Source organism: Numida meleagris, chromosome 4 (assembly GCF_002078875.1).
Source record: "Numida meleagris isolate 19003 breed g44 Domestic line chromosome 4, NumMel1.0, whole genome shotgun sequence".
NCBI classification, from domain to species: Eukaryota; Metazoa; Chordata; class Aves; order Galliformes; family Numididae; genus Numida; species Numida meleagris.
This window is the reverse complement of record NC_034412.1, coordinates 44,131,490-44,419,847: the sequence shown is the minus strand read 5'-3', so window position 1 is coordinate 44,419,847 and position 288,358 is coordinate 44,131,490. Positions and strand designations below refer to the sequence as shown.

The window sequence follows — 288,358 nt, the reverse complement described above, 5'->3', positions numbered from 1 at the left end:
CTGTAAATACTGGTGTGATAGGAGTGAGAAAATGAAAAAGGCTGCAAATCCCACTGCACATAATTCCTTAATCCAGTATTAAGGATCCTAGGTTTTTCTGCACAAATATTGAATAAGTCCAAGAACTTAAAGGAAGCAGTTCAGTGTTAAAAGAGATGGAGCAATTTTCTTTCTGGGAGGAGTATTTTGAAGAAAAAAAGATTTCTTCCATATAAACTAGAGGTCTGAGTGGCTGGATGGGATTTATTTGTACCATTATAATATGAAAATTTATTTGATGATACCATCCTAGTCTTCCTTTCTCTGGTCCACAGTTGTCCTCTGGTTAGACAACATCTTCCTTTTAACAAAATTGGTTTGAGTTTTGAGTTTGAATGATCTGATTATTTTCTGTTCTCACCAGTCCATTTCGGTTATAGTCTCTGTGCATGGGAGCTGAGACAGAGAAAGGAGGAGGGGCAAGGAGAAAGATTTTGTTGTGGTTGAAAGATCAATTTGTAGCTAGGTATTTCATGTTTTTACCCTAAAGCATGCTCAATTTGTCTGTTCTGTTTATGTTAGAATATATTTTAAGAGAACTAGAAAAGTTGTTAAGTAAAATAATGAAATAAGAACAGAGCCCCTGAATGGATTTGGTAAACCAACCAAATAATTCTGAAATATTTAATCCTTTCTTTTTTATATCAGAATGCCTTTCACATAGATTTACAAAGGTGGGTACATTGCTAACGATAAAACTTTTCTCTTGTTGGATGGTTATAGAAAATCAACATCTGTGCTGAAGAAACAGTAACACTGACTTGGAGTTGTCAACTCTTGTTCATGCAGTACAAATTCATGCAGTCCAGCATGTATGTAAACTTTGAGGGTGTAGGGTAGGGGCGGGACCCCACCTTTTGGTATTATGGATCCTGACGCACTCCCCCAGCACACTGGATTTGTTAAAATGCTGACTGGAGAAAGCCAATTCTTTTTAATTTTCTTCTGAGATTTGCTAACAAATTTGCAAGCATTCAGGTTCTAACTTTCTTGATTACTTCTTGTATTGATTTTCAAGCTTCTGATTGTTTAAACCTCTCGAGTTTTAACCCGGAAATCTTAATTTTATGTTCATCTTGTTGTTTCATTATTTGTCTATGTCGATTGTTATAGTAGTAGATTTTTTCACAGCTCAAATTCAGCCTAAACTACACGAGTGAGTATTCAGTGGCGGCAGATTGTGGTGACTCTTCAGTGAAACAGAGCATAAACTTCTCTTTTCCTCCTGGCTTCTCTCTCTGAATATGAGAGATATCTTAATGCTTCTCACATGGCAGTGCAGAATGCAGTTTCTAAAGGACAGAAGAACACTGAACATTTCTCGATGGGCAGCAATTTAAAAAAAAAAAAAAAAAAAGCGTAGCTTAAAGGGCAATAGTTAGTGATCCAGAATGCCTGATTGAGGAGTGGCAAGTGGATAACTCTTCAAGGGTTTTAGGGAAGGCTTTGCAGCTCTGAGATCTATTCATACGTGTGTTTTGGGGGAGGAGGATGTATGAAAGCTGGAGTTCAGATTTGTAAAGTGCTAAATGCTCTGTCTATATCTAATACAATACTCTGTTACTGGTATAATTTACCTTGGATTAAGATGCAATCTTACTCCACATGTACTTCAAGCTGTCAAAAACAATATACTTCAGTGAGCATGGATCTAAGCTTGAGCCAATAACCCTTGCTTAGGAGTATGCTGCCTAAGCATCTTCAGGTAGTGAAATGCATCCTCAGCAAGGTTGTTGGTAATACTAAACTGAGAGGTGCTGTTGACTCCCTAGAGGGACAAGAAGCCTTGCAGAGGGATCTATCTAGAATAGAGTGCTGGCATGAAATTCAGCAAAGATGCTGTGTTCTGCTCCTGGGATGGTTTAATGCCAGACAGGCGCAGGCAGGGAGACGAATGGCTGGAGAGCAGCTCAGCAGAAAAGGAGCTGGGGGTGCTGGTTGACAGCAGGCTCAGCATGAGCCAGCAGCATGCCCTAGCAGCCAGGAAAGCAAACTGCATTTTGGGGTGCATTAAACACAGCACAGCGAGCAGATCAAACCAGGTGATTCTCCCAGTATATTTAGTATTGGTGCGGCCTTGTCTTGAGTGCCGTGAGAATGGGTCTCAAGAACTTTGGTCTAAGTCTGTAATAATGGAACTATGAACACCTCTTGCCACGATCTGATTTTTTGGGTCAGCATTTTCCCATCATCTCTTTGTTTGGGTCTTAAATATGAAGTTATACGATGCTGCTGATGGCAAAGAATAGCAGCTGTGTTAGGCTGGCTCAGCTCCTTGCAGTTGTCCTCACCCACTGAACCTGGCTTGCTCCTTTCTCTGTTCCTCCAGCAGTGCTGTGCTAGATAGTGAGGTTACAGGAAAACGGTTTTATTGCAATGTATTGGCTTTTGAGAGAGATCTCTGTGTAATTCCTACCAGGATATAACGAAAGTTTTGTAAACTTTGATCCAGATTCATGAGAAGTTAGTCATCTCTTCATTCATATCATCTTCTGTGGGATTCCCAGGGGTACAGAGGGATAGGAGAGCAGGGCACTGTTTTCCAGTAGCTGAAATGGTCACATGAAACTGTAAGTTATTAAGAGCAGGTGAGTGTCTAGCAGTGTTTGAAAAATTAGTATTCTGATTTGTCTTTCTCTGCTCTCCTCAACACATTACAAGCGTGTTGAATAAGCACTGTCAGCTTCAGATTGAATTATTCTTTGAAGCATGAACATAAGTTTAACATGCAAAAATTTGACCTACAGTTTTCAGACCTAGTTTTACTTTGTGTTGAACATGAAAATTGTATCATTTATCACCAGACTTATCAGACTTTTAACTAAAGCCAAAATTCATTCTTAGCAAGAAGCCTCTTACCCAGAGGCAACTGCTTGACTCTTGGTATGTCATAGCAGAGTGCACCTGCTCTGCTTTCCAGGTTTGAGTGACTACCTTGGTATATCTTGACTCTTAGAAACATGCAAAGAAACTAAAGTGTTTGAAAGCTAGTGGTTAGGCTCTTCCCTCACATTTCCAAGCTTGATCAGCTGACAGTGAGATTAAGCCACTTGATTCAGGTGGAACTTTGCACTGATGGTTCCAGTGTCTATACTGAATATGGTGTGTAAAGGTATTATTAGTGAAGGTGGACCAGTAGGTACCTACATAGCTAATAATGTTGATGTATTCATTTGTATCTGTCCATAGGCAAAACAGTGTACAAGTTTTATGTTAGATCTTTGCATTAATAAATGCAGTGATTAATAAGCAGTGTTGGCAAGGAAATATTTTTCAGTTACATTTTTTCTTTTTTTGGAGTAGTATCATCTTTACTGCTAGATTAGTTAGAACTGCCATAATTATGTTTCTGTATGTTCACAGACCAGGCTGGCAAAATTTGAGTTGACTGTGATTTTATTTTATTTTATTTTATTGAATCTATTCTCCCTGGAAGAGGGACAGAGATCTTCAGAATTTAACATTTTTAGAAAATCTTGTCAATGTTACTGAGATTTTTGGATGGAGTAATTACTGGGAGTAGAAATCTGTGCTAAACTGAACAAGGAGCACTTTGAAACATTCGGAACATTTCTGTTTCTCTACTGAAAAGTTCAGAATTCTGATAAAGTATTGAAATGAATAAATGAGGTTCCATGAGCTGTATTTGGTACAGATTTACAGCATATAGACCTGTCTAGTTCTGTGCAACCTATCTGCTCTGATTTGCTTTCTGACACTCTTTATCTGTAAACATTTAATTCACAAAGTCATAAAGAGTATTCTTTGGAAAAAACTAGCGTGACTGTTTTCTATGTGGTAAATTTTTGCTGCGTTATCAAGATACTTTTGATGCTTTTGAGTAGAATTACATTAATGTAGTGCATGTTCTATTTTTTTCATGTCAGTGTATTTGGCATGTTTTTTATACCTTGAGATTAAGACATTGCTGCTACTTAACTGCATTTTTTTTTTTTAACTTGAGCTTGCAAAGTATGCAAGAATAGTCTCTCCATGACTTTTTGGTCTTTTGTTAACAGATCTTTAGTCAGCTAGAATTTCCCATGCTCTAAATTTCTTTCAGATCTGTGAAGCCCAGTTTCTCACTATGTTCCCTCTGCTAGGCTGAAAGTGCTAAAATTCCTTACTCTGTACATGTGATTGTGACTGGCATGCTGCTAATAGATGTGGGTTCTCAAAGACCTTCGCCCTGTTACTGAGGTATTTAAGAAAAGAATCCTGTCAGTCCTAACAAGGTTTCAGTAAATCCAGAACCATGCCAGTAATGCATAGACCGAATTCACTCAGATGAAGATTGTGGCCCAGGAGAACCAAGAGAAAAAAAAAAGCTCCCTGGTGTTCAGAAGCATCTCAGAGACCTGGAGTGGAGTCAGGGCTCTGGGGCTTTCTCCATTGACTTAAGCAGTTGTTCCAGTGACTGTGTTGCATGTTGATGGGGTTCTTTAATTGTCTGTAGGTTAGGATTGCTAAATAAGTAGCTGTGAATGTAAAGGGGAAGAGCTGGTTTGTATGTGTTAAGGCAACTTTGAAGAAATGAACTATTCACACTTCATGATTCTCTTTTATATTATCAAAATGTGCCCTTGTAATAATATCTTGGGATGTATGAAAATGCTATATCCGTGATTTCTTATCTTTCTTTCAACTGTTATTTTTCTTTCAAACGTTATTTATTGAAAATATGTTATTTGGAATGTAAGTAATATAGAAGTAGTGGATTAACGATCTGTTATGCATGTAAATCAGTAACAGGACAAAAAATTAATGAAAAAGTCTTCAATGGTACGTCAGTAGATGAAGGTGGAAAAAAGATAACTCACGTACACAAAACAGAAACTTAATCTTGATACAGAAACTGAGTCTTATTTCAGAATATTTTAGAAGCTTGTATTTAAAAGACATTCACATTTCAAGGGGGAAGTCTAAAAGTCTCATTTTTCAGATAGTTCCATAGTGCGTTCACTGGGACAAAAAAAATAAGGGATCTTGAATGAGTCACGATAAAATTACAGAAAAATTATTCGCACAACTGAGGTTTCTGACTTGGTGTTGAGGTGACAAGTTGGAGGAAGAACAGATTAATTAGCTTAAATTCAAAGACTTCTGTCTAAAGATATAAACTAACTTGTGGAACAGAATTAAGTATGTTTTCCCCACACTTGGAGGTTCCTGGGTAATTGCCTGCTATAGAATTTATTGATTTGTCCCTGGAGCATCATCAGGCACAGAATTAATCCACTAAACCCCATTACAAGAATTGAAGTATGCATTCATTAAAAAATATGAAAACTGGCTGACCATAGTGAACTTACGTTAGTCTTAAAATGGTCTTCCTGAAAGAAGGTCTTCCTGCTCTGCAAAGTAGTAATTACATGATTTTTGACTGATTATAAATAGAGCAATAAATAGTCTCATCAATGAAGCTTGTTACTGAAATCACTGAAGTCGAACAGCTGTAGGGACTCTACATTGACAGAAAATGTCGTTGTTGAGGATGGAATTTCTTAATGGAAATCACTACAGAAAATTAGAATATTTCTGTTGAGGTTGTTCACTTAATCAAGAGAGATTACACAGCAAATACTTCCATGCTTCCTGGCAAGAACTCACTTACTAGTGAGTTAATTATTATGCTCCTGTAGGCACCTGGCCAGACAAGTTGTTCTTGTGTGAGTGTACAGCTCAAAGGATGCATACCAAAAGTGCAAAATAAAGAGTCTACGTCTGGAAAATCTTTCTTCATGAAGAAACTTGGCAGGCATTGATGTCAGAACACCCATTGTGGAGCATAAAAGTTACAGTTGTGGTAAGACTTTGTGTCAGTGAAGTGTGAGCTGGCAAATCTGCATCAGATATCGTATCAGGAAAAGCAGACTTTGTCTTTAGGTGAATAGTTGTCGGTGCTCTGGTTCACCTTTCATACACATTAATGTAAAGAGGCTTTTTGTTCTCTTACTGCTTGTGTACAGATAGGTTCCGGTGAAATATAAATTAGGCAGAACTTTTGACAAGCAGTAACATAAGTAAGAGTCACAATTAGCATTATTTTGGATAATTGGCTTCTACGATACTAGAGGATTCTGTGATTGCATATGGAAAAGTACTAGCTAGAACGATCCTTTGAAATCAAACTCTGAATGCATAAATGCTTTGTAGTCCCTTGGGGAAATAATCATGACAGTGTTATAAGGGGCTTCTAATAACACATTTCAGTTCAGGCATGATTCACGTATTTTTCTTTCCCCTCTTGGTGGTACATCTACTTGTCCAACACCAAATAACTTGGGTTTGATTGCAGAAACACAAGTTGAATTCATAATTCAGTTAATGGACAACATATTTTCTTAAACTTGGCTGCGCATAAGTCCTGGAGCAGCACCTGCACCTACACCATTAATTCTTTAATGCAGAGCCTCTTGTTATGTCTTCTTACTTTTTTTTTTTTTCAGTTGAGCTGTAATCACTGCTTCTTATGTTTGTATTAGAATGCATAAATGCATATAAGAATGAGAATTATATATGTATTTTTATATATAATTCTTTTTCTTTATGTACGTATTAAAGTCTGTCTTCTGTTAATTCGAAGTACCTAAATTATTTTATGTATCTGGATGCAGAAAATCTGTGACTGTATCAACACCTCTTCAGTCCGGAAGGCTCACCTTGATAGCTGAATGGCTATTCCTCCAAATAGCTGCAATGATCTTAATTTTGTTACACTTTCTTAAAGAATAAGCAGCAGTAAACAGATGATTTTGTCATTGCTAAACTCGAGCATACATAAATGCAGAAATTTAGAAATCCTGAAAAAATATGTAGAGATTTTGTACATATAACCTATTGCTTCTTTTCCTCCCTAAAATATGTGCTTTATGACCTTGTTCTTGAAAGTATTTGTTTTACAATAATGTGCAGAAAATTTAGATATATATTCCCTATAGTAATGATATGTGAGAATCATGCTTAGTACAATTAGAGAACACATAATAAGATTCAAAGTCTTCAGTGATGGATTTCTCATACCTAACTGCTGTGGTTTAACCCTGCAAGCTGCTAAACACCACGTAGCCGTTTGCTCACTTTCCCCCCATCAGTGGGCTGGAGGAGAGAGAATTGTGGGAAAAAAGGTAGAACTCATAGGTTGAGATAAAAACTACTTACTAAGACAGAAAAGGAAGAGACCCTATCAGAATGTATGGACTTTAGTCCCGTAAGTTGTACTGAACTGAAACCATTTCCCCTTTGCTACCCTTGCTCTCCCATAAGGAGTGGAGGAGAGATGGAGGAGAGGAATAAAAAGCACAGTAAAGTGCTCAAGTGCTCAAGTGAAACAAAAGTTTCATTTTGAATGCTGTTATGGTTTGAAACGTAGCTCGACTGTGTAGATTGTTACATTGAAGATGTTGAAAATTACAAAATATGTCAGCACGATGTAGGTATTCTGGATGTATCTTCCAAAGTGAACATGTTGACTTATTAAATTATTTATAAGAATAACACAAGCACAAATTTAATAATTAAATAAGAAAACTTACATGTGCGCTTAAGAAGAAGAAAGGCATGTCTTCACGGGCACACGTGTGTACGTGACACTTGGGGACATGATTTAGTGGTAGACCTGGCAGTGCTACGTTAATGGTCAGACCTGATGACCTTAGAGGTCTTTTCCAACCCAAATGATTCTATGATTCTGTATACTAACAGAGCACAGAGCTCTGTGAATCTACTGGAAGTAGAGACACAAAGTAGTTATTGCATCTAACAACAAATAAAAATGCAGGTAGTAATCTTGTCAATGTATGAAGACCGTGGGGCAGCAGGACAGTCTTCTCAAAGTTCCATCCAGTCCCAAAATCTTTATTTCCACCCTTTTTCCTTAAGCTTTTGGCTTGCCTAGGCCTCACTGAGTGAAGAGGAATTGTCTTGGGCCGCATATATATAGGCTGCACTGAAAGTAATGCCTCCTATTTATTTCCATGGAAACCAGAACAAATACAAAGAGCACAATAACGCTATTTTGTAGAGCAAATTCTCAGCTACAAAATACTCTTTTTCAGCATGGTCACCACCATTAGCTCTGTATTTTCACCAGCGATGAACAAGAGCCTGTGTGCTGCGTTCCTAACAGTCTGCACAAGCAGAGGTAGTACCACTGAAACGTGCAACCCATTGCCTCACTGTGTTCATACCCACTGTTTGGTCTCCAGAAACGTTCAGCAAGCATTGATAAATGTTGGTGGATGCCATTTTTTCTGCATGGAGGAACTCAGTGACATCCCTTTGCTTCATCCACGCTTCCATATCAGATGCTGTAGGGGAACTGTTAGATCCCAGCTTGAACTGACGATTGAGCACCTGATGAAGGGGTGTGGCTGGTCCAGGGATCACAGGCAAATTCGTTGCATCTATGTTCCCCTTGAGACTAGAAGGAGTGGACCTGGGATGGAGGCACCCTGGGCTCATATAAGGGCCAGCCACCAAAGAGGGAGCACGGGATCTGTGCTGCTTCCTGAGGAGGAGTGTTGTGTAGCCAGTGAGCCGCTCCGCCAGTTCAGTGAGTTTCTTTCTTCATCTATTTGTGTACCTGTGAATACTTTGCCTGGTATTGCCAAGAACCTGTTAGAAGCAATTTTGATTCTTTGTGAGCAGAACAGATGCCTTTTTGTCAGACTATTCCTTTCCTGCTGTCTGCCACACAGCAACAGCATGTAATGGAAAATTAGTGGGAAGGTCCAATGTTACTGGCTAACACCATTAAACGTGAGGCACCACTTTTGAGCAGCCCTCGTGAAACATATAATATAATTAATATATACAAGTAACAACACATTTTAATCTTTAATACTCTTTTATTAAAACAAGAAGAAGGCAACAAAACCATGAAAGTAGTTGTTCACAAATGTGTGTACTGCTAAAGGGGGGTGACATGAGAAAGGTGTGACTGTAAGGTGAGGGATAGTTGTGTTTTGCAAGAGGGGGTTTGTAAGTGTCTGAGAGGGAGCCCTGGTCACATTTTTTTTGTTACCTTGAAATCTGTCTTCAAGATCCTTTATGATATGGAGTGCATGGCTGCATTTTTTTTTCTTTTGCTGTTCACAGGACAGTGTTTAGCTAATGTTTCACAATGCGTAAACTTATTTGCTGTGACTTGAGTTAGCCCTGTACTGATTCCAGCCCAGACACTGTGGATAACACACTGAGGTTTGGTTGATGCTCAGCGATGTGTGCATGCCCAGGGCTGGGGCTCTCAGTGAGGGCAGAGCCATTACTGTGATGGTGGGGGGTGGTTGCAGGGAGTGAGAGCAGAGAGTGGGCTGTGGACATGCCTGTGTACAGCTGTATGTGGGTAAAAGCTCAGACCCATCAGCTCCTGCGGTGCCAACATGTTCATGTTCCTCAAAGACGTCCTGCGTTATGAGAAATGACTCAAGCAAAGTGGGCTGCTGCTGCATGATAAATCTATAGCAGTGTTGTGAGGATGCTACCAAGTATATTGTGTGACTTATTTGAGTCAAGAGGGTATATTTTTGTCTACCTGTAGCTTTCACAGATGGGCCAACAGAAGAGCGGGTTACAATTGAACCTCATAAGTTAGTAACTAAGAGTAAAGACCACTTCTCTTCTGCATTACAGAATATTGTTTTGTGGAAAACATAGCTAGACAATTTACTAACTCCAGTCCCGATCCATGTTAATAAACTTACTTGCTACAAATTTTGTTGATGTGGTGTGTATTAAGCCACTTACCTGTGGAAGTGCAGCAATAAATATTGACTGAATTAAATTATGGACTCAGGGAAATAACGAAAAGGAACATTTAGCCAGAAGCTACGAGGCCTATAAACTATGCTTATGATTGAAGCGATCATTCAGTCAATTATGTATTCTAGCAACTTTACCTTTGTTTATATTCCCACATGTTGGGTATTAGTAAATATCTTAATGGAAGTAATGTTATATTGAAATGGGTGAAGCAGTGTAGTGAAGACCACCACATCTGATATTCCGTTCGTAACTTGTCACCCTGCCCGCAAGGACTACTTTCTGTCCCCGGCCACCTCGTTGCATTTACACATCAATATGATGAGCGGCAAAATGGCGTTTATTGTTAAAAGCTACAAAACTATATAGTATATCTTATCTTTTACTAGACTGTTCCAGAAGCTCACGCAGGCCCCTGGCCAATCATATTGAATATCCCGCTCTGGCTACTCTTTTCCGAAAGGCCATACAAGGAGTTGTTATACACCTTGTTATGAAAACAAAGAAGGACAGCCTCTCCTTCTTACGTCACGGGTTCAAGTAAAGTAGGTGAACCAATAGCAAGCATATGAGGAAGGGCCTTCAGCGTTACAGCCTGAGTACTCCGTAACATGCCTACTACAACAAAGCAGTATTTGGTATATTCATTTATAATCTTTTAGTAGAGATATTGATTGTGTTTGGGCTAATTGTAAATTACTTTGTGAAGAGGCTATTACCTTTTGTGAGTTGTGTTCTAACAGGGAAGTCAAAATGCATTGTACGTGTAAAATATTCATGAACATTGCTCTGTAGTAGAAAATGGTCATAAGACTCCAGCCATCACATGCTGCAGGGCCCCAGGACTTTGAGGCCCGGCTGCTGGGACAGCAGAGGCATGGCATCACAGTAGCTTGGAAAACATTCTGACTTCAAACCAAGGAACGCTTATAATGACAGAGGCGTCATAGAATCATAGAATCATAGAATTAGCTAGGTTGGAAAAGACCTACAAGATCACCCAGTCCAACCATGCACCTACCACCAACATAACCCCACTAAACCAGGTCTCTCAACGCTATATCTAAATCACCTTCATTTGTAGTTCCATTGTGCATTAAGAACAACTGTTTCAACCCAAGATGTATGAAAGTGTGTTTGAATATGAGTCTTTGTACAGAGAATAAAAAATGATAAATTGTCTATTGCTAGATGAATTATTGCATCTTCTGGGTAGTGAGTGAAAATAGCTGTTATTTAAATAAGCGTTATGATCCTTATGATTACATACAGATACTCAAATGTGAATCAGATGGAATATGTTCCACAATAGATGCTGACTAATATCCTCAATGACATACCAGACTAAGTATCAGTATGACTGTTTAATTGCTGCCAGCTTACAAGGATCTACAAAACACCTTACGAGTGCTTTCTTACAGCATTCCAGATGCAGCCGAAGGGAATATTGTTTCTTATTTATACATCTCACAATGAAGAAAGAATTGGTGCTAAAGTGCTCTGCTGTGAGAGACTTATGAATACTCCACTGTTTTTGTGAGCTCACTTAAAAATAAATAAATGAATAAAAGTACAATTGTGAGTAGTTTGTCAGCTCAGGTGGTGAGATTTGAAGTCATCTTCTTCATTAATCCTTTTCTGAAATACTTGTGAAGGGACAAAATATTTTTAGATGGTGTGCTGCTTTTTAGGTATTATTATTTCTTCAGGTATCTCATGACGATGAGCAAGGCTGATATTTCTCAAATATTTTCACAGTTGAGAAGTGTAAATGAAGTGAAGACCTGAGAGATCAAATGTTCTCCTTGGGAACTGTTTTATCGCATATATTTTTAAATGCTGATCCTAGTAATTTCCTGTGATTTCTTCTTACCTATGTAAGAACACTGGGGTGATATTTTTCAGATGTAGAACGTGTCTATTCACTTCTTAAAATCCCGTTTCCTTTGTGTTAAGGAGAATGCTGCAGTTGCACTTCTGTAGGTAGTCATGTTGCTTTCCAGCTGTCTCAAATCCCAAAAAGTATGATGACAGCACCACGAGTCAGCTTCCTTTTAAATGAAGGAAATAAGCAGGTTGCATGTGTATACCAAATACAGCGTCACCTTAGATGTTCTCTGTCACAGAACATAACATCTGCTTGTGGTGATGATTCAACCAGAGTTAATTGGGAAAATTTCCTGATATGTAATGTAGTTGTCTTAAATTCATGCAACTGAAGCAACAGAACTTTCAGTAGGCCTACTTTTTTTAGCAGGCTTTCTTTTCCGCATAAGAAAGGAAAATCCAATACAGAGAGAGAGAATGTCCCAAAATCAAGGTAGGCCTTACTCTACTACCGATGATAAGACGGCTGGAGAGCGAGGTGCTGCCAAGATGAGAGACGGCGGAAAAAAGGGATGAGGTCTCGTGATCTGCAAGCTTTTATACTGCGAGCTTTTATCTTTTCCCTCCGGCTGGAAAATGGTAACAGAGGAGCAAAGTACCGTGGGGAATGTAGTAGTCCTTCTCTTCTGAGAACTAGGTACATCCACTACATGATGTTATGATGTGGAATACCAATAACCGAAAATCATAAAACCATGACATTTTCCACATAAGAAAGGAAAATCTGCACTGGCAGTGGTTCTTAGAGGTCTTCACATCCTTTCTATAGACACTTCAGGATTGATTAAGCCAAAGCAAAAAGCTAACAGAAGCTTTTTGGTCTCTGCTTGTCCTCCTGCAAAAAGGACAGTATTTTAATTTGAGGTCTATTTTAATAATTTGTTCTCTAATTAAAAAATGGCTGAGAAATATTAAGTGTATTTCCCAAATAGTCTTAAGTTGCACCTTGAGCTCCACCCCCCTCAAAAACAGATGGTGTGTCCCATGTTCAAATAAGTCATATTTAATAACTCTGAGAAAGCGGAAACTATTGTCAAAATATATTTTTAAACTTGTTTTCAGGAAAGCTGAGTATTTTTAACAAGGAAGGTATCCATAATTCAGTATTTACAGTGATTTTTCATTTTGAAAAATCCCAATTGATAGTTTGTGTTTCTCCAGAATAGTATAGATGTTAAAATGTTTGATTCAGTTATTTTAGTAATTCTGTATTGCCCTTTTCAAGGACAAGGGGATGATAGACTTCAAGACTTATCCTTATATTGCTGTAACAGAATTGAGCCTAAACAATGTGGCACTCTGGAAAACTTGGCGTAATTTCCTTATTTAAATTGTTTTGCTTTAATGAACTCAGTGCAGAAGTTTCCTATTCAATATCTGCAACATTAATTTGATGAGAGATTGGCAAATATATTGATCATATGTACTGGGTTTTCCTCCTCTTGATATCTTTAAACTTGTTTGTTCCTGCTGATCAAACAAGGAAAAACGTAAAGCATATTAAAAACATCATTCTCATAAGGGTTTTTTAATATTGCGGCTTGTAGACAAGACCTACTGTCATTAACCATATAAGCCATGTCTCTGTTGTACCTTTAAAGTCTCTTCTTCACTGCTGTTTCACACTCGTATTTTCTATTTCTTTGCTTAGAATAGTAAGCACTCGACCGCAAATCAGATCTCTTTTTCTGAAGAAGTGAGAATCTGATCTAATTTAACAGAAGCCTTAAGGTCCTGCCTTAAGGACCTTGACTTGCATACTTCAAGTCTTTACCTATCTTAGTGGCCTGATGGAGGCTCTGATTTCTTCATCATTTAAATGATGACACATTGCAGCTTAGTTCTGCCCTTTTACTGCTGAGCTTGGAAGATAGCGCATCTTGAATTTTTTTGTCAAGTAAATGTATTTATTCTGTGTTTCAGACTGTTAGTTACCTGGGAGTTTTGCAGGAAAAAAAAAGAAGGGGGGGGGGGGGGGAAGGAAGAGAACTTGCTGTTCTTTTAGTCTATGAAAGTGTACTTTCCCAGAAAAAAAATGGCCTTAATTAAGTCACGGACATCAAATATTCTTCAGAATATTTTCTCCTGTGTATGATGCAGGGGACATCTACGGGAATCTCCTTCCCATTTCCCATCTGAGAATCTTTTTCCAGATAAACTGCTGAACAGCTATATGTATGTGTGCACGTTCAGAATAGTAAGGTACCAATATCAGCTCCTTGAGCATGCATTAGTCTGCAGTATAATTACTTCTATCAGGTTATAGAGAATCACAAGATTTTCCTACTTTCTAAGGGCTCAAATCCAGAAACTAAGCTCTGAAGCAGAGCAGAAAAATACGGGCAGAAAGTGCTATGAGATGAAACAAGAGTCTTAAAATGTACAGTATCTACTGAAGGTACGTAAAGAAACAGAAAGCCAGCACATGCACAGACTCAATTCATTGCTGAAGTGCTAACTCCTCCTGTAACCTTGAGGAGGTATTATTTCTGAGATACTACACTCATGTGATCCTGTTTATCAGTGATCTCCATTCTAGTCTCATTTCCAAACTTGCGTTACCCATTTCTTTGCTGTTGGCTCCTGTTCTGTAGTTCTTCATCTCAGTGTGGTCCAGCCTGTGGTCTAAACTTGGTATCTTTACTTATTGACATACTCATAACTGTATAATCCTTGTAGGTGTCAGGTTTAGGGTTAAGAGCTTATTTTTCTCTCTCGTCTCTCTAATTGCTTCTCCAGTAACTTCTTTGGAAGATTCCTGCAGAAATGCCCCTGCCGAAAGGGGATTTTTAGAAGAAGGAGCTACTTTTATTGCAAAAAAAAAAAAAAAAAAAAAAAGTAGCTTAAATTTAAGTCAAGCTTTGAGTGTGAGTAACAAGTTATTTCTTGGTTGGGCCTTGACCTTTGACTCAGTGCAACAAAAGGCTGACTGTCTATTTTCATAGTTAGAGGCTGAAAATACAAGTTATCTTCTATTTCAGTATCTCAACATTGCATTTATCCTGTTTCATTATGCAAAGTCCTGCCAACTGTGACCATATAAACATAGAAATAAACTTACGAATGTCGTTACTTTCAGAACTGCAATCTAAGATGAAAAAATACAAAATTGTGACTCCTTGATTTGAACTAGGATTTAGGGGTTGAAGCCCTAGAAAGCTTGTACAGCTTCTGCCAGTTTGGGCTGGATATCAGTCACTATCAGATGTCAGACTCCAAGTGTCCTGTGGTCTTGGTGAGCTGACACATAGGGTACGGTAGTTCACAGCAGACTGATTTATTTCAGATGCTGCTTAGTTGAGTTTCTGAGGGAAATGATTACAATTTGTGACTAATATGAGCATTTGTAGCAATTCAGTGTGTTCTTCGCACATAATACCTTCTCTCTAAACCTCAGATTTCTAAAAAGTGTTTCCAGAGATGCATAAAATTGAAGACAATGCCTAAGAGAGAAATATTGCAGTATGCTTCTGTTTTTTTTTTTTTTAAACACTAATGAGTTGGAAGTCCTCAATTATATGGATAACCATAACAGTCCTGAGGGACTGTGCTGACATCAATTTAGCCTTGTTATTTAAAACTGCTTGCAAGACTGACTCAATCCTTTGATGCATCCTTAAGGCTTTTTTTAACATGATTTTACTATTGATTTTTAGATGTCACCTTGTCTCAGCAATGACAGTATGATATTAAGAAATAAGACAAGAAAAGTAAGATTGCTTTTTTGGGATGCAAAGGGAAAAAGCACAGTGACACAGTAGAATGTTATTTTCCTGTATAATTAAGTTCTATGGACTGCGAGTTTATTGTAAGAACATGCACTTAATTTTATGACAATCAATACACAGTAAATAGAATTATTTCAGCAATACGTTAACTTGGATTGTATTGTTGACTAAGTCTTGTTTGTTGAATTTTGTTTGATAAAATGAACTAAAGTCACTTTTGGGGGGAGAATTCAGTGATGGTGGGTGCTGAGGTGTAGAGAAATCCATCTACTGGCTGTTTGGAGTCTGCACCTCACTGCTGAAGTCAGCACATTGAGGAAGACTCTGTTCATGCAAGTTCGAACTTGAAATAAATATGCCAGCTAAAAAAGGGCTATTTCTATGATTTTTTTTTTCAATTTAATTATAATGATTCTTTGGGCTGTGGGAGACGATATATCATAAGTGGTTCTCCTACTACAGCATTCCTATGGTTTTACAGTAATACATAAAGGATAATTTTTAAGGAGCATGCCTGAAAATTTGGCTTTTACAAGTAAGTTAATAGAACTGGAGTGCTTCTTTCAGGGCTCAGGTCAATTATAATATATAGAAAGCTCTCTTAATTTGCTTGGGAGTTAATTTGCTGAAGATGATTAAAGCAGAAACATACCTTAGTGTGTTTATTAAGCAAATGCTCGAAGATACTTTAATGAAATAGGAAAAACTGCTTTAATGCTGCAGTTTCAAATGCCCAAAAATGAGAGCAGAATGTGAATCAGATATTATGAAATGTCTAGTGCAGGTCATTTTCTCTAGTTTATGAAGGAAGATATGTAGAGTAATTGTCTCAGGTAATGATATTTCAGGTAGAAGCAGTAGATGAACTAAGTGTTTCTGCTTTACATCTGAGTTTTGTTCAGTTTGTATAAAAATAGCACTAAGCCTGATTCTCAAAGTTAAAAAGAAAACAATCCACAAATCTGCATGTTTAATGGTGTCTTAGATAAACAAGTGATGACAGTGCATTCAGAATGCCTGTAGCAAGAATCAATGCCTCTGTATATATGCACCTAAAAACAACAAAAACTTCCATACAAGATGCATAGGTGTTAGAAGTGATAACGTTATGTCATGAAGAATACAATTTTCACTTGTTTGCTTGTTATGGAGTATTTATTCAAAGTTTACCTCTTTCTTTGTGAATTTAGTAACAATTTTTTTTGCAAACTCTATAGTAGTAACTTAAACTTCAGCGATGCTGGCAGTTTTGCCTTACTTGTACTGTCCACGTTTCATCCTTAGGAATTAACTAAGAATGACCTACAAAACTTTCAGCTATAGAATCCTTTTAATCAGGAGTGAGGCTTCAGTCAGTCTTGCACCTATGTCATAAAGAGTGTGAGAGAAGAGTCATTCTAAAGCCAAACTGAGTAAAGATGTCTCTTCACTCCAGACTCTTCCAAGCTATATGGATTCTCTTGTTTCCAAGAGATTGAATGGCTTCTGCCCTCTCTAAATCCTAGAATCTTTAAAGTTGGAAAAGACTTCTGAGATAGAGTCCAACCACCAACCCCTCCTGACCATGCCCACTAAGCCATGTCCCTCAATGCCTCATCCACGTGGTTCTTGAGCACCTCCAGGGATGGTGACTCCACCACCTCCCTGAGCAGCCTGTGCCAATGCAACACTGCTCTTTCAGAGGAGAAGTATTTTCTAATATCCAATGCAAACCTCCCCTGGTGCAACTTAAGGCCATTCCATCTGCTGCTATCACTCCTTATATGTTTCTCATCTCTTCCTGGCACTTTACAAATCTTTGACAAAATGATTCTGACAAATTTCTCCACACTTGCACACATCTGCTGGTGAGACAGGGAAATACTAACACAGAAACACAGTAAGCGGTTTTCTCAAATTGTCCCTCAAGCTGAGAATTAAATAGAAATGTCCTCCACAGCCTCTCTTTCTGTGTATGTTATGCATTCAGTAGGACTCAGCTTCTCATTCTTTGTGAGCTGGGGTATTTTTTCCTCCTTTAACATAGTTACAGAGCAGAACTTCTGTGAAACTATATTGTTACATTTATTGAGTCCTGTCCTATCCAGCTGCTTCACACTGGGAGTTAAAATTTGTAGGATTTTGCCCTTGTATCAGCTTTACACCTTTTCTTGCTGACACCCTTTACTTTAAATTCCTCATTATTCAGGGAATCCGTTTACTATTAATGGTATGTCACATTCAAGGTAGCTGATAGGAAAGATTTAAAAATGATTCATTGAGGCAATTACGTAGACTTGTTTTAAATCCAAAAAACTTATTTTTTTAATGCAAGTCAGCCTGAATCAAGGGAATGGATGCATGAAGAATAGTAAGTGGGAGACCTGACTATAAACAAAAGGTAATAAGGTGGTATTTAAAAATGTTAGTAAAACTAGATCCTTTAGGATTGCCTTGCAGAAGATTAAAATATAGTTTTGGTCATTTTTGGTCTATGGATATATTCTTCTGTCTGGAGTACTGTACATAATATTGCTGAATATGACAACACAATATAATTCAGTGCTTTTTGAAAATATGCCGATTTAGCTCTGAATATTCTGTCTAGTTCCTGACAGCATTACACGCTTTGCTGTTTATAGAAAAGCCCCCACCAGTAGCTAGGGTGGAATGATGCTCTGTAGTTACAACAGCTAGGCCGAAAGAAAAGGGGGAAAAAAATGCTTAAGAATGATCCTAAGACTAGTTTGGGGCATTACATGGCATTGCATGGGAATGAAAGAATCTAATGCATAAGAGAAACGTGAAAGAAAGTGTAAGATCCCTTTGGGTTTAGGGAGGAAAGGGAAAACATTTTTGCAACAAGGGTGAGCTCTGCTTTCATGATAAAAAGCAATACAATATACTCTGTGATTGAGATAGCGAAGGTAGGAGCCAGTAGGTAGACATTTGACCAAAAATAATCTGAAATGATTAGAAATTGATCTTTGGAACTGTGATATGAAGGAATCTCTTCATATACGGGGAAAAAGAATAAAATTAACATAAGAAATGATGCTTGAAATATGATAAATTGGTCTTGGAAAAGAATAATCACTGCCGAATATGCCTTACATTAATTATGCTAGCCAGCTGCTCTGTTTATTGTAGTTAGCTGATACCATCTGGCTCAATCTAATATGACCAGAATAGTGAAATAAATTTTATACTTTTTTTTCCCCCCAAATCTCTCTGGGTAGCTGGTTGCTTTAGGCAGAAATACAGTGGAGATGGAGTTGTCTTCACTTGTGCCGGTCCATATCCTATATTAGATTTAAGCAGAAAACTTATAGAAGAATGGGAAAAACCAAACAAAGCAGTATTTTCTCTGTACATTGGCTTTTTGAAATTTTGTGGATGAAACAAGCTAGTGGTTTTTTTATGATAGTATAATACGATTTTTTTTGCAACAAGAGGAATAGGTAAATGAAAAATGTTGCAATTTTAAAATTACTGATTTGACAAATATTCTTCATTTCTTTGAATGGGTCAGAGCTAGTTAAGCAACTCTTATTAGAGAGTAAATAGTTTCTTGTTAGAAGCCTATTTGGAGAAAAGGTAATCTCATCTTGCAAACTGGGCTGTGTACTCATCCAGGCTAGGAAAAGGCTGAAAAAATCCTCCTATGAGTCTTAAAACACTAAACTGGACATGTATGTCAGCTGCATTAACTTTTTGGCAATAACTAAAAAGATCACTAATATTTTTGTAACTTTGGGACAAAACAAACAATGGCATTTCTATTAGGGAGAGGTAGTTGTATGATGCAAGTGGATGACACTGATATCAGGACTTCTAGGGAAAGGGAAACAATTATAATAGGCAGAATAATCTACTACTGCTGAATGATTCTGTAGTCCATGAGAAAAGCAGCTCTCATTTCATACATACAAGTATGGTCCCGTGGATCTTAACGTTTTCCTTTTGTCAGTTTTGGGTTTCATCTGTCATTCCTGCTCCCAAACTGTTTCTGATACTTTTTCAGTATTAAAATGCAGTATAGAAATCTGCAGGTAGTAGATTTTTTTTTTCTAAGACCACACAAGTGTTTTTCTATAATGCAAGTATTGATTTTTTTTTTTTTTTTTTTTGTGGGAAGAGATCCCAGCTGCATTTGTTGCCAGCTGTTAGGTCATCTACAGCACAAAGCTTTGTGTGCAAAGCCTGAAGGCTGGATATATAATGGATAGTTTCATTCTTTGTAGTACATAGCACTACTTTTAGTTCTTATTGAGTAACATTAAGGTATGCATTGACACATGATTTGGCAGAGATATCTGTGCCTCAACACAGCAGTAAATCTAGAAGATGACTTTGCCTTGCTGTTTGCCAAAGCCAGATCATAGAGGAAATATCTGGGTGCCAGATCAAGCATTTAATGTGTCTCTGGCCAAAACCATAAACCACTGCGTTGTTTCCTTGTGACAAGGGAAGATTTCTTTACTTTCAGAATGTGAATTATTTTGTCAGCCATTTAACCCAAACATCAACATGTTTGTGACATGAATTCTTCCCCTGGCTACTACACTGTGCTATCACAGCAGCCTCGCTATTATGTGTGTTGGATGTGGGGCCACTGTTCCAGTTTCTTCTGTAACCCTTATAGGCATTGTTCCAATTTTCTTCTATAATTCTTACGGTATGCTGTTTCACCTTGCACCTTACACTCAGCTTGATACAGTAATACCACTATATTGCACAGTGTGGGCCAACAGCAATGTATTTGAAGTTTCTTTATCACAACAGTGACAATCTTGGGCTCTGATATTTCAGTTATTTTTTGATAACTTTTGTTCACTGTAGCCTCTCTTTATGAATTAATGAGATTGGGACTCAAGCAAAGATTTCAGTTGCTGCAAGTTATGTTGAACTGATGGTAAGTAAATACCTAAAAATAGAAGTTTTCTGGAGGTGATAATCACTGAACAGCAGGACTTGCTTTGAAGTTCAGTGCCTGATGGGTATTTGTGAATGATGACGTTAACAATCATCAGTGACAGCTTGAGATCTATCATGTTAACAATTAAAGACATTTCAATGAGTAAACCACTGTCAAATCTACTAATGTTTGGAACACCTCTTGAAAACAATGAGAACAGCTTCCTGACATATCTAATAATATTTTAGATATTTAATTATAAAAAACATGACTGTGAACGCAGTTTATTTCTCTGTTTGAAAAGTCATGGTTCTGAGAGTATTTCTAAGAAAATAATTACATGGGTGCATCTTTTTTGGAAGATCAAAATTAAACCTTGTGATTTGTTAGAAACTGAAGCAAATACTTGGTCTAATACATCTGCAAGATTGCCCAACTCTGCAACGTTCTACAAGAATTCTGAACCATTTAAGAACCAACAGCCAGCTTCCTTTCCCTCAGAAATATTTGTAACAAACAAACAAACAAAACAGGCTACCTTATTGTAAGACTTTAGGCTGAAGAAGCTGCAAAACTGAGGACGCCGCAAACTGTGGACACTTAAGGATGGAGAGGGGACATTGGTGCATTGGTGTCTGGCTCGCTGTCTTAGGTTCACTAACGAGTGCGGTGTATTTTGTTGCTCGTTCCTGTCTGTTCTAAAGTAAGCGTGGCATGACCCTCTTGCAGAGGGCCGTGTTCCAGAAGAGCAGTACATAGAACTCTTCATATTCTTGGACTCATTTTTATTTCCTCAACTTTTGGTAGAGACAAGCAAAACTAACGCATGATCATTTACTGTTGGGCAAACAAAGCAGAGAGTAAGGGTCTTTACAACTACATGAGGAGGAAAGTAAAGAAGAATATTAAAAGTTAATTATTAATGGAGAAAACTAATTGCATAAATAAAAAATATTTTTTTGTACAATGGGCTACTTCTGTAAAATTCTGTGAGTATCTGAATGTCTGTAAATGATTTGTAATGGTACAGAGTGACTGTAGAAGTGAATGATAGCCATTTCTTCTGACTAGTAAGTGATACAGACACATTTCTGTGGTAGAAAACCTGCAGTGGTCATTTGTAATGGATAGTGGATAAAATTTGAATACTTGTCATTGCTAGGGCCGTCTCAGTGTGTTCTTTTCAGCGGAGTATGACAGTACTTGTTTGGCAGGTGTATAAAGGTGTTGCTGAGGGTAAACAAGCAGCTGAGAGGAGCAGTGTGTGGCACTCCACCTCATCTCCAAGATCGGCGTTTCCGTTTGCTCTGTGAATTAGTATGTCAATCAGATTTTTTAAAAATCTTGTATGCTTGTATGTATCTTGTATGTGTAAGCTGCGGACATAACTGAGTTGAAGCTTTCTTGAAAACATAGAAAAGTCTAAGTCTGCGTGATTTGTCAAGGATATTTTTGTGCTTTTCTAACTCTTGGTACGTAAGGGAAGTGAGTGATTGCTGCACTACTCTTCTTGTAGTGACGGTGTGTGAGCGTTTTGCAAAATACCTGCCCAAGAGTAATTTTCAGCGATACTGTTGTTAGAGAGCTTTTTTACTTTTGTGCCTGTGATTCATCCCTTTCAGAACCTGAGTTGCTTTGAGAATGTGCATTATACTGTTCAACTTCTCTACGCCTCAGACTTAGATCAAGATAGCTTTCTGCCTCGTCTCATGCAGTGTAATGGATTCAATTAAACGTACTTAAAAGTTTCTGATTTTAAAGGTGGCATTGTTTGGTGAGCTGCTCAATTGCCTTTAGGTACAGACATAGGTATGAAATATCTTTTGTTCTCTTCTGTCTGTGGTCTTGGGAGAGAAAGTTGGGATGAATTCTTGATTAAAATAAAACTAAAATGCAGCTGTGGAATCTATTCTTATACTGTCTTGTATGGGGTTTTACCTGATGGAAAAGTTTATCTATTAAGTTGCTCAGAAGTACTATCTAGACTAAAGAGTAGAATTTTTTTTTTAAAACTTCCTGAAAACTATTCAGGTTACCATGTATGTCATTTGTTTCATAAAGATATTGTGAAGTACAGAAAGATGTAGCAAATGAAATGCAAGTAGATAAGAGGAACATTTTCTCTGTTAATGAAAATTAAAATAATTATATCTCAGGTCTTACTATTTAGTACCTGGTTATGCAGAAATCAGTGTGATTTTTTGTTTCCAGCTTAGTCAGCCCCCCCCTCCCAGTTCTTCCTAGTGCAGACTTTCCAGCACAGTCTTCTTTTCAGTTTGTCTAATTCTCTCTCTACTAATGAACTTAAAATTACCATTTTTCTTAATGATCCAAAGGCATTGATTCAAAAATAATAACCTTGTGTTTCAGAAGCTCATCCATTCTGTCCCAGAAAAGCAAACAACATTCATCTTTACAATTAATCTGAGCGCTAGGTCTCAATGAAAATTTAATTAAGTTAAATCACTTTCTCTTGCTGTTTCTAAAATGCTATTCATGAGATTTTAATAGCTGTCTGATAAGGCAATAGGAAAAGACTCACTTGTTTCAGACAGGAATCTTCTTCCAGTCTGTGGATAAGTTGTTTCTTTCTTACTGTAGTGCTGGTTGTTTTATCACATGTAGTAGCTTTTTTCCCCTCCTCTGAATCTGTGTGTTCGGGTTAAATGATAGTCATTCAGGCAAACTGTGTTCTAGGCTTTCCCTTTATGTACTTTTGCAGAGGAGCAATTGTGTGGATAAAAAGATTCCTTGAATCCTGTCCTGATGGGGGATTTCAACCACACATCTTTTATCAGATAGATGTCTAACAATATTCTAACATCTATTTTTGACTATGCCATTTTATTGGTTAAGTTCTTATATATACAGCATCTTGGATGCCTGTTTGTTAGTACATTGTGTGAAGTTAGCAGGTTATTCAAATCCATAGCTTTAAATACTGAATATATGGCCTGAAAGCCATGAAGCCTCCTTAGGCTGCAAGGCAAATGTCACTTTTTTTCTTTGTTAGTGACTGTTAAATACTTTTAAAAACAATTCCATAAACCTGTAGCTTGAAAAAGCTTAGCATTCTTCAGTAAGAAATGTCCACAGGTAAGCATTCAGTTCTATCCCTAATGCACATGTATTTCCAAAATGTCATGAGCTTTTGAGAACAGACTGTTATATTTCAGATAATTGTAAGATTTCTCTATGAACATCGACCACTACATATCAGAAAGACTTTCCTATCTCAGCAGGTTAAGTAATTTGACTAGTTTAGAGGAAATAATTAAACTCTCATTAACAATTGGATGCTAGAAATGCTTTTGTGTTCAGTCTCTTTCTTGCTCCCCTTCAGAATTTTTTTTTGTAACCTATAGCTATATAATTATAGCAAGTTTTCAATTTCTGTGTAAATGAGTGCCTTGGGAGCAAACCTGGGAAAAATAATGCCTTCTGCTTTCTTGTTTATACCTGAATGAATAAAAAATGTAATGAAAATATTCTTATAATTTTTGCTGAGGAGCAGATCTTGCTCAATTGTGTGAGAGTGAAGCCAGCATAATGTAATTAACTTTGTTGCGTGCAATTAAAAGGAATACGTTATCTGGTCACAGATGCCCTCTTGCAGATTGTCTTGTGAATTCAGTGTTAACTTTGCAAGAAGAGAAAAGGAATTGTATTTTTCCAGTGAGAGAATGAAGAGACATTTTGAAAGCCTTATGTGATTATTAAGCTGATTAATTTTATTAGCAAACCTGTTTTCATCTGCCTGTCACTTCTTGTATTACGTATTTTTTTTAGCTGTATGTGAGGCATGCAGCACAGTGAGCCTAGCTCTATGGGAAGAAAGCAGGCAGCATTATGCTGCTAATGTAAGAGAAATAAGTACGATGTTTTTATGTTAAGATTATAAAATGATTTTTCTCATACTTCCATCTGTGAGATGAGACATCAATTCGCTATTACAGTTTTCAGTTTCTTGTGTGCTTGGATAAACAGTTTTTATACAAAATAGAAGCATCGCTGTTGAGAATTTTTGGGATTCCTGTTGTTTTTCCGTATTGGAAGGATACCGATATGTTTACTTTGGTAGTATTTGGCTGAGGAAGACTGGGGAGTGGTGACGGGGACAGCTTTATTGGCATTTGTAGAAAGGCAAGTTAAAGAGACATTTGATCCTTATGTATGCCTTTTTTCCTGTCAATTTCTAGTAAAAGCTTTTATGGTATGTTCACTGAGGAAAATGATGAACTCTAAAAATTGTACACTTACCAATTTCTGTGCCTCAGAGAATGAAAGTTCACTCTCAGAACAAGCAAGATGAATGCCTCTTTTTCTACCCTTCTCCACTTTTTGTTTTTTATTTTTTAAGGCCTTTGAAACAATAAAAAGTCACAATTAAAGACATTTAGATTAATCATTTCAAGGCACAATGTACTTTTGGGAGAAACGCAGTACAGATGCATAATAGCAATCATCAGCTGCTATTTGTAGCTTTGCAATAAGTAATTTTTTTTTTCTTATTGGGTACCAAAGTATCTTCTGCATATCTCAGTTTTTGAGATCATGAGCAAAGCTCAGTTATCCCATTCCCATTGCGCTGCTTGAGCTAAGACTTCTTACAGAGGATAAAGAAGAGCTGGAGTCAAATGGTTTTTCCATTAGTGGCCTAACTGTAAAGCATTCTTCTTACTGAAGTCACTAACTCAGTAGGACCACTTTCAGGCTTCCTTACAAATGCAGTTTTCACATAACAGCCAACGAGAAGAGAAAGGAAAGAAAAAGTGGAGACCAGGTGGAATTTATATTATAGTGACAGAAACGTGAAACTAACAGGATTTGATCTTTTGGAGGAAAACAGAGAAACTCGGATATTGGCAAGGGACTGAATTCCATCACTTTCTTATACTACAACACTTTGATTTTATGAAGTACTCATGAACCTATGAAAGGAGAAGAGAGCAAAACACACTCTTGATTATTAATCTCATGGTAAAACCTTACCCTGCGCATCAATTACTTGTGATAACAAACTCATTACATATGCTAATTTAATTTGTGCGCACAGTCCTTGGTCTTTAAAAGCACACAGCTGATGCTCAGCTGCTATAATCGGCAGCTGCTTGCAGGATTGTGATACCACTTGTAAGAGCTGATCCCAGCATAGGCAGCAACATTCTGTGCATTCCTCTTCAGCATAACTAAATGTATCCTGGAGGAGCTAGCATGTGAAGCTTCCTGTTAGTTCAGGAAGGATCTCTATAGCATCACTTTTTTTAAAAAAAAGGGGGGGAAAAAAGGAAGAGAGGCATTTACCAACTAGAGGAACAGCTTGAGAATTGTTAGCATCGCTACAGCTGAGAGCACCAGATAGATTAGTTTGCTTGTAGGCTCCCTGCCAGAGGGAGGTTCAGCCTTGGGCAGAGCTCTGCAGTGTGTCAGTGTGCAGGCTCCTTGCACTGCAGCCTGAGAGATGCATTAGAATTGATGCTGCTCATGTTCCCTGATGCTGGTATGCATCTCCATTGTTTGCCAGAGGCAACTCTTTCCAGAATTTGAAATCCGTGACTGGCAGGTGAAGGATAGTTTCTTATTCCAATTCATTATATTCCGTTTTGCTGTTCCTTCACCTTCAGGTAGGGCTGAAGACCTTATGGAGTAAACAGTTACAACATGTGCTGTGCTTCCTCAGCGAAGTTAAATTGGTGTTTGGCCTTAATTCCTAATGGCTCTGGCAGTGACTGGAAAGACTAAAGTTGTTTTAACAGCGCTATGTCACTTAAAACATCAAGACCTGTCCTAATGTACCCAGAAACACATGGTGGCTAGTGTAAGAGGACATTACTTTTATTACTGTATTCAATTACCCCTAAAGCCAAGGGCTCCTAGGTGCTTTGGTACGTGACCTGCAGGCTCCTTTATCCCCTTTTCAGAGGTCTCAAAAGAATTAAAGCTTTTCTGTGGTAGTTAACTACCAAACCATATTTATCTGGCAGAATACAAGCATGCTAAATGGTTCTGAAATACAAATTTTGAAAGTAATATTTTAATAATGACTTACGTTGTGGACTGTAACTACCCTTTCATTTACTGGCTTTCATTGTCTTAAGTCATCCAGAATTCAGCCTCTCCATTCATGCCTATGGGCATATCCTCAGAAGGTGAAGAAATTACAACTTACTTGGTTGTTCCCCCTAGTTCCTGTATATCCTCTAATAGTTGGGTAATCTGCACTCTAATTCTCACAATTTTTGGAATGTACTTATTGCAAGATTTTAAAAGGAAAACGGTAAGTAACTAAGTGCTTATAATTGGGTTATTGGGCAAATTAGTTAAATCCTCCTGAGCTGTGAGGTTACAGCTTGTATAGAGCTGTAGCAAGCAGACTTCCAGTTGATCCCACTGTTGTACTGGGTGAAGTTATGTTGTCTGGGAGTGAGGGCTGTCCCTGTGTAAGTTAGCTAGATCTCTTCCTTGAACACTGCTATTTGCAGAAACTGGCACAGCAGGCTCTTATTAGCCCAGACAGACAGCTCTGCTGCACTTAATTAAAGGTGAATTCCTCATCAGCCAGCCTGATACTTAAGAATACAGACTAGTGGTGCTCAGGCTGTTTGACGATGTGCTACCTTCAAAGATAAGTAGCAGAAATGCATTAGAACCTTTTTCATGCTCTTGGCCTTCTCTGATAATTATTTTATTTCATTAGTTCATGTTATTTTATTTTTAATTTTATACATTTATTTTAAAATGTTTCCTATGTGCTACAGTACATGCTGATTGTTGTTTCCAAGCTGTTTGAACTGTTCATTTTTTTTTTATGTTCATCATGGGTGATTTATTGCATAATATAGGTGTGGAAAGACGCTCCTAATATAAACTTGTAGACATATAATAATTTATGCCAAAATCCAGAGCATTATTTATTTGTGAATTCAGCATTTGGATCACAAATAACGAAGCTTCTAAGAGATAGGGTGACAGCTTTTCCACATTTGAAAAAATACTAGTGAAACTCTGAGTTGACAAACTTTATCAGTCTAATTTACTTATAACTGCTAAATCTGGGCTCAGAATGTAGACAGTTGTGTTAGATGTCAAGCATGTTCAAATAGGATTTTGTCAGGAGAATCAATTTCTATTCAGCTACTGTTTTTTTTCTATATATTTTTCTAAGGATGAGAAATATTTCAACTCAACAATCACTTTAGTTGATACTCAGTTTCTAATTTTTTATGCTATTTACTTAAATGCTGTTGAATAAGTATTCCCAACTACCATGCCTTTTATACTGGAAGAGAGAATTATTGATTTCGGGTTATGTTATTTTATCTCATTTCTTGGCTACTTTGAGTGCCAGAGACGTTATTTTCCAAAGGCAAAATACATTATGGCTGTTTTATACCTGATAATTTTTGCCTTTTCGGGGTTGAAGAGTTAAGTTGCACATGTGTATACCTGCTGTTTGATAGTATTTTTGAATTTCTATATAAGGCATGGAAGGTGCTAGTGAAATTTGTTTGAGATATTGCAGAATAGGTCAACAAGCTGTGAAACTGAACTTACAAATGACATCTGTTTAGAACTATTTACCTGAATAGTAATTTCTGAATATTCATTTACTGTCTCAGTGGAATCTCTCTTCTATGAGATTTAAAGCAGCTATATCTCATCTTTGGTCAATGTTAAGCACACGCAAAAGCAATGAAGCTATAGCCACACTGATTGTAGGTATGCCATGTTTGATGTGCTGCCATGATGACTGAAAAGTGAAATGTATAACATCATCTGGCTGTGCTGGCCTATAGTTTCTTTTGTTTGTCTTTCTAAAGCTTATTCAATGATGCCTGATCCACGATGCTGGTGAGGAAGAGCTATAAGAGGCTATTTGACCAGTGGCACCAGACAGATGTTCTGATGGCTGATTGCATTTGTGGTGAAGGAATGTCTTCTGTCTCTGGAGACCCTCCAAAGTTGCCAGAAAGCAGAGTGCTCTAACTGCACTGTGAGGAACACGGAGAAGCTGGGTTATGTTAACTAAGCAGAGGTTACTTCAAAGAAGAGGCAGCCCCCTCAGTGCCTGCTATTTATGTATCATGAGCAGGCAAAATGAAGGGAGTGGGAGTTGGGATCTTAGGTTAATATGGAGAAACTATTGAGGAACCAAAGGATCTAGTGGAAAAAGAAAATTATAAAAGCTTACTGTGAGGAGAAGTGTCTCCTTTATGTGACAAAAGTTCACAGTAATTAGGCTTTCCCTGGTTTTTCAAGTTGTTCAGCCAAGGAGAAGGTATTCGGTTGCGTTTGAAAAGGAGAATTTCAGGGTTTCAGTTGTTATTTTTGGTATGTCACATTCACCTGGAGACCACATTGCAGTGATCCTCTTTGTGTGAACCTCCTTGGGCTCAAGGTGACCTGGAGGCAGACAAAGAGGAAGTGTTTCAAGTAAGAAGTGTGGGATAAGGCATTCTGTGAGAGATATTTATTAAAATGGTACTAGAGAAGTGGAGCTGGAAGTGTTTGAGAGCATTGCAGATGGCTGCACTGATTCTTTTTTTCCTTATACACGAGGATAATAAATGCTTTGTAACATGGAGGTAGCTTCATGAACTCTGTGCATATGTGTGTGATTCTGAATATTGGAAATAGGCATATGGTAATTTTGTTTTCCTGTGGTTATTTGATAGCTTGGTAATTTCAAGGTAAATTTTAGCCTTTGCAGAGCTCTATGTTGGCATGCCTGCACTATTTTTTTTTCTAATTTTTTTTATCTAAGCTCATCTGCTGCTCATCATGAAGTGTCTTTACATCCTACTAGTTTGAGGAAGATTGAATGCCTGGCAACTTACGAAGAGTAGCATTGGAGCGAGGGACAAACTGCTTGGCTTGCTGTCTCTTTATTTCTGGTTCCAGACTCAAACAGAAGGAGTGAACACTGTGAACGTGTTAGAGATATTTGATAACACAAATCTTCCTTTGTCTACTGTAAAGCTCTACGGAATAGAGTGTCAGGTCAAGGAGATGCAATGCCTTTGATCTTCGAGATTTTTCTAGCTGCAGTTAGCATCCAAGGGGTGGGTTTCAGTATTGCAAGTGGAGCAGAGCTGCTGTTTGGGCTGCTGTGTAAAGTGCTTTGATACTGGAACCTTTACATTCCTTTGGCTTGTCAGACCTCACATTGCAGAACCTTTGCATGATGCTCCTCAGGAAATTTCCCTTCCAGTGGAAAAGAAGCTCACCTGGAGGTTTTATATGTATTGTATCTACGGACGTGGACTAGTTGTTAATTTATGTTTGAATTTGTGAGCAATATTATAGAAGAGCTGCTGAGTATTTCAGTTGTAGCATTGATTTGCAGTGTTCAGCTAGTGAATGTTCACTGATGAAATCATTCATTATTTTTTGTTTAATAATCTTAAGCATGTAGATGTAAACAGGCTGGGCAATATGAGTTTTCAAAACGAATGCATTTTACAAATACAATTCATGTGACTGATGCTGCATGTTTTAATCACAAACATACCAGGAACTCAATAAACATTTGTAAGCAAATTGTTTACTACTGCCACAGAAACTCACTTCTGTTAAAAGAGAAATATCCATGTCCAAATGTTTTTATCCAGATTAAAAAAAGACTGCATCTAAAACTTGAGTTTTGTTCTTTTCTGTGCTAGTTCTTGTACATTATTTTTGGAAAATGTGTAGTAGCAGTGGTCAGTGAGCTTTCTCAGTGAAAAAAGTTAGGAGATATAAATATGCCACGAATAGCTTATGTGTTCTGCTCTACCAATGTATCCAAAAATTGCCAGTGAAACTTAAGTGGACTGGGAGGGCAGCTGTCGGAGGAATCCTGCCGAATAGTTGCATGCTGCAATCTACTGAAGTCATCTTGGATAAGTACCCTCAGCATATACCAAATTCAGTTTTCCTCTCAACATCATGCTTTCATATGGACACATTGTGACAAAGATATGATAAATAACAGGGGGGACCCTAGAGCAGCTTTTTAGTATCTAAAGGGGGGCTGTAAGAAGGAAGGGGACAGACTTTTTAGCAGGGTCTGCTGTGATAGGACAAGGGGAAATGGTTTCTCAACAGAAAAGGGGAGATTTAGGGTGTACGTGAGGAGGAGTTTTTTACAATAAGGGTGATGAGGCAGTGGCTGCCCTGTCCCTGGAGACAGCCAAGGTCAGGCTGGAGGGGCTCTGAGCACCTGATGGAGCTGTAGGTGTCCCTGTTCATTGGAGGGTAGTTGGACCAGATGGCCTTTATGTTCACTTACAAATCAAACAATTCTGTGATTCCATGAAATGAATTCTCAAACGCTGTGTTTAAAGTCAGCCATGTGACAAAAAAACTAAACATGACTTTTCTTAACCAAAACATAGCTAGTGTCGAAGGGATGACAGAGAAAACTGATGCTGAAGATGCTGTCTCTGGAGATGTGAGAGTTAAATGTCAGACAGAGGCAGACTCTGACAGAAGCCTGGGCTGAAATAATAGGAGCTGTTTGCATGAGGACTCCTGTCTTAGAAGAACTTGAAGATCGGAAAATATTCCCCATTGTTGTTGAATTTTAGCTGCATTTATAGTATTATGATGCCCCTCCCAGGAGGAAGCTGGCTCTGTATCTGTTGATTTACTTCTCAGCCGAAGTAAAGAATGTGGATTGAAGTCTGTAGCACAGAGGAGAAACTGTACTAGTAGTTGCACGGAGGCACGTATGCTGCACACAGGCTGCTATTCTGAGCAATATTATTGGCACAACCTGAGAATGACCTTATTTCTTCTACTGTTAGTGAAGTGTGTTAGGAGGCCTATATAATGAATTTTATAGGAACAGGACATTTGCTGATAGTATTTTCTCAGAAACAGTCATTAAAATGCAATCTGCTCTGCTGTCAGTCACAGCTTTTGCTGTACTACTGATTTAACTCCGTAGTGTTTCATTTTTGCTGAGGCTGAGGCTAGGAGCTGGATTAACACTGTATGTCAGTGTAATGCCAAGAAAAAAAAAAAAAACAAACCTGTGCTGATGAGCACAGGTTCCTTCATTTGTTGAGTACCGGAGTATCCTTTCACTTCAGAGATCTGCAGGAATGCTAAGAGCGTTCTTGGACACTGCCATCAATGGACAATTATCAATAAATTACTTGTCCAGTAGGTCACATCCTAAAGCCCTTAGTAATAGTGAAACTGTTACATTAATTACAAAGAAAAGTGGGAGAAAAAACTGTCTTTTTTTCCTCACATATCAATACATTCATGTATTGATTTTATCAACACTGATTTTGTAATAGACACAGTTAGAAAAGGTGGTTTATTTCACATCTGTACATTTTCTGTACAAATGTTGCTCAAAAGTTATATATAAGCAGCAACCAGACTTCATGACACGTGCAGGTAATATATCGCTGCCAGGTTAGTTTGTCTAGGTACGTTTCTTATGGGGGTGGCAATCCAGAACCTTCTTAGCAGAGATTTTAAACACAGGTAAAGATTTCATTTCTTTAAAACAGAGTATTTCTGTTTTAAGATGTCTTTAATAGGCACTGTGTGACATTTACTGGATTACTATAGGCCCGAAGGAAGTGTTTTTTTTTTTTTTTTAAAGAAATGTGGACCATTAAATGAACGGTCAGGAAAAGTCATTAATAACTCTCTGCTTCAGTGGATTTCAGGTCAAGCCTTGGATAGGAGAAGTCTGAGCCTGGAATTTTGCTACTCTACATGCGTATATAAAATATATATACATATAAGAATCAAATTCACTATGACCAGATTATTTCAGTTATTCTGAATGTGAGGGGTTACTGCTTACTATCAAATTTACTTACTTGGGGTTAGTTGATGTTGCATGTGATTTTGATTTAGTCCAGTGATGCAGTGATACACTGAAATCACAGTATGAGTACAAGTTGCACTGTATGGGTGAATCGCAATACAAACATGATTCTAATTACTGGTCTCTATACCTGCTCACCACCATGGTGGTTGGCATCTCCAGTTGCTGGAAAAGGATACATACGTGGGTTGAAGCTCAAGCCTTGCATTCTTCAAAGTTTTCCATGTTTGCTTTTTATACTGTGTTGGTCTTAGCCCCATGTACACTCCCACCATGCTGTCTGTGACTCAGGAAGACATTCACAGTGTTTTCATAGAGTTTTGATTGACTGCTTGATGGCAAGCATTTGCACAACCAGTTGGTCCATGCAACTGATACAGCCATCAATGCAACCAAACCTATAGCCTTTTATCTAAAACTTAGACCACACTCTGGTCACCTTTCAGTTAAGACTGACTTTCTTTGCACAGCTGTAGTCAGTCACTCCCTAAATTCTTAAATAATATTGTTATAGATAGGGATGAACTATATCTTGCCTACTTGTGCAGGGATAAAGCTAAAAAAATAACTGAATAGATTTGTCTCATTAAATCTCTATTGTAAACAAATATTTTAAATCAGATCTTATGTAACTTTGTTATTGTCAAATTAATACACTCAAGACAGAAGACTGCCTAAAGTTCAGTAAATTAAGGAACTTGTTACATTTCAGTAAATGCAACAGGTCAGTAGCTGAAACAGTGCTTTTTGTGCCTTTAACTTGTTTTATGTAATGCTTACAAACAACACTGTGCATGAAGTGTGACTGTGCTTTTGGACTGATGAATAACTATGTCAAGTTCCTTTTTCTCTCCAAAGCAGAAAAGTAGGTGAGGTTTAACAGTCTCATGATATTTGTAGCTGAGGTTCGTCAGTTGAAATATGTTTTTCCTGTGGAATTAGTATCTAACTCCAAAGTAAGTGAGCACTGAGTCTTGCATGTCCAGTGCTGCTCTTCTAGCAAGTGTCACCAAGAAATGCTTAGGAGTAATCATCTCCTGCTGTGTACAGTGAACTGACGAAACTTGAGGCTGTGGAGACAGCCTTGGAATTCCTCCGTGAACAAACACTGAAATTCGCATTCCTTGGAGCTGCTTTTTTCTTGCGACTGGGATGGGAGTTGTCTCCATCGTTGGTGTCGAGCACTACTGTTGTGCTGGACTCCATTCTGGACACAGCATATAGACTGCTTTGCCGGGTGGGATGAAACCTGGCAGCCTTGAGCTCTAGTTCGTCATGGCTGGACACCTCAATGAAGGGGCACCAGCGGAAAGCTCTCTTGAAGCCAGCTCGGAACCTGGGAAGAAAGGTACTTGGTGAAAGACTGCTTGTGAGAGCCAGGTGTGAGCCTTCATCTGAAAACATACACAGTACTAACTTAACACACTCAGCTTATTATTTTGCTCCTGATGATGCCTGTGTGGAAGTCAGTGGAAGTTTCCTTGGCTGAAGTATAGGTAGGAAAAAAAATGATAGTGATAACAGGTCTTTTCTATTTCTGATATTTCTATTTATTTTCGCTGCTGGGACATTTTCCTGATAATCAATTTGTCTTCCTTTCCCCATGCCTAAAAATAAAGATATAAACAATTAGATGTCAGCTCTCGTAGAGCTGTCTTCATAGAAATTGTTCTGATTGACTTGTGATGAAACCTATGCCTGTATTTTGTCTTTTTTTAGCAGAAACTTTGTAGCATCCCATCCTTTTCTCTAAAACAACAATCCAGCTTCCAGGTTCCAATATCTCTGCTGTTTCCTTCTATGTTAGAGAAGGTTGAGTGGGAATTATGTAATGACTAGTAATGATTTGCATAAAATATTTGGAAAATCATTTGCAATAATCAAGATCCTAGAAAACCTGAAAACTGAATGTGAACGATGTACAAGCAGGAAAGAATTTCAAGGCTTTAGCACATTGGTGCTTGCAGTATTCATGTGTGGATACTTCTTATTAGTTCAAATCAGAGGCAGAGATTAAATAGAAGAACTATTATAATTTTTTGGGTGTAAGCCTTTGCATCATAGAAATTAAATATCAGAAAAACAAAAGAAAAACAACTCACAGTGTATTTGTGTAACCTGAAAGAGAGCATCTTCTCACCTAGACCTAAAACATAATGGGCTTCTATTGCTTCTGTTGGTTTTGTTTCAACTACATTTCTGTGTTGCTTATTGTGTGTGAGCTTTTTGTAGCAATGGTACTGCTACCACAGTGATAACTACAGATAAAAACGTGTATGAATTTTCAGTGAAAACTGATCTTCCAGAACTAATTATCCTTCCTCCTCAGTTGTTCAGAGGCAGATAAATACATTAATTAAAAATTATTATTTCATACTTTGGTACCGAGTTGTATGATTACAAATGACCATGTAGCATGCTATTCATCATTCCTCCGTTTATATGCAGTCCAAACATAAAAGTAGTAGCAAAATAAAGAATGAATCTCTAATGGAATTAGGTTTAGTGTAGGAAGCCGTAAAACCCAAATATCTTTAGGAAGTATCTTTTTCATCACACTTTCTATCCTCTTTCTTATTCAGGGTTTGTTTTTCTTCCTCTTGAAATACTGCTATCTTTATTTAGATACATAAGTAATATCCTGATTAGCCTGGAAGATGAGGCTGGGGATAGCTATTATAACCCTGTCTGATACCAGATCCAGCAGAAGTAATAAACGCTACTGCATGAATAGGCCTGACTCCCAGCAAAAGGCTTTCCTTTTCGTACTGTATGAAAAAGAAGCAGATATTCAGGCTTCTTAAGTTCAATACAAAATTTAATTATAATTAAACTGTCACCACTATGTCGTTCTTGCATTGAATTTTGAACCAGGAGATCTTTTAATGTGTCTCAAAATTGCAAAGATTTTTGTTGATTTGCATTCCTTAATCTAGGTGAGTAATTTTGCAATGTACGAATGTCAGCATATACTTAAATCACACAATCGATATTAATTTTTTTATAGATAATGTCTTCTGTAACTGCCATAAAAGTGTTTTTGAAGTAAATGACAATGTTTTAGAGATGATGTGGTAGTAAATAAGAAAATATGAGACCTAGTTCTTTGGTTTTTGTTTTTGCGGACACTAGATGTCTAGTGATATCTGATCTCCATTGAAATGAATAGGAAATTTGCTGTTTGAGTAAGCATTTTGGTCTGAGATGCTAAAACTTAAGCTCTTGCTTAAGCAATTGTAGGACGTAAGTGATTAGAAAGGATCAGAAAGTTTTAAGAAATCAGGCATTGGTATTTCAAAAGACTGAATGTTAAGCTTTGTAGCCTACTCCTGATTAAGGAGGCAGGTTTAACTTGACAATGGCTACTTATACAAAGCAAATCTGAAATAATCTTTGAGGTTACTTATTGAAGACTGATTCGTGCTGACTGAGTTTGTGGACTAATTCACTGTTTGTAATAGTCTTTATTCAGTAAGACTAGAAGGAACACTGAACAATGCGAGACAGCTAGGATGTTGCTCTGTTAGATCCTGGTCCTTCAAGATGAAATGAAGAATAGGAGTTCATTCTGCAGTCCAGTTGTCTCGAATTGCCAAGTACCCATAACATTCAGCAGGGTCCATGCCTTTTGAAATGGAGGAGACGTAATAATACCTGACTTTTCATGCATCACCATCAAGCAGTACTATAACATTATACTGAGTAACGAAAATATAAATATGTTTCATTAGCCTGCTACGGACCTTGGAATATAGTAGAAATCAAACATTTACGTATAACATATGCAGTAAATAGCATTTTATGTTATATCCTTCCAGTACTGCAAATAAATTTGTTTACAATGTGGAAGTGAACAAACAGATTGTACTGTACTTCACAAGTAACTTCCATTATTTCTTTACATTGCAATGTTTTTGCAAGCCAAAAAAATAAAACATTGCTGTAGATGTCAAATTTAACAGTTGGAAACAGAAAAGGGTGATCTCTAAATAGTGAATTTTTCTCTGAAACTTCATTTGTAGCAGCGTATCTACTGGGAATTTGCACTTGGCTCTTCAAGTTTGTACCTGATAGGAATCCAAAGAAAGACTTTTTTTTTCTCCCCAGTAACTGAAAACTGTTGAAGTGAAAGTTCTTTCTTTTACCACATTTAAGCCATTTATTTTCTCATCAAATACATACATACCAACTGTTTTGTAACTGGTTCTTACCTTTTATTAAGACAGCAGTAGATAATAGGATTGTACATAGTAGAACTCATGGCAAGCCAAAAACTGGCCAAATAGATTTGCTGAATGTATTTCCACCGATTTAATTGTTGATAGATCCCAGTAACTATGAAGTAAGCGTGGTAGGGCAGCCAACAGATGGCAAATGTCATCACAACCACAATCATCATTTTTACCACCTGAAGGAAAGAAATAAGAATTCCGTTTTATAATATACTTCACTCTTTTTTCTTTTTTTTTAATTCTAACTAGTATTTAACATAAGTTAACTCTTATATTCTTATACTTCTTATATCTTCTATTTCCTAAATAAAATAATAGGAAAAGTTCTTCTGACATCATCTGTATTCATTTTTACAATAAATGTATTTGCTTTCTTGTATTTGGGTATCTAAAATATTACTTTATTCTATGTTAAGATCTTGAAAAAGGTTACAGGTTTTTTAATTTGAACACCATACTGTGGCCTTTATTGACCTATGTGTCATTTTCTGTTGTGGTCCGCAAGTAAATTCCTTGTTCCCAATTAGTAGATGTGATTTAAATCAACACTCAGTTGTAGGAAATGAGCAACAGCAGCATCCTCTTTAATTTTGGAGGCTAACAATTTCCTTGGCTGGTGTTTACTGCTTGTTGTGTTGTAACAATCTATCGGCTTCCACAGTTTCTGTTAAATACAACTGAAGAGTAGCTCTGTTTTGTGCATGGCACAAATGAGGCAAAGTTGTCACATTAAGCTTTTGCTACTTCTTCCCCTTTTCAGCTGTGCCAACTGCTAGCCTAGCTACTATTTCCAGTGTGATGTGTCACAATCACACAGCAGATTATCTTTCTATAAATATAATAAAACCAGTCATGAGAGGGCTGTGCTGAGCATTCTCTTGTTCATTTGTACTGTGAAGACTGAGGAATACCAGAGATTGCTCTCAACAGTTGCTATCATTTCTCTGTACAAGGCACTGTTTTCTGCTATTAACAGTTTTACCAGAAAAAAACAACCAACCAACCAAATGGAGACCTGAAATTTCCTATGCCTATGTGGCTTAGGTTGATATACTTAGAAAACATCAGCTATCGCAGTTAGATCAATTTACACCAGCATCGTGACACTACTCTTATCGTTTTGTTGAAATCATAAAGCAATTTAATATCTGGCACCAATTTATACACTTCTCTGCAGGCCATCTGTATTGTACAAGATTAGAATGCTTGTTATTGCTGATAACTTTTGCAATTTTAAGTGATGGTTGATGCGTATTTACCTTTGTCCATACATAAAATGACATTTATAGTTGTTTTTTTCCAAAGTACTTTTCATCAGGTAGCTGTAAGTCATTGCAGAAGGATGATGAGTATTCTTATAAAGGAAGGCAACACACCAAAACATAGTATTACTTTTACCTTCTTTGAGCGTACATCTGTGTGTCTTTATCTGGGCATGTATAGATATATATGGGACTATCTGTGAGGGCAAAGATGCCAGGATTATTATTATTTTGAGAAGGGAGGAGGATATGACTGTATGTGACATTTCTGGACTAAATTATATATCTGAAACAGCGTCATGAAAATATGCTGTGAGGTCACAGTCTTAATGCCTTAAACAGAGTGTCTGTTCTACTCCTTCAGACATAACTTCAATATTCTCATGGAATTCCTGTGCCTTGCACCTGTTGCACACGTTAGGTAGAAGACCTAATTCCATAGTTCCACCACAATCCTTGATCTCTTTGCAAATCCATACAGTGATTTACAGGTGCACTTCATCTGCTACTGCATTTTTATTTCTGATGGGAATCAGTATTACTTCAACACTGTCCAGGGATTCTTTAATTTCAGAACAGCTGAAAATTTAATGACTTGCCTCGACATTTAATCAACAATCTTGCAGTACCCATTGTGCACATGAAATTATTCTTAGAATAATTTATCACTGGAAAAACTTAGGTACAAGACGGAAGTTATTGAGGCATGATTTTTGTCTCCTTTTTTTCCTTAAAGACAAAAAATAACCACTGCACACAACACTCATCTTTACTGGCAGTAAAATCAGCAAAAAAAAAAAAAATTCTCCTTTCAGATCGGCTTGTATCAATCTGAGCTTCACTGAAGTGAATAATACACTGAAATATGTATGTTTAGGAGAAGACGTGCATTGAGATTACCTTATTGTGTGAAGTTTTTTTCCTAGAAGAAAGAAGTACTCTTTTTTTTTAAGCAAGAAAGAACATTTTAAAAAGTTCTTTATGTTAAAGTTGAAGATAAGTTGCTGTTATTTTGAGTATTTATAGGACAGCGCACTTATTGACACATTGCCTTGGGAGAATATAAGTTAGACGTTGCAAGTCTGTGTGGCATAAAATTGTTTGAAACACAGGGGAGTGAGAGTTGAATTTGAAGTAAACCACAAAAGCTATAAGAGAAGTCAAAAAGCCCTTTTCTGTCCTCATTCATGGGCTAAGAATGTGTATGCATTGGCAGAAATGCTGGAAAAGAAGAACAAGAGGAAGCTGAAAAAGGGGGAAATGATTCCCAGATTCTTCTTTTAGAGACAGGCATGCCCACTGTGCAGGACAGCACCTCACAGTTTATAGCTGTCGTTCTTGTCCACCCCCTTGGTCTTTCCAAACAGTGTTACGTTTCACTTCCTGAAGATATCAATACTGTGAACAGGAATAGCCTTCCAGGTCTGTAAACCCTGATTTTTCTTAGTATGGGTCCTGATGAATGAATGCCAGTAAACAGGCTCAGTTAAAGCGAAAGGAAAATAAATGAAATGGGTGAATATGAATTTGCTGGAAAAGCCCAGTTGTCTTTGTACTGTGATGATTCACAAAAAAAAAAAAAAGTCCCAAAGGACTCCTTTAAACTCTACAGATGAACTTGCAAAGTGAGCCTTAATTTTTTTTTTGTGAGGAATATTTAGACCAACCTGTATTTCAGATGATACGAAGTGGGAAACATCACTAAAGTAAGCAAACCAGAGAATGCCTGGATTCAGTTGTTCTTTGAGTCTAGCTCTCCTGCCACTGTTGCACAGCGGAGCTTTCCAAAACGTGATGGCAGTGGGTGCCACCAAGCAGTGTTCTGGTGGTACTGAGTCACCCTGGTGCTCTGTTCAACCACCCCTTGTGTACTATAGGCAGCGTGGCTGGAGGAAAGGGATGTCTTTGTTCCAGGACTTCTGTTTTCTGTTAAAATTAATTGTACTCAGTCTCTCAGCCATTGTACAACCTCAGTGGAAGTTTTGAGTCTAGATTTGGAATATAATGGAAAATCTAAGTATTTTCTATTTTTATGCCAGTTTTTGCCAGTATTGATGTAATTCTGCCTATGTCTTAGAAAAGCCCTGTCTGTAAAAAAAAAAAAAAAAAAAAAAAAAAAGTTTTGTAGTGTTGTCTGTTCATTTAAATCCTTCACTTCTGAGTAAGAAGCATTCTTTCATTAATACATGTTACATAATTAGAACAAAATGTATTTAAAAGAGCAAAAAAACCTATACGTGTACTGAAGTTGCAGTTTGTGTTTGTCTGTGTTGAGAAACATCTGAAACAGTACAAGTGGGGAAAAAAGAGCTAACAGATCCTATTACACTCAGAAACAACAGCAAATATGTTCTTTTCTCCTGTTTTTACTTTGCATGAAAAATAGCTAGAAAAAAGTCTGAGATGCAGCATTGAAAATACTCTTGTGAGATTAAGAATAGAAGATACTTTTCTGAGAGGTTCAGATGCTGTAGAGGGAGATGGGCAAGAGCAATTCACTTCACAACACATTGATTTGCCATTAGTACCTAAGACTTAAGTCAGGGAAGCGTTTCGTTTTCAATTTGCTTTGTAACTTCATTGCCTAAGTCATCTTCGATACTGCTACTTCCACAAGGTCAGGGATTTGGCTACTGATTTCTTTTGCAGTTTCAGGTTCTATAATGTCATTGATTTCAGAACTTTTACTTACTCCTAGGTTACACAGATGTAAATGAGAAGCAGAGCGAATAATTCAACAACTCATACCGTGTAAGAATTTCTTCATTTACCTGCTCATGGATGTTATTTATTCACAAATACAACTTAAACATTTTCAGAGATAATCTCTGGGAGTCATAATGTGTTTTTTTTTCTGCTCTGTGCTCTTTTGAAAGATGCAAAATTCCAAATTAACACTGCACAACTGGTTTCCGCCAACACATTAGCATGCAAACAGCAAATCCACATCCCAGCCTTGGGGACATATATGGCATTTGTGCACTAAACATCAAAGAGAAGGGAACACTGTTATGTTTTTTGCTTTTCTACAGCACTTATTTGGAGTAAGATATTCATCTTTTGAAAGAAAATTAGGATTTAAAGGTAACTACTGGCTTTAGGATAGAGATTGGACTGTTTTCTGAGATGTAAGTGCTGTGAATTTTCATATAAGTTTTACAAGTTTAGGTATTTTCTCTGCTCTTTTAGAAAGGAGGGATTCTTAATATCTGAAGTAGATGCAGATTCAGAAAGGGAAGGAATCAGAGAACTTGAAAATGTAGGTAGTCTTTCAGTCACATAGTAACCACGTCAATTCCGCTGCACTGTAAATCACTTAATTCTTCTGGCTTACACTGTCCATTTTTTTTCTCAGTTTCTTGGAATAAACTACTTTTCATTTCAGTTTGCAGAATCACTTGCTTCAGACAGAATTCACAGTCACTTGTTTTGTTATTTGAGCTGTAAAGATGAAAAAGTTTGTCCTTGTATGAAGTAGCTTTGAATGTGATTGCAGTCTTACAGATGCTAAAATATATATATTTTCCCCAAAATCAAAGCACTTCTGACATTTTTTTTTCACGAGAGATTTTAACTGCTGCTATTTTTAATTACGCTTCTCTAATGCTGGATGGCTCTGAGCTTTTCTCAAGAATGGCTCTTCTGAATTTTGTTAAATGAGTCTGCTAAAGGCTCTTCTGATATACAGTGTTGAAGGCCTGTATGTATATTACACAGGGAATACAAGGAATGGCTTATAAGGTGAGATATAAGTTTGTTCTATTTTCTGTTGTTTGAATTAAATACCCGAATGGAACATAGCTTTGTCAGTGACTTTGATTATAAACATGTCCAGGTATAACTTTTCCTTTAAAGAAGGCGGCTAATTTTTTTTGGTTTCTGTTTTTTGTTTGTTTGTTTCCCCTTTGAAGAGGGACGACATTATAGGCATCCTTGCTAATGTTATAGAACTCATCTGAATTTTCCACATAAGTCTTCAGAAAGGTCAGTACATATGAACTTTCCTTGAAATAAGACATCATATTGAACAGTGCAATAATAATTAAACTGTGCTGAATAACGCTAATGAATTATCCACAAGTATCCCTATACTTGGTCTCCTTTATGTGGGTTCCTCTCAAGGGAAACTGCCCTCTTGAACCTGAAGTGAAATAGGTATCCCTGGTTATCTTCAAAATAGAAATACAGGCTATTATTTTGTATAGAAAGCCTTTTGGATTGTATTATTTTTAGTTTATTTGCTTATAGATGTTATCATATAAAAGACCAGAAGAGCACATTTCATTTATTTAGTGAATGTAAATAAACGCTGAGAGAGGGATTTGTAGAAATATCTGTGGAGGTGACAGCAGTGAGAGGTAATAAGCAATTAATTAAGCTAACAAAAAGTGCTGGCATAAACAGAGCTGCCCATAAACAGATTTAGCCTGGAAACTGGGACCCCGGGCAGCAAGATGTTAGAACACTCTCACTGAGATGTAGCAGTCCAGAAGGCAAAATGATTTTAAGATGTAGGCTTAAGATGGTATCAGAATTTTGTTAAGGTCACCTGTTATGACAAATCTGGGGCCCTGAGGCTTGTTCCTGTTCTACTTTTATTTAACTTTTTAATATTGACAGAGATGAAGTGACATCCAAGGAGTAAGCAGAAGGAGCCCTGGAAGCTGTTCAGTGTCTTCCAGTGTCTGGCAAAGTAGGAATGAGGTTTGCCTCGTAGGAGCCTCAAAAGCTGGTGCCTGTTTAATCCCATTCATTTCCTTTTCATAAAGCAAATAAAAATAAAAAAGCTGTTCAATCTCAAAAAAGTCTGCCACATTAAATACCTTTTCATGTATTTACTTCATAGAGCTTACCAGTACTGCCTCAATTGCAAATGCTGTCTTCTGTTGTCAGTGGTGCTACCTCACCTGCGCTATGACTGTTTTATGACAGCTGAAGTACAAATGAAGCTTTGAAAAGAACTTTTGAGAGGAATGGCTTTGTAATTCCTCATGCTTGTTATTAGTTTCACATCTCATAAAACAAAGAATAATTTCCATCAAATACGAAGCCATCTAGAGTAGTCCATCTGTCCTTTTTATCCCATGCAGAAAATACAGGGTATTGGGCCTGAACAGACTAAAGAATTTCAGGGTTATTTTTGATCATAGCAATATATGCTTGCGTGACCTGTCATGAAGGCCTCACGTGTTGAGAAACGGTCTGTGATAGCACATCTGAGTGAACAGTCTCACCTGAGTCATGCCACTAGTGAAACTGACCTACCTTTAATTTCTAGACTTGCTCTAAATGCTTTCTGTTCTTCCCCTCCCTATTCTTCAGCATGCTTTCATACAGTCACTTACGTGGCTTTCCAAAACAATATGTATTTACAGTGCAACATTTTTCCTTCTGCTTTTGACTTAGAAGGTGAATATTTTGGAAACGCTTCTGTAGGAGGTGCTGATCCTCAAACAGACATCTGAGTCAGTAAGGAGAATAACCACTTTATAGTGGTGGTAAGTCACCTGCTTAGAAGAAATTTCAGATACTCAAACTATACAGTCATCCATACAGTATCAGTGAGACTACCTGTTGATAAAATGGAATTTAATGCTTCACCTTCCTCTTTTCTCTTTTTCTGTTATAACATATTCTTCTCTGTTTTTCTACATTTTGTTTTCCTTGTCAATCTCTGCAAGGTCAAAGAGTAGACCCATTTGTAGGAGAGGATTCCTGATGGACCAAAAAATTACACAGACATTTATTTTTGGCATGAGGCATATAGTATTCATAACAAATTAGGTTTCTGCACCTCATTACTTCACGATAAAATGGGTAGGTCATTTCACTCACCACTCAGAGAAATGTAAAATCAACCAGAGTGAAGGAGTCTTTTCCCGTGGAGTGTCTCTTGTGTCCCTTTGTGCATGTTTGCACAGTTCTGGAAGTGGCATGCTGTAAGTATATAAGCAACATGCTACTGCATCACTGTCTCAGTCAGTTCTGTCCATGAAGTGCAAGCACAAATCTGTTAGGTGAAAGTATTCATTCCACATGGAAAAATAAGTAGTTGGAAAGACAAGAAGTTAATGTGTCTTTCCCACAGTCTGCTGTTACACGGTCAGTTTGCATGAGTTGTAACCTAGATGCCATCCTTCTGTGCCTGTGCACTCCAGGACTTGATTCTCTGTGTGTGAGTAATGTAGACAAGTGAATATTTAGACAGGTGCTCAGCCTTGGCAGGCCATTACCTCAAAAAATTCTGTTAGTGTTTAACTTTTAAAAAACATAGGTGATGATTCAGTACAAATTAAGACATCAGCTGTGAACGCGAGGGTTGTCCTTTCAAATATATAGTACAAAAGTGTGTAGAGCAGTTGATTGCAACTGCTCTTTAGGATAATCACATTGTAGTGACCTTCTATTATGTTGAACAGTTTAAATCCCTTATGTCATTTTGAACATTGAATATATCATGTATATAAATGACTTCTTGGAGACTAGAATGCTTGTCCTCTTGCTGGGAGAAGCTCAGACAATACTGACTGCTTAAGTTACTGGGAAGAAAAACTTACCATGTCTTCGTAACTTTCACTGGCAAATATTTTCTAATCTTGAATAGACCTGAACAAATGTCTAGGAAAAAATGGGTTTTCAAGATGGTGTTGGAAATAGGAAGTCACATGAAAGACAATGCCTTGGACCCACAGTATCAAAACTATTTTTTTTAATGTTAGAATCCAAACTTCCATGTGCATCTTTGTGAATAAGCCAATACCTAACTAGTCTGTGCGTCAAGACTTAGTGATTGCTTGCTAACAGTAAGGATCTTTGATTTCAGAATTACTTACCATGAGATATGAGTTCATAGTGTGATGTTTTCATCACCTATTTTTGGCTAATAAATTTTAGGCTATGGGTATGACTTTGTTTTTCCAATTCTCTATAAACCTTAGTAAGCGCTCAATAATTTGTTCTCTTAGGTACTCTTTCTTTTTACATGCTTTAAGCTGCACTCTGACTAATTTTGTTGAGCACTTCTTAGCTCTTGCATTTCAGGCTATGTTGACCACCAGTCCTTCAGTCATTTTATCCACCACCTTCATGAATCTGTAAACCTAAATCATCTCACCCTTGGTTTCCTTCTCCAGACTGAGAAGGTTTTCCTTCTCCAGACTGAGAAGTCTGAGCCATTTTAGTCTCTCCTCATATGAACCTTGATCGTCATTCTCTAAATCCATGAGAGAGCTAAGTGTGATTGGCGATGTGCAAAGTGCTCACTGATTCTTCCAGACATGATTTGCTTATATCCTATTTGTTGCTTATTTCTGTAGTCTGCAGAAAAATAATAATAAAAAAAAATTCGTGTGTATTTCAGAAAATTATTTTAAAATTTTGGAATTACTTTTTAATATTTAATATTGTAGTCCTTCTAACACTTCACCTGGCTATTCCTGTTTATATAGTAAGAGCTTCCCATATGGAAATTTTGAGTGATGTGTACTTGAGGCAATGTATTTTGTTTTCAGATAGCAGTGTTTGTTAAATAAAAATAAATATGGAGGAATCATGAAAATTGTAAAAACAAAACAAAACAAAACCCCCAAAAAACAGTGAAGTATTACTATAAAATTATCAGAGGTAAGGAGAATTGTAAAGGACAGATACACTAAGGAGAGTACTTCCAGTTCTTGTGTATTCTTCCTACTGTGACGAGGCAATGGTATTTTCTGTTGAGAAACTTTATTTTTTTTTCCAGAAAAAGTCTTATCAGAACTGCATCTCTTGACAAAGAAAATAATGGATTAATTTGATTTACAGTGCATGATTATTCCTTCTTATAGGTTACTTAAATTTGAAGAGGGATTGGAATGTAAGGTTAGAAAACAGATTGGGGAGAAAACATCTGAGAGTAAGTCTAATTAAATGGGTAGGTCCCTGAGGCATGTGATCTGTCCAGGAAAAGAGTAAAGAAAAAGAAGAGGAAGAAGAGGAGAAGATGTGGTTCAAATGCTGAAGCATGAAGTAGTACAGAAAGTGACTGAAAACAGACTGAGATCTGAAGCCCCTGGTCTAATGCTTATCCCTGAACTGACAGATTATATGAAAAGTACATGATTAGTTTCTGTCATGAAATACCTTGTCTCAGAATGTTTCCTCATATCAGTATTCTTATCCACTCCTGAATTTCTAAAAATGTCAAGTCTTTGACCCTTAAGTGTACTAAGTATGACTTTGTGTTGTCCAAGCTATAGCATGTACAATGAAATTCTTTGTATTCTCTATTCTCTGAGGTTGCTTTCAGAAGAATTCAGAGTGTGTCACACTGTTGGATGTACCAATTGATGAGAATATCTACTGTCAACTTTCTCGAGCTTCAAATCTTTTCTTGGCAAGTATTGTTTCTTTAAAAGGTCTTACATCAATTGTTCACTAGTTTCTTAATGCTAAATACCATTTCAAACAGCCCTAATCAAACATGCTTTGCATAATGTGAAACATGCTGCCTACTGTTATTGTTCTCCTGTGTAGTAAGCACAGCCAGTACAGGCTTTCCTTGTACTGAGATAGTTGCATACTAAATAGCAAGAAAAACATACAGTTTCTATGTTTGAATAAAGAAAAAACAATAGCTTTGTTACCAGCAGCTGACTGAGGGATAGTTTTATCTGGATTCTAGTCTGTTAGTTTATTACCCTGAATGACTGATTATGATTCATCTTTCCAAACATAAATCATTTCATAAATCCTGTTGGGGAGTGCAGCAGTAGAACTGAAGATCTGTCATGGAGTTCTGCCAATGAAGTCGCTGATGAAGTTACAAATGTGTCTGCACATACTGGATGCTCATTTTTGCATGTGTCGAAGACATGAAGTACTCTCACATTTAAAATGCTTTAATCAAGGATTCCTTTTCTTGCTTATATCTAGAGTTGTTTTTAAACTATTTAAGTGATTTAATTGAACTCTTCATAGCATACAGTAAGAGCCAGCTTTTCTCTTTAGAGGCCTTTACTGTGTATGAAATAAGGTGTTTAATTTACTCAGTTATTATAAGATCTTCTGGTTTTCCAAGTTACTGCTTTAAATAATTTTTTCTGCACTTGCTTTTGCAAACTATATCTGTTATACAAGGTGATATATCTCAATGTCTTCACGCGCACACACTTCCTTGAATATTTTCTTCCTTTTTTCAAAGGCTGGAAGGGCTTTATTGATAATAACCCAGTTAGTTGACCAGCAAAAGCAATTCCTGCTTACGTTCTTTAGCAAATGTCATCTTGTAACTTTGAACGTACACCTTTGGGTAAGAAACAACATGCACAGCAAAGACTGTAATGATAGAGTGGGACTTTTTATGGATGATGGTGAAGACTGAAATGCTGATCTTTTTGAAATGCTTTCAGCATTTCTGGAAATGAGTCCAATAATTTAACTTGGGGGCAGATAGTCAAAGCATATTGGTTACTTTTCCATTATTTCCTCTTAGTTCACATTCCAGAATATCTTTGAGCTATTACAATACAATAGTAGTCAAAATATATTCACTTCCTTAAAATAAGTTAAAATTTTGCCCTCCTAAAAGAGGTATATGAACTCCCCCCTTCCTCACCCCCCCAAAAAAAATCCCCACCTAGCTCTGGTGTCATGGGAAACACTGAATGTGATACTGTGAACATGTCTAGGCATATCTGCCATTCTGACAACTGAAACTTGATGTAGAGGCTTTTACGTTTGTCTCCTACAAGTCTGAAGAAATATGAGTGGGAAAATCCTAATCGTTCATGTATCCTCTGCCATAACTACTTTTATTGTGTAGTATCTCTGAAAAAAATGCTTTAATATTCTTGGGAGCATCCAGATAGAAATGGAAACATCAGTATTTCCCAGTATTTGCACAAGATTTCCTGTTGTGGCAGTATCTAGCAAGTTACACTCTGCTAATGCTGCAGATACATGGTAGCAGATACCACTGTTCAAACTCTGAAGGTATCAGGAAGCCAAGGGGGTAATTGAAAATGTGCTCCTCATTGTAAATTTTTTGCAAATCCTAAAAGCTAGATAGACTTCGGTGTAAAAAAAAAAAATCATCAGACTTAAAAAGCAGAGCCGCTTGCTTATTATTTTTTCTGCATTCTTTTTGCTTTCAAAATATTTCTCCTGTGCAGTTAAGAATAAGTTAAAAGAAAACTTTACAACATAGAAACATCATGCAAAGTGAACTGGAAACAGTCAAATATTCTGGTCTTAGGCAATCTGCAGTCCTGTTAGACTAGGCGATACTTACAGTCAAATACTTTCAAAGAAAATTACTGGAATAAGTAATTTGATGTATTTGTCACCAGAAGGTATTGATATAAAACCTAAAGCATTAAATACTAACAGACCGATCATCCCAAAGATTCATGGTCCCTAATCTATTGAAAATTGCAGTAAGTGTCACTATAGATATAAATAGTGTCAGTAGAGTGAGAATCTGACCCACGGGGAGTTAATGGTTTGCCAGCCCACTGTTCAAAACTCAGAATTTTAGGTCTATAAAGGCTAAACAGTTGGGTTTACTTTCCCAGTATCAAACACACTTACCACACATTATATATGGAGTAAGAAGTTAAAATCCAAATGTTGCCTTTATTTAATGAAGAACAGTGAAGTTAGAAAAAAATAAATACAACAAATCAGCCAGTGAACTTAGAAGAAAACTTGTCTTTTTAAAAAAACTGAAGTCAGTCTCATTACTCTGATTTCAAATGCCTTTGTGTTTCTGAAAGAGAATACCACAATACTTTGCATCACAATTGCAGGTGATGTTATTAAAATTCTCTTAGTGAGGTTTAATGGAACAGTACCTTTCTCTTAGCTTTGAGCTGCTCATGATATTTATCCGACGTGTCACCTGGTATTTCTCCTCCCCAGAGGGTAATTCCCACTACAGAATAAGTGATGCCCATGACAAGCAGTGGAAAACAGTAGACCAGCAGAATCACAATGACATGATACCTGCAATGAAAAAGCATTAAGCTGGTAAGTGCTTTCAGAGCTGATGGAATGGGCTGCTGGAAAGAGAGTGCTATTGTTATGAGAAGCATGCTCTATATTGGTGGGCTAGTCCTTGGTGCTTTCACTGTCTTTTTCAAAAAGTCTTGAATTTCACTGCAAATGTATTTACATTTTAATGCAAGTGCTTTAAAGGGTCTTTAGTGATGATTCTGAACTCCTACTAGCAAAATTAAGAACAACCATAGTAATAATGATTAATGACTTCAGAATATAAGGTATCTTTGTCCATAACTAGCTGAACTGATTTATTTATTGCACAGTCAAGTATCCTAAGGCCAAGCTAAGGGTTTTGAGTTCTAATCTGGACCATAAATGAAAGTAGAAAACCAGTATTTAAATACTGTCTTTATACAGAGGCATCCTTTGTATTTGTACTTCATATGGCCCTTCTGTTGCCTATGTGCAACGCAGTCAACTCTGCCAGTGTGAGCACTGGGGGAAAAAAAGAGAGAGCTTCTCTTGCCTCCTGCTAGGTCTTTGTTAAATGTCATCATCACATAAAATCCTGGTGAATGATCAGTGAAGAATTCCCAGCTGTCACTGAGAGTGACCTTGCTGCCCTTAAGATTAAGTACTTGTGGATGGCTCCTACAGTGATAAAAATTATATATGATCAGAGCATCTTTCACCTGCCTGAAGGAAGGCAAAAGGTCAAATTTGATGCTGTGTGGCTATGCAGGTTTTCAACCTTGGACACAGAGTTCATCTTAAATGCCAGTGAGGATCTGAAAGGGGAAATAATGTTTATATGTCTAGGTAACCACTTATTCCTGATACTGCCAGAAGGACAAACAGGATACATCCAATTTAATTGGCTGGTGCTTTACACCTTCAGAACGTGGAAGGAATTACAGTTTTCTTATTCCAGCTCATACCTGAGATAAGTAGTTGTGACAGTGCAACAGGATGAAGTTCCAAATAGAATCAGAAAAAAAAAATCTGATTATGACAAGGAGAGGCTTGTTTTACTCATTAGGATAAACTATAAGCTTACTTTGAGTTGTATATTCTGTCCCCGTTTCTAACCAACTCTGTCTGTATAGATGTGGCCATCTTAAGTGAAGCAGTGATGGTAAACATTGCAACACGGAAAGAAAGACGCTCATGGAAGAGAATAGTTTTCTTCCAGTTATCATTTAAATGCACTATCTTCCAACTTTAGCAATTCCATTTTTAATTTCTCAATGCCATTTGTTATTTTGTGTGTAGTATCCATTTCAAGTGTAGACATCACAAGTTGAAAAGAAAAATGCTTACGTGAAGTGCTGTTTTGGACCACCTGGCCATGCTACATAGCAAAGAGTTCTCCCAGGCATCACCTTGGTTATGGAGTAGAGGCACTGGGGAAAGGCCAACAGGAAAGCCAAAATCCATATGCTCCCAATGACCACTTTGGTAGCAGTTGCAGAGAGCCTGGGTTTCAAGGGATCAATAATGGCCATGTACCTGTAAAAGAAAGCAAAAACCTGTACATAAGAAGCCTTCAGAGATTTGCATGCATCTAGACTCAGCCACAGGTTATGTCTGGGAGGATAAAAACAGAGATGTTTGTCTTACTGGAGTTCTGATGGCACAATCTGACTGAAGAGCAATGAAACATCTGGAACCTTTGTTACTCTGCTACATAGTACAGGATATATCTCTAATTAATGGTCAAGCTCTTGGGATTATTAGAAATCTGCCCAAGAGCTACAGGAACTCGATAAATTACCATACATTTTGTTCAGTAGGCATTAACTGACTTCAGATCATTGGTCAAAGATCCTGCAGCTGCAACTAGTTCAGAAAGGAAACATGTGAGCTTTGCCTCAGTTAATGGAGAAGAGAAATACCGCATGAAAACCTCTCTTTTGCTTTCTCAGTTCCTGTGTCATGGGGAGGAATAGCATTCTTATTGCCCTGTAATTGTATTGGCAATCCATGTATACTGATCATTTCAGAACAACTTACATAAAATAACTGAAAAGATTACTCTAAACAATTACAATTTAAAGGCTTAGAAAATAGAGTAACAGGAAGGCATCAAGACAAACAATAAGAGAAAAACATAACTTGTTTTCTGCCTTCTGATGTCTGTACAGATGCAAGGAACTCGGGAGACCCAGAAGTCTTGTATTTTACACATTCTGTGTCCCAAACTTCACATTTTTTACATTTTCTTCTCATGGCTACCTCTGATTTTTAGACCAACCCCTAAATCAACGCCTTTTCCACCAAGTTCCCTGTCAGTCTATTTTGTTTCATTTATCGATGACCAAGTAAAGATCTTCAAGAACCTTAATTGTTTTGGTTAAATAGGAACGCTGTTTCTAGTTGCTTCCACTATTAGTTGGAATGCTCTTAACTATCAGCCAGAATCACATTTGAAGGAATTTTTGTCCTTCTGTAAAACCAGTGAAATAGTATCTCGTTTTCCACGTATGCTGATGGAGCATACAGGGTAGCTAACTGCACACTCTTTAATATGACATCCTAATGCTTGCCACTGCAACACAAGGAAATGTTTTTTACAGTAATGTTTTGCTCCAGATACAACTGAAAGCATGCAAGGAAATTCTTTGATTCAAGATTGAAATGCAGTGCTGTTTGCAAGTGAGCAATTTAAATCAGCAGATCTACAAGGAATTATTCATTGTATCTGCTTATTCAGGAGACTGAAAATCTGCTCTTCTTTGGCCATTAGTAGCACTGACATTCTACACTGTGTTTCTGAAATGAGAGTTAAAATAGCAATGATGTGAGAAGCTTCTCAGGAGTAACTAAAGCAAGAAAAAATAAACTAACAAATTTGAACTATTCTGTTTTTGTTGTGCCTTTGTTTTCATATTGTATGAAAACATCTGAAACAGACAGGAAACTGTGATAGGTATGAAAACCAGCTTGAATTTTTCTACTGCTGACGGTTTTACAGACTTCTTGGAGTATACCTGGATTCATTTCAGCAGTTGATTATCATTTACAGAGGTTAATACCGATTCTGGAAGAAACCAACTCATTGCCAAAGAATAATCACAGCCCATGTGTTTCTACTGTCTTTCACAGCACGTTTAATTATCTGATCATCTTTGACAAGATTATTGGAGTATCTCAGTGATTTCCTAAATGTCCTCTTATTTGTGATTTTGTTTTCAATCTACAAACCTCATGACTATGTTATTGTCCTTGTCTGTTTCAGGTTTTAAATGCAGTTAGAAAATCAAACCACAGCTGTTCCTGCCTACAAGCATTGAGAAAATATTTTCATCACTTTCCAGTACTACTACTATCGTTGAGTCATTTATACCTTCCAGAGAAATTGCAGTAAGTAAAAGATATATTATGATTCTTCATCTGTTCTTTCTCTACATTTCTATCTCATATAAAGATGGATGGGGATAGATTCAGAGATTATTTTTCTGTATGGAAAATTACGTGGACAATAATAGGCATTGTATGGCAATACTGTGTCCTGAAAATATAGTGTGGATAAAAAGCACTTTCTCTCACGAGCATTTGTAGATTTTATGCTATTGTTGAGAGTTTAGGTATTGCTGTGGGAATTAAAAGTTATAATACCAGTTTATACTCACAGATAATGAGAGTAGGTAAGTAAGGATGAATTAGTAGATGCCCTTTCCAAGTGACATGTATATGTGATTATTGTTATTTTTCTCGTCTATGTTAGTCCTTCGGGCCTTCATAAATCATAAAGTTTTCAAAGCTATTCATGTTGTTTACTTTTTGTGTTGTTATTTTGGCTTTAGAACATGAAAACCTTTCTTTTAATGCTAGTTGACTGCCTGAGTCTATATACTTCCAAATCCATACAGTTTGCTAGATTTTTAACCAGAGTTTGAATTGAAGTCTATTAAAACCAACAGAGAAGCTGACATTGATTTGAATCAATCTTGTTTTTGGATGATAGCTCCGATCTAGTGCAGTTAGGAGAGTAGCACTCATTTAAAACAAAGAAAGGTATGATTTGTCACATCAAACACTAAAGATTTGCCCAAGAGGTTTAGATACAAACATTAGCTACAAGACAGCAATAACATTTATAATAGAAATGTTCCTCATCAAAAAAAATTGTGCAAGTAATCTCTTGCATCTACAGTTACCTGATATGGCAAACAAACTTCAGTCAAGATATTTCTACTTTTTGAAAATTTCATACTTGAGAGATGCATAATTGTAGGATAGATATTTATTTTAGGAAAAATAACCCTTGTATTTGGTGGTCAACCTAAACCAAGGTAAGTCCAACACCTACCATCACTGTGGCAGCCTCTTGTAGCATTAAAATGCTAATACCTTAAAACATCTAAATGCTGTCAGAAATAGAGAGTGATCTAAACCAACTTCAGTTCTGAATCGTCAGTTTCCATATCTAGATTTTCAAGCCTCTTCTTTTTGCATTGCTTTTATTGTGTTCAGATATTTTGCCCACAGGGTAATTAATTTCCTTCCTTTACCTGTTGGTATGCTGTTTTTTTTTAATTTTTCTCACCTAGAGCCAGTGCTTTTGGTATTACATATCTACTATGAAATAATTCTATTCTAGTGTTGAGTATAGCAGATCACATGAAAATGTACTTCAGTTGGATTATTACCCTTGTTACCCTCTACACCCAAGTTCTGTTCTCCTCCAAGGAGTAAGTACAACTTGGAAAATAAAGATAACTTTGTAATCCTGAGTCCTGACTTTCAAATTGATCTACCTTGAGATGCTCTGTGTACCTGTAGTATTCGATAACCCATAAACAAGTCATCCTTTTCATATGCTTGTGGGAGTCTTAAGGCATCTCCTCTTAGGCTAGAATAATTTCTTTCAATTTTTAGTTTTCTTCAGATTGTGGCAGTGACATTATTTTATGTGCTACTGTCAGATTTTTATTACATTCACATTATTCTTATTCCCAGTTACATTATTCTTATTCCCAGTAGGTACGAACAGTATCTATCTTTGCCTAAGATAAAATTCTGTTGTTATATCTCTCTGTCTGGTGCCTGCCCTTTAAAGTGGTGGGTTGTTTGTGTGAAATGACTCATACATCTGTGCTAATGGAAATGTTAACTATTGGCTATCTGAATGAAGTAAGGCAAAGAACGAGGATCCCTTCCTTTATTAAAAAAAAAAATAAAAAAATATCTCTATAGCCAAAGGATACCAAAAGTCCTTTACGCACTGTTAGCTGTCATTTGTGAAGGAGGCTTAGCCACTCTTGCCTATAATTTTGTTGGTTGATGATGTTACCTTACCACTACTGGTACTAAGGGTTGTTAGATGTTCGTCTATCTTCTAAAGGAGTGGTGGTTGCTTTTTAAGTGGCACTTGCCTTTGCACTCTGTCCTTTTTATCCAGAGTGTTTCCATCAGGAACAGGAGCCCCTACTAGCACAGGCTACAGGTGCCATGCTTGGATGTTGCTCGGAAAATCAGTAAAGATGAGGAGGCTAAATGTGGTATAACATGTATGCATGGTGCAGGATATTGTACCTATACAGTCCAATTATCCATGGCTTTTTCATTCATTCCCATACTCTGTTTATATCATTACATATGTTTTTTATGGCAAAGTGTTATTTACAAGGGGGAACATCAGACATACCCTCTGAATTGTCAGGTGAAAGTATTGTTTAAGATCTACTAGAAAGAGGACTGTGTGAGTAGGCCAGGAATAAAAGGGAGAATGGTGAGACAAGATGTGGAGAAGCCAAGTAACTGAGGTTGAGAAGATGCTTCTGAACGCAAATGTGTAGGAATGAAGTGAAATGAGAATGAAAAGAAATTATTAAGCAGAGATGCGAAGAACTTAGCTGAAGGAGGATTTATGATGACTACAAGCAATTTGTTACTCTGGTGAAACAAGTTGTGTAGCCACACAGACATGATTCAGAGGGTGATGTGCCAATTTGCTTAGCAGCCGTTGAATGTTTATTGTTCAGTCAGTCCCTGGGTTGGAGAAATGGGACCCCCTGCCAAACAAAGGCTCAGAACTCTCACTGAGGTCTTCAGTTTCAGGACCAGATCTCTGATGCTTTCTCACTCCAGGAGGAGTTGTTGATGATGACACAGGTAGCTTGTTCCACACAGCAAAGAGGAGAAGCTGAATCTGAAGTACATGTGAATTGAAAAGACTTATGCTTGTTTACGACAACAAGCAAAAACCATGAGTGCCCTATCCAACATAAACACTACCTCTTGCAAGGCAATTATAAAATGGAATATGAACTTTTAGAAATCTAAGGATGTAAACATGTACAGGTGGAGATTCAAGCCAACGCCTGCAAGAATGTGAATTATTCAACATCTGAACTGTGTTCTGAGTGTACATATTATTCTAAAGAATTTTTAGATAGTACTAGAATCACTGGCATATAATGTTCAGTTCACTGTGATCGCACTGTATCCCACTGACATTTCTTTCTTCCAGCTGTGACTTGTGTTAATCTTTGTCCCTAGCTAATTTCTGTGGAAGTCAGCAAGAGTCCTTCCATTGAACATAATGAGAATCAGTCAGGCTGCAAAATATATTAGCTGGTTCACCATGATGTTCTTGCTGCAGTGCTTTTTTCCTTCTAGACTGTTTTCTTATCTGCTGGGGTTACAGTAGATCGTTTCCTTCTGATCTGCTCAATTTAGCTAAAGTCCACTGTTTACTGTTTGATACTTGTTTCTTAGGTTTGTCAAAAAAAAAAAAAAAGAACAACCACCTTGTTTTCTCTGAAACCATAATAGAGACAATCCTCATTTGAATAACATTGGTGAACTCTTTAAGTCACTGTTTATAGTGACAATTAATCTTGTAGCTCTCTGATAAAAGTCCTAAGTTTGTGTTTTATCATTCTGACAACAGAAATGGTAAAAAAAAAAAAGAAAAAAGAAAAAAAAATCCTAATTCAGCTTTTCTGTAAAACAGTATGCACTGGTTAATACAGGCAGGAAAATCTTCATCTTTTAACACATTATTTAGAAAATTGTTGCAAAAACACATAGGACGTTTGAAAAAAGCTATGTTCAAAATTGGATCCTACAGATGCCCATCTGGAGGCACAGTTGGAACCCTTTAATTATCGTAAGTGATTTGTTTCACCTGTTTACAGTGTGTTTATAAAATCAAATGGAGAGAAAAGTAATCAATTCAGTGCCAAATTATGACGGGAAATTGGGGCTGAACAAAGGAAGAGGCTGAGAGAAAATCATAATGCTTGTGTGTAAGTGTCTTGTCAACTGCAGAAAGCACGGTGCACTTCATGAATACACAGATGCTGTTATTCCCTGAAAATAGAAGCTGGTTTTGAAACTTTGTCTCCTAGTACTGCATGGAATCAGCTGGTAATTAAGAGACTTTGTTAGGGAAATTGCTACGACTCCCTGCCCCTTACTTAAAACATAGCTGTGAAAAATCCTATTAAATGTCTCTGTAAGGTGGGCATAGTAGATTAAAGGAGACAGAATGAACTGTGAGATTTTAGAGGCATTTTTTGATTGATGAAAAACAAATGTTCAACTTTTACATTGTCTTCTGCCTACTTAGTGCAAGGATCAGTCCCTTCTTGTGCAGCCAATCTGTGTTCGTTCATTTAGGCTGATTTTCTCTGGAGGAAGCATGGCTATGGGTGTTTTTTAGGACTGTTTCTGACTGTTGAATGAGACTGCTTTTTTCTGGCCAAAAGGATTCGCACTGAGCGATGTTGCTATTATGCAGTTTTCATCTTGAAACTAACAGCATAAAGAGAGTATGGCAATGTGATAGGAAAACAAACACATTGTGCAGTTGAGAGGTCAGTGCTTGCTTTGTGAGGGGATGAGTTGGCATTGATTTACCCAAAGGCACATATGCTGCTCTTGGGGAATGGCTGACCTGGTTTGGGTTAAGGGTACCATTGTAATTTTTGCAAAATCAGGACTAATGTCCAGAGCTTTGCTTTTCGCCACCTCTTACCAGACGCTTTAAAACAGAAATACTGAAATTCTGCAGTATGGCTGAATTCTCATAAAATATGCAATGCTTTCTACCTGAGGAATATTTCACTCATTTAGCTCATGTTGGCACTGAGCTAAATTTTTGTAAGTGTGTCACTGATTTTACAAAAGGTGTGCTATAATTATGCATACTATTAGAAAAGGGTTAACCATTTTCTTTGGTCTGTCTCAAATTGGTGGACTGACTTCCCCTGACAGAATGGCTTCTGTTTCTCCTGTTCTTTGAAGTGAGTCCAAATGGCTATTTAGGATCTCCAGTCTCTATGCAAAATATGAAAAACCTGCTCCATCTGCACAGCCTACAACGCATTCTGTTCTTGTCTACATTTCTGACGCTGCTATTCTGAATGGCTCTTTTTTTCGTGCCAGGATAAATACCTAGGGCAAATATGAAGATAGATAGTTTATTCCTTTCTCCAGTTATAGATCTGACAGTTCACTATGTCAGATCATAAGAAGTTAGTTGACACCTTGGATCATTAACTGACTATAGCAATTTGGTAAGGAGTCATCATTTATTATGTGTTAAAGTTTAATTATTTCCGAGCAAGGTATGAAAAAGAAACCTTACTTAACAGTAGTAAAACATATAGACCTATTAAAGCTGCTTATGCATGAATGTAAGTTCTTTGTGATAAGAAGCTTTCTGCTTTACATTAAGATGACTTTTGCTGGCTAATACCAAAGGAGAAATGCAAGTCATTCACAGATCCCATCAAAATCAGGGGCTTTTCAGGTGGCCAGCAAAAATTATCCTCAGGTGATTTCTTTCTCATGCCTAGAATTGATTTAGAGGCCAACGATAAACTTTTGACTCAGTCTGTTTTAAAATAGAACAATGAGTTTAATACCTGGTTTACTGAAATGTGAGGTTTACTCAAGCTCCTGTCTAGAAAGCTGCATTTGTTCTGAAATAACTTAGTTTTAGCTAGACACTAATATTGTAAATGATACAGATTTGTCTCTTGTTTGGAAAATAAATCAGAAATACATGCCTATAGATAATAACATTCAAGGAAAAAAAAAACCAACACCAAAAACCAAGTGCTCGACTATGTGTGGAAAAGTGCTGCAGGCTATATTCTATAGAAAACTACAAATACATCTTTTAATAATTTTCATTAAGCTATTGATAAGGGAACTGAGAAAATGTATCAAAGTCTGAGACACTGTCTGAAATGAACTTATTTGGACATATAATTTGAACTTGTCAGATGTTTGTTCATGCCTTGGATGCGAAGACTTGGGGTTAGTTAGTTGCTGCTCTAAGCATTGCTTTTACTCCTGGAGACATGGGCTTATCAACATCATTGTTTTCACTGCATCTTTTGAAAGCAGCTTGTCAAATAAAGCATTTACTCAATGCAAAAAAAAAAAAAAAGTGGTGATGCCTATATTTATTCCCAGACTGTCTCAGTATGTTATCAATAACATAACTCTGACAATAATATTTACAAAAAACTCTAGGATTCTGTATAGTTGCTAGATCATTATGAGCTTATACAACAGCAAGAAATGGATTATTTTTCTCATCTCTGACAGTCTGAACCCTGTAGCTTATTGGATCAGGATATTCTGCAGTATATTTCACCTCTTTTCTCAGAAAAAAAGAAAGAGAATCATCAAACCAAGAAAATCATTTCAGGGCCCCCAGGTCATGTGGTGAACTTAGAAATGACATTTCAAAATTGAGTCCTTTATGATTCACCTGTTGATTTTTGATCACTTAATGCTCTTCTGCTCTACATTTTCTCTCAATATCTGAGGACTGATATTTTTAGAGGGCAGGCTAGTTACTGGAATCCAGAAATATCACACAATTCATCTTAAAATATACATTTTTAGAACACAGAGTATGGAGAAGGGATTTCCCATTTGGATTCTATTGTTTGACTGCCAAAGTAGTAATAGTAAAAATAGAAATAATGGTGATAATTTTCAGAGCTTATCTTTGCATTTTTCTTTCTGTGATATATCTTGATCAAGGCTGATGCAATGCTATAAAGTCAACCATTAGTTTGGAAAAAAAGCTGTGTTGAACTTTAGTCTGGGGAAAAAGCAGATGATGTTTTCTGTAAATTTATGAGATATCAGAGGCAGATAAAGCTAATCAAGAATCAGATGTGAAAAAGAAATGAGAACCCAAACATACGAAAAACAGACTAGTGAGGTTACAGAAACTCTTTTCACCCATCTCTTTGGGCAAACAGACTCCTTACTATAAGGGGAGAAATCTCTGGGGAATATAGCTTGTAAAGCACAAGAAAGCTGTAAAGAAACTAACCTTTCTTTTGCTTTTCTCACTTCTGTGGTCATCTCTCTCTCTCTGATATTCAGTGCAAATTCTATTTTCTCGTCTCTGTACGTGAAAATCATTTAATTTGAGACAGAGTTTGAGGGAATTGAGAGGCCAAAGGCTGCAGTTCTGTTTGGGCTGAGCTCTGTGCAGGCAGTGGCAGCTGGCTAGGCAATACAGTTTTTTTTTTACTGCATAGTGGTGAGCCAAGTCCAAAAAACTTGATACCATGGCCATGTTCGTGTTCAGTTACCTATACAAGAACTGGTGTACATGTTTTTGGCATGTACTGATGCTACTACCACATGACCACAACATGGGATCATATCCTGCATGCTCCTTATGAATCATATGTTTATATCTTGTGATACAAGCTTGTTATAGAAGACAACTAGAATACCTATGACTATATAGAGGGATTATTAATAACAATCGGTAACTGAGCAGTGTTACCTAAAGATAGAAAACTGACCTATGAATATGTGTACTTCTGCAGATATATTCGAAGTCTAAGAAGTAGGATGGGAAACAAGATGACAAGTTTAGATAAGGATATTGGTGAAATAAGCATACTAGAAACTAGGTATTAGGAACATAACATTGTAATATTACGGTTTATTAAAAAAGAGATTAGAGTGTGCAAGAGTAATAAAACTTTATTTAAAATATAGTTTAAAGTCAAATCAGGTAGAACAAATGTATTTATAAACAATATAGAATGTTATGGTTTAAAGCTCCAAGTGTGACTCTGAAGAAGTAAACTTTAGGGTTATACACTTGGCTAATACACGGTAATAATGGTGACATGCCAAAGGAAATCAGGCTACAAGGGAAGCTAATGCAATAATAACAGAAGGTAACAGTAACTTTGCTGTACACATAAAATAAATGTTTGGACAACATTAATGACTCCTCTATGGAGCATCTAAAAGGAGAAGCACAAAGTAGACGTGGCTTAAGGAAGATTATTAAAAAGAAATGAGAAGGGTAATCAAAAGGGAGCAGGGACAATGGTAAGACTCAATCATAGTCTGAAACACAGAGATTCTCTAACTATTCTATAACTAAATAAATCAGTATTTTATTAGTGAAGGTTGAGTTAATTTGGGGTTTGATGGGAGTTCAGCAGTGTGAGTGCTCACTGGGCTACCAGAAATGAGTGCTACTGAACCTAACTCTCAGCTCTACTTTTAATATCTAATTCCTCCTAAAAAATACAGTTGCAGGTGCATTTCTGTGGCACAAGAAAAAGGGCACTGCATTCTATCAGGTGGACTAAAAAAAAGGAGAAAAGAAGAAGTTATTATTGAAATGGGACGCATAGAGTTTAGAAAAATGGTGATTTACTTTGATAAGCTTCTGATTTGAAGATAATTGTGGGACTATCATTATGAATGGCTCACGAGGCCTGCAAATTTAAAAAAATCCAGAATTTATGTCAATACCACATGCAAAAGAAGTGGAGTCTGATCTTTAAAAAGATTAGGTCAAATTCATGGTTTTCTAATTCTTCTTTTCCTAATAATTTGTAGCAAAAAGTTACTTAAGACTTTTCTCTGATATTAGCACCCCATTTTGATGCTATAGTGTTGACCTTGGGTTGAGCAGCAGTAATGCAGAATTTCTGCGTATTTATATTTGTATGATCTATTGGAATATATGTAAATCATTCTTTTGAATTACTTTTGTGTATAAAGAAATTGAATACCTAAGTAATAGTTCTTCAAACTGCAGAAGTTTGTTTATATACTAGGAAAAAGAAAAGTTGTGAGATATGAATTGGATCAGCAACTACTCACTGTTAATTTTAGAACACCTTGTTTAATTCCACAGCAGTTGCTTTTACAAACAGTTAATGAAATAAAGGAAGCATTATGGAATTGCTGAGAACAATAACTGTGAAGGTCATTCTGTAGATATACAGGAAAAATGTTCTACTAAAGGCATATTTTATGCTATATTGCTTTGGCTCCAAAGTTCTTCTTTAACCCTCAGACACCTGCAGAGTATTTCTAGGTCTACACACAGGACTGGTCCTCTAATGAGACAGTCTTGGGATTGGACATGAAAAGTCTCCACACACGAACCACTATTTCCTGAATGCTAAGAACTACTAGGAAGGGACAGTAGGTCTTCAGTGGCCAGATCAAGATGTCCAAAATTGCATGGGCAGCCAAAAGTTAATAAACATGACCCTTTAGGAGAGCTTTATATGCTTTTCCCCATAAACTAAAGAAACTATAGTGAGTGCTGGAAGCAAGGTAAGTGTGGAACTGTGCAACTCTGGGCGTAGGTTACAGAAGAAGAAATAAAAGAATGCCTGTGAAGCAGTGCAGTACAGAATCTATGCTACATCTGCCACTTGAGCTGGCTTGTTTAAAGCTGCCTGTGGCAATTCTGCAGTACACTGCAGGCAGCCTGAACAGAAGAATGTGGAAAAAGATCACCAAGAAGGAGCCTTCAGAAACATAGATAAATTCACATATTTTAGCCTATGTTCAATGGCCAGGTGGTCATACGTTGAAGGGGATAGTAATCTTGGATACTTCCAGTCTTGGATGCTGAACTCCAGACCCAGCACACCCCCTTTCTGGGATTGCCTACTCCACAGAAGTCTGTGTCAGTCCAGTAATTTCACAGTGCACACATCTTAGACAATACGGCCTACAGAAACCCCATGCACAAAATCAGATGTGAAAGGAAAGTAGTACAGGCCATGACCTCTGCTCAGTGATGCTTAGGGTCACAGGGACTCATTTATTCTCTTGAATGTTAATGTGGTCTATGATGATCAACAGAGTAAATCTTGAGATGTTAACAGTTTCTGTTGCAAAATCATCCAACGTGATTCCCTTGTGCATTTGTGAAAAAAAAATGGATTAGAGGGAGCCGCAGCAGGAACTAACTCATTACTGAGCATCAAGTGTTTCACACTGTTAAAGCAAGGAAAACATTCCAATGCATTTATATCTGGCTATTGTGTTTTTAACAGTCAGTGTGTAGTGAAAAAGCATCCTTCCTTTTCCCAAGGAACTGCATATATAAAACATCCTGACCTTCATTTTCAGTTTCTTAGCATATTTAGGAACTTTCAGGATAGTACTGACACTATGTATCTGTGGATACTTTTGTCAGAAAAATGAAAAAACCTTCCTCAGAACATCCTAGTAACTTGGCTTGGTTGGTGCCACGGACAGCTGCAGGATTAACAGCATCAATTAAAAACCTTTTGTCTTTCTCAGAACCTTAAGCAAGGTGAGTATCTTTGGCTAACCTGAATTGGCAATCTTTGGCTGGTTAAAGACAGAATCGCTGGCTTTACACTACCTCTCCATTATGGGAAGTAACAGTTGGGAACAAGATGCATCACTGGCAGGAGGAAAGAGCTCTGATCTCCTCCTGTCTTCACCTATCCCAAGAGCAAAGAGGTAGAAGAGTTGCTAAGACTCTAATTCCCTCTTGCGCTTCTAGCTTGCAGAACAAAAATTTTCAGCATCTGTATGAGAATGCCACCCAAAATCCACAATTAGTACAGCCAACAGAAAATCATCATGTCCTTATGGACGGCACTGAGAAAGGTGCAGCAACATATTTCCATCTTTTCACCTGGAAACAAGTAATTTCTGAAGTTTCAGAAGATCAACTATACCTTACAAAATCTGAACTACTGGAAGTGCTGCAGCTGTGCCACGTCAATTCGTGCAGGATGCATAACATGATTTTAATATGTGGAAAGGAGTTTTGTGAGTAATTTCACTGCATTGCTAATAGGAAAAAAAATAATGAAGTGAGATTTGAAATACAAAGTAAGCTGTTTTTCAGAATGAAAATCCTGGAAAGTGCTGGTTTTCTGAAGTGTGTGTTAAGTTAGCTCGCCAGTAGAGCACATGTGAAAATGATCATAAAGAAAGGAACATTTCCTACAGGAAAATCACAGCACCTTCTGAGAAAAATGATCCATTAAAGCATCTATGCTGGAAATCTGACAACTACATCTCCCCCCGTGCTCTACAGAGGCTACAGCTGTCCTATTCAATTACTGTCAAGAGCACAAAGGTAAAGTTTTTTCCTGTCCTGTTTTCCTTCAGTCTCAGGTGCTGCTTTGCTGCAAGTAATCAGAAAAAATCAAGCACTCCGAATCCATGTTCTTACCAGAGCTCTGGGTATGCACAGATGGCAATCTAAATAGTCTCATCAGTTAAAATCAGGAGCAACCAAGCAGCTCAGCGCTTTTTGTGAGAAGAGCTATGAAAAACAGAGCCTGAAGTGATTTCTGAGGAGGAGGAAAATGCTTATGCCAGTTGCAGAAATACAAAGAGGAGGGAAATTTGAAATGCTGTCCCTTCACATGAAATCTCTACAAATCCTGATTGATATGAATTAGATGGCATTGGCTGAGGGACAGGTGTTGTTTTTGCAGGTGGGGAAAACAAAACCCTGAGCAATGACTGCTGTCACAAGACTATTGCTAGAAGATGGAGCACAAAGAGCAGCTGGAGTGAAAGAGAGGGAGTGTTTGTTGTAAAAGAAAGCAAAAGAGTAAAACAAGTGAAAGGCTGAAGGAGAAAGACCAAAGACAGAGGAAAAAACAGTGTGTTTAGAGAGAGACCTTGAAGAAGCACAGAAGAGCACAATCGATGAACTACTGAGGACTTTGCCTCTCATCACTTAATGGTTGTTATCTTTGAATATTTATTTCAGCAGTGAAGTCTGATCTAACCAGCTCACCCCTGTGCTTTTTCTCTCTTTTCTCACCTGTCCACAGCAATCGCTGTCATGGAGTAGATGCTGGCGAAGACAGCTGTGATGGGGAAGAAATTGTGGAAACGGCAGTAAGCCTCTCCAAAATACCACTCGCTGTGCAGTGCATAGATGAAGTTGATGAGAGTATTGAAAGCGGCCATGGAGGCATCAGAGAAAGCCAGGTTCACCAGGAAGTAATTGGTCACTGTCCTCATGCGCTTATGAGCCAGGATGATCCAGATGACAATGAGATTTCCAAAAATGGCCACTGCCACCACACCACCGTATGCCAGAGACCACAAGGCTATGCGCCAGGAGGGCTGCACGAACTGGTTGGAGAAGTTGGCTGTGACAAGGGTAGAAGCATTTTCAGCTGGGGCTCCCAGCGCCTGTCCCCAGGGGTCGCCTGCTGCTGCAAGGCTTGTGTTCCACCTGCTGCTTATGCTCGCATTCCAGTTGGCTGTGGCAATAGAAGTCATCTTGGATGCTCCTCTCCTTTCTTCAGGGAATGTCTCTCCCACCTCCCTCTCCCAACCCTCCAGAATCCCCCCAAAAAAGATAAGAAGAGGAAAGAAGGAAAAAAAGAAGTTCGGCAGCACAGCAAGAACTGGGAAGGAGAGAGCTGTCAGAGAAAGCTTTGGCTGCACTGTTCAAACTGTTAGAAACGTTGTACTAGCTGAATCAGAAGAGCCATCTCTCGGTAGAAAAGAGTCTCATTCCTCCTCTGTGCAGCCACCTCTTGCTTCTGATTTTGCTGAAGGAGAATGGGACTGGGAGCTAAGGTGCATTTTATAGGCTTATGAGTTGCCAGCGTCACAAAGGGAGTGGAGTGATAAGCTCCGTCGGCTGGTAAGACAACGCTTCTTTCTCTCTGTTCTCTCTCTTCCCCTTTTATTTCATTCATTGTCAGCAGCAGGCACTTTCAGGAGCTGTGGAGAGCACTAGAGGAATATGAATTCTTCTCTCATTTCTGTTGAGATTTGTTTTATATTGCCTTTCTTTAGGTTTTATTATTGCACATCCTTTTTGAACAGCCTTTTTGCTCTGTCTGCACCAGAGGTTAATTAGCTGGCTTATTTGAACGTCTGAAAGACCAAGACTACTTTTTTATTACAATTCTTTCTAGATCTGCTTTTCTGCTACTGTCTTTTTATTTTGTGCATGCTTTCCTTTTAATCATTCTGTTACATACAGAATTGTAATAGTGACCCCTTTCAGGTAAAGAAATACATCTTGTTGCTCTCTAATTTCACTTCTCAGTCTGTAATATGTAATTAGCATCGCAAAACACTTACAAAACTAAGATGTGGCTACTTTTTCCTTACAACACTAATGCTGGTTCCTGCAGAGCCATTTGCATATTCAGCAGAGGCTGTTTGTTGAAACATTATACAGACCTAAATGTAGATGTATTTGTATATGAGTAAAATACTAGTGGTCTGAAAAACTAGTGTTTGAAAAAATAAGTGCGTATTTTGACTTCTCTTTACTTATTTGAGTTTATTTATTATTATTATTTATTATAGTACTTAGTACTATTATTATTTTGAGCAAATGATTTTTAGGTCCAGTGATTTCTATACTGATAGAAAAAGGTAAATGAGTGAATGGAACACTTCATGTTTTCACATCCAAGAAATCAGTTTTCTTTTTAATATGTCAGCAGTAGCTGGCATAGAGATTACATCCTTTGTGCAAGGGTTGACTGCAAGGGACTTCAGCTAGCAAATCTTTGCCATTCAATTGGCTGCAGTGTTCAGGGAGAAAATGTGCTTTAGTGCGATCCACTCCATACTTCAATGATTTATATCTGCTACTTGTAATCATCAAGAGATTTCAGCTATCATAGCAGTGGGAGCAGTTCAAAACCCCTATTAGCAATCACACATTCTACATATTTTTAGATAAAAGATTCACAGAAAAATAAAATATTCCTGTGTACCACTTCTTTCCTGTTTTATTTACCCACTGGAAGTACAGCATATTAGTTGCCATATCTTCAGTGCAGTTTTAATTTGAATGCCTGAAATTGTGGCTATTTCTATATTCTTCTGAGGCCTTATCCACTCACTGACATGATCCCAACCAGCAGCCTACCAGAGCTCTTCTGAAATCCACTTTTTGCTACAGCGTGTCTAGAACCTATCCATGCTCTGCACATCCTTCTCACAGGAAAACCGTGGGAGTCAATCTCATTGTTCCCTGTCTGCATCAATCTTCATCCTCTCCCTGGACCTAAGCATGAAGGAGGGAGTAGCAGTTCACGCACCATTTCCCTAATACTCCTTGTGTCATATTCTCACAAGAGTCCATAATAAGAAGCACAGGGACAGCAGAGGCTGTAGACCTGCTGTAGTGACATGAACTACTCTTTAAGTTAGCTGCACAGTGAATGGTAAACTATGCTTCTCTGCCTTTTGGACATACATAGAGGGTACAATTGAGTAATCTGGGTACACTTACCTAGCAAAAATCAGTGGGATGCCAACCCATATGTTGTGTCATATTCTCCAGAATAGACCATCAGGATAGACTGAGAGAATCCCATACCTGAACAAAAAAAGTCTGGCTTGTAACAAACAATTCAAATCATGGGGAAAATCCAAATAAAAGATCAAATTAACTGTGGTGAAGACAAACACTGTGAATCTAAGTCTCTTGAAGAATTCAAGTACTGTTTCCAATACACGCAGAATACTGGACTCACTAATTACAGCAGAGATTTGGACACCCAGTTCTTGACCTTAGAATCTTCATCTGTGACTCTCATATGGCTCTAAGCCAGAAAGCAGAAAACCAACCCTGTGCCCTGTCCCTTTCTACTTTTATGCCCATTCTGAGAACTCCAGGCTGTGCCCTTCTACTAAGATGATCTGTTTTCCACTTTCCCACATGAGATACCCAAGTCCTTTTTTCCACACATGCTTTAGAACAAGCTCCTGCTATGTCCAAGAGACTACAGCAGAGAGGTAGGTTGACCTGTCCTTAAGCACTTACCTTACTAGCAATTAACTAATTAAGAGGTAAGGAAGCCAGCAATTGGCTCTTGCCTAGAAGGGTAGTTCACTTTAACAGTAAAGTCAGCTGTGTTTGTCTGTCAAAATTTGTATTGATTAGAGGTGTACTGGTTGAAGTTTGATCAGCTGAAGCTCATCAGCAGGTTCTAAAGTTTTACAGCAACTTTGGTGAAAGCATTTGTACTGGTAACTTCTATGTAGCAAAATCTGTCTGACTGGTGAAATTTATGTAAAGGAGCAACGCGAAGGACCGAGATTTGTGTTTTTTTTTTTTCCTCATTCTTGTGGAAAATAAGGTAGTTGTAGAGGGTGTCTATTCTGGCATTTTCTTCTGAAACCGTTACAAGCATGTAATTTCTTTTGCTCATTCCAGGGTATGTATATTCATAGTGGGAATTTTTGTATGGGTAATACTGTAATCAATTTGAGAGTGGCAGTTTTCTTATCATATGCTATTTGCTGTTCTCTGTTGTCCTTCCACTGATAGCTTTGTGTATGTACAGTCACCTGTGGTTAAACTTGTGGCTATTAGTAGTTCCCTATGCCATAGCTTCACAGAATTACTGAGGAAAGTGTAAGAAACATCTAAACTGTGATTAAGAAACTAACCATGATTGTCGGTATTCTTCCTTTCCCTTACATTGAAGCTATATTTTCCTAGTTCCAGCCAAAGCTCTCCTGCTGAGCTCGAGGCGGAGGCTAAGCTCTTGTCTTACTTAGCATTTTGACTCTAAGGTAGATTTAGAATTTTTTCTGTTCTTTGCTATTTATGAAACTATGATTTCATCTTCTACAGGTCTTACAATGTAACTTGAAGTTTTCATTTGAAGTCACTCTTCCACTAAATACACTTGTACAGCATTGGAAAGAGACCTAGAGAATATCAACAGCAGTACACTAGTAGGGGTTTATAGCAAAACAACATCCTGTACAGCGTACTTATATGGTGTGTGTGCTAACACGCATCACTGTAAATCACAGCAGTTGTCCTGTGTAGTTTCTTTCTTTTGCATGCAGCACCAAGGATACTACTAGGTTGGCTTTCTTTTTGGATTTGCTTGCTTACGCTTAACTGCATGACCTCCTTTCTCGACCTCCTTCCCCAAGCCCCCAGCTGGAGGGAGTGCTCCTTCATCAGAAACTGTGGTGGCCCCAATTGTTTTCTTCATTGGGGTGTTACTCAGCTGCTTTTGTATCTTCTGTCCATCAGTCAGGCAAAATTTTAGTTATGATAGGAGAAATTTTGAAGTTTAAAAGTACTTAACACTGTCCTATTTTTTGTGACTGCTTGCTCTCATTGTGCTGCTGTCATGACAATGTCAGTCTACCTGGATTTTGTACGGTTTGCTTTTATTGATGTGGCTTAAAGCATAGCTGGAAAACTCAGTTAGAACCTGGTTTCTGATTTTTGCTTACGAATGCAAAGGCTTTCTTGCCATCACCAACTGAAGCTCTCTCAGTAGGATATCAAGGAACTATACAAGCATGTGAGTAAGGTTGTTGAAGCAAAGGGGCAGGTCAAACCCAGAAGTATAGTATGTGGCTCTTCTTCATAGCCAAAAAACTGGGAACAATCCAGTCCATTGCCAGATCATTTAGTTCCCGGGTTCCCTGATCCTTAGCCTCCCACCTGTGTTTCCAAAAGTATGTGGTCTCTGCATGAGTGCCCCATTTATTTTTTTGTTCCTATTTTTATAGCAAAAAAATACTGTTTTTCTTGTAAAATGCCCTGTAGGAGAAATGTTACTATTTTTTTCCATGTTAAAGAACAAAAGAAGCAATAAACTATTGTGTAGAGTTACTAGTTCAGTAATTAAAATCATGCTTTATCACAATTATTGGAACTATATATTTCCTTTTCTTTTCATTTGAAGGATTTCCATAGAGGCAGGTGGGTTTCTCAAAGTGATAGCTTTCCCCATACACTGAGAATTGCGCCAGGATGAGTACTCTTGATGGGTGAATAATAAATTCATTAAAAAATGAAGCTATGGGTCAAAAATGGCAATTAGTAATTAAATACAGTTAATATCTGTAGCCAAAAAAATGTGGAGAGTGAGCAATTTTCTGGAGTTAATACTTCTACATGGTTACAAAGAAACTGTTAAGCTTTGTTCTAAAACTTGTTTTTGGAAAACAAACAAATAGAATGCTATTCCCTCTCACAAACACACCAACTACATTTGAATCAGTAGAAATCTTACTGTGAATTTCCATTTTTGATCAGCCTATAAAAAAGGATTGGTCACAAAAAATAGATTTTATTTGCGTTGTTTCTTGCACCTGTGTCTGAAAACTACAATGTTCTTTGTGTGCCTTGTGTATGTCTAGTCAATGCTCTGAAATGCTTCTTTAAAGCTATCAGATTTTTTCCATTGCTTTGTTCTTTTCTTTCTTTCCTCTCAATTTTCTTTTTCTGTCCCCCCCTCCCCCCTTGGTATATTTATACCAGCTGCAAATTGGAATGAATATTTTCCAGCCCTTTCAACCTCTTAAACTAAAGACAAGATGAAAATAATTAGAATAAATGATGACCATCAAATTTTCTAGAATGATGGTTTGTGTATAAAAAATACTGAGATAACAGTAATGCCAAGACTCTTAAGATCTGTTGGTAGGAGTAACTGGTGTGGTATAATAGGGTTGCATCTGCTGTTACTGGTTTTTGGAGGCTTGGTGTAGAAAGCTACCACTTGTGCCAACCCATCTTCCTTTTAATTAATCTTTTAACCTCACATATAATCAAACTGGGAGGTAGCAGGTTTCTTCAGTGTGCAGATGTCATTTCCCTGTAGCAGAATTTCAGAAAACCATGTCCCAGAAGACTTTGTTCTCTTAGGGGGCTGCTCAAAAGAATTTCATTTTCGAAGCACCTTTATCTTCTGCTTGAAGGGTAATATCTGAAGAGATACTTACTGACTGAAAGTATTTTCCTGTCTTACTCAACATGCTTGCTAGAGGCACTTTTTATGGCATAATAATTTGAAACGTGCTTCGGTTACACAAAATTTTCAAGTGAGAATAGGTATAGTAGAACATAAAAAATATTAGCAAAATAATTGAACAAAGAAACTTTGCCAATATAGTTAATTGTCCAATAGTTTTGTATTTAAGAGATCAAGAAAACTTCAAATTGGAGGCTTCAAAAAAGGGATATTACTTAGAGTTACATAGAACTAACGTGAGCATTGTTGTGGAATGTCTGTCAGCTATTGTTTCATTTCTTTTCTCAGTGTGAAATAATTAGAATTTAACTTGATTAGTTCTTGGAGTGAGGAACTGATTGGACATTAGAGCAGACCTGAGGCATTTTGTTGTTTTTGGCACGTTGAAGGCATGGAGCCGTACTCACTTATCTCTTTTCTCAGGTATCTGCAACTATTAAATGTCTTGATGCTTAGCTAGCAAGTTATTTCAAAGGGTTTTTCTTCACTTCAAAAGATATCTTTTGAAGCAGCATAAAAGATTAGGAATTGAAATATTTTTCCCAGCGTCACTTCCCAGTGAAGTGTTTGCTTCATTGCTTTTCATAGAACTAGTTTCTTTAAAATATGTTGTAGGGAGATGATTTACCCACCTATATTGGCTCTGCCTTTATTAACTGCCTAGGAGATGAGAGGATATCTCTCCTCTTCTGAGCAAGAATATCATAACACTACCGAGATGTTATCTGATTCTTGTGTTAGGCCTTGTGTACATAAACGAAACAGTCTTCTCAGTGGGTATGGGATTACTTCCAGATTCACTTTTCCATCACCTTTTGGGTCTACTGTATAATAAATACATTAGAAAACAATGGAAAAGCAAGAAGAGCCTTTCGCATTGTAGCAAAAAATATTATACCTGCTATTTGGGTTCGCACCATTGGTTGAATGAGAGGTTCAGATAGCCACTATCCTGTTTTCAGACACTTCTGAATTAGGAGAAGCTTGCAGTGGGAAAGAGTAGCATCTCAGCTGGATGCTTAATTTTTAAAACTGGCTGAAATTCTGAAGTATGGCAATTAATATCATTGCTTAAAGCTTTGTTCATTATGGTATTTGTGGAAATAATAGTGCAGTTTCTTCTCTCACTGTACTGTTTTTTTGGTCTATTGAGTTCCACAGTCTAGTTATGCATTGTATGAAGAATTCTTCTATCATTTAAAGTGTTAGACTTTTTCATTTCATTTTGTGCTATCCTAAATGCTAGTCTTTTCTTTTTCTTTCACTTAGGCATGTATGAGCTGAGATTTATGTAACTGAAGAGCTAATATGCAATGTTGCTCAATGACCTTGCTGTTTAACACTTCTTTGTTTCTAACAGTCTTTCTTCAGCTGTTTTTTGTTAAAAAAAAAATAGTTTCAATTTCTGAGCCTTTGCAAGAGACTTTTACAAGAAAAACAATTCCTGATTTGAACTGAATTTTCATTGCAGGAGAAATAGTTTTCCTTCCCACACCGTGTGTATTTTTACTAGCTACACGAGGCAAAGATTACCAGTTGCACTGGGGCTTAAAGATGCATGGAATGCAACTGCATTTCCAAGCACTTAGCCTGGGATTGCTGCTATTCACAAGATCTAGATTTCACATCATGGTGTGTATCATGGAGTGTTGATTCCCTGTGATCTAAATCAGAGACCAAGTTGAAGCATACAGCTATTTTCTTCTACCTCCTGTACTCAGCTGTGTTTGCAGCAAGCCCTGATTGAAGGAGCAGGTGCTCAGTGCCCAGGTGTTGCTCAGACAGGAGCATGCTTTGCTCTGATCATGAGCTCAGGCTGTCAGAGCCAAAGAATTGATTAAAGCCAACTTTTCTTCTGGGATATGGTACTGAGGTACAGCTACGCAGAAACAGCTTTTAGAATAAAGTAATATTCAGCATGCATCAGGTTGAGTTATTTCAGGGAGATTAAATAGCAATAAATAGGAATGAAGCCTGTTCTGAATCAGTAATATATTTGCCAATTTTTTTTTTGTATGTGGGAAAACTTTCATTCTTCTTTGATGATGAAGGAAGTAGTAGTGTTACTTCAGCCATTGCGAGTTTTGATCTTCAGATCCTCCTGGAAGACTAAATCCATTTAGTTTCCATTGCTGCTAGCCTTGCTTAGCCCTCTGTTTTTCAACTGCCGCACATGAGACATGACTATAGAGGCTGAATGGCTGGTACAGTGAGGTGCCAGTCTCAAAATGTAATTTGAAATGTATGACTGTTCTGTGAAAAATAATTCTTATCCATTTACTTTCAAAGTTCTTAAAAAAAATTTGTTTGATGCATAAACTGTATTTTAAATATCGTAGATTGATCTGAAGAGTTTTATCTGATAGCATCATATCTGGAGAGAAGGGCGAAGGAGTGAAATGGGTTGTGATGCAATAAACATTGTCTTGGAATGTTGTGATTACTTTTCTTTCTTGCCATTATTCTTTTTATCTTTACATTCTTCAGTGCAGTCCTTGAAACAAATTAGTGTGAAGTCTTAACTGAATTAAAATGTTGTTCTTCTATCTGCTGCGCTGTATTTTCTCCAGCGGAAGACAAATTATTTGCAACTATAATTACAGGCATATCTGCCTTTTCCTCTTTCTCCAACTGCTCAAGTGTCTGTCTAATGTCTTGAGATCAGCTAGCATCTTACTCATGTGCACACTCATACACCTTTGTCCTATATCCTTCTTTTCTTTTACATCACTTTAATAATTCTTTTCTGTTTTTCAAATTTGCATTTAACAACAGAATTATGGAGTCATAGAAATTAGAGACAAAAAGAACTTCTATTAGATCTTGCAGGTTTTGAACCTACAGTTGTCAAACCAATGGTTAGCTGCTGTTGCAATCTGAAATTCCTCAGGGCCTGTGTTTGTAAGTCATTCAAATACGTCAATTGAAAAGACACCTACACTAATCAATATGTCAATCAAAAAGACACCTAATAGCAACACAGTTTTCTCTGCCTCCTACAGTGCTCTTTCCAGTGCTTATTTTCCTTCTAAATATTCAAATTAAGGGGGATTTTACTGGTAACTTTTCTCTCTCTTGGGGTTACTGAAATATATGTCATATATAATAAAATGTGTAAGTGTATTCATACGTACTAAAATGCATATTTTAAGCTCTTGAGCAAGATGGGGAGACATGAATGGAATCATAATAACTCAATGCTGAGTGGAAGCAGGAAATAAGATTTTTCAGGTAATTTATCCATGTAATTCAACAAGCGTCAATGACACGTGTGTGTTTCACTGTTACCTGAAAAGAAGAACAATTTGCTTTTTAATAATAGGATGCTCCAGAGCTATTCTCATAGGTCCACATACTTCACACCAACAGATAAATCTACAAAAATCATTTTGGCATCAAAAGGTTTTTGGATCAATTGTATATGTAAAGTCTGAAATTACATGAATATGCTGAATCATTCTTGGAGTACTTGGCTTCAGGTGTTGTTTGAATTTCAGTTGTCTAGCTGTGGGGCTCTGATTATAGTTATAACAGTGACGTATGTAGTCATCTCTATAGTCGCCCTTTCATTTTTATATTTTGGTAATACATTAATCAATAACAATGTGAAAGAGTATTTAGAAAATGAAGCAAGAAAAAGATTCATAAAACTCAGTTATAGCAACTTCATAGAATCGCAGAATCATTGACTTATCATAGAATGGCTTGGGTTGGAAGGGACCTCAAGGATCATCAAGTTCAACTCCTATGTCACAGGCAGGCCTGCGAACTGCTAGGTCCAGTACTAGATCTGATTGCCCAGGGCCTACCCAGCCTGGCCTTGAATGCCTCCAGGGACGAGACATCCACAACCTCTCTGAGCAGCCTGTTGCAGCACCTTACCATTCTCTCAGTAAAAATCTCCCTCCAACATCTAATCTAAATCTCCCCTCCTTTGGTTTAAAACCATTCCCCCTTATCCTATCACTATATACCCTTGTAAAAAGTTGATTTCCCTCCCTTTAAATATTGGAAAACAACAATGAGGTCTCCCCATAGCTTCCTCTTTTCCAGACTGAAAAAGGCCAGTTCCTTCAGCTTATCTTCATAGAAGTGCACCAGCCCTTGGATCACGTTTGTGGCCTCCTCTAGATCCTCTCCAAAAGCTCTACATCTTTCCTGTGTTGAAGGCCCCAAAGCTGGACACGCTACTCTAGATGGGACCTCACAAAGACAGAGCTGAAGGAACAATCCTCTCCCTCATCCTCCTTGCTGCACCTCTGTTGGTGCAGCCCAGAATACTTGTTGGACTTCCAGGCTGCAAGAGCACGCTGCTGGCTCATGTCTGGCTTTTTGTCCATCAGAACCATCAAGTCTTTCTCTGCAGAGCCTCTCTCAAGGAGTTCTCCCAGTCCGTACTTGTATCTGGGATATTAGTTAAATGCTGATACTTAGTTATATAATACTGATGTTAGCATGCCCTCTGATTGAATCAATTTGTGTTTAATATGTATTACTAGTATTGATTATAAAGAATAAATAAAGATTTCAGAATTTATATGACAAGCATTTTTCCTATTATCTTACTTTCAATATTGTATTAAGAGCGTATTCAATGTTTCTTGCTTCCTTCATTAAAAAAGGATTTTCATGAATCCTTCATATAGCTTTACAGTCAGTTCACTGATTTGGATAAGATCTACAGACTTTCTAAAAAATAGTATAATCTCCCCTATTTTAGAAGACTGCCTGATTGAAATGCTTATATGATACCACATTCTGATAGCATAGCAATAATTAGTTACTTTTTTCTTTGTTGTACAAGAAAAAATTGCAAAAAGTATAAACTTCCATGCGATATTACATAATTCTTACCACTTACATAAAAAAAATACTAAGTTGTAAGTGCAAGAACAGAATATGAGTCAAAGGGCTGGAGCACCTTTCCTATGAAGAAAGGTTGAGGGAGTTGTTCAGCCTTGAAAAAAGAAGGCTCCAGAGAGACCTCACTGTGGCCTTCCAGTGCTTGAAGGGACCTTACAAGCAGGAGGAGGAGTGACTTTTTACATGATCTAATAGTGATAGAACAAAGAAGAATGCCTGTAAACTAGAAGGGGAAAGATTTAGGTTAGATGTTAGGAAGAAATTCTTTACTCAGAGGGCAGTGAGGTGCTGGCACTGCTGCCCAGACCTGTGGGTGCCCCATCCCTGGAAGTGCCCAAGGCCAGGTTGGATGGGCCCTGGGCAGCCTGAGCTGGTGGGGGCACCCAGCCCACGGCAGTGGTTGGTGCTGGGGAGGCTGAGGTGATCTTTAAGGTCCCTTCCAACCCAAAATATTCTATTCTATGACGCTATGATAAATAAGTCTTGTAATTTCTTTTGCAGGAAACATACAATAAGTAAAGAGACAAGTTGTATCTGCAAATTCTGTATCAAATATAGGAGGAAGTGTTTTCACAGTGTGGCTGATCTTGTGTATTGAGTTGTCTTCTTGAAATGGAAATAAGGGATAAAAAGAAAACATAGCTACTTTGTCAAATGTGGGAAGAGTTTTGCTTTCTCCCATCCTGCATTTTGGAAACTGAGATTTGTGACCTGCCTACTTCAGAATTAATTTTTTGTCAGACAGTTGAGGTGCAGAATGACATGAAATCTGAACTTTTTTCTGCATCCTAAAACAGTGTCACAGAGTACATGCTCGCAGTTTCTTGTAATGTTTAGTGCATTTGCTTCTGTGTCTGTCAGTTGGAAAAAAACTTTCAAAAGTGACATATGAGGAGTATGGTGTTCTTTAGAAATACCATTAGTCACATTCTATTCCTAAACTGTAGAGTCTCTTTAGCTAAAATGTTTGCTATTTCATTTGTTTTTAGGAAAAACAGAACTATTTACATTTCATATTACAATATGATCTGCCTATGTGCAGTCTTGTGGTACCTGTTATTGAAATAATCATGTCCTAAGCACTATTATTTTTTAATTAAACTTAATGCTAAATGTTGTTTTTTTTTTTCTTGTAGGTTCCCCCCCCTGTTTTTCTGTGTCTCTCCCTAATGCTCAGTTTGTTTTTCTGTTTTCATGATGCTTCTCCTTTGGAATTGGGATGAAAGGAAAAACAATTCTGACCAGATCAGTGAAATTCAATTTGTGTCTCCAAGGAGTTAGTCACTTTCTTGCTCCTTTTCTGCCAACCACTGAACCAACTTATTTCTACTCTGACGTATATTTGCAAAATGGTTCTTATTCATTTGATTTCCTGTATTCATGTGGAAAGAAAAATTATTTACACAGGAACAAGAACATCGGCGTTTGCCTTTCATCATTCAGAATTTTTCAGCCTGAGAGGGCTCATTCCTGCAGTTAGCCCAAGGAATGACACTGAAGTTGTCTGGCCAATTGCTTATTAACTGCTGAAGGTTGCATACTTGGTTGGTGTTCAGCAAGCTGCATTTTAGTCCAAAAATTATGAGAAAGTATGACTGAATAGAAAATCAAGTGGAAGACTCTTGGGTCATAGTGACCCTCAAAAAGCGAGTAAAAACTAGTGACTAGTAAAAGTGAAGGAGAGGACGAGAGAGAAAGGGGGTAATTTTGGTAGTTTTCCCTAATCAAAATTTCTAGAAACATGCTATTGTAATTTCCTTCCAGTGAAGGAAATTCCTCCAGACATTGAATATTTTTCCTTCAGGTTTACTGCAAATAGTTTTGTAGATTGCTACTCAGTTTGTTTGCTCAGTAAAGTGCTTTTTAAAACATTTTAGTTTTATTTGCAAAGTCAACAGAGCTTTCTTTTCCACTTGTATTTTTATATTGCCTAGATTTTAAGGGAAAACAGAATAATTGCAAGTTGAGGCCTTTGAAGAAAGTAAACAGTCACATTTAATATCCATCTCTAAAAACCAGGCATAGTGGAGATAATCTAAGAAGATCAGATATAATTCAGATATGAAGTGAGCCATGATTTCTATGTGCATGGTAATTCTGGGATAATTTGTAGTGCTGAATATATCTTCCTTGTTTTGACCATCTTGTGTGATAAGGATGTTCTTGCTCCCTTTTTGGAGTCTGACTCACTGAACTTTTATTCTCAGTGACTTACAGAGTCAGCTGGACTAGGCTATGGATTAGGCTATTGACTTATTGGCAGTGTGTTATTGGAGAATTAGCAGTTCAAGCAAATGTTTTCTTACTACATTCCCTGCTTCTAATATGTCTAGTAATGACTAACAAGCTTGACTAGAAGTGACTTCGAATTACAAATTATTTTCAAAACTATTTTGTGAGGTTTTGCTTCATGTCTTTCAAGAAGACAATTTTTTTCAGCTTCATCTTAGCCTTTATTGTACTATAGAGGGGAGGTGAATGAAGGGTAAAGGTAGGAGAAGCATTTCTCACCTTTTGCTTCTTTCAGCAAGTGGTTTTGTGCATGCTGGTACCACAGATTCTTCAGATTATGTATTCTGTAAATTATGGAAAAGAAAGAGCCAAGTTGCTCAAGTTTTATCTCAATTAATTGTGCTGACCTGTGAAACCACCTAGCTCTTACGCTTTTTATATTAAATCAACTTTGTTAAGTATTCTTGACACAAATCAATCAGATTATTCTTACGCTTTTTTCCTAGAGAAATGACAGGCAAAAGACAGATTGCTGAGAGCTATGAGCATTGAACTAGGTTTCTGCAGCCCTGCATTGTAGTTTGGCTGCAGCATAAACTAGCTTGGATAAATCAGTTCCTCTCCCAACTTCACAGTTGTTATCCTTCTAGTCTCCTTTGTCAAATGTTGCTGTTGGGTTTGGAAGCCAAGTGTCTGCAATTTTGTCCCAAGTTTTTCTGTATATGCCACTCTTTGGGGAAAAAAAAGATCAGATTGTTTTTTTATGTACTGCATCATAAAACCCTTCTCCTGTTTCAAGTGTCAGGCTAATTTGGCAGAAAATGAATGTTATTGCAAATGATATGAAATTTCTCAATAATCTAGCAAGTTCCTGACACATTGTGAGGACAATAGAGAAGTAGGTAATTTATTTTCTGAGGTAAAATGATTTAGACTAATTTTTTTTTTGTGGATACAAGATATATCACCAGGTCCAGTTTGAAGAAGCAGAGGCAAAGAATGGGGATGAGAAACAAAAACAAAAGGTATTAATTTATATAATTTGTGATAAATTGTAACTTTATTTATCTAGACAACCTCTATACATTAGCATTCACATTTGGCTATCAATTATTTTGGAACGTTGTGGAAGGTATTCTGATGTTTCCAATAAAGTCTTTCTATTTAATCATTATTATTGAATCCATGGTGATGATGTGGCATTTTCTTATGATCTAGACTCAGTCTCTTTGTTTATCTTATTTGAAGACAGAGCCTGCATGCTCTTGAGCTAAACTATACTAGACTATGCGGTACTATATGATGCGATGCTCTACTATAGCTAATAAAAGTAAGAGTTGGTGACAAAATCGCTTTCCTTGAACACTCCTTCTAAAGGAATAAACATCTTTCATTTAAGAGAGCTGTAATTACCATATTGCTTAATCACTTTTTGATGTTTCCATTTTCTTGTCCAGTTTACTGATTGACATTCATTGCCTGTGTTTGTAGTCATAAATTATAGTGCAAAGTAGAAACTGTGCCTGGCAAATGCTTTCCTGTATTATTTCATGAGCAAGATTTGATTAGGAAATTTTGTTTTTTTTTTTGCAGTCATTTATAGATTTTCTTCTCCTATGGAAAACTTGCCTTTATAGAAACTTTGCTTCTTTTACTCTTCAGAGAATCACAAAATAGAATTATAGAATAGAGTCAGACCTCTAAGACCACCTAGTCCAACTGTCCACCTAACACCAATATTGCCCACTAAACCACATCCCTAAGTAATACATCTACTTTTTCGTTAAGCATCTCTGGGTATGGCCATTCTACGTTTTCCAAAAAGATGAACTTGAAATTGAAAAGTTTTCTTAGCAAAAAGTTGAAATTCTCAGTGTAAACGTCCCACTGTCAAAAACAGTTGCAAATTAATATTTTGACTGATAGCTTTGTGACAGAATTATAGAATGGTTTGGGTTGGAATGGTTGAATTCAGCTACATTTTGCAATGTATGATTCCTTGTTTGTTTATATTTATTTTTCAGTGAGTTAGCTCATACCTTTCTCAAGTAGGCTCTACTCTCTTGTCAAAGCAGGCTTCTCTCTCTCCAAAACTCTTTAAGGAACTGGCATAGTTATGCTCATAACTGATAGCTTCGTTCAAATACGTAGTGGCTATTAGCAATGTATTAGGCCAAGACCTTAAAGGTTTTACTAGCTTTAAACTAGTAGCAAGAATTCAAGGAAAGACTCAGATACTAAGCTAGACTATCTCAGATCTTCCTTTCTTTTCTGTTGCTCTTTGGATAGAGTAGGGTGGTAAGCTGCCGTAAAATACTTGTTTCCTCTTCTGTTTCATTTACAAGAATTCCCACAGTGATCCTCATAAGGATTAAAAATACATGGTTGCCTCCAGCCTGCTCCTAGCTTCTCAGTTCTGTAGTGCCATATTTCAGGGCATAACAGAAGGGCATTCTGCCATAGATCTGGTCTTCATGTGTGCACATAAGAGATGTTGTATGCATACAGAAAATACATGCATATGCATAAAATATCAGTATAATAGACTATTGGAAGGGAAGTTGTCCGGTTCATTTAAGTGGGGTGGTATGTCCAGAGGAAGAATGTGGTCATCAGCTACTACTGCAACTCCTGACGGGTACCATGTGCCTGTCTGTAGAGCTCCCTGTGCCTTTCTGCTTGGAACCAAGTTACTTGCACTGCAGTTCCAGAACTCTGCACTGGCAGAGTTCTGTCCTCAGACCTTTTTCCCTCTGGTGCACCGTAACTATAGAAAATAGGAAATAATGTAAAATAGTATTTGGGAAACTTGTGGCACAAATGCAGGTTATTAATCTATTAGTAGTTCTGCAAGCTTTGAATTTATCATTGCACTATGGAAGCCTCATCAGTACCTATTAGGAAAAAAAAAAAACAACCATGATTATTTATTTCTGGCAATCTTCTTTAACAAAAATATATGTTTGAAGTACTTAGTGAATCCTTCCCAAACTCATTGACTCATTTCAATGACTTTTGAAACTTCCCAAATGTTAACAAGATTTGTTGTAATGTTGCCGCTAGTGAGCGTTTGGTTAACACCGATTACAATCTCACTTGCAGAAAATGTCATTGTTTTTAAGCTAACTAGGAACTGGCAGTTCTCTCATTTGTCTATCATTTGTTGTCTGTCAACTAAGAGATTTTCACCCCTGCCTTTTCCTTCATTCTGTTTTATTTTTGTATTGACACAAAATTCTTGAAAAAAAGAATTGCAGTATTTCATGGTGATCATACAATCAATGAATCCTTAGCGTTGGAAGGTACCTTTAAGGGTCATCTAGTCCAACTCCCCTGCAATGAACAGAGACATGCACAGCTAGATCAGGTTGCCCAGGTCCTCATCCAGCCTTGCCTTGAAAGTCTTCAGGGATGGGGCATCAACCACATCTCTACTGATACTTGGCCTTTTTCATTTTACCTAGTCTACTAGATCCTTACCGGCAACACACACATTATGCTAGAACTGTATTTTGGGAATATCCTCCTGTATGAGTTCTTCTTTTGCACACATCTTCCAAGAGAAGGCTTACAAGGACTGCAAGGAATAACCAATACTTACAGCACCAGCAGGAGTTCTATGATACTGACCACGAGAATCAAAAACCACGGGGAGTAATTCTACTGGGAAGGTCTGGAAATACCTCCATATATCTTCTGTTTTTCAAGATGAAATTAATTTTTTTTTGTGATACTAGAACCATGAAATAAAGGTGCACCTTTCTCTGATGTGCTCACTTTGCTTCTCTTATTTATCCTGAAGATGGCTTAGAAACAGCAGTGCAGCAGGTGATCTGCACATCTGGGTGTCATTTGAATAATGAGAAAGATGATCAAGATCTCAAGAAAGATGAAGTTTTTTTTTAAACTGGCATAAAGTATGCAGAGTTTAGACACTGTATGTGCAGGTGTGTTATGATTAAGAGATGATAAAAGAAACATGACACATATTATGGAATTCTATTGAAGCAAGATAGGCTGCTGTCCCTTCAAACTGGGTGATGGCTTTACCATTTTGTTGTCATTTATGTTCTGACCGTACAAATGCAAATAATTTTCCCATCATTACAAGCCTTTAAAATATAGTCTCATGCTTTAGATCAATTTTACTATTTTTTTCTTTTGCTGAGTGCCTTCTATGAATTTATTTAGACCTTCAGGAGAACCAAGCAGATAGTCATTCAGTTATCGATTATTGGTTTTTAGCAGGATATTATACAAAGCTGAAGGAGCCACGGAAGTGTGAAGTTTCTCTCCTGCTGGTCTGACAAACCCCCCATTGCCTCCTTATCTGCAAAAGATCACAATTAATTCAGGACTGGACAGGCTTTTATGCACTATGAATATATTCAGTCAGAGAAATTTAATTTTCAGTAAAGTTGTCCAGATTTCAGTCAGAGTATTAAGGCTTCAGTAAAAGCATCTTGGGACACAAAGGATATTACTTTTACTGCATTCTGTGAACAGTTCCTTTTAATCTCTGGTATTGTAGTATGAGTCATTACCTTGGTAGCTATATCAAGAAGATATTCTAACCACTGGCAATAGTGCTCTCTTAAAAAGACTAGAAAATTGGATGATACATCCTAAGGAAGAAGGGAAGGGAGTTGTCTTTTTTGAAAAAAAAAAAACACGTATGTGAAGATAAAATTAGCCATCCTTTCATTTTTGAATGATGATGGAGGTAGCAATCATAAGAAGTTTACTTGACAGAAAAAAAAAAAAAAAAAAAGCTTTCTATCACTTCATCACTTTCTTGACCACAAGAAAGTGTGAACTGATTAAAAGTAGTGTATCAGCCTGGCCCTCCCCTCCAACATATATGTTATATGTCTGGCATTTTCTGCTTTGCTAGCTTGAGTGATGCTACACGCTGGGACTATCTTAAAACAGCTTCTGAAAAGTGACTTTACTAAATATTTTTATTTTCATATTTTAAATGTTGCCTTGAAAATTTTGTTTGTTTCTTGTTGCTATTGTCTTGCTTTAAAAAGAGTAAATGTATGTCATTTATTTTTTGAAAAGGTATTACCAGTAAGGTATGTTTAAAATACTCTCATTTTGTCCAGTACAAATGAGTAGTAGAAAAAGATGCGGTATTTTTGAAAATGATTTGAAAGAAAACCAAATCCCGTATTTCATTGTGGTTTAATATTCCATTGCTAGGAAAAGAAAATTTCAGAGAAGAGGTTTTTTTCATTTGAGGGCTGTCTCTGGCCTGAGTGTAATGTTAAGGACTCAGTTGTATCCTAAGTTGTAGATCCTCTTTAGGAAGTTCCAGTTAACTGAGAGTCTAATTAGGCTTTTTTAAACAAATTTAGTAATCAGTAAACAGATATAGGAAGAAATTTCCCCTTCCATAAGCTTAGAGATGTTTTCACCTTAATTGCAGATTTAAATTCCCTTAACTTATTGACTTAAACTTCTGTAGGCCTAGGTTGGTCTTAAGACCAATTCTTTTGTTGAATAGTTCAGGTTTTGCTAAGAACAAGGGTAGCTGGAAGAAAAGCTGAAACACTGTGATATATTTAATGACGAAGAGGCTGAGACAGTTCCGTAACAGGCTACCCAGGGAGGTGTTGGAGTCCCTGGAAGTGTTCAAGAAACGTGTAGATGTGGTACTTAGGGACATGGTTTATTGGGCAACATTGGTGGTAGGTGGGTGGTTGGACTAGATGATCGTAGTGGTCTTTTCCAACCTTAATGGTTCTGTGAGTATTATTATAACTTGTAGCTAACAAACCAACTCTGATCCGTCTTGCTATTGCTGCAGAAGAGAAGCCCTTTCACATGGAAATAACAGCAGTGTTAGTAGATAGCACTGCTATACCCTTCCTAATCATGGAGTCAAGGCTCATGGATGGTCACTGAATTTATCTGCGTACATAATCTGGTATCGCATCCACAATGATGATAGTTGAAATTTTTCTAACTATATGTGAGAATGACAGGATCATACTAATATGATTCTGTCAGTAACATTTTTCTCTTCAAAGTTACCATCCATTTAGAGTTGCTGGCAAGTAGTAATCTTACGGTAAAAATGCCTTTTAGCTTTAGTGGGCTTTTTCTTAACAAAGTTGAAAATCTTTCCCTGTCTATGAAAACAGCAAACAAAATGTCTCACGGCCTGGATGTTTTTCACAAAAAAAACCCCCAAACCTACAGTTCAAAAACATAAGCAGATGTAAACATAAGTGTCCTAAAATAAATTTTTGTACCTTGAAGTTATTGTTCCAAAAAATGACAAACGAATTAACTCAAACAGTTCCATGATTCTACAGGATTTTGAATGTAGAAACGAAACTCTACTATTAGAAAAACAACACAACAAAAAAACCCACAACACCCTCCCCACATATACATACAAAAGAAATCAAAACAAGATGCATGCAAAAATCCCAGATCAGGTAACTACTTTTCTCTGTGCAATGTCTTCTATGCGTATAGCTACAGAAAGGACTATAAAAAAGAGTTCAGAGATCTGGGATTTCTAAAATCAAAATGTGAGTCTTCCTTCACTTTCCTGAGGCAGACAGGATAAAACGAAGTGGGCCTTTTGATTAAATTTCCCATAACCCCTTCAGGCTATTGTTTGAAAAGAATTTCTTTTCTTATACATGGCAAGCACATGGGATTAAATAAGTTTTATAAATCTGCTCTTTTAAAACCAGATACAGATGGTGGATGTTGATAAAATGTTTGTTGTCTCACCAAATTGTTCAGATAATTTAATTTTGTCAAGCAGGATTTGTAGTGATAGCAATATATGTAGAACTAGCATTTGCAGGCTGAAGAAACTAATTTCTTGTGTTTGACTAGTGTTCAGTGTTATATAATGGATTTTTTTACAGATTAATCTGGCAGAGAAAAGGCTCTTCATCACTCTTGCTGTGCAGCATGGATTTATTTTTTTTACATGGATGTTAGAGATAAGGAAATCCTGGGCTGACATACATACTTCAGGTGAATTCTGGCAATGCCCTAATGAAACATTGGTATCCCAGAGGGAAGAATCTGTGTTCCCTGCTGTTAAGCAGTGTTTTTGCCACATGCTCTTGTTTCTTACTGGGTAGCAGGTGCGATGCCCAGGAAAGCAAAGTGGAGGGCAGTGGGAGCCTGGAGGTGAGAGAGGGGACAAGGACAGCAGGTAAAAATCAGCTGCCATTCAGAACAAAAAGAAAAACAAAAACTGGAGAGAAAAGAAATTCAAATGAAGGGCAAAACAGAAAAAGAGAAATCAATAAGAAGCAAGGAAATGGGAGATTGGAAGGAGAACACTGGAGATAATTGGAAGTTGAAGCAAGTTGGTTTTTGGAGGTTGAGTGAAAGGACTGGAAAATGAACTGCCCTTGCCTGCAGATTAACGCTTGTCTAACAACACGTTTTGTCTGTCTTCCATTGGGAGACCTAAAAATATTGCTGTTTTGTCTGTGGACACAGAACAACTGTGTTTAGGCTCTGTCTTTCATCGGCAGGATTTTCTGTGGCCTCCATTACCATGGAGTTTAGATGCCTTACACATCTCCAAAGCAATGACATGAAAGTGTTTGACTTGTGAATTGCTGAAATGTTTGCTTCTGTGAAATGTGACGAAGTATTTTGTTAGGTGAATTTTTAAAGTTCTAAACTGATGAGAATTTCCACTTAGGAAAAAAATCACCTTGAGCTCTATGTTTATGTTTTTTACCTTGATTCAGGACCAAAATACATATTGAAATTTCTCGTGTCTGTACAATGCAGTCTGGCTTTTTGGCATACTGTTCATTTTCTGCTGTCTCTTTACAAGCAGCCAAGCCTTAGGGTCAGAAAATTGCAGTTTGATACCCTGGCCAGAAAATAGCATATTTCACTTAAAGACTTTCTTTATCCAGGTACCTCTCCCTTATCCCAAATGCCATCAATCTGCAGCAATCAACTGTATTCTTCTCTGCTGTCATGTCTTATCTGAGAAGAGCAAACTGTTCTTTCTTAAAGTGAAGTGCAACCCGGTATTCCAGGTTTATGTGACTGACAAATTCATATTGATATGCTAATTAATGCATGTTGTCACCTTTCTGCCAACCTCTTTCTTGCGAGAATGTTCTGTGTCCCACAGTCTTTGGGTTTTTCAAGACTCTTCACCAGTGTAATTTACCAGATAATTCAGGAACCATCTCCCATCCCAGAGAACTGAAATAATCTTCTTTTTTGGCAGAATGTGTTCTGCATTTTTTGTTTATGATGGAATCATATACTGTCAGAGAGATATAAAATGTATTGTGTCATTAGAAATAATTATCAGCATTAGCTCAAAATCCTGTGGAAATTTGCCCTAATATATGTGTATTTTTTAAGCTTGTCTGTCTTTACTACTGACTTCACTGAGCCATCAGGCAAGTGGAAACCCCTTCTGTTTTATGATGTTAAGTCTGGAAAAGTGCAAAGATCCAAAAACTCTATATAGGGTATTTCCTCATCATTGCAGAATTGTAAAACTAGATTTAGAGATAAAAATTTCCAACTTTTAAGAGAAAGGAAACAGTGAAGTAAATTACTCTCTTAAATTCACATTGCAGTGAAGATGTTTTTCATTAGTCACTGAGAGTTTTATATACAGTGATGTCCCTGCTAATTTTTCATCTAATCAAAGAGGCTCCAGTAGTTCCAGGTGAGTACAGGAAGTTTATCGTTGATCCTGGAACACTACTGGCTCTCATTTTTTTTCCCATTGTTTTTCTTTAATCCCTACATTACAGTAAATTCATACGATATCCTAAGAGTTTTTGATCTCTTGTTCTAAATATTATTTTTTATTTTATGCATATTTATGTCTTTGATTTCTTTTATTCTTGTGGATTAACTTGAAAGTCGGAGGTGTTCCCCATGACTGTTTTCCAAGAGAGAAAAAAATAAGAAGAAAATAAGAAAATAAGAGTTAAGATTTTCAGAGTAAGAATAAGAACCTTGTATTCAGAATGGGAGATTTTCAGGACCTTTCTTGTGTTGCTGAGCTGTGACCCTTGCTTTTTTTTCGTATTGTAGGGACATTATGATGACTGTGAGTAAAAACGTAATAGAGTATGGAGATTAGCAAGGTACTTTTACATTTGTTTGGCATGAAGATCACCACATCCATAGCAGAATGAAGATCGGTACAGACTGATTTACTTTGCAGCAGCTGGTCTTTGCCAGCAAAAAATACGCTGACTTCTGTTAAACTAGGATAGTGATTCAGTCACTCTCCAGAGGTCCCTTCCAACTCCTGCAACTCTGTGATTCTGTGGCTACCACCCACTATCCCTCATTGCAACCAAGGAAGGCAAGACATCCAAGATTTTCCAAAGAAATAAGCAAAGTGAATGAGGATGGTCTAACAGATAAATACTGGTGTATATATTAATTGCATACATTCATTAAATAATTAATATGTTATTGTAAGGGAGCAGAGGAAAAAGCTCCTCTGATATTGCTTTACTATGAAGCAGAGCTATTAGGGTATATCATAGCTGGGTGTGCAAATCATGTGCTGTGTAATTTATCCCGAATCTGTAGTACAACAGAAACAAATTCTATGTGGAATGCTGTCTTATTTTGTGAATTCACTCTTTTGATTGTCCTTCATCTTCACTTCAAGTTGTTTCAGTGGATTTTTTGTTTGTTTCTCAGCGTAATCTTGAAGCTTTTTGGTTTATTATTATTGGTGGCATTATTGGTATGTGTATTTTATTTTGTTGTTTTTTTTTTTCTTACTGCCATAGTTATTTAGACTTTCAGATCTACTTCTTCCAGTGGGGAAGAGAACACTGGAGGAGATGGTTGTTAGATGGTAGAAAGCCTAATATAGTTTTCTGTGTAGCCATTTCAGGGAGGGTGTCCAGACCCTTCTTAAAAGTAAGACTTTTTATCTAGAAAAAGGAGGATGTAGTCTAGATGTCATAGCTCTGTGATACCTTTCTACTCCAAATCTTAACCTGAGCTCTTAGAGCCACACTGCCAAATTTTCTTGGCCTGTTGGTCCAGAGGGCTTTACCAGAAGGGTAAGTTGTTAATAGTGTTCTTGTTGATCCTTACATGTCAGCTAGTTATTCCCAGGGTAATGCACTGCGTTTAAATCATATCAATTTGAATCACTTTGGACATATCTGGATATGATTGGACCATGTCCTGAACCCAAGTGCTAGGAGAGGCTCCTGGATCCTACATGTTGGATATTCTCAGTGAGGTTATTTTTTTAATGATGTCCTCCTTTTGTTGTAAATTGACCCAATTTTAGAATAAACATACATGATAGCTGTCGATATTATGGATATTTAATACCTGGTCACAGGAAAGGACTGTGCAGTAAAGGAAGGACTTTGAAGGATTTCTGATACATATAGATGTAGTAACAGAGAACAGCAAAAGAGAAAATACTGATGTGGCCATTTTGTTACATACCAAAGAAGAATTAAAGAAATCATGTTTAAAAATGATTCCTCTTTTGGGAAATTATAATTTATTGTAGAATGGGAGAAGACATTTTACCATAAAAGCTGATCAGTTTTCCACCAACTCAAATATACTTTTGTCTTCTTATAATATCCTGCTAAACCCCAGCATATCTGAGCCAACAACAGCAAAAAAGCTATTAATAATCACTTACCTTCCATTTGGGTAAGTTTTATATATTATGATTTTTGGGAAGCTGCTACATTCTCAGAGTGGAAAAGTTCTTATTAATTTAGAAATCCAGAGTAGACTCAGGCTTCTGCATTGAAGAACAGTTTTTAAAAAAATTATGCAAGTCCAGAACACAAAAGATTATGTATTCTAAATTTATTTTTCCTTACTTTGTAAGATCCTTTGTACTAAATTATTCACCAAACAAAAGTGCATATTTGGCATGCTGATTTTCCACACCTTTACATATCTTCAAAACAATCTGATTAACTAATCAAACATAACTTTGAATCTAAACTCCCTTTGAGTATCTCTATAATAATGAAGCAGTAAACAGGCACAAATGAAAATATACTTCATTTGATAATGTAAATAGCAAGAACTTGGACAACTTCATCTTGAAAGAGTTACTTCTCAGGAAAATTGAAGTCTTTTTCTGAAAGTTTTGCTTTACAATGGGAAATATTTGTTTAAAAAAAACATTTTTAGATGATATTTTAGAGAAGCTTCATTAAGAAAATATTTGAAATTGTAGAGAGCAAAAATGTTTTATCTGAAAAACACTTTCAATGGAATTTTTTAAAAAATCTCAACTAATATTAATTTCACTTCAATAAGCATTCAAAAGTCAAACAGTGAAATTTTATTTCAGTTTTCGTTACTGACTCCTTCCAATCAAATGTCATGTTCAGAGAAGAAAAGTCGGGGGTTTTTATCTGGAATGTAAGAAAATTGGTTGGTTTTATTGGAGGTAAATTAAAGCTGTAGATTTACTTGATTCCCTATCATATAATCATTAATGTTGGTAAGATCAGTAAGATCATCTAATCCAACCATCAACCCATGCCTGTGACTGCTCTAGACAATGTCACCCAGTGCCAAATCTATTCTTTTCTTGAACGCCTCCAGGGACAGTGACTCCACCACCTCCTTGGGCAGCCTGTGCCAGTGTTAGGTATACTGAGCATGGGAATAGAAAGAAGTAATTCAGAAAAGTGGTGTTGGTTTTAGAAAATTCCATGATCAGCTTCAGCTTTCTGTTACAGATGTATAAAGAACAGGAAAAATCTAATGCAGTCTTGCCTTTTGGTATTTGTCGTTTTTGAAACTTAGTGAGGTCACATGTAAGTTACTGTGTTTAATAGCCACACTGAGAACTAACAAAAGTGATTTTGTTTGTAGTTTTGGTATACACTATCCTCTGACTGCGAGATCAACACATAAATAATGTCCTGTTCCAAAAAGTACTTCAAAAAGTACATTTTTAAAATCCATGGCCTGATAATTTCTTTGCACTTCTTCTTTCAAAAACTCAGACACTAACCATTCTCTGTTCATTTTCTCCAAAACAGTTATAATGTTTTAGAATTGTACAATCATAGAATGGCTTTAAATCTACCTTCTTTTAGTTTAAAACTAACACCCCCCTTTGTTCGGTCACTATCAGACCATGTAAAAAGTCAGTCTCTGTCTTGTTTATAAGCTCATATTGAATTTCTCATCAAACAGTGCCCCAAATCATTCTATTCAGAGCTGCTCTCAATTCATTCTACACCCAGCTTATATTCATGTTTGGGACTGCCTCAACTCAGGTGCAGGTTCTTGCACTTGGCCTTACTGACATCATGAGGTATGCATGCGCCCACCTCTTAGGCCTGTCTAGGTTCCTCAGAATGGCATCTCTTCCTTCTAGCATGCCAAAAGTGTCATCCAGCTTGGTGTCATCAGCAAACTGGCTGAGGGTGCAATCAATCCCACTGTCCATGTCACCAACAAAGTTGGTAGATAAAGCCAGTCCCAATACTGACCCCTGAGGAATGCCATTCATCACTGATCACGTTAAATTCAAGCTGCTGACTGCAACTTTTTGAATGCAAACATCCAGCCAATTCCTTATCCACAGAATGGTCCATACATCAAATTTTCATCTCTCCAATTTAGAGATAAGAATGTCTCATGGGACAGTGCCAAAGGGTTTGCACAAGCCCAGGCAGATGATTGAGATGGTTGTTCTTGTGTTAGCATTGGAAAGGGTGAGTGGCCAAGCAGACAGGATAGGTCAGGCCTGCCTTAGAAATCTTTGAAGGAGCCACCTCTTGGGGTAAGGCATAGATTAGAATAAGCAAGACACAGGAATCACTCTGTTAGAAGATGGGACTTCAGATAGTGAATTTCTTTTAGAATTGTTTTTGTGTCAACTACTCAGATACCTAGAAGTCATTTCTGTTGTTGTACAATGAGTTGATAGTTTATATGACTGTATCAGTTTATATTTTCTTTGAGCATTAACAGAAAATGATAGGCATTCCTATAGGACTTCGTAATAAATATAAATTGGTATAGCATTAGATTGTCAAAACCTGTAAAACAAAAATACTGTTCTCTATTAGATGTCACCAGTTTTTTGAATCATATAAAATTGTGCTGATTTCTTCTAAATCCTGTTGAGATGGCATTCTGAATGAAGCTGTTTGTAGATTTTATCTAGATTTTTTAGCAACACCTTTTGGAAGTATAGAGATCACCAGATAAGCTAGTGAATAATATAGGTAGGTTTAAGGTTTCCAGAGGAAGGTGGTCATTGTATATAAAATACATAGATCCTTTCTGTAAGGAATATGCAGTATGGTAGATGAAAAGCAAATGAAAAAGTAATAAGTTCTCTAATAGGTAGGTCTGTGGATTATAAATGGATAACTGTATCTTTTGTCTGACAAATTGAGCATCAAAAAAGAAAAAGAGTCAGAGCATATACTTCCTCATTAGTATAACCAGGCTTGTTGATTCATTTGATTTTCTAATCTGCCATGTATCTGAAAAACAAAGTCTGTGCCGGAAACACCTTGATTGCACAACTAAATGGCATTCTCTTGGGATAAAAAAAATTACACTGACACAAGAGAAAACTAAAGACAGCCTAAGTGACAAGGGAAAAAGAACTAGAATTTACTTTGAAAAGGCGGGAGTGTGTTTAAATTTATGCCTGTCATAAGCAATCCTTAAAGGTCAATACAGTTTCTTTTTTAGAAAAAAATAAATTAAATAGTATAACAATAAGATATCAAACAGTGTAACAAAATACATTCTGTCATGAAAGAAGAATGGTGACATTTTGCAATAGGTATTGTGGGAGTCAGTGGAAAATACTGAAGAATACTTGCAAACATTAACAAAGGTTAGTGGATTTAGTTAAGCATATATCCTTTCATTCAGGAGAACGAAAGTATTTACAATTCAGTCCTGGCATTTGGGTTTTCACTTTGATTTAGAGAGGCTGAGATAATGCTGAGTCCTTTTTCAGTCCAACTAGTTCAGTGGAAGCTAACAAAACCGTGCAAGAACTGTTCAGGAGCAGTGTTCCCATCTGAGCCCAGAGTAAAGCAGAATTATTGGCAGTTACTTGAACACTATCATTCAGTCAGTCACAAAACTAAACTGAGATACGTAATTGTACGACTTGAAAGGGAATGCTGCATTTTGAGGAATTAAATGTCTTGGGTTTGTTATTCTGTTTTTACACTCTGGGAAAGCTCTCCCTAGCCCTTCCTTTTGGACTTGACTCTGTCTGGGCAAGGAAGCCTATGAACAAATTGTGTCTTCATAACTCTTTCAATGACTTGTGCGTAGTGCCTCCTTACTGAAGCAGGCATCTTCGACTCATTGCAGAAACCTGAAGGATTGGCACAAAAGAGAGAGAAGGAGGAGAGCTGAGGAAAGTTAAAGGTGCTTGGCTTTGGAAGAAGCAGCTAGTGGATGGACAGAAGAACTGAGGACAGAACTCACTGTGTAGTTACTGTGCATTAAAGCAAGCCTCTATAAAAACAGCAAGATTAATTTCAAAGAAGGAACTCTACTTTCCTCCCACCCCCAACCAAACTCTTATTATTTTAGTCAAACCATAATTTATTAAATATTATTTAAGCTGTTTTCTGTCTATTGAGAAACTGGCAGTATCATCTTCCGCAAATACAATATTATGAAGATATTTTGGTGGCTGAGAGCTGTCAGGAAGATAGACAAGAAACAGCTCCTTTTACTGTTAGTAAGGTGGTGTCTAGCGTCTGTCTAATTGGCTGTGCTTAGAAATGTAAGGGGCAGGTAGGACAGTAACAGCATTCAGGATGAAGAATAACCACTTTCCATAAGGTCACCCAGTGCTTGTCTGAATGGAAAGCCCTTGGATTATAGGAAAATCTTTTCAAATAAGGTTAGGCAGGCTACCTATTGAAAGGTTCACTTCTGCAGTAAAGTAGAAAAATAACCCACCAAATGATAATTCACAATAATTATCCAAATGATTTTCCAGCAGAGATTTACGTTGGAAGCGTGTAGAAGTCAAAGCATGAGACAGGTTAGAGAAAACACCTCCAGACCATGTTGTTTAGGTATTTACCTAATAATCACTTCCTTTGAACGGGTGTTTTGTGAATCAAATAGCTAGTCTTTATAAAGCTATTTGGAAAATGTAAGTAGAAACAATGTGCAATAGCTCACTATTATTACTACATATGAGTAATTCTATTAAGGTCAACAATAATTTATCTCAATTAAAGACCCAGTCCAGCTCCTACTGTTTTTGATGGCATGAATTTCCTCTAGGCTAATGAGTAGGCCAAAGAAGTTGGCTTTTCTGTTGGTTAGGAGGAAAAATATATCCTTTCCCAACATTATAATTATATACAGTCTCTAATGGGAACCCCAAGCCTTTATGTGTAACAGCTGGTCCTATGGGTATTATTTGCTCAATAATATTTCATTGTATATCATCCCACATCCACAGCATTTGAGAATCTTAAATAAGCATTGTATTTGCAGTGTTGGATAACAGAAGATAATGTTTTAAAGAAGATTTTTCAATGTACTGCTTTCTGATGGATGTCACCAGCAAAACTGCTGTGTTCACACCTTCCCTATTTCACCAGCTAAAAGCTAGCAGAGTGCTTCTCAGACTTACCAGCTCATTACATACAGTAACTTTTGATTTCTGTTTGGTATATATCACTGTGCTATGTAATTTCTTTCTCTTTTATTAGCAGGCACGGTCATTTTCCTTTATAAATGTGCAGGTAATCAGACGGCTCTGAGCTACAGCATTTTTAGCACTCTTAAACTGAATATGTAGCATTAATTTAGCCCTATGGCAAAAGCAGACAAAATGTTTGTGATTTAGGTGTTTATTCCAAGAGCATTACCTGTTGTTTCCCTTCATGGTGTAGCATAGGAGAGCAGTAAAAATGCTCAACTGTGTGTTTCACACAAGTACAGTGTCAGTGGGCACTCAGAGCATTGTTGTCAGGCTTGTGAGACGGGACAGAAGATAAATGAGTAGGGTGCAAGGAGCAATGGTGGGAGGGAAGGCTCTTTGTGTGCGCATGCTAACAAATGTCACGGCTGTCTGAAGTAACTCATCTGCCTTGGTTTCTTTGGCATGTTTTGTCATAATAGGCAGCTTGTGCCTTTGTGTCATACGTTTGAATTCATGCATGGCTTTCCAGTGTAAATGGCCTAAATATCTTTTCAGATTATTTAATAAGTGTATCCTGATACTACCTGTGAAGCCATTCCCTGTCTTGTACTCAGCACAGATAGCAACATAGGCTTTTTTTTTTTTGACATTTTGAAAGAACTGACCCTTGCCCACCCTCCCTCTGCCTTTGTTGCCTTGTGCTAGAATACAACTGGAAGATGAGACAGAAAGATCTGCGTGTTCCAAGCTGATGTAAGCTGGTTGCAATGCTGCTAGAAAACCTCTTTGAACTGGCTCTTGTGCCATCCATTTACGTCTGTTCAGCCTTCTCTCCAGTTCTCCATACATTGAAATGAAAAGCAGAAAACAAAAGCAAAAAAAAAGGGATGTTGAGATTTGTGCAATATCTCAATGGATTTCTATCTCAGTTGTTCAATAAAGTTTCATGTTTGAATTTAGCTTGCTTTAAAAAACAACAAACAACAACAACAACAAAAACCAAGTACAAAAGAAAGCTAAACTCTCTTAATTTCCAAACCATAGAGAGATTCACACTGAATTTGTAGGGCTTTAAGATTCTGAATTGAATCTACAGAAAATGGCAGGAAATTAAAATTAATTGAAACACCTTTTAGGTATAAAATTTTTAAATGTATAGTGAATTAAAAATAGTTTTGATTCATAAGAAATTATCATTACTTTTTAAGGATTTGTATTGGAACATGTAGTATTTCAAAAGTTCTGGAAAAGATCTGCTTTGTTAATTTATCACATATCCCATTTATATGTCCTTTCAATATCTGAAAGGGGACTGTAAGAAGGAAGGGGACAGACTCTTCGGCAGGGTCTGCTGTGATAGGACAAGAGGAAATGGTTTCACAACAAAAAAGGAGAGATTTATATTGCACATGAGGAAGAATTTTTTACAAGGGTGATGAGGCACTGGCACAGGTTGCCCAGAGAGGCGGTGTCTGCCCTGTCCCTTTTCACTGCAGGGGTTTGGACCAGATGGCCTTTAAGGGTTCATTCCAACTCTAAGGATTCTATGATTCTTTGATTCTATGTCCAGTCAAGAAAGGGCAACTTTGGCTTCAAACAGTTCTTCAGTGCTTTGTCAGTGGGTTTGGCCCCTTTCATGTTCTAGGTATGTTTTAGAAGATACACTTCTATTTAGAGAAAAGGTTTCATACCTTGCATTTGAAGCCACATGTTATGAGCAAAGTACAGAGTAACACAGGATCAAACACAGCTACACAAACTGTGTAGCTGTGTTTCTGCTGTCTGTTTCCACAGATACTTAATTAGGGAGGAATAGAGGGCAGTGAAAATGAGCAGGGAGGCAAGTGCAGAACAGGAAAAACATTATTTTATATTTGGCAACAAATGCTAATGAAATCATGCTGAACTACCAACTATGGCAACCATACACTGTTACAATTAATTTAATTAATTAATTAATTTAATTAATTAATTAATTAATACAATTTCCTGGCCTGAAGATAGAAGTTAGAGAATACCTCTCTGAAGCTCTTTTTCTTCAAGGTGGTGTAACGATGCAAACTGTTCATCTGTTCCTGCTGTGCCACAGTTGTGAGCTGTGAAGTCCATTGTTGGAATTGGCCTTTATTTCAACAGCAAAGATAATAATAGCTTGTGGCTTGTTAGTGGGGTGGGGGTCTCTGCAAGCACAAGCTTCCAGAAACTTGCTGTGTAAGGCTTGTCTAGGGAAACTCAACAACCAACCAGTGCTGAACATGGGACTTAGGAACTTTTAATGAAAGTAACAGCAACAAAAAAATACCTTTATATAGTTTAAGAAATAAGTCAAATTCTAATTCTCTTCCACCACTGTCATTGCTGTGCTTTGGAAACTGATACCAAAATATACTGCTGTTGCAGCAGGAGTGATGTCCTTCTTGCAGCTTTCATTCTTTGAGTCAATTGACTGACATGACTTCTCAGTGAGAAAAGGCATGAGTAAGAAACACGTGAACTTACAGCAGCATAGGAAGACCACTGTCCATGCTGCTCTAGAGCTAATGCGGCACAGACTGGAAGTGGTTCAGAGATGTTACTCTGTACGTCTTGCTTCACCTGTGGTATCAATTAGCAGTCTAGACCATGCTTTTATAAACAGCTGTAAGGGTAGATAGAAAAGAAAAATAGCTGCAGTCTCTTGATTCCTGGTTACTGAAGGCCTTGCTATGTTCTTGAGAGTACAGTGATGTCTTGAGACCTAGCTTCTTCTGTTCAGTACCATTTTTCTTGTAGCTCCTCTGGGACAAACTATAGCAGAAGAATAAATGTCTGCTCATTCACAGCGAGCTCCTGTTCTGGCAAGAGTAGGAATGAGTTTTGTTGCTTGTTTCAGCTGAAGCCATTTTATATATTTAGCTCTGGTCTGGAGTAAAGGAGTGGTGAATGACTCCTACAGAAATATGTGAATAACAGAGGACCTTCTGGGAAAATAAATCGGCATCTAATGAGCAACTTTGTGTTTGAGAAGAGGGACCAGAAGAGAAATGAGCTATGTGAAGCATGAGTGTGAGAGTAGAGTGGCCCAAAATTTGTTGATTATATGGAGCTAGGAGCCCAGGATTGTTCTGAAAACTTTGCTGTTTAATTGCCCATTCACCTTGGGTAGTCATTTCTCTTTGATGCTTTTATTTGCAAAATTCATTGCAGTCTATGCTGTGTATCAAAGCTGGACTACCAAGAAAAATACATTAGCACTATTCTGTTAAAAGAGCCTGATGGGCACCTTCTTTTTACTATCTTGATTTTCTTTCAAAGGAGAACATGGCAGCCATTCTCTCTTTATGATGCTGTGAAAGTTTAACATTGTTGGACTCTTGGATGTATTCCACATCTACAGCTGAATTTTAGTTAGTTATTTTTGAAGATACACTAAGCAGTTGACTGGGGGTTTTGTAAAGAAAGCAGGTGCTTAATATCTGTCATGGCCTACAATGCCTTAAATTATATTACTCTGATACTGAATTGGCTAGAATTAGAAGAATTTTCAGTACCAAAAGGTACTGGCAATTCTTTTTATACCCATTATTTTATCTCCTTCTGCAGTTGGGAAGGCTCTGACACTCCTACTGTAATACACATAAAATTACTGCTAGTGAGACCTCCTGTACTTTTTTGTGACACTATCCCAACAAAAACAGCTCTGTATGGCAGAATGTGATTTGCATCAAATGCAAATGTGATTTGTGGTTAGAAACAAATCTGGATAATTGGCAGTAGTAGTAGGGAGTGTGAAAAGGTAAATCTAACAGGTATGAGTGGTGATTGTTTTGTAATTCATGTCTGCAGGAGTTGTATGACTTGCACATAACATAGGAGAAATATTATTTTCTACTTGGATCTACAACTCAGAATATTAATGTTAGGGATAACGTCTCAAATATTTTTTCTGATTATTCTATAACAGGTTTTCTGTGTTTCCATCATAGAATCACTGAGGTTGGAAAAGATCTCTAAGATCATCTTGTCCAACTGTCAAGACATCACCACCAATATTGCCCACTAAACCATGTCCCTGAGTACCACATGTACACATTTCCTGAACGCCTCCAGCGACGGTGACTCTACCACATCCTTGGGCAGCTTGTTCCAGTGCCTGACCACTCTTTTGGATATGAAATTTTTCCTAATATCCAACCTGAACTTCCCCTGGTGCAACTTGAGGCCGCTACCTTTCATCCTAATGCTAGTTATGTGGGAGGGGAGGATGACCCCCACCTCACCACATCCTCCTTTCAGGGAGTTGTAGAGAGCAATAAGGTCTCCTCTGAACCTCCTCTTCTCCACACTGAACAATCCCAGTTTCCTCAGCTGCTCCTCATAAGAGTTGTGCTCCAGACTCTTCACAGCTTTGTTGCTTTTCTCTGGACGTGCTCCAGGGCCTTGATGTCTTTCTTGTAGTGAAGTGAACTGAACACAGTATTGGAGGTATGGCCTCACCAGTGCCAAGTGCAAGGGGAAAATTGTTGCTATTACTGCTGAGTGTTCACATAATAGCCAGCTGGCTAACAGTCCCCATCTACAGAGTGTGAAACTGCTGTGAAATACAGTATCTTGCTGAGTGCTGTAGTGAATTGAATCTGTCTCCAGCTCCTGAAGTGTTTCTGGACCATGATGCTGCAATGAACTTGGCAGTCCACTGTTGCAATTGGGCCGCTGACCACTTAAGAACTGAAGAGGAAGCAAAACTGGAAGACAGTAGTTTTATAGCCCAGAGATTAGAGCATTTGTCTGAATCAGGGAATGATCTATGTTCATATGCCTACATCAGTGCTCATCTCTATACTTCATTCTATGACTTGTTAAATGTGTATCACAGAAATAGATTTGCCTGGAAAGGGAAGGTGTTGCAAATGCACATGCTTTGGTGGTCATGGAAGAGAATGGTTTGCCTTTGGCGTAAAGAGTGTTTAGGTAGTTAAGCAATATACCTTTTGAAGTGATCATTACCTAAGATTGGAATGCAATGAACTGAATAGGAAGAAAAATAGCTGTTAAGATTTGATTAAACAAGTTGTTGCGTACATATTTCTGCACACAACTAAAGACAGCACTGTCATGGAAGGTGATGGTGATGTGGATGCGAAGAAACCTATGCAAAGTACACGAGGGAAGCACCACATTTTCTGACATTGCACCTTATTGTGTTGTTAACAAATTACTGTATATGATATGTATATGATAACTAGCTTGAAGAGAAATTGGAATTTGAGGAATGGCTTTGGGAATCCTATTCATAAAATGACTAGTCATCTTTTTCTGCTGTGTTGCTGACGTCGAAGAGAGCTAGCTTCTTGTTAGAACTGACTTTCTCGTAAATCGAGAAAGATAAGTAGTATCCCGTTGTGTTCTGTGCAAACCCATCTGCAGGCAGCAATTTTTTGTGTGGGACTACAGAGAGGAATGAATATAAAAAAGTCCCCACCCTCCACCCCCCACCCTCAAGACCTACCATAGGAATTTGGGCTGGTTATATGGTTCTAGCACTCAATTAAAAAATAGTAAACTATACTGGCTGGGAGTAATGCCTTTGTTATGTGGTTGTTGTTGTTTTGTTTTTGTTTTTCTTAGTAGCTTTTTAGTCTTTTTCTTCCCCAATAACTAACTACATTATATTTGTTTTCCAGTTCTGAAAAGTCTTATATATTCTCTCTGCTCAGATATAATGACCTTGGTTTGGGCTTAGAGTGAGCATAAAGAAATATATTCACTAAAGACGCAGTGCTCATCAGAGCCATGGTAACTTCTGGTTTGTCTATTCTATTCTATGTTACAGAGTCACAGATGTTCAAACTGCAAAAAAGTGGGAAATTATTTACTGTCTGTATCTCGCTAGTGCTGGGTTTCTTCTTTGGACTATGAAAAGTAGCCTAGGAAAAAAAAAGCTTAGTGCCTTCCTTCAGTCTTTAATTGCATCAAGAACTCTGCATCTCATTCTCAGAGCACTGAGATTTTCTTTGACAGACACTAGGCAACAGATGGGGAATTTAGATTACTTTGATTCTTGTAATTCAGAATTATTAGATTCTTTTTCCTCATGGGACATCTGCTGCCTTGCATCATCTGACAAAAAATATGTGTCCTGCAAGACTGGGAGAGGGAAGGAGTGCTTCCAACAGCCACAAACTGACAAGCTCACTTTTGCTACCCTGGGGTTTTGATGATGTCTTATGCTGTAGGATCTGTGGTTGAGCTAATCCTGAGGGAATCTGGATTCTCACTTCTGTCTAGGGGAATTCAGAGGTGATTTGGCAAGCGAAACTGCAGGTCTTGTATCAGGTGTCAAATAGACTCCCATATTTTGTTGTACTTGGAGAAAAAGCTTGTTGCTCTGACATCTTATAGAACTAGCAGCCATCTCTGACATGTTGCGTATATCTTGCTGTTGAGGTATGACATCCATTCTGCAATATCAAAAATATTATTCATTAAATTATAGAAGTATAAACATTCATTCTTAAATCAGTTAAGTGCAGGCTGATATCTGTAAAATAATTACAAAAACTGCCAGTAGCAAACATCTTTTATGGTTTCATTGTTTTCCTTTTGCTGCTTTGACTAAGTTTAGTGTTTATCAGGAGGCGGTTCTGGTTTTGAAAACATTTGAATACTAATACCATACCATGGCCTCTCCTGAGGTCCATGCAAATGAGTTACTGAGGAGCTCAAGTCTGACCAAAGTGCTTCAGGATGCACTATAAGTAGTGGAGAGCAGTACCAACCGTCTCCTATTTACAAAAATGGATGCTAGTGTCTGGACATGTAGAGCAGCTTCTTGTGAAAAAAGGTGAGCTTGCATGCTACTGAGTAATGACTCACTGTGATGCAAAGTCCAACAACTCCATGAATAAATGGGGCAAGGATGATTTATGTTTTATAAACTCTTCACTATAATTTCATCGTCATTTAGCTTCTGCAGTGGAGAACCAGGTAAAAATCCTCACAAGCTTTTTTCACTGTGAATTCAGGATCTGTTTACTTTTAGTGGAGAGGGTTTACTGTTATTGAAAAGGTATGACAAGGGGAAGTGTTGTATTCTGTCAAATTATGGAGTTTCTAGCAAAATGCCAGTAGACAGCTTGAATCAAAAAGCAATTACGCTTTCAGAGGAAAATGCCTGATTATTTCATCGGAAAGTATAAAAAGAAATTAGCTGTTTTAGATAGGAGACAATGCTTCATCTCTTGATATAATGCATATTTTTTAAAAGTCTGAACAAACATAAGAATATGTAATACACACACACTCCTGCACATGTTTGCCATGCACAAACATTTCCATGTTTGCTGGAAAATTGAGTGCACTGTTTTTTGGTAATCCAAGCAGAAGTTAGTTTGAATAGCCTTTGGAAAGTCTTTTTGAAAAACATTTGTCCAAATTCACTTTGAAAGTATTTTCTCACTGTTGAAAATAAATAAAGATTGATCACAGACTACAGTTAATTCAGTAAAGACCGAAGCATAAATATGAACCCACTTCTGTTGCCAACTTTTCCTCCACATGGAATTGATAGTGAGTGAGATCATATCATTTGATTTTCCATGGGAAGAGAAATTGTGGGAAAAAGTTAATTACATGCATGTTGTCTTGGTTTTCAGGGAGATATTTTGGGGATATCATAACAAGAATGCAGCCAAAAGGCTCATTATTCCATCCGACTTAGCACCTATGAGTCAGATTTGATGTGCTACATTTTGTTTTGGCCTGCCCAGTAAAAGAAAGGTGCTGTCAAATTAGGAAGTTCAGTGAAAGGTTACCAAATAGTTGGGGAAATTGAGTATGTGACACTAAAGGAGGAGCTGAGAAAAATGGTTTGGAGGGGATATAATTTTTGTCTTCAGCTCCATAGTATGTTGTTGCAGATATGAGAAAAAATGTCAAGGACAGTAGCTGAAAATGAAGTTTGGATGTTCATAGGTTTTTTAATATCTTCCTTACACCTTCACTCACTCTGTCTTTAGTGCTCTGTAGCAGCTATTACTGTTTTGAGATTTAACAAAACAAACAAAAGAAAATCTCAGAAAACAAAACAACAGCAACAAAGGAGAGAATGATAATAAGGCTTCAATTTGGGGAAATAAACAGTTTAAAACTGGAACAAAGAGAAGGTAAATGCGTTAAGATGCTGACAGTTATTAACATCTGAAACAAGTGAAATTAAGTGAGAAATGCTTTGATGTTTCATCTGGGAGGAAGTAGCACTAACGGTCTTTACGTGAGTAATTACGGCAATTGAAAATTCCTGCTGTGATCACTATTCATAAGATGTTGATATTTTGGTAATACTCCATATTGCCGTTAAAATCTAACTAATTGGTAGTACTTTTATTAACATGGTCACAAGAGTATTTGAAGGTAGTATTAACAGATATTTTTTAAAGAGCAGTTTACAACATTTTGTTGTCCTAAGCACCCTTCAGCCTTTTGATGCTCATTACAGTGCTCTGAAGAAAACACCAAAAAGCTCACTGGCATTAGTTACTCCCTTTTTTTAATAACCATGAGCAGATACTTTTATGTCCATGAGGAACAGTTATGATGAATTTGTCCGTCCTTCTTCTGGATATCTCAATCCACTGATTGCTATCCAGGAATTTATCTTGGAAGAGTTGAACTTTCCTGGTATGCGTGAGCTCCATCCAAAGCTGCTATCCTGGGGCTGATGATTTTTCTTTTGGAAAAATGTTCAGTTCAACGACTCCAAGGTCAACTACACCCTCTGGTAAACTATTACAAATATTTATTCCCTTGATTACTGTTATTGATGTTAACTGCGAGTAGAAGTAACCCTTCAAAAAAAGTCTGGTCCTGTCTTCCAGTCAGAATTCCAGTTATGAGGAACTGTAGTATCCTCTCCTAACAGTCAACTGTGGGAATGTTAGATCCATGAGTATCACTCAGTGCCTCATATTCCATCCTTGCCTCTTTTCCCTGCTTGATTAAACAGTTTCCTCTTATTTTCATTCTACAAGCTTTCAGACATTTTGGTGACTTCTACACCTTTTAAACCTCAGCTTAAACAGAGATCCTGGATTCTTCTCTTTTAGCCTTATTTCCATCTGAATCATTGCCTCTTCTACTTACTCATATGCCTTAATCCCCCTGCATTTACATTAGTTTGTTTCCTCTATTGCAACGTAAGTAATGAGAACTTTCTTATCAGATTTTATATTTTCAGCCTTGGTAACCTGATGCAGCCTAGAGTAACAATTACGCAGTAAGAGTTACACAGTTCTGGTGCAATCTTTGGACAAGCTATGGTTCTTACTCTTCTGCACCGCTGTAGGAAAACTGTTAGGTCTGGGCTTGAACTGCTAATTGAGCACCTGGTGAAGGGCTATGGCTGGCCCAGGGAGGACAGACAAATTGTTTGCACCTGTGCTCCACAGGTGACCAGAAGGAGTGGACACAGGGTGGAGGCACCCTGGGCTCATATAAGGGCCAGCCACAGAAAGAGAATCTCTGGGATCTGCACTGCTTTCTGAGGAGTGTTGTATAGCTAGCAGACCCCCTTTAACAGTTGGGTGAGTTCTTCTTTACGTATGTGTCTATTAGCCTACCTCTGAATACTTTGCCTAGTATTGCTAGGAACCCGTCAGAAGCAATTTTGCTTCTTTGTGAGCTGAACAGCTATGAAGACAGATTTTTGAAGTCTATGTAGTAACTATGTGGCTATTGAACATTAGTTGTCTTGTATATTGCAGAAAATGTTTGTAATACCTCTAAACACAATCTTTTCTGATTAAGTAGGATGAGTCACTGTCTAAATCATGTTTTGTCTGGAGACAAAGTATATTTTCAGGTAACTTTTAGATGATTTTAAAAATTCTTCCAGTCTGTAAGTATGGTGGGCATTGGCATCGCACTTATATGATGCAGAAATTGTTTTTGTAATATTTTAGTGAGCTAGATCGTATTTGCAAATGGTCTTCCATGTATATGGTTATTTACTGACTTATCCAAAGTTGTGGAGTAAATCTACGACTTTAACTGGGAGTTTCTACTTTGTATTTATAAACATTAAGCCTTCCTTAAGCCCCTTTGGAGCCCAGGCCTATATCTTTGAATTGCCTAAATGTCCCTGTAGACTTTTCTTCTTTTGTGAAGTTGTAGCCACTGAAAAAGCAGATAGTTAGGGTTGCAAAAGCAGGCTCCTGAAATTCTGCTTAGACTAATAATTGAAATTACTAATCTTAATGAAAGCGAGGGGAAGCCTGCATACTAAACAATGTCCAATGTGAGTGATTCTCAATGGCCCACTGTTGGCAGATCTCCTGTGTCTGGGCCTCTTCTATACTTAGCTTACTTGTCATCTTAAGAGAAGACTGTTGCCCGTTAACTTTGTTGTGTTTTGAAATTATATTTGAAGTTCAAGCGTATTTAGTGGAAAAGGAATATTTTCAGCAATGAAGTAGATGGTTGGTGTTGGAAAAAGCACCTAGTGTTTTATAGCCATTTCACCTCACAAGTCAGATCATGTATAACTTAAATACAAATCAAGAAAAACCCTTGGATTTAGGGTGAATTGCTATGTAGATTCCTTCATCCATATCCATTTGTGTTAGTTCATGACTGCAAGCTGCCTATATTGGAGTGGAATTAGAAACAATTTGCAAAATATATCTGTTTTGCTGTAGTATAGTCATTGAAGCAACTCCGAGGGAACTCAGCCATGCCTTCTTTTCCATCAGTGTTGAATAAGTGGAGAAAATGTAATCACATGTGGCAGATGGGAAGCTAAGGGAACTGGGCACTTCATTTTGAGAAAGTGAATGCTGGGATCCTATTCTCACTGCACTGTAATTTAATTGACATTGCCAAGATGGGGCCTGAACCCTATGCCATATTTCATATTTGTGCACATGTCCACAGACATTTTGAATAGAAATAGTATCCCCTGCTTCAAGCAATCGTTATGGGTAGCAGGGATTTCTCCTTTGTTTCATGACTTCAAAATTCTTGCCCTTCACCTGTGTGTCCTGATGGCCAAACGAGTTAGGGTTACGGTTGAGGGATGGGGGTGAGGGCTAGGAGATTAAGGCTAGGTTAAAGTTGATTTTAGTTGAATTGGTCTAATCTCTAGAGCCATCTAAGCTCTTTGAAAATCTAGACAGATGTGACAGAACTGATATATTACTTTCTGAAAGAGAGAGACTTTTCAGTGGCAGTGATTTCTACTGTTTGTGTATGTGAAAGACATTATTCAATAAGTCTAATAGTGCCTCTGTAAACTGAAAGATAAATGTTATGCATTATGATTAGGAACACTCTAATCAATTTCATTTTTTTTCTTGGTAGAAATATAAAAGAGGGTAAGAAGTTAGTAACAAAATATATTGCTTGGAATTTAATTGAATTTCTTCTAATGTTTTAGCTGAAAGTGAATATGAACTAGCTTGAATTGGATTGCATTATTATATCTTAAGCTAACCATAACATTGAAAGTAATAGGCAATGAATAGCAATAATCTTTCTGAGGGCACCATGGAAATTTGTGTTAGGAGCAGTTTTATTAAATATAATTTTATGCAGCCAGAGTGCTGATAGTTAAATGGAATTTGAGGGTAGTGAAATGATGGAGAGATGCTTATACTAGTTGAAGCAGAAAGATAATAAAAGTATTTTTGTAAAAAAGCATGAGGTTACAATATGGGAAAATGGCAAGGTGATGGCTGACCAATAAAAATAGCTATTTAGATAAGGAGATCCCAGTGATGCCATATAAAAACTCTCATATTCCGGTGGTGAGAGAATCACATGAAAATCATTAATAATGAAGGAGATCTAAGATGAGAAAAATATAGTAGGGAACGATGTACTTATGCTGTGGCTTAAATTTGCCATGCAAAGCATCTGACTTAAGGAAAACGCTGTTACATGCCACTGATCGGCAGCTCAGAGCAATTTTATCATAAGAATAACAAAAATAAGGACTGTCAAAGACTCTGGGGTCAGAAATGGATAGACAAATCTAAAACTGAAAAGTATGATTATTACAGGGTCAAATGTTCCTTCATTTCCTTTTTTGCATGTACCAGTTCCAGCTACTGGGTTTCATCTTTTGATTTACTCTTTTGTATGAATGTTGTTTTCTGCCATTACTCCAACACTTACAACTGTGTAGTATGCTAAGTAGCAATGCTCTTAACTCTGCTCTTGGTCATCTGTAGATCTTTCCTTTAAGACCCGAGGCCAGTAAGACTGCAGTGGTACAGAAGTTTCCTCCAATAATGTATGGCTTCACTCTTAACTATGGCACATCTATACTGTGTTCTGTATATTAGTAATGAAGCAACCTTACCAAGGTGAGACTTGCAGGTGTGGTGTATTTTGCACTAAAAATACAGTCCTGCCCCACTTGTTTATGTGACTATAAAGACAGCACTGCTCTTACATGGATCACCTGAAACTATTTCCTGACATCCTGAAACATGGTGCTAGACTAAATATCCAGTATAGTGTTAAACAGCTGCATAGGCAAATTTAAAATTAGAGGAAAACAGCTCCCTGGAGGCATACGTGACTAATTCACTTGAGTAAAGGAATGAATTTCACAGCATCAAAGAATATCATGAGTTGGAAGGGACTCACAAGGATTTTTGAGTTCAAATCCTAAATGCTCCCAGTAACTGTTAGAATTTGAAATACAGATTTAGTTGGAAAAAAAAGCCAAATAGCAGTAATGAAAGTAATTAGGTGGCTTTCTCTATTCTTCAAGGAAGTACTTGTCAAAAGTCAATACTGCTGGCTACTGGAAGTTTAACAGAGGTAAATACCAAAGTCAAAGAGGACTGCTCTAATTGGTCCAAGTAACGTTGTTAGAGCAACACTTAATTACAGCTGAACTTCAATTATACGGCTCTAATGGCAGATGCTGAGTGGTTTCAGACAGTTAAAGTTTTGCACAAATGATACAAGTTTCAAATAATTAATCTCCTGAAAGTCTTTTCCTTGTTTGAGGAAACAGATGATTTTTAGTATCTGTTAAATTAGATCACCTTAGAGTCTTTGATCCTAAGTTATCTGTTCAGAGAATATGAGAATGCATAAAATAAGAATGAAGTTTAAGAATTTTGGAAGAAAGAAAAAAAAAAATTCAAGCAACAGCATCAAAAAGCCCAACAGTCTTCTGGGACTGGTCTCCATAGCTTCTTTAAAACTGTTGTGAATGTACTGAGATTGCTTATGGCAGGTTGAAAATAAGTTAGCAAGTGAAATGCAGAGCTAAGCTATGCGATTCCCTACCAAAGGCTGTTATAGATGCTAAATGTTTGCTTGTGTTCAAAACTAATTGGATAAATTAATAGAGGAAAAATATGACTTAGGGCTATTAAAAAATTATGCTGAATGTGGTTCAGGAAACTTCAGAACAAATAGCTGAAAGCTATTTTTTTTTTCCTTTATACCTTTCCATAGGAATCCTCCATTGGCTGTTCATGAGCACAGCATACCGAACTAGACAGACATTCATCTGATATTTTACGATTGGTCTCATTTTTTCATTGAATCTTTCTTAACCTAAAGCTATTGCTTTTTTAAAATCTGGTAAGTGATTCCCATCACTACAGATTTTCCCCTTTACCTCCCAAGAAGGGTCAGCAAGTCTCACAGGTGTGATTACTGAGTCTGTGTTGTCTGCAAGACAATGGGAGGCCTGTTTTTCACTAAATGCTCACATTAAAAGGAAGGCATTTTCTGGGGAGAGTAAAACTGTAAATAAATGAAGGTAGTTTTGCTTTAATATGCAGTTTTTGGCAATACAAATAGATCTTATTCTCATAAGCCACCAATTCCTTTTGTAAGTTTCTATCTACCTATATTCCGGACCTCCTAAAAAATTGACATAGAATTCTGTGTGGGGAACTAGCTCAAAAAAATTGTTGGACTTTGAAAAAGGATGTTGAGCTACAGGTCCTTGCTATTGCTTGAGGAACAGTGTATTTTGTTTTGAAAAAGATAGCATACCTCTGATGAATGCCCATGGATTCTCATCATGCAAAGAACATTGCTTTCCAGATAAATTTAGATGAGTCTGAGGTAGCCAGTTTCCTAGGAAAACAAATTTCTTTTTAGTCCCACAACTGAGCACAACTAAGCTTTAATCTTTGGCAGAAGTATCTCACAGTCCTTAGTTTGCTGAACATACTTTGTATGTTCCTTTTTCATCAATTCCACTTATTGCTACAGTGAGAAAAGCCTGGAGCTTGATGTCCCCAGGAGTTTCAACTCTTGTGGTCCTTTCTGAAATGCTGTGACATTAAAAGTGGTTTTGTAGTCTTACCATCAGCACATCCTCTTTGTTTCTTAACAAACTATGATCTTCAGTTACAAATGTAAAATGAGCTAAACTATTAAGTGAGGTGTACTGAACTTTTAGTGAAGACTCACTTGGTTGGCTGTATTTTTCACTGCTAAATAATTAAACTGAATGCCCTGGAAATGTATTGCTAAAGCAGTGGCTGCCCAAGTACACCCTTAAGGGAGGAATTTTATTGTTTCTGTATTTTCTTACTATGGGGTTAGTGCTTGTTTGAAGAGGAGGTTCCCTCATTTTTTAGTAGCTTAGTTGTTGAGATTACTTAAACAGTGCTGAGAAAAACCTATATTCTTTCTCTTTTCATACAGTACTCTTCAATGAAATGCAGCTGATATCTAGAGTGTGTAAAGAAAATGAAGATGGGTGTATAGATGAAGTTCCACTTCTGGACAAGTGGAGAAACTTCAAGGGAACCCTAGGTTCTGGAGTCTGGTATGCTAAGAGGATGGTTTGTGGAAAATCTCTAGAACTGTACTACCAAACAGAAAAATATTTATGTAAAAATAATGCAGTAGTAGTTGCCCTAAAAACTTAGGGTGATGGTATTCTTTGTTTACTGTAGGTAGTATTTGATTAGGATATACATCACATTCTTAACTAGCAGATATAGAAAACCTTCTCAGGCTGTGAAAGCTTCACATAGTAGAGAGCATACTTTTTAACCTTTCTAAGATAAATGACAGTGCATCAGAGTAATCGCTAATCTGGCATTCCCCATTCCCACTTCCTCTCCCCTGATGTAACCTGGGGAGAGGCTGTGGTATTCTAATCCTTTGAAATGCTAAAAAAGTAAATCTCTCCAGTCAGGTCATTCAAATGGAAGCAAGGGTTGAGGGCTAGCTGGATGGAGGAAAAGAGTTCTCAAATCTCCATTAAAAATCCATGGAGGGACTAGAGTAAAACCCCTTCAGATGCAATAATTTTACAAGGACAAACCACTCAGATAGGACAACACAGACATCCAGTTGGATGTGGTGGGTAATGAAACTTTTTCAACCAGGCTGCAGTCCAAGTACTCCCTCGATGTGTCTTGGATACAGAGACCATTTAGATACTGGGGAGTGAAAGGAAGAGCAGCAGGATAAGACTTTTCCAACTGGAAAAGGGAAAACAGAAATGAAAGGTGCTGATAATGCATGGAAAAGATGAAGAGGGAAAGGCTGTTCTAGTTTTTGTAATTTGATGTTAGCCCTGATTTCTTGAATTAAAAACTATAAAACAGTAAATTAAAAACGGAAGATATTTCTTTGTGATGTTTATATTGAGACTTGAAGGTTCTTTGTTTTGCAAAGGCCAGTGTTTACATGAAGGCAGAAAAAATATTAGACAGCTTTAGAGAGAGAGAAAACCATCAATTGTGATGTTAATCACAAATGCATCACTTAAAAGTCCAGAATTTCTCATGCCACAGGTAATTTCTGGCCAGGTGACTATATGGGGAAGAATACATACCCTTGCTTGCTTATAATCATTCTCAGGCATTTGCTGTTGGCTGCTCTCAGAGCAATTGGATGCTTAGTGAGGCCATCACCGTGCATGTTAATTCTTTTGTCTGGTACGGATTTCCAGTGGGGTGGCCTTGGAGCTCTAAGTGCAATGAATGTAGTGATTCACTGTAGTGACTATGACCTTTGACACAGCTGTTGTACACATGTTCTGGGTGGGTGGCTGCAGCCCCTTAGATCAGAGCAGTGGGGTCTTGAGAGAACATAAAGAGAGGAGACACCAAGACACGAACTTCAATGAGAGGGATGTTAAAAGAGTTATGGGACTGCTGGTACATGAAGTCATCTCTGCACTTAGTGACATTTCTCAGGGTTATGTTCAGCGATGAATCATTAAGCTGCTCTGTCTTGGAAACATCAGCAACAGAAAGCACTGCTGTTGCTTTTTTTTCCCCTGGATTGACTTTATTTATGCATGTCATGATTCTGAAAAGCTGCCAGTAAGAATTATGTCTAAAGCCTCAGAGCTTTGGCATCTGCTACAACACAGATAAATATTTTTATGGACTCTTAATTCAGTATATTTATTAAACATCCATCATCCTGAGTGACAAAGGAATAAACAAACTGCATACGATTCTTAACAGTTAGCCAGGTAATCTTTGAAGACTGATATTGATATCTTCTGTATTGACTTCTAGTTTTCCTATCATTAGAGGAATTGCTTATGACCTTCACTTGATCAGTACTGTGAATACTCCAAATAATACTTTTCCTCTACAGTGGTTTTTGCTGTGGTGTTGAGAGCACTTCCCAGCTTTGAATCAGGGCTTTTTTTCCATGTCTTCATTTCTTTGTATTTAAACAAAGGTAAAGGAAGCAGTTTCCAACGCAAACTGCTTTGTGTACGTTTCTATAAAGTAAAAGATATATTTCTCGAAGGAACTGGGTAGAGAGAGTTAGATAACTGAGATGAACATCTGTCAATGTTGATAGTGGGTATGATCTTTTAATCAGCTATCTTCCCTCTATACTGTTTACACTACCTTCTATATAGTGGATACTAAGGTTAAATTCTAGCAGCTGTTTGAAATCACGCTTGGAATATGAAATCCATCTGCAGGGTGGTACTGCAAAACAAGGTAGTACAACTGAGAGGGGAAAAAAAAAAACATGGAACAGTAACTAAAAATCTCTGCATTCACCTTCCCCTAGTATCGGGGCAATTTGTGCTTTGCACATACCAAGCACTTTGTGACTCAATTTATTAGGTAAATATAACTCTTTTCTCTTTTCTCTTTATAATGTATACACTAATGTTACAATTTCCTCAGGAAATCTGTGTCACAATCAAGATTAATTTTTATTCTTTTCCTCCTCCTTTAATATACTGTGGTATTGTTAATGTAACTTCTGATGAAGGGAGTAGATTTAGGCTAGATATTAGGAAGAAATTCTTTTCTGTGAGGGTGGTGAGACACTGGAACGGGTTGCCCAGCGAGGTTGTGGATGCCCCCTTCCCTGGAGGCATTCAAGGCCAGGCTGGATGGGGCTGTGAGCAACCTAGTCTAGAGGGAGGTATCCCTGCCTACAGCAAGGGGATTGGAACTAGATGATCTTAAACATCCCTTCCAGCCCAAACCATTCTATGATTTTATAATTCATCACTGTTAGAAAAGGAATGAAAGCTCTGAGCAAGAAAGTTCTATCACTGAAATTTGATTTTTTTTTTTTTAATTTTACCCCTGGAGGATATGCCTGGCTATCTTGGGACCCCAGATGTAAATAGTTATTACAATGCTGCACACATCTACAGTTAATAGTTATTTTCCAGACAATACAGTTAACCTAGGTATTAGTCACCAAGCAAAAATATTGAAATATAAATAATAATAGTAAAGTCCCTTAGCAGCTCTTCTTTTTGCATGCACATTTTATCAGTTTCCAAAGAATGAAGCTGCTATTGCAGAACCTTTCTATTTACCTGCTCATGTTTGTTCACGTACGATTGATTGTGGATTTATTGCTCCAGGTAAGAAAGCTCTTCTAAAATGTTTTTTTTCCTACTGTGCTGATAGTCCCTGGCACCTGCATTTGAAGCCTGGAAAACAAAGTTTGCAGGTTAATTGAACAAAATTTAACCGATCTATTCAAAACTGTACACCTTTCTCTTGCTATGTGGTATGAATAGTCTCTATTTCTATGCTTTCTGATAGATGGAACTGTAATATTATTAGTGTATAGCAGTCTCCAGGAGGTTTCTCTTGGCATAAAATTGGTTATGGTGCACAATTATTGGCAGTAGGAAATATCCCATCTGCTTGATTTTCTGAAATAGATATATTTTTAATATTCATTGTATAGGTGAAGTACGTGAGAACTCAAGTTCTGCACATGTTCTTATTTATTCTGTTGTGCACTGATACTGAAATATGACTTTCCCAGGAAAGTCACAGGAGAACTCAAGAAAAATTTTGAATGCTATATATGTTGTCAACTCGTCACGGCAATAGATTTACAAGATTCACTGCAGGGGCTGATCTAATTTTAGGTGTAATTACAAAGATGCATTTAACTGATTGTGTCTAATTAAAATCACAAACACAACTGGATTTTTCAATAATACTAGAATTCATGAAAGCTACTTACTATTTTGGTGTAAGTCAAAAACAACTTGATCCACGTGCGGTATCTGTAAATCAACTGAAGACAAAAAAATACTGTCCTCTCAGCTGCATATACAACTACTCAAACTATTGTTCTGTAAAAGCAAGAAATGAGTAAAATTGTGCTGCAATCTGCAAGGAGAAGTAACCTTACGATAATTTTCAGGATACTGTCCCATATCCTACATCCAATGAGAGAAATTCAATCAAAATGTTTAAGGCATTTCTAGATTCTAAGGGACAAAAAAATATAAGCAAGATTTTGCTGCTGTTGAAACATCCAATTCAAAAAAAAAACCTAATATTCCTCTGGTTCCAAAAAGGAAACAAAGCTGTAGACAGAGCTTAATTACTAAGGGTAAATTTCATAAGTGTATAGTTTCAAAAGATCACTAGCAGGTATGGCATACAAAGAAAAACACAACAGAAAATATTTGTGCAAACACATGTTCTTAACATGTTCATGCTAGTGAGCATTCAGCTAGTTGAGCAAATACCATGAGTATAACTGAATTTCTGAGTAAGTTTTCCAAGACCTACTCAGCTCTGCTTGCCTGTGTTGGATGTAGGTTCTACTCTTGCTGAACTGTAAGTGAAAAGTATCCTTTGATTAGAGAAAAAATAAAAGGTATGATATCAATTTCTAACAGAGGGGGTGTTAGATGTTGCACATGTCAAGAAATCCTAAAGGTGTTAATGTGGAGAGTGATCCAATATATATATTTTTAGAGTAAAAATGTTTATGCAACCTTTGCAACTTATGGACTCTTTAGCGTGGTCTGCTATGACAGCACAACGGGAAATAGTTTCACATTAAAAGAGGGCAGATTTAGATTGAACGTAAGGAAGGAAGAAATTTTTTACAGTGAGAGTGGTGAGGCACTGGCACAGGTTGCCCAGGGAGGTGGTGGATGTCCTGTCCCTAGAGACAGCCAAGGTCAGGCTGGAGGGGCTCTGAGCACCTGATGGAGCTGTAGGTGTCCCTGTTCATTGCAGAGGATTTGGACCAGATAGCCTTTAAGCAATCTAACTCAACGATTTCATGAAACTGCTGCAGTGGAGTTGAGACTCTTGTTTACTGAACTGAACTCAGATGCGCAGTACCATTTGTTTTCATCTTAAAGAAGGAGATCTTCTACCTCATTACTCAAGTTTGTGGTATTGGCCTAGTCTTGCAGGAATTCACCATGTTTATTATGTTTATTCAGATAATGTAGTAGATTTTTTCATTGCAGAAGGCTTAATGATGTCTGAAGCAGTGAACAATATCAAGATCTATTGGCAAGGTTATGCATTGTGGGTAGTATAGGAAGCTCTTGAACAGAGAATGATTCTTGCTTGGAAAAGCATAAACTATCATTTGACTCCTAACTGCAGTGATTTATTTACCAGGTACTTGATTTAATTTTTAAAATATTAGAAATCATAATGTACACAGACCATTTATTTGCATTGTCTTTTAAAAGTAATATAATTCTGAGGGCTTTAGCAATGAAAACATCTGAGCAAAACTCCAGGCAATGATTTTGTTCTAATTAATTTATTGAACTATGAATATTTTTTATTACTTGCAATGTCAATTTCACACATTTCTTTAATATTGCTGAATGCTAAACACTCAGCAATACCTGTGAACTGTTTTCTTGTTGGCTATTAAATATGTTAGAAATGATGTGCTTCATTTTCCCTTTATTTTGCATTTGTAGCTGTAAACATGAAAGCTGCGTATAAGAAAAGGAGGAGTGTTTTTCTTCATGATGCTGCCGTAGCTTCCAAGGACTTATTCCTCCTGCCTCTGTATTGGTCCATTCTGCCTTATGAAATGTAATCCCTACTAATAGCCCCTGTTGTTCTGATACTATTCTTCATCTTTACAGGAATTTCATTACATCCCATGCTTGCTTTTAAATAGATCTTGCTTTTTGTGCTGGCTTTCAATCACTTGTAGCTGTAGATATAGCAAATCTTTTCTGTGGCAGTCTGATCTAGTACTTGATCTAGCAACTGGCAACTATGCCTGTGGCAGGGGGTTGGAACTTCATGACTTTGGAGGTCCCTTCCAACCCAAGCCATTCCCTGACTGCTACATGCTTAGTCAAGAGCATCTGTTCCTATTCCCTTATAAGCTGTTACTCACCTCTAGGCAAGAGGACCTATCAATGTTTAGCAAAGGGAGGAGTTTGGTTTCAGTGTTCTAGAAGGCTTAGTAAATGTGATGTAAACATCTCTAAGTAAAGATGGCTTCTGCTCAGTGGATGTGATCTTACAGGGAGCTCATGGTAAAAGCTTTCTGTGGAAAGATCTAAAAGATACTGAAAACTGATATATACTTGTTTGCATTCCTTCTTGGTATGCCTTACTTTACTTTAAAATAATCAGAGTTGGTGGGAATTATTTTCTTGCTTCTAGTTGTGTTGAATTCTCACAGTTGTGAGCTAGAAAGAGCAGAGAGAAAATCACTGAAAATTAACATGCTGTTTCATATATCCCCAGGTCTGTATTCATCCTAATGTAGGAGCAAAAATACTGGACTTAATCTAAATACTTACATAAAGGTAAAATAGATTTATGCTGAGTAGTTTTTTGTTAGTCTTAGCTGTATTTTCATGGATGTATTTCCAACCAGAAAAATTATTCTCTCCATGTACAATCTCGTATAACTCATCAGTCTCTGTGATAGGGCTGAGAAATTGCTGATTGTGCGCAGTGTTCAAGAAACTTTTGGCTATTCTTCAGTATGCAAAAACAAATATTTGGCATTAGAGCATACTCTACTAGATTAGGGTTAATTTTTAAGCCTCTACTCTTACCCCCTGTGCAATCCAGGGCAAACTTCCAAGTTATGGGATGTTGCTCAGTGCCTTGTCCACCTGAGTTTTGAATGTGCTTGAGCAGAGATTCCTAAACTCATTTGGGCTCTGAAGGCCACCAGGAGCATTCTCCTTCCCTTTCATGCAGGCAGAATGTTCCTTGCTTAACCTTTTGATTATTGTCCCTTGTGTTTTTCTCAGGAAGTTACACTTCCTGAAAGTGAAGATGATTATATGCTATGAGATCCAGTATTATATACTATGAGATCCTGTGCTGTCTGAGAGTGTAAATATACACACCAAATTCTGTATTTTACTTCTCACCATGTGTGCTAAAACAGCCTTGAAAAAGCCAGCTTACAAAACAGCTGATGAAATAATATCTAGTGACTCTTATTTTATATTTGCGTATGGGGTGCTGCACATGCTGTGCTTAGCTGAAATCAGTTCTAACTGGGTTAGGATAACTAGTCAACCTAATTATTACCTTAGATAGATATGTTCCCTACTTGCACTGTACTTGTTTCCTTTAACATCTAAATAAAACTCATAATATGTAGTCTATTAGATGTTGTATGCAATGACTAGCCTTGTAAACTTTTTCCCCAACCACACATGCCTATTTATGGATTATATTGTATTTCCCATTACAAACACAAGAGGAGGGAAAACATGGAGGAAAATCAGTTTTGTGAAAGTAGATCCTAATTATGCACCTGTTTGCTTTTCTTCTGAGAAGAAGGTTACAGTCAACTTAGGAACTTCTTGGGTTTTTTTTTGTGAGTGGTTGTTTGGTTTTGGCTGCAAATTCACTGAAGTTCAAATCTGTCCTAAGGAAGATTGCAGTTGGGCTTGTTTCTCTTAGAGAAGAGAAGGCCTCATTGCAGCCTTCCAGTACTTGGAGGGAGCTTATAATCAGGAGGGGGAGTGACTTTGTACACAGTATAACAGTAGTAGGGCAAGGAGGAATGGCTTTAAACTACCAGAGGGGACATTTAGGTTAGATGTTAGGCAGAAATTCTTTACATTATTTTTTAACTATTTCTTTAGGGTGGTGAGGTGCTGGCACTGCTGCCCAGAGCTGTGGGTGCCCCATCCCTAGAGGTGCCCAAGGCCAGGTTGGATGGGCCTTGGGCAGCCTGAGCTGGTCCGAGCACTCGGCCCATGGCAGGAGTTGGGGCTAGGGGGGGCTTTAAGGTCCCCTCTAAGACATTCTATGATATACTCTTTCTTTGGAACATTTGTAAGTAGCAAAAGATGGGACTCTTCTGTAGCTTGCCACACTACTATCCATCCAGTAAAAAATGATATCCTAAATTTCTCAGAGAAACAAGTCCAAACAGATCCATGACTCAAGATTATTCAGAAACATCAGTAATCATTTAAGCTCTCATCACAGTTGAGCCACACTAACGCCTTTAACCATAGGATGGTTGGCTTACCTTAAATTGCTTTCACTTGCTTTCCTTTAGCTGAAAATTACTTGAGAAATAAGTATGTTATTGAAAGCAAGAAGCATTGTTCCATAAGAAGGGCCTTTGTTATGCTCACAATGAGTAGCAAAAATGGCTGTCTGTGTCCTTCTTGGGAGATAGTTTGATTCTTAACAAAGTAAAACTGCATGGGGATAAAAATACAGAAATTTGAAAGTATGTTAGAATGTCATTTAACATTTCTAGCATCGTAAGTATGGACAAAGAAGGTGAAATGTGGTTACCCCAGGTGTAAACTCAGGAAAGGTCTTTCATAACTGCAGAACGTCTCTCCCAAGTGCAATAAAGAGCAGTCTGGGTGATCAGAGTTGCTGGGAAACATCAGCCTTGTTCTGGGAAAGCTGCAAAATATAAGCAGGAATATTAATTAACATGAAATAGTTTGTCATGTCATGACAAACATTAAGTATGAAATATTGCCAATTAGTTATAATCATCATCACTTAATGTTTTGACTGGGGGGGGAAAAAATCCCATATTTCTAAGTTATTATTTGACATCCACTAAAGTAGATTAATTTTATCCTCTCCTTCAGGGGAAAAAGAAAAAAACTGTTTTCACTTGATACCATAGGATTAAGTTGTTGTTGCTTAAGTAACTATGAAGGAAAGTGGACCACTGACTTACAAGGGTTTTGAAAAGCTGACCTCTGTTCTGACTGGAGCCCCAGTTACACATTTATTGTATTCTTTGGTAGCTGCTTGGACTTTTTTATTGGTGCTCTGTTATGGATGACAATATATTTATCTGTTTTTTGTGTGCGTTACAAACATAACAAGTCTCAGCCACAACTCAGCTCAAAGAATGCTCATGTCCAACTTAGAAAATGGGGAGCTTCTGCCAGAGCCTTCCTGTCTAAACAAATGGGGCAAGTGGAAAGCTGAGCTTACTTCAAAGGTTTGGAGCTGTTTCCTTGTTTTGCGGTAACCTATCCTAAAACATTTATTTCTTGTTTAATTTAAGGTCATCTGGAGTCTTTACCTTGATTTAAATGGAAAATAAAATGTTTTTTATTTAACCCCATGTTTTCTCAAATAAAGATGAAAATCAGCACATAGCGTGGAAGCTATAGAACTTCTAAATTATGTTAATGACAATATTAACACAGATGTCAAAACTCACCCTTGAAATTCTCTTAATATTTTACATGTTATGACTATTTACGCTGTTTCAAACCAAATGTTAAAATAGCAATCTTACCCTTTGCAATTCTTTACTTCATGTTATTCTGTGTGACATATGCCTACTGAAACAAAACTCATCTGATTGTTTGGATTTGTTTCCCTTGGGCATCTTAGCAGTAATTACTCAATTCATAATTCTAGTATTTTTCTATGTAAAAGGCATTAGTATAATTAATATTTTTCATACATTGATCAGAGATTTTTTTTCTGTGTACTTCACAGTATTTAATGCATTCCCTGATACTATTTGCTGTTGTTTGCGCCTTTCATAATACCATCAGTATGTCTGCAAAAACATCAAGTACATCAAGTACTTCCCAGCCAAGCAATTCCCTCCCTGGCAGTCTTCCCTTGAATGACTCTCTCCATTCCTTCCCCCTCATAGTACTAGTTCCCCAAGCTAGCGTCATATCTTGTTACTGCTTGGGGACAACCTCTTGACTCAGCTAATTTTTGAGGAAATTTTTCTTCTCTTGTCAGATGAGTTATAAGGTGCTTCCCAGGCTCTGGGCAGCAAAGGAGGAGGCAGCTCAAGGGATGAGGACTGAGTGTGGGAGGAGGATGGGGAATGTTGTGGGAAAAACAGCCAAGATGGACTCCTGCAGCTAATAGCTCCATTGTGAGCCATATTCCATATAGGCTGTACAGGTGGAGTGGGTGAGTGACAGCTGATGTGGTACAAATAGATCACAGAATCATAGGGGCTGGAAGAGACCTCTGGGGATTGTTGAGTCCAACCCTCCTGCTAAAGCAGGTTTCCTACAGCAGATCATGCAGGTAGGCATCCAGATGGGTATTGAGTATCTCCAGAGATGGAGACTCCATGACCTCCCTGGGCAGCTATGAACAGGTTGTTGTCTTCCCATTTGTGAGAATAGTTGTACCAAGTATGTGTAGATTGGAGTCCCTGGTATGTAGCTGAACACAAGCAACCCTCTGTATTTCGTCCTCGTGCTCTGAGACCAAAGTCTGGTCTGGGCCAAATACTGCGTACAGACACCCATATGATGTACAGCAAAATGGCGTTTATTGGTAAATACTATATAATTCTGTAACTTTTCTTATCTTTTACTAGACTGTTCCAGAAGCTCACGCGGGCTCCTGGCCAATCATATTGAATATCCCGCTCTGTCCACTCACTTCCAAAAAGCCATATATGGGGTAGTTATACACCTTGTTATGAAAACAAAGTAGTACAGCCTCTCCTGTAGGCCAACCAATAGCAAGCGAAATGGGGAAGGGCCTTCCGCGTTACAGCCCGAGTCCTTCGTTATTCGCCTAATACAACACTGGTAGCAGTATATAAATGCACAGTCTTTCCATCTCTTTGCCTAAGGACTTATGTAGGGATTATAGGGCATTATCACCCTTTTTTTTTTTAATGTGACTGAGATTAAAAAACTTGACAGACAGCATTTTCCCTCTGTGACAGTTAATACATGATCTGATGGAAAAGCTTCCTAAATCAACAATGAAGTGACAACAAGAACAAAAACATTTGGCTTTCTGCCTATTAGGCAGCCCCAAAGCAACTCTAGTAAAATACTTGAAATATTTCTTATCTATCTAGAGTGCCGTTTATAGTCACTAGTTTCAGGAAGAAAAATCGCTCTCTCCATACGTTATACAAGGTAAATGCCAGTGAAGTTCCCCCTTTGTCATCTCTCAGTGTTGTCATTATCATATGATTAGAAGTAAAAAACTAACGATGTTACAGCCATAGGAGACTGTAGAATGATGAATAGTTGAAGGGGAGTTATTTTTTTCCTTTGGAAAAGGGCAAAATGTTGTATAGTTCTGTAGCTGAGAAGCAATAATTAATCTTATGATACTTCAACTGTATTTGTTCAAAACTAAATCATACCTCATCCTTAGAATATTTTTGCAGTTGTAAGTGATCAGTTAGGATTTTTAATGATCTTTGAGAAAATGAGCTGGTAGAACTCTCAGTGATTTGAACATATGTTTGATTTTGGTCCATAAATCGGAACATAGCCTTCTGACCCCCAAAAGTTTTCTTGTCAGGTGGCCAGAGCACCTGGCAGTGCAGAGCCTGCTGTGCCCTACTGTGACATAAAGATTGTGCTGTTAACTGGAAGGTGTTTTTAAAGATGTTTTGTGCTATTTGTTTTATTGGATAGTGAAGATAGTGTAAGGGTTACGTAAAGGAACACTTCTAAACACTGTTTTCACTGTGGTACTAAAGCGTTCGTAGTCTGGCTTTTTTTCTCCCTGCTGTACCTGGCATGGATATCCATCACTGTGATGATCTACAATCAGCAGAAAGCAATCACCTTTTCATCAGTGTATATTTGTTTGTAAATGATACAAAATCACTAAATTTAGAAGGGACTGGATATCAGTACTGGGCAACTGCAACATATTGCTGGGTAAGATAGGATTATATTCAAGAAAATAATGAAGGGGCACATTTTGTTCATGCATCCAAGAAAGAACGTGTTTTTTTCCTTTCTTCTCCAGCTTTCTAATATTTTTAAGGGGTAATATGCTTTAGTACATGCAAAACCACTACATCAAGAGTAAGATATAGCAAGGAAGGCAACTCATGGACTAAATAATCTTTTGAAAGTAAAAAGCAAAATTTGACCTTTGAGAAATGGCAGCTCTAAATAGATAATAAGTAGTATGCCTCAGTTTATTGTTATGGGTTTAAGGAAGAGAAGGTTATAGTACAGATTTCGCCCCTTTGAAACCAAAAGATGGAAAGGATATGATTTACCGTATCTGGCTGAAATTGATATTCTGGTATAATTATCTTTCTGGAAACTTCTGCTAACTAGCTGTGCACAGAATGAGGAAGCGATATTAAAAATGAATACATGCACTTTCTGTCTGCAGTTGAGATAAGCAGTGTATATCTTTCTCTCTGACTCTTATGGGGAAAAGGGGAGAAAAATTTCTCTCTGAAAATCCATTCTTCATTTCAGTACACTGAATTGTTTTTACCCTCAAAACAGTCTGCTACCAGGTCTAGGAGTTGTTTACTGTGCAGGGAATGTGAATCCAGGTAAGAGATTCAAGCCTGAAAGGCATTTTTTCTGGTGGGGATGCATTATTTATCTCATAGAATTGTAGAATCCTTAGAATTGGAAGGAACTCTTAAAGGCTGTCTGGTTCAACTGCCCTGCAATGAACAGGGACACCTACAGCTCTATCCATCAGAGCCCCTCCAGCCTGACCTTGACTGTCTCCAGGGATGGGGCACCCACCTCCTCTCTGGGCAACCTGTGCCAGTGCCTCACCAACCTTAGTGTAAAGGACTTCTTCCTTACATCCAATCTAAACCTCCCCTCTTTCAGTGTAAAAACCATTTCTCCTTGTCTTGTCACAATGGACCCTGCTAAAGAATCTGTTCCCTTCTTTCTTGTAGCTCCCCTTTAGATACTAAAAGGCTGCTATTGTGCTGCACCAAAGTGGTTAGACCTCTGTACTTAAAACTTTGTTCAAGCAGAAAGTACCACTCCCGTGATGTTCAGAGGTGGTTTGTCCTAACACAGCTTATAGTCCAGTTGATGAAGTTAATTTGCTGTTCAAGAGAGGGGCAGTCAGACTGAGCTCCTCTCAGCTTGTTTATCCCAAGGTTATTGCCACTGGTGGCAACTCCAGAACAGGGAATGATTCGTGTATGTATGTTCACATCCAAGAAGCAACCTACACGGGTAAAGCGTGCCATAGTTCTTCAAAAGCCACCCAGGTATGTGCTGAGGATGTTGTGGCTGTGAAAGTGCAAACTGGACTGGGGCAGAGCACTGCATTCTTGCTGCAGGATACCATGTTGTAGTTAACTTGTGGAAGAAGTGGGAAGTCACTGCATGACACTAATTAGCACAGGGATGTCCTGCAAGCTGCTTCCACAGTCTTTCAGACTACCTGAATTGAAACACTGCAAATTCAGTTGCTGATATTTTAATAATGAGTTTAATGAGTGAAGCCAATTTAACTTCACTCTGCTTGTGATAAGATGCAATTCTTCAGTACACTCTGGGGAAAAAAAAAAAAAAATAAACAGCATTTAGAACACCAAGAGGTTTTTTTGAGGAGCGGGGAACCTTACCTGAGTGTTACTAGTTCTAAGCTAGCTTGCTTTATATGAGCTAGAGCGTCACCAGTGAAGGGAGAACCTGCTTCTTTATTTCAACCAAAATGAGCATTCTCTCCCTCTTTTTCATTCACATGCTGTCAGTTTGAGTATAATTCACTGAATTGCCCAGGAAGGATTTGAAGCAGTAGGGGAAGAATAGTGTCTGAGCTGCGCAGCTGGGGATAAGGGTGCACCTGGAGGGAAGGCTGCTTGGGAGGGGAGCAGAATGCTCAGTGCTGGGCTTTGTCTGAGTCTGGTTGGGAAGTTTGGAAGTACCTTTCCCTAAGAAGAGTATGGTTCAAATATCCTGCTTTGGGGTGTTGGGGTGAGCAAGAGGTTACTCAAGGGCTTAAGAGGGGGGGGAATGCTGTGTAAAGACAAAGCCTTTAATGCACTTTCCAGGGAGCATGCAGAGAAGGTAGTTGTGCTCTTACCTGAGGCTGAAGGCTGACTCTATGATGGCCTTTCTTTCATTATGATTCCTTCTGGCCAGTGAGGAAGACCAGGGAAGCTTCTAGCTGTTTCCATTCTATAGATGGTAAGCGTGGCCTTTGAAGGTGTGTAAGGCCCTGCTGGTATCATATCCCAAGCTGATGGAGACTGCTCTTTTTTTAATGTTCCTGCTAATAAGAGCTTTTAAAATTGTTAAATTTTAAAATATTATTATCCCTATTAAAAATATGTTAATAGGGAAAGCTTAGATTCAGGCTGTTGTGATCAGGGAACTCCTCAAGTAAAACTGAATTTGTCCCTTGCGTAAGCAATTTCATTTTAAATACCCTATTTTTTTTTAATTAGGAGGAAAAAAAATCATCTTAAAAACAGTAAAAACTTATACTAAACTTCTTCTCTGCACCCTGTTAGAAGTTATTTGAATGACCTTATCGCATAATAGATTTTCTACTTGCCCAGGACATTTTGGTGCCCCAGAAGTATGGCTTGGGTTTTCTCCAAGTTAGCTTGAAGTCAGCTTTATGGAATAAGCTAAGTTAAAAGCATGATTAATCTCAAAAGCTAGAATAAATGCCCACAACTGCAGGAACAGGAGGCTGTGCTTTTTTTCCTTTTTTAAACTAGGCACATATTTTATTTCACATCTAAGTTAGGACTAAGGTTTCTTCCCTTCTTTTATGATCTCTTCACAACCCCCCTTCCCCCTCTCTCTCTGTGGGAATACCATTTTGCTTGGCAAATTATATCAGTTACTACAGCATGCTCAGTCATATTCACAGCATTACATCTGATGTTTAGCTCACGGTGCTCAACAAACTAAGCTACAAACATAAATGAGGCATGAAGCTCTACTCTTGCCAAGCTGCTTGCTGCTGCCTGACTCTCCAGAGCTTTTATCTGGGCTGTAAAAGAGCACTGACAACTCTTGTGCTTGGCTGATACATATATTATCAATCATCTGTGGATGCTGGATTGCTTCTGATCAGGCTGTCCAATACTTCCATTGCAGAATAAAGCTCTTTTGCAAGTTAAATATTTTAATTTGTATCTATATGATTATGCACTGGGATTAGTGCTTCTTGCTTGCTGCTGGCTCTCAACTGAGATCAGGCTGGATGGCAATTAATTACACCAAGAGAGAGGCTGGGGAGCATCCACTCTCAGCCCTGCCTTTGGGATGGCCTGCAGCAGTGCTGCTTTCTATTTCCTAGTGTGCTAAATAAGCATGTTGAATGAAAGATGCTGCTGCTGATAATCGTTCTCCCTGTGAGAGCTTGCTTCTGGTGCACATAACAAACAATCATTAACTAATTGTGGCCTTTGACTAATCAGTTAATGTTGTTGTCTCTGTTTTTTTTTTTTTTATTCAGAGGACAATGAGACACTGGCACTGCTGCCCAGAGCTGTGGGTGCTTCATCCCTGGAGGTGCATGAGGCCAGATTGGATGGGTCCTGGGCACCCAGCCCACAGCAGGGGTTGGGGATGTGGGGTCTTTAAGGTCCCTTCCAGTCCAAACTATTCTGTGATTCTGTGCTGCAATTACTCTAATGAGTGTCACACATCATGACGTCTGCTGTGTCATCATACTTCATGCACCCTGGTTCCTCTGGTGTTAATTTCACAAATAATATGGAGCATTTGCATGGAGGAGAAATATTTCAAAATCACGTGGCCAACTTAACAGCCTCTATATGTGAACAGTCAAATCTTGCTGCTTCTCAGCTTCCACCTTCGAGTATAATTCCCAGTTCTACTGAAGCGATATTCACAGTGGCCTTGTGGCTGCTTCTGTACCAGCTACAGCCAGAAAAAGAAGCAACTTATCCTTTCACTGTGCAGCTCTTCCATGGGCTGTGCTGTAATTGAGTGCATGACTTGTGTGAGTTATAACTTTTTTCTATGGAAACGCTCAGATACTTTTGTTACTGAGAACCTTTTTGCTTAAATATCTCACTCCTAAAATCTTCATATTGTCAATATCATGACTCTATAGGTGACCTTGGTAATGTATACCACCGGTCTACCTGGTCAGTGAACTGAGAGAGCTTGCTGTGCAAATAAGAGGCATACAATACCAAGTGATAATGCAATGTGAAAACAAATGTTTTGAATAATCCTAAGATGTTGCTTGTACTTGTGTGCCATGGCCTGCAGAAAAGGTGAAGAAGTCTGCAGGTTGGGAGAGTGGATGAGGAAAAGATAAGAGTGTATTTGGAAACAGAAATGAGAAGCCTTTACTAGGAAGGAAGAGGAGGATGATAAAAACGTGAGGAGAAAAAAATCATGGATATAAGGAAAGAGCATGAGGAAGAAGGGATGAAGAAACAATATAATAAGAAGAGGAAGGAGATTGTGTTATTTGCCTGTCTGCTGGCTTTGGCTTTCCTAGGCTTCTGCATATAGCTGAACTAGTAGGAAGCAGAATGGAAATAAGGGTGTATTATTTTTGTGTGTGTGTATATATATGTGCATAAAAATAAAAGATGATAAAGTATATAAAATCAAGTTTTTTTAAGTTAGGAAGTGTTGATGATCTTTGACCTTAAATGGCTCTCCTTGTGTGTGAAGTGAGAGTTGTGAGTTATGACTACATTTTACTGCTAACACATGAGTAGCACCTTCAGAAATAACTGGTCAGCATCAGGATTAGTGACCTCTTTCAAATTAAGCATTAAACCCTTTTTATGGTAATTTGTGAGGAAGTTCAAGCCTTTTCTAACCTGATCTGGCAATCTAATGGTAACAGTGAAGTAGCTCTATTTTTCAGTTTTAGATGCCAGTTTATCTCTTTAGAGAGAGCACAACTCACTACGTACTCTGACAATTGATTGTATTTCTTCTTATTAAAATGCCATTACAGAAAGATATCCATTTCCCCCCAAAAAGGATCTATTTATATATATATAAAAGCTACAAAGCTCTCTGAAGAAATCACCTTTCATAAATAGAGAAAAAAAAAATACAATGCTTTCTTTTTCAAGCAATTATCAACTGCGTCTCACAAATACCTATAATCAGCCTTTCTGACGTGAGTGCATGAGGCTGATTTACAGTACAGTGATATTCCGATGGCAGTAGAAGCCTTTATTACAGAAATGAGTCCAACGTTCAGGCAACTTGGTGGAGGTGGGAGGGAAATCATTTTCAGTGTAGTGGCCTGCAAAGTCTTCTCGAAATCCTATTTATCCCTGTCAAAGCAACTTCCTTAACTTTTTTTTTTTTACAACTTGGAAAAAAGTACAGAGACCCCTTTTGGTATCTTTTGGTTTTTTTTCTTCACTTTCCCTTTGAGTTTGGCAATCCCATATCTTCAACAGGAGTTGGTTGCTGTTGTGGGTGATGCTTTCGTAATGATGTTATTCTTGAGTTTGAGTATCTTAGTTTCAGCTGTCAGGAGAATGTCTCTTGTTTGGTGATTCTGTGATTATTACATTTACTGAGGTTGGAAAAGACCTTCAAGATCATCCAGTCCAACCACTACCAATATTTCCTCAATAAACCATGTCCCTCAGTAAAACATACAAATGTTTCTTGAATGCCTTCGGGGATGGTGATTCCACTACCTCCCTGGGCAGCCTGTTCCAGTGCCTGACCACTCATTCAGAGCAGAAGTTTTTTCTGATATCCAACCTGAACCTCTCCTGGCGCAAGCATGAAGCCCTTGCCTCTCATCCTAATGCTAGTTATGTAAGAGGCTGACCCCTACCTCACCTCAACCTCCTTTCGGGGAATTGTCAAGCGTGATAAGGTCTCTAGGGTGTGTCAGCAATCCTCACAGCTATTTAGAAGGAAGCAATGTTGTGTTGCCAAGAAATCAACACCTGTAATTATTTAGCAGCAAATACCATCAAGGAGCAAACAGGAGTCTGTGCTATACTAAAGTATTTGCTGAAATCTTTGCCTCCATTGCACAGAAAAATAGCTTATCATTCATAATAAAAGATAGGCACTGTAGAGTTGATAGTGATTTTAATTATTTGGAGATGTTTTACTTCTGATGAAGATATGGAATTCAATCTCCTGAAAATGCAGCTCCTGAAGCTGATGCTTTGCGTGAGTGCTGTATAAGCTTAAGCTGATAGGCCTGGAACAATCTTGTGTTTATTGTTACACTTGGTCTACTTCCCTTCTCCCTTCTCTTCTGAAGCATTATTTATTCAGGTATTGTGGTTTTATTTTTTGCTTGTGAGACTGTTTTTTTTAACCTGGAGGAGATGGAGAGGAAGAATATCAAAATTCAAGAGTAAAAATGTAATTTTTCTGTAAACACGCTCATTAGATTGAGATTCCAGTCCTTTTTCAACAGAAAACTGCTGTTCAGCGACAGGGACTCACTTTAGGATCAAGTTGCAGGAACTGCTATTCTGAGGAGAGTTTTTTTTTTTAAGCAGTGAAATAAAGTTATATATTTTTTATTACATTTTTAATAAGGAAGGCTCGTATTCCCTCCTCTCTTAACAATAGGAGTATCAGTGGACTTGAAAATCTATCTCTTGCATTTCGTACCCAGTGACAAGCTTGTGAGTGAATAAACCTGCTATACCTTATGGTACAGGCAGAGCTGTAAGAAGTGTCATTGCTTCTGATTGTCTTCATCTTCCTGGAAAGGGGATCTACCTGGAAAGGGGATGGAGAATGAGATTAGACTAATGGTTATGAAAAAATAGAAATGTTTTCTTTCAAGTGACCATAAAATTTAGCTGTGGAGACACCATAACTCAGGAAGTGGATTAATAAAACTGGCTGCTCTAAGTAGTGGCTATGGCAACTGCCAAGGAAAAGAAGAAAACTGAATAATGTCTTACACTTTCATTGTCCCAGGAAGGAACAGTTCGGATTGGTAGGATACAAGAGAAGATATCATTGTCCTCCTTGTTAATCTTGATGCCATCTTGAATTATCAGAGGTTTTTCCGGTGCTGGTCAGGAGGATTCAGTCATGGCAGTAGCTACTGCTTCTCCTCCTTTGCATGCTGATGAGAAGGGAGATGCTGTGTTTGTTTCCTCCAGAGACTGTAAAGCCATGGGAGTGGCACTATCAGGCAAAGTGATGGGAGTAGGAACATGGTGCCCCTCAGGCACAGATGAAGACTTGGCCTCTACATCCCCAGAGGGGGTTCCAGATGTGATTGCTGGGACATCAGCTGCATCTTCTGCATTACTTCGTTCAGGAGTGTCTTCCCTCTTCCCCTGTACATCCTCCAAAGCAACACTGCAGATGGCAGGGCAAAGACAGGAGGGCAGGCTGCAGCACCATTGGCACCCAGTGTGCCCTGAGCAGCTTTGGCACTGCCGGTGCTGCCTGGGACCTTTCCTACTTGGGTACCTGCATACTGCCGCGTGGCCAGGACTCACCTCTGCATGTGGCCTGTGGGTTTCACTTGTCTGTTCTAACCTGAAAGAAGCTAGTGTTTGCATAAGCAGCAGTAAATAGATGACTCTTACTTAACCAGGGTAATTATTATCCTACAGAGAATAGCAACTCGGTTACCATTCAGCAAGCAGCTAGAGTAATCACTGAAGAAGTATTTCCAGATTCCTGCTGGGTGCCTATGGAGCAGCCGCAGCACCAGTTGCTCTGGTGTGCTGTTCTGTAAGCTGCCTGTGCTTTCACCTATAAATTTCCATCTATCAAGCTCTCTTTCATCCCACTGTATGGAAGTTCCCATCTAACTGCATTTCTAATGTTGTACATTTGTAATCTATCTATGCTTCTTTTTATAAACAAACCTTCTGAGGGGTAAACCACATCAATTCTTCCTCTTATTGCCCATTCTATATGGGAGTTCTTTTGCTTGTGATCAGTTGAACACGTACTGTTCCCTAGTGCAGGTTAACCTGAAAAGCTTTGGGATATCTTGGCACAGCAAATAATAATTTTATTAAAAAAGAAAAATAACAATGGATTTTTTTTTTTTTTTGCACACTCGAGTCTTTGTAAGGTTGTTTTATTCTGGACTTCATTTGGAGAAACAAGCTTCTACTGAAGATACAAATAGTGAAAATAGTAAAGGCTCCCCATTCCATCCCCAAAAAGGACAGTTATCATAAATAGAGCAGTTGCTGTTGAACTTCCACTGCTAGTTGTGTTTTTGCAAGGTGCAATGTAGTAGCAGATGCAGACTCTGGGGTTGTGAAAAAACGTCACATAAGAAACTTCATGTGTATCATTCCCAGCATAGAATCATAAAGATTGGAAAAGACTGCTAAGATCATCTGCATGTTCTCTTATTTAAGTGTATGTCTGTGCATATTAAAAAGGATCTTTTGTGATCTTTTCCTAGAAACTATGGTAATAAGTAGTGCTGACTTCTGCCTAGTTCTTCTTTACAAAGAACCAAATTTTTAATGCACTGGAGATGGTGGGAAACTGGTTATTTCTCTTAAGCTTTAAGTTGTTAGTAACAATTTGTCCTGTCTTGTTTCTTGCTGTACTTAAACAAAAGACAACAAAACAGTTTGAAAGACTGTGATTTAATACCTCTGATCCCAGTAGGATGAGGAAGTAGCTGTAGATGTGGCTCCAGTTTCTCCCATAGCATTTTTCTGGCTGTGAGAGTTTAAACAAATCATCTTAAGGAAAAAATAATGATAATGAGGGAGAAAAAAAAGCACAAAAGCTTTGCATTTGAAGTTAATCTACTAAGAAAATCATAGGAAGATTTGTTTTGCTTTTGCTTTTTCGTATGTGAAAGCAGAAGGCACCAAACATGGTTATTTCCAGGGGCTCTCCATCCTCTAGAGGAAAATCATAATGTAAATAGAGGAGGGCTGAGAGGAAAAAAGCTTCAATTTGTCAGGTTTCTGACCAAAATAGCAACAAATATCCAGAGCAGGAAACTAAGGCAAGGAAGAGCATGCAAGAACCAACAATGGTTCTTGTTGTGTAAATATGCCGCTTGTTCATTGCAAAGCATAAGGAGTTCAAGAGAGCCTGTGCAAGGCTGGTTGGCTCTCCAGCCAGGATAGTTGGATAGGGCTGCTGCAGTGGCTCCCTGCCAGCTTCTAGTTCTGGCACCTCAGTGTGGACCTCTGTTTCATTTCTCGCACACTTGAGCCTTCCCAGGGCCTTTTGGATGACTAAGCCTTGAGCGAAATTAGAGAAGCATGGAAGCTGCTGAGGTGATGGGTGCTCAGATGCACAGAAATCCAGTGGGAAGAATGTGGTTGAGGTTGTTTAGGGTCCTTCTCCCTTCCCAGGACAAGCCAGAGCAAAGGCAAGACTTCACTGAGAGCAGTTTTGTACTCCAAATTTCATAGTCGTGATATAAATCTTGATGACTACTCTAGGATAGAGGAGTTGCTCTGGCCTAAAGATGCTTTGCATGAAGAAAATAAATAAAAATCTCTTACCCAGGCTGTGCTCTGCGACACACGTATATCTGATGGGAAGGAGTTTATTTCCCTTCCCCTATCTCTAGGAACACCTCTGGCATTGTAAAGTGTTTGAAGAGTTTAGAACTTCATGGTGTTTTCTCTCTGCGCAGTGGGAAGATGCTGCACACTGGAGCCCCCCAGGAGGAGGAAGAGGTTGCTGCTGTGGACCGTGTGTGGGGCTGCTCTCTGTCCTGGTGAGGCACTTTGGTCATCTCTTCAGGCTGCTCTTCAGCTCTGTGAGTACACTGGTTTACATTTTAAAATACCTTTTAAATACCTTTTAGCCTGCTGGTGCATCTTTATATCTACCACACCCTGTCTGCCATTAGCAGGGGCAGGACACAACTTTCCATTGCCGTTCAGTTGAAGATGAATTGTGGCATGAATACACTCTGTGCCATGTGGTAAATGTGCAGTGATGGGGTTCCTGCCTGCTCTGCCATGGTTTGCAGCAGGCAAGGATACAAGAAAACACCTTGGAGGTGTTCAAGGCCAGGTTGGATGGGGCCTGGGTGACCCGATCTAGTGCTGGATTCTAGTGGCTGGCAACCCTGCCTGTGGCATGGGGATTGGAACTGGATGATCCTTGAGGTCCCTTCCAACCCAAGCCATGCTATGATTCTATGATGACTGCACGATATATGAAAGGAGAAATTGGAAGGCATTTGTATTGGCACTGCTTCCGCGCCCTTCATTGTCTCAGATGGCCTCCATGGATTGCGGATTTGGAGTGGGAAGATGAAGAGTGGGAGAATGACCCTCTTCTTGGCTGCCTCCTGCCTGAAGGTTCTGTGGCTTTTCAGTGAGCTTCTGTTGTTTGAGAGCTATTGCAAAGCAGGCACACAATTATGGGAATGAGTTTGCAAATCGTTGGCATACACTGTACTGCCTCCTTTATGTCTACTCTTGTATGGCTTTTCTTTAAAAGGTTAAACGCTTCTTCACCTCAATATGAATAATATATGTGCAGGTAAAGTTTTGCAGTCTAATTCCCATATGGGGAATAAGGTGCTGCTGCCTGTCTCTGACTGAAGCAGTCAAAATATTGTAGAATTTCATTTGTTGATCCAACTGTTCAAGAGTGGTACGCTACAGGGGAATAAATCATGTAAACTGCAAGTGGAGGAAAGAACATCAGTGCCTTACAGGAATGCTTTTGGTCTGTGCTGATGGGCAGTTCTGTGTGGTTTCAGTGGTTTAAAAAATGCATGAAGTAGCTGGTGGCTTCATACCACCTGCTGAACTTCCAAACTGAGCAAAAGGGCTCTGGGCTGACTTGTAGGCATGTCCTCTGAGCACCGGTTACCGCTGCATCTTTAAGCTTCAGCTGCTATAGCTGATCCTGCAACAAGGAAAGAATTGGCTGGCTAGGGTACCTATTAATTCCCTGCAGCTGTCTGAAGTCTTTAATATATTCACTGACTGCTGCAGGAAAGCCTTGCAAATCACACCACAAGACACATTCTTTAGTAGAAAATTACTCCCTTATATTTAGCTATTACCAATTTCCACTCGCTGCACGCAGACAGCCGGTGTCACCCAGAGCCCGTGCCAGCATTGCAGCAGCTGTCCTTGTGCCGTGCCTGCTGCCCTGGGGACCTGCTCCTGGCTCCACTTCTGCATGGAGACCACTGGTGGCACCGAGGGAACTGCCTGCTCTGTCACAGGATCCAACTCCTGTCTTAATTAATGCTTGTCACAACAGTACTTCTCACACCTGTGCTGTCCTCATGCCGCCCTGTCTCTTTTGAATACCTGTATCAGATTTAAGGTGGGGAGCCAGGATCTATTCCTGAGGTCACTGGGCACAGAATCGCCCCAGTGAGTTCCGCCTGTCCTCAGCAGCGCCTGTGCTGGGACTGTCCTTAGACTGGTACAGTGTGCACCTTGGTAGCCTTTGGGGCCAACAGGAAGGTGACTGCAGCAGCTCCCTTGGAGAGGCAGCTCTCATTTCACAAGGGCTGGAAGGCAGCAAGCCATGAGCTGTTGGGTTTGCCTTCTGCTCGCCCTTGATAAGGCCAGGGTATTAGCTCTGCCACTAGAGCTGTGGAGCTTCTGTTCTGCTCTTCAGATTTTCAAACTGTGCTTCTGGTGGTGATCCCCCAAACATAGCATAACTTGAGCACTGCTGTGCTCAGAGCAGCTGGAGGCTGACTGTTGTGAAGCCTTTTTCATGACAAGCCAGTGTTTTAACTCCTTCAATACAAGTTCGTGGTGCTGACTGGCATTTGCAATCTAATTTAGGGCAGCCTGGTAATGTCTAGACACTGCGATGCTGACAGTTCCTTCAAAGAGCTGTTGGCAGGATCTATTTCAGTATCAGAGTTTACTTGCTGTGTGTAGTTGGTGATGGCACAGCAGTTAAATGTAATAGCTCTCTAATGGCCTCTACCTACTGCCGTGCTGTTGCTTGCTATCAATGAGGCACTTGGGGAAAAGGGACTTTCCTGAGACTTCTGCATGGGAACTTATTGTAAAGGGGGAACTGAGCTTTAAATCAGAGCTGTTGTGTCTGTTCTGTGAGGTGGGGAGGAAACGTCTTGGGTGCCAGGGATTTTCCATGAACAGCAGTCTCTTTCAGCAGCCTGGGAGCTCTGCATGCTGCCAGATGACTCTGGCAGGCTCATGCTCATGTACCCAGGTTGTCCTCCAACCTCGGGCAAGTCTCTTAGCTTCATCCTTTGCATCCTTCTAGTGCAAAGTCTTAATATGCTTCTGTGAGGTAGGTACCTGCACGTGTGTCTTTAAAATAGAGCTGTGGAGGGTAAATCTGGCCTTGCTGGAGCAGTTGAGCCAGACACCTCAGTGCTTTGCAGAATGGCTGTGAGCCACTCAGCAGGCGCTGCCCACAGGGGTTTAATTGCTCAGAAGGACACCGAGACCTAAACAGCCACTGGGAAATGAGCAACAGGAGACAGTCTGCTACAGAGGTCCTTTTAAATGTCAAGCTGCTGGAAACCCCCAAAGAAATACAGTGCTGAAGGTTAAAGGCATCAAGTAGCGGATTTGAAGCAGATATTAAATTTTATTGCTAAAAGAATTGGGCAATGCCATGTGCATAAATTTTAAACTTTAAATCCATCATTTACCTTGGATTTAAACCTAACCGGCTGGCCACAACTTGTGCCCCCACCTACAGCCGCACAGCCCCCCAGGGCAGCTGTAGGCAGCTTGCTAAGCGATGCAGCTGCTGTGGGAACTAAGAAAGCTACTGGAAATGAACCTTTCATTCACTCCACACCTGTGCCTCTCTGAGCACTCTGGTATGTGTCAATAGATTACCTGATTCATAAACTGCAGTCTGAAAAAGATGCTGTTAAAAGAAATCGTTATTCAAAGCAGCAAGTGCTGTCTCTTGTATCAGTATGGAAGGGCTCCCTGATGCTGTCACTGCCTCTCCTTGCTGCTAGAAGCAGCAGCTCAGAGAGATCCATCAGATTTGGCAGGGTTAGGAAACACAACCCAGCAGTCAGCACAGTGCTGTGGGTCTTGCTTTCAGTAGTTGCCCTGCCTGAGAGGAGGACCTGGAACGCATGTGCCACAATCTCATTCAGAACTATGCTTGGCGTTGGACAGCTCAGTTGAAGAGAATACAACGGTAGCACTGAAATACAGCAGAAAGGTACAAGAGTGGCCTGATTCTGAGGTGTCTTTTTTACTGAGCCACTTCACTCCAACTTGCTAGCAAGCAATCCAGAACTATAAATGTGCTTCACCTTTGCAAGGTAATTTTAATTGACAAAACAGATGCGTTATGGTTTGGGGCAAGGTCAGGAGGGGGGCAATGTGATAGCAAGGAATAACTAGTTGTGGTGGCCACAGGTTATAAGAGAACTGCAGTAACCTCTGTTAAACTGTTACTCTTTTGAAATGCAAATAACACCGGATTTCGAAGAACTACAAAAGTGATTTTAATGATTTCTCCAGTTGCTCTTCAAGCAGATTGATCTACAAAATAATTCTCTGCTGTACGCTGTGTGTATTTGGATTCCTTATGAGAACTAGCGGTATTTTCCTTCTGCTATCTGCTTTTCCTGCAGATCTTTCCTGATGTAAAACTACTTATTTAGTCAGACTCAGAGATAAAGCATTCAAGCAGCAGTGATGAGCAGACTATCTGAGCAAAAATTTGCAGTAATTTCCTAGGGAATATGCTCACTGTGGAAACCTTTTCGACAAAAGGGAGGGCAAATCAGTGACTCCTTTGTAGGGAGGATGGACAAGCTTTAATATTACCACAACTTCATCAGAATACATTCACCAGACACCTGACACTGCTCGCCCCATGCACAGCAGTGTGTGCTGGGCTTTGGTGTGTTATCTGGGCTCTCAGCAGCCACTGTAGCTCTCAACTCTTTGTGAGACCTCACTTGAGATGAGTGACTGAATAGTCCTGACTGAGCCAAACCCCTTGCAGCCTGCAGTGGCAGAGGCTGGCCCCAGAACTGCCAGCTCCACTGGATTCAAGAGCTGCTCTTGCCTTTCCCTCAGTTAGGAAAGCTGCAACAAGGCAGCTCAGCCTAGAGATTTTCTGTAGTGCTGCTGTTGGGGAAGCCACCCCTCTGTTGTCACTTGAGTACTGGTTAGAGTGTTTTCCCAGAAATTATGACTCTTCTGAGTTTTGCCTCCACACCAGGAGTGTGCTGCCTTTTATCTGCCCATCTGCTTTGTTACAGATAGGTCTGTTAAGCCTGGAGTCTGTTGACATTCTTATGTTGGAACTTATCAGATAAGACATCCTTATGCAGTTTGACATCTTAAGTGCGCTCTTGTGCTGGGTTAAGGACCGTCTTTGTTCCTTCTTTGCATTGTATAAAGCCAGTAGATACTCCTACACAATACTGTAAGACAACTAGTAATGTGATGTTGGATGTTCTGGAAATCATAATGTTGTCATCTTTACACTTGATCTAGCAACCTTCTCTCTGTAACACCCCTGAATGCAAGGAACAAAGCAGTGCTGTCATAAAAATTAATGAGAAAACACACTCTCTTTGTTTAATCTCTGTGCACGTGTATAAATTTCCTTACAAGCTAAAAGAACAGAACTGGTATGTAATATCTTATTGCTGAACCAATACCTGTGATCATTTCTTAATTGCTCAATCCTATAATGTTTTTTTGGAAATCTGCTACAGAAATAGATAACAAAAAAGTGTCAAGACAGCAATTTAGCACTTGTACTGACTTACCTCAAACCATGCCAACACTGGAAGTTGGATGTCTGTCATGCAGATCTCCTGATATCAATGGTGGTTAATAGGTTTTGATGAAAGACTCTTATTTCCCCGCTTCAGTGTCTTCTGTTTTGGGTGATGCTTAGTAGAGATGGTTATTAATGCACTTTGCAACTTTTTTGGTTTTTGGACATTGAGCTTGCTGTTTTACATGCTGAAAACACTTGACGTTTGTGTAGTATACTCTTTTCTCCTTTCATGTTCGTTGAAAAGGATGAAAGGATATGTGTCACATTTAGACAGTCCAAAAAAGTGCTCCTGATGTAATAATTAAAGCATGATGCTTTTATTGAAGAAGAGGCAGGAACAAAATTATAGGATTTTTACATTCAGGTAGTCATATGGAAAAATAGACCCAGTGTATTTCCTTCCAAATAGTACTAATACAGACAGATCACACTTGTGTGAAACACATGAGATTTTTACTGATGGAGGAAAATAGAACTGTTTTATCGATGTCCATAAGGTTGTAGACATGTCAAAGCCAGATAAGTTGAATCTAGACATGACCCACATGTGCTCTCGGGATGTGGTATTGTATAAATGTTTTGTGTGAAGTCAGTAAATCATGTGACTGCATGACACGTTTAAATATTTGACTCCTCTTTGCTGACAGCATAAAGCCAAGCTTCCTTGAGGGTGGTACTCATAACTAAACTGTGATTGCTGTTCAGGTAGAAGGGCATTTCTCTTTTGGGAATCAGACAGAGCTTGGATGCTTATTCCAGAATGCTGTCAGAACTCCAACAACAGCATCAGTTTGAGGAGAGTGTGGTTTTATTAGCCAAGCTTTCTTGAAATGTGCTTTATTATTTCTGAGTGTTTGTTGCTCATTTATAATGCAGTTGTGCTGACAGATTTCAGGATGCTATGGCAAGCATCTAAGTGGCTGTTCAAAGGTCAGCTCCCTCCAGGCAGTTTTCTTTAAGATCACATATAACTTGTGACAGTAGGGGGATTTTTAATAACAAGAAAGGAGAAAACATCTTAATTTACCTTAAGACAGATGTGAGCAGAGTGACTAAGGCTTTCATCTAGGCTGTAGCAAAAAAGGCTTCAAGTCCTTGTAGTAAACTGGATGCAGTGGAGATTCTGTGGTGGGTCCTTAGTTTCAGAGTATCAGCTGGGCTGGGAGAGAATATGATGCTGCTCTCTCCCACGCTTTCATTGAACAGTAAAGTATCTCATCTATTTTCCTTGCACTTTAGCCTAAACAGCACGGATGTGTGAAAAATGAGCTCTAATTTGCATATCATATTTATATGGAATTATGTCTATACTTACGTAAGAATCTATATTTATAGATTCAGTTTAAATTAACTGTTTTTTTCATTAGAGGAGCACATATCTGCTTTATTCTTCACCCTTGGTGCTACCATCTGTGAGACGTTCTGCTAACACCAACTAAGCCTAACTGCTCTTTATGAGGCTCACTGATAAATAAATGGAAGTAATTAAATCTGAAGAAGTGGCATGCCTGTGGTTGTCTTGAAGAGTTGGAAAGTGCACGATTGAAGAAAGTTTTCGAATTGAGTAAAAGAGTTCTTAGCCTGTGAAATTTGTGTTACTTAAGAAGGAAAAATATTTATATATCTCCTTAACAGCTGTAAGAACCTGTAAAGAGACTGAGATAACTCTTTTAGGAATAAAAAGTAAAGCACTTGGCCTCGACCTGTTAATTGGTATTCTTTGCATTTAAATAGGGTCAGGTGCCTTTTGAGTTGGCTAAAGCCAGCCGTGGGTTGTGTAAAATCATGACCTGTGTACTTACAGTTGATTCAACAGTGAGTATTTGCACTTCAACTAATGAAAACTCTAGTTGGCCTTGAAGACAAGAGAGATGCCTATTTCATTTCTGATTCAGAATTGGAAGCTCTGGCCTTTTCCTTCAGTTTGGTACTTGACTGTTTTCTTTTTGCTTGTTTTATCTTGCACTGATGAAAATACTGTTTGCAAAATGTTTTTAGAAGCTGCCCACATGGTGGTGAGTTGAGTTACCCGAACACGAATGAGTCATTTGGCAACAGACTGAATCTGAATGTTCTTTTGTTTGCTTGTTGTACGCTGTATAGTTTAAAGCACATGTTAGGAAGCCTTATGGTGCAGTGCATTTTTGCTCAAAGAAACCACTGAGATTGGGGTCTCCTTGAGCTGCATGCTGGATAAGTACAGGCACAACACTTGAAGATTATCACCTAATGGGAGGTAAAAGACGTCAACCAAGAGGATATGGAAAGAGCAATGACTTTTATCTTTCATTTAGCAGAATCCTGTGCTGTTACGCTTTAGCTCTTCAGATTTGTGCTGTGAGTTGGTCATAGCAGAACACTGTGTGCTTGTCCCCTTCCCTTCACCCTCCATCTGCAGCATTGCGTCCCTGCATGGGGCCAGTCCTCCTGAGCCAGCTCAGCCCAAGCACCGCCACTAAGCAGCAAGACTTTCCCATGCTTGTTTTGTTTTCCTTTGATAGCAGAGGTGTTTTATAGCAGACAGTACCTTCGGCTTACTCCATTGACTCCAAGTAATGTGAATTCTAGTATTGCTGACTTCAGTATCTGACAGTGGGGGGTTCTGATGATTGAATATAAAGCCCCCAAGCACAGCATGCACTATGTATTGCTGACAGAATTTAACAGCAACTTCTCAGCGTTCAAGATTTCCTTCTTGAAAGCAAGGAGAAAAGGCTGATGAGTAGCAATTTTTGCTATGACATTAGAAACTAATGCCAGTGCATAATTGATTCATGTCCTCAGCACTATCTAATTTCCCACATGGACCAATCATCACAATTACCTCAAGTAAGCTTTTGTACCAATGTTGTTTTTGGCTTAGAACACTCTTTTGCAGCCTGACCATAAATCCTATGTAGGGTAGTAAGGTTTCATCAAAGAATTCCTGCAATTTGCTGGAGCAAAGAATTGTAGTGGTAGTATTTGGACTAGGAAGTTTTGATGATAGGGTGGACAGTTTGGCAACTGAGAAGGAGGGGAAAAGTGGTAATGTGGAAGACCAGGAGATGAGATTCACTGAACTGGTTCTGAGGGATAAGGAGAAACCAAAGGTAATAACAAAGTTAAGCTGAGGCAATGGTGGATGAGGAATAACATCAGGAGAAAAGGTGAACAAAAATAACAGAAACACAAATTGTCTCTTTTTATGCCTACTTAAACGAGACTACTAGCAAAAAGTTGATGCCTAGTGCTTGGTGAATACTTGAAGAAATCTGCAGTGGTCCAATGAGATAAATGGGGCTTGTGAATAAGCAATAGCATTTGAAATCCTTCAATTATGTAGCAGATTGCTTACTTGGAAGAAGACCAACCAGGTTTAAATAGAAAGGGATTGAGAAAACCCTCAAAAATAAGATTGGGTTGATCTGGCAAGATCTCAACTGCATTATTTCATTCCCTGTATCATCTTAATCCTCCTTCCTCCTGCTGAATGACTTCTGAAGTAACAGCACCCCTGAGCTAAGGGTTTTGTTAGTTTGCCAGCCTCCCAACTTGTGCTGCTGCACATAATGATGCCATGCATTTATTGGAGCTTATGAAATAATTACCTGAAACCTCCAAGTCATTAGTAAGCTTGGCTCAGAATCGTTTATTTTCAATAAGATTTTTATGGATTTGTAATTCTACAAGGAGCTGGGCACCAATTAGAAGGACACAGCAATTTGATGGGAGAAAACTGAAATAAACATTCCGGGGCTCAGATGCGGGAAGGTGCTTTTCTAGACCTTGATTTCCCAATGGCTTGAGTTTACAGCATTTCCATTGCAGGAATTTTATTAGAGCAGCGAAGGTCTCGATATTTTCATTGCAGAGGCTGTGAGGAAAGGCTTCCCAGTCTCACTGCATTCCTCTGCCTGTCCTCCGGGAGTCACAGCTTCGTACCCTTTAAAGTGCTTTCCAAGCTGCTGGGCATGTAACTTTTGATAACTCCAGTTCATACTTACACGATTGTTATATTCATCTACTGCAAAGAATTCCTATGGAATTCTGCCAAAAATGCCTTGTTTATTGTTTTTTCACTAGCCAGTATGACTTTTTAATGTTACTATTTTGTGTACCCAGTGCTCTTGAATGTCAGAGCACTTTTATCTTTATTTTTTTTTATTTTCTGTGTTAATAGGTGGCAGAGTCTTTACTGAGTGGTAAAACTAGGTTGGAATGCTGCTGTGTGTTCAGTGATGAGTAAATTGGGCCTTCATTGTGCTCAGTTTACAGGTCATAGTGCTTAAATGACTTTTATGTCAGAAGATGCAAAACTGGGTTGGACTCTAGTCTCTAGTATTTTTTCACCTGCTGATAATTTTATGTAATTTTAAGAGCTGGAAGAGTAATTGTGCTCTAATTACTGTCAATGCAATTGTATATCTTGTGTAACTGTGCCCTTAAAGGCAGAACACTGCTGGAAATGCTGTACTTTGGTTTGGCCGGTGGTCTGTAATGATGCAACTGTGTGCATTTATTGGCATAATTAAATCCTTCAGATAGGTTTGATGGGTCACTTTTGCAGCTGCTCTATGGGCTCAGATAATAATACATACTTGCAGGTATGTATCAGTCATCTACAATCAGGGAGAACACTTCTTTTTTTTAAACTATCTGTTGCATGGGTTGTATGGAAACTATTCTTCTGCAACAGAACATGAGGGATACAGGAATGTGTATGAGAGGAAAGTAACATGTTGCAAGAGCCCAGAGAAGTCAGCTAAGGAATATATACCTAGCATTACTATCTAATTAACTGAACAGACTGTTTTGTCTTGCAAGAGTGCAGACCTTTTGTTTTAGCCAGCCCATGGAAGTTTGAAATTACTTCTACCTGCTGTTCATCCTTTGTTCTAGTGGATTGTCCATAATTAAGATTTAAACAGTGTTTTGTTACTTTACTTGCACTGTTTTGCTTGCTGAGCCAGTGGAGGAGATAGTGGTGGGTATGTTGTGCATGACAAGTCATGCAGCATGCTTTATGAGCCCAACCAAATGCTTCTTTGTCTTGGGATACTGTCTTAAGATGCTGAATTGTTAGTCTGGCTGCCTAACATTGATGCTAATTTGCTGCTCCCTTTATTGTGGTTTGAGAGGTTTTCAAAGATCTTCTAGCTATTGTATTTCAGAGGGATTCATTTTACAGTATTGTAGCTCCAAAGCATATTAGCTTTTATATTTACAAGTGAGTTTTTCTCCCAAATGATTTCTTAGTAATTTATGGGGTATTTATTTGTTGTGTGAAGTTTGGATAAGGGCCATCAAATATTTATTGACGGAAGTGTCATCTGAAATCTGGGAATAAAACACTTCAACTCCAATGTAGTTCCTTTATTCCTCACAATACATTCCAGGCGACTTAACAAACAAGTGTACTTTCTCAGAGATCAGGTTCTACATTTAAACAGTTAGGACATACATATGCAGTACATTGGCATACATATTCATTCTTTTCCAAGAACTCAATATATGCTAATGTCCCTCTGGGCATATGGGGTAGCAGCCTCTGGTGGTCTTTGACCCCTTACTTTGTCCCCATTTTTCCATCATCAGCTCCATCACAGAAACTTTTGGCTGACTTTCAGCTGTTTTTCCCCAATTTGGCAAACTTCCATTGCTTAATAGGCCACAATGAGCAATTTCTAAAACACTATGTGAAAAATCTGAGGAAGATGTCCTTGCGCCTGGTGAGTTGCAAAGATAAGTAGTCTAGTATGATTCCAGTGCTTCTTGTGAAGTCTAATCACTGAGGAAAACAAGGCTGTTCACACACTAAGCAGAGTTGAAAAGCAATGCTTTAGAACTAGCAGTCATTTATTTCTTTTTCTAAACTAATATACTGATCCCTATTGCTAAACAAAGCAGCCTAGTTTATTAGCAACCAAATATCAGGTAGAAATTCTATGCTGCAAGCAATTCTTGTGAGGTGTGATTAATCAATACCAATAGATCAAAACTGACAGTCTGTTATCCCAAAAGAAAATAAAAATAATTAGAGAGAGTAGCTATCAATAGACTTAGAAACTGAAGCTGTGTTTGAACATTCATAAAGAGTAACTGAAGAGAAGCTGGACACAATTTTAAGCTTTTTGACTTGAAGGAATTATTGCTAGAACTAACTCTAATTATTAAAATAGTTTCTTCCCACATCAGAACATTAATTGATGCCTCAAAAGTCCATCTGTTTGGATGCAAAATTAGACGGATCTGTTAACAGCTGCAGAAATTGGTAGAGTCAGCATTAGTTGGGGAAGATGTGTTTGAACTCCCTTCTTTCAGTTTGTTCATCTGCAGGGCTGTTACTGGTATTAAAATTTAGATGTATTTTGTTTCCCATCTTTCTTTTATTGTTTGAGAGTTAGGATCAAAGGACGAAGTTTGTAGAACTGAGATGCGTATGGGTCAGTAGCCTCAGAACAGATCATGAAAATGTTCACTTCTTCCAGGTCACCTCATTTCTTTTAAAAATAATAACAATTATTAAAATTGTTACAGCCAGACCAGTGGATTTTGAACAAAATTATGGTTGCAAGAAAGGTTTATGGCTTTATAATTCAAAACAAATCAGTAGATCATATCCTAGTATTGCTTAGGCGGCATTCAGAATTTTAAGCCCTAAATAATTCTGTTGTCCAGTTTTATATCTAGAAACTGACTGCTAGTTAAGAAAATTGGAGAAGGAAAATTAGCACCAGGAAGAGGCAGGCATTTAAAATTCTCCTGGAAAAAAAAGCTAAAAACACTTCTCATTAGACACCATTTAAGTCTGTCACTTCTGATATAAATGTGTGCCAAGTATTTGGATCCATTGTGTACATATGCTTGGATTGTAAAGCACTAGGGAGTTCTTCACTGTAATTTAGCAATTCATTATCTTCCTGCAGACCCCTCTCTACTGAGAGGCAGTCAACTGGTAGTGTGTGCATGCGATCTTGATCAGAGAAATGCAAAATAAAATGGATTCACACCATTGACCACTAACAGCGACAGAAGCCACGTGAGGAAATTCTGGTGTTAGGATCCAGAATGCTTGATGTCTGGTACCTTGTGCAGGGCAGACTGCAAACAGAAGCAAAACAGCTTTTCTCCAGAGTAGTAGTAGTTGTATTCACCTGCCCCAGCTGTAGAAGTGTGGCAAAATAAGAGCCCAACCGCCATGCCTTGCACATGGGTGCAGTAACCTTCCAGCTGAGAAGACCACTATGTTTTAACAGCTTTGGTGTTTGTGCCTGCTCGTGTTCAATTGACTGTATGCCTTCCTGGAGTACTGCGTATGAATACCTGAGCTTTAAATGAGCATGGTTTGATACTGAAAACAACACTGCTGAGTTAATTTGGTGCTCTGCTTCTCAGCTGGGTATATTAGCCATGTTACCCATCTCCTGGTGATAGAACTAATTTAGATTTGGGATACAGATGTGGAATTACTTTGGAATGGCTTTTAAGAAATTCCTGAGTAACTCACTATCAACAGTTTACAGGCGTTAGACCCGATTCCGTGACAAAAGGGACGGGGGACCCAAGGGCCCACGTCCCGGGAAAAGGGGAAAGGGGAAAAGGGTAGGGATATGGCCCTGAGAGCAAAGAACAGCGGCAACAAACTAATTTACTAAATAAGATATCGGAATGCAAAACAACACACTATAATACAATATAATTACAATTTAAGCTGATAAATCCAATACAGTGAGAGAGAATGTCCCAAAATCAAGGTAGGCCTTACTCTACTACCGACGATAAGATGGCTGGAGAGCGAGGTGCTGCCAAGACGAGAGACAGCGGAAAAAAGGGACGAGGTCTCGTGATCTGCAAGTTTTTATACTGTGAGCTTCTATCTTTTCCCTCCGGCTGGAAAATGGTAACAAAGGAGCAAAGTACCGTGGGGACTGTAGTAGTCCTTCTCTTCTGAGAACTAGGTATGTCCACTACATGATGTTATGATGTGGAATGCTAATAACCGAAAATCACAAAACCATGACACTCACACTACTTATACAGACTTCTATTTCATAGTTTGACTTCAGCTTGATATATTTAACCTACCTCTTAATTATAATTATACCAGAAAAATTTTCTGCACACAGATTACTTTAGGAGTAGCTGTTATATTTTATATTTGCACCCTATGGTATTCTAACTTGTAGCAGTCAGAAAGACTAACACAATGGAAATAGCGTTACAAAAAGGTGGAAGGAAAATACAGCGCTCACCCAGATCAGAAGATTTTGGGCTCACAGGGAAAGGCTCCCACCAAGGAGGGATCTCCAGGAAGAGATCCTTCCTCAGGGGCAGTCAGCCCTTAAATGAGGCCTAAGAGGGGTGGAGCCTGGCTCCACCCCTTCTGGTCGCACAGGTGAATTGCCTTCACCTGTGCTCCCAGGGCTGACTGGGTCTTTCCTCCAGGTGCTCAATCAGTGGTTCAGGCCATGACTCAGCAGTTCCCATACATAACTTAACCCAGATTTCAAATGTAGATCAGTCCTTACCGTTCAAAACCTCAGAATTATCTGCACCATTTTGAAAGGCAAAATCTTTTAATGAAAGAATTATAAAGTTATCAAAATTTTGGCACTCTCATTGAGATTATAAGTAGAAAAAGTTATGTGGGATTGTTATTCTTAAGGGATGAACAATGAAAATCTGGGCTCAGGAGTAAACCGTCCAGAACTCAGCATTTTGTGTAATCTGAAAATGCTTTAGAAATGGAAAAAAGCTGAGTCCTGGAGTCTGGTGGGTATTTATTGGGGTCACAGTAATCTGTGGATCAAAATCCTGCCAACTACAACAGGGATGTGCATATTGGTAAATAACACATTTCATATCAACCTACTGGAAAATTTACAACCATATTATTTCTGATAACATTTGCCAGGAAAAAAATGTTAATGACTCCTCCCTGTGAATAGAAGCTCTGAAATTGTTTTGCTCTATTTGCAATTCTCTTAGCAGCAGGTACAGCTCAGAAAGAAGAAACTGATAAAGTGACAGTGCAGAAGTCATACAAATAGCTTGCTGAAACCACATCAAATAGAATTAATTTTCCAGATCAGGTGTCCTGAGTTTTTATTTCTATGAGCGGTATGTTTTCAAAATTGATTAGAGAAAGAAGGATCATAATTTTGCATATGCAAGTAGTCGTCAGGCAATAAGGGAAGGAAAAGACACTTGTCTGAACAGATCTGTGGTCATCTCAAGTACTTCACACAACTGAAAGCTGAATGTCAGAGCTATTTGTTGCTATTGCCGATGCTGGAAGTGTACAGGGCAAGTGTACAAGATATAAAACACAGAAAAGTTGAGCATGGGTTATGATGTGCCAGATAGTGTCTTTGTACAGAAATTTTGATCCCAAAATGTTTGAAGGAAAGTATATAAATATTTCTCTCTTCAGGTATGAAGCCACTGGTGTCTGGTATTGGCCACCACTGGAGAAAATACACTAGGCTAAACATCCCTTTGGTTTGTTGTGGAACACCAGCATGATATTCACTGGTGAGCTGAAGTAAGGGGCATTGAATCAGAAACATAGTATTTCAGATAGTCAGCAGCGAGAATGAAGGACATGGTTTAGTGGGCAATATTGGTGGTAGATGATGGTTGGACTGGATGATCTTAGAGGTCTTTTCCAACATTTATGATTCTAAGAACGAACATACAGAGAGAAACAGGAAGCCCAGCAATGACCTGTGAGCTACTGTACTGCACTATAACTACAAACAGCATATGCAAAGTGGGTTTTGCTGGCTGCCTGGCTTTCTCTTGTAAAATTAGAAACTTTATCTGAAGTTCCAGATGCACCTATCAAGGTGAAGGACAGGATCTTGAAATAGTTTGCATTTTTTTGTGTGCACATTCCCCATGCTGCCCTAGAAGTACTGTAAAGGACAGACATCTGGAGCAATGTGCCAGCTCTGTTTCTGACAGTAAGCAGAAAGCACAGCGAACAGAAAGCACAGGATGGCGTGAGGCAGTGAAGGATTTCCTTTGCACAAATTAAGTCAGAGGCTTAGCAAAGCAAGTGAGGAAATAAGACTTTGGATTAACAAATGCACAGGGACTATCTTCAATTTCTGACTGCTTCTCCTCACCTGGTTATCTCTGAACAAGCTGATTAGGTGGTTTCCTACTCAAGGGGAAGCATCTGTTTTCAAATCTGACTTGAGTATCTCTTATTTTGTTTGCGTTTCTCTTTTGAAAAACATGAAGATACGTTTAGTCATATGAACCCATAACAAAGGTGACTTTCCATGGGGTTTGTTCTTCATAAAACCCCTCACACAACAGGGCCTTAACTGTCTGCACTGCTATTTCTGGAATTCCAATTATTGCAAAATGATGTTGTAGGCAGTGTGTTACTGCATGAAGCAGATATAAATTTCTCCTTTGCCAAGCAGAAACATCACCAGCATGTGCTCTAGGATAATGTGTTTACAACATACACAAGACCTCTCTAAACAGGGGTGGGATGGTCCAGACTGCACATAAGCAATTACACTAGCAGGGCTCCCAGCTAACAGACCACTGCATCCCACTCTGTTGCCAGGAAACAGTCCTATTTTTCTCCTCTTGTTTTTGGTGTCAGTCTCTCTCCTTCTAGCTCGCTGCCAATTTCCATTTTCCGCTGCACCCTGCGGTTTCATTTGGCAAAAGCTTTGCCTTAGTTGTGGTTGCCCTGAATATGCAGTGGTTATGTTTTCAGTACTGAGTATGGTGTCATTCAGGGGTGGAAGTATGCATTAGCACTTCTCTTGTCAGGTTGGTGGTGGCTAATGCACCCCGCAGTCCACTGCCTCCCAGTCTGCCTCGGTGCAGAAACAGAATGTGAGAGGCCAGCAGGGAGAACCCATGTAAAATGAGCAAATCAACCTGACACAGGCTGGGGAACCCACAGCTGACAGCAGACAGGTACAGAGTCTTTTTGACCCAGGTTTTTGCAGGACAACTTCATAAAGCATTTTTGTCATTATGGACTGAATGGTCTTGCTGTAGAACAAATGGACTGTTACTCTTATCCTTAAATATTAACACTTACAAACATTTTCTTTCTAAACAGAAGATGATTTTAGGTAGTTGAGTTGTTGACAGTGGTATGCTAGCAGTCTTTGTCTTCCATCAGGAATGTGTATGAGCTGGGAAAAACTGCTGAATGGACAGACCAAAGTTGCTGGTACAAATTAGCATTCGGTTGTTTACCTGCTGGCCTTTCAGCTGGAAGTTGTTTAAGAACAATTCTTAGTTTGCCAGTTGGTTATTTGCTTAACCCTATAGAATGGATGGCCTCAGCATTTGGGGCTCAGAGACAAATGATGTCTTCCATAAATGCCAGTGTGGCCAAAAGCTTAATCATTTTTTCAGTGCGCTCGTTTCCCGGGTCAGCCAGGGAAGCCAGCATGCCTCAGAGGTTGGCTTGGCAATCCGTCATCTCTGTGAGGAACTGGAAAAGGAAATGGATGCAAGGCAGCGAAGTCATGTTAGATTTGTCACTGTCAAAGTCCAGATGGTTATAAGATGCTAAGCTACAAATTGGCTGCAGAAAGCTAATATATTTATCTCTCTTAACAGTCCATAAATCTTTCTTATTATCCAGTAACATGCCTTGAGTGAACTGATCATTGCACAGCACTGAAGGTCTCTTGAGAAGTACTAATTGTGTTCCACTACTGTTGGCCAGAGCCCCAGAAGCTAAAGTACTTTGAGTTTAGATTATTCTTTGCAGTGTAGGCTAATCTGTAGGTAATGAGCATAGGCTGGATACATCACACCTGAATAGCATTTGGCCACAACAGTTCTTGATTTAAGTGAACTAATGCTACAGAGAGGACAGAAGATTAGTTCTGTTGTTCCTTCTTTATTTATACTGCATTCACATCTGTAACTTCAAGAAAGTGCTGGTCACGTTGTACTGTATCTGTCCTAGACTTTATTCTCTTCAAAGTGAAGTCAACAAAGGGCAGAATTGGAAATGAAAATTGAGTAAGTAGAAGTAACTAGCTAAGGTTGTAAAGTGGACCACTGGCAAATGTCTGCTGATTTCCAGTCTTCTACTGTGCCTGCAGATTCAATGTACATGGCTGACACTTCTGAAAGCTATGGTAAAGCAGCAACACTAGTCAAAAAGCCTGAGGGCATTTGATAACAAGCCATAATACCTCTCTATCCTGCAGTTAACCAGTTGCATGTTTATCCCTTGAAGACAAATGGGGAGGAAAGCAAGCAGCTTATAAAGCAAGCTAGCCACTTCTGAGATGTGATATAGAGCATGCAGCTCAGGGTTCATCACAGCAGCTACAGTAGCAAAGTATTTGGGGTGACTGCTCTTGTTACGTATGCAGATGGCCAAGATGGCTGGGATAGGATAGAAGACTGGGACCAGCAAATAAGCAGCACCAGATATACACTAGCAATGAGCAGTTGTAGCTGTAACTATGATTTTTTTTTTTTTTTTGTCTCATGGTATTTGTTATTCTGTTCAGCTGTGCTGCAGGGGCTTGACCCTGGAAATGTGTGACAGTGCACTAATATTAAGTCTGCCGCAGAGAGAAATCTGAGCTGTAGAAGAGCTGAAGCTATTTTTATATTGTTTAAGGGTGTGTTGGAGGAAAGAAGATGTGGCCAAATCGACTTCATTTTAGATTGAATTCAAACAAAGATTCAGAAGGCATCTATAAATGTGGATTGTGTCAGATCGATACAAGCTAGTGAAGGCTAGCAGGCAATTGCAGCAAGAGTGGCAATAAAATTTCTGGCCCAAGTGCTGAGAGAAAACAGATTTAGTAGCACAGCTGGAAGAAATAATCTGTTTTAATTAAAAGGAGCTGCAACGGAAGTATGCAGTGTAATGGCAAATATCCATAGTTGAGGCATCATCGAACTTAAAGCCCAACTGAGTAGTGCTTAAGAAACTTTCTAGCTCAAAACACTACAAGTTACAGAACTAGAGAATAAAACTGGCCTTTGGAAAATTAAATGTGTAGAATATGATCCATTTGAAGTATAATTAAGGCTGCACATTTAGCTTTGTCATTAGCTCTTCTTGAGTGCTGAAGTTTTCAAACTTGGGAGTGGATTAAAGAGTTAGGAAAGCAGATGTTATAGCTTTTATGTCTTCTAAAAGAACATGTCTTCCTCTCAAACAGAAATGAAGTTTGTAAATTAGGCAGACTATGGCTATTGGGATTGGTGGTCCCTTCACAACATCACTGGTGCATGAGGATCCCAGAACATTGCCTTGGGCTGTAGTCATTATGATAACCTCTTTGGTTATCAGGGGAAAGGAGGCCCTCAGTATGTATTAAGAAAGATGTATATGTCAGTGTTTTTGACCTGACAAAATTTGTATTTACATAAATTAACTGTTTAATTACTGCTTTCATGCACCAGCCAGAAGATACTGCTTATGAGTTCATCCAGACCTTTGCCATCCAAAATGATTAGCAGATAAGTCAGAGTGTCAAGCAATGTCCTAGTCTATTCCACCATAGTAAGGAAGCATTCCATGTGATTCTGAAGCATTTCACAGTATTTGGGACGTATTTGAGACAATATCTCTTGCTGCTCTTTGCATAATACCCTGTGATTAATTTTACTGTGGTTCAGAGGTTCAGTTCTCTCTGAGGCTAATGGGTACAGCCCCATTTACTTGGTAGAGCTTGGTGTTTAGACATATAGGTTATATTTAGAGGCTTATTCTGAAATTTGCTTTTGTGCAAGACCTTGTTACGCCCCAGGTCTCTTTGCACAGGGCAGAAATGGGCTCAGTGACATAGTAAAACTGCTTCTGTGGGAAAATAATATTCACAGACAATGAGAAGGTCAAGAACTGACCTTAAGGAGTCACTCAGTGTGGAAAAAGACTAATTACCAGACCTACAGTAAGCAAAGTCTGTTTATTGCTATAATAATCCCTTAATGTAGGAACCTCCTGAACTATCAGGTCCCATCCTTGTTTATACCAGGCAGCCCTGACACATCAACTCTTTCACAAGCCAGCCACCAAGATCTTAAGACAACTTCTTTTTTTGACCTGCCTGCTTCTGTTGGAAGACTGTTCCACAATTCCACTGTTCTTATGTCCAGAGATAATCCAATTCCTAAGTTTAAATGCATTCCAAGTTACTTTATAACCATACACTTCTTGTTTTGATGTTTTTAAGCCTACCATCTCAACAAATATGCTGTAAAGAGTGAATTCAGTTTTGATACTGTCATTGTTTTCCATAGGACCCATGGTTTTCCGGCTGTCCTAATTCCATCAGTTCATTGCGTGATGTCATGATAATGGGATACCTATGGAAAACTATGACAGACGGGTCTGATTCCTTCCTGACACAGTGCTGCACACCTTTGTTTTTCAATCCCAAGAAGTGCCTTAGGCCTTCTGAAGGATCTGGGAGCTGGTATCTTCTGCCTTGAAGCAGCTGAATAAAGAATCTGGGAATCACTGGGATGATTCTTCACTGTAATTTTATACAAGAGTAAATACTCTGAGAGTGCTGACAACAGCACAGCATTGAATATAGTTCCCTGGCTGGTCTGGTCGTCTAGAGTAAGAATTCAGTGTTTGCTGGGGTGGAGGCCAAGCACGTGCCTCCAGCTCTAGGAGGATTTCAGATGGAATGATGTTTTCAATTTTATTTTGTCTGTATGAAATGAAGGGCCCTGTGTTGCTCTGTCCAAGTTCTTTTTCTTAGGCTGTTGGCCATCACTTTAAACTGGAAGAACGATTCCAGTTAGACCTCTGAGTAGTTTGGGAAAGTTGGTATTCTTATCAGAAAATTTGATACCCACACTTAATTTCTTAGTATTGTACAGAAATTTTCTGCTTTACCATTTAACAGATTTCCCCTCAGTTTTAAAACTCAGAAACTGAATTTGTGAAACAAAAAAAGTCAAGGTAAATGGAGGTAAACATTCCAGAAAATGAAAAAAGCAGTGCTCTTTCCAAAGGATAGGGGTAATCAGACACACAAATCTACTTATTTCACTTCCAGATTACATCCCATTTCTATAATGCGTTAGTTATTGTAGCTTCTTTGTGAACGTATCACTGATCTCATACATCGTAACAACAGGTTCACTGCTCCATACCTTGCATTTAACTGGCGAGGTTTTTCCTTCCTTCCTTCACAAATGAACAAGAACAAATTATATACTTTCCACCTTTACGAGCTTTAGTAGAGGAAAGATAGTTCCATTTTAATTAATCTCAGACAAAATTAAGATAGGAGTGGTGATTTGGCTAAATGCATTTTCCATTTGCTTGCTTTGCTGATGGCAACAAAAGCTGTCAAAACCTGGACCTGGCTCTGCTATTGTTCACCTGGCTAAAGAGAGAGAAGGTCAGTGGAAGCAGCTGTGGGATAAGCAAGTGGAGCTGATGCAGGATGGAGCAAGCACAGGAGTGGCCCTTACTGGAAACATTCCGCTGGGAATTTAACCTCTGAGCCTACAGAACAGGGCTGGATTTGCTCCTGTAGCTCAACAGAGACAAAACCACTGGGTCGGAGTGAGGGCCACAATGCTGCAGGGATTCAGAACGCTCTTGAGTTCATTATTCTAATTTCTCTAACACAAGGACTTTGCAGCTCAGTGCAAATGGATGATTGCATGGGATATCTAATCCTTCTACCAGCACTTACTGAAAAAATTATTCTCCTACTGTGCATTAATAAGCTGTAAGGAAAAACCACCCGAGGAACACACTGGGGACTCTGCTCTGCTCTCACCCTAACTGGTGAAATGCATCCAGTGATGTGAATGGAACAAACGAAGTGTAAGTACAGGAAGGGAGAAGTTCTGTACATTTAATCTTATGCTTGTCAAACACCCTGCAGGGCCCTATGGAGATGTACTTAATAAGATCTGGGGAAAATGTTGCTAAAGCTTAAAAAAAAAAAAAAAGAAGTGAGGAAATATGTAATTTTGTATCAGGGGACAACTTCATTCCCCCACGCTCCTTACAGGTACAACACTGTGCTTTATGGTCTGCTTTTTGCCTTGCAGAGGTGTAACAGTTTCCTACCTTTGTTTCCTGCTAACTAAATTAGTGAAAATATTCTAAAATGGAGACTTTTTTTCCCTGCAACCCTGAGCTAGGAACAAAAATAATTAGTGGATGGTTTACTGCCAGCTGCAGTCTTCTTTTCCTTTTTTTTTGGCTGGCTTGCCTGTGTCAAGATGACAAGCAAAGTGAAATCCTGTTTTGGCACACTTTAAGATCTCTGGGCCTGGAGTGGGGAAGAGATGTCCGGTTGCTGCTATGCCCAGGGCTCAGGCCAAGAGGCAAGTCTGCATCACAAAGCTGTGGAACTGGGCTCCTGCAGGGAGCTGGAAGTGCTCAAGTCAAAACTTGCCATCAAGGATGCTCATCCAGCTACACCCATCTCCCCTTCCACCACCACTGCAGCTCTGTGTGAAAGTCTGTCTTCAACAGCTGCATGAGATACTTTGCCTTCTTATTATTATTTCTCCTATATGTCCAGCTTCAAGCAAGTAGTGTACATTAAGCATTTGTAAAGTGAAGCCAAAATCCCACTCTTGTGTTTCAACCACAGAAAATAAGTTCTTTGACTCCCCAACTCACTTGAAGTTTCAGTTTTGAGACTGGGAGATAAATGTCTCTTCATACAGTTGAAGTTCATTAAAAAAAAAAACAAACACAACACTGAATATATTCTTCATGGAGAAGCTGTTGGGCAAGTCATGGTCCTGTCCTTGCTCCAATTAAGCTGCTGATGAAGAGGGGGGAGGTTCAGCAGCATGTGGAAGTTCTTTGTTCTTGTCCTACAGGTTTTAAATCCCTTGTGGCATCTTACAGGGGTAAAACTTGTGTGTATTGCTGTGCTGGCAGCTGTGCTTCAAAGCATGCTGGAAATCGTCTCTGTTAATTACCTGTGAAAGTCTATCCCTTTGCTTTCCCTTACCAAAACCATTCGGCAGCATCTCTTTTGTGTGTCTTGTGTTCATTGTGCAGTGAAGGCTGAGAAGTGCAAAGTACATTTGTATTACTTGTACAGAGCTGCTCTGCAAGGTGTGGAAAACTCAGTCTTAATCTGTGCTGAGCTATTTGCCAGTTGAAATCCTAATAGTAGTAATAGTAACAGATACCTGTGGCCCATGCTGCTAATGTCAGCTGTCACCATGGATAGTTGTTTTACCAAATGAATCACAGATGTCACTGTGGGTCTTTGTTATAAGAGACAGAAAAAACTGGTGTGAACACTTTCCAGGCTAGTTATCTTAAGGAGAGTAGATGGGTTTTAGCATCTTCACCATTAATACCACTTGTAAACTGGAATAGGAAATCATTATTTCTGTGTTACAGCTGCAGCGAACGTCTCTCAGGAATAAAGTGTAGCACAAAACTGCATTAAACCCTATCCACTGTCAGTGTCCCTCAGTCACCAAACCTCTTCAGGGGAGCAGTGCCTCTGTTTCCTTGTATCATATTTTTGGGCCACACCAAAGATGGGTGACAGGGAGAGCATGGGGTTCAGGCAGAGGCAAGCTAGACACCATCTGGAGACATTCTGTAAGTCTTATTAATTGTAAAAGAAAGAGAGACATGAAGAATGACAGGGCAAGCAAAAGGGGAAACCTAGTGGGGGGGAACCGAGTGTCCCAGTACTGTGCTGCCCATAGAGCTTTCCTTCTTGCTATGTTTTGCCTTGGAAATGAAATGCCAGCTGAACTCTCTATGAAAGACAGGACACTTGGAAATGTAAATGGGTTTGAATCTCATCCTCCACTGCAGGTGGCTGTTGTGCAGAGATGAGAACACAGAGCAAGTTCTCTCCTTATTTACATAAAATATTTTTCTTTTTCACCTACTTTGGTGGTACCAAAGTAAAAGAGTGGTGTAGAAGAAGGAACTTGATTAAAGAAGTAAGAGTTGGAGGAAGCTTAGGGGAGACCTTATTGCCCTCTACAACTCCCTGAATAGAGGTTGTGGCGAGGTGGGGGTCAGCCTCTTCTCCCATATAACAGCAATAGGTAATGGCCTTGAGTTGCACCAGGGGACGTTCGGGTTGGATATTAGGAACAATTTCTTCTCAGAAAGAGTGGTCAGGCATAGGCACAAGCTACCCAGGGAGGTAGTGGAGTCTCTGTTCCTGGAGGTGTTCAAGTAGTGAGTAGATGTGGCACTGAGGGACATGGTTAATGGGGACAGTGGTGCTGGGCTGATGTGTGGACTTGGTGGTCTTAGTGGTCTTTTCCAGTCTTAATGATTCTGTGGTTCTATGACTCAAAGCACTACAGTTCAGCATGATGGTCACTGACAAGGACCACAGGATGTTAGGAAAAATAAATGGGTTGTATCCTCCTGGTAACTCTTGCTTTTAATAACTGATTGGTAAAAAAAATAAATAAAATAGAGCACATTGCCCAGGCTAATCCCTTCTTATAAACTGAGGCTTACAGAAGGGACCTTCGTAAAGTGCCCTCCAGCATGGTATTCAACAAAATGCACAAGTTCAGTTGGCAGATATACTATTCGAAGTACAGTAATTGACTCTATTAAGAATAACATCAGTGTTTATATTGGCAAGGTCTTTGGAACATCAGTCAAATACTCTTTGCTTGGCTTTAGCAGATGTGGGCTATGGCGATCTTTCCCAGTAGGGAACTCTATTCTGTCATCACTGTCCCACAGTGTTACAAATCATATGAAAAAAAAGACAAACACAGGCATGATGCTAAAACAGATTTTTATACATAAAATGAATACAAAAATGTAACGCTATGTTTCTTAAGGAATCGTATTGTTTTTCTTGTGAAAAACAGAAATGAAAAAGGTTTCCTTCCTTAAGTGACATGCATCCACTGGGTACAAACATACATGGCTATGTTTTATGAGACGTTTCCCCTCTGGAGCCTGAAGAACAATGGCATGGAAGGCTCTGGCAGCTGACACTTTGGTTGCCATAGGTTTTGCCTCCCACTGACTTCAGTCCCCCTGGGCCCCTTTGACGGTGTTGAGTGAACAAAGCTCTGCGCTACAAAGCTCTGCCACATCCAAAGCAACAAATGAAAAGGTTATGCTGGGGGAGAAGAGCGATGATGGAGGTGGGGAAAAAACAGAGGTGGAGGCAGCAGCCCAGCAGCCCCGCTGCCTTGGACACCTCTTGGTCTCACCTGCTAAATCTGCACTTCTCATCAGCTTCTGGTGGCTGCCAGCATGCACCAGCTGCTGTGTGCTGCCCTTCGTGGGGACGGAAGAAGCAGGTTTCCAGCTCCTGATGATATGGTTTTGTTTCAGCCACAAGGAAAAGAGCATGAGTAAGAAGAAGCAGAGGGGAATTATAAGGAAGGAAGATGGTTTTTCACAGCAGCCTGCTATAAACCAACAGTCCTGGCCCTGTTTGTGGTAGCACTTGTACTTTTTAAGGAAGCACAGAAGAGTAAACAGCATTACTGGAATAAATGCCTGGTGACAGCTATTAGCCCAGAGAATTATTATGCATGCAAATCTGAATAACCAAATGGATCGGCTCCGGAAGCATCATCCATGTGCATTAGCCTCTCTCAGCAGTGGTGACACGATCCAACATGATGGATCCTAACAGGCTGTTAATCAGTCACCCAAACCCACAAATTATACTCTGAAAGTGCGTAATATTCGCCACAACTGTTCTGCAGCAAATAACATGAGTCAGCTGCGCATGTTAAACCGTACCTGCTCTATTTGCAAGAAGATATGGGGAACTCCTTGGGCTGCTTCAGCACCACAGAGATTTTAGAAAAAAATCAGAGCTGGTACTATTTTTTTCCTCCAAAACAGTGCTAAGGGCCACTCAAACTCTGCTCTGGAGGGGCAACCGCAGCCAAGTTCCCTTTCTGGCAGCACCGTTTGCAGCTTCAGTGCTCCTTGGCAGGAGAGTGAGGAGCTAAACCTGCCCTTCAGAGCAGCCCTTGGTGTGGCAGTTCTGCACAGCACAAGGCGAGCAGCAACCCCATGCCATCCTGCTGCCCTGCAAAGTGCACACTCCAGCAGTTTGGATGCAAATGTGCTCATTGACTGCGTGAACCTCTTGCGAGGCATCCTAAGACAATAAGCGTGTGCTTAATATTCAACATCCTGCACAGTTTGTGAATTGCTGGCCAGCAAGCAAATGAGGATGCAATTTTCTGGAGAACTGACAATGTGTGTCCCAAGAATCATTTTTTTTTTGCTTCATTTTTCCATCAGATTCTTTTCTGTTAGAAGAAATCGTTCACACAGGCATGATCACTGGCACCGTTCTTGGCAGAAAGGAATTGAGATGCTCACTTTCCAGCTCCAGAACAATGCAGCAAGGCATTTAGATTATGATCAATGTTAGATTCATTGACTGATCTTTTCTAGTTAGTGGGAAATGTGCAAGCTTTTGACTTTAAGGTATAAATTTCCACATTCTTGAATCCGTGGAGTGATAAAAAATGCAAAGGGAGCACAGACAGAGTCAAGAGTCAATACTGAGTCTAATCAGACTTTAATAAATCTATTTATATGGTCTCAGGGGGCTTTTCCAGTGTCTGCTTGGACGAGGCATGTGTTGGCTGTGAAAATCAATGCCAAATTTCTGAGCTGTTTGCAAAATAATAGGTAATTTTAGGGAGGGAGAGCGGCTTTTCCAGGTCTGTTACATTTTGGCACTGGCATCAAGTGCTCTCGTCCAAGTGAACAGGAATGTTACCAACATGGCTAGCAGCTAAGCCAGCATCGCAGTCCCCTTTGGTGATAGTTTCACCCAATTCCAGACATTGCCCCCATAGAGGACTGTCAATCTTGCCTCGTGTTTCAAATCCAATTATAAAACTGCGCTGTAAACCTCTAACAAGCCATGTTGTTGTCAGCAAAAGGGTCTTTACATACTGCTACCCAATTCATTACCAGCATGCAGCTGCTAATGAGCGCACAGCCTGTTGTTTGCCCCCCGCGGGCCCCAGTGGGCGTACCTGCACTAGGTTATGGGTAGGCACCGCTGGTGGCCGTGGGAGCACGCAGCCTGCCTGCAGGCACTGTTCTGGGGGCATCATTACATCAGCAGCACAAGGGAGAAAGGGTAACAAACCTACTTTGGCAGTGGAGGTAATAAATGCGAGCAGCTGTCTCCCTCAGCAGGGATAAAAGGCAAGTAACAACTGTCAGACAAAAGCAGGAGAAATTCCCTTCTGTGCCAGTGTGGTTGTTCCAGCCCAAAGAGAGCCCTGATCAGAGCTAGCTCTGATCACACCACGACTTTGTTCTTAACAAACTGGCTTATGTCTTCGTGCCACCAGATTGGCTAGCATCTCTCTTTTCACTCACCTGTACTTTATTTCCTTGCGTATTAGGTTCCTATCCCTACTTCAGGGCCTACCCCACATCTCTCCTTTCCCTCTTGGCCTCCCCCACAACAGAAGAGCTAAAGCATTCCTTTAGATTATTAAAGCATATTAAAACCTCTCACTGAATGAGAACCTTATGTTCTACCAAAATATTTTTTTTCTTTCATCCCCATTCTTTTGTCTTTGATTTCTGTTACAGTCTGAAGTACTTCCTTAGCTTCTCAACAGATGCTGTATTTTTCTGCCCTTGGAGCAGCACACTGGGCATTTCTTGACTACTTTCCCTCTAAGCTCACCTTAGCTCACCTTTTCTGCATAACTGAGGGCTAGGAAACTTATTTTTAAGCTAAGGTTGCCATCTAGTGAACAATTACATGAATGCAAACACTTCCTGGAGAAACTGGCAGCCTGTGGCTTGGACAGGTACACCCTTTGCTGGGTAAGGAGCTGGCTGGAGGGCCGGGCCCAGAGAGTGGTGGTTAATGGAGTTAAATCCAGCTGGCGACCAGTCACGAGTGGTGTTCCCCAGGGGTCGGTGCTGGGGCCTGTCCTCTTCAATGTCTTTACTGATGACCTGGATGAGGGCATTGAGAGCACCCTCAGTAAGTTTGCAGACCACACCAAGCTGGCAGGAAGTGTCGATCTGCCTGGGGGTAGAGAGGCCCTACAGAGAGATCTGGACAGGCTGGATCTCTGGGCTGAAGCCAACGGGATGAGGTTCAACAAGACCAAGTGCCGGGTCCTGCACTTTGGCCGCAACAACCCCAGGCAGTGCTACAGGCTTGGGGCAGAGTGGCTGGAAAGTTGTATGGAGGAAACGGACCTAGGGGTATTAGTCGACGCTCGGCTGAGCATGAGACAGCAGTGTGCCCAGGTGGCCAAGAAGGCCAATGGCATCCTGGCTTGTATCAGAAATAGTGTTGCCAGTAGGAGTAGGGAAGTCATTCTCCCTCTGTACTCAGCCCTAGTGAGGCCCCACCTTGAGTACTGTGTCCAGTTTTGGGCCCCTCACTGCAAAAAAGACATTGAGGCCCTGGAGCGTGTTCAGAGGAGGGCGACGAAGCTGGTGAGGGGTCTGGAGCACAGGCCTTTTGAGGAGCGGCTGAGGGAGCTGGGATTGTTCAGTCTGGAGAAGAGGAGGCTCAGGGGAGACCTCATCGCTCTCTATAACTACCTGAAGGGAGGTTGTAGTGAGCTGGGGGTCAGCCTCTTCTCTCTTGTAACTAGTGACAGGACGAGGGGGAATGGCTTCAAGTTGCGCCAGGGGAGATTTAGGCTGGACATTAGGAAATACTACTTTTCTGAAAGAGTGGTCAGACGCTGGAACAGGCTGCCCAGGGAGGTGGTTGAGTCACCGTCCCTGGAGATGTTCAAGAAACGTTTAGATATAGCTTTGGGAGACGTGGTTTAGTGGGGTTGTTGGTGGTAGGTGGATGGTTGGACTAGGTGATCTTGTAGGTCTTTTCCAACCTAGCTAATTCTATGATTCTATGATTCTATGATTCTACCTCTTTTTCTGGAAGAGATGGGCTGCAGGAGAGCTTAAAGCCCTTATTTTGGGGGCTGGGGTGGTTTACTTGGCGCCTGGCCTCATGGCTGCGGACAGGCCTCGCCTGTCTTCAAGGGGAAAGCGGATCCTAGCCCAGGAGCTGGCAGGGCTCATTGATAGAGCTTTAAACTAGGTACAAAGGGGGATGGGGATAGAATGATGCTCGCTAGGGTGGAGTGAGTAGTTCAGAAATTTCAGCAGGATTTGATGGGGGAAGAGGGTAGTGGTCAGTGGGACAGAAAAGGGCTTGGGGATGTTGTCATTATAGGAGATTGTGGGGAAAAACCTCTGACCTGTCCTGTAGGGTCTGCTGGGAACTCCTCAGAGGAGGTGATGTTGCTGACCCCCCGTCTGATACCTTCTTGTGTCCCTCTAGGAAGCAGTGGGGGAAAACTTCAGATTTCTTCTGGAAGTTTGAGGGAGGGCCCCTCTAGAAAGGTAGTGTGCCAGAAAGCCCAGCTGAAGTGCCTTTACACTAATGCACGCAGCATGGGAAATAAGCAGGAGAAACTGGAAACCATTATGTGCTTGGAAAATTATGATCTGGTTGCTCTCACGGAAACGTGGTGGGACGAATCCCACGATTGGAACACTCTGATTGAGGGCTACAGGCTCTTCAGAAGGGATAGACAGGGCAGGAAGGGAGGGGGAGTTGCCCTCTATGTTAGAAAGTGGATAGATTGTGAAGAGCTGTGTCTGAGTAACAGCCATAACCAGATTGAGAGCTTATGGGTTATAACCAGGGATCGGTCCAGTAAAGGAGGTCTGGTGGTTGGGGTCTGTTACAGACCACCTGATCAGGGGGAGCCTATTGACAAGGCCTTCTTGCTCCAGCTGCAGGAGGTGTCGCGTTCACGGGCTCTTGTCCTGATGGGGGATTTCAACCACCCAGATATCTGCTGGGATAGCAGCACGGCAGGTGGCAGGCAATCCAGGAGATTCCTGGAGTCTGTTGAGGATAACTTCCTCGTCTAAGTATTTAGATGGACCGACCCGAGGTGAAGCCTTACTGGACCTGGTGCTCACCAGTGTGGAGGAGAGCATTAGAGGGGTTAAGATTGGAGGCAGCCTGGGCTGTAGTGATCATGCCCTGGTGGAGTTTGCGATCTGGAGGAATGCAGGTCTGGCAAACAGTAGAGTCAGGACCCTGAACTTCAGGAGAGCGAAATTCCGGCTGCTCAAGGAACTGCTGGGTGGGATCCCCTGGGAAACTCTCCTTAAGGGCATAGGAACGGAGCAGAGCTGGCAGCTCTTTAAGGACACCCTCCTGAGAGTACAAGAGCTCTCCATCCCCCAGCAAAAGAAATCGAGCAGAGGAGGCGGGTGACTGGCATGGCTGAGCAAGGACCTGCAGCTTAAACTGAGGGAAGAGAGATAAATGTATGCAAAGTAGAAGCAGGGTTGTGTAGCCTGGGAGGAATATAGGGCTGTTGTCCGCATGTGTAGAGATAGGATCAGGAAAGCCAAGGCACAGGTAGAGCTGAACTTGGCTAGGGATGTGAAAAATAACAAGAAGGGGTTCTACAGGTACGTAGGCAGGAAGAGACAGGTCAAGGAGAGTGTTCCCCCTCTGATAAATGAAGGTGGAGAAGTGGCTTCCTCAGACATGGAAAAAGCTGAGGTGCTCAGTAAGTGCTTTGCCTCAGTCTTCACTGGTGGTCAGGCTTCCCATGTCTGCCAGGACCCTGAACCTCGAGGTATGGGTGAGAGCAGCGGATTCTGTCCCACTGTGACAGTGGAATAAGTCTGAGAACTCCTCATGAAACTGAATGGAAGTCCATGGGGCCAGATGATATCCATCCTAGGGTTCTGAGAGAGATGGCCAATGTGGTCACTGAGCCACTCTCCATCATATTTGAAAAATCATGGCTGTCCGGTGAAGTCCCTGGTGACTGGAGAAAGGGAAACATTACTCCCATTTTTAAGAAAGGGAGAAAGGATGACCCAGAGAACTACAGGCCGGTGAGCCTCACCTCTGTGCCTGGGAAGATCATGGAGTGGATCCTCCTAGAAGACATGTCAAGGCACATATGTGACAAGGAGGTGATCCGAGACAGCCAGCATAGCTTCACCAAGGGCAGATCTTGCCTGACCAATCCGGTGGCCTTCTGTGATGGAGTGACGGCATCGGTGGATGGGAGAAGGGTGATGGATGTCATCTAGCTGGACTTCTCCAAAGCCTTTGACAGGGTCCCTCACCACATCCTTCTTTCCAATCCAATCCAGGTATGGATTTGAAGGATGGACTGTTCGGTGGGTTAAGAACTGGTTGGCTGATCACAGCCAAAGGGTTGTGATCAATGGTTCTATGTCAGGGTGGAGGCCGGTCACGAGTGGTGTCTCCCAAGGCTCAGTCCTGGGACCGATGCTCTTCAACATCTTTATCAATGACATAGACGAAGGAATCGAGTGCAACCTCAGCAAGTTTGCAGATGACACCAAGCTGAGCAGTGCAGTCGATACATTGGAGGGAAGGGAAGCCATCCAGAGGGACCTGGACAGGCTGGACAAGTGGGCCCATGAGAACCTAATGAGGTTCAACAAGGCCAAGTGCAGGGTGCTGCACTTGGGCTGGGGCAATCCCAAGTACTTATATAAACTGGGGGAAGAACTCCTCAAGAGCAGCCCTGCAGAGAAGGACTTGGGGGTCCTGATGGACGAGAAGCTGGACATGAGCCAGCAGTGTGCGCTGGCAGCCTGGAAGGCCAACTATGTTCTGGGCTGCATTAAGAGAGGAGTGGCCAGCAGGGAGAGGGAGGTGGTGATCCCCCTCTACTCGGCTCTTGTGAGGCCCCATCTGGAGTACTGTGTCCAAGCCTGGGGCCCCCAGCACAAGAAAGACGTGGAGCTCTTGGAACGAGTTCAGAGGAGAGCCACCAAGATGATCAGAGGGCTGGAGCACCTCTCCTATGAGGAAAGGTTGAGGGAACTGGGCTTGTTTAGTTTGGAGAAGAGAAGGCTCCGGGGAGACCTCATTGTGGCCTTCCAATACTTGAAGGGAGCGTATAAACGGGAGGGGGAACAATTGTTCATGAGGGTGGACAGCAATAGGACAAGGGGGAATGGTTTTAAACTGAGACAGGGGAGGTTTAGGTTAGATATTAGGAGGAAGTTTTTCACGCAGAGGGTGGTGACGCACTGGAACAGGTTGCCCAAGGAGGTTGTGGATGCCCCATCCCTGGAGGCATTCAAGGCCAGGCTGGACGTGGCTCTGGGCAGCCTGGTCTAGTGGTTGGTGACCCTGCACTCAGCAGGGGGGTTGAGACTAGATAATCTTTGAGGTCCTTTTCAACCCAGGCCATTCTATGATTCCATGATTCTATGATTTTCATGAGAGAGTGGAGCAATGGCATTAAGGTTTGGGGGAGGAATTCAGCTGAGGATAGTGGACTTTTGCAAGCTTCTGGGAGGAAGCTCAAGGGCTGAGCTTTAGATGAGTGCTGAGACAAAGTACCAAGCTAAGGTTTAAAATGCAGTCCTTGTCAAGACAGTAGGGACTCATGGGCACTCTACAGCTAGAATTGCCTACAAGTAGGAGAGAAACAGTGTGAGTCCTTCAGGATAACCTGGTCTTCCCTGCATGGGGCTGCATATGAATGGCATTCAGGCACAAGCAGTAGTCAGCCCCCTAGGCATTGCTCCCAGCTGCAGTTCTCACGTGCTATATTTGCTCCTTTAGCCACAAGATGCAGAGGACTGGATTGCTTCCTAATGTGAAGAATGTGAGGGAGAGGGAGATGTTTGCTCACCCTGATAAAGGAGTCCCTCTTCACCTTTCAAACAAACACAAAGCCACTGCTTATATAGTGTCTTCTTACAAAGTGATAGTACAGTTCTTTTGCGGAATGTAGCCCTTAACTGGTGGATGATGGTTTTCCACATAAGCAAAAACTCCTGCAGTCAGTTTGGACCTCTCATGCAGCAAATGAAGCTGGAAACATGACCAAATCCTCTTCTTTGGGGAAAGGGTGAGCAGTTTGTATTTGAAAACTAGCCACTTGAGTGCAGGAGGTAGTACTGTGGTGCTATTTCAGGCAACTGCAAACTTATGCTGGGATGTCGCAATTCAATATAGAGCTCTTTCCATAAATATTGAACGCCGGAAGATAAAGACAACGGAGAAAAGCCAAGGCCAGTAGGAAGGAAGAAGCAATAAACCCAGTAATTGTCTATATGCAAATGCAAGAGGGTATGGGAAATGAGATCTGAGTGACATTACAGGAAGGAAATTATGATTTGGCTGGTAACACAGAAATGTAATGAGATAAATCAGAGAGCTGAAATGTTAATATTGATGGATGCAATCTGTGCAGAAGGGACAAAGGGAAAAAAGGAGAAAAGGTTGCACTGCAGATCAAAAGACTGTGTGCAAACTGTGCAGCATAGGTGGATAGGAAAATAAGAGGTAATGGTGATATGTTATGAGTAAAGATGACGATACAGTACAAAAAGAAGCGTACAGGTAGCTCTGGGTATAGATTGCTTGACTTGGAATGAAGAGGCTGATAAACTGTATTGAAAAAGGTATCAGAGCTGACAGTGTTGCAGAAAGATGAGTATGACAGAGTCATTGCCACTGTACTAAATCCTGTTATTCATATGTACTGGTTTTGGCTTAGAGTTTAGCTTGTATGGTGCTGTGCTTTGGATTTGTGACTAATACAGCGCTGATAGCACACCAGTCTGTTTGTTGCGGCCAGACAGTGCTTGCACAGTGTTGAGACCTTCCCAGCTTCTCGCAGGGCCCTGCTTTCCTGGAAGTGGCTAAACATCTGCCTGCTGCTGCAAAGTAGCGAATGAATTCCTTATTTAGACTTGCTTGTGTGTGCAGCTTTTGCTTGACCTATTGAACTGTATTTATCTCAACCCAAAAGTTTTATCACTTTTACCCTTCTGATTTCTCCTCACTGTGGGGAAGCAAGTGAGTGGCTGTGTAGTGTTTAGCTGTCTGCTAGGGTTTTTCATATTCCCTTTGAAGGCATTCCACCTTATAGTGGCAGGGTATGCCTGCAGCACGCAGAGTGAGAGCGATGCTGTAGCTGAATGGTTCCAGCACTAGGCTGAAAAGGAAAAGCTTGGATTTCATTCCTTGCACTACTGAATATCTAATACAAAAATACTCAGTAGAGCAGAGCTGCAACCCCATGTTGCCTTCTCCCGATTAAGTATTCCAACTGTTAGGCTTTTGCTAGCATCAGTGACTCTATGTATCTATCCATATAACTATTCTGAATCCTGATTGTGCTTTGGAGAAGATTAGCCCTTTCTTTCATCCCAACATGCTTTGCGCTCTAGTGTTGTTGCATACTCCCTGTGAAGGTCGAGATCCCCTTCAAGCACTGAATTCACATCTCCCAGATGTGGGTTAAATGCTCTGGAGGCTGGGAAACTGCTAATGAGAGATGTCATCTGCTGATGGGGATAGCACCGCCACTGCATGTATGCTGAGTGACATCCAGTCCTCCCAAAGTGTGCACGCAAACACACTCACCCCTGCAGGATCTCACTGAGAAAAGTCTGAGTTACTGATAAAAAATCTGAGTTCAGGTACTTCCAAGATTGTGCTTGAGCTCTTGGCACTCTGAAGATTTACAGTCTGGATTTAGCTAGTGCTGCCTTTTAAATAGTAAGCAAAGATTTCTGGCATGATTATTTTTATACTACAAAGAGTACAGACTTAATTGTATATTTGGGAAATGAGATATTTACATTGTCTTATTCTGCTTTGATGACAATACTTTTGCTAGGTTTCACTTCCTAGTTAGTGTTTGTGCAGAGTAAGAGTAAGAAAAGGAAGTTGTGAAGTAGGACAAGAGAACTGTAGAGACCAGAATACAGTGGTCATTGGGCTGTCTGGACAACGAAAAGAATGATTAATTGAATATATTGTTTGATGGACTGTGGGATTTTTTCCTAACTCCTGAATACTTATCGATATTTTTTAGAAGAATAAGCAAATGTGCTGAAGAAGAAAAGCTTTGCATCAGCTGAATGGCACAGAGGAGCTAAAGGCATGGGTAAATCTAGCCCTTCTTCAGGGAGGGGAAGGAACAGTGCCCTAAGAATGGGGATTAGCACTAACATTTAAATGTGTAAACAAATGCTATGAACAAAACTACAATAAAACAAACAAACAAAAAAAACATGGAAATATTCTGAGATAATCAAAGCGGACAGAGGGGGAAGCTGAGAATTAAAGAGAGAAATAAATATAATTAAGACTAGTGCATGACTCCTAAGCTGGTACCTCTCCCCTATGCTATACCACTACTTCCATGAGATTACTTTGCAGCTTGAATCCTAATAACCCAAAGTATAAAGTCCTTCTTACTGAATGTTGCCTCAGTTTAAAATAAGATATATATGCTCCTACAGAGGTACAAAGCATTTCCTTTATGAAACAGTGTTCTCATCAGACTGAACGCAGTAGTATTTCCAGTTTGTATGTGTCACACAGTAAGATTCTCCTACTGTATCTTTTAATGATTTTTTAACTTGTAAGTGGTATATATCAATAAATAAAATATAACTTGCCCCAGTATGGTCCACTCCAATTGCCATACCAATATAAGGCAGCTTATGTTCAAATTCTGCAGAGTATTTCCAAAGAAAAGACAAAAGTAGTGATTATAAAAACCAGCATTTTATTTGGACGTGCAGGAACAGAATGAAATACTGGGTTGCAGTTGAGCTGGAGTAAAGGATAAATTAGCTCTGCTTCAGCCCCATCACAGGCTATATGTGAAAGGCAGCTGTTCCTTCTTAGTGCTTACGAAGTTAAGCATAAATTATGATGCAGAGAGTGTATTTACAAAGAAATTGCACTCACCTGCAATGTGGACTAATGACTTTCAGGAAGGTAAACTGAAATCAGCTTTAAATGCGAAAGTTCACATGGCTTGGAGGATCTCTTGTTCATGTGGCTTGGTGGATCTCTTGCTCTCTTTGGAGCTGTACATGAAATGATTGACAATCATCTCAAACAATAAATTGTGATTAGGAACAACAGGAAAATAAAGAGATCTGCAGCATTGCGCTGTGCAGTATGTAGGCCTGGACATCACATCACAGCTGTTGTACTGCCAGGCTGCAAATAAAAACGGGAGGAATGAAACTCCATAAACTACACAACATCAAGCTTCCTTCTAGCTTGGGTTTGTTCCTTCCTTAAAAAAAAAAAAAGGTTTGCTTGTTTGACAGTGGAATTACATAAAGGCCATCCATCATACAGAGTGTACTGGGGTCTCCCCCTGCAAGTAGTGTGAGACTGAGCCCTAACACAGCACAGTGGCTTTCAGACACGCATGTCACATCTGAAAGTTAATAAATGAGAAGCACGGGGAAACATACAGACACTACTCAGAAGAACATATTTTCTTTTAAGATTGGGTGCTGTTTCCTTATCTCCCAGATGCACGCAGGCAGAGAAATGGCTGATCCAATCCAAGACTCCTCCTGTTCCAGGATAAAGGCGATGCCCTTCGTCAATGATGGGAAATGTAGTGAGGAGAAGGGAAAGCTTGAAGAGAGGATTTAGCCCAATGAGGAGAAAACATGCTTTTCCAAAATGGTAAAAAAGAAAATAAGAATGCATGTTAATTTTACCAGCCACGTGACAGAGATATTCTTTCAGAATTGTGTGAATTAATTGCTTAGTGTTAAGAAATCTCCAACTTCATTTCTCAAAGAAAAAAAACAAATCTACATGCACAAAGACAAAGCTGAATCAGGGTTTAGTAATTTAGGATCTGCTGACACGCTGAGCAAAGCAACAGTAGCTTGCATAGGTTAAGATCTTTTTGTCCCAAATTCTTAAAAACGTTTGTAAGCACAGACCAGATGCTTTGCCAGATGGAATAGCCTGGACTTTCATGGAACTACAGCAAAGTGGGGCAGTTACAGACCCATTAGCACTGGCAAGTTCTGCTACAGTTACAGATCCATTAGTACAGCAGATTGTGGTTTACACGTCAGGAGCTCCTCTCAAACACCCTGACTTTTCTCTCAAATACACTGACTTTTCACTTCATCCTCTACTTTCTTGTCCAAGGCTCTCCCAGCCAGTATGTTTATCTTTAGCCTGATAATACATTTTCATTCCCCTATTTGCTATCTTTTCCCATCATACCAGCTGTGGGTCTGCACTCTTTTTTCTCTCTCCAGGTGAATTTAATTCAGCTCATGTAGCAGACCAAATGCTGGATTTAGGTAAAGTAACAGAGTTCAAATTCATTTATGTTGATATTTTTGTTTAGATTCAAGTGGGGACAACTAAAGACCACAGTTAACCTACTACAAAACTCAGATTTTCTTTTTTAATATCAATCATTTATTATATTAATGCCTAAAAATTAACAAAAAATGAAGTTCCATTTGCCAGGCACTGAACAGAATTAATCTTTGTTCCGAACCTCTGGTCACCTGAAAAATCTTTGGCACTTTCCTTCCTACATCTTCTGTTCCCATTGACCTATAAAACTCATGTAATAACTGTCAGTTGTTTCTTCTTACTCTGTAAGAATGGGATGCTAGTCTCACCCACAGTCATGAAATGCCTCATTTCTCTCTCTTTCAGTCATTCATAAAATCCATAAAATCTCACAATCAAATGTTCTTGCAGGATTACCCACACAAAAACACACCAGGAACACAGGCTCCTGCTACTGCTCATCATGCTGACCCAGAATTAATCTGTGCAAGCAAGTTCACATCTAGGGATTTGAATTCAAACTCCTTCCATTGAAATTCAAAGAGGATGAGGTCTGAGGCTCTGGTTTTCCACAACTTTTAATCCTAATAATTTTGACCAAATCAAAGTCTCTGCTACAGAACTGTACAATTTTAATGAGGGCACTACTAACACATTCTAAGGTGAAAATAGGAAGCTGAGAGTGACATTTGCAGCTACCATATTCATTAGTAAAACATAGTTTACTAAGTAAGCATTGAAAGAACAGAATTTTTCTCTCAGTCTGCTTCTGCATTGTTGTGTCTTCCAGTTTCAGTGGAGTTATTCCCAGTACACCTGGTTTACAAGTGGAGAAGGATTCCATCTTCAACACCGGAAGTAACATGTTCTTATATAGAGAGTAGAGTCCTACAACTGTGAGGAGGAATAACTACATGCATCAGTACAGGTTAGGGGCTGACCTGCCAGAGAGGAGCTCTGCTAAGAAGGACCTGGGTGTCCTGGTGGAAAACAGGTTGGCCATGAGCCAGGAGTGTGCCCTGGTGACCAAGAAGGCCAGTGGCATCTTGGGAGGCATTAAAAAAAGCATGTCCAGCAGGTCGAGGGAGGCAATCCTCCCCCTCTGCTCTACTCTGGTGAGGCCACATGTAGAATACTGTGTTAGTTTTGGGCTCCCTAGTTCAAGAAAGACAGGGAACCTCTATAGAGAGCCCAGGGGAGGGCCACAAAGATGATTGAGGCCTGGAGCATCTCCCATACGAGGAAAGGCTGAGAGACCTGGGGCTGTTCAGCCTGGAGAAGAAAAGGCGGAGATGGGATCTAATAAATGCTTATAAAAAACTAAAGGGCAGGATGGAGCCAGGCTCTTTTTGGTGGCATGCAGCCATAGAATAAGGGGCAACAGACACAAACTGGAACATAGGAAGTTCCATATGAACATGAGGAAAAACTTCTTTACTTTGAGGGTGACAGAGCACTGGGACTGGCTCAGAGAGGTTGTGGAGTCTCCTCCTCTGGAGCTACTCAAGACCCATCTGGACGTTTTCCTGCAACCTAATCTAGGGAAGCTGCTTTAGCAGGGGGTTGGACTTGATGATCTCCAGAGGTCTCTTCCATCCCCTACTGTTCTGTGATTCTATGTTTCTGTGATACAAGCAGCATTCAATCCCTTTTGCTCTCTGTTCTTTGTCAAGAAGGATGCCAAGTTTTACCTTAAAGTAATTCTTAGCCTCAGTCATCTCCAATGAGGATTGGGTATGTTTTTTCTTTCTTTCTTTCTTTCTTTCTTTTTTTTTTTTTTTTTTTGGTTGCTGAGTAAATTTTCTGTTTTCTATTTACTGTCGTGGGGCAACCTGTTTTTGTAGAATATGCTTTACTAGGAAAAGAATTGGGATTCTCATTAGAGTTTTTAAGTTTTGCCTTGATTGACTCTACATCTTACAGGCAGAGAGGCAGCAAAGGCGAAATCATTTGTCGCATTAACGTTTACAGAGATGCATAAAGACAGTAACGTAAATCCAATCAAAGAAGAGGCTTTTCCACTCTGAGTTCGCAGCTGTTTGACTGCGTCTCGGAAGAATGCAGCTCCCCCGGCCACCGACCCCAAGGGCCGCGGGCCCCGCCTCCCGCACAGGGCGCACTGCTGCAGGCGGCCACCAGAGGGCGCTGTCGCCGTCCCCAAGGGCTGTGCCGCGGGGCCGGGGGGAGGCGTTCCCCGGGCAACCCCGCCGGGAGCCGTGCCGCGCTCGCCCCTGCCGCAGTGCCCCCCCAGTCCCGCCTCGCGGGGTTAGAGGCAGCCGAAGCAGGTATTCTGCTCGGTGCCCCCAGCTGCCATGAAGAAACGTGGAAATCTAATTGTGCTGAACGGAAACGTACATCTTCATCGCTGATTATGATGCGGAAGAAAATTACTATAGGATTGGCACCGTAATGGCCAGCGTTGAAATGTGATGACACGCCAGTATGATGTACATCTCCGTTAGGAATGATAAATCAAAGGTTATTCATTTGTGCTTGATTTATGGCTGGGAAATGCTACCCAGGGAAATCTCGACTTCCATCTCCCACGCCACACGGAGCGCCGCCAGCGCCCTCTGCTGGCAGCTCCCGGGAACTGCCGCCCCGCAGCGCCTTCCCCGGTATTACTTCTGTACATAACGTAAGCGTTTGTTTTTTTTCATTATCCCGTCTACCAACATTGCAATCTGTGATATTTTACGTAATATAATTCATTGTCTTTTCTTGCATTTTATCCTCGGTTTCAGAAGTAGACTGGATAATATTTAATCCTGTGAAATCTCCTGTCAAAACCAGAGGCCTTAATCTTGCTGGTAATCTTATTCCAGGAATACAGCAGAAAACTGCACAATGTCTGCACAGTTTATTACTGAGCACAGACGAAAGGATTTGTATTTTTTGAGTTAGATGAGAGACACAGCCTCATGGGTATATGTGAGCAGAATCTAGACCATGTGAGAAAAGAAATATCACCGGGACTGCATTTAAATTCTTGGCTGAATTGATGGTTTATCCTAAGCAACTCCCCTATAGTTGTCTACATTTAGTAGCTGCAGAGAGAAGAGCTGAACATGAGACGAGAGGGAGACAATGTCTGGACTTCTGCTAGCTAGCATTCTGTGTACCCCCAGCCCTGTGCCCACCTTGCTTTCTGACACTGGGGACAGCATACCGTGCTGTCTGTCACACATGACTGCATGGCAGCAGCGGCTCTGACCTCTCTTACACACAGGTAAAGTCTCAATCTTTCAGCTGCTCATACCACCCCCCACCCAGCTCCTAGATTGTCCAGCAGTTAAGGTGCATCTTCTTCCACTCTTCCTCACAGCTAAAATCCTTGCCTATGTTCTCATTATTTAACAGCTCAGTTGCTGCAACATCCTTTTCCCTGGCCCCGACACAAGCAGGCTTGTTTTTGCCCTAATCATACTGAATGCTGCTGCTATTGCTTCAAAAATCATTTTCCTAGCCCATCGCTTTGAACGTGTCACTCCTCTCCTGGCATCCCTGTACCGCCTCCCCCTCCCCTATCTCGCATCAACATAAGCTGCCTATCTTCATTCTCAAGGCCCCCTGGGACCCCACCTATCATCTCTCATTGTCAGGAGGCACAAACAGGGAACAGAGCAGCTCTAGTGACTGCCCTGCCTGCTGAGCAGGCTTCCAGCTCTGCTGTGCTCGGTCCTTATGTACCTTTTTAGAGGGGGATATGGGTCAGCAAGACTGGTTGGGAGCAAACTAAGGGGTCGCTGTCAAACACAGCCAGGAAGGCAGGCAGCTGCAACATTTAAACACTGCTGGAACCCTGAAATGCACCCTCTCCTTTTGTCCAGTGTTACCATCATGCTACGTTCTCATCCTCATTTTCTCCTCTGTGGCCTCTCTTACACTTGGAGGCTATGCTGCACAAACGCCCTCGGAATTATTTTGGTAACTCTCCAGAATCTCCTTAAAGCCCTCCTTTGCTGTGACGTGTACAATAGCTCTGACAAGCTTTATGCCACTGGTGAGGTACTACTGCTGTCAGCCGCACTGAGCGTTCTCATTTCCTTTATTCTCCATCTGTCTTTTTGTATTCATCTGTGGTCTTCCGCCCTCTGTTTAGTTTGTAATCACTTTGGGACAGGGCCATCATTCTGTTCAGTGTTTACACAGTGCTTCAGACAATATTTGTGGTTAGGGTTCCTGCGTGGTCTAATAACACCGGCAATAAATAAAAACAGTAACAGGCTGTGGCAGGTGCTCTCTTTTTGCATGGATCTCATTGATTTCAGGCTGTGGGCAGAGCACATCGCATGGATGCGGACTGAGTCTTGTTGGTATCCGAGCAAAGGGCAGAAACAGAAGAGCAGCACCGTGTGTTCCATTCTAAACACTGGCCAAAACACTGTTAATCAAAATCCCTTTTTGTGCTTTGGAGTTTTGTTTTGTCAGGCACCGTAGAGCAGATCCAAGGGCAACCTTTTAGCTTCATATCGTTTTCCTCATGAAAAGGGCAGGGCAGGGGGGGAAGAAAGCTAAAGTTTATGGGCTTTTGTTTCTTCAAGAAAAATACAACAGAAGAGCTATAAACAGAAGGAGGAATTTAAAGAAGCACAGCTGAAGATCTTTAGACCTATCCTTTTGCTCTTTGTACTCAGTAGAAAACTACTTTAAAAACCTAATCTTCAGCTATTTTGGTAGCCAGTAGTAAACTGAACTGTTGTCTTAGTATCCTAACTATATGTTCCTAACTATAAATAGAACATCTCTTGCTTTAACTGACACAGGTGCTGTAACCCTTTTCTTTCTTCCTTTCTTTCTCTCTTTTTTATAAGTCCTTTAAAGACGGACAGAAATGTGTCATGAATTGGTTTTTGTTATGACTTGAATTCAGTTTTATTAGCAAAATGGGTTTAAAGCTCCTTCCGTTCTGCAGCCTGCTCTGACTAACATCTAGCCATGCCCAGTGCCTGCTGGAGAGGAGGGGGTATGACATGGCTGCATCGCAGAACACTCAGAAAGGACTCTCTCAGACTCTGAATTGCAGAATTGCCCACAGAGAGCTCTCTTTAGACTGATATAGCTCATAAAGTGAGCAATCTTTGGGATCAGCTCAGAATCCAAATTACACAAAAGTGCCTTAGTGATACCAATACAACACAGCACCTACATGGTTCAGAGTACCAGCCAAGAGTGAACAGAAAAAGGATCACTGGGAGTAATAAAGCAGAGTACAGAGTTACAAATTCTGTGTCAAAGTACTGGATGAATAGGACGTATAGGATATATAGCAGGTCGCTCCAAAAGTAATGCCTCCTATTTATTTCCCTGTAAACTAGAACAGATATAAAGAGCACAACAACACAGTTTGATAGAGCAAATTCTCAGCTACAAAACACTAGTTTTCAGTATAGTCACCACCATTAGCTGTGCATTTTTGCCAGTGATGTACAACAGCCTGCATACTATGCTTGTACAAGTCTGCACCAGCAGAGGTGACCCACTGTTGCTGTCACCACTGCTGAAACACACCACACACCACCTCACTGTACTCACATCCACTGTTTGGTCTCCAGAAGCGTTCAGCAAGCATTAATTAATGTTAATGGGTGCCATTTTTTCCTGCATGGAGGAATTCAATTACACTTCATATGCACTTCCATGTCAGATGCCATTCTGTCAGAGTGCCCCTCTACTGCCATACCACCAACACCTCTGACATCGTGGGCCAATGTAATTAAATAGGAGGCATTACTTTTGAAGCAGCCCTTGTAGCAACAGTATCAAAACCACAGGAAGGTTTAGTCTGAGCCACACTTAGTGGCAGTAACACCCTGCATTTTATTTAGTGCCTTGTAATTGGAGAGCTCCTGAAACACTTTCAGAGTAGTGATTAAGAAAATGAAGACATTCCACTGAGTTACAGAAGATAGTCCCTGATAATATTAAAAAATAAACATACAGTTATCAACTCATAAAAACGAGGTATAGCACTTCTTGTTGAATTTAGTTTTCCAGAGAGATTATTAATGAAAGACAAAAAGAGCCCCAAAGGAAGACCACATCAATGGGTGTAAGGGAAACCAGGATGAGTAATGGGATGGACAGGATGGTGTAGCAGACATCTGTAACACAAGATACTGGAATGTAGGCAGAACATTTAGCCCCGATTTATATGTGAAAAACACTCAGCTTCCCCAAACTCACCAATTTAAATCCTTTTTCCTGTCTGAAGTCAGCCTTTCCTCAGCTTTATGCCAACCCTGTATCTGTAGCTTGTCTTCTTTTCTTTCCTGTCACTAATGGACAGACTTGGGCAGGACCCGACAACTAAATAGTTAGCTGGCATTCCTGTTGATGTCATGGGGACCGTCCCATAGTAACATTCAATTCAGGAAATATGGAACAATATTTGTTATGCGTTTTGGAGGGTTGTTTGTTTGTCTTTTTTTGGCAACATTTAGTACATCGGCTCTAGAAGTAGAAGAAAACACAAATGGCAAGGCAGTTAAGAGTGAGACTGAACAAGCGTAAGAACCTTGTAGTTAGATGGTAGACCATGAGCCAAAGTGAAGGCATTTATTTATTGCCTCAGTCAAATGGCAGCCTTAGCTTTTTCTTTTTCCTGTGATGTTATTAGTCTTACAACATAGAAAACATTTACATTCCCTGTGGAACTCCTCCAAGTCAATCCACCCCTGTAAGGAATCCCAACCTTTAGTGCTTCATAATAAATAAAACATTGGGAATAAAGATATACAACAACACATTATAATGAATATTAGCAAAAAGAACTCACAGATCTGTTCAATAATGTCTCTTTGGAAAATTCCTCTACTGATGTATCTAAGCACTTAAGAATTAATATCTGAGTGTCTCACAATCACTAATGGATTCTAGGCTCCCATCACTCAAAAGGCAGAAAAGTATATTGCCGTTTTACAGATTTGGAACCGAATGGTCAGTGACTTGCCCCGGGCCATACGTACATTTTCTGGTGGGAGTGGGAATTGGAGTTAGGGTTTCTGTATCCTGTTCCAGTACCTGAAGCCGCCTTTTTACTCATTAAGAGATGTACGTGTCATCATTTAGGGAAGGATGGTGCGTTCCGCAATGTTCTTTGGCATTTTTAATATCCCAAGTTCTTCTAGGTTTGACTAGGAAATCAGGAAGAGCTTGCTATTAGCTTAGTGTTTAAAAGAAGCTGCTACGTGTTTGCCATAACCTTAGGAGCTGTACACAGCCCTGTAACAACCTGTGTGTCTGCAGCCTATCCCCCAATTCAAAGGTTCAGGAAAGGTTCAGAAGCAGGCTTTGCAGTGCGTTTAAAGGCAGCTTGCTGCATACAGATTGGTTGGGAAAACTCTCAACAAGCAAAGTGATAAAAAAAAAAAACAACAATCAAATGCAGAAAGCCTCCCTCCAGCCAAGATCTACAATAGCAGACGGCTCACAGGCAGGTCCGCACCCATGTCTAAGTTCTCTAACCTATACCTAAGGGAGCACTTAAGCACTCTAGCCTTAAATGCATAAGAAATCCCATCGCCTGGGGGCGGGGGGCTGGGTGGAATATTCATCTGCTTTGCTGGGTGTCTAACTTAAGCAGCTGTATTTCTGAAATCCCGGCCTACCTGCATTCCACACAGCATCCCTGATATTTAGGTCAGAACGCTCCCATGAGGGATGCTTTCTCTAAACTACCGGCAAACCAAGCGAAACAAACCAAACAGAACGGCCGCACGGGCACCCTGCCCCCCACCAGCCTTTCTTACCCCCAAGGTTAGTTTGGGACCCAGCCCGTTCTGAATGGCTGTTGATACAAAGTCATGCTCTTTTCCTTTTCATGTCACTTATTTAAAGAGGAATTCTGAAGCGGTTGCTTACCGCAGCAATGCTTGGGAAGAAAAAGAATAGCGAGTGTATTTTCAGAATGCCCTTAGCAGCTTTCTTTTTGTTTTGCTCTCCAAGCCCCTGCTATTCAAGTTCTCCTCAGAGCACTAACAGCTAAATTGTTCTATGCACACAGCTCCCATTAGCGAGAGGAGTCAAGCACATCATTCCCATGAACCACTTTAGCAGCATAGCTCTATATGACGAGATGCGCCTCAACCAGCGAGGATGCTAGATAAATATTAACCACACAATGTTCTCATTTTAGCCTACATTTAAAATAGCATTGGGATTTTTAAAATGTACCCTCCCATTATTTGGCATCAGTCAGCTTTGTCTTACCAGTTTAAGAAATTAGATATGCCAGAGCATAACAAATCTGCATTAGAAGCAGAGGCTTTGCTGCTTTACACTGGAGAAAAATGGGGGGGTGGCTGACGTTTGGATTTACCATACCACAGTAATCCACAAACCCTAATTTATCAGCATCGTGTTCATGTCCTTTATATTAATTGCATTGAAATTTCCGTCAATTATTCAAACTCTCAGTACTCATAACTCATTTCACATCTCTTGCTCCATACAGTCTGAGGTCTGACTGTGCTTAGATTCATATATGGAAAGACAGCATGATTTCTTTACATGGCAAAGATTCCCTTGAAATCTCCCTCCCCCCTGGTAAAGGTTTAGTTTAATACAAATTAAAGTATGTCTCTGACTAACTCTCACACAGGAAGCATATCAATTTCATGAGTTGCATGAAGATCAATTCAAGTATAATAATAAATATATATGCTCTCATTACATACATTCACACATACTACATAGTGTAAAGGAAACAGAAATACTTATGTTGGGTAGTGTGGGAGGAGATAAAAACAAGTTCTTCCCTAATGTCAGACAATTAGTTTCTGATTTATTTCTCAAAGCACATCAGTTGGTAAACCTTGCGATTTCATCTTAGCTAGAGTAGCTGCGGATGGCATTACAGAGAGCTCATAAAAATTTAAAACCATTTTCTAAGTCTAGTCGACTTTTTTCTTCTCTGTTATCAATGACAATGAATTCTGGTGTCTAGATGCAGATGCTGTAGTAATAGTACACCCTCTTTTGGATGAGTTTGGTTTTTTTTTTTTTTTTTTTTTTTTTAAATTAAATTAGCGGACTGCTTGCTCTTCATGGCTAGAAACAGTGATTGGCAATCACATGGGTGCTATTCTGTAACCATCAATACCAGTAAATAGAAAAGCAAGCAAACAACCCCAATTTCATGGTAAAAAAAACAGAAACTGTGTATCTTAAATAATTCAATCCACACTCAAAATGGCCACACAGCCGTGCTCCAGTGCAGGGATATAACTTTAGAGCACAGCAGCCTTCAAGGTGGAGTGCTCCCTGACAGCCAAAATTCTCCAGTCAGTCTTTACCGTATACTCAGAATTTGGGGCAAGGCAAAAACACAAAAGCGCCCAGAATTGTTGCATATTACCACCATTCATCATAACAGAGTCTTTGGGGTCAATGAATCAAAAAGATTCTTCCCTACCTTGATGTTATTTTCATATCCTTTTATCACCACCTGGGAGCCCGTGAGAATCTACACAGCAACAAACCAGTGAGTTTATGGAGCAAAGGGCTGTGGTACGGACAGAAGAGAGATTTCAAGCACTGTGCTTCCAGGAGGCTTATTAAACCATCACAAAATAATTAAAAATTGCTTGACCATCCTTTTTTAATTGGCTCCCTGATAGAAGGGTTAATAGGAATTCTAATACCTGTGTAAAAAAAAAAGAAAAAGACAGATAAAGAAAACAGTGTAACATGAAATAATTCAGATTGTCTCTGTGTAAATGAGGCAATAAATGCCTGAAACACGAAGCTCAGTCTGACTTCACAGCAGGGCCCAGTGCTTAATTGAAAGTCCTAACTAGACCCATTTATCAAAGAAATCACTCAGAGGGAAATTTAATTATCACAATTAATCTATATTTTTTTAGAAAGCCTCAGCAAAGCACATTGAAAATTTCTTTGGGAAGAACTCTGTCTCTATTTCCATGCCTCCAGCGTGAGTCTGGAGTGCTGCAGAAGAGTGCTGCCATCGCACTTGGAGGAGCAGATAGCAAAAAGAGCAAGTCTGTGTGGGTCGTGTGGTGCTGGCCCTGCCTTTGTGAGGGCAGAAGGCCTGAAAAAACATGCAGGTCTATGCCATGATAAAAACCCCCTTCAATTTTTTAGGACTCCTGGAATTTAGCGTGCAGCAAGTAAAGTTAGGACCTTGCTCCTCATCTTATGGAGCTTGGAGCTCCAGCACACGCCTTGGATGCAAGGTGCAAGGAACTGGCATTCCTGCAGTAGCTACAATGAAGGGCAAAAGTGGGACAGGGACAGCAGGGCCGTGGATTTTCTTTCACCTAGTGTGAATTGCACAGCCCCACTCCTGCTCCTGTTCCTCAGGTTTAAAGGGAGTCTGTAAGACATGCCAAGGTAGCACCATCTTAGAATCATAGAATCACCAAGGTTGGAAAAGACCTCCAAGATCATCCAGTCCAACCATCCACCTATCACCAGTATTTGTCCACTAAACCATGTCCCTCAGTACAACATCTACATGTTTCTTGGACACCTCCGGAGACTGTGATTCCACCACCTCCCTGGGCAGCCTGTTCTCCTGACCACTCTTTCAGAGAAGAAATTTTTCCTAATATCCAATCTGAAGTCCTTCCCTCTTCTTCTTAGGAGTCAGGGAGCATCAGAAATGATGACCCATGTTAACACCTTAGTGCATGCTCTTTTTCCCTCTTCTTCAGTAGGAAAAGTTGCAGCTTGCTCTCCTGGTATCACTGAAGTTGTTTTCTGCCTTTTCTTCTGTACTTCCTACATTATTCAGGTTATACCAATCACCAGATGGGAAGGAAACAACTCCAGAGCAGACGGAATTACCGTTTAATTGGGCATCCTGTGAAATAAACATTGTGACTTGGATAAGATTAAAATGTGAGTCAAAGTCAGGTGAATTTTCAAGTGTTGGAGAATGCGCTGAGGGAACCAGGCAGGGACGGCAAGGAGAGAGCAGCCAGGAGCAATGCTGGACACGAGGGCTTGCTTTCCCAAGGCACAGATGAAAGCTCCAGTGAACAGAATTGGGCAAAATAAACAACAGTTCCTTTGTAAAGAAGAATCACATTGTCCAACAAATTTCCTTTTGCATTCTTTTGCTTGTGCTGAGCCTATCTGTGAAAGCTCTTTGGCATTGCCCTGCTGTCCAGTACAGCTCGGTTCTTAGATGCTGGCACTTGGGAGCACTCTGAAGGACCCCGCTGGCAGGGCCAGCATCTCCTCTGCACTCTGCATTTACATTTGACACTTTGCGGTACTTCTGGGCAGCAGTTTTACTGGAAGAAACAAGTGACAGACACAGAAGTGGAAATTACGCTGTAGAACATTCGTTGAAATAGGACTCATAAAAGTATAACTCTGACAGCTCCCACCAGCCTCACTTAATTTATCTGCATAAACCTGGTGCAGCATTTAGGGACAGAGGCCCTCACTCAGCCACTTAAGCCCCCTGCTTCACAAGCTTACCTAGTTTCAGAGGTCCCTGGATTGCTTTCTCCTTTGCCTCCCTCCCTGGCACAGCAGGAGCTGGCTGGGGTGGAGGGCTGTGATGGACAGAGGGCCCCCCTGTTCTGCACTGCACCTGAGCTGGAGGAGGTCATGGCTAGCGGCCATCTCCCAGTGGTGGCTGCACACCAGCCTATGACCGTTCCCTGTGCTCTCTGCTCTTCAGGATATTTATTGTGCCTCAGAAATTGCAGAGGTTGTTGGCTTGCCGTTTACCACCAGGTGGCCTAACTATTCCACTGTTCATGAGGAACCAAGCCTCCATTAGAGAACAGCAGCTGGAACTTTTTAAGCTTTGCATATTTTTCTTACCAAGCCTCCACCTTCCCTCCTTCCTCCTCATTGAAATGATTAAAAGTGAGCAGAGCTGCTCTTGTTTCTCAACCCAAACCTTTTATCGAAGGAATTGAGAAAAATGGTGCTTCCAGCAGTCCAGCCCTAGTGTTAGAGCCCAAGCTCAACCACGTCTACTTATTGCTTAGCCTGAAAGTACTCTTGCCATAACAACACAGGTAACTGGCACTTTTCCTTGTGCCTCAGTAGCTGGACATGAATTCATTTCTTTGTTGCCTCAGATATGTCTCTGGTATCTGGTTTTGTGACCTCCCAGTTCTGCACCAGCCATGTATGCAGAGCTTAGAGCTGTCCCTGAAGCAGCACAGAATGGATTTTGTGGGCCAGAGCATTGGACTTGGTAAGAGGGGGTTGATTTTTAAAACCACGGACAGCTTGGAGTGTGAGCAGTGCCCCCGCTCCACAGATCGCGGGCAGCCATTTGGGACCTGGCTGAGCTAACAGCTCCTCAAGTGTAAAGAGGAGCTGGCGTTATAGCTCTCTCCATACAGTCATGGACTGACCTCCCATCTTTGACTGAGAGGAGCTGAATTTAGTGATCTAAAAGGGAGAAGGAAGATACTCTCAGATGTTTGTCTCAGATTTCTTGGTGAGAAGGGTGGGGAAAGTTCTAGCTGGTGTCTCAGCATTGTGAAGTGAGAATAACTACACTGACACCAGTGGTGTTACACCCAAATGCCGGTGTTTGGAGGTCATCAGATGTCTTCTTAGGAAAAGCATGGTTGCAGGAGAAGATGAGTTATTTCAAGTTCCGTAACACTAACGACTTAGTTTTGTATTTTCTACCATGTCTATCACGTCTGGAAGGTTTGGAAGATACCTTCAGAACAAATCTCAGCAACTAAAATGATGAACTGTGATGGTCTATTTGGATAAAACATCCATGATTCATTTGTTTACTCATCTTCGTAATGAAGCATTTCTGTTTTGATGCTAGTGGGGACAGTGTACAATGACAGCAGGCACAAGCATCATGTCAGAGCCCAGCAGTAGAAGCAACTTTCCCAAACGAGTTCAAAAGAGCTCTTAAACCGGTGCCTGACAATCCCAAATCAATGGCTGTAGTTTCTGAATGTATCATAATACAATTGCAGCACAAGTGATAACTCCATCGGGCAGATTTTCCTAAAGGATGTGGTGATTGAACTTTCAAAAATACCAGTCATTTGGAGAAAATTTCAAGAGTCTTTAAATTGCTTTGGTAAATGGATTTGTTATAAATAACGAATACATGGAAATCGGTAGAGGCTACCAGTTGCATCACAAAAATGCTGTGAAGTAACACTGGCTATTTCAGCTGCTTTAACATAGCCTTGGGCACAGAAGAGCCCAATTCTGATCATTTGCAGGATAAGCAATCAAATTCAGGGTAACGAGACCTCAGCCAAGGCGTTACTCTGGATTTACACCTCTGCAGATAGAATCAGATGCTATCTGCTAGTCTATGCATCCTCTGAGAATAAAATTAATTTTGAATTCTCGTATCATCTGCTTGCTTGTGCACTTATTTGCTAACTGTCTGACGGAGTGAGCTATTCTGGGTCAGTATGATTTAGGCATCCTTTATTACACAGTTTCCAATTCAGTACATTTTTTAATCAAGTCTAAATTGAAGTCAGGTTCCAGGTACATATAAGTATAATATATATTTAGTGCATACATTGAAAATCCCCAAGTCTAATTTTGAATGTTACTGTAATAGCACGAAAAAATAGGAAGGTTCTTTATTTTACAGAGAAGTGTTAAAATATTGCCACTTCTTAAAGGCAAGTTAAGACCTATTTTCATATTTTCAAAATCACATTAGCTAAAAGCTTGTTAAGGAATAAATAGTCCAGAGGATAATTGAGACTTAGCTGGCTTAAGCATTAATGAATCAAAATCAGATGCCAGATCATTAATTAATTCTACAAATTATAATGTTGCCATTACTGGCAAATACTGTAAGAATTAATACCAAGGAGCAAATTAAACTGCGTAGTTTTCCTTCCCGCTGCGTATCTTTTGCCAAAAATAAAAACATTGTGGTTATTTTCGGTTGATTACGTATAGTGTCTTTATTTTTAAAACTTGTGGAGGATTCTTAATTTTTAAAAACATTTCCATTTATTTAACATGCTATTTCTAGAATGTGCCTATCATAGACTATAAGGACATTTCCATCAGTGCTGTAGCCTACGGAAAGGGAAATGTAGCAAAAGTGACAGAAAAGTCAATTCAACACTTCCTAAGCCCCACAGAAATTCACACCCCTTCAAATCAGTCTCTTTGGCAAAAGGCAGAATAATGGATGGGTCTTGCAATGTGGCCTGAAGTGCAACCATCTCAGACTCTGTCAGACCAGTGTGGAAAATGGATTAGAGGGGAAGCAGAAGAGGCAAAAGGGAAGGTCTGCTGAGCACTTCTAGGCACCTCTTCTGATCTTGCAACAAGGAGACTTTAGCATAGTTAGAAAGCAACAAACTTTAAAAACTCTTTTACAGAGTGTGAGATCCACGTGGGCAGCTGGCTCTAATGGGTTACCACTGAGGCCAGAGCCTTACGAGAAGTAAAAGGTTACAAAGGGGTATAGCTTGAGATGAAATAATGAGGTGCTCTAAGAGTACTCTAGTCACGATAAAACCTTAGGGGCAAAATGACAGGTTTTGGACCTTTCCCTGAAAGCTCCCAGTATGCGAGCTCTGTCTCATGTGTTGGAACTTTTCTTGTTTTCCCATCGTGTACCAGACTCCACAGTTTTCAGATACAGAACAAGCAGGTTCTTCTCGAGCATATCCCGGATGGTTTAACCACACCTGAACAGCAATCATAAGCCAATGCACTGGGGTATTAATGTAATAGTTTGCTCACCTAAGCATCACCAAATAAGTTGCTTGATGCAATCTCTTCTATCTGAAACTGAGTTGTCTGGAAGGATCCAACAAAGTCTGTCACATCTGGCATCCATGAGAGCTTTGTGCCTGGAAGAGTGAGCTATGGAAGCACGGCCCACTTATCCTTACTCCAAACGTTCCATTTTTTCTATATCAATTGTACGTGCATTCCATTTTCTTCCTGGTTTTAATTGGGGGAAAAAAAAAAGTCCAAGTGGACCTGTTTTTTGTAGTAATAACAGACATTCTGAAATAAAAATATTCTTGCAATTTCCCGAAACCAAACCCAGCTCAGTTTCCAGTAGGAATCAGAGACTTGTGAATCTTGTTAACGTGAGCTACATTTCAGCTGAAGAACAAGTAAGGTGCCACCGTACTTTCATTTTGTCTGTATTAAATTTCATCCCTCACTATCTGCCCACCGTCAATGGCAGACAAATCTTGGTTGCCAAAAGAAGCATATAATGTAGATCAGACACTGCTAGCACCATGCTGATATTCTTTTATGATGGCTTCATATATATGCTGAATAGAGGAATTCTTGGTAATTTGTCATCCTTTGGGATCTCTGAGCTACCGAAAGGTGCTGACCTTTGCCATGCAATAAAAATGAAACTGGCAACAGGCAACCCTGTAGATAATAATGCATTCTAATATATCTACATTATCTGCCCCCATGCTGAATTCATGGCTCTTTTCCATGTCTGGAGATGACAGATAATACCAAAGCTGTTTTATTACAACTTTTGGCTTCCTGCCAAAATTAGAGCATCTAAAAATAGACCCGTAATTATGATCTGCCTCTGAAGTCGCTGTCTGGAACATGAGTCCAGAAGCCGCTGACAGCAGCCAACAGTGGGTGCCCAGACAGCGCAACAGAACAAGTGTGTGAGGATGGTCCCCCCAAGGACTTCCCCATCCTGCAACAATTTGCAGCTCACCAACTTCCTGAGAGATAAAACAGCCCATAAAGAAACTTTCTTTTATGAATTTGTCCATTCTTTTTGTTAGTCTTTATCTAGCCAAAAATATCACCAATATGGGTCACTTCTATTTTTCATCTCTGATAAGCTCTTTCCCACTGGATTGGTGGGAAGGTGACATATTTATTTTTTATGACTCAGAGGTGGAAAGGACTCTCTTTACAGGGCTGGATGGCCAACTCTGTGGCAAAATAGCTGCTATAATTCTGCTTGGGTTTCCTATTATCACTAATGATTTGCTAGGGCGCTTGAAGCATGCAATGCAATCCCTTAAACAGATTTTAAATCTAAACACATTCAAAAAACTGTATATTCACTCAGCATGGCTTACGTTCCTATTTTCTGACACTACAGCCCTAATTCTTTTGGCACTCTGAAGTCTGTCCCTGTCGGCAGTTAGTAATGCCACCATCATCAAGAACTACAGGCCCCAAATGGGAACTTGCACAGCAGTGCCATGAAAGTGGGGAGTGTTAAGCTGCTGTAGGAACCTCGTCTGCATGAGACTGTCTTGCTCTTTTGCTTTCGTTTCCATCATTTGCCATTCATGGAAGTTAATTAATTACATTAATTAACAGAAACTGTGCCAAATGAACTCTGCCGGGTAAGGAAGGACAGCTGAAAGCAACTTTTTCGTTTCCAAAGGGAGTCCAATGCTGGATTGTGGCTATGGCAGTCTGGGGGGAAGGAGGCAAAACAATCTTTCCTCCTTTGCAAGTCAGATTTCTGTTGGCAAATAATTTACACTGACTGGCAAATGGTACCAAAATGGATGCATATTTTTTGTCTATTTGTTGCTGTCATACAAGCTTTCAGACGCTTTATGGAAATCATGTGTATTGGGGTGATTTTTGTCTATGATTTTATAGAATACATAAATGCACATTGATGCTTATCCGTGATGGTCTTATCACGTAGTGCTGCATAATCAACAGACACCTGAAGATCGGATGCTCTGGAAAAAACATAATAGATGAGGCATGATTTTAAACAAGAGTAATTATGCCAGTATAATGCTTCATACAGACTCACTTATTTCCATGTAAATGTGTGGTTTTTGTCTTGAGTTGTGTAACCTTGGATGGTATTATCCTGGAATGAAAGCAACTATATGTCAATTAAATTATGTTCCTATAACAAAGTTATCTGTAGCAGTGCGAAAGGCAAAACTTTCTCAGCAGCCAAGCTGGCACTTGGCTCTGAGGCTGTATCTCCCATCTTTCATGGAGAGGCTGCAGTCTGCCATGCCAATGAATTTGCCACAACCCTGACACTTCAGATGCTCCTGGTTTTATACCCAAATGCCCCTAATCCGTTCCCACTGGATCGTGTTTAAATTACAAGTTCACTGGCACACACCTTCAATGAACTAGGGAGCACTCTTCACGCTCCATTGTCATTTACGTTGAGGGATGACAAAGAAAAAGAAAGTGGAAGGCAGTACAATATACTCAAAGAGCTTCTTTAGGTGAACAATTTGTGGAATATTATAAATCACAGCAGAAGCACAATGCTTTGCTTACCTGTTTTTATGAAGGCTTCCTAGAAAGTGTGGCATGACGGAGAGATCCCGCCCTTTGGAAGTCGATGGGAAGCATTTCAGTGCTGCAACGAGGCCAGGATTTTTCTGTCTGTCGGTCATCCTGATCCCATCCTTCCTCCTCTCTCGCACTCATACTGGAGACAAGGAACTGTACCGCTGTTATTTCAGCTGTCATTTCAAAGGAAGAAGACTGACTTAATTCCCTGTCACCAGGTCAGTTAATTGGTTGGTGGTCATAAAGGATAACAATTTTTATTGTTCAATTTAGTTAGACATACGCTAGAATAAAATAGTTTGAATTTTCTCAGAACATGATCTGTCTCTTGGATAAAGAAGCATAAAAGCTTCTTTCAATGGGACGTCATGGCTTGAGTCACATCTGGAGAAATCCTAGCTCCTGAAGTCACTGAAATAAAACTTCTCTGTGTAGCCAAATGCAAGATCTATTCTATTCTTTGTAAGAATTGTGAGCAATGTTAAGTGCATTTTATCCATGTCAGTTTTTGGAACAGAGGTTAAGCTCCTAGTTAGAGATTGTTAAAACAGGGCCAGGGAAAAATGAGAAATAGATAATGCTAATTGGTTGTGGCCAAGAACAAAAGCTGTGTTTAGGATCTACCATTTCTTCAGGATGCTGCAGAACCTTATAGCTTCAGCAGATTCTGTAACCACCATATACCAAAAATGCATGTTCTGGCATCTTAATAAACATTTCCTGGGGAAATATCCAACCTGTTTACAGAAATTGAGCAGATGGAGAGTTTGCCCATACTGGCGCGGGATACCAACCTCAACAGCAGTTGCCTGTTTTGTCTTATGACTACACCCAAACCTCCTGAAGTTCATCACCTGGCACTCTGGAAGGCAGAGCAGTTCTGTAGCACCAGTCTGCTGGTCACCTGACTATGGGGGTATGCATGTGCTGACTAATGGACCCAAAAGAGGCAAAGAGGTGGAACAGAAGGCCATGGAAGGGAATGCTTTTTTGCTTTCAGAAGTTTTCAGAAACTGTAATTACTGGCAGAGGCTCAGAAAATGCATGACCAGCCAAGGGATGCAATGATTCTGCAGATTCTGCACTTTTCCAAAGTGTCTTTTTGTCAAAAGTTTTTCTTCAGCAACTTCAAGAGATTCATTTTTTTACAGTTGGTGGAGCTGATGGGATAAAGCATATCCAGCTTTCCCTTGTTGAGGGCCAGCATTTTCCACGGTGAAGACACTGAAGTGGTATCAGCATAATATGTTTTTTTGTTTGGTTGGCTGGTTTTTATGAACTATCCAACCTTTTCAGGTTGGATATTAGGAAAAATTTCTTCTCCAGAAGAGTGGTCAGGTGCTGGAACAGGCTGCCCAGGGAGGTAGTGGAGTCACAGTCCCTGGAGGTGTTCAAGAAATGTGTAGGTGTGGTATTTAGGGACATGGTTTAGTGGGGAAATATTGATGTTAGGTGAATGGTTGGACTGGATGATCTTGGAGGTCTCTTCCAATCTTAATGATTCTATGATTTTATTCAATCAGCAAAACTAACCTCATCCAGCTCCGGTATAAGACACACTTATTCCAGTTTAAGACATCTTCTGAGGGTTAATGTATGTTGTCTGGAAATAGGTTTAATTTTATGGATAAGAGCCATTGGAAATGAGGCATGAACTCTCCAGGTGCTATGCCTGTGTTAGAAACCGCAGCCATCCACAGACCAGTGTCTGGCATGGACTAGATTCTAGACTGAAGAAGCCTGGCTCCATCCCTCTGTCCCTGCCCCATCCGAACTGTTACCATGCAAGCAGGAGCCCGAGCTTGTCCATCCTGTTACTTGATGAAGCCCTTCGGAAAGTGCTGCATTTGAACATGCTCTGTTAGACCTGGCTTACTCAGCTCCCTCTCTAAGTTGCTGGTGTGTGTCTGCACCTTCAGTAAGTCAAAGCAACTCAAACAGCGCTGCTCCTGTTCAGCCCAGCTGAACTGATCCACCTTTTCTCATCTGGTCCTTTAACCAGCCCCTTTCTTCTTCCAACTTCTTTTCTCATCCACATTTGCCAGTCTAGTATTTTGAATTTTTATGCAGTCTGCTTTCATTTACTGTTAAAAATGCATCTCTAGTATCAGGCACATCATTTTTAAGCCTCCATCGTGCCAAGAGAGTTAGCAAAACATCAGTTTTTCACTTCAGTTCCCAGCCCATATGTTTTCAAGTAGCACCAGGGAAACATTTTTTAAAGGACAGACTCCAGAGATGTCTTCTAATATCATCAGCAATGATAATCAAAAGCTGCTTCTGTAGAAGCCTGCGGGATTATCAGTCTCTCAAAAGGAAATTCAGCAGCTTTTCTTGCAGTAACATTTATTCTCCACTCTTCCACCTCTAGCTATCATTCACCTCGAGGTGGTGACACCCGGGACAACTCCATTTCCATATGCGCTACCCACTTAGATGTCAGGAGGGACCCCTAATCTGGGGCCACAGCCCCTCCTGACTTTTCAAGGGAAATGTAACTCAAATGCTAATAGCAGCTCATCATAGTTGATTCGAGTTATGCCTCATTTGCAGTTGCAAGACACACCTCAGAGGAAGTATTTTTTTTTCTTCTCAAATTTAGACATAATTTCAGCTATTCATGACATCAGTGCTGGGTCTGAGACTCCACCACAAAGGAACACATTCCATTTTTCAAGCTGTTTTGACTAACTCTGCTCAGGCCCAGAGCTAATGCAGCATGCTCCTGCCCTGTGCCTGACGGTGTGCTGGATGTTTAGGAATATTCACCTAGTAAACCTCCTTCCCACACATCTTCCTGCTGGTGACATCTTTGACAAGGAGGGTAACATCAGCAGAGCACAGAGGGGCAGGCATGACAGGGAAGTTGATCTCCTGAAAAAAATTCATCCAAACATTTTCCAGGATTGCTTTATCACCAGCAATCTCATTGTTTGCCGTTCTTCCATTCTTCAGACATCTTCAGGCTTTCCAGCCCCGCTGGGAGCAGCTAAGCATCACCTTGGCTGAGGGGCAAATGGAACTGCAGAGCCCAGCAGTGCCTCACTGGTGCCTGCCACAGGATGTTGGGTCCTTGCCTTGTGCCTGCCTCTTCTCAGGTGAGCTCCTGAGCAAAACTTATTGGCCATGGGAAATCCTGTAAGGATGAGAGTATGACAAAAAGAGCAATAAGTGACCTCTGTAAGGCCTGCTGGCTCCCTCCTTTCTTTGAGTGACTGGGAGACCATCCTGCAGTTGTCTTTAGCACACTAAAGAGAGCACGGGCAATGCCTGGGGCTGTTGCTGGTTAAGGCAGGAGAGCAGGATCTGATCACAGCCCTGGACTGGGCACACGTGTGGAACTGGAAACAGGAGAAATTGAAATGGAAATGTGGTGCCCTGGCAATAAATTTCCCAGCAGCCTAATTTTCCCAGCGATGACACCCTGGGCAGAGCCTGTGTGGCCCAGAAAGGAGAGGGTTTTAAATTTTCTAAAATTCCCTAATCCGCTTTATCAGCCGCCTCTCCCAAAACTGCTGCTGCTCCCTGAGAGATTTAAAGCCACTGTGGCTCCTCCAAGGCCTTTTCCTGATTATGATGTTTATTCTCATCCAGTCAAGACAGAGCAACATTAGCATGTGATTTACTGTGCACGGCCAATCGCAGATACCAGCACTCAACATCTGAAATTCAAGCAGCAGCTTCTCGCAGTAAACTGGTCAGGATCAATCTGGAGATAAGAAGGACGCCCCTACCTCTTTAGAAGGCAGTAAGGGTTCGTATTCGAGGTCTGTCAGTCTTATCCTGCTGAGCACAATGCTCTGCATCGCTCCCAAGAATCGGCACGGGCAATGACAGCCATGCAGTATAAGTACGTGCCCTGGTGCTGGCTTTAATTCCTTTCTTTTGTTTAGATTTTTTTTTTTTTTTTGCTTGCAACCATCCTCTTCTCCTCTCAGGTTTCAAGTCTTTGTATATATCTGTCAAGCAGGTGGTGCATTCAGGACAGGTTTTCATGCCAAGGCATTCTTTTACCTAATGAAAACAAGTGAATAAAACATAAGAGAAGTTCCTTTAAATTAAAAATAGAGAAACAAAACTGAAGAAAGCCAATACCTGAAGGAGAACATTTATTTTCCCAGAAAAATGCCTGCTGAATGGATGAATCTCTATTTATTTTTCTAATTCAGGAATATGCTTAAAATTATGCCCTAATTAAATAAGGAGAAAGGACCACGCATGGCAGCAGAGAAATACATGCATGCATGAAGAGACAAGAAAATCCAGGTAAACTTCTGATAGCAAGACACATCCATGCAGAGTAGTGGCTTTCCAAAACTAAAATTTTCTCCCAAGGGCCCCCAGTTTGTATTATTAATGCCATTTTTCTTAGCCTGCATTTTCATTTCCATCTGAGTGGGAGAGAAAACAAAGGCAAAAACTTCAGGAAGTTGGAAAGGACCGAGCCATCTCTAAGCCATGAGCATCGGGTGCTGTCAAGCAGCCTCCAAGGGTCAGCATGAGCGGTACTCCTGGTGCAGCCCCGTGTCCTGGGGCTCGGAGCCGAGGTGCAGCCAAGCCAGGGCCTCTGGTTCCATTTCACAGCAGCTATGGTGATTTAAGCCCTGGTGATGCTGCCTGCTAGGAGCTGATGTACGCCTGTGCCGAAGACTTGTGGGAGTGGGGCCATGAGCATCACTTCAGTTGTTCCTTCTGCAGGCTGTGCAGATCCTCTGATGCCATATCCTAAAAATCTGTTGCTGACTGGCTGTTCCTCTTCTCTGTTTAACGTGAATATCCTGTAATTGGAGTGTTGAGATGCTCACTGCCATCCCCAAGGAGGAGGATACGAAGGAGGATCCAGAAGAAATCCATCTTTGCCATAATGAATGTGTGCAGTTCAGGCCAGATTGGGCTGTTCAGATGTTTTATTCCTCCTTTTCATCTCCTTTGTGGAGACTGAGGTGATACCAGAACATAGAGACCCGCTTTTATGGCGTCAGACCCATCAAAGATGTGCCAAGTGCACTATGCGGGTAGGCTTTTTGATGCCTCTCCAAAATTTCTTGCGTACCTTGTTGTATGGGAGCCTGGGGACTGCTTTGGATGGCTCTGAGAGGGACACAAAGAACCCATAAGCAGTGCTGTGATGCTGCTAACTCCTTTTTCAAGCTGTTTTTAGAGCACTGGACAGTAATTGCCACTGACTGTACTCCATACAGCCTCTGGCATTTCCCTGCTGTTTGAAGATCTATAGATGAGATCTGTGGTACCCAAAGGCCCTGGGCTTTTTTTGCCCCCAAGCTGCTGCTAGTGATGGTTAGGATCCCTAAAGGAGCAATAGAGAACAGAAAAAGCCGTCTATGCTAGCTGCTGGAAGAGAGAGGGCCAGGTCTTCCCATCACAGTGCACCCATCCCACTTCATCCCTTCAGGTATCATCCTGGTATTGATGCTCCCACAGTGCTCCTCAGTTTCTGGGTGGATGCCCAACTGCCCTGTTTATTCACCTTGTTAATTGTCCCAGTGGATGGAAATCAGAGTTTTGCCACCTTCCTGCCTTCCCCTTAATCTAAAAAGGTACCTGTAGGTACGGTATCCGCAAGGCAGGCTTCCCACTCCTCCTGTGGAGAATGCCATCTACTCACTGACGAGCAACGGGAGATTTTAATGTTGTTTTGTTCCCTTCCCTAGAAAGATCTGAAAGTGAATACATCACACATCTGTCCCACTGCTAAAGCTATCGATCAAACGCGTAAAGATTGGACGCTCGCAGAGATCTGGAGAGCTCGGCATCTGTTTTCTAGGATCACACTTCCTTTCTTCTCAAATGTGAGATTTGCAATTCTTATCTGGAAACCCATTTTAGTATCTAATATTACTGGAGTCAAGATTAACACTTGGTATAACAGTTAGTATTGACCTCTTCCCTGTAGTTGTTCTGATCAGGCCTTTAAAAATTGGTTAACATCCTCTCATCGCTGGCTATATGGGATTTCCTGCATCTATTTAAATAAATCTGACTTCTATGTACAAAGAGAAAGCTCCAGAGTAGTTGGAGAGATATTCCAGACCTACTTGAAAAAAATACAGGAGTCATTTGTAGTCTGAAATGCAAGTTAAAATCAGAATATATATACATATTTTTTAATACACAGCTAAATAAGATTTCCTGCAGACTTGAACAAACTATTCCTAAATGCACATTTCAGTAGAGAACAGGCAGACTGGCTGGCCTAACTCTTAGGCAGTCTGGAGTATTTTACATCTTCTATTCATCTACTCACTTTTTCACAACGTTGACCAGAAAATCTTAGAATTCATGCACTGGGATCCAAGAATAGCTTAGGAAGGAGTACCAGGTAAAAAAGTACTCCCCTGGAAAGCAAGATTTAAAAAATAAATATATCCCATAAAAGTGATTCTCTGTAATGCTCCAGAACATATTAAGCTAGCAGTGTCTAGGTTAAAAATATACCACCGAAAGAAACCCTCCTTTGCAACTTTGACCAGGACTACTTGTCTTTACACATTTACCTGATGCTGGTAACCAATGTGAAGCATGACCCCAGCCTGCCTGAAATTCTAATAACAGCCTGGGAGATCAGCTGACAAAATAACAAAGGGCTGGAGAGCAGCGTGGGGCCTTCTCACGTTTCCCTTGTGCCTTGCTATACGTCCCCACTCTTCCTGCTTTGCATCCAAGCTGCCTGCAGGAATGGGTCATACGTAAGCAGCGCTGGGTCAGACCGTCTTATGTGTCATTATGTCCCAGTGCCAGCGGGCAGGACCTGCTGGATGAATGGTGAGCCCCCAGCAAACACACTGCCTATTCCAAAGTATTTCAGTCCATTTCGGGGAGCCAAGAGAATACTGATTTCTGATTGTGCTTACCTCTTAGAGAGGATCATGCAATTCTCGGTGGCAGCTTTCCATTTCAGTGGCCACTGAAAGAAATCTGTTTGGGGAATTGCCTTGCCTTATTTGTGCAAAAATCCTTTTATGCCATTAAGACGCTTTGCAAAAGGAAACAAGATCCAAGGGCTTGTCGAGGCACGGTCTGCACTACCCAGTAGAGTTAAGTCTCATTAAAATGGACCTCGTCTCCTCGCTGCTCCTGCACATCCTGTCACTTTATCACAGATCATCTGACATCTCTAAAATGGAAAGCATGACGTAAAGCAGGAAAAGGAGCTTGAGATTAAAAAGAAAAAATAACAAAGACTTTAGAGAAATGGCTTTAAGGGAAATATGCCTGTATACAAACTTGTCAAGCCTTTGCCATGCCTTTGTCCCCACAGTGGGGAACAAGGAGCACTTAGGGCCACATGCAGCTTTTCGCCCTCACCCAGGCTTTTCCGAGCACAGGGGACAGCTCGAGCAGTGCCTGCACATGTAGCGCCTGTAGGGAAGCTCTTCCTGTATAACCCTGCGAGGGCCCTACCTCCCTTCTCCCATGCAGCACAAAAAGTGCCAAAACAGCCCAGAGGGGTTCATAGAATCATAGGATCACAGAATATCCTGAATTGGAAGGGACCCAAAAGGACTGAGACCAGCTCCCAGCCCAATGCAGGACCACCCAGAAATTCAAGCCCTGTGTCTGAGAGCACTGTCCAAATGCTCCTTGAACTCTGGCAGCTTGGGGCCATGCCCACTGCCCTGGGGAGCCTGTTCCATGCCCACCACCCTCTGGTGAAGAACCTTATCCTAATATTACAGCTCGTGGGGTCTCCCAACCCTCCTGCAAGACCCTGTGCTGATGGTAGTGCTAGTGAGGCTTTCCCTGCTGACACGCATGGACAGAGACCCTCCTGGCACGCTTCATCCACACACCCCAAGGAGTATTCAACACGGGGACATTTGAGGCTTCCAGTGCCAACAGCAGCAGGCCTAAATGTTAGCTTGCCCTTGAATTTAGTGTAACAGACTTGGAAGGACCAGATGTCCCACTGAGACTTCAGTGAATGAGCACCAGCACGGAGGCAGCTTGCACACAGGAGGTTTTGGGGTGGCAACCCCAGAGTCGGATGCCCTGGGAAGTCAGCGGGATCCTGTAAGGCGGGTGAGGACCGTGACAGAAGGCAATGAGCAGAGAATTACCGCAGGGTGGAGAGGAGGTGGAGAAGGCCCTGGAGGAGGGAAGTGGAGGCCATCGGTACATGGGGTGCTCGCGTGGCCCCACTGAGGACCACGACAGAGGTGCCCCCGGGAAGCTTTCAGTAGGAGATGTAAATTCTCCTGTTGGTTCCTGTGTGATGGCAGGGAACTCTTTTATTGCTTCTTAAGCTGCATTTTCCACGGTCAGTTTTCCTAGGAGACTGCTTCTGTATGCATTTCCCCGTCGCCTGGACAAGAAGACCAAGACAAATTTGAAGCCAGACTGTTACAATAGCTGTGCACATCACGCCCCGTTTGGGAGTGGTGGGAGGATAATGGCCCAAGGAGGGATGGGAAGAGAGACTGACATGGTGGAGGAGAGCATCCCGTGCTGGTGGGGAGGTCAGCAGGTTGCTGACAAAGACTTGCAGGGACAAGCGGGCACACGGGGCAATGGAGGCAGTGGCTGGAAAAGAGGCTGTGGGACAAGCACCTTGGTAAATGTTTATACATGCATATATTGTATGTTCAGTAGTCTTTTTCACCAGTAATGCAGTTCTCGGGCAGGAAATCTCTCCCATTAACAGTGCAGTGCGCTGCTGCATCCACCAGTGAAGCATCAAACTGGGGAGCCGAGGTGGATCTCAGAGAGAAAAAATACCTGTAGTCAGAGGGTGAGCGTTGAACTAACAAAACCCGCAGCCAAAACCTCACGGGGAAGTGTTGGGTTTGCTGCCTTTCCTGCAGAGTACAGGTGAGATCAGTTAACGAGTGAAAATGCCTAATGAGTCATTAGAGGAAAAACAGATTGCAAGGAGGGATGCTGTCCCTGTGATGCCAGTGCTTTAAATTCCCAGCTGCAAACACCAGGTTTGTGAATGAGTCTGCTGCTGGCAGGGGCTCTGGAGGAAAAGCCCAGCTAATATCCAGGGAAACAGCATGGCACAAAGCTCTCTGGGGAAACTGTATGGCACAAAGCTCCCCGAGCACTTGGGCTGGAGGCCATGTGTCCATTAGAGGAAATCAGAAAGTCAAAGCGGACGCTGTATAATTTCCCTGTACTTGCATTAACCATATTCCCAACACTCCCAGCATGGCTCACTTTAGTAGAATAAAGCACTTTATTTCACCCTAGCACAGCTAAGTGTTCTCATCAGATGGAGTACTGCAGTGGCTGGAATTCACTTTTCCAATAAGGAGGTGGTGCATCTTGCTGAGGCTTTGGTCTGTAGCTCCTGGAACATTCTGATTATTTTTAAGAGGCCATAACTTCCTGATGAACACTCCCCTCTCAGTCGCAGAGGAACATTTAATTAGTAAAAAAAACAAAAACCTTTTCATTTCTACTTTTTGGCCACTTGCTTGGGAAAATATTTTGCCTAAATTGCGATCTGGCGATCCATTTGTTTTACTGCATGGCAAATTGTTTCTTCCTAGGCAGCAGAACTGTTTTCCTTGTGATGTTGTATTGCATGAACTCTTTGGAGCCCCTGCTTTCAAGAGAGCTGGCAAAGCACGGGCTCTGCCTTCTGAACCTGGAGCAGCTCTCTGCAGGGTGGGCCAGCAGGGCTGAACCAGGCTCTTCCCAGAGATGCTGCTGTGTGGGTCAAGAGGTGCTGGGTAGGACAAGAGGCAGCAGATGCAAGCTGGCATGCAGGAAATTAAGGTCAGGTATCAAATAAATAAATTTTCATGAGAAAGGCAGTGAAAAAATGGGAGCGGGAGCCAACGGAGGCAGTGGACATCATCCTTGGCAATTCTCAAGCCCTGCCTGGACAAGGCTCTGTGCAGCTTGGTTTTGTTGGGCACTGGACTTGCCTGGTGTGACCTCAAGGTCCCTCCCAACCCAGATTGCTCTGTGAGTCTACGGTCAGCACGGGGAACAAGGGGAGTGGAACGGCAGCGTTGGCAATTTGGCGAGCTCTCCACATTCACTTTGTGCCAGAACCAGCCGAGACCAAGTGGGATCCTCAGACCATGGACAACCACTGCTCACCCACCAGGTAAGAACATCCTTTCTCTGCATTTCGAGACTTGGGACAGGATGAGATGGCTTTCCCTGCCCCTGACCTCCAGCACTCAGCACATGTGGGTACTCTGGCATGCCCTATGGAGCCATGTTTGATGGCGTTCAGCATTCACTGGCCAGAAAGCCCTGAGTGAGCCAAAGTGTGCTTGTGGGTCTGCTGAGGTCTGCCTGGATGGGGAGGGCTGAGAGTACAATTAATACAGCAGTTCATTTCACTATCAGAAATTTCTACTCGCCTTTTAGCCTTTGAAGTCCTTTTCACATACTGGGCTTTTCTTTTGTGCCTGTAAAAGCATCAAAACCGTATACGGAAGCTGGCTGGTGTCGTAACACAATTCCACTGATAAGCAAGGCCACCTTAAGCCCTGCTGAAACTTAAATGCCAGGCTGCTACTGTGGCGTGTTTACTCTCACTTTTAGCTGCATTGTGCTGTTTGGCTTCCTAAATCTCAGCAGGGAAAGGACAGCTTAGCTCCCTTGAAGGCTGAGCGGCTCTGAAATGATGGCTGTTGCTGTGGGGGAAGGGGCTGCGCTCGGTGCAACATGATTTGTAGGACCCTCTATAAATCATTTACCAGCATGCCTTCACGGCAAGCCACAGGCTTGCAATTTGCAGCGCTTTAAGGAATGGAAGCAATAACAACACGGAAAGGACAGGATAAAAAAAAAAAAACAACGAATGAAGAGATAGACACCTCGAAAATCCTCACCTACCAAACCGACAGCCTTGATTTAAGTCGGAAAGACGATCCCTGACAGCATTTTAATGGGCAAGTGCCTCCTGTGCGGCCACACAGATTGCTGCATGGGGAGGAGGCTTGGCCAGCTGCAGGGAGCACCGCAACTGCCATCCCTGCGTCTCCCACTCAAAGCCCGTCATAAATCACCCTGCATGTTCACTGAGCAAGGGTTTGAGCCTGCAAACCTGATTGGAAGGACAAGGGGTTGGGAAGGGGAGGGCAACACCGTGTGCTGCTGCCACCGGTGTGCGGTCGCGGACAACACCACAGCAGCCGCTGGGGACCTGGGCGTTAATTCCTACTGCTGGAGCTGCCTCCTGGCACCATTCCTATGCCAAATGGAAGTGCTGACAGGGGTTTCTAAGTGATAATTAATGTCAGTCAGTATTATTGTGAATAGAAGCCCTGTCTCAAAAAATACTTCTCTGTCTGAGGATGGATTTGGTGCGACGGCTCACCTCCTCCCACTGCCAGGTGCAGCGCTTGGTGCCCTGCAGCACGGTGATTAAGAAATGAGCACTCGGCAATATCAGTAAATATTGCATTAGATGGATGAAGAACTGATTTCATGAGGTGTTTCTGAGTGGGACTCAAACAGAGATATTTCTAGGAGTGACCGGGACAGTGAAAGCACTTTCCATCTGGGTCTACTGATGAAATCTTAAACTTCACCAATGTGCCGATGGGGTGGGTCAAAAAGGGGCTCCCGTAGGGACGGGGCCAGGAGTACCAACCACCCTCATGGAGACAAGGGCTTCCTTTTTTTCCCATTTCATTGCCTGAAGGAACAAATATGGATGGGGAAGATAGGCTTGCCCAAGAAAATCGCACCTAAGTACCAGCAGGTGTAAAGGCTGAAGGCAGCAGGACAGCCCTGTAGTAACTGCACAGGGACAAGCATATGAACTTGGGTTGCCAGAGGGAAGCCACACTAAAAAGAGGTGAAATAATTCCTGTATACAAGGAGGGGAATGCAGGTAGATTCCAGCACAGACTTTTTAGGCTGCCTGCAGTCTAGATGAGGCCAGTTCCTGACAATGCGCTCAGCTCCAGGTTCATCTTTTTTAATAAGGGTGTAACAAAATTGGTGACTGCACAGAAAAAAGCCGCAGCAAGTGCCACAAAAATGATTTAAGAGCTGAAGAAAGTGCTTTAGAGTGAGAAACATAAAGAGCGCAATCTGTTTAGCTTATCAAAAAGACGACCGAGAGGTGGCTTGATTACAATGTACCATTACCTTCACGGAAAGGAAACAGAGGGAACTGTGAAGCTCTTTAATGTGGTAGATAACAAGAATCATTAGCTGGGAGCTCGAGACAGACAAATCCGAGGTGGTAGGAAAAGATTTTTAAGAAGATGGGGGAAAAGCTGCAAAAAAACCTATAGCTGGAGGTAATGAATTCTCCGCCTCTGGACTATAGAAGTCGCATTTTGTCAAACACGTCATTGCCATCGCCCTCATTTTCATGAAAGCCATCCTTTAGCATTCCTAATGGCTGAGAAGACACGTGGCAGTGAAGGGAAGGGAAAAACAGATGAGCCCAGAAGTTCTTCCCCGGAATATTTTGAAACACTCAATAATTACAGCAGATTTTCAATAATTTAAGAAAGTAGTTTGCACAAAACCTCTGATCCATACTCTTGAAAGTAAACTTCTACAAGACACGAACGTCTTCCTTCCTGCTCCTTGGAGAAAAGCTGGCAGAAGCACACTGGTGTTTATCAGACTTTTCCAGAGCTGCAGCTGTTGGTGGCAGGCACCGAGAGGTGGAAATGCCCAAGGAAGGCACTCGAGGGCAGCAGGCAGTGACAGCAGGCGTCCAGCCAAGAGCAGCTGAGCTACGAGCGCGGTGACAGCTACTTTAATCACCACCTGCACAGATCTTAGCACGGTAGAGGCTCCAGGGAACGTTTTCTTTTGCATTCATACCGACATTGATACTACAAGTTTGGCCTTCTATGTCCAGTTCCATGAAGCCAGGAAACAGAAAATGATCCTGCTTGTGGGATACGGGTTTCTCTTTTCAAAAGTGGATGCCCATGGCTCAATAGGAATTCAACTATGTAAGCATTGAAATAATACCTGGAGATTGTTCATAGGAATCAACATTCAGTGGATTAAATAAGAGCTATAGGTGATGGCTTACACTGACTTCCATTAGAGTGCTTATCTACACTAATGATGCTAGAGACTGAAGATGTTGCCTAACTTGCCATAGCTGTGCTTGATCTCCATGTCCCAGAGAAGTAAAGAAAGCAATAAAAGCTGATACTGGTCTGGAACTGTGGTGTGCCCCTGGTGGCAATGCACAGGGAACAAGTGAAATGGAGTTGAGAGCCGCTTGCCACTCCGCCACAGCAACTTCTATAGGCGAGCTCAGGTTTTGCACCATTTTCAGAGCGATTATGGAATTTATTCCAAAGGTGTAGCAGGAGCCACAGAGCTCTGAGTGGGAAAACAGGGGAGAGTCAAATTATAACATAAACAGCCAGGGAGGAGACTGAGAGCAATGCTGGATTAACAAACATGCACAGGAATGCCCTGGCTGGGGTCTGTGGCGAGGATGAGCGTTTGAGACTGAGGCGCTTGGACTTGCTACTCAGATTCCTGCAGCCAGCCCAAGCTGCTGACATCACTACGGATTGGCTGTGCCCATGCTAATTTAAATTGATTTCTCACTGCAGCATGAAGCCCTCCCTCCTCCCTCCCTGCAAGAGGAGGCACCGTAGCAGAAGTCACCTTTATAAGCCGGGAAAGTGCCTCAAATTTGCAAGCAACATCATTTGCTCAGCTATCTGCGTTCCCCATCAATAATGAAACTAAAAACGCAGCTTAATAGGCAGCAAGGCTACAGCAGCTGGTGGAGCTGCACAAATCCGGCACTCTTGCTGCTGAGTTTATTGGACATTTTATAGTCCTGGGAACTAAAGATAATGGATCCCATTCCCATATGCCGCATCAACACGAGCTGGGACTCCGTCGTGCCATTGATCTATGAGGCAGCAGTGAATAAGACCCAGACACAAATACTAAAATGAATCAATCCTAAGCTGTTAAAGAGACACCACGAAGCACTTTCCAGTTTTCTGTTCCTGCTTTCTAATCTCCATCTTGTGAAATACTCTCCCACGGGCTCTGAAATACAACAGTTTGCGGCAGACTTTCGGATCGGGTTAAGAGGAATTGCCTCTGTGGACTGGAGAACAGAGCTGAAATTTAGTGTCCATCGCCCTTAGCAGCACTTGGGAGCTCCACCCACCCCTTATGCAGCCAAAGCCTTTTTGGGGATCCTTCTGTTTTAACAAGTGCTGTGTGATTGTGCTTATACAGGTTCCCAATGCAATATCCTCTCCAGGGTTCACAAAGTTATTCTCCTCGAGTGAGTGGAAAACAAACCTTGATTTATTTCCAAGGGCAGAAAACTGTAAATAGCTACAGGCCAGAGAATAACTTCTACAGGCTGTAGTCTAAACCTGACCAACAGTGAGTATTTCTCAGGTGCTCACACTACTTTAGAAACTATGACCTCTTCTGGTTTTAGTAGATGAAGATACTGTGGTTGCCGCAGTCTCAAATCAATTTATATCAAATCTACACCTGGTGTGTTCTATTTTAGCCATTTAAAATACATCATACTCTATACTAACAAGTCATTTTAAAGCTAGCACGCGAGGAAAAGAAAATCCTTAAAAATAGCAGCCACAAGGCTGGCACCTATGATCACAAAACAAAGACAAGAGAAAAAATGCCATGAAATAAAATCAAAGCAAGCAGAGGCTGCCTAGCCGCATCCACAAAATGAAAGTTTCACCAAGACATTATGGGATAAAATAGTTTGGAGTCACTCCTCAAATTATGGAAGGCAAAGACAATCAGCTCGCTCATCCTGATTACGGATTCCAGGTGGATCTGATGACAGCCTCAGGCACTTTCACAGCTCCGCATACCCAAAATCTCTGCAAAACCTCATCAAGTGGTGTTCAGTATTTAACCTTGCAGTGCCCTTACAGCAAGAAATACGTTGCTTGTTTACAGGAGCCCCCCCAGTAAAGTAAGTGCTGTTTGGTAATATCAGCTACATAGCTCAAAAAGCTGGAGGGAGAACTAAAAAAGAGACAAATTCATTCATTACTGATGAAAAATGCCCACTGCTGAATTGCTTTCTCCTATATGTATCTGGGTGGAGGGCCGGATACTGAGTATCTCAGATTCAGGAGGTGCTTTGAGCCTTGGCTTGTTCTGGTCCTTTGGAGAGTGGGACACAACAGCTGCTCAACAGCACACCAAAGTTTTCAACCTGAGGTAGAAGCAATGTCATCCTTCCGAGAAGCATTAAGGGTGCTCATGGTGCTACATGGATTTGTGAGATGAGTTTACTTAGTGGCTGTACGGAAACCAGACCTAGCCTGCAGGAGCAAAGCTGAAAAAGCCCACCCACCCACAGAGATTCGCTGGGCGCAGGGAAGACCTCAAGCTGTGCGTGATCCATTATTCACATGGCAGATATTTTGTCAGTGCTTGTAAAAAAAAATACATTCCAGTTTTCAATGCTAAAGAAAGACAAAGAGGAAAAAAGTCCTTCGGGATGCTCCTTGGTGGGGATACTTGCGTGTTTGAACTGTCAACTCAGAAGAATGCAAACAAAAACAAATGTAGGTGCAAGGGGAATCAACCAAACGTTATTTGCGGTAAAACTCCATTGCTCCCCTAAGGAAGTCATCTGAAGACTCCAGTATAAGATGGTGATTGGGTGACAGTGTTCAAGAGAAGTTAGCAGACTTCTAATTGAAGTTTCTAATAGGGCCAAGACTGGGATGGACATACGCAGCGTGTCAGAAAATAAAAAGCTTCATTCAGCCCAGATGTGAGGTCTGCTCTGGATCCTACAAACCAAACATATGTCAGAGATTTGAGAGGGGTGCAGGGAGCTGTTCTCCTGCTGGGTGTTCCCTTGCCCCACGAAAGCCCCTCCAGCCCCTCCTGGCAGCTGGCACGAGGCCACATGTGTAAGTCCACACCAGAACCTATACTGAGCTGTGCGAGCCATTAATTCAACCCAGGGCGTAATTGAACGGCGTCTCCTTTAACAGCCACCAGCAGGAAAATAAATAAGACATCCCAACGGAGGAGGAGAGAGTAATTTCACGTTTACGCTTCCAAGGGAAAAGGGAATTTGAAGCAAACAAAACATTTCTTTTTCCCCGCAGAAACTCTGCTGCCCGTCAAAGCAGGATCGGAGTGACACCGAGAGCTCTGTGCAAAATTCTTCTGTTTGCTTCTGCATTTGATTAGCTGCTTGTGTCGGGTGTTTTAATTTCCTGCAGTTGAAGCACGTTGCTGTCATGGTGATAGATGCTCGAGAAAGGAGAAAAATAAATAAATAAAAGTTCAGAGCACTTTTGACCAAGTCGGCACTAATTAGCGTGTAAGGCAAACAGACAAACGCTTTCTGGGATTTGTGTCAGCCGTATCCAGATTCTTCCTCTGCCTCTCAGCTACAGCAAAACCCTTTCTAGAAACTGAAATAAAGGAAGGCGGCAGATGGTGCTGGAAATACTCTGAGAGCGATGCCTTCGTTCGGAGCCAGGTATCAGCAGCAAACCACCCAGCCAGCACGCACTGTGAAGCGGCGGATATTTAGCGGTGGCAGGGAAGGAATGAGGAAGGTGATGTTGCTGAAGGGCTGGTGTTGGGCTCAGCATGAACCACTAAGAGCGTGCGTGGTGAGAGGCTCCACCTGCACAGGGGAAAGCTGATCTAGCAGGACTGGGCGGGATGGAGGGGAAGAGAAGGGACTTGTCTGTGCGCGGGATGAGGCAGAGCTAGGGAGGATGGAGACCAGTCTTGTTAGCATGGCTGAGAGCAGCAGGACAAAGGGCGCGGTAGCGCTCATCTCTGCTGGACTGTTTTAAGAAATCAAAATAGAAGCAATGGAAGTTAGCACAGGATTCCATCCAGAGCATCCCAGCAGTAAAACAAAGACTGTCTGTACTTCAAAAACGAAGAAAGGACTTCTCTGATTGACAGTGGGAAGGAAATATATAAAAATAACTCTTTTCCAAAGCCAAAGAAGAGTTATTATTTATTGTACAGCTTCTACCAGGAGCCATCACCATCCCCTCCTGGCTGGCTTTTCTGCAGATTCAAAGACACAACACATATCCTCGAGCCATGTAATATTGCTGCTGTTGTGCTGTCCGTGCACTTCTGATCAAACTTTCTTTGATCAGAAAATTAATCTTAACTGGAAATAGGAAACTAAAGAGATATTTACTGGATACAAACAATATAAAATTATCAGATGATTAGTATTTTTTTTCCAGGGCACCACAGTTTCTCAAATACAAATCCAACTAAGGCTGTAAGTGTAAATTCTAATCTCAGTAATGACATCTCCTGTCATATTGCACTCTCACCTGCACGTGCACTGCAATGCAAATTGCTCCAAATACAGCCTTCCCTTCAGCTTACACAACTCTGGAGGGCTGTCAGTAGCCTGGCATGGATTTGTGGACTTGCATGATCTAACCTGTTGTCTTTGACCTTACCAGCAGAACTGTCCACCGCAGTAACTGAACCTTTGCTGATAAAAAAGGCTTGCTGAGAAAGTGAATCCCAACAAAATAAGGAATTCTGATCAGCGTTGCTTTTGTTACAGTGTGCACGGAGTTGCTGAGCAGTCAGTCGGTGTTGGCTGGGCGTTTTCCTCTGATCGCTGCCGTCTGTACCTAGGGATGCATGCTTCAGGATCAAGGTGAGCAGGTCGGTGGCTGGAGAGGACCAGCACACCAGTGTGTAGCTGTGCGGTCAGGAGCGCGAGGAAAGAAGGGTGAAATTAGATCCTGGGGTTCATCTGAACGATAGCAAGATCCTATAATTCTCAGTCATCCAAGGATGGGCTTTTCTGGGGACCCGTTGCCTCATCGCCAGTGAATGAGTCTCCTCTCCTCCTCACCACAGGCAGTCTATGGCACGAGAGGGCTGGGGCAGCTGTCAAAGCGTTGAGAAATTACTGAGGGAGGCGAAAAGCGACAGCCACAGACTACAGAAAGCTGTAGGCAAGTGGGGGAAGACGACGAGTGGAGGCCAGCACAGCCTGCCGTCATTTCATGCGCGGACAGCCCTGCCTGCAGCAAACACACCACGCAAACCAGCAATGCTCAGAGCACCAGCAAGAGCAAATTGGACAGCTGTGGGGAAAAATACATTTCACTGTGGCTGCACCACTATGAAAATAGCCTAACCTGCCGACAGGACTGCCTGCGAGTGTCTATCTAACACAGCAGGCCAAAGCGAAAGGTGCCAATTTGCTGTGGCACAATGCATGCGCGCAGCAACTTCTGGCAAAGACGTATATGAGAGGCTAAGTCCATCCTTGCATCCAAAGCGAAGTTCAGAAAGGAAATAGTTCAGCTCTGCATAAGCAGTTCAGGTTCCCACATGTGTGCCTTTCCCGCACACAGAAGGGTTTGCGACAGGGACTGGAAGTGCCCACTGGCAGAGACCCCAGGGGTGCCATGGCCCATGTGCCTGAGGTCCCAATATGCATTTCCTCCTCTTCTCAGATGCAGAATATTTGGTAGAGTTTTCTTCAAGGCCACAGCTATCATTGGACCTGTAAATGATTGCAGTAGCACCAGCTCCTGTCCTTGGCTGTGCTTCTTTGTCAGGCGAGGCAGCGATAGCAATCATCCCAGTGCTTAGCAAACCTGCAGATCACTATTGCCAATCTTTGTATAAACAAGGACTAATTAATCTTCACCACATCTCTCTGAAGAAGGTAAGTAGTATCATTTATTATCTTCCCTGTTTTACAAAGACGAACTGAGATGGCAAAACAAAAAAATGGTTTGTCGAGGGCCAGGAGAGATAAACGCACTGGGGGCAGCAAAGATGGGCTTGCTCAGTGGTACAGAAGGCAGAGGGTAATACTGCCAGGCTTCACCTTAATGCAGATAATGAAAAATAGCCGTCCTCCTAAATAGATGTCTACTCTATGAAGTGGGGGCTTTCCACTCTGAAAACGAGTACAACAGAAGCCAGAATATTTTACTAATTTTATTGCAGAAGGAAAAAGAAAGAAAGATGAAGGGCCAGAATTTCTAAACGGCGCAGCAGCTGCACACATTTGGTTCCAGTTTTTAAAAGGAGCGCAGTTCTCATTTAGGCTTCAAAGTGGCCGCCCTGTCAAAAAGCCCACTGACATATTGAACCTCTTGACATTTTGATTTTTAATTTACCCTGAAATATTGCGAAGGGATCAGCTGAGTACTGAAGTTCATTTTTCTTTCAGTCTGCTGCAGTCGAATAGAGCGGAGCTGTATCTTTAAAATCTTGCCCCATTTTGTGTGTAGTAGGGACACGGAAAATTGGCTTTCTGTAAACGCAAAGGCAAGAAAGGATATAGAAAGCTTGCTGAAAAGGAACTGAAAATTGCCTGCTTCGCCGTAGCTTTGTCTCAGTGAGATGCTCCTTGTCTGCTGCAGAAATAGCAGTCGCTTCCTACTTGGTTATTGCACGTATAAAAATTACACTGGCCATTTTCAGAAGCTAGTTACGAGTGAGGATTATTTTCATATCTGGTCAAATGATGAATAATGATTGCATATTCCTGTACCATATTCTTGCCAAGTGCTTTAAACTGATTTTAGTACATAAGCCCGATATTTTCCAAACTCCTAAGTGAACAAGAAGTAGTTGAAATTGCCCTAAAAAAAGCACTTGGGTGGCAGGTCGTTTCCTAGCTGTAAAAGGCAAGATGGAAAAAGGCAAGACAGCAGTAAAAGCAAGGGGAGAATTTCCTGGGAAGGAGACTGTGAGGCATCCAAAGGGAAATCCCTTATGGCCTCCAAGCAGGGAAATAACTAGCATTCAACTGTCCTTCAGCAGTTCAGCTCACCTTTCTTCTTTCTTTCTTTCTAAGGCAAGAACCCATGTGGAGCACAATGCCCTGACTTTAGTCCCTCTTTTTATTATTTGATAAATGCTTTTTCCATATTTTTTCTCTAAATCCTAGACACTAGTTGCTGGTTTTCTCCAATTAAACAGCGTGGTTAAGGAGCAATATCCAAAGGTTACCTCTCTTCTGGGTGGGCAGAGCAAACTGCTTGGAGACAGATTTAGGCATTAGCGATGCAGGAATGAAGGCGGCAATGAAAGGGAGGCCCTCCTCCTCCTCCTGGGTCTGTGTTGGTCAGAGAGAAAGGGAACAAGCAAATCAGAGAAAATGTTGTCACGATGGGAACATTGCTTTTCATGGGAAGGAGCTAATTCAGAGGTGCCTGAGGACATCCGTTGGCTGCAGGGAGGACGACTTGGGAAGGTCATAATGTTGAAGGAGAAGAGGACAGAAAGGATAGGTGGTTCTCCTGTAGACATTAAATGGCCTGGACATCTCTTCAGCTGCTTCTACACAAATTTGTCAAGAGACCTGTGCCCCAGCAATGGTGACTGACCCAATGCCAGGCAATTTGATGGATGAAGATCAGAAAGGAAAAACATGCACATACCAGCAAGATGGAGCACAGCATGCTCTGGAGCATAGAAATCTGGATAGGGAGCTCACATGCATCAAGGGACGAGAGCAGAACCAGGAGGGCTCTGAGCAGGCCAGCGCTGCCTTGTGCTGCCCGTAAAGCCAAGAGGAGCCAGGGACAGCTCGCCATGCAACAATATCCAAGAAAGGATCATAAATGAACCAGAGGTGTGCTGTTGTTTCTGGAGTCATTAAGCACGTTAATTAAAAGGGAGCTTGCCCTGCTGAAACATAAGTGAAAGGCAGCTCATTGCCAGACTGGAGAGTGCATGAAGAAGCAGTTCGCTTAGGGAAGGTCCATCATCAGCCCAGAGAAAACACCAGCACAGGATGGGCAACAAAATGACACAGCTGGAGAAACACAGGGCAGGTCCTGGCTTCCTTTCCGTTCCTTTAGTTAAAGAGGAGCCAGATTTGCAAACAGACCATCTTACTGAAGTTTTAGGACAGATTTGTATTGATCTGAAGTCAGAGCATTGCTGAACTAAGTGAACCTGCAATAAACTAATTTTATGCCAAGTTAAGCCTCTGCAAAAAAAAATAAAAAATCTTGCACTTGTTAAGATGAATTGACATTTAAAGAAAGTAAACTTAATTTGATAAAACCTCAGTGAGAAGATGAGGCTACCCACATCATAGCCCTGCAAGTGCATTTGAAAGAGTTACTCCTATAATTCTTGCTGCACGGGAAAAAAACCAAACCACCCTGGATTTGAATCTGTACAGCAACGTCAAGTAGAAAGGGTTTTATGAACAGCTTTTTTAAAAAGAGAGAAAAAAAACCTGATTGCAATTTAAAGGCCTAGTTCTAATTCTTTGACTAACATAATTTTCTCTTGTAGTATAATTCACTATTCAGAAAGGGTAAGGTAGCAGATAGTGTCTAAAGCCAAGACAAAACAAGATGGCATGTAAAATAACCGTAATTAAACAATCAAATGTAGCAATTAAACATGAATGATTCTTTATTAGGCTGAATGAGGATGCCAAACAAGGCTCCACAGGTGGTGAGTTTATACTCCCATGCTCATTGGTGCCTTCATTAGCAGCTCTTGGCATGGGCAGCCATGCAAATCTCCCTGTGCCTTTAAGAGCCAGCCCGCATTTAGGCACCATTCAAACCAAGGAGGATATGCAAATATCTAGAAGGACAGGATTAAAGTATAACGTGGTGTTTGGGAGATAAATTAAAGAAGCGCACGGAGATTCAACAAAGCCAAGCAGAGCGTTCTGCAGAGCGGAGAATAATGAAATGCGCTGCTGCAACATGCCAGCGGAAAATGCTGGGAGCCGTGCTGTTCCTCTGTGCGATCTGGAGGTCACTGCGAAAGCCACCAAAGCAGCAGAAGCCCGGTGAGCCTGGTGAGATGGGCTCTGTGGGGTGACACAGCCACAGCCGTGACTCTGGATCGTGCAAACTCTCCTTGCAGTTGCTGGTTCAAAGCCGACTTCCCTGGCAGCCACCTGCTTTGCCCAGGCTGGTGCGCAGCGTGGACAGTGTCCCACCTGCAGGTAGACTGCCACCAGCTCCTCCTGGATCCACCTTTGTGGGGCAGCGGGTCCCCAGGGCTCTCCCCTGCTTGCAGCACTCTCCTCCTTGCTCGAGCAGCCAGGCAAGGTGCCCCAGAAATAAAATGGTTAATAACAGAGCTGTGGGAAAACCAGGCGAGATAATTATGCTAATGCTGCTGCTCTCCTTCAGCAGCAGAGGCGATGGTGCACTGTGCTCAGTGCGGGGCAGCACATTTTTAAAAGGATTAATTGGGAAGAAGAGCTCACGGGAAAGCAACGAAGGTGATAAAGGATTTGGAAAACAAGGCCTGTGAGGGAAAGGCAAAGAGAGCTGGGCATGTTCAGTCTGGAGAAGAGAGGGCTGAAGGGACACATAACTGTCTACGAGTATGTTAAGGGACATTATGAAGAGGACTGGGACCAATTCTCATTAGTCAGAGAGGACAGAACAGGAACTAATAGGTTTAACTGCAGTAGGCAAAAATTAGGTTAAATATGAGCGAAAACTTAACTCAAAGGTGGACCAGGTAATGGAGCAGGAAGCCTGGAGGGTGGACAGTGTCAAAGGAGCTTGGCCAATAGTCACTGGCCCAGGGATGCCAGGAGAGGCCAGGCACCTGGAGCCAAAGGCAGAGGGGAAGTTATGTGAGCAGCCCACCAGCAGCCAGGCTGGAGGTCACTGCCAATGCACTGGGCATCACCTCTCTCCCAAAATGTTTGTGAGCATGACAAGGTACCCCAGAGAGAGCAAGCTGCACAGAAGGGCTAGCAACTTTGGTTAGAGCACCTGAAAAAATAAAACAGAGCTTTTGCTACAGAGGTTCATACCTCAACTTCATAGAAACAGTCATGAAACAGCTTGAATTGGAAGGCACCTTAAAGAACACCCAATTCCAAGCCCCTGTTGCAGTTGTCCAGGGCCACATCCAACCTGGCCTTCGACGCCTCCAGGGATGGGGCATCTGCAGCTTTTCTGGGTACTTGTGCCAGGGCCTCACCAGCCTCATAGTGAAAAAATGCTTCCTTATGGCTAATGTAAACCTATCTATTTTAGTTGAAGACTTACCTCTGCCAGCAGAGTTCTTTAAGGTCCCCTGCAAACAGCTGTAGCTTAATTAACACTATCAAATGTGTCTGCTAGTGCATTTTCTGTTTCATTTGCCAGAGGAAAGGTGGAATGACTTCACTGTTACACTGATTCAGAGGCTGATTTTGCGTTCACCTGCTAAAAGCCTTTAACCTTGGCTGAAACACATGTGTTCCATGGCAGCAGATGCAGCCCATCAGACACCATGTTTCCGGCAATGCCCCGGGGAGATGGAGTGAGAGGCACAGAGCTCAGCAATAGCCAGGTGAGGGTCTAAATCCAGTGTCCTTATTAGTCTACGCAATCCAGCATTGGGACTCAACCCTACGTCAGTAGAATGGTTTTAAACCCATGAAATACAGTAATGATAAAATTCAAGTCTTTTCCTTCTCGGCGATGCCATGATTTGGAGAGGTTACGTCTCCTTTTGAAGAAGAGAGATGTTTATTTACTTCAGAAGCATGTGATTTAACAAACTCCCTTGCTTCCAGGAGCTGGAGTTTTGAGGAAGACAAGAGATGTGGGCCTATGGAAGAACCACAAGCACTGACTGAGCCGCAGCCATGCAGGAGACACGTTCATTCTTCTCCCCATACCACCATATTCACCCACTGGGGTGAAAGACCCAAGTCTTTATTTACACAGCTGGCTTTTGTCGTATCCTGCCCAGCATCTAAATCAGAGCTCTCTCATGCACCAGTGCTGATGTTTCCACGGAAGATGGATTAATCTTCTTTTTTTTTTCCCACTGATCTGGGGCTTTGGGGAGGGATGCAGATAGCAAACAGGAGGGGATTTAAGCTGTTCTCTTCACCTTTAAAAAAAGCCCTGCGCAGCATTGCTCTCCCAGGAATAGGCCCACATTATTACTGCAGCCACAGCCACATCATCAGAGCTACAGTGCTCGGAGTTGTAGATCATCAGCCTGCTGTCACGGCCGTGATGTATGATGGAAAAAGCCATCCATCTGAAAGCATGCAGCACAAAGGGCTGGGGCTGGAGCCATGCAGCGTGGCAGGGCCAACATACACAGCACCGAGCTCTTTCCAACTCAAACAAGGAGCAAATGTGGTAAACTGAGGCTCATTAGGAGGAGAGGGGAGCACTTTCAAAGCCTCTCACTCGCAGGTGTCTAAAATAGCAAAATGCGAGCGTGCTCACGGATTGGGAAACGAACCCAGCTACTGCTTCCTCCACACACACACCTCTTTCCCTTAAAGCTTACATTTGATTTTCTTTCCCAGTGTAAAACCTCAATCATATTTACACCAGCTTTAGGATCTTTACAGACAAAGACATTTAAGGCTGTGAAATCTTGGGCGAAAGTAAAATGACATGGTGGATCAATCAGCTGATGCTTCTTCCCTGCACAGCAGGGGACTCCAGCAAACCTCTTGTATTTTGTGCAGAGACTCAGCTCCAACTGAATTTTTCCTTTGGCACTATAAGAGCAAAAAGATATTTAATGAAAAAAAAAAAAGGAGAGAGCAAGAGAGAAGGAGCGAGCATGAGCGCTTATGCATGGCTCCAGGTTCCTCAACAAAAATGAACTGTTGCTTTTCCAGGAGAGAAACCATTTCACATCCATTACTCTCCTGCACAACACTCCAAGTGTGGGTGCAGAAATGGTTTCCACCTAAAAAAAATCAAATTAGAAGAAGACATGGCATGTGTGGATCACAGAGGTGCATCCCAGGGTGCTGCTCACCCACAAATGGTTGTCCCGAGTTTGTAACATCTGTCACCATGCAGCAAGCAAAACAGACACTTTATGAAAGCAGATGTTCAGGAAGTTGTGCTCTTTTCCTCTCCACATGAGAAATGCCTCACTTAAAAAAAACAGAAATGGGTGTCCCTGTAAAGGTAAGGAGCAAGTCATGCAGGAGCAGGCACTTCAGCAGCCTTGCCTTTTGAGTGGCAGCAGAGGGATCCGCTGTTTAATTTCAAATAGCCACAAAGCAATTTTCAAAACATCTACCTCACTGTAACACAACATACTTGAAATACCACATTCTTGTTCATTAGTGGTAAATTAGGGCACATACACCCTGCTGTTATTGAGAATGTCAGTCCAAAGGCCTTTGACAAACACATCCCCTGCTTGTGGGGATGAAAGGAAACCAGCAGCCGAGGTGATGTCCGATCTAACACCATTCTTCAGAGACATGCTGATGAATCTGTTGGTGCCATGAGAAGGAAAGAGAACACTGACAACAAAAAAGGCAGCAAACTTCGTGCTGGAGGGATCTCAGGACTGTGTGCAGGCATGGCTCAGGAGAGCTTTTCAGTTATTCTGCTTGAAATTCTGCCCTGTTCGGTGTTCTTTTTCTTAAGCTACTTTATTCTGTGCCAGCTCTTGAAAAGAAAACTGTGAGAAAAGAGCTCAAGGGAAGAATTAGTTTTTTGCCTAAACAGCCAGGTCAGTGGTTTACAGAGCCGACAAAGGCCCAGGTTGCCTTCTCCACGACACTTGACCAACTGTGGTGGAACTGTCCCATTTAATTCAGAAACTCAGCTTTGGCTGTTAGCCTTAAATAGACCTATATGTAGTTAAAAGTCACAGGTAAGTCTTGCTATATTATCTGAGAGGTGAATATCCCTTTTACACTGCACTTTCAGCAACTTGATTTACGTTGCCTAAATGGCGCCCGCCTCCACTCTGTTTGACTTTTGTGATTCTAAGGCTCAAGCAACTATAATTAAAGAGCATTTTTGGAGCGAGCACAGCACTATGCAGTGTAATGTGACATTCAGAATATATCAGTGTCACTTCACACAGGAGTTCTGATTATTTTTACATGTGCGCTTCAGCCCTGTCACTCATCCCCAGTAAAGCTCATCTGCCTCAAACCACGGTGTCTCACCTATTTCATGTGGTTTCACTCCCTTTATAAACCTCTATCATTTTAATCATGTGTTTGATTCTTAAGGTAAATACTTCTATTTGCACGCTAATGATTCTACTAGGCTACTGCCTCATACAAACGGTCCTGAAATAGGGCAGCTCACCAACGCGGATGTGAGGTGTGAGCATCCAGGCAATATCGCCCATTCACACAGCAAGGCGTGTCTGTAACGGGAAGAGAGATCCATATTTTTTTTCCATGCGATTCCAGCAGGAACTGAGACTGCTCTTTGATTCAGCGATAATGAGTGAGCATTGCACCAACGACATTTACATTTTTCAGTGGGAAGAAAAACACAAGACTATTCTTTCGGATTTGGATTCCAGTCCCCAAACGCATGCTGATTTCCTGAACTTTGAGCCCTCGGAGCCACCTCCCGATGTGCACGAACATCCTGGCAATTAGCGAAAGCGAAAGGCGACATCAGACGCGGAAGGTAAACATGTGATGGGCGATGCCTCCTGGAGGCTCTCCATCTCAGAAGCACATTAACCCAACTTCCTCATCTCCTTCCCCTGATGTAGGTGAAATCAAATTTTCATCAGTTTCTGCCGTATCTGCTTCACTGGGAAACTTTCTGAAAATATATGAGAAGGGCTGTCGGAGGCCCTCCGCCGTGCTGCCGCGTGCCGTGTCCCGCTGTTATCCAGGCTCCCTGCTGACTGCTGCTGCTGGAGCAGGCTGAAATTTCACGTCAGGGAGGTGGCGAGAGGCAATTTGGTGTGTGCCTTGCATGCCGGGCAGGAAGAACCTGCACTTTTCCTCTCCCATGGACCCCCGAGGCCCTCAACAAGGGCAGTGGTGGCTCAGGCAGGAAGTGGGGGGCACCGACACCCCCACAAAGCTGGAGTTCACCTGGAGGCTCTGGTTTCCGTCCCCGCTGGCTAGCAACAGAAGGGTGACTGTCACATGGGGCACTGGCCGGGCTTAGGGCTGTAAAAAGATGTGTGTATGGATGTACAGCACCACTACGCATCCCAACACACCAGGTTAAAGCTGAAGCAAGGAAATAACAAAATCTGGCTCTTTTCATTGACAAGTGTTGTAGCACAGCCAGTACTGCTATTCCAGATTTTTCTGATTTTTCTGGTTGTAGAGGAAATGCTACGTCACAGCTTGAACCAGTGACTGAGCACCTCATGGGAAGGCAGGGCCAACCCAGGGGAGCTCAGGTGCATGCAGTGCACCTGAATGACCAGAAGCGGTGGAGCCAGGATCGACCCCTTCCCAGACCTCATTGAAGGGTTGGCAGTGGGGGCAAGGGAATCTTTCTGGAGATCATAGAATCACAGAATCGCTCAGGTTGGAAAAGACCTTCAAGATCATCAAGTCCAACCACAACCTAACCATACTACCCTAACTCTAACAACCCACCACTAAATCATGCCCCTGAGCACCACATCCAAATGGTTTTTAAACACATTCAGGGATGGTGACTCAACCACCTCCCTGGGGAGCCTATCCCAGTGCTTAACAACCCTTTCTGCAAATAAGTTTTTTCTGATATCCAACCTAAACCTCCCTTGGCGCAACTTGAGGCCATTTCCCCTTGTCCTGTCACCTGTCACCAGTGAGAAGAGACCAACCCCGCTCTCACTGCAATCACCTTTCGGGTATCTGAAGAGAGCAATAAGGTCTCCTCTCAGCATACCTGAGGCCTTCTGAAGGTAAGCAGCTTATTTCCTTTATTTCTGTGCCCATGGCTGTTGCATTTGAACAAATACTCGCTTGCTGCAGCCTAGGACCTTGCTACTCTGATGTGTTTTCTTGCTACTGTGCTTTCCATTGTGTTACTCTGGTCTAAAGCAGAAATGCTGCATGGCCTACCAAGGTGCAAGGAGCAATTCCTCGAGCATCTCAGTGAGTGCGTGCCCTCCCCTAAAAGCAATCGTTATCACAGACCCAAAGAATGGCAAGGGTTGGAAGGGACATCTGGATATCATAGAGTCCAACTCCCTGCTAAAGCAGGTTTCCTCAATTATATTGCACAGGAAAGTGTCCAGATGGGTCTTGAATATCTCCTGAGAAAGAGACTCTTTTTTTCTGTGTATTTGTGTTGTACCATCCATGAGTTCCACACTTTCTCTGAAATAACAAAATAGACCATTTCCAGATAGAAGAGTTAGTATTCTAAAGATGGGAGACCAACCATCCTGCATCAGCTAAAGCTGCTCATACCTTGTAATCAAGGTACAACAAACACTTTTCTGGTAGCAGAGGCCCTGTATAACTCCTAGGTCATTTCAGATGCTGCCAGCAGGGCCATTCCTCAGCACCTCATGTTGAAACTGAGCCTTTTGCCCATGAACTGCCTTCAACAAACTACCAGAGACTTGCCCACCATCTTGTTAACTACATCTCTGTTACCCAAGCAGTTACAGGCAGCCGGCCCATCTGAACACATCTTTTCCCTCCCCAGAACACAGGGAGGAGGTGGCTCTATTTATTTTGCTGTGGTTAAGGAGGAAGAACCTGAGCTACCAGCACCCACAGCTTCCTAGTCTTGAATTAAGAGAAATGGCTGTCCAGTTTTTTCGTCCATAAAGGATGCACTTATGCAATTTTTGGTACATTTTCTTTCTGTTTTTGATGAGAAAAAATAGCGTTCTCATTCTTCCATTAGAAACTATTATATAGTAGCTACTATATTTATGGACAGTAAAAGCAAGCACCCCAGTTAACATTTTGCTGGCCAAGACTACCACTGCAGAAACAACAATTTTAAAAATTAAGGGCAACAAAGAAAGCCCTCTTTCAGCTATTGACACTGGCAATAGAGAAATACGCTGAAGACTTATGGCTTGCGCCTTTGGTAGCTGCAGTATCTTTGGCCTCCTCGCCCACGAGGGTGCAGGCTGGAGGAGCGCCCTGCTCAGGTCCTCTGCAATGTGCCTACTTGGTGACACAGCACTGGTGCCTCACTCCGAGTGCCTCCGAACCCCAGGTGGGTGCTGACCTAATTTTCCTCCATCCCTCCCTGCCCACATCTCTTTATATCCCTTGTTCCTCCTTTCCCTTTTGTTAATTTATTATACGAGGGCAGCAGCACGACAGATTAAAATCATGAAAGCAAGGCTCATTAGGATTCTATGTCCTTTGAGTGGTACGTAAAAAAATTCTGTGTGAAATGTCATGAAAGTAGATTTTGAAGTTTTGACAGATGTGAGAAAAGGAGAAATGTTTGCCATTTGTCTTAATGACACTTTAGTACATTTGGAGAGCCAAGGGGAAAAAAAAAACAAAACCAACACCTAGCAACAATTTGGGAGGTATGTGAGCTGCTTCCAAAAGCAAGGTTGGGCTGAGAGCACACCCACTGCATACCAGGGAGCCTGATCCTCTGCATGGGCTGCAGAAAGGGGACAGCAGATGGGGAGAAGTAAGTGACGATAGTAACTCTGCATGCCTTGAGCTCTGGCTAATTTGGCTGGCATGTCCTCCTCTCCCCCATTGCCCCAAGCAGGACTGCAGCAGCATGGTCTCCTTGAGCACATCCATACATCCATTAGTATGAACAGAAACAAGCAAATCTTTTAAGAGTGCAAGGGGAAGCATTTATATGTAATCATGTAATTACTAACTCAGTTAAGACAGCTATATCTGGACAAAATACCCATTGGGTAAAATCCAGTCCTACAGCAGTCAGATGCTAAGTTGCCAACAACCTGAAATTGTCCAATGGAGTTTTAAGTTTCATTCATGTGAGAAAGCAGGAATCATGTACTCACCAATTTCTTTTGACTCCTGAGTCTGGGAGATGGTTCACAATGATATGACGGGAAAACAGACCCAGAAAAAGGCCTTGATGAATAACTGGTGTCTATGACCCACTGGTCATAGTGCCAACATTGACAACAGCGAGTGCCAACATTGAGTCATGACATTTCAGCCGTTCTCTGCCCCATTGCAGAGAAGCCCAGGTGGAAAGGACACAGCATCAAACAGAGGAAGCCGAGGAGCAGTGTGGCACCCTGCTGGAGCTGTAGGGGAGGGGGCTGAGGGGGGCAGGACTCGTTTTTCCACATGCCAAAAGTTGTATGTAACCTCGATTTCATGATTCAGTGCATAGGGAGTCAAAATTGCTGGGGGTAAACAATGCAATGGCAGAGCAGCACGCTGATTTGAGTTAGAAATGAGAAATGCGCAATGCCTTATCGTGAGGAGCTAGTTCTGGGAGAGCTATTCACAGCAAAGAATTGATTTGTTGAATTTACCTTTTTTCCTGCATGTGCATTGTCCTGAAAGAGATCACAATTTCCATGAATATGTCCGGCTCTCCAAATTATCTGACAAGCCATGCAAACACATTCCGGGCTGAACTGCTGGTAAGCTGCTTGGCATAGCTGGTGTTAAGAGCGGAGCTGCTGCTCCTTGGGCAGGGAGCTCACCTGGTTTGTCAGCTGTCCCACTGGATCAGCACAGCTTGTTCTCTGCATTCACACCACAAGCTGATTGCTGGCACTGTCCCCTCTGTCCCTCCTTTGTCCCCAGCTGCTTGGCTTTCCAGACCATGATCTCCAGGGGCTGAATTGCACCCAAAACCCATCTGCGGTCAGGGCCACTGGGCCAGCCTGATGCTGGCTAGCAATACAACTCTGGAATAGTCATAAATAATAATAAAAAGAGCAGCCCCTTTGTACTTTTGTTTTGCTACGAAGACAACACCGCACAGAGCTGACGTGAAGTCTGTATAATTAATGGCATGCCGACTCTCTTGCTATATGGGAAGGGTGGAAAAGCCAGCTGCGGGCTGCCCAGCTCTCTCCAACCCTCAAAGCTCACCCAGCTCTGTCCACAACCTCTCACACCACGCTCACTGAGCACAAGGACCATTGCCCCACAGCAATATCGTCCTCATTGCCTATGTATGGGTAACAATTCCTACCCTGGCTTGTGCTTTCATTTGCAGCTGTGAGTGATCATTTGGAAGGGAAGGAGGCTGCACGTGAAGTCAGCCTGGTGAAGCTGTGTGAACAGGGCAGGTTCTCCTTTAGGGAAACCATGGTTAAACTGCGGAGACTGCAGAGAGAATTTGGGAAGCCATCACATGTATCGACTTCTCTTCCTCTATTTTGTGCTAATTTCCTGACAAATCTGCCATCGTTTTTTTCATCTTAGGTAAATAAAGGTGACCCAAATATCTCAATTATCTTTTTCCCTCCTTCAGCACTTAAATCTATGCTATTAATTTATCATACACCTCATAGCTGTTATTCTGCAAGCCCTCGTGTGGCAGATCAGCATGCCCAGGCCCCTGCGAGAGACAAGCCCTTTCCATTTCCAGCGGCCTCGTATCTGCTAATCCATCTTGCAGCCTGCTACCATTACAGGTTCCTTTCACCTCTCACAGTTCCCATTTTAAAGAAAACCACATTGCTGGGAAGCATGTTTATTCCCAACCTGCGGCAGCACCTGGGCCTACAGCAGCCTTTCACAGTAGAAAAGGGCTTTTCTTTTCCTCAGTGTTACCGCAAGAAAAATATACGGTGTTAAAAGCAAAATGACTAGGAAGGCTTTTCCCTTGTACCATGCGAATGATACCGAATTCTGTCTGTCTGTGGGTGCAGCGATGTGAAAAATGGAAAACCTGCACTGCCTGACCCCATGGGCCCCCTTTACATCTGCAGAACCAAACAAGGCGCTCCAGGAAATGTGAGCATGAGCTGTTTGGAATGGGAGGGAAAAAAAAAAAACCCACCCACATGCAAACACATATTTTTAATTTACTACTGCTGTTATTTAAAATAAATCCTTGGGCTGGAGTGTGGGAAACAAAGAGTGGGTGTGCTTGGTGCCAGCATCTCCTGCCCTGATGCAGCCAAAGGGGCACGGGCCAGAGGATGCCCTCTGGTATGGCTTCGGGAGGCCAGCATCCTGCCCCCCCAGGCTCTGTGGCCACATGCCCCTGCGCAGCAAGCCACTCCCCGCACAGCTCTGCCAGCTTCCGCAGTTTAATCAGGCTCTGCCTCCAAATATTAACAGCATAAATAAAGTTATGGACTATGAAGCACTTCGAGAGGTCATCCGGCCCGTTTCCTTGATTTAAGGTTGCATTAGTCACAGTATATCACTCCTGCCGAAGAGAGATGCAATCTGCTCTTAGAGATCCTCAGCAGCTGAGGTCTGACAGCCTCCACAGGCTGTCGGTCGCCTTGCCACCATTACCATTACAAAGTCACTCCTTGGCACCTAACTGGATTCTTCCTCACAGCGACTGAAGACCACAGCCCCCTCCCACGCACCAGCGATGGAGGAGGTTCCTTCCAGCTTCCTGGCGGTGGCCTTTCATGCCTGTGAAGACCTGCACATCCCCTCCATCCTCATCCCTCGAGGCCAAACACAAAGCGAGTCCTTTTCCGGCGGCACATTCCTTCCTTGTCCCACTCCATATGGGTGGGAGCAAGCAAACCAAATCAGTGCAGGTGCAGAACTGGGGAGAAGGCTTGTGCCTGAGCAAAACTGCCCGAGAGAAACCCTAATGTGCTACCTGGCATTTACACAGCCAGTTGTGCAACTATTTACCGAGCACAGTACACAGCGTTTTTAACCATGGCAACCTCTGTATCATGCAGCCCACATGCACAGACAGCTGTGGCGAATAAACAGGCGACAGACCTGAAATAGCAGCACACTACTGCCTTAATTGTTAGCCCACTGATCTTGTATTGGATGTAAATAGAACTCTTCTGGAGGAAAGAAACAGGAATCTTAATCAGCCCTGATAAAAAAGGGCACCATGCAAAGACCACGCAATAAAAGGTATGGCAAAAAATTGCTTCCTCGCTGAATCAGCCCAAATGTGCAGAAAACAAAATAAAACAAAAAAACTTGACTGATGTGACAGCCACCTGCTGTTAAAACCTGTTTTTGACACTGTTCTTACTGTGAGTACGTGCCAACGTTAATGGTAATTATAATCTGCAAATATTGCTTTAATATGCAGGCCCTCATTTTCGGGGAGATGATCATTAGATCCACACACGTTTCCATCCCGGTGCTGGTAACATCTGCCAGGTGGTGCTGGGCTCGGCGCCTTGGTGGCAGGGTGGTGGTTAGCAGACAGCAGCCTGGCACCATAACCCCCAAATCCACGTTCCCCTGGACGTAACCCCATAACTCCAAATTCCATGCGCACAATGTGAGGGCACAGTGGCACTGGGCCGCTAACGGGGAGCCCCCATGGATGATATCCCTTTTGCAACAGGTACAGGGAAAGCAGCTGAGACCTCTGAGCTGGGTCCCTTCCAGCCCCAGGGATGCATCTTCACACCAGAACCCTTTCAGCAGCAGGCTTTCAGGGCTTCACAAGATTTCCCCACCTGCTTCAGCCTTCCCCGCTCCATCTTTCCTCCCCGTCGACTGATAGAGCGCTCCAGTTTGAATTTTTGAAGGGTTACTTGAAAAACCCCAGCACAGTAATTCCCTTTGAACGTCCAGTCCACGTGGCCTTGCGCCCCAGAGCCTGAACAGCAGCTGCTGCAGAAAACAACCTATTCATTAGGCTTCCAAGGAGAGCCGGTCAAATTACTCAGTACAAATAATTCATCTGACAATTTTCTCTTTGCAGGTCATCTACACACGCGCCACTTCTTGCAGGCACAAAACTGCCCAGTGTCAGCGAGCCAAGGGATGGGCACGGCCCCACTGCAGGAGCTGGCCCTGGGTTTTATATGGCAAGCCTTCTGCTCCCTGTTAACATTAGGGAGAGAGGGGGAAGAAAAACACGATGCCCTTGGTGGAATAAGTAGATCCCAAATGTAAAGGCGCCCGGCTGAGACAAACAGACGTATAAAAGCTGGTATCTGTTGGCTGTTTAGCAAGTTTACATTCCATTTTCTGTTGTCACGCTGACACAAATTATTTGCTCTTGTGTCTGGATTGCTATTTGCCAAGGGTGCAGTGACTTCCCTCAGCCCTCCTCACTTGATTAACCGTCTGTGAGCCGCAGCTCCGTGCAGGCAGGGAGCTCCCCGCCGGCCAGCCCTGCCCTGCCGAGAGCATCAAGTCATTCATAGTGTGCCATGCCAGGGCTGCCGCAGCTCTCCCCGTGCGCTACGTAATGAACCGCAGGGCTCCGTGCTGCCAGGGGACCCCGGCACGGGCCAAGGGCTGGGCCCCAGCCAACTTTAAATAGAAACCACCATTTCCCTGCCTGCACCGGGGCTTGTGTGTCAGCCTGGGGCGCGATGACTGATGGCCCAGCTGCTGCTGCGGCCGCCTTCGGAGACCTCTAATTTAATTAATGGCTTTGGCATGTGTGGAGCATCGCTCCCGCGGCACCCGGCCTCTTGCTCTGCTTCTCTGTGTGGTGCGCAAGTGGAAGCGCCTGGAGCTGGGTCTTCCCCGTGGCTGGCAGCAAGGGGAGACCCAAAAGGGTTAATGGAGTTTGCTCAGCCAAGATCTCACAAAACCAAATAAAGAGCAGAAGCTGTCCTAAGCTTTCCTGACACATACAGAACTGAGAAGGACCTGGGAAAAACCTTTTCCCTGTTGCAAAACACGGCGGGATGGTTTCCTATTCTATCGCACTGCCCTCAGTCCTCATTGAGAGCATGGGATGTCATAGAATCATAGCACGGCTTGGGTTGGAAGGGACCTCAAGGATCATCAAGTTCCAACCCCTGTGCCACAGGCAGGGTTGCCAACTGCTGGATCCAGTACTAGATCAGGCTGCCCAGGGCCCCGTCCAGCCTGGCCTCGAACACCTCCAGGGATGGGGCATCCACAGCCTCTCTGGGCAGCCTGTGCCAGGGCCTCACTGTCTACTCAGTAAACAACTTCCCCACAACATCTAATCTAAATCTCCCTTCCTTTAGTTTAAAACCATTCCCCCTTGTCTTACCACTATTGCTACGGAGCAAGGCTCCAGCTTAGAGAAAAGCTAGCTACAATGTCCCACCCCTCCAAAAAAAGTCCAAAAAGAGACTGACCCTGCACCCACCCCTGAGTCAGGCCTGAAGCCAGAGTCACAGAGCGCTCAGATACTTGGGGTTAGCTCTCTGAAATAAAGAGAACAAGAGCAAAGAGAAGAAAAGGCTCCGAGAGCCTCAGCTCCCAGAATGGTCCCCAGACGAGCAGATTTGGGATAAAGGGGAAGCGCTTTATTTTCCTCAGCATGCCCTGCAGCGTTTGTCCATCATTTGCTTTGAGATGTGCCAGGCTCGCTCAGCTCCCCTGTTTACAGGTAAAAACGCTCCTCTGCCGCACTTCCCTGGGATATTTCAGGCAGCTCTGCAGCCAGGCATCCCAAGCAGCATTTCCCTCTGCTCACCAGCCTGGACACCTTTGGACCAGGCTTGAAAAATAGTAAGATTCTAAGATTCTACCTTTACTTTTTAAATTCTTCCCTCGCTGTTTCCTTTCCATCGCCGCGGTACGGGTGGAGAGAGCGCTCTCCCTTCGCTGCGAGCGTTCAGCTGGACCAGATCCTTCCCCTGGTGGGAGCGGAGCTGCTCTGCCGGGGGGCCGGCTGCACCGCCGCGCCTGGCTGCGTCGCCGCATGGCCGCCTGCACGGAATGACGCGGGGAGATGCAGCCAGGCCTCAGAAACGCACAGGGACTTTTGAGACAGACGCCAACCAGCAGATTAAAAAATAACCGTAATGATAATGATGAAAACAAAACAACAAAAAATAAGCAGTGAAAATAAAAAATAAAAATAAAAAAGAATAGAATAATTAAAAAATAAAAAACAAAAATAATTAAAATAATAAAAAATAAAAATAATAAAATAATAGTAAATAATAAAAACAAATAAAAATATAACAAAAATAATAATAAAAAATTAAAAGAGTAACATAATAAAAATAAAATAAAGTATAATGAAATAACAATAAAAATAATGAAATAAAATGAAATAAAATAAAATAAAAAAATAAACTTGAAATGAATTAAAAAAATGAAAAGTGAAAAATGAAAAATAAAAACATAAAAAAAGAAACGTAAAAAAATAAAAGTAAAAATAAAATAAAATGAAATAATAATAAAAAATAAAGACAAATAAATAATGAAATGAAATGAAATGAAGAAATGAAATCAAATATAAAAATAATACAGTAAAATGAAATAAATCAGATGCTAAAAGAAGAGCATCAATCAGACCTCCCCCATACTGAAGCAGCGAAGCCCTCGATGCCACCAGTTCTGAACCACACGCCGTACTCCAGCACAGCAGCATTCCCGGCCCTTTGTTTATGGTTTTACCTCCAGGTAAATGTGACCAGAAGTGTAACCCAAAAGATCTTTTGCTTCTTCTTATTTGTTGTTGGCCTGCTGCTCACCCAGCAGCCCGTGAATGTTTCGTGTATGAGGTTTCTATACATTTTCCTCTTTGAAAAGCCTTATAAAAAGATCACTTTGCTTGTAGCTGGTCACATGTAGACGGATCCCCACTGTGCAGAAAACAGCACACACCACGACATTGTGCATACACAGTGGCAAGGTGACGGCGATCCCATCTGAGCTAAGCACAGGAGCTCAGCTGTAGGTGTAAATCTATAGACAGGTCAACAGAGAACTGCATCAAGGGGCTGTGCTAGGAGCTGTGCTGCCCATTTCCTACAGATACATGTCTTTATGGTCATGCCACACACCCCGGGATGGCTGGTAATGGTCAGGGAAAGGGGAACCTGTGGGCAGGGGGAAGCAGGTGGGGGCTCTGTGAAAGCTGCAGGAGTGTTGTTTTCATGCAAAAGATAGGAGAAGTTTCCGTTCCACTAGTCTCCAAGAAAATAATAATGAGCATTATTTACTTTGTTTCTAGAAATCTTTTAAGGATTTAAAAGTAATTCCTGTTTTATAGATAGGGCGAACTTACTCCTTTTACATATACTATAAAAGCAAAAATACTTCATATCTCATTCAAATCTATAAAGGAACATTACAGAAAATTGTTACTTTTATTATGCAGCCGGAACTTTTACGAATACCTACTGCATTAGATTTACACCCTGACTTTTTAGAGTTAGAAACGACACTATAAAGCACAGGAAGAGCTGGGATATTTATCTGGAAGGCCACATTACTGCTGACTTTCTGATAACAACTCCGCTCAGCTCGTTAGCTCGTTGCTTCCCAAAATGTGTCCTCAAGCAAACTGCATGGTGTGAAAGCAGCCCAGGAAGCACTCTGAGACATCTGGGGGACCTCAGTGCTCCTCAGGGAGCTGGCGCTGGTGTCCCCTACCAACCTATGCCACCCCACAGAGGGGGTCCCGGCACCCAGAACCCACCCTCATAGCCCTAACTCATGAACTGGCACTCTGCAGCATTGCCAAGTGCTTGGATGGAGGCAGAAGGGGCTCCTTGGCGGCTCAGTCCTCAGAAGATAGATAGGTAGATAGATAGATAGATAGATCGAAAAATAAATAACAGGACTGTGGGCTATAGCACTCAAAGCCTACAGCTTCAGGCAGGCCATTCCACTGCCTGTCACTTTTATATATGCATATATATAAAAAGTGTGATAGCCTGTCACTTTCTCCATATAAAAGTTTTACAGTGGCCACCAGTAGCGACCACTCTATTGTAGCGCTCAAAGCGATTTCCATGGGGGCACCGCCTGGGCTTTGCCTCCTCACAGGTTCCCCAAGCATCACTGGGAGGGTGGCTGTGTGTGCCCTGTCTGGAGGTCACGGGGCTGGGGAGCGCTCTCCTCAAAGCAAGGTTGTTCTTCCATACACGAATGAAAGGCTTCTTTGCTTGTAGGAAGCGTTTCACATTCTCACAGACAGCAATGATGGTTTGGTTGGGTTAGGTTTTCCTTTTATTTTGAAACAAAAGTGGGTTTGATTTGATAGGGACGCAACAAGTAACCCTTTTGGAGACCTTCTGCGAGCTGACGGAGCTGCACAACCTTGCAAAATCAGATTTATTTCTAAGTAGGAAGCGCACTGGGTATGCCAGCATAGAATAGGAGCCTCCTGCATTCTCATAACCTACTTATTGCTGCTTATCTATTAATGAATAAGGCCTCAGGAAGTCAGGTTTAAAACAAAAACAAAATAGATGGCTAGGAGGAATGAAAAAGAAAGGGAATTTTCAAAAGCACTTAGGATCGACTCCTAATGAGCACATTGATTTCCAGCAGCATTACCAGTAAAATACTTCCAGTATATGAAATAGCTCCTCAAGATAGCAAAGACCCGGCACCAAATATCAGCACCTCGCACCCCAGTCCTCCGAGAAGGACTGGAGAACGTGGCTGGGCATGTGGAGGACCTTCTCTTCTGGGGCTTATCTCGAAACATTTCACACCTTGCTCATAATCGGCCACCAAAGGCTGGAAATGCTCTTGAAAGTTGGTAGGCACTTCAGGAACACCTCCATTCATGACAAAAGAAAGCTGCATGGAAATGCTGGCTATTGTGTACAGCAAGAAGGAAGGCATCCGAAAGACAAAAATCCTCACAGCCACATGTGGAAAACAAAGCAAGGACTGAAATAACTGTTAAAAGGTCAGCGGTGTAGGAAACAAACCTGAAAGGGAAAGGAAATCTAAATAGATGTAAATCCATTCAGCCTTGCCTCCCACAAGACATGAAATACTCACAGGCAGTGCTGCCTGGCTGCTCCGCACACCTGGGCGGTGGGCTGGCTGCGAGCAGGTGCAACTGAGGGGACTGAAAGCCTGACTCACGGTGACACGTCCGGGATGGAGAGCCCTGGCTAGCATCTGCTGAAATCTGGGTGCAGGGCGAGCCACAGTGTGCTGACCCCAGCGGGCTCTGCCGGGCCCTTGTGGTGGTGTGGTGCCAGGAAAGGCTCAGGATGGCCCAGGGTGAGGGGTGAGGGACAGTGAGGGTACTGTGTCAGGTGGATGGGTTCGTGCTTTCAAGGTGTTACCTTGACTTTATACACTGCATCTGCATCTGAAGCACCCGCATCCCGGGTGCTCAAGGCAACGCCGGCCCGTCTACCCCAGCTTCTGCCTGTCACTGGGTTGGGAGGCAGCTCACCCCGCACAACCCTACGTCCTTTCAGCTCTCCATCGCACGCAGTTTCCTCTTTTTGTGGCTGGAGGTGCAGATGGGGGGTTGGGTGGGAGAGGAGAGGTGGGGAGGCTGCGTTTAGGACTGTCGTTCCTGGGCTTTTTCTCTAAGCGTTGCGCCCGGGTTACCCCAACTCCCCGCAGCCCTGGACCAGCCAGCGGAGGACACCAGCGACCGCGGCGGGGACGATGCGCCTTCTCTGCTCTTAGAGCATCCCCGCTACGACTCAGCGCGTTGCCGGGGGCTCTGCCAGCAGGATGCAGGTGCTGGGAGGAGCGGGACCAGCTGTACGGAAGGCGAGCACAGCCGTGCAGGAGGAAGCTCAGGCACAGCATTTCGATGCGGCACGCATTGTAGGAGCAGAGCGAGACGCATCTCCCGGCTCGTTCCTCCCTGCGGTAATTAGCGCGAGGGTTCCTCTCCCCGCAGCTGACAGTCGGCAGCGTAATTAGGGCCTAATAAAGCCCCCCGAAGTCACAAACGCGACGCGGGACAAACAAGCTGCGAGGGGGGTCGCGGCACGGTGGGCTCGTGACGGCCGGGTGACGCGGCGGCTAAGCGGGGTGCACATTGACACTGTCACGCTCCCGGCAGCCCCGGGTGCCAGCAGCGGGCGCAGACAGACAGCTCGAATTAATCCCAGGAGGCGCGCGTGACAGGCGAGCCAGGCAGACAATTAGGAGGAGGGAGGAAATTGGAAATGGCAAAGGTGTGAACATATGTCAAATTACAACTAAATGATAAATTACAATTCTGTCATTGGAATAAGCGGTAATTAAGAAAGATTTCAGCTATCCCTCTCGGAGGGGAAGGAAAAGGAGGAAGAGGGAAAAGCAGATTTTTCTTCCTCCTCCCCCCCTTCTTTCTTTTTTTTTTCTTTTTTTTTTCTTTTTTTTTTAATTTTAATAATACAGCCGGGGAGCGCTGGGTGTATTGTTTCCATCCATCTCGTGCGCTGGGGCTGCTTCCTCCCACCTTCCTGACATTTGTGTCCTGAAATCTCATACCCTGCCTCCCCGCCCCATCCCCCCGCAGCAGCGAAGCTGTCAGCCGGGAGCAGGAGCCGACGCAGCGACAAAACCCGCCCGGACGCGTTAACACCCAAACCACCGCACCGCATCCCCCCGCTCTGTTTAAGCCGCCGCACTCTAATTATTTTAAACAAGCCCAGCACAGCGCAGCTGACAATTAGGAATCCCTGCTTTCCGGCTCGGGGGATTGGCGCCAGCCCTCATCATCACATCCCTGCGCCTTGGGCGGAGGGGGGGGGGCTCCCACCGGCATTTGGGGTCCCCTAGCACGGGGCAAGGGGTGCCCGGAGCACGTCCGCGGGGAGATGCTTTGGGAAATGGGATTTCTCGCCGACCCGACCGCGGCTCCCCGAGCAGCGCTCTCGGCGCAGCGCGGGGCTGATAGCTGGCAGCGCTCGTCCCCGAGGAAGGGAGCACGCACCCGAGCGATGATGGATGCTCGGCTTGCCGGTGGCGCATCCATCACGCGGAATTAAACCATGCCGGGCACACAGCACATCCCAGCCAGGGAGCGCTCAGCGCTACGGAATTATAAACGAGGGGGTTTTTAATTACCCAGCGTGTACGTAGGTAGGCTTTGTGCCTCGGCGTGATCTGTTTGCACGTAAAACAATTATGGCAGAATTTATCTATCGACAATAATTGCTTAAAATCCGACGAAGCTGGCTTAGCCTACAAATCAATACTAAATCGCTAGAAAGCGATCTAGCTCTCTTTGCGTTTCGTTACATCTATTAGGTTTAATTAATCCACAAATGGAGTGACATAAAGACTAAAAAAAAAGCGAGACAGGCTAATTACAGGTCAATGTCTTCTTATATGTATCCTTATCGTTTCTTATATATATATATACAACACATAAGTAGGCAAGAGCTGCCCCACAGACCCATTTGCCCACTGATGCCCTGGCTCTGTGACACAGGTCCCTTTGCCAGCCCTGCCCCGGGCAGAGTGGCAGGGACACCACAACTCACGAGGTTAAACACAGGGCCGCTGCTGGTGGCCACCATCAGGGACAAATCATTTCACAGCCACCGTGGCCAGAAAGTGCAGCTCGGATTCCAGAGAGCTTAATTAGGAGGCATGTTAAAAGTGGAAGGGTGAGAGCTGTGTTAATTACAGGGGGTCCCTCCTGGGGCCAGCCCCGAGGTGACTGTGCTATAAGGCGAACGCAGCATCATGCTGTCCCTGCGATTAATCAGCCTGTCTCGCGACTTTGACAGTTGCTTATAGGAAAAACGCACCCAACTGCAATTGCAAACCGCAGGTGGAGGCCTGGGTTTGATTGTACCTGATTACAGCGACACAACTGTATTTTTTTGGAGGAGCCTCATACTCAGAAAGATATTTCAGACACCAAACAGGCTTGTAGAGGAGCTCCTGGACTTGCCACGAGCATTCATCCAGGGGGCTGCAACCAGATCCTGAGGGCTGTTGGGTTTTCATCCTTCGAGGGGACCGGAATGGAAGCCCTGCCCTATGGCCAGGGGGCACACTGGGGGCTGTCCCAGCTGCAGGACTGTGCCGAACACCATCACGTGCCTGAGAGCTGCTGAGGTGGCCCCAAGGGCTGTATAAATGTAGCCCAAAAGACTTGTCTGCTTTGTCCTCCTACTGAGGGCTCCAGAAGTTCTGTGTACTTGGGTACCGTCTTCTCTCATGACAATGACGTCAAGGGTTTCTTTCTCTCGGTTTTGTTTTAGGAAGGCAAAGTTCCATTTTTCATTGTTCTGTGGGCATGTCCCACCGAAGCCTGCCCTATGAGTGCAGCTTGTTTTCATAAATCCCAGTTTTGACTTGTGAGATTAGTGTATCGAGCCCTGAGGTGCAATAAGTAAGGTTTTACCAAGCAGCCCCTGTAAATGATGTACCAGAGTAGTCCACAAAAGGAGGTCTGAGGCAATTTGCCTTTTCCACACTCAGTGTGCAAGAAACAAGAGAAACCGGTGATTGTTGCAAGGAAAAGGCTGAGAGGCTCTCTTCTAATGGCTGGTAGTCATGCCATGCTCTCTCTCTCCTTCGCCATCCATTCACCCTCAGTTAGCCCAAAGGGCAGGAAGGCCATCCCGTACGCTTGTTTCAAAAAAACACTTAAAAACCCATAAAGTTGACACCATTTCCAAGTTTCACTCTCGGTTTATTTTTGAAGACTTTGAAGTCTTCAAAACGGAAACCTCTGCTGAGAGAGCTCAGCAGGCTGGAAGAGGCGCCAGGAGAGGAGCCTCTACACACACACTTCCGCAAGGACGGACTTCTCTTGGCTTCTGCCAACTCTGCCAACACTCGGTGTTGCATCACCCAATCAGAGATGAAAATTAAAATTCTTCCTCCGCATTTGCCTGACTGCTGTTTGAGGTGGGGGAGGAAGAGGAGGCAGGCAGCACCTGATAAGTGCCTTGGCCCACTAGACATATTAAAATGCACCATCAGCAGCAGTCATTAGCTATTCCAAACACCGAGTTATGGCAAGGAAAGCAGAGCTTACATGCACGAGTGGAAGAGCAGCATTTACAGCCAGGAATATATTTGGCACCGATAGCGCTCTGAAATCATTTGGCATAAAAACGCCATCCATTACAGGGATGCACAGAGCGTGCTGCTCAACCCTTCTGTGGCCATAGGACTACGATGGGGTGTGATTATTACGCGTGGAAAATGCATTCGCAGAAAAGATGTCCCGTGACAAATCTTAGATAATCATTAACCAATTGTAGCCGCTCCTTGCAGAATGAAAGCAAAAATAATATGAGCAACAGACTAATAATTCGGGCTATTTGGAGAATCACAGAAGAAATATTACAAAATTAACTGTAATTATGGTAAAAAAAAAGTAAAAGAACCTGCACAAAGAGGCAGACCAAGTTCAGTTTACACGATATCCATTTTATGGTTTTAAAAGAACCATATTCCCTTTGTAAATACTTCATCTCAAAAATCTGGGACATTATTATTAAAGATTTTCTATCCTGAGAAGAACCCAGCACTATCGCCTTCAAGAACCTCATATTAGATCACAGCTGGTTTTAACATTTTGGAAAACCGAGTTTAGCTTCCATTTGAGATTAAAAGAACATAAAACTGGTGGTTTTACTGCTGCCAAGCACATTAAATCATGCTCTAATAAGAAGCAGTTGACTGCAACAAACAAACAGGATTTGGACAACCGCAACCTCCTTCAGCCCACATTACTTTTACAGATTGGGAGCAGGCAGGAGCACATCAGATTCGCAAACCTCAGGCACCGCGTGTATGCACCTGAATGGATAGAAGTGGCAAGATAAGTCAGGATATAGCTTTACGGGCCCGTTCCCTGCCTGCCCCTCCCCCATCCCTCCACACCGTCAGAAAACCTTTGGAGATGATGGACATTTCCCATGTCTGCAGCTGCTGCAGATTGATTTATCCCCTGACCAGAGTTGCAGCTGATAACCAAAACATCAGAGCAATGCAGGGTTTGTGGTGGGCTCTTTATCACCCAATATTTCCCCCCTTTCCTCTTATTATTTTTCAAAACCTATAGGCGTTTCACAAGCAGAAGCAGTGCCCCAGTCTATCTTCTTCCTACCAGTGTTCTTTGAACCGCGTTTCATAATCATAATGCTATGGTAGCAAAAACATCTGAAAAGGATGCAGCGATTCACAGAAAATTAAAAAAGCCTGTCCCAGAGCACACACAGAAATTTGCAGTCAGCAGATGAGAGTGGAGGAGCCAGCACACAAATCACGGTCCTGAGTCAGCAAATATTTGGCAGGTATCCTGACATACCCTGCAAGCCCGGAATAAAATAGGACGGGGAAAAAAACTGGAGAAGGAGATAAGCGAGCAGTGCTCTCTGGGGAAGAAACCAGAGCGTCTCCCACCTTTCTGACCTGCAGCATTTCCATCAGTGACAGGGGCTGCAATACTGAGCGGTGATCGCACCAGCAGCCCGGTGCTCCCGGCACGCTCCCTGCTGAGCCCTGCAGCCAGCAGCACCCTGCAGGCACCGGGCACGTCCACGCCACGCTCTTGGGTGTGGAAAATTCAGCTTTAGTGGGTCTGCTCCTGACCCCACTGTGCTTCAGCCTGTGCCGACGCACGCCCGGAGCTGCTCATAGCGTAGCTTAGTGTTGGTCGGCCTGAGGGTTGGGCTGGGTGATCCCAAAGGTCTTTTCCAACCTAGATGGTTCTACGGTGATCTGCTCCATCTTCTGCTTGCCGAGGACCCAACCCCAAACATTTATTCCCCGGCGGAGAATGGCCGCTTCAGGTCTCCCGATGGTCTCCGGTTTTCCAGGCTGACCCAGTTTGGAGCTATGCTTCAGTGCTGAACTAGATCCATCACAAATGGTTTCCTTTAAAACTGCTGCTCCCGAACGGCATGCTAGAAAATGTTTAATTTTTTTTATTTTTGTTGAGAGAGAGGGAGAAAGAGCGGGACTAATCAGAGAATGTATGTGGGGTAAACTGCAACGCTCCCTGCATAGCATCAGCAGAGTGCCTAATTAATTCAGCTTCACTCGGATTTCACAATCCTCTTCAGAATCAGAACTTCTTTCCAGGTAGAGGGAAAAAATTATAAAATAATACAAAAATACATGTAAATGCGGCTTCCGCACATATTAATGAACAGCAAAGTGGAAAAGGCAGCGTTTTTTTTCTAAAGAGGAGAACAGCGTCTGCGGCGATAGATGCAGGGTTCAGCAAAATAGGTCAGAACGGGGAAATATGTGTAACGAATTATATAAAGCTGTATGTATAGACATGAATGTATTGATGAGAAGCGATTTTAAAATAAAGGCTCGGATACCGATCATCAGTCCTGTGGCCACCACTAATATGCATGCTGCTACGATAACCAATGTCATTAGAAGCAAATAACGATGCCGTCAGCAGCAGCGAGCCTGGCTGGGGGAGAAGCAAGCACTACCCAGCCACTGCACACGTACCTGCTCCACTGCAACACATGCATTCCGCTGAGCATGTTCACTGTAGCAAAACGCGTGCTCCAACTAACAAACTGCACAGATCATCTGCTAAAACGATTATGTCCATACCATTTCTTTATTTTGAACCAACTTGTTTGGGGTAGGAGGCTGTGCACGGCGCCTCTCCTCCCAGGGACCCGCAGTCCAAAAGCTCTTGAAGGTGTGTTTGTTCGCACACAATGCGAACCCAAGCCCCATCCCAAGCTCACTGAGAATAAATTAGGAGGGAGCCTTCTCTCACAGGGCCCGAGCATCTCCTGAAATGCTCACAAAAAGGTTTTGCTATGGAAGACGGATGGCGGCTGCAGAAAACACAATGAAAGAAAAAAGCAGAAGATGGTCAGGCACAGAACAGCTGCACTCAGCATCCCTTCCCCTTTCTTCCCATGAACTCTGCTGGCTCCCAGCCACCCGGCTCATCGATTGGAGTTTCTCTTCCCTGCTCACTGTCAATTGCTTGGCTGCAGCTGCCAGGCAGCCCCGTGCTGAGCCCACTTCCAGGCGGCAGCCCCAGCGCCCCTCGCCCCAGGCAATAGGAAACCAGGTGGCTGCTCACACACATCCCCTCGCTTCTCACATTTAGCAGCACGGCTCTTTCAGCTCACCCACGTGTCACCAGCTTTCAGAGCAGCTTGTCCGTCCAACTCTCAGCCATGCTGGAGACTTTTTATCTTCCTTACAAACTTATCTTCCGAACATGCTTTTTAATGTGTAATCGTTGTTTGATTCGGCAGGGGAGGCTTCCTTGGGGCTTATTGTCCCTATTGTTGTGATCCTTTTTGACAGAAGATGTTGCGAAAATACACGTGGGGTCGGACTGGGTACATTTCGCGGTGCTGCAGCGTTTTCCTCCAGCGACGTGAGCCCCATTTCATTACGCCACGAACCTCCCGGTGAACCTGGGATCTCACTGTATAATTTATGTCTCCAGATACAATTCAACGGTGTAATCTCATGATTTATGCGCTTCATTTCTAATTTGATCATTTCGCCATAATACGTGTTTTCCTACATGATTTATGCGCGTTCGCCAGCAACGTATGTGCTGCGTGCCACGATGTACGCATTCATCAGCCGTGTGGGGTGCCCCCGGCGGCACTTTCCCGGGGAAGAAGGTGGGACACCCCAGCCCGAGGCCAAGTCCCAAGGTTAACTGCAATCAATTCACCTTCCATGCAATTACACTTTCATTCGCACGCGCCTGTGAAGTGAGCGTGCTTAACGTGCTATCAGCGGGAAGGCAAATGTGCCTCTTTTCCCCCCAGAGCCAATAAAGCCAGCCGTGGCAGAGGATTACAGGCAGGGCAGCGGGGATGGTTCAGCCTTCCTTCCTAACATTTCCATTGAGGAGGCGCGGGGAATAATTAATTATCTCCCCGTTGCGCTGATTAGCTCGGGTCTCGTTTCGGCACACCGGCAGCAGAGCATCCCAAATGCCTGCTCTGCTTTGCAGAGAGCATTCTCATGCAGCACCAAGGCCAGGCTGAGGGAAAACCTGGGGAAAACAAAACCACCGCAGCAGAAAACCGGCTGGAAGGAGCATCCTTTCTGCTCCCCAGGGGGATCAGCCCCCTGCACCCCACCTGCAGGTTGAGCCCCAGCTTTCCTTCCTTTAGCCCAGATAAGTCCCCACCTCTCCATCCTCCCTTGCAGGATACATTCCCCTGGCCTTGCATCGCCCTTCAGTGCTCTCCGCTGTGCTCCCACCAATTAATCTGTATTTTTCTTGAAAAGCAGTGCTCAAAATGGGGCAGAAAGCACCAGCTGAGCCCTCGCCATGCTGAGCAGAGCAGAAAGCCTGCCTCGCCTGCAGTCCCCCTTCTCTTCTCCCACTGAGGAGTTTGTAGTTTTCATAGCCATGCATTGTGTGCAGCTTGGGATGCTCCCAAGACCCGGTGGATCTCTTTTTTCCTTTTGTTCTCCTGTTTAGCCAATGGTTCCTGGCCCGGGGTGCATGGCATTCATTTTTACCTCAGTGCAGCACTTCACACTTGGCCTTATCGAACTGCATCACCTTTTCTCACTCTCCTCACCCAATCTGGCCATAAGCACATAGAATCCCAGCCCTCCCTTGAGCTCCCGGTCTCTCTGCCTCTTGAACCCTGGTCCATCCCTGAGCAATTCACCCAGACGCTGACTGGGGCAGCCCTGCAGACCCAGCATGTCCTACCACAGGGCACCACTGGTGACAGCTGGTGGGATGATCCTCTGCCCGTGCCATAGCCTACTGAAAGCCACCGCTCCCTATCATCCTTAGGAGAGTGCTGTGTGAGATAGCACCAGAAGCCTCCCTAAGCGAAGATATATGATATTCATTGCCTCTCCACAAGGCTTATTGCCCTGTCATAGGAGGAAATAAGGTGAGTTTGACATGATTTGTTCCTGACAAATCCCTGTTGGCTGTTACTTATCTCTGCACTATATTCTGGAGGCTCATAAATAATTTGTTTGATTATTTCTTCCAGCATTTTTCCATGTGCTAAGTAGACTGACTGTTCTGTAGCTCCTTGGCTCCCTGGTTTGCCTTTTTCCAAAGACAGGCACTTTCCTCATCCTCTCCCAGAATACAGGAGCCTCCCCTCCTTGCCACAAGTCCCCAACAACGTCACCTTGCCAACAGCTAAATGACTCCTTCTGTGAGCTCTCTCACATCCAGCCTAATGGAAAATATCCCGCCATCATCTTCCTCCACCCTAAATTTGACCTCCTGTTTGCTGAGACGAATACCATCACCCAAAAATTGTTCACTGGTGGTGACATGGCTAAGGCTGAAGCAAAATGAAAATGATACAGGGTGCTTTTGCCTTTGTGGCATCACCTATTGCTAACTTTCCCACCTCATTTAACCGTGGGCCACCACAATTCCTTTATAAGGTAGCTGTGGAATATATATTTTTCTTTATGTCCCTTACACATCGCATCTCATTTCATGTCTTGGGCATTCTCATTTTGCCCCTGAAGCTCCACGCTATTTCTTTTCTACTCACTGACTACTGTATGCATCTGAATACATCCACTTTATGTTTACTTGGTCTGTTACAACATTTTCCATCTGCCCTCTCTTGGTAGAGTGGCTTGTACTTGGATTTCAAGATCATTTATTCAAAAGAAATGTTAACTTACCTGATCTTCCTTTTCCCCCAGCCCTGCTTCCCATAGGGTTTCACCTACCAAATAGCTTAGTTCAGAAACCACATAATGTTATATTAGCTTCACATTTTAAACACAGTATTTCCTGATGGTAACATCTGCTTCTTTTCTTTACTTGCTGACTCAAACACCTCTTTCTAGCACACTCAAAGCCACCTTGGACAGGTTACGTCATATTGCATTCCCCCTCTGACAGAAGCAGGGTTAACTCTTCAGCTGTTAACCTTCACCATTTCTCATTACTTTCCCAAGTCTGAGCTGAAAATGCCTACAGATTAGAGTTGTTGATACAAAGAAGATGACGTGCATATCTGCATTGGAACAAGATGTTTCCTTTTCCTCTAGTAGAACTGCTTAATAAAATTAATATGTATGTGTATTTTCACGTAGAAATACAATGATGTATGTAAAAATAGAAATATATGACAAATACATACATGTAGATACGAAAAAGCATGGTGTTTTGAAACCACAAGGGGTGGGATCCTCGACTGGACAGGGTATTCCTTTAGTACTGGCACTGCTCAGTTTCAGACACCCAAGCCTGTGGGGTTGTGTGCCAAAAGAAATACCAGCAAGTCTCAGCTTTTTACCACATGATGAGACCAAAGCCCAGTACAAGCTTCATGAGTTAAAACCCAGCTGTATAAACAGCAGGGAGCTGGCGTGCGCGTTGAGATTTTGAATCGTAAGCCAGATGTGAATCTGGCCCTGGTGCAGCCCTTCCAACACCACAGGCGGAGGAGCAGGGGTGTGTGGGGAGCCCCATCTGCCCCACGGTGACAGAAACACAGCTCGTCACATCCCTGTGCACCGACACTCAGTTTGGGGGATTTTAATGACGTCCGTCAGGGACTCCCTCTTGAAGAGGGAGAAATCCAAAGTGGAGAGCATTTCATAACAATAAATAATAATAATTAAAAAAAAACCCTTTAATTGGGAAATGATTCGAGCAGTGCTGAGGTCTGCGCTACAAAAATGAAGAATGGGAGAAAAAAAAATCCCAGGGAACTCCCACACAAACCACGCTCCTGAAAGACTGGAATATGCTTGTGGGGAGCTACGACTAGGCTGGTTCTGTTAGATAACATTGACTGTCCCCACCAATTTTAAAAGCATCTGTTAAGAAGGTGGTTCTTAGAAGATCCTATCTAGATGCCAGAAACGCTCAGGCCGTTTGTATCTGAGATTAATGGCTGTGCCGGATAGGAAATAAGTGTCACCTTCATACAAGCGTCAGGGAAGCTTTGTCCATCTTAGCAAAAACCACTCACCGAAAGGCATGGTCAGGGAGGCAGCCATCAGACTGCTACCACATCAGAAAAGATAAAAAGAGGAACTTATCGTCTCCTGCCTCGCTGGGACAAGACCCCTGCCCCACCAGGCTGCCCAGCCTCCTGCATGCCCTCAGCTGTCCCACCGCTCGTAGGCCTCAGCGCTGCCCCGGCCCCAGCTCCTCACCCATGCTGCCCAGACGGCCTCCCGTCAAGCAGCACCTTTCCAAACGTACTGAGGGAGCCTTCCGACGGGTTTCAATCCTCAGCATGGCAGGAAAAAGTGAGAATTTGACAACCATAGCTCAGGAGTGAGCAAAGCCCTTCCTTCAGGAGTAGGAGTGGGGGCACCCGTGCAGCAGAGACTGGCCAGGGGCCAGCAGTGACCTCACCTCAGCACGCTGTGACTGTTTGCCACTTCGATGGAGATCTCCAAATGCGAACAAACAAAAAAAGACGAAATCTGAGTGGAGCAGGTCCCAGCTTGTCAGCAGAAACCTTGTCTGCGCAGCAAACAGGCAGACTGATGCTGGCACGTGGGACTCGGCAAACAAAACAGGGTAGCCAGGTACCTGAGGTGACATATAAACTTATCCATGGCTTTCCGTTGTGTCCTTACTTAGACAGGCCAAGCTGCGGTTGCTGTGAAGGCCCCCGTTCCTAAATGCTTTTGCATCGTGCCCCCTTCCCACTAGTTTTTTAAGGTCAGTGAAGGTGATTTTTCAGCCGTAATTTGATTCGAAGCATCCAGCAGTCAAAAAACAGGATAAAACCCAATTGTTTATATTGACAAATACAATTAAAGCCTTTTAAACATTGAATTAGACACACGAGGCCCTTGCCAACACCTCTGCCACGTCTGAGGGCTGGGTTCCAGCTCAAGGGACAGATTTTGCTGATGGGAGTAAGCTCTGGGTAGCCACTAGGCTGAGCTCCCTCAGCAGCAGGGCAGGTCTAACACAGGTGTGGCATTTTCCAGATGGAGAAGGCCTGGGCAGGCACAGCTCCTGCCGACCTCTTCTGCAAAATACCAGCACTAGGCTCGGCCAGGCACAACTTCTAAGAAATGTTAAATTTGATGGCATATCATAGAAGGTATTGATTTAAAAAGAATTTCAATCATCTCATGGCATTTCCTACTTTTTTTTTTTTTTTTTTTTTCTGGAAGGCAAACCCACCTTTATCTCTGTGTTTCTTAGATACCTGGCCAGCTGTTTGTTTATGCCATGGTGTGCTGTGACAGCGTCACTCTGGGTTTTTGGCTTACCAAATCTGCAGTGGAAATACTAAAGCCTTTTTGCATCACAAACTAAGCAGCAGCAGCAAGAGATGGAAAAATGGTTTTTCCGCCCCGGTGAGGACCTGCTTGTGCTGCCAGGAGTACAGCAAGAAACCAAAGCAGCCCTGACACCACTCAGCTTAGGTACATCATCGTGTGCCACAAGCTTAAGTGCCCTCTGGGGAGAGGGCATGGGGCTGACAGGGACTGCCCCAAATCAGTGACACATGGCTGAATGCAGTCAGTGAAACCATAAATTGTCTCACAGAGCAAGACCAAGGTGGCAGTTATTCAAGAGCCTAAGGAAAGCAGCCCTGGGTTCATAACCTTAGGGTCCAGAGAATGACCCTCGTGGTCCTCTAGGGACCTGACCATAGCTGGATCACTTTGACAGTAGATGCCTAATTACAGCGTGACACTCTGGGAACTGGGAGCACCCACTGCCCACAAGGTTGCATCTCAGTGTCCATGGCAAGTGCAGATGTGATGCACAGGGGTTTTGCAAGGCAGCACACTGGTCTCCACCCACATAAAGCAGAGAAACGAGCATCCAGACAGCTGCAGAAGGAAGGAAAAAGAAAATTACTGCAGCCTCTCATAACACATCAAGCACCTTGATAGCTTGAGAGAGAACAGAAAGATGTTTCAGTTGATTTTGCAAAGTAGAAAACAAACCTAAAATGAGTTTTATTTTCCTAGGTAGGGAGGATGCTGTATGTATCCTAGAGAGGAGGAGCTGACCCCACAACAGGCGGGGGTCCTCATGGTGGTTTTAATTGCAGAGCGATAGCAGGGCCCTTTTCCTAAGGAAAAAAAAAGCGAGAAATGGAAGTCACCGTGTTTCTGTCGCCCCGAAGACGCCAGTAAGCTTTTGTGTCTGTTTTGCTGAAACCTCCCGGTTTCCTTTGTTGTCAGAGTGCATTTCACTCTGGTGTCAAAGTGTGTCAACCCCAAGCTTCCCCTCCGCACTGCTGGCATGGCTCCAGCCTCCCAAGTGCCTGCTTGGCTCCCTCCTGACACCTCCATCTGATCCGTCACAACACCTCACCGCATAACGAGCAGGCATCATTTCCTCCCCATCAGCATACGCAGAAAGGTAATTAAAGCTGTTTAGGTATTTTTTGTCACTGTCGTCGCTTTCCGAGGCTCAACAGCACAACTGCGACTTCTGCTCAATTAAGCTCTTGGATAAAAATAAAATAAAAGAGGGTCTTTGCCAGCCCTTTATGCCTGCACATTAAAGCTGGAGCCTGGGATTTACACACACACAACCCGTGAAAGGAAATCTTCCAATAAAGATCTCTCCAGCTGGAATGACCATTACGATACCCGTTCACATGCATACCTATATGTATCAGTATGGATATATACATGCACACGCACCATGTATAAAACCCAAATCTACTGGTGCCTCTTTCTGCTTATGCTAAGGGTGCCTTCCTCCCCATTACAACAGCATTTGCACTTTTATGGGAGGAATAAAGGGGGGGCTGGGAAAAAGATGCGTGATCCATGCGGAGGAGCCTTCCCTCTGCCAGCCAGAGAAAGAAGAACTAAAAGGATTATAAAAGTTCAGATTAAAATGATATAAAATCTAGCATTTGGCTCCAACACTAGTGCCTCGGTCCTCTGTAGCTAATCTGTATGCACTCTGTGACCTCCTCGCAGCGAACCCTGCTAAATATATTATTCCCACGGGGGCTTTCACTGCTGCTTGGTGTCAGAAATCAATATGTATGAGGCGCGTGGATGGGAATTTCTAATAGATCTGCCTGGCCCTGTGCTGCTTTTCAATATCTGCCTTGGACTATTAGTGCCGGCTCGGTGCCTGTGAAATAACCGAGATAATCTTTTAAGGTGCACTGTTAAGGTGGAACCTAAATGTTGCCGTTTCAATTAAAACAGAAAAATATATATATTCATAAATCAGCCGGCGCTGTGCGTAACCTTGCGTGCAGCCTGATTATAAACAATGATGGGGATTAAAGTATTAGGGCGAGTATGCTAATGGCTGAGTTCCTGGGGAACGGCGTGGTTGTTTTTTTTGTTTTTTTGTTTTTTTTTTTATTACCAACAGAAAACTGCTCAGACTGTGGGCAGGAGGACCCACAGCCTCACCGCCCCACAGCAGCAGTGTCACCGCAGCATGCACCCATCTTCCTATGGAGGCAGCAGCCCACCACAGCACTGCTCTCCATTTTGGACTGGTGCTGCCTGAGCAATCGCTTGACATTCTTTGAGGGGGGCCTATTGATCTCTGATTGCAGAGCAGCATCGGGCCCCCTGCCCTTCCCTGCCGGGTGGTGCTCCCACTCCCCCTTTGTTTCCAGCTCGGCGCACAGGGGAAGCCGTCTCAGCTCAGCACACAGACGCACAGTGCGGGAAAGCGATAACTCGCTCAAGGACCTCTGGCTCTCGCCTTTTTTTGATTATCATTTTTAATAGGGGAGAGACAAGCAGCTCAACACACCATCGGGCTGAGCCAAGCCCTGCACTGGCAATGACGAGTGGGAGCCATCACTCCTTGGCCACCCTGAGCCCCGCCACCCCGTGACGCTCATCGTGCTGCAGGTCACAGACCTGCCGCATAGCCCAGCATTTTTCTTCCTCCCTCTCTCTGGAGCACAGCCCTGCTGAGAAGCAAGGCAGCCGCCTCCAGCCTGAACCCCTCCTGGGCACCCTGCTTGCATTGACTATCCCCTGCACCCGGAAAATGCAGACATTTACTAAGGGCTCGAGCACCGCCACGGCTGTGTCCCGGATGCCGAGAGCTTGGCTGGTGGCTGCCTCAGCTCCTGGTGGTGTTTGCAGTACAAACACTCCTCATCTACTGCATGCAATTCCCCACCGTTTAATAGGGCTGAAGTTCCCTTCCCGCCTCCCCTTTCTCAACCCATCAATTAGGTAGGTAGATGTGAAAACAAACAGCCCATGTGTTTTCTGCATCTCTAAGGAGGTGTAATGGCGCGAAGTGCTGGTTGCGTGCATTTACTGATGGGAAAAGAGGAGCTGAGCAGGTCCCGGCAGGCAGCAGGTTCTGTGTTTCCATGAGCACTGGAAGCGAGCAGCTTCCAGGGTGGGACTGCAGGCAGGCAGAGCAGGGGCAGGGCTGGGAACGAGACCTGGATGTGGCCTCGACCCCCAGAGTGGGGCTATGGGCAGCACAAGTCATCTCCCAGGAATGGAGTCCTTCACTCATCTCTTCCTGGTCCATCTACTCTCCTGCCTGAAGCTCTGAGGTACCTGAGTGGCCAGTTCCACAAGGAACAAGCTTGCTTTCTCTGCCCTGCCTCAATTATGCCTGTAGCAGAGCAGCAGGTTCCAGTCCTCTACGGAGCACAGCTCATGGCCAGCCTTAGTTAGCCGGCGTTGCTTCAAACACTGCAGACAACCACTCAAACAGACCTGAGCCCCTATTTTCCATCCATTTCTAAAATCCATCCCAGTAACAATACCTCAGAGATGCTCATCTCCTACCGCTCTCAGAGAGGTCTCCAAATCCAGTCCAATGCATGCTGAAAACCCGTGTGGAGCTCGTGGCACAGGCAAGCTGTGGAGAAGGATTCATGACATGTTGTATGGTCTTTTGAGTAACTCTCGTGGTGCAAAATCTCACCGAGGTACAAAATGGGAGCAGAACCTCTGCAGCTAAGGGAACAGAACTGCACAAGTGCTGCAACAACTGCTCACCATGCTTGTTCTTATGTCCAGTGCTTGCGCCATCGTAGCACTGGGGCAAAGGCCTGGGCATGCAAAGTGCTGCAGCTGCCCGACCTTTTACCATGACCTCTGCCTTGCTGACTCACATCCCAAATCTGCAAAGATGGGACTTGACAAGAGGTGTCACATCCTTTCCATCCTGAAGGCAAATGAATGTCCCTTTCTATCACGGGTGTCACCCTCCGCTGGCTGCTGCACAACTCCCCAGCCGGCACATTACTCCTACCCCAGTTGCTTCCAGCACCTGAAATGCAGCGACTTGGATGAACTCCTGGAGGAAGGAGTGAGCACCAACCACGTATCCATCCTGCAATACTCACGTGCAATATAGGTAATATCAGCACTTGAATAGAAAACCTCTTTTCCAGGAATAATGATCTTTTCTAAGGTGGGCAGCGACGGCAGGCATCCTACAGCCATGCTGCTAAGGGAAGCTCCGTTAAACTGACTTGTTAGAAATTCGCTTGAGGCTGCAATGGAAGCATGGTGGGTGGTTAAGCACCAGGAGGGATTGCTTCCCCTGCAAAGTCACCCTTACCAGCAGAAGTAGGGATTCTGGTGCCCAAAAGGGTGCCTGGCTAGGACCCGTCTCACTCAGTCGCACAGCTCAGCCTGACCTCCCTGCTGCTGCCCAGTTCCTTTGGCAACATCAAGATCATGCGCACCCCATCGGCCTGTGGTGGTGGCCTGAGCCACCCTAACAACACAGTTTTTGTGCATGTTCATACCGCGCATCAGACTGACGTAGGCAGAGGAATCCTTCACGTCGGTGGATGGCGTGTAGCCACGTGCAGGCATCCAGCCACCTGCTTCCAGCCTGCAGAAGTGATGTCCCACCCCAGGCAGCCCCTCGAAGGGACCGTTCAGCAGGTTACCAGCCGCTGCCAGCTCACGCATCTCCCAGGGGACACAGCGAACAGCTGCAACGTGAGAATTCATTTCAGTAAAACGCCAGCAGCATTTTCCAGCCGGCTGAGGCTGAGGACCAGATGTTCGCCACGTGTCGCCGCCTGGGGCGCGTCGGGCCCCAGGAACATGCGAGGAAGCTACCCAGACCCCCGCACGCTGAGGGGTTGCCTGCCGACATGCAAGCAGCCGTGAGCATCGCCCAGCTCGGGCAGGCGAGGAGTAGCGGCGGTGAACGCGCTGCTTAATTGGTCTCAGCTGGAGGCTGCTCTGCGCGTGTCAGCACGATGTAGAAAGCAGGGCTACGGAGAGGAGACGCCGCAGCGAGCAATTAGAGCAGCCCTGCTTCCCTTCCCCCTCTCCGCCAGCCCTCAGCTCTGAAAGTTTGGTTGAGTTCAAGCAGGGAGCATTCCTTACTGCAACATGAACTCGAGGTGCTGCTGCTGGTATTGCCATGCCTGCTGAGGAGAGCATCTGTGGGGAGAACTGCAGTTATGTCAACTCAAAGACCGTACCTCCCTTTCTCCATTCTTTCTTTTTCTCACCAACAGGAAAGAATCAACACAAGGAAACCCTTTATCCAGTTCAAATCCAAGTTTATTAGCCCGCAAAAGTCTTTTTCCACACAGTAATCATAAGAAATGAATGAATGTTTATGGAGCACAGCATAAAAACATAGCGAGTCAGCCATAGGTTGGAGGTTATGTTGCTCACAAAAATTAATCAGCAGGTCACATGGCATTGCATCAAAAAGGCAAATCAGGTCTAGGAATGCAAACAATCAGATCAAAAAGGCAAAACAAGTTGGAGGAGAGTATCAGAAAGCAATAATTAGGTTCACAGCTCCTAATCTGGGTGGCAGATCTCTTTAGACCAGGCTATTTACCCTACTAATTGTCCAAAGCCGGCTTGAAAGCCAGTTGTTCGGTTTTGCATTAAATCACACATCCTCAGCCAACACATCAGCTGGCCAAATGAGCTATCCAGCCCTAGGCATGAGCATCAACACGCAGGCACATAAGAGACAAAGCACACTTCTCACAGAGGCTGGTGGCTCAGACACCCAGCCAAACAGGAGAAATCCTGCAAGACACATGGGCTGAGTTGTTCTAGGCACCACCCTGATGTGCAAGCCTTCTTTCGGCCTACAAGCCCCCCAGTACCCTCACTGCAATCAGAAGGATCTGGAGGTTTGCCCATCTCCCAGATCATGTTTACCCTAATGCTGGTCTTCTTTAGGGCTGCGTCATATTGCCAAAGGCAATCACAGGCTATGTAGGAGAGCACCCACATTAGGAGAGGTGGGCCAGCAACAGGAGATTCTGACCCAGGCTAGCTCTTTTCTCCCTTCTCTCAAAGAAAAAAGTCTAGCAAACCAGTCCTCTATTTCTTCCAATTTATTTATTTTGCCTGAAGAAGTGCAGATGGCTATTGCTATTAACTCTGTAACAAGGGCAGATGTAGAGGAGTAAGGGAAGAAAGGTGTTTTCTTCTCAGCTGGAGGATACTTATACACATTATAAACAGAGCTGGGGAAACCACTCTGAATAATTAGTCTGGGCTCAGTTTGACATGGCAACATCTGACAATCTGCCCACAAGGATTCTGATTTCTTTATAGCAAAGATCTTGCACTGAGCAAGGCAAAGGTGGCTTACACAGGCTTATGAACCCCCAGTTATGGGATCTTCTCATGGGGCACTCAGCTGAGACTAAGAACTACCTTCAAAGCCCAGTAACCCATTGGGGTTCATGTCTAAAAACCCCTTTTCAGGGAATGGGCAGTAGTATTACAAACTATTCTGGCTTACTGAATAATACGACAACCTTTTCACGTAGTTTGAAACTTAGAAGAACAATGGAAGCCCTCACTTCCTGAACATTACAGCTTCTTTAGGCGGCACAGACTTTTTTTCTTACAAGATTACTATACGTATTTCCTTCACTCTCACTATCTAAGGCAAAACTGCCATTCTGCAGGTCCCCATTACCCAGCCAAGAGCATCTATCCTAAAAGCCAAACAGCAAAGAGAATCAAGGCAATGGTGGGAAGAGATTCTGATAGCTAAGCTCACGCTGAATTCACCTTTCCTTCCTCAGATAGGTCCAGTGGTCTCAAACTTCATTGTATTTCCTACTGAGATGATGTGTTCCTTAGATTTTAGGGGCATATACCCATGCCCACTGCATGCTGGCGGCCAAGTAAATCCTTACAGCAATTTCCTCCAATTTCACAAGTTTTCTAGCAAAGCCCATGGGAATCCAGGGAGGACTGGATCTCCCAGAAAGCATGTTGCCTTGTACCGGTAGGCCATTCATAATTTCAGACTTGTTCCTTGGAGAAATACCAGAGAGAGTTGAAATGGCTAGTGGCAAAAACAAATTGAGTCCAGCACAGCCTAGAAGAATCCAGCTTCTCGCAAAAGGATATTTTCCTTCCTCTTAATAGCTTCACTAATGAGTTTGTCAGTTTTGGCTTTGAAGAATTACCTGCTTGTTGTTTGGGTTTGTTGGTTTGGTTTTTTTTTTTAAAGATTTTTTTTTAATTAAAAACAAAAGCTATAAAAAGCTAGAGGTAGTTTTAAACTGCAGGGTTCATATCTGGGGTGAGTTTTTCTCTGGAGCTGAGGGATATTTTTCATTCAGACTAGTATAAAACAATACTCCGGGGGAAAGAAAGTTGAAAGAGAAAGCATTAAAGGAATAGGAACTCAGAGACCTTTTCCTGCTTCCAAATCGACCATCTCATGAAATTAGCACATTTCCTCCCTGTGAATTCTGTACCTAATCCAGAGGGATCACTGATTGTGCCTGAGCAACTTGGCAGCCCTTTTCCTCCTCCTCTTCAAACAACTCAAGGCTCACTACTGGTGCTGTCTAATGAGCGGTCTAGGTCTCTCAAGAGTATATATCCTTACGGATTTTGATGAGAGAAGATGGGATCAAGGGAAAATCCACCTCTGTTCCTTTTGGTTTTGTCGCTTTCTTTAAAAACCAAAAGGATACACCCAGGCTCCCCAGAAAATCAGCTGGCATCAAAGGAACCTCGCAGCCCAAGGAACCTACCTCTTCTTTCCACCCCTCTCACAGACCAGCACTGGCACACTGAGCTGACGTTACATTCATGTGAGGCGTAATGGCAGAGCAATGACTTTCCAAGCTTCATGACAATCAGGGGACGTGCCACCTGCTCAGCCACTTGCTCTCCCACCTATCAGGCTTGATGTTAGTGCCTGTCTGTAGCACAAAGGAAGAAAATGGAAACAAGAAACTGTTTCCTAGGTATAGCAGGCAAAGAGCAGAACTTCAAACAGAGAAGCAGAAAAACAAAGAGAAAGATATTGCTGTCATTCTCACACAAGCCACGCTTGCAATCCCAAGTGCTCCAGTATTGACGTGACAACCCACCCTCAGGTCTACGGACTGCTCCAAGAGTTACAGATGAGATTTCACCATCATACGCTCTTCCCTATGAAACTAACTGCTAACTCGTTGCATCACTCCTACCAGTCCACCTCCATTATACAACAGAGGTCTGCACCGAAGGGCTGAAAGCTTTTCTGCAATCTGTCTTCCTTCTAACTCCACTTCTCATGGTCTCCACATCTCAATATCACACTCCTAGTCTTACAAAGGTGGTATTTTTTTTTTCTGCTCTTTTAAACAATTCAGAGCACAACATCACCTGCAGATACGCAACTTATGGGGTTTCCATCAACGGCCAATTGAGAAGGAATTAGTTGTGTAGCTATTGTACCGTCACTTCATAAGCATTCATTCCCAAACGCGTGATTGAGGTCAGCTTTTGGACCCTCTTCATCATTTTGAGGATTCTTTTTTTAAAGAGGTTTTCATTGCTTAAGATCCCACAAACAAAACCTGTTTATGGAAAAAGAGAGATATTTTGAATACTAAAGTCCTTTATTCAACAACACAGAAATATCACAAAAACAACTTTACTGGGCAAATTGAATGTTTTTATACAGTTTTGTACATGCCCCATAAGTGATTTTTTTTTCATAAATACACTGTTTTCCAAAACTGTTTTTTTTCCATAATTGCACAAGCATACATACACCTTACACAAATATCTATTAGAAAATTTAATAGATAACTGCACAGTTCAGAAATAGGAGAACACTGTGAAAGGAGTACATTTCTGTGGCTCGTGTTTCTGAAAAAAAACCTCCTAGTTCCCTGCAATTGTGAAAATGGAGTACTTTCTAACATAGGAGCTGTCTTTTATTCACTAAGAATACAGTAGAGCTCAGCGTGAAACTGCCAAATTTAATAAAAACAAAATCTGAAACATTTAGCTGTTACATGAGAACCCACTGTTTGATATCACTATGCATCTAACCATGATCAAAGACCCACTACTGCTTTTTGCTGAGTGTATTCGACCCTGAATGGTATGTTCATTTAACTACTTTCTTTCTTCATTATTTGATTACAGATATAGCCCATTTAAAGACTTGATATGCTTTAACATTAATTGCATGACTTACATACCAGGGGTTCTGCACAAAAGAGAGCATTTCCCCTCTTAGGGGGGGTCTGTTATTAATTTACAGAATGGGTTTGTGTGCCTCCCGTTCAGCCTTACCATTTTTCCTACATTTATCTGGGGTATGCCAACAATGCTTCCATTAGGCTTAGTGTTCATACCTACAAGACTGCAAAATTGTGTTCTGCTTTTCTTTTACAACTTCTAACTTTTTTTGCACTGTGTGAATGAAAGACATAAAGGAATACAAATGTTCATACAGGAAAATATTTTTGAACTTTGAGAAAAGCACAGATTAGGTCATTAGAACTTGAAAAAAAATCCATTTTACAAATATGTATACAGCAGGGGAGGGGGAAGGCCAGCAAAGGGATTTCCTTCTTCAAACATCCCTAACCAAAACACTCTATGCATACTACATCTCAGAAATACTGTTTTCCCCAAATCTAAAAATGTGATGGTGTAAAGGAACAATATCCAAAATGAAAGCCACATGGGGAAACCTAAGAAAAATCAACTCTTGTTTGTTTTCAGTAATTAACATGTTTGCTTGTTTGGTTTTTTAACAATTTTGAATTGACATGTAAAACACCACAATTACAATATACAGATCCATCAGTTCCTTAAAACAAAACAACAAAACAAAAAAAAAAGAAAGCACATCAAGACATGCAACATTAGGGTATTAGACAGTAAGTACATCGCTAGGAATATTCTTTGTACACCTAATGTAGCCTGAATTTAATCTTGTCTCTACTTCTTTTAAGAGCAATCACAATTTTCCAATAAGCAAGGCAAGCTTACCAGCCAGATGTGCAAATAAGGCTTCGGTTGATAAATCAATCAGCGTTTTGGTAGAGAAGACCTTACAGAGCTTGTGTTGGTCAAGCAGCCAACAACAGAGGCCCTAACCAAAAAGTCTCAAACACAAAAAGAAATCCATACACAGCCGACATAAGAACAGATGTAAAGCTCATTGTGTGGTTATCCAACTGATGACCTCTTATAAATAAAAGGAGCGGCACTGTGACAGAAGCACTTCGAGAGTAACACTCAATTTCCACAGTCATGCACGCAAAGACGTAGGCCCATGAGCCCACCCTGCATTCAACCATGCTCCTCCAGATACAGTGATCCACCCCTGCCCAGCCCAGCCCTGCCAGCACACACAGGTGATCTCAGGAGGCTCCTCCCGGAGGACCTTGGCTCCCAAGAGCCCCCTCCCCTGCCAAAGCCAGCATCCCCTCACCCACACAGGCCCCACACTGCCGCGCTCCCCACCATCCCACATGTGCCACCTCATGAGGCTGACTGGAGACCACAGGCTGAAACACTGAGCACATTCACGAAGAAATGGCTGAAATGAGAGAAGATTTTGGTGGGCTGTGCATCACTGATCAGTTATTTCCATGCCCAGCACCTGTTCTGTGAAACTACTGGTAGTCTTATTTTGTATAAAACGATAAATTTATTGAGTATGTGGCACAACAGCATTCACTTACTTTGACAGGATGGCCTTTTCACTCCTGAGTGGTATGACTTTGTCATACTGAGCAACAAAAGGTGATGGTCAACTAGTATTAAGTATCGCTAAGTTTCAGGATCCTCCTTTTTTTTCCCAGCCATTTCCTCCAGGCAGCTAGAGCAGGAAGGAGATAAGCAGAGCACTCTGCTGAGGGCCTAAGGGAGCAGTGGTTCAGCAAAGCCGAGATCAGTGGACCAAGGACCATGTAGGGAGAAGAGGTCTTTGTTACTGTAGCTTTTTTTTTTAAGTTCATTTTTACACCGCAAAAATATTCAGGTTCTCAAATAAATACAACTGCAAGTGAGACCCAAACCGGTCCAATGGTCAAAACCCAACTGTGAAGAGCTCCACTTGGACCAAAAACATTGCATTCAACTTCACATAACATTTACTCCATTGACTGAAAACTTTACGTAAGAACCCGTACATGGAGGGCAATGAAGCCAAGTCCTTGTTTATTCTAAGGGCTCATGCTCACTTAGTTTTCCTAGAACAAACTTTACGCACATCCACATAGGCTGAGCACTCCACCTTGAAACACAGCGAAAAGTGGATCAAACACCATACAGCATTTTTGGATGGATACCCCTATGAAAAGCTCCTTTGGAAGCAATGCAAGTGCATTAACCACTACTCTAATATAGTGTGTTAATCTTAAATTTTATGTTTTCCCCTCTTACAACACCACGACGGAAGGTAATTGCTAGATGCATCACAATCTTTTTATCTCGCAAAACTTGGTATCAAGTCTCTATGGAAGGATGCATGGTAAAACAGTGCTGCTGTTGCTGCTGCTGCTAAACAACTAGCAAAATAATATTTAAAGCTAGGATTTATTGCTCCGGATTTAACTCGCAGAACCACACCGTTGTGTACAAACCATTAATCTCCATAGATGCTCAGACATGATTGTCTCCTTGTGTCTAAACACACAAAATACAAGCGGCTATCTGTACAGTTTACAGTACTGAAACACATATATTTGAAAATGAAGTATAGATATGTTACTTTTCAAAGATACATGACTTTATAGCAGGGGTTTACCCAAACTTTTTTTTTTTGTTTTTGTTTTTTTTGTTTTTTGTTTTTTTTTTTTACAGCCACTTTAAAAATAGACAACAACTTCACTAGTATAGCTAAGTTACATCAAAGAAAGAATCAGTGTACTGAACGTGAATAAGCCGGCCAATTCCCCAGGCTCACAGATTTTTGTCTTTTGCTTTTGAGGAAACCCCTATACAGAAATGAAAATAGTATCTGAGTATATTCTTCAATGGTGGACTAAGCAGTTTCTTAAAACAAGACTTTAGCTTGCCATTCACTTCGGACTGCCTTGAAAATAAGATACACTACTGCTTAAAAGAACCATCGGAATGCTTCAGCGCTGGGAACAGGTGTTCTCTAAAAAAAAAGCAAGAAAACAAGTTAAGCTTTCTTTTGTGGCATTACAACACTCGATTTCTTCTCTTTGTTCTTTCCCTGTACATTTCAGGCATACTCTCAGTTATCTAGGAACAGCACGATGCCTCGCGCAGTTTGACAATTCATAGAAGCATCCCTTCTCCAAGCACACGCCATTACAGGGTCACACGTGACACGTCTTAGGCAGCACGTAACACCCCTAGCATGCAGTCTCCTTAGTTAGCTGAGCAAGGTAGTCATGGACGTGTGAACATTGGTATCAGAAACAACCCCTGGAAAACAGATGGTGCTTTTGGAATAACCACACAACCTTGCCCAGCTGCATCTTGGTGCAGGGGATGGTCGGTCAGCTGCAGGCTTGGTGGGTTGCTTGCCAGTCAGGCACATGTTTTTGCAAGAGCACTTCTTTGGACGGCGGCATAGCAGAGCCCTTGCTCTACCTCCCCTCATTCCACATTTCAGTTGAAGCACATCCTCGAGTTGGTGTGAGGAAAGGAAACACCGGCTGGCCTAGGGGGCTGCCCAGGCTGCCCACCTGTTTGCTTCTGCACATGCGCTGGGCCCTGGCCTCACATCAAGCAGTTTGCCTTCAGGGCTGCTGCCCTCCCCGCTTCCCCCACCTGCTGTCCCCCCAGAATGGTACCCACTTGCATTTGGGTGTCCCACATGCATCTGAGCACAGGCCAATTCCTTTCACAGCTTTAAAGTGTAACATACTTTAAATACTGACATACAGAACCGCTGATGGGAGACAGCATTGCAGCACATGAGATTACCCTAAAAGCAAAACCTTGGGACACAAAGACTTGCTGGTATAGGTGACCTTGTATACAAATACCAGCTTGTCTGAGCAGGGTCTGTGCTACTGCCATGTCTACCCTGTGTGGCCATGGATCAGCAGCCCAACCCACGCTACCCAGCACCCAGTCCCTCTCCATGAGGGCTGGCACTTCACAGATCACCTGAACACCAGCTCCCACAGTCAGTGGGCTGGTTTGCAGATACACTTGCCCCCATTGGTAAGAATTTCCTTGGAACAGCAGCTCCAAAGCAGGAATCACTGGCAGCCAGCCCCGCTGGCCCCCACCACAACCTGCAGCACAAACAGCTGCTTGGGAACATCAAGGATAACCCCAGGTCGGCACAGGCTGTAAAATGGCTGCTGAGCTCCAGCCAGGGATGTGGATTCATAATTCATAAGGAGGTCGGCTGCAGGAAAGGCTCGAGTTCAGAGTGGTAGAAAGCAATCACACGCCTAAATTGATCTCAAAAGAGCAGCCAGACATGCAAATGTATTGAACTCGATATATTGTCTTCGCCTGAAAACTAAACGTAATGCTCCTCCATGGGTCCATCTACCTAAACACGAAAAACCGCAGCTAGCTAGACAGATTTAAAGGCGTAGCGACTGCGATGGCCTTTATTTATTTCCTCAAAACATCAGGTCGAGTTACTGTCAGACGCTGTCATATCGGCTGGAAGGAAAGGTGCAATGTCTGATTAAAAGGTCATTCAGACCTTTAAATACATGGAATAGTATTTCTGAAGGGCAATTCTGTGGTTTAAGATGTGTGTTTTTGAAAAACCACAAGGTATGGAATTTTGCATCTGGAGGTCAAGTTCTAATTACAGATACACATTTACAATTAAACATCCATTGTGCTAACCCCCCCCCCCCCCCCAATGTGGGAGTGAATTTTTCATCCATGATAAACAAGAAAGCTTTTAAAAAGGGAGTAGGTGGCCCAAGTTAAAGCAAACTCGACTTATGAGATGAGGCCCTTAGGGCCTAGCCCTGCAAAAGCCATGGTTATTTCAAGACAAAAAAGACCCTGCAGCCCACTCGGTGGCTCAGCTCAATTGCAGCCTCCATCTACGGCCGGCACAACTAAATTTGGGAATCCCAGCTGGGAAAGGCAGCTCTGGAGGAGATTAGGGCACTCTGTGGCCCCGTGCTCTGCCAGCGGGGTATCATTATCCTGAGTGACAGTGAGGACAGATTCCCCCACGCATCAGGCAAGGAGCAGGCCGGGGGCTGATCAGCATTCCTGAAGGCAGCCGTCGCCGTTCGCACTGGTGTAAATGCTGACAAACGGCAGCCTGGCTCCCAGGAGAATGCTCAGAAAGCCGTAATGCTGTAAAGCACGGCAGGATGGAGGATTTATCCCTGCGCAAGCCTGCTGCCAAACGACCTTCCCGCTTAACACTTGCTATTGCGTTTTTCTCTCGGCAGCTTTCACCAGGACATAACTTTGCTGCAGAAGTCGAAGGTGCAGCTCAGATGTGAAGATTCTGGGTTTCACAAGGTGAAAAAGGCAACCAGGATTGACAGAACTGGGAAAATCCCTGAAATTAAGCACCAGTAGGAAAATCACATATGCGTATCCATCACCAGAGACTTCATTCTGACAGCTGAGCACTTCGTTTTTATATCAAAGTTGTTCATTAAAGATCAGCACCCTCCACATCCAGGGTGATCGACCACCCAATGGACTCCAAGGGGCTACTCACAGGCCTACCTGCTTTCCCAGGCCAGCCTCAGCCCCAGCTCGTGGCCACTTTATACCTACAAAACCTGTTGGAAGTGCCCATGAGTCTCACAGCCATTGGAAAGATTCTGCAAGCAGATGAGAATCAGGAGAGTCGGCCACTCCTGCTATGGATGCTGTTGTCTGGAGTGCACCCAAATCCTTGGGTTTACTCTAGATCACTTTTAGTACTATTTTCAGTAGGGCTACAGAATCCCTTGGGTAGAGGTGAGCCGCATTCTGAAATAGAATAGAATACTAAAATGTATCAGAGTGCTACATGATGATGCCCTAATACCTTACCAATGTTAAAAGATGTTGCATTATGTAAGAACCCTTTGATGTTTGATCCGAGAGCAAAAAATCTCCTCTCACAGAAGCAAACTCACACACTGGCTACAGCAAATTATTTGCCAGATGTGGCACTTCTCTCCGGGAGTCCTGACTAGAACAATCTGGCTCAACAGAGGCCCTTTGAGAAATATATTGCTGCTATGTTCAAGATACTGGCTACACAACTGCGTTTATGAACCTATGCAAGCACAGAAACTGGCAGCACGAAAGGAACTTTGCCCTGTCTGTATCCAAAATCCCAATGGCAACACAACTAAAACTGGTTGATTTTCCCATATTTCCTACAGCAGCAGGAATGGTGCTGGCCACACAGAGGAGAAAGACCTTAGGAAAGTCAGCCTTAAAAACCCTACTTGAGCATCTCAGCCTGGAGAACCATCTCTGCTTGAAATCCCTTCCACAGGAGCAGCAGGTTGGCAGTTAGGCTACTGAATGTACAGCATGAAATCTGGCCCAGATGTGTGGTTTTTTTATAGACAGTTACACATTTACACATTTGCATGCAAATATGTATACATATAAATACACAGATACGTATACACAAAACCAGAGAGAGAAATCCAGTGCTACATGACGACCAACAAGTTCAACTGAGAAGTCATGGTCCCTGCATGAAACACCATTTGGATCGATCAGCAGCCCAAGAGCAAACACTGACCACTGCTGCTCATAAGCTAGTGACTGTACACATCTCTTACACACTTGTGAGTATGGACTACAGAGCACAACGTCCACAAGACTGCCTGAGAAGAGCAGAGAGCCAAAGCAGTGAGCTCAGCCCCAGGTGGGAAGCAGCCTTCCCCCACACCACGTGCTCAAAGGCAGAGCCACCAGGAAAGGAGAGCAGCCTTAGGAAGCAACCGCTGCCCGCTTTGTTCCTCTCATAAATATACATTACCTACAGCGATGACTTTGGGGAAAACCTCCCAGCACTCGCATCCAGCCCGCACAAAGTCTCCTTGAATGTTTGCCTTGAGGCGAGGAGGCTCCGGGGCACAGAGCTGGTGTGTGGATCCCCTGCCTCGTCCCCCCTGCAAATGGAGAGCTGCTGCCAACGCTGAGCCCAAGCGGTAGGAGCTGCCCCAGTCTGTGGCCCCCCCGGGCAGAGGGACAGGCATGGGGTCACACCGCTGGCAGCGAGCTCGTTTCTAAACGAGGCTAAAATCCCTCTCGCTGCGGCTGAGCTGTGGGCCTGGCTCTCTTCAAACTGAGGAGGAGATTTAACATTTATTTTAAAAGCCAGCTTTATTTGCTCTGGGAGGACATGAATCTGCTTGCCGGCAGCTATTTTTCCACTCGCACTGCGTATCTCCCGCACCGTATTTGACACAAACCAGATTGAGCACACACCGGGTTAGGAAACTCATTTGGCTTTCCCCGCCGAGTGCATGAAGCGAAAAGCAAAGCTCTGCCACGAGACGCAGCAAGTGGCAATGTGAGACAAGCAGCTTGTCTGGGGCGATGCCTCAGGAAGCCAGCTCCTCCCCAGCAGCTTCCTCAAGATAACCCCAGGAGCACCGGGTCCTGCTGCAGGGCTCAGTGTGCGCAGCAGCTCCTGGCCCAGTCAGTAGGGTGAGCCTGGGGCAATGGGTTTCTCCACAGGAGAAAGAACGAGCAAATGCATCTCTCCTTTATATGCAGCACCCACCAGAATTTATTTTATATATTCATTTTTTTGCTTTATATACGAGATTAAGTTTGGGGAACAGGTAAACAATTTCAATTTTTGATCTATAAAGAAAAAGAAGTGTAACACCACTGGGGAAAACGGATGGCAAACAGAGATCAGAAGCCATGAGGAACACAGCCTAGCCCAGCTCCATCCCCGCAGAGCACCACTGGCAGCACCGGCCAGCGACTCTGCAGTGCTATGCCTAAGCTGGGGCTGAGCAGGTCAGGGGAGCTGCCACGTGGGGTCTCATCCTGGCAGTGGGAATGAGCATCAACGAGCCCAGTCAGTAGAAAGCTGAGGAAAGTTTTGTACAGAAATTCTTGGATGCCGGCTCGTTACTGTCCCACAGCATAGAGCCCAACGCACTGCTATGCAAAAGACACTACAAGTGAAACATCCAGACCACTGCTCAGCTCCTGCTTTCACCTAAGACCCAGCAGATACCTTCTGCTGGTCATCCTCTGTCAGACACAACCAGCAGGAAACACGCCTTCTGCCAGGGACATGCCCTCTGCCGACCCCCCTCACACACTGCCTCCTAATCAAATCCATCAGCCCCTCTCACTGATCCTCCTCCCAAGCAGGCTCACAAACCGGAATTCTTCTTGTTAACATTCAGTCTGTTAATGAGAAATCCCCACCGGTTCATCACCCAGAGGTGCCAGCCTCCGTGCTCATACTCTGACATCTCTATCACCAGCAAAGCGGCTGCTGTGGGGCACAGCATGCTCGCACAGACTGGTCCACAAGCAGAGGGAGGCACATTTCCCAGCACCAGGCCTGCACTCCAATCTCCTTCCCCTAGAGCTGCTCTGCCTTCGGCATCTTTTCCTCCTGCACGGAGCCTCGCGCCAGCTACGATGCCTCATTGGTTAGCTAACTGCTTCTGTCCTCCGGGATTTCACACATGCTGTTGATAAAAGAGCCAGTGAAAAATACATCCATTAAATGCTTGGCCTCTGCTTCCTTGCTTCTTTCTCTGCAATTTTTTTAATTTTTTTTTTTAACAGAAGAAAAAGATGTTTTGTTCAGTAATCTACCTGGGTCAGGAGCATTTCCAGAGACCTGCTGCAGGTGCTGGCTCAGCTCTCGCAGCCGCCGAGCTCTGCAGGCTGCCCCGCTGGAGGGAAAAGGCAAACCCCTGTACAGCAGGTCGCTGCCATGCCTGACTGGAGGGGAAAGCCTCTCAGGACTGTCCGTGGCTCTGAGCTCCATTCATTCCTTGGTATGTCTTCTGAAATTTTCAAGCATGACAATTAAGATTCATCTCAGTGATTATTTTCACGACACCATCACCTCTGCTGGTCACTGACCTCCAATTTATTCTACATCAGCTTCCAAGCAAGCAGTCAGTGGCGATCCCTGCCTCTAAGGCTGAGATGTGTTGGTGATTTAGAGGGAACACCTTTTATGTCATAACTGTGCTCCTGCCATCAAGTCCTCTCCCACTCACTTCATGTCAGCCACCTATCCAGACCCGTGACCCTGCAAAGCACATTTTCTCTTCTCCCACTCGCCCTAAAACCAGCAGCCTTTGGTTCAGACAGGTAATACTCATTCTGTAGTTTGTGCATGTGACAACATCTGGTGACTGTCTCTCCTTTTCCATGCCTGACCTCTTTGAAAGCACCCCGGTGATCACGCTTTGCCCTCCCTGCGCTTCTAGGCAGAGGAATGAACTTCCTTTCTCCCTGCCATGCCTGCACTTGCTGAGGCCAGTGTACAGCGAGTGTCCCCATGTGCAGAAAGACGGATGCACACAACAACAGCTGCCATCGGTTATTTCCCCTGTGATGATGGAGAAAATTCTTTGGGTTCACATGCTCACATGCTCCTGGTGTACTCCAGCTTCCCTAGGATACGCACAGTACATGCCACCCAAGAAGCCTCCAAGCCCAAGTAGTACTTGTACAACAAACCATCATTCTCAGCCCTTCATTTGCTAGCATCACCTCCTTTCACATTTGTCAGCTTGTCTGTACATTTGCTTTCATCGCGTCCTTGGCTCTGGAACAACTTGTTTGGATCATGAGAATCCTTCCATACCACATGGCTCACCCCAGCACACAGATCCTCTCCATAAATTATACTCACTTTAGAAAAAGAATGAAAGAAACCAGATTTCCCTATCAGTGATGGGACACGGGAAGCCCTGCTTGCCCTTTTCAGGGTCCTCTTCTGATGTGTGAAGCCTTGGCCATCACGAGCTGAAGCTGTGGGAAGAGAGCTACAGGTGAGCTCTGTATCTGCATTGCCGCCTGCTCTCAGCAGCAGCTGCGTGCTGCTTTCTCCGTACCATGGGAGGTCTCAGTGTCACTTTCAGCACGGCCGAGCTGCCCTTCCTGGCAGCAGAGCTCCTTCAGAACCCCATCCGTCTCCCTGCAGTGTCTGAGTCGCTCCAGCTGAGGAGCAGCATGCTTTCTTTGAGGCTTTGCTCATTAGCACCAGCCCAGAGCCAGTCCAGGGTCCTTCCCTGCTCAAGCACCCTGCAGCTGCCCTCTCCTCCTCGCTTGAGTTCACTCATCTGCATCCTGAACTCCCTGGGACTTCCCCTAATTTTCCAGTGTTTATTAGGTTCCGTCCTCCACCTCAAATTCTAACACTGCTTCTCTACTTGCTAAGCTGCTGAATAATCCATTATTAGCTCCTAGCCAAAGGAAGCCTGACACCAGCTAATAATGATCCCACACAGAAGCACAGCAGAGGCCACAGCCAGAGCAGCCTGGAATCACAGGGAACACTGTCCTGAGGCAGGAGAGGGACTGAGCTTGAAAACGTCCCACTCTTTCAAGACTGAGAAGAGGATAAACTCTAGCAGAGCACGGGAAAGAATCAAACTCCACAGTGCCAAGGGCAAAGGCGTTTGATGAGTCTGCAGCCCGCTAAGAATGCAGCATCCAGCACAACCCCCAGGCTGCCTTTATTTAAGTTTCCATATTTCACTTGGCACTGTGGTGGCTGCTTAAATATGAGGAAACTCTGGAAAGCTGCGAAAAAATTCAAAAGGCTTAATGCAAACCTGGCCATGGATTTTTATGATCTTAATTAAGAAGATGCCTAGGAGTTCCAGTGAGGAGGAAATATTTCCTATAATGTCTGAGAGTAGAAGTTAACAAGCCTGCTGGGATCTTTTTAGCCCCTGCAGAGCTGAGGCTTCAACATTATTAAATGGCTGTCGCATCTGAAGTATGGTGCAACAAAGCTCAACAAAGAACGACAGGCACAGGATGCTCAAACAGGAGATGGCTCGAGATGACACCGCAGAGTGATTCCGGACAGGTGTTTGCATGTGACTGAACAAGATATGACTGTGGAACACAATATGGGTATCCAAAAGAAGAGAGAAGACAGACAGGGCAGGCCAGGCTCCCAAACAGCAAAGAAGTGTCTAATGAACCGGCATGCATCTAGACATCGTGGTTCAGCGCAATCCTTCAGAGCAGGTGAGTTACAAAAAAAAATGCAGATGCTACAGCAGGAGAGAAACACTTCCTTGGCCTGGTGGTACTCCTCAGAGAGCAAGGTCTGCTGGCGGTTTATAAACAAGTGGTAGACGCCTTGGGAATTGTCAACAACAGAGGTCAAGTCCCAGGGTCTTCCTTACCGGGACACGAGTTACTTTTTCATTCCTCCTAACTCACTCGGGTACATTCGAAAAGCTTAACATAAGCCTTTCCCTGCACAATCAGCAGCTGCTTCCCACCACAGCCAGTGATCAAAAGGATTATGCGGTATTTGGTGAGACGTTAGGGTGTACATTCTAGGTTTGCCTGCTTAGAAATGTCTTATTCATCAAGCCAAACCCTTAAATCGCAAGCACAATCAGAGATAGAAACCTGGAATCTTCCCTTTCACTGACACGCTTCTTTTTGGCTCTTTGGAAAGCACCTGTTCTCAGCCATCGCTGTGCATTGAATGCATGACACAGAGTGCAGAAATTAATGACTGTCTTTTATTGAACTGCCTAGAGCACATTTCTTTTAAAACCAAAAACGCAATACCAAGATGTTGCTATTCAACAGGGACTGCTTTCTGACATTCTGATCCATCCCCCAGGCAAGCCAAGCCTTCCCTGAGCTTGGTGTCAACCCAGCAAACAGAGATGCACGGAAAGTGACCCCACAAAGCGATGTCAGCGTACACGCACAGGCAGACAGAAATTGAGTCTTGCTCTGAATTGTTGCTTACCATTCCCCACCCCGAACGAGCAGTATGTCACATGGTGCTCACCTATCTACTGGCTTAAACAAGTCTCCTCCTACAAGCAGGGTGTGGTGTGTACGGCCCATAGCATTTTGTACAATCACAGCTGGAGTAACATTTCCCAGAAGTGCTGTAGCTGACATGGGGCTCCAATCCATACTGGCTTCTGTGCACAAATTCCAAAGGGACTCAAACCGTTTGGAGGGAAAAATAAATAAATAAAAAAAATAGTACTCATTACGCTTATTGCAGCTCTAGAAAAAAACTCTTGGCTTCATTTATCATATTTCTCACGACACATGCAACTTGTCCAGCCTAAACAATGCACATCCATTTCATTATGTTGACTTCAAAAAAAAAAAGGAAAAGAAGACAAATGAGTCAGTTGCAGTACTGGGCAAAGCCCAAAGTCTGGCACAGCGTCCTGAAACCCCACGGCACAGCCTGCCTTGGTAAGAAGAAAAATGTGCGGAGAGCTGCTCAGTGCCATCGGGCACAGGACTGCCACAGCCATTAACCTCCCTCACCACATGGACAATTTCCCTGGCAAACAATCACAGTTCAACGATTCAAAGCAAGCTGTTTCCAATGCACGCAGAAAGCAGGGCTTGTATGAAGGAGGCTGTTCAGCCTTTCACCAGCCTACTGTTTTTTGCTGAATTACTTCAAATTTCTGTTCTATTCAGTTCAGTTACCAAATTTCACCAAGAAATTTCCTTCGGTGGGAGAGGCTTCACTTGGAACAAGAAGCGTGCCTTTCGTCCCCTTTTTACAAAGCCCAAAGGCTGCTGTGCTGCATCAAACAGCAGCTCCCACACCGCGTGGATTGAACGCTGCTGTCACGTGGCTAGGCAGCTCCTTTGCTGTGTGGGCATCACGTGAAGAAAGGAAAACCAACAAAATATGAAGCAGTGCAACAGGTTACATCCAGCTCCATCTCAGGATATCCCTTGTGCTAGGCTTTTCATGCTTGGTAATCTGCCAAAGTGCAAGCTCAACTCCGTAGGGCCCTCGGTGCCACGTATCCACTGACAGCAATGTGACACCTTACAAGACACAGTCCTAGAGCAGAAGGCCAAAAGGTTCGGTGAGTGCTCTGAGCAGCAGAGAGCAGGCCTCACTGAGCCATGACGATGTGCAGGAGGCTTTGCATCACGCCATCCCCAGGCACCTCCACAGGCCAAAAGGAAAACCCACTGCTGGAGGCTTTGTGCCACATGGCATCCCCAGCGGTCAAAAGCAAAGCGGTTAAGGTGACCATGTTGGGCGCTGCTTCCGTCGAAACCAGTCGCTGCGACCCTAACCTAGGTGAGGGATCCCAAGCTGCCTTCAGATGTGGCTTGGTGAGGTGCCTCGGGTTTGAAGGTTGTATTTTGTGTTGGTATGCAGAGGCTGGCATTCCCGGTTGGTATCTGGAGGTCGGTACTGCAGGTTGATACCCAAACCTTAATAGTGCACGCTGCTAATTGGTGAGGCTGCTATGAGTAAAACAAGAGGCACCACCTGTTTGACAGAAGCCATCTCACCTCAGGGCTGAACGGTGCACACCAGCTGCAAGCCAGCCCTTCACCCACTTCTGCTATCACTAACCAACGGGGCAGCAGGGTCAGGAGGGCTTCCTCCCAAGAGGGGGGATGCACAGCCCTAGCTGGCTCCCCATCTCCCTAGCTCGCAGGAGGAGTGAGACAAGTCTGCCCATCCGAGGCAAACAAGCAGTCTCAGTGGGTGAATAAAGATTATGTCTCTTTAAACCAACTGTAAATCTGCATGAAGACAGAACATACATACACAAGTAGGCAGTGTGCAATGTGACGTCAATCTGAGTTTTACAGATTTATTATTACTGTACATAAAATCTCCTAGTAATAATAACATTCTATGTAAAATACTAGAGCGTTGGGACACTTTGCGGGTGAAAACAGTACGAGAAAAATAGGAAAAAATAGGTCAAGTGTTGAAAAAAATGCTGGGAGGGAAGCACGCCATTAAAAATGTAAGGGTTGGGGGCTGGAACACATTATTGTGAATCTGTCTTCCACTCGGTGTACTAACCTTGAGAGTTGTATCGCAAAGAACAACGAATTTAAAGGAAAAACGAGAGAAATGCTTGCAGTGGGATCAATCAGTTTGCTGTTTATTGTTGTTATTCTCGCTTTCCGTTTATTTTGTTTTTAAGCACAGTCCCGCCCCTACCTCGAGCCATCTCCACAACTCGCAACCACGCCGAGCACAACTCTTGCACCTTAGGGACGCTCCGGGACACCCACCCACCCACCCTGGCCATGCTGCCACACTCCATTATGTTGTTGTAGAGAATAAAAGAAAGAAAGGGAAACGAGAAACAACCTCAAGGGGAAGGCTGCTCCGCTTGGGACCTTCCTCACCTACTGATCCTACCGCTGTTTCTGCAAGTAAAGGCGCCACGCTCTGTGACATACTTGTGGCACGAGGCAATGGCCGGCTGACACCTCTACAGGTGGGACCAAAGATCTGCGTTTGTGTGGCTGACGGAATGCCAGCGGGGAGAGGGAGGGAAGAGAAGAAGTGAAGGCAGGTGGTCACGAGAGCACGCGAGAGGCTTGTAAATCCATGGTTTTTCAGTCACACTGGTTAAAACAATTCTAATGGATGGTTAACGTTAACAGCCTTTAAGGCTGCCAAACTCCTCCGCCAGGAGTGAGGAAGTTCTGAAGATGCACCTGGGGAAGCACATGAGCCTACTGGAAGATCTGTGAGCATGCTAGCACATTTCCCAAGATATCTCACTTTCCATACAGGTCGATGAGCCCTCAGAAGCTGTAATTTATCACATTCAGCCCAGCAGCACCCGGCCTGGTGAGCCCAATCAGAGAGCCCTGTGTCTTCCTTGCAACCTTTCTATGAAACCAGCCAAGGTGTGCTACTGAGAAAGCCACGAGCTGCTAAGCCTATCTGGTTTCTCGCACATGGAGTCTGTACCGGGCGTGGGGTTAGCAACGCTGGGCCACCACACATGCGCAACGACAGCCAAGAGCATGCAGAGCTACAGAGCAAACTCCAGCGAGAGCAGGTCCCTCTCACCGGTGACTCCCTCTCATCAGTGACTGCGGTGAGGCTGGCTACAGAAGAGTTAACGCCATCAGCCACATGTCACTTCCAGACCCAAGTGTCCCATGGTAGTGCCAACGCCGCTACCCACGTTGATGTAATGCAGGACCGACCAGCGGGCTCTTGCTGCTTTCCCCCAGTCCCTCTGGCTGGCTCACTCCTGCCTGCACCGAGCTGGGGCACCAGGGGAAGGAGCAACGTCTCACTTAGCTGCTAATTTCTGCGACTACAGATCCCGATGTCACCCCACGTGCACTGCTCCTCTGCACTGAATCCATCATCCTCGACACCTCCAGACACATCCAATGTGCGCGCCTCGCCAGCAACGCTATAATTTTAATAATGACAAGGGATTAAGGGTGATTACTGGGCTTCCCTCTCCTCGTCCCCCTGCCTACCGACAACGAGCCCCAGCCGCGCTCCATGCAGCGGGTGTTCTGCCTTCCATTGTCTGTCAGGCTCGGCACGTTCACCGAAACCTCTGCCAACGTGGGACCCTGTCTGCGCAGCCGGGAGCGCTGGGCACATCGTCAGGTCCGGAGGCACAGTGTAAAGACAAGCACGGATGCAGGCCCAGCATATCCCTGCTATTTCCCCACCGTGTTCCCCAGGCCATGAGCGGGCTGCTCTGCAAAACATATTACATGGGCGCGTGTCACAGCACCGGCTCTGCCACCAGCCGGCCCCAGACGGATGAACCAACGCTTCCCCAGACTTCTGCTGGGGCTCTGCTCCGCTCCAGCTCTTCCTTTCCCCACCGCCCCGGCCCTAAAACCGCCCTGAAGCGACCACGATCTCCAGGAAAAGAAAAAGGAAAAAAGAAGAAAGAAAAAAAAAAAAAAAAGAGCGAAACCAGCCGGCCACCAGTCTGCTGGGTCACGCAGCGGGCGCGCCGGGCGAGCAGCACCTCGGCTCGGCTATGCACGTTACGGGGCGGCGGGCAGGCCGCGGCCTCCGACCCCGCAACCCGCAGGGGAGCGGCCGCGGGGCGGCGGGGCCGGGGCCGGGCGCGGCGGGGCGGGGACCGGGGGCGGCGGGCGCGGGGCCGCGCCGGCGGCGGGGGCACCCTCAGAGCCTGAAGGAGGCCTCGGAGAAGGGGTGCTGCATCTTGAAGCTAGACAAGAAGCACTGCAGGGGCGGGGGCAGGGGGTTGAGGAGGGACGGCGGGAGGCTGGGGAAAAAGAAATCATCTCCTCTGACCTCTAGCGAAGTGCCAGGTTTTTTCTTAAGCTCTTCACATTTCCTAAATTTGCAGATCTGGTGTCCCGTTTTGCGGTTCCTGCAACTGCTGCAGACTCCACAGTTGATGAGCCGCTTGCAGGGCACGCACACCCCGCAGCGTTTCCGCTTCTTCTTGGCGGGGTTGCCCGCCCCGGCCCCGGCCCCGCCGCCTCCTCCTCCGCCGCCACCGCCTCCGCCACCTCCGCCGGCCCCCCCGCTGCCGCCGCCGCCGCCTCCTCCTCCGCCGCCACCGCCTCCGCCACCTCCGCCGGCCCCCCCGCTGCCGCCGCCGCCGCCTCCTCCTCCGCCGCCCCCCGCGCCGGCGGCGGCGCCCAGGGCGGAGGCGGGGGCGGCCGAGGCGTGGCTCTGCGGGCAGTCCGCCAGGTTGGCGATCTGGAAGGCGCTGTCTGTGACGGCCGCCGAGGCCGCGGCGGGGGAGTGCAGGGCCGTCATGACGATGACCCCGGGCGGCAGCGAGAGGCCGCCCAGCGCCGGGATGGCCGAGAAGGTGCCGACGCGCTCGGGGAGGTTCATGATGTCGGCTTCGGCGGCGCCGCACTTGAGCTTGTTCATGCACTCGCCCGCCAGCGGCCGGCAGTGCTCGGGGGCCAGGCCGGAAAGGAAGTTGCCGTTGGCCATGGGCAGCGCGGGCTGCTCGGCCGGCGCGCAGCCGGGCTTGCCCAGGCGCTGCGAGTCGCTCCGGTGGTGCATGCCGCCCCTGCCGGCGTGCAGCGAGGAGGCGGCGGCGGCCGCGGAGGCGGCGGCGACGGCGGCGGAGGAGGAGGAGGAGGAGGGCTTCCTCGCGCCGCCCGCCGCGCCGCCGCCGCCGCCGCCGCTGCCCCAGAGCATGGCGGTGGCGGCGGCGGCGGTGGCGGTGTCGCAGTTCCAGGGGGACATGCCGATGCGGGCGGCGGCGGCGGCGGCGGCGCTGGGGAAGATGGGGGTGGTGATGCGCGCGATCTTGGCCGCCTGCGGGAAGGCGCCGCCGTTGGTCTTGTAGAAGGTGGCGAAGGAGCGGTACCTCTCCATCTCCGAGTTGTAATCCACAAGGCTGTTGAGGGCCCCCTCGGGCAGGTGGCTGTCCTTGGGCAGCCCCGGCGCCTCGGGGTTGGGGCCGCTCTCCACGCACACGTTGGTGTTCATGGTGGCGGCGAGCGGGCGGGGGTCGGGGGGGGTCTCAGTCCCACGCGAGGCGCGTCCCCGGCGACGCCGAGCGGCCGGCCGGCCTGGCCTGCCGCATCCTCACGGGAGCTGAAAGACACAAAGTGCATTCCCAGGGGGGGCGGGAGCGAGGGGAGGGCGCGGGGAAGTCCCGGCGAAGTCCGCGGGCGAGCGCGGGACCGGGGCTGCCCACCCGGCGGAGAAAACGTAAGGAAAAAAAGAAGAGGGGAAAAAAAAAAAAAAAAAAAGGAGAGGGGATAAAAAAGAGCCCCGAAGAGGAGGAGGAGGAGGCGGGGAGCCGCCAGCTGCCGCCGTGTCCTTCTGCACCCGGCGGTCATTAGCGCCGCGGCACAGCTGGCAGCGGGGCGACAGCCGACAGCAGCAAGAGGAGCTGGGGCAGGCGGGCCGTGGCCGCGGGCGCTGCGGGAGCCGGGGCTCACCCTGCGGAGAGGGAGGGCTCCCCGAGGCCGTCTGCGGGGAGCCGCAGGGTCAGGGCGGCCGCCCGCAGGCCGCTGCCGGGGGGGTCGGTTTAGAGGCGGGAGAAAGGCACGTTACGGCAGCCTTCGCCAACTGAGGCGAAACAGCAGCAGAACTTCAAAAGCCCTCCGTTTCCGAACAGTGGCTCTTTGTTTTCCAGCTGCCGTACCTGAGCGGCTCAGATATTTCCAGCACCTTTTCCGACGGGTGGCCATCGGGCATGGGCTCGCTCCGGGCACGCCGCGAGGCCGCGTCTAGCTGCCAGACGCCGCCGCGTTCAGTTCCAAATGGTTATCAATTACGGTAATTACGATCGTAATTAGATTAATGAACCGTTCGGAGCCCAACCTACCGAGCGCACCAACTTCATCTTCTCCCGAGGCACCGAAAAGCGGGCTTTATATCAACAGATCCGAGTGAAGGGAGCGCGAACCTGAGCGAGAAGCCTCGCCCCGGGCTGGGGCACGGCGGGAGGAGACCGGGAGCCGCTCTGCGTCCTCCCCAGGCGGGGAAGGGACGAGCCCGGGGTGCTGCCGGCAATACAAAGGCTGCCCCGGGAGGGAGGCAAGCGGAGCCGCACGGCCTCGGGGCCCCCGGCGGCGGCGGGCACGCATCGATCACGCACCGAGAGGCCGCGTGCCCGGGGCTGCGCCCGCAGCCCGCACCGGGGACCGCCGGCGGGAGGCGGCCGTGGCCGTGCATGTTCACTCCCGCACGTCTGGCGTGCAGGAGCCGGGGAGCAGAGGTCATATTTGACATTCGGGAGGAGGGGCGGGGGCAGATTAATTAATAAATTAATGCCGCGGCGCCTTTTCTCGCCCGGCTCTGGCGTTCGGGTACTTTAGCGAGCACAGAGGACAAGAACGACGGCAAAAAATAAAAGATACAAAAAGCCGCCGACAAAGCACAAAATGAGAAAGATAAAAAAGAAAACCCACCGCCCCCCCCACCAAAAAAAAAAAAAAAAAAAGAACACGGAGAAGGAGGGGAAGAGGGAAAAAAGCAAAGCAGTCACTTACCGGGCTCTTTATTGGGGGGGCTCGGATGCGCAGCCTGCCCGCCGCTAATTAGTTGCACATCAGTCCCTAACACAAAGGAGAGGGAGCAGCAGCGGCGGCAGCGAGCATCCAGCTGTGTCCTGGCGGCTCCTCAATTACAACTTTGCGACTTGTAAACAAACTGCGAGGGGCGGCGGGAAGGGGCGCGGGGGGCGGGGGTGCCCATCCGGCAGCGCCGAGCCGCTAAACAAATACCTGCGAGCGCCGTTCCCCTCGCTCCCTCTCTCCGTCTCGTTGCAGAGAAAGGAGGAGGAGGAGGCGGGGGAGGCGGCGGGGGGCGAGGAAGGAGCAGGCACCGAGGGAGCGCGCGTGTGTGAGTGTGTGTGTGTGTGTGTGTGTGTGCGTGCGAGGGCGGGCGGGAGCCCGGGGCCGCGTCCCCGCGCCGCGGCCGTGCGCGCCGGGCGGGCGGGGCGGGAGGGAGAGGGAGGGAAGGAGGGAGGGAGGCGGCGGGGCCGGGGGGAGCGGGCGGGGATGCGGGAGGCGGGCGGCCGCTGCCCAGCCGCCGCGAGAGGCGCGCACGGGCCGCCACCCTGCCCACGGCACAGCACGGCGCGGAGCAGAGCGGGGGTGCTGCGAGAGCCGCGCTGACGGAAGGCGCAGCCTGGCGCGCAACTTGGTACCAGCGGCTCAGCGATCGTCAGCGTCGTTCTTTGCTGCTGCCGCTGATTTTGCGGGCGGTTTAGGTGCTGCGTGTTGCGGGCAGGTGGAAGGGAAATAGAAGGCTTGCAGATGTGACACGGCCTCTGGAAACCCGCAGTTTGCCCGCGACCACGTTTCCATTGGAAGGCCAAAGTTGGGTGGCAGAGTCGGTGCAGGCCGCACGTGGGGTCACCCCGTGGGCACACGGGCAGGCGCACGCCACTCACACCCCCTCTGCTTTGAATCTTACATTTGCCTCTGGTCCAACAGACCAGCGGCAGCCCAGGTCCATCGGACAGCCCACAGTTAGCCGAGAAGCTGCAGCATTTGTATCGTGGACCGGCACGCGTTATTTGGAACCCTCTGCAGCGCACTGAACTGATCATCTGTCTCTAAACACACACTGTGCATTTTGAAATACCCCAAACAGTGTTAACGCAGTAAAGCATCGCCTCCCAAGGAGATGGCATGATCCCTTAGGACAGTTCTCTGGGGAAAAACTTTTGGGGAAAAATACAACCGAGGGGAAATGACATTTCAGGAGCATCACAAAGCGAAGGGGCTCTGAGCACCTGATGGAACTGTAGTGTCCCTGTTCGTTGCAGGGGAGTCAGACCAGATGGCCTTTAAGGTCCCTTCTGACTCAAAGGTTCTGTGATTCCCTACCCCTCTCTCCCTCCGTTAGTTCTCACACCCTGTGCAATACCCCAATCACTTGGCACGCAGTTCAAACACAGAATCCTCCTGAACTGCACATTTCCTTTCATCACAGCCTTGGTCACACACTAGCAGTCCTTTATGAGTTAATTTATTACTCTGAAAGAGTTACATTGTTAATAACCTAAAAGAAGAAAGGGGAAAAACCTCTACCTATCTTTTCTCAGGCATAAGGAAGGACGTTTCATACATTTTTTAATTCTCATGTGAGTGAAATTGCAATGATATAGATAATCCTTCCTCTCCAGCTTGGAAAACTTGCACGTTTCTAGTGCCTGGGAAGAAGCATGGAATTCACTCCAGATGGGTTCCCTCCAAAACCTTCTGTTCAGGAAAGTTGTTTTGTTTTGAGATACAAGCCTGCTTTATCCTGCAGCACACCCCAAGCTTGAGAGCGTCAGAGGATGGGAAGAATGGAAAATGTACAGGTGTTTGTCAGCGAGGCAGCCAACATTCCAGCTACAGCTTTCTCAGGAGAAGCCTTACGAAAGCAATTCCAGATTGTCCTTCTCACTGTAATCCCTGCTTTGATGGAAGGGACGGAAAGTTAGAAATCCCAGGCTCTGCTTTTCATCCAGAAACCATTGCTATTTCATTTTTAGCAAGAATGCAGAGCCCATGGCGAACACAGGAGCTGCTCTGCTCTGGTTGTTCAAGAAGAAAACTGTAAAAGAAGAAACAATCTGAAATTCATGTTTTCTGCTCTTGTTTACTCCATACCTTGCTCTTGTGCCTGGTCTGTAAAGTGGCCATCGTAAATCTATCCCAACCTGCTGTTGATCCTCTAAGCGCTGCACCAGCACTAGAAAAAAGTGGCAGATAGCAGATCCATAGAGGCTGCTGACTGGTTTCTCCTACTATTCTTTCTGTGTGCCATTTCCCCGGGGCTCCTGAAGCCCACAGCTCCAGCACCAGCACTGGCCTCTCTCAACTACCTCCCTGGTGCCTTCCACAAACCCAGCCCGTCCTAGCACCTCGCCAATTGCCAGGCGCTCCACAGCACTTGCAGTAGTGATGGAAAGGACCAGGCAAGAACCAGTCTTTGTATGTTGCAGGAAAAAAAAAAAAAACACCTGAGAACTTCAGGAACACACAGTCTGCTAGCAAAACTAAGGTTAAAACCAGCCATTAAAATGCCTTGCTTATCACCCAGTATTAGTGAGAACTGCTCTCTTCATTTCTGTTTGAAAGGAAACGCAGTGATTACTCCCTGTTACAGACACCTACAAATATTTATGAAAATAAGCAGTGTGATTTTTTAAAATAGTTGTCACAGCCCGCACAACCTGAGCACGGTACAATCCTGCTCTGGGCACAGCTGCTGCAGTGCTGCATCCAAGCAGGAGCCTGGCAGCTTTCCAAAGGAAGCAAGTATTGATGCTGAAAAGTGGATTCCATAAGGAAGAGGTCCCACCGTAGTTGCATCAAGCTACTTTAGGGCTTTAAGAGCATCCAAAATCAAAATAGCAAACACGCCCAACTTTTTGAATGCCTCCTAAAACAACAAAAGGAAAGATAGTCACAGTCATGGAATGGTTTAGGTTGGAAGGGACCTTTAAGACCATAACGTCTAAAGGAATACTTTCTGGCTGTGGTTTGGCCACTTTCTCCCTGAAATAGCCACAGATTCTGTTATCATCTCAGTTCCATGCTGCGAGAAAAGGCATGAGTATATTTACAGCTCTGTAAATGCCTCGCTCCCTTCATCTGTTGTCACATTTCCACTGTTAGAGATGCAGACTCATCTGGAATAAGCTTGTTTTTCAAATACTTGATTTCACACAACACTATTATTTATGGTTAAGGCTTTATTGGGAGGAATGACAATCAATCACTCAAAGCTGGTGTGAGTGCCAGGAGCACTCATATCCTACAGGCCGCCCTTCTGACTGGCAGCAAACACCAGCACACAACGGATGGCCACTTCCCTTACTGTCCCCTGAGGTCGTGTTAATCAGCCTTCGGCTTTTCTGTCAGAAGGCATAAAAAAGGGATTCCACATGCCGCGTGGTACAGGACTGATGGATAATCCCACAGCAGTACTCTAGACCACCTCCTGTGTCCCTAGAATCCATTTCTTTCTTAGATTTCAGAGGTATCCCACTGCCAAGCAGCACTGTGGAGGTCAGCTGGCTGCTCTACACTCCAGGGAGTCTAAAAGATGCCAGATGCTGACAGCACAGTGTCCGTCATCTAATGACACAATTATTGTCTCCTTTCTAATGCTGGACATTCAGCAGTGGGCACCATCTTGCAGAAGAGGTAGCTGCTGGGGTTCAAATAATGCTAACTTCCATCATCCTGTAACTGTCACCCCAGCTCTCTGAGTACCTCTCAGTGTTGTCCAACTCACTGCTGTGACCCTGGAAGGTCAGAAAGAGACTGCTGGGAAAAGGAAATGAGACCCCTGATGCCAACGGCTGGTCAGAAGAATGCATCACACTCAAAGGACAGCGACAAAATGTGAGCTACTGGACCCGGGCAGGTAGACAAGAGGGCATGTGCTAAGCTACTGACAAAAGCTGGCAAGTGAGATGGGAAACTGTATCATGAAGATGTGATAGGAAAACAGGGGCAGAACAAAACACAAAAGGTGCCACCAAGGACACAAGCAAATTGCTTTGTCTCAACAAGTGCTATCCCTTCTCACACATGCGCAGTCCCATCCAAAGGTGCAGTCACACCAATATTTCAAGCCAGCAACAGAGCTGTTATCAGGGCAGCTGGTGCTGCACCGCCTGGACAAGGAACCCCTCAGCTGCCCCTCCCTCACAAGCTGCTCCTCTGCCTGCATGCTCACGCTGACGATCGCCTCCAGCCCGCGCTGAGCCCTCCCTGGGTGTAACTCTACCCCCAAGCAGGCACGCACCTGCTGTACGCTGTGGCCACACAACACAGCAAACATGGCCCCGAGTACAAGGATCTTGTTAAAACATGCTGCAGGCAGGCCAGGAGATGCTATCAAACAGCTGAACAAGAAGCAGTGTACCTCTGGTCTCGAAATTCTTGCCTGTTATCCCCACTGAATCTACTTGACTCAAAGTTGCAAAGCATTACTGGAAGCAGGATGACAGAAATGCCCCTTGTGAATTCACTTATTGCACTCAGTACTTAAAAGCCAACAACTTTTTAGCTAATAACTGAGATTAACAGGCTTCTCTCTTTTATACCTGGGATTGTACTGAAGTACAAAAATGGTGCAAAAAAAACCACAAATACTTCAGTGCAGAGCTCACATGGCATGCAGAGCTTCCTTAGCACCCAAGCCTGTTTAACACCCGAGTTTGCTGTTACACACAGTAATGAACTGACCAACAAACAATTGCCCGTGTAGACAAAGTGGACATTAAGGCTTTACACAACATCACCAAAGTATTTAGAAATTAGTTTATCATGCATAGCAAGGATGGGTTTCTTGAGACTTCTAATGAAAGCTGATATAGCCATTACCTGATTACTGTAACGTATACGCAATCATTAATACAATAGTCCTCCTTAACGATCTTTACTTAATGGCCACAGCTATCCTAGGAAGAAGCAGGAGGTGGGAAGGGGAAAGCGATGCTTCTTGCTTGTGCTTACGCCAGCTGTAATGGGGTTGCGGCACTGAAGAACGCCAATTAGACACTGATGTTTATTTCTTAGCCTTGACCACAAGACGTGGGTCTAACAAGACATAGGCCAGCAGTATTTGATGTCCTGAGGGCAAAATGGGACAAAATGACACTGTTTGAGATTAATCCAGAGGCTGCGGCCAGCTTTCTGCAGCGCCAGGGATTGTTGACTGGTATGTGAAGGTGGTTTGAATCCACAGTCCCCATTTCAGCTGCACTGAACCTAGTCCTGTTACAAGCAAGGAGCTGAGCCCTGGCATCTGGATGTAAATGATGATCCTGTTCTTCAGCAGCAAAAACACGGAGAAAGTAAAGATTCATAAGGGATCTGGTAATTATTTCTCAAGTTTGTTTAGCAAACTGCACTCTGTTGTTATTTTGCTGCTGGCTTCTGCTAATAATTTGCTCTCCGTTTTTAAAGAATAGAGCCCCCCAAAAATTTGTTGGCATCTGGCTCAATCAAAATGAAAAAAAGTCGTAATAAGGAAACTGTCTTTCAGAAAGGGTGAGGATTGTGCTCTCTGAATGTAGATTTTTTTAATGACTTTGGATTTTGCAGATTGTAGTCATTATACAGCTATTTATGAGGAAGTATTATTGTTGTCTTTGCCAACAACAACAAAAAAAAACTCAAGAACACTGTCTGTCACCTAGAATTGGTATTGCCACAAAATAAATCTTCTCTCAGCATTTCCGTAGATGTTTTCACAGGATCGTTAGAGAACCTGAACCCCACTATTAGTGCAAATTAAAAATTATTTAATAGTGCTGCCTGTGAAAGGGTGCTGTTTTTACAGCTGTCAAAGACCTCAGACACCGATCATTTTGTGTAACAATACGTTATTTTCTTTTAGTACTTCTAGACAAATTGCAGGTGTTATCTTATGATTCTTTTAATGTCAGTGTTATTGTAAAAGCACTAGTATGAGTGAATAAATAGTCACCTAAAATAGGTATTGATTTTGCATCTTTAAAAGCAAAGTACCAAGAACACCAGTAATATGTTTACCTCAAAAATATAAATATCTTTACGTACCATTCCATTCACACCGAAAGTTTTGGAGCTTTGTATCTCTTTGGAGAGAGTTCCTACTGTGAATCATTTACATCTCATGTAAACCTGTAGGTTAAGTGGTACATTAGTCTTGTTTGGAATCAGAAATTACACCTATCCTTTGGGAATGCTTCTAAATATTTTGACTTTAATGACGGAGCTTTTTAACCTTTCTCTTTGTTCAAGTCAGAGTTAGCTTCTTGTTGCTTCCCCTGTTGCTCCTTCTCCTGTGTGCAGACTCTCACCTGCTAAACCCCACCCCCTGTCAAACATGCAGCAGACTGTAGACAAAAGACAATGTTCAATGAAACAGGAACCACTGAATTTCCCATTCGTGCCATGACCATAAAACAATGGGGACTAAAGAAGTAGATCTTAAGGATCGCATGTTTTCATGTACTGAAAGAAGTATAGTGGCTGCACATTTTCCAGCCATGTACAATTCCTAGCGGCGTGTAATTCTGTTTACATTCATGTGTCTCACTTCCTGCTGCAGCTGTAATAAACATCCGTTCATATTTGGCAATTTCAGGGTTACTCATCTTTCTTTCCTACTGTCATCAAGTCTCTGTTTCTAATATCTGCCTGTATCCTGCTCTTTCCAGTATGACATATGAGTCTACAGAAAATATATGCACCCTGTGTATATAGATGCCCATGCTAAGCCTCCAGAATTTAGTGCACTGTTCCCTTTGGCTGATGTTCTTCCTTGGCTACTGCACCCCACATCAATCCTTTCAACACCATCAGCTCACTTGCCCTTCCTCTGCATTTGGTCCAACTCAAAAGACTCACTTGTTTTTTCCAACAGACACTTGAAGTTTTCGAACAATTTTTGCTTCCTAAGGTAGACTTCAAAATGAATACACATGTAAGTATTCATGTATACAATGGCCACTGGCTTGCACAGTGGTCCCAGGAAAGACCAAACTTTATCTGTCAGTAACATAATTGTTATTAGAGTACAGGTCACAAATAGGTCTGAAGGGCATCTTATGATTTTCAATTATCTCCCTTACCTCAGATGTATAGGTTAGAAGGTAAAGTTAGGTGAGATGAGACCAACGCAGAGTGTCCAAATGAGCCTCAATGAGGAGGCTGCTGTGTAAGATGCTGTGAGAGAGCATGTGCAGGGAGACAGCAGGTTCTAGACTGATCTAGAAAAGACTCGTAGTAGTGATGAAAAGGGTAAGACTAGAGAAGATTGGGCAACAGTAGTACAGCAACCATGCACACTGGGGTCATTCTGAAACCAAAGTAGTTTTATTTATTACTAAGTCTGGCTTACTTATGATCTCTGTAACTATAAAATCATCTCTCCTTTATCACCACTCAACCCAGGTACCTTTGGCCAGATGTTTTCTTTAAGCATTGCAGAAGCAGATGGATGGACTAGAGACTGTTACAGAAGAAGAGAAAGTCAGTATTGCCATGGGTGGAAAAAGTGGTCATGATTTGACTCACTGGTCTTCCTTCTGTCTGGAGGATACATAAGATGGTTCCATCTGCCACTGCAGAAGCATCTGCTCCACTGATAAGATCCACAATACTACCTGTCCTCAGGAAACTCTAGTACACAAGTCTTGCTTTCTTCTTCCATCAAACATCTGGTAACATTTCCCTCACAGTAGATCTTACCACCAAGATGAATAAACACATTAGTAGTAACGTAGACATACATGATCTCAATTACTCTAGCACATGCATACCAGCTCTCCAGTAAGTTTCACAGCACATTCATGTATAATCATAATGTGTTCTCCACTGAATATGTTGTGCTTTCCACTTACAACATTTAAAAGGGAGAAAAGGAAAGAAAAGAGAATAGGCAGAAATAGACGCTGATCAGAGAAAGCAGCCAGGTCCCAGAAAAACATCTAGGAGAAAAAAAAAATCCTATTTTAACAATTTCTGCTGGTTTGACATAATTTTCTCCTTACTATTCATTTTCTCTGTAGTTTTTAGCTTTTAACAACCCATTAACATACCATACAAGTTGAGAGCTTTCAGGATTGCATTTCCGACATTTGCTTCTTGCTATTTTTCCATTTTTTTATTCAAAAATTGTATTAAACTTTAAATATCACATTTACTATTATATTTATGAAGTCTCACTTTCCTTTAAATAACTTAAACTCCTCCTTATTTTATGTGATTCCAATCAATTAGCCATCATGCCAATATACCACCAAAAGCCAAGCAGAATTACTCCAGGGTGAGTTGCCCTAGGGCTTTAGGTCACCTTGGTTTGAGGTGCTGAAGAAGTCAGTGTAATTAAGAAAGGCTTATAGTCTTAATAAATATCCCAGGGTTATCCTCCCCTTGTGCCTTTACCCCTTTCCTCACCATTTGAAGTCCTGTCCCTGCCAATGCTTGCCACAGGGAAATGGCACCCTTGCAGCTGTTCTCTGCCACATCTCCAGGAACCTTTCAGCTGGACACAGGACACTGAGCCTGGCTTCAATTTATTCTTTCCCTTTTATCTGGCGTAAGGGAGCAAAAGAGCTAAAACTCTCACCTTCTCTCTCTTCGTTAAGCATAACGCATTCAGATCTCTGAAGAGAAGTGCCTAATGCTATACATGCATTGTCTTAGAGAAAGAACATCACTTGAAAAGCTTAAACGTATCGAAGTCAAAGGCAACCACATTTCTAGCACTTTCTACAGTCCCTGTCTTGAAAAAGGAATTGCCACAAGAGGTAACATCAGAGAGTACCCAATATGGGATTTCAGGAGATCATTTTCGTACACTAGGTGTATCCTTTAGAAGGGCTTTTTTAATTGTAAGGAAGAGCCTTAGAATACAGGAGGATGTGCATATACATATACGTCTTTAACACCACCTAATTCCTCCATGTGTTTTACCCAGAAAGATTTATCTTGTAGGCTCTGCAATAGACTTAGCGAGCAGGGACGTCTGCTGGCTCAGTAATGGCGATGAAAGTCAGACACCCTAATGCCTCCATTTCATTGGGAAGCTATCTGTCTCCCGGTTGCTGCTGGTTATGACCCAGGAAAAAGTGGATGTGTGGCTTGATACAGCATAGAAAATATAAGCTAAATGTTAATGATTGCATGCTGTTTCTACCTTGAAAAGACAGTTCTATCATTGTTTGATTGGGAGGTAGGAGGAAAGGGAATGTGTGATTCAGTTCTTACAACTTGTAGAAAGCATCGATGATTTTAACCTGCATTTTCCCTTCTGTCGTACTCTCATCTCAGTTAAAGCTTTTCGTTTGATGTTTTCCTCCACTGACTATGACCATCCTTTAAAACACTTGAGATGAAGTCAGGTAGATCAAATAGAATATGGTATAATCTGTGTACGCTCTAACAGCATTAGCAGACATCAGCAAAGGGAATGGATTACTTCCCCACTCAACTTAAACTCATTTTTGCCCTTAAGTGCCATACACATATGGAAGACTAAGGACAAAGAGGATCAAGTAACATTAATTGCACAGTTTGGGGCACTATTTAGAATAGCTGCTCCAGATAATTAGACAAATCAAGCTTTTGGTTTAGATGCCTATGTGTTGATAGGAAAGCACATTATATCAGCTGGTCCAACTCGGTCTCTTTGGTTTCATTTTGGCAAGGGAAGTTACAACTGCAGTGCTTTACCTGAAGCTCTTTGTGACAACCAGATTTTGCTAAGATATTAAAGCTCTTCCTGCAAAGCCCTGCTGCTTTTTCCATATATTAGAAACCGCATTAGTGTTCAGTCAGGTTGCACAAGAAGAAAACAATACATCTAGCTAATACCACGTATTCACTTTGCATTATAGCTTGCTTCCCATCTATTATAAACTTTTCTCCCTCTGCAATAAATTGACCAACTTTTTTTTTCCTCCTCTCCTTTTCAGATTTCCTGATTCCAAACCTCTCACTAAGCTTGATTTGCTGTTTCTGCTGGGCCACCTAAACTATACCATGTGCATTATACCTCAGGGTAGATCATTAATTCTCACCTCTTTGATTTAGCTGCAGTCTCACTCAGATTCCTGCATCATTTTATCTCCCTCGATTTTTTTCTGCCAGTTTGAAACTCGGCTTTGGTTCTGCCTCCTTAAACATCAGAAGAAAATACATTTCTTTTACCTTGACCTCATTTTCTCACCTGACAACACTTGGCTTTTTTACTGATGTCTCCCCAAATCGTGTTTTTGCCATTTAGCACTAAGGAAAGCATTTCTGTGTTTCAGCAAGGGCAGCTATTTGCGTTCCTATCATGTTTTGATTCATCCCATGCATCTGCCTGGGCGATTCTGAGCTCAGTGCCAAAACAATTTGGGAGTTTGTATTAGAGCTAGAAAGCCTTTCTACTATCTTGATGGCTTAGCTGTATTTGCCGTCCCATATTAATACAGGCCAGTCAACTCTGCATTCACCAGTACCTTCCTGTGCTATTTCCTGTGCTCTGGATCACTGCTGATTGCCAATTGTCAAAATCTGTTACCCTGGCAAAAATGCAGGTCTCCAACTTTCAGGCTAAACCTGAAAGTTCAATCACTTTCATATTTAATTCAGTATTAATTTCCTTCACTTTTCAGTCACTGAAGCCAAGTTCATGTTCATACTCTTCACAGTGTCATCTCCACCACTCTACATCATCAGCAACCCTTTCAGAAAAGGTAAGAGAATGTTATCTTTCTTTTATCAAATACTGCCACCAAAGCTTAATCATTAATGCTCTTTAGCATAGATGGTCCATGATTTGCTTGTCTCAGTAGTTTCACCTCAGTGTAATGCTCATCAAACCACCATATCCACTATGAATTCATCAGAAAAAAGCATCTCGTTTTAACTCAAGAGGAAGCTGGCCTGGCAACCCTGGAGATCAAAGTACGCTAATGTATTTACAGGAGCTCAACATGTACCCACACAACCTTCTCTCATATTTAACTGTGCAAAGTGCATCCCTTTTCCCTCTGGGAAGCCACCTTTACTCATCAGCCCTTCAGTTCTGGTACTAAGCTAGTCCTCTCCCAATACAGAAAGCAGGCGGCATACTAGGCATGAGTATGATTTTCTTTCATTTTGCATGTATCCATCCACCATAAGCATTTATAAAGGCACTTAAACCACACCAAATTGCACCAATCATCTTCCACTGCTACCAAACGGAGCCACCAATACTGATCTCCTCCAACTCTCCAAACACAATTTATTTTTAAATGAATATATAGCTCAGAATCCTTCTCACTAATGAAAAGCCACAACTGTGTCTGCTACACACCAGGAATGGCTCAGGACCTTATTTTCACAGCAGCGCTTTGCAGCTCGCATCACTACAGGCTATGGAAACTACGCCTAGGAGATTTTGTATCAGATGGGGTTTGGCACATAGCAAAACATGCTGCTGTAGGGGACCAGGGATAATAAAATCAAAAGAGTTTAATAGAAAAGTGAAGGTCTCAACTTGCCACTTGGACTAACCAGAGGGTCTAACCAGAGCAAAAGAGGAACGGTTCAAAAGCTTCACAAAGGAATTTTAGGGAGAAAGGTATAGAAAAGCAAAATGCCACTTAGTTGGTTTGACTGGGTGCGATGCCACTTGCCAGAGAGGGTAAGAGGCAGGATGTCACAGCTGTCAACACCAGCATGCAGCAGGCAGCAGCTATCTGCTCAAGCAGCATGTGGCTGCGCACACTGACACCTGCAAGAACAGGAGTCCAAATGAAATCAGCTCTTGAAAGCATCACCCTCTCACCTGTATGCAACTTTTCCTACTCTGTCTCCATTTCTGTCCCTGATGCTCCTTTCATGTTCTTGGCAGTACCCTGACCACCAGCACTCAACCCCAGCGGAGTGTGTGTCTGACTCAGAAGAGAATATCTCCTACATTATCTTGAGCTTTGCATCAATGTAATACACTAAGAGCTTCTATTTTATTTATTTTGGCTGGGTAATGGGTGTGGATTAACAGCGCACTATATAGTGTCTTTCCAAGGCTGTCGTCTGATCTCTTGCTTGAAAATCCAACTTCTGCTTGGAATCTCCCAAAGGCCTTGCACCCACATGCAGCTGGGGTGAGATTTCCACAAGCCTTCTGATCCTATTTAAGCACCTAAATAAATCTCAAGCTTCTCCAGGAGTCTTGCATGTTGAGAGCTGCAAGGAACGTTACTATGAGATTAGCTCTCGAACATTGAGCTCTGTGAAGCACGGATTGTGCTATTTACTACTACCAGGACCTGTTGGTCAAACTGGAGAACAAGAATAAAATGCACAGACAATGGAAGCAGGGACAGGTAACCTGGGAGGAGTATAGGGATGCTGCTAGGCTGTGAAGGGATGGGATCAGGAAGGCCAGGGCCCAACTGGAACTGGACTTAGCAAGGGGCACAAAGAAGGATAAGAAAGGCTTCAATAGATACATCAGCAGGAAAAGGAAAGTCCAGGAGGGTGCAACCTCCCTAATAAGCAATACAGGCAGGCTGATAATGGACACAGAGAAGCCTGACAAGTACTCAACAACTTTTTTGCCTCAGTGTTCACTATCAACTGCTCTACACACAACCCTCAAGAACATGGGAATGGGGGAGTGAAGCCCCTCCCGCTATATAAGCAAAGATCAGGTTCGTGACCGCCTGATGATCCTGAATGTCTGTAAGCCTATAGGCCTCAATCAGGATGCACCTCAGAGTCCTGAGGGAATTGGCTGACATAGTCACCAAGACACTCTCAACAATATTTTAAAAGTCATGGTGGTCAGAGGAAGTCCCCTGTGACAGGAAAAAAGGCAATGTCACATCCATCTTAAAGAAAGGTAGAACGGATGATCGAGGGAACTACTAACCTGTTAGCCACACCTCCACACCAGGGAAAATCATGGAGCAGATCCTCCTGGAAGCTATGCTAAGGTACATGGAAGAGAGGGAGGTGATATGGGATAAACAGCATGGCTTCACCAATCACAGATCCTGCTGACCAACCTTGCCACTTTTTATGATGCTGTAACTGCATCAGTGGACAAGGGAAGAGCCACTGATGTCATCTTTCTGGACTTCATTAAGGCCTTTGACATGGTCCCCCATAATATCCTTCTCTCCAAGCTAGAAAGATATGGACTTGATGGGTGGACTGTTTGAAAGATGAGGAAATGGTTACGAGATCATACTCCAAGAGTGGTGGTCCACGACTTAATGTCTGAACAGAGATCAGTGATGAGTGGTGTGCCTCAGGGGTCAATACTGGAACAAGTGCTCTTTAACATCTTCATCAACTACATCAACTGTGGGCTCAAGTGCACCCTCAGCAACTTTGCAGATGACACCAAGCTGTGTTTGTGCTGTCAACACAGCTGAGGGACAAGGTGCCATCCAGAGACATCTAGACAGGCTTGAGTAGTGGATTCAGGTGAACCATATGAAGTTCAACAAAGCCAAGTACAAGGTCTGCACCTGGGTTGTGGCAACCCCTACTATCAGTACAAGCTAGAGAGTGTAAGGATGAAGCACAGCCCTGCTGAAAAGGACCTGGGAGTACTGGTAGATGGTAAGCAGGCTATGAGCCAGCAGTGTGCCCTTACAGCCCAGAAAACCAACAGCGTCCTGAGCTGCATCAACAGAAGCACAGCCAACGGGTCAGGGAGGCGATCCTGCCCCTCTGCTCTGCACTGTGAGACCTCACCTGGAGTAACGCGTCCAGATGGGGAGTCCTCAGTACAGGAGAGATGTGGACCTGTTGGAGTGCATCCAGAGGAGGGCCACAGAAATACTCCAAGGGATGGAACACCTCCCTGCAAGGACAGGCTGAGAGCTGAGGCTGTTCAGCAAGGAGAAGAGAAGGCTCCAGGGAGACCTGAGAGCGGCCTTTCAGCATCTAAAGGGGGGCTGTAAGAAGGAAGGGGACAGACTCTCTAGCAGGGTCTGCTGTGACAAGACAAGGGGAAATGGTTTCAAACTAAAAGAGGGGAAATTTAGGCTGGACATAAGGAAGAAGTTTTTTTTTAGCCTAAGGGCAGTAAGACACTGTTAAGCACTAGAATAGGATCCACAGGGAGGTGGTTGAGTCACCATCCCCGAATGTGTTTAAAAATCATCTGGATGTGGTGCTCAGGAATATGATTTAGCAGTGGGTTGTTAGAGTTAGGGTAGTACGGTTAGGTTGCAGTTGAACTTGATGACCTTGAAGGTCTTTTTCAACCTGAGCAATTCTATGATTCTATGAGGCACAGGTTTCCCAGAGAGATGGTGGGTGCCCCATCCCTGGAGACAGCCAAGGTCAGGCTGGAAGGGCTCCAAGCACCTGATGGAGCTGTAGGTGTCCCTGTTCATTGCAGGGGGGTTGGACTTGAGTGCCCTTAAGGGTCCCTTCCAACTCAAACAATTCTATGATACTATTTGTGGTGCTTTTCTCAGATGAGACTTAAAATCATTCCCAGTATTTCCAGTCATTAGAGACCATATTGAGGTATGCATGACAGAAATAATTACATTTTTGCCTGCCTGTCTCTCTACATTTCCCTGATGAGAAGATACTTCTCCTAACATAGTAGTCCAATCATTTGGGATACTGAATCCCTATAATTCACAAATGATTCACCAGAGGCAGGGGGAAGACTGGATCCATAATGTAGCTGGCACAGGTGCCCAAAGTGGTGGTTTCATTTCCCACACTGATGCTTGCTTTATTTTGGGAACCGTGCTACTGAGAGACAGTGGGTTTCTCTAGGTTATTACTAATACCATTGAGCCAGTTATACTGCTCAAATGGATTCAGATAAATTAGCCTAAGAGTTGAACCAATTCCTGAATTACTACATAAATTACCAAGTACTGTGCATTCAAACTTTTTACAATATCACTTGTTTTATAGTTTGGGCGGAAAGATTTCACGATGTAGGAATGCCACATTAATTTTACATTTAATAGTGATATTTCATTGCTTCTAAAACTTTTCACACTATCTCATTTCTAGTAGCCATTCCTAAGTCATGTTTTTATCTGCCAAGATGACATGTTCGAAGAACTTTGGCAAAGCTTCTACGAAAAACTTGCAGGAAAAATACGATCTTGAGTAGGACTTCCCAGATGTGAGAAAGATACAGCACAGTGCTTTAAAGGCCAATTAATTATGGAATAATTCCTGCAAACTGTAGCAGTAATTAATGAGCAAGAAACATGCAGTATTTGGAAGCAAACAGCAGTTAGCAAACACTGCACATAGTTTTGTGACTGCAATTCAAGAAATAGTCTTCTGCCCATTTAATGATAATATGTATTAGCAGATTCCTCTAGTTAATGATGTGTCTTGCACTTATATCATCTAGTTCTAATCTGAAAGATCACTGTGCAAAAAAAAAAAAAAAAAAAAATAGCACCTTCTTTCTTGCATGCATTCACAGGAGAGAGAATCAAGTTTCCATGAGAGTTTGTTTGGACTGAGAAACCAGCTGTGATTAATTTCGGGGAGACAGCTGTAGGCCCAGAAAAATTAAGACTTCACAGCACACCAGGAAGGATGGATGCTGTAACTGGGGGGTTCAGGTGGCTTTCTTCACATGCTGGGTGTAAGCAGGACTGATCCCCTTTTCCAGCCTTGTGATACATCCTCTGGGCTTCATGAAGCAGCTCTAACAGCCCTGAGAATGGGATGAGTGTGACCTGTTCCCTTAGTGACTGGTGGGAAGGTCTGCCCAGCTTCTGTATGCACCTCCAACATTGCTCTGAATAAACTTTTTCAGTTATGGACCAATGGATTTTTTGCTAGATTGTGCAATCAGCCGCAACAGCCGAAATCCATCGACAACCTACAACATCAGTTTATGTCTCATCATCGGGGAAGATCTCCAGAGATAGGCCTCTTTCTCACTCTGCATTCATACAGCAACCAGGGAGAAACCAATGCTAATTGGCAAGTCCATTAAATAATGTTCTTGGTCTTAAGGAAAAAGAAAAAAAAAAGGTGATGAAAAACCAGACACATTACCGTTATGCAGCCAGACACTGGACAAAGCAAAGTAGGATTTTAACTTAGAAATGGAAGAGAGCTGATTTTTTTTTTTTTATTTCACTAGCAACAAACACAAGAGATGTGGAGAATATTTTTACACAGACTGTCACTGTGCTTTAAAACTCAAGGTTGTTTTAGCATTACCCTTCAATAATCCCAAAGAGAATCAATTTACTGAAATGCATTAAGACCAGTGTTTTTTCCATGAACTGCTTCCAACAGCGTAATGAAGCTAACTAAGAAAAGAAAGCCTTTTCTAAGTAAACTTACATCTGCTACCCAGGGGGTCTGCCTCCCCAAAGCATGGAATGTGTTAGGCATGTTCAAATCAAAAAAGGTTGAAAAACACTTTTTGGATAGTGGATCTATTCACCTGAGAAAGGCATGCAGAAATCTTGAAACACATAAAACATTCTTAACATTCACTTTTCAGCCCTTAAGTGGTCAGAAAGATCACGAGCAAAACTTTTGAGTCCCATCACTTGTCTCAGATATCCTTCTTTCCAAATTGAAAGCATCCAGAATTCATCTGGGGGGTACTGAGGACTTCGGATCACCCAACCGCTCTGCGGTAGGCATCATCTTCTCTCTGGGTCTCTTGCCCCCATCAGGAATGCAACCCTACTACAAAATAATTAAAGAACTGAATGACTGACTCTTATAGCAGGTGTTCAAGTCCCTGCAGTCTTCCAGATTTCCACACAACAGCTCTCTTTCCAAGACCAATTGTTTTGGTCTGGCTTCGTGTCTACAGCCCAGTTGCCTCAGAATTCGGACGGCTAGCACTTGGCATCCAGCTCTAAACTGCAAATGGTCTGGTTTTCCAACAAGAATCAACCTTAACAGTTCCATGGAAGTAAATAATAATAATAATAATAATAATAATAATAAAGCATGTGCTTGCCACGTGTTTGAATTTACGGTTACTTGGGCTTTTTAAGAAACTTGAATCAAGCGTATGTGCCATGTGAAGAAAATGCACGTGATCCATGCAGTATTGCCAAAATACTTGCAGAAAGACCACTAATGAATTTAAGCTTCCAAGTCTGAGCCTTTTTTTTTTTTCTTATACACATTAACAGTCTTGGCAGGAGGTGTCAACCTGAGCCAGAAGGCAGCTTATCTTTCCTCATGATTCCGTCTTAACTTAGCCAGCGGAAGTATCTAATATGAAATATTGACAGGTTGAGATTGATCTGTCACAAGGGCATTAAGAATTTATTGCTGCACAAAGAAAAAAAGAAAAAAGGCAACTTTTGTAGATGCCTAAACTGCTTCTATTCTGTCAAAGAATAAAGGAAAAGACAAATGCTGAACGTACATAAAACCAATCATGGGATTGCATTTCTTTTTCCTCACTTTCCTGAGGAAAGGAGAGTGTTAAACTGCCATCCACTAAAAGCAGCAATTTTATGCTGAGGTCTCCAAGTCAGTGAATTTACATTTCGTAAGAACACCCTGAGGGGCTTTCAGCTACTTTGCTTAAAAGGTAGACAGATACATTTACAGCAGTGCATGCAGAGCTCCATGTGCTAACATGGTCACATAGCTAAAGATTTGCTTTCTGGCACATGTATGTTAGGGGTGACTTAGTTCTAAGCAGGTAATGCATAAGGACACTTTTATGTGTTGGCTGGGAATACAGTTCAGTAAAGAATGTGACTGTAATTACCAGTAATGAGGGTACAAATTTCTGATCCCTGCTTTGTTGGCTGAATTTTGCTAGTGTTTTGAAGCATTTACATTTTACAACTGCCTTATTTATAGCCTGAAGTTTGGTACACTAGTTTTTTGTGCATGTGAAATGCTTTTTATTCCATTTGGTAGGAAACTACTGCCTTCACAAACTTGTCCTTCATAAAAAAAATATTATAAATATTTTAGCAACAATAGATTGTTAGAGATTTTTAGTTTGAGCACATTAATCATATCAATCTTCTTTGTCTCATTTTGAATAAATAAAACCCCTGTAGCATTGTGTTGAAACTCATGCTACCTTGGACTTTTGGACGGCAGACTTTGAATTGTTCAGGAGACTGGTAGGGAGGGTCCCTTGGGATTCGGTCCTGGAAGATAAAGGGGCCCAGGAAGGCTGGTCGCTCCTCAAGAAGGAAGTCCTGAAGGCGCAGGAACAGGCTGTCCCCCTGAGCCGCAAGATCAGCCGGCGGGGAAGGAGATTGGCGTGGATGAACAGGGAGCTTTTCCTGAGGTTCCAGGAGAAAAAGAGAATCTACCTCCTGCGGAAGAAGGGACAGGCAACTCGGAAAGAGTACAAAGTAGTTGTCAGGATGTGCAGGGAGAAAATTAGAAAGGCAAAGGCCCAGCTTGAACTAAGCTTGGCTGCTGGGATTAAAGGAAACAAGAAACTCTTCTACAAATATATTAACAGTGAGAGGAGGACCAAGGAGAATTTCCATTCTTTACTGGATGTGGCTGGGAATGTGGCCACTGAGGACAATAAAAAGGCTGAGGTTCTCAATGCCCTTTTTACATCTGTCTTTAAAAGCCAGACCAGTTGTCCTCAGAGCACTCTACTCTCTGACCTGGAAGTCTCGGATGGGGAGCGAAACAAACCCCCCATGATTCAGGCGGAAACGGTCAGAGACCTACTACTCCACCTGGACTGCCACAAGTCCATGGGGCCAGATGAGATCCACCCGAGAGTACTGAGGGAGCTGGCAGAAGAGATAGCCAAGCCGCTTTCCATCATCTATCGGTGTTCCTGGTCAACTGGAGAGGTCCCAGAAGACTGGAGACTTGCCAATGTGACTCCCATCTACAAGAAGAATTGTAAGGAGAATCCAGGGAACTACAGGCCTGTCAGCCTGACCTCGGTGCCAGGGAAGGTTATGGAGCAGATTGTCCTGAGGGAGATCACGCGGCATTTGCAGGACAACCGGGGGATGAGGCCCAGCCAGCATAGGCTTGTGAAGGGCAGATCCTGCTTGACCAACCTGATCTCCTTCTATGATCGAGTGACCCGTCTGGTGGATGAGGGAAAGGCTGTTGATGTGGTGTACCTAGACTTCAGCAAAGTCTTCAACGCTGTATCCCACAGTATTCTCCTAGAGAAACCAGCAGCCCATGGCTTGGACAGGTACACTCTTTGCTGGATAAGGAGCCGGTTGGAGGGCCGAGCCCAGAGAGTGGTGGTGAATGGAGTTAAATCCAGCTGGCGACCAGTGAAGCTGGTGAGGAGTCTGGAGCACAGGCCTTATGAGGAGTGGCTGAGGGAGCTGGGATTGTTCAGTCTGGAGAAGAGGAGGCTTGGGGAGACCTTATCGCTCTCTATAACTACCTGAAGGGAGGTTGTAGTGAGCTGGGGGTCGGCCTGTTCTCTCTTGTAACTAGTGACAGGACGAGGGGGAATGGCCTCAAGTTGCACCGGGGGAGATTCAGGCTGGACATTAGGAAACACTACTTTTCTGAAAGAGTGGTCAGGTGCTGGAATGGGCTGCCCAGGAAGGTGGTTGAGTCACCGTCCCTGGAGGTGTTCAAGAAACATTTAGATATAGCGTTGAGAGACATTTCTTCTGGACGCAGAATAATGACCCCCGTAAGTACATTAATTGTGAAGTAGCGCCTGAATGTTATACATTTGCATCACACTCTGGGACAAGGCTGTCCAGTCACAACAGCAATGGTACATTCCAAAGCTGTTCCTTTCTGTAGGTAAAGCAATGACAGTTTTAGGTAAGATTTTGCATTGCTTTGAGAATAGATTAAGCTAACTGAAGTCAATGACCCACTTAGGGGGTCATCTTGCCTCATTACAGTCAAATTCTATATCAAATTAGCAAATTATTATCTACTTGTGATGTTATCTTGGCTTTCCTCAACAAAAAATCAGTCCTTTTTGTTAACTCTTTGCTCTCTGAGCGAATAGGTAAAATTTCCAGGCCTTACTTTGCTTACTTAGCCCTTGACTTCAGCAGAGCTGCCCCAGATTTACACTGATATCAGGGGGAGCAGACTTTGCCTCATCATGCGTTTCTTATTGAAAATAACTTCAACCGAAACATCTAAAATTGAGTCTTTGATTCTATGTTTAAGTGGTTTATCACAAAAATGTCAGTGGTTTATCATGCAAATGTCAGTGATACTTCCTACTGGATAGACTGCAACTGGCCACAAAGGGACCAGAGGAAGGAGGGAAGAGAAAAAGCAGAGATCACAGCTCCCGCTCATGCTATCCATGGAGCAGCCTCTTATTCGAGCAGCCTTGAGAAGGAACTGCTCACCTCCTTGTCAGCTTTCACTAGCAGGCAAGGCAAGAAGTAAGCAAACCACAGTCCTGCTCCCCTCCACTTAGACACATAAGGGAACAAGAGCACCAATGGGGGTTTCTGATCCGAAAACGGGCTGAAAGCACAACTACACATTGTTAATTGTAGCCTTATTTTCACTAGTGTACTGTGCAACTCAAACCCTAACCCTGCCCTCATAAACAAAACTAACTTTTGGGTTTTACTACAACCATCACAACAGCAGCTATTCCTCAAAGAAGACCAGAACCACTGCCAAACTGCAGAAAAAAGCCTGGATCTAGCATCCGCTGGACTACAGCCTGTTTCATTTTTTTTTTAACCCAATGGATCAAGTACTTGACAAGGACAAGCAAGAAGATAACCCTGGACAGGAGGGAAAGCCCGGTTTGAACATATCCACCACAGGAAGTGGGAGAGGCAAGCAGATAGGCAGATGAGCACAGTAGATCACCTCTGCACTTGAGATGGACAGTATATGGGGTTTCCAGCACGCTAGGTCATTATACTGCTTCCCACGTAGTTTATTTCCTTTTAATCATAATTCTCTAAAAATTCCAGCCTACCCCTGAGAAATTTTCCCTGAGAAATTTTCATTGAAACCAACACGTTTCCATAAAACATTTCATATTTTTGTAAAATGTTGTATTTTGACAGAATAGTGTTTTCTTGAAGTTGTTTTTTTTTGTTGTTGTTTTGTTTTTTTTCCAAACAGTTGTCATGACAAGCTCTAATGGATGCTAGTAGTGGTGTTGACAATCAACATAATGGAGAGATACATGAGCTCAAAATAACATAAAATGTTAGGGCCCAATCTAGAAAGAGCCCATTGCTCATACTTGCATCATGACTGCCATCCTCAGTACAATGCTACAGCCCATCCTCTATCACTCTTACCACATAACAACAGATAGTTTGGGTCAAAACACACCACCACTTCATCACATCACCACTTCATCACATCACCTTTGAAAGCAAAAAACCTCATTCTTGAAATATTTCACCCAAAAAAACATATAAAATTGATACAGAGATCAGAAAGCTAATGCTCTTTCCCACATAGACTACTCTAAGATACTACATCCTAGATTTCTGGGGTAGAAGTTGGGCAGTTGCACTCCCCAAAACCCTGGGTCACAAATCTGAGGAAGTTTCAAAGAGATAACCTTTCATACAGTAAAGAGCTTTTCAATGTAATAGTAAAAACAGAAATCCTTTGTTTCCCTCAAATCTCAAGACAGTGGCTTTTCATCCTATGTTCAATCAGGGCACAGCAGAGAGATTTAAAAGGAGAAAAGAAAGGCTTTGTTTTTACATGGCCCTAAAGCTGCTTCTCCCTCCTCCTCCTCCCCTGTACTTCTGAAGACTTCCAGACTCCACAACATCAAGCAACTGTTATTAGGCCTGGATACACCATGACTTTATAGAAAGGTGTCTAAATTTAGAAAAACCTACTGTGTGAAACTTCGTACATTTTAAGTCTCATGGATGCGACCTCCTCAAAAAGAGTCAGATTATTGTCCTATGCTTGATTTCTATGTGGTTTACCCCAGCAGAAGTGTGATCAAAGCGTAATCTGCAGTATTTAAGCAGCTTTTTAAAGGGGCAGAAACAGCTGTATATAGGCTTTCCTGGATTCCAAGTCAACTCTTGATCAGCTTTTTGTGCAGGTATTCCAGGTGTTGCCATCAGTGATACATTCTGATTCCTGCTTTCTAATTATACAGTCCACAATTACTATCAAGTTCCATTTCATTTTTGACATGACATGATCTATTTGTAGATATATTTTGGGTATTCCAGACAGTAGAGCTCCAGCTAGGCATGATGCGACACAAATTGCATGTGGCAAATTATATGTTCGGGACTCAGGAGCACAGCTTCATTTGTCAGCCTCCCGGGGGGCTGGCAAGTGTAGTGGCTGGAGTCACTTACCTGCTCAGGGAACACAGGTGCTGGCTCTTTCTGGAACACAGGCAGGGGCGGAAGGACGCAGCCCATGATTTGATTTTTTGCCAGCTGGGAAGAAGGAGGCAGGGGACACCGTGAGAAGGTGCTTTCCCTGGAAAAGCCTGCTTTTTCAAGCCTCAGCATTGAGCTGAGTAGTAGAAGGCAGCAGGGACCTCCTGAGTCTTTCTGACCATATGGCAGAAAGGTGGGCAGTCAGGAAGCTGTGGATACCTTGTCTACCACACAGAAGACTCCAACGATGTCATTTTTACACAAACAACATTCCAAGTATTTCCTTCCTTGAGAATCCTCACCAAACACAACGTGCTCAAATCTCAGGAAATTTTGCTTGTTATTATGGCCTCTAAATAGCATCTTGAGGCAAAAGGCAGCTATTGCTCACACAGCCACCTTGTAAAACCGTCTTCCCATGCTGGAAAGAAACAGGAAGTGTCATGTGAAAGTACAGCTATGTAATGCTTGCACTTTAACATAAATACCAATATTTAGTACCCTGTGGGCACTAAAAAACATCCACACTGGGTGAGACTTATTCACTGAAAGCAAAATTTTAAAAAAAATCAGTATTTCTTTTTCAGAGTAAGTTGGAAGCAAGTCATGTCCTCAGCTATAACAACGTATTTAAATCTCTAAAACTGTTAAGTGTTATTTCCACTACAGAACATGACAAAGAGGATCAGGAATTTTTTTCTCAAGTGACATCACGTTTTACATTATTTAAGCTTTTGCTGACTGAAAAAGCTTAGCTGGGAAAACAACTATGTATGCTAGTACAACATCTTATTTCCATTTTGAAATAAAACTGGAACAATTCTAAATTTCAATTGAGAAAGCATCGGCTAGAGCTAAGCATATTTTGTCACAGTGTATCAGTGATATCTTCGTTTTCTCCCCCATCTTTTCTCACTCCTAACGCAGTCTCACAGAGAGTGCCCAACCCAGCAAATTGTCTAGACGTCCTTAAGACACACTGTGAGATTGCATTCCAGCAGGACTGATGAAAGGATGGCTTTACACAGGCAAATTCCAAGAGACTGACTCCACAATTTTAGGAAATGTTTATGGATACTATTTTAAAATCACAGAATCATTAAGGTTGGAAAAGACCTCTAAGATCACTTAGTTTGGTGTTAGGTAGACAGTTAATGTTGCCCATTAAGCCAAGTTCCCAGGTATCACATCTACCCTTTCCTTGAAGACCTCCAGGGACAGCGACTCTACCACTTCCCTGGACAGCTCATTCCAGTGCCCAACCGCTCTTTTGGAAAAGAAACGCTTCCTGATATCCAACCTGAACCTCCCCAGTGCAACTTGAAGCCATTCCCTCTTGTCCTGTCACTTGTTATGGGGGAGAGCCTACCCTCTTGCTGCTGACGTTGCCCAGGTGTGTGGTACTGGGAGTCCCACGCAGAGTTGCACCAAGGGTGATGGCTGAAGAAGGGGAGAGGGAGAGAGGGAGGGGAGAAAAAAAAAAAAGGCTGTCTTCCAAAGGAGGCTACCACTGAGATCCAGCATCCTCAATGCAGGTGCCGGAAATCAGAGCTGGAGATGGGGAGTGGAGGAGAGGAGGACAAGAGGACAAAGCTCCATGAACCTTTCCCTGTGTACTGTTTTGATGTGCGCGCAGTCAGACCCAGACAATCCTCCAGGTTATACGAAGTCTCTCCATACCCCTGTATCCAAAAGGCTGTTTAAGGGAGGCAGGCAGGATGCAGCAACAGAGTCCCCTTTCCAAAAGAGAGCCTGGCCAATCTTGAGAACTGAAGCCCAGAATAAATGCAGCTGTAAGAGAGTGATACAGCTCATACCCACACTGGAGTTGTTCAAAAAGAACACATTAGGCACAGCGTAATGCGGAAGGAGCTGAGAAGAATCGCATGTATGGAGCAAGACATGTAAAAGACCACAGCAGCAAGGGTGGGAGAGTTTAATTATCTAGACCTCAGAGTGGATTACATTAAGCGGAGGAAGCAAAGCTTGATCTGGTACAGGACTGCTTTCTAATTTAATGTGTACATAAACCGACAAGGAAGGGAAGAATGCCAGATGTGGTATTAAGCAACACAGAGAATATGATTTAGGACATTAAGGTATAAAAAAGGGTAGGAGTAGTGACTGCTAAGCTAAAACAGCTCCTGTAGTGCCTCTCTACCCCACTTATACCGTGTTTGCACCCAGCGAAACAGCACTGAGCAAGGAAATGCACCCAGGTGCCACCAAAAACCTTAGCATAGTCATACAGAAAAAGCAATCTTCTAGGAAGAAAAAGGAATTTATTTCAGAACTAGGAGCAGAATTTCTATTTTCCTGAGGAAATCCAAGCTTAAGCAAAAGGTGTTCTGGCAAGTTTCAGATTTCCCAGTGAGAACCCTACAGAACACTGGAGCTCCGTGCACTAGGCAGCCTCACAGCCACTCCACGCTAAAAGCCCCAGCTCATTTCTGAGCTGTTTCACAGACGGGTGGGTTCTGCTCTCACTCCACACACTGTAAAACTGAAGCTGCTTCCACTTCAGCATATCCAGTTCCAGACAAGTCCGTCATTTGGGCCCATACCGTGGTTTCAGTTTCCTCTACTGTATTATTATTATATTACTTAGCAGGTCTGCCGATGACATCGCATTCAAAATTGGGCAATTATAAACACTGGCAGGAAATTCTGGAGTGGCAAATGCTTAAAAAAAAATGGCAAGGATGTGAAGAAATTCAATGGAGATCTTTCATTTGATATATTAAAAGCATACAACCAGGGGAGGAATCTGTGGGGCTGTGAGAGGACATGAGTGAGAAGACAGTGACAGACAAGACTGACGCCGCAATGAGCCTGAATTAATATTCGGTGCCCGAATATTTACAGAAGAAGCTGAAGGTCACAACCCAGAAACAAGGAGGCATTTTCTTGTGGAGAAAAAATGAAACGTTAAAAGACTTTATGATCCAATCTGGACAGGTAGATAGTTAATTAAAACTATTAAAAGTTGACAGGACCCAAGACGTAGATTAACTACATCTCACAACTTGGAAGGAAATAGCAAGGGAAATTGGAAAACCTGTAGTAATACTGCTTGATAGCTTCCTGAGGAAGGCGTATCTGAGATGCCTAGGAGGTAGTTATTCCAGCTTTTTTTTTTTTCCCCCTCTTTTTTTGGCTTTTTTTTTCCTCCCCCTCTTTCTTAAATCAAGGGAGGATTTAGGAATCTACTCACCAGTAATCCTAACTGCAGCCACAGAACGGATATTGGAGACATTAATGTGGGACAGGATTATGCAACACAAAAATATACAGTCTGGGGAAGGAGAGGCAGCCAGGATTCACATCGTGTCTGTCAAATGTGCTTAAAATTCTTACAGCACTGTCCTAAATGGAGAGGCAGAAGTGAAGTGATGGGCATAATTTATCCACATGGTAGGGATTCACGTGGTGTCACGCCTCACAAAGAGACTGATCGGTAAAATCGGCAAGTAGAGGAAAGAGTGATTGCAAACAGCTTCAAAGTCATCTGTGGGACAAGAAGCAGTGTATCCAAAAACCAGAATGGTTCGAGGTGACTAGTGGGCCAGGAACAAGGCGGTGCTCCCAAATTCTGGCAAAATACCCACTTTTGTTCAACTTTTATATAAATGGCCTGCAGGGGATATAATTATTTAAGCAGAATTTTTTGCTGATAGCACATAAGTGTAAAATGGTGCACAGAGCAAGGAAATTTAAAATGATTTGAATAAATTAGGCTTATGGACAGATAAAGGGCACGTCCAGTTCAGCATGGCACAGTAAGACGTAATGACTGCAAGGCACCAAATACAATCATAGGCAGGGAAAAGGCAGCCGAGGAGTGAGTACTGACCAGGGGAAAGGATATAAGGTAATTACTGATAAAATACTAAATTAATGATCAGAATAAATGGGAGAAACAAACAAAGGCAAATTCTTCGTGTTTGGGAAGGAAAACAAATTCTTCATACTACACACGGAGTTGCCTCTTCAGAAAGGCTTAACTGAGACACCTTTCCCAGCAGTCTAAAAACATGGCAAGAAAAGCTGAGAGCTTGAAAATAAAGAACTGCATCATTTCAATAAAGGCACAACAGGGCACACTTTTAAGATGTATTTTCCCCTCCCCACCCCAGCAAACAAGCAAAATTAATTTCTCACACTCGGAATGCTAATTCTGGGGCTATCGCATACATAAATTGAAAGGTAGCTATTACCAGTGAAAACCACCTTTTTACTGCAAAGGTTATGACATTAACCCAGGGAAAAATTCATGAATATTCACAATTGCCATTTGTCATTAAGAATCATGAAATGTGAAACACTGAGCAGGGCTTTAGAAAGCTCTTCCAGCCTACTAAATTCCCTCTCCGCTACTTACTAAGATATCAGCGCATATCCCACCATTTCTTTATTTATTTATATTGCACTATACAAACAAACTTTCCAAAAGTTTTCCTTACACATCTTCGTGAGGAAAAGAGAAAAAGACAGGAATCACAAGGATCTGCATAAACCTGATGGAAAATGAACAACCGTAAAAAATGAGCAACTCAAAGTTTAGCCAAGAATCTCTTCAGGTGTTAGTAACCAAGGCCAGGAGCTCCCCAGATTATATACAAATATTAAAAGGGCATAAAGTTATTGTTTATGCACCTAAATGTATCCAAAACTATCTAGTTTCCACATTTTCACTTGTCAGATTTGTTCTAGCTCCCAGGTGCTATGTAACGTGTGTGAAAACGGAGCACAGAACCTTTTAGCAGGGAATAAAAGGGTTGGAAGACAGACTGGGGAAAGAAAAAAAAATAGGAGGCAGATGCTTGTCAGCCACTAGCAGCCAGGTAGAAAGGCTGAATGAAAGGATAAAACTGGGTGAGACACTTCAACCACGGTCTCGCTAGGCAAATGGCTTCTACCAGTAGGCTGCAAAGCAAAGAAACGGCACAGGTGCAAAGCAGAAAAATGGGGCTCCACTTACTAAACGAGAGCAGATCCTGCAGAAGAGAGCTGAAGCACTGGAGGGAAGGGATGAAAAGTCATTACAGTGAATGAAGAGCTGTGGCTAAGGCAGAAACCGTGCCCATTCAGCAAGCAAAACGGTGTCCCATGTGGAGCGCAGCAGAAGTCCATGTGTAGATACACACATAGAGATACACTCTGAAATGTTTAAGAAAGCTTGGCAGCTTATCTACATATCCATTCACCCTTATGGTAGCAAACCAGTTTGCCAGTGGAGGCCCAGATGTCAATCAGCATTGAGAGTAGCTGTCCCCAGCGCTAAAGCATCACAGGGCATTTACATGGTGACTGCGTGGTGATTAACACACAGTGAGGTGGCAGGGCCAGGGTACCACGAGGAAAGAGAACAGCCACACTGCAGGAGGAATTGGGGAAGGTAGTCAGCCATTCTGATGAGGAACTGGGGAGAGGCAGCTTAGGCTCTTTGTCCCTGTGTGAGGCACAAAGCAGGGAGCCAAAATCCTGGGAAACTGAACCCAGAGCACAGCAGGCAGGGCGCAGTCCCTCCGGCAGCCAGGAGTTCCTAACTCCAAGCTCCATAACCCCAAGCCACAGGGGCTGCCCTGCTGATATGCTCCAGCATCTGTCCCCAGCTACCACAAAGGCACAGGACTGCTGGGATTCTGGCAATGCTGAGCTCTCAGAGCGCTCAGGCTGTCCTTGGAAGGATGTTCTTAAAGTACCCTGACAGCCCTTCCTCCCAGAGACAGCAAGTGATGAAATCAGATGTCCGATTCCCACCCCGCATCCATATATTGCTGACAATACAGCTCACCTCTGGTAGCTAACGTTGCCATTGCATTCACATCTTCCCTCTGGCCTATTAATATATACAGGCACTTGTGCTCATTGGCATGGTGACTGTGCTTATGTCAGTCATGCTTCTTTGTATTCTCCCTGCT

At 42.3% G+C, this 288,358-nt stretch overlaps 2 protein-coding genes and 4 long non-coding RNA genes across 11 annotated transcripts in view; 1 reads left to right on the top strand and 5 right to left on the bottom strand.

The window, feature by feature from the left end:
* Positions 33,167 to 66,232, bottom strand: TACR3 (tachykinin receptor 3). Its single transcript, XM_021397075.1, has 6 exons — positions 66,151 to 66,232; positions 63,700 to 64,628; positions 49,941 to 50,129; positions 48,473 to 48,623; positions 36,358 to 36,554; positions 33,167 to 33,482 (listed from the first exon to the last, which is right to left on the bottom strand). The coding sequence occupies exons 2-6, from the start codon at positions 64,164 to 64,166 to the stop codon at positions 33,167 to 33,169; spliced, it is 1,320 nt and encodes a 439-aa protein (XP_021252750.1). The 5' UTR covers positions 64,167 to 64,628; positions 66,151 to 66,232.
* On the bottom strand, positions 98,179 to 113,049 carry LOC110397453. Its single transcript, XR_002437786.1, has 5 exons — positions 112,992 to 113,049; positions 110,838 to 110,949; positions 110,173 to 110,289; positions 106,392 to 106,475; positions 98,179 to 98,830 (listed from the first exon to the last, which is right to left on the bottom strand). It is a non-coding gene; the product is annotated as an uncharacterized LOC110397453 (long non-coding RNA).
* On the top strand, positions 113,060 to 205,508 carry LOC110397454. Of its 6 annotated transcripts, XR_002437791.1 has the most exons (8): positions 113,060 to 113,133; positions 113,348 to 113,409; positions 128,384 to 128,509; positions 191,734 to 191,886; positions 199,312 to 199,407; positions 200,324 to 200,433; positions 204,866 to 205,052; positions 205,279 to 205,508. It is a non-coding gene; the product is annotated as an uncharacterized LOC110397454 (long non-coding RNA). The 6 variants fall into 6 exon arrangements; XR_002437787.1 differs by lacking the exon at positions 113,348 to 113,409 and having other exon boundaries at positions 113,061 to 113,133; XR_002437789.1 differs by lacking the exon at positions 113,348 to 113,409 and having other exon boundaries at positions 113,117 to 113,203.
* On the bottom strand, positions 175,691 to 259,418 carry CXXC4 (CXXC finger protein 4). Its single transcript, XM_021393760.1, has 6 exons — positions 259,335 to 259,418; positions 257,860 to 258,778; positions 257,507 to 257,700; positions 185,543 to 185,822; positions 181,794 to 184,944; positions 175,691 to 179,468 (listed from the first exon to the last, which is right to left on the bottom strand). The coding sequence occupies exons 2-4, from the start codon at positions 258,668 to 258,670 to the stop codon at positions 185,547 to 185,549; spliced, it is 1,281 nt and encodes a 426-aa protein (XP_021249435.1). The 5' UTR covers positions 258,671 to 258,778; positions 259,335 to 259,418; the 3' UTR covers positions 175,691 to 179,468; positions 181,794 to 184,944; positions 185,543 to 185,546.
* LOC110397456 lies at positions 200,699 to 217,013 on the bottom strand. The gene is made up of 2 exons (XR_002437794.1): positions 211,908 to 217,013; positions 200,699 to 203,838 (listed from the first exon to the last, which is right to left on the bottom strand). It is a non-coding gene; the product is annotated as an uncharacterized LOC110397456 (long non-coding RNA).
* Positions 282,223 to 288,358, bottom strand: part of LOC110397455 — a 26,101-nt gene continuing 19,965 nt past the window's right edge. Inside the window, exons 2-3 of the long non-coding RNA XR_002437793.1 lie at positions 282,654 to 282,855; positions 282,223 to 282,491 (exon numbers count right to left, since the gene is read on the bottom strand). This is a non-coding gene — a long non-coding RNA (uncharacterized LOC110397455). The remainder of the gene's footprint in view (positions 282,492 to 282,653; positions 282,856 to 288,358) is intronic.

What these genes read in the sequence shown, in the direction of transcription:
- TACR3 (XM_021397075.1), bottom strand. Translation starts at nt 64,166, where the DNA reads ATGACTTCTATTGCCACAGCCAACTGGAATGCGAGCATAAGCAGCAGG. An exon ending in ACAGCGATTGCTGTGGACAG is followed by an intron (nt 50,130 to 63,699) that starts GTGAGAAAAGAG and finishes TTTCTTTTACAG; the next exon opens with GTACATGGCCATTATTGATC. An exon ending in TACTGCTGTCTTAATAAAAG is followed by an intron (nt 33,483 to 36,357) that starts GTAAGAACCAGT and finishes CTTTCTTCCCAG; the next exon opens with GTTCCGAGCTGGCTTCAAGA.
- CXXC4 (XM_021393760.1), bottom strand. Translation starts at nt 258,670, where the DNA reads ATGAACACCAACGTGTGCGTGGAGAGCGGCCCCAACCCCGAGGCGCCG. An exon ending in CGCCCCCGCCTCCGCCCTGG is followed by an intron (nt 257,701 to 257,859) that starts GCGCCGCCGCCG and finishes GCGGCGGAGGAG; the next exon opens with GAGGCGGCGGGGCCGGGGCC. An exon ending in AACCTGGCACTTCGCTAGAG is followed by an intron (nt 185,823 to 257,506) that starts GTCAGAGGAGAT and finishes TGTTTTCATTAG; the next exon opens with GTAAAAGAATGCCTTGGCAT.